This window comes from Capricornis sumatraensis, chromosome 9, assembly GCF_032405125.1.
Source record: "Capricornis sumatraensis isolate serow.1 chromosome 9, serow.2, whole genome shotgun sequence".
Lineage (NCBI taxonomy): Eukaryota > Metazoa > Chordata > Mammalia > Artiodactyla > Bovidae > Capricornis > Capricornis sumatraensis.
Window position 1 is genome coordinate 94,273,217 of NC_091077.1, and position 242,784 is coordinate 94,516,000.

The 242,784-nt window shown below is 43.6% G+C and overlaps 4 protein-coding genes, 3 non-coding genes and 1 pseudogene across 9 annotated transcripts; 4 read left to right on the forward strand and 4 right to left on the reverse strand.

Annotated features, from left to right (window-relative positions):
• Nucleotides 1-7,982: 7,982 nt before the first annotated feature.
• On the forward strand, nt 7,983-37,011 carry RFESD (Rieske Fe-S domain containing). Of its 2 annotated transcripts, XM_068980741.1 has the most exons (5): nt 7,983-8,074; nt 16,008-16,186; nt 16,292-16,326; nt 35,084-35,210; nt 36,915-37,011. In XM_068980741.1, the coding sequence occupies exons 2-5, from the start codon at nt 16,009-16,011 to the stop codon at nt 36,935-36,937; spliced, it is 363 nt and encodes a 120-aa protein (XP_068836842.1). In that variant the 5' UTR covers nt 7,983-8,074; nt 16,008; the 3' UTR covers nt 36,938-37,011. The 2 variants fall into 2 exon arrangements, with proteins under 2 accessions (XP_068836842.1, XP_068836841.1); XM_068980740.1 differs by lacking the exons at nt 35,084-35,210; nt 36,915-37,011 and adding an exon at nt 18,277-18,884.
• Nucleotides 20,769-47,617, reverse strand: SPATA9 (spermatogenesis associated 9). Its single transcript, XM_068980739.1, has 5 exons — nt 47,557-47,617; nt 47,318-47,406; nt 36,165-36,392; nt 25,686-25,781; nt 20,769-21,041 (listed from the first exon to the last, which is right to left on the reverse strand). The coding sequence occupies exons 1-5, from the start codon at nt 47,615-47,617 to the stop codon at nt 20,769-20,771; spliced, it is 747 nt and encodes a 248-aa protein (XP_068836840.1).
• Nucleotides 47,618-48,539: 922 nt separating this feature from the next.
• Nucleotides 48,540-51,154, forward strand: LOC138086352 (ATP synthase membrane subunit K, mitochondrial pseudogene; annotated as a pseudogene).
• Nucleotides 51,155-77,260: 26,106 nt separating this feature from the next.
• On the forward strand, nt 77,261-137,576 carry RHOBTB3 (Rho related BTB domain containing 3). Its single transcript, XM_068981127.1, has 11 exons — nt 77,261-77,644; nt 82,494-82,680; nt 92,727-92,881; nt 99,127-99,238; nt 101,586-101,951; nt 111,548-111,660; nt 115,204-115,324; nt 120,426-120,599; nt 123,421-123,587; nt 129,915-130,011; nt 134,679-137,576. The coding sequence occupies exons 1-11, from the start codon at nt 77,261-77,263 to the stop codon at nt 134,792-134,794; spliced, it is 1,992 nt and encodes a 663-aa protein (XP_068837228.1). The 3' UTR covers nt 134,795-137,576.
• Nucleotides 137,577-163,651: 26,075 nt separating this feature from the next.
• GLRX (glutaredoxin) lies at nt 163,652-174,063 on the reverse strand. Of its 2 annotated transcripts, none has more exons than XM_068980668.1 (3): nt 173,794-174,063; nt 166,392-166,511; nt 163,652-164,822 (listed from the first exon to the last, which is right to left on the reverse strand). In XM_068980668.1, the coding sequence occupies exons 1-2, from the start codon at nt 173,998-174,000 to the stop codon at nt 166,398-166,400; spliced, it is 321 nt and encodes a 106-aa protein (XP_068836769.1). In that variant the 5' UTR covers nt 174,001-174,063; the 3' UTR covers nt 163,652-164,822; nt 166,392-166,397. The 2 variants fall into 2 exon arrangements, with proteins under 2 accessions (XP_068836769.1, XP_068836770.1); XM_068980669.1 differs by having other exon boundaries at nt 163,652-164,825.
• Nucleotides 174,064-181,948: 7,885 nt separating this feature from the next.
• On the reverse strand, nt 181,949-182,021 carry TRNAG-CCC (transfer RNA glycine (anticodon CCC)). The gene has a single exon. It is a non-coding gene; the product is annotated as a tRNA-Gly (tRNA).
• A 12,790-nt stretch (nt 182,022-194,811) lies between these two features.
• Nucleotides 194,812-194,922, forward strand: LOC138086758 (U6 spliceosomal RNA). Its single transcript, XR_011145453.1, has one exon. It is a non-coding gene; the product is annotated as a U6 spliceosomal RNA (small nuclear RNA).
• Nucleotides 194,923-222,559: 27,637 nt separating this feature from the next.
• Nucleotides 222,560-222,632, reverse strand: TRNAW-CCA (transfer RNA tryptophan (anticodon CCA)). The gene has a single exon. It is a non-coding gene; the product is annotated as a tRNA-Trp (tRNA).
• Between the last annotated feature and the right edge of the window lie 20,152 nt (nt 222,633-242,784).

A 242,784-nucleotide genomic window follows, 5' to 3' on the forward strand; every position in this document is an offset into this window, starting at 1 on the left:
CACATTTTGATAGAACCTTACCCCTGACCTCCACGTCAGCAAATGAGAAGAGTCATCACAGTGGACTGCGAGAGCCATTTTGGGAGCCATTTCTACACTAGGACAACCAGCAAAAACATAGCTATACACAGAATTGGGTGCAAATTATATAAATAGATCCCACGAAACCCATGTATTTCCAACTCAACTACCTCTTAGACAAATCCCTGAAATGCCTGAGTGATCGAAGGGAAAGAGGCAATGGCCTCAATCCACTGAGATCACCTTACTTTTGTACATTTTTATAGAAGCATATGACCACTATTCCTTTCCCTCTTCTCTTTCCTTCCTGAACAGCTCATTCCTAAAGCCAGCAAGTAGGACAGCACAGAGACATGCTGGCTGGCTGGAGGAGCAGGGTGATGCTTGGTGGCTCAGAGTGCTGTAGATAGCAACATGGTGGTGGAGGAGTCTCACTTGTGCTGAGAGAGAAGGGGGTGGATGGGAGGCCCTACAGTGGCTTAGAGCTCGGTCTCTCTGACATTCCTGCCACAAATGCATGAACTGAATCTAATCATGAGGAAACACCAGATAAACCTCAACTGAGAGACATTCCATAGAATAAATGTCAATGTCATGAACATTAAGGGAAGCCTGGGGAACTACCCCAGACAAAGAAGCAAAGGAGACAGAATAACTAAACACAACATTGTAAAGCAACTACACTCCAATAAAATTTTAAAAAACAGAGATACGACAACTAAGGGCAACTTGATTCTGAACTAGATTTGAGGCTTAGACAGGAGATTTGAGGGTTAGTAGTTTTACTTAGGTAGTGTTTACTTCCTGATTTTGAGGGCTGTGTTGTAGTTCTGTAGAAAAATATCCTTTTTTGGAAGAAACACACTAAAGCACTAGGAGCTGATGGAGCATCAGATAGGCAGCATAACCTCAGTGGTTGTTGGGGGACAGAATTCCCAGTATTACTTTCCTGTAACTTTGTATGTCCAAATTACATTAAAATGATACAAAGGATGGCCATGTGAACACATTAGCAGGGTCTCTTAGGACCTTGGCAAGGGCCCACAAATGTGAGGGGATCTGAAGGTTAAGTTTCATGAACTTCACTGCCTCTAACTGCAGGCAATATTCTATCCATTGTTGTCTGAAAAGCCAAAGCAGCAAGACAGCTTTCCTATAATTTAGTCCTTATCTTAGGCAAGGATTTCTGAAGTCTCTGCGGCCTCCCTACCTCTGCTGAGACCCAGTGCGGTGGAATGAATATGTTCTGAACAAGGTTCAAAGTCAAGGAGCAACAGTCTGCACTCTGAGGCCCAAATGACCTAAGGCCCTCTGGGTGGTGCATTTGCTGGGCCCACATAGCTCTATGCATATTTGCTAAGGCCACTATGTGTGAGTTAGTCACTCAGTCATGCCCGACTCATTAGACCCCATGGACTGTAGCCCACCAGGCTCCTCTATCCATGAAATTCTCCAGGCAAGAATACTGGAGTGGGTTACCATTCCCTTCTCCAGGGGATCTTCCCGACCCAGGGATTGAACCCAGATCTCCTGCATTGCAGGCAGTCTCTTTAACATCTGAGTCACCAGGGAAGCCTCTTAAAAAAATATGGGACACTTCACAAATTTGCTAAGCCTGGCTTGGTACTTACGGCCAGTGTTTTGCTTGAGGCTCAGGGCAGACTATCTGATATTCAGTGACCAAACTCCTTTCTCCACCCACCACTTACAGCCGGCTTACATATCATTTGCTTCATGCCCGGGACTTGGCATCCTACCTGGAAGACAGAAGTCAGAAGTGAACAAGAAACCCTCTAATTTTTTCTTAAAATCACCACCCTTCACTCCCTTTTTGGTATGCTCAGCTCAGTCCCCTCCTCCTTTCTACAGACCTGTATGTCTGCAGAGTACAATCTCATCTGTCCTCTCAAGGAGGCACCTTGAAGGCAGAAGGCAGAAGTTTGGGTATGTAAATTAAATCCAGAAGACTGTGAGCAAAGTCCATTTGGCTGCACATTTAAGCCACTCCAATCTGCATGGTAAGTCACATGTCCGACTCTTTGCAACCTCATGGATGGTAGCCGTCCAGGCTTCTCTGTCCCTGGGATTTCCCAGGCAAGAATAGTGGAGTGGGTTGCCATTCCCTTTTCCAGTGGATCTTCCCAACTCAGGGATCAAACTCAGGTCTCCCACATTGCAGGCAGATTCTTAACTGACTGACCTACCACAGAAGCCCAAGAATACTGGAGTGAATAGCCTATCCCTTCCCAAGGGGATCTTCCCAAGCCAGGGACTGAACCAGGGTCTCCAGCATTGCAGGCAGATTCTTTACCAGCTGAGCTACCAAGGAAGCCCAGGTCATGGTTAGCATAAGGCATATTGTCTATACAGTTTAGGCACGGTGAGTCACCTTTGTTTCTTAGGGAAATTTTTACATCAGTGTAGGGGATGTTTACCAGCCAAGTTACCAGACACCAGCCAAGGACCAATCTTGCAAGCAGAGCTTTTTAAGGACAGTAGTCTCAGGTCAGATGTGTTAACTGTTCTGCACAGAAGGAGATGGGAGATCTCAAGTATGGTAGTTAAGTTTCTACCTTTAAGCATGTCAATATACAGTGCTGTCACTTACAGAGATGGAGGAGACAAAGGAAGCACAGATTTATGGGAGAATTTTAATATTTCAGTTTTGAACATATAAAATTGGAGACAACTGTATATGGGATATCAGGTTAAACTATGCTGTTGCAGTTGTAAACAACCTTAAAATGTCAGTGCCTTAACATAACAAAAGTTCACCTCTCACGTAAGTTACGTGTCTTTTACGGCTTGATGAGAGTGTGTTGGGGTGGTGACTGATGGAGACTCCACCATCTAGAAATTCAGTTGTTATATAAAAAGACACATCTGCTTTCCTATGCTTCGGTCTGGGAGTGACACTGCATTTTCACCCACAGCACACTGGCCGAAACTAGTCACACAGCCTCAACTGACTGTAAGTGGGGCTGGGCAATGTGGGCTAGGAGATGGGATGTTTGAGGGACACCACTGTTTCTGGCACAATATCCAGGTGGGAAAAGTATGCAGACATCCATAGAAATGAATGTTGTGTAAACTTTCATTTTGGAGTTGTAAGCAGATAGGTGGTATATAAAGTCATTGTCATTTTCTCACAATCGTAATCTCAATGGCCAAATACAGGTTGTGTTATCACCCTTTTCTGGTTTGAAGAAGCAAATTCAGATTGGTGGATACTCTTCAAACTTTCCTGTAGTGATACTGCTGCTGCTAAGTCGCTTCAGTTGTGTCCAACTCTGTGAGACCCCATAGACAGCAGCCCATCAGGCTCTCCAGTCCCTGGGATTCTCCAGGCAAGAACACTGGAGTGGGTTGCCATTTCCTTCTCCAGTAGTGATACTAGCAACATACAAAGGTTCTCACTAGCTCACAAAATCAACTTTGGCTTATTACTGAAGACAGTTTTTGAACCTCTCAGAAGGAAAGATTTGGTCTCAGAAAAACTTGCCTACAAACAGCTTGATCCTAAGAGCAAGAGTAGGTTAAGACCAGTGGTTAAGACCCTGTGTTTCCAATGCAAGGGGTGGGGTGGGGTGGGGAGCACCAGGTTCGATCCCTGGTCAGGGAACTGGGTCCCATGTGCCACAACCAAGAGCCTGCATGGCCCAATTGAGGAAAAAAAGATCCTACATGCCACAATGCTGGGGAAGATTGAAGGCAGGAGAAGGGGACGACAGAGGATGAGATGGCTGGATGGCATCACCGACTCGATGGACATGAGTTTGAGTAAACTCCGGGAGTTGGTGATGGACAGGGAGGCCTGGCATGCTGCAGTCCATGGGGTCGCAAAGTGTTGGACACAACTGAGCGACTGAACTGAACTGACATGCCACAATGAAGATGGAAGACCCAATGTGCCGCAAGTAAGACCTAGCACAGCCAAACAAATCAATTAATTTTTTAAAAAGAGCAGGGGGTTCACAAAGGTGGGAAGGGACATTTGAAAGTATTTATAGACAAAGATATGGAGGGGCAAGATCACAGAGAAATAGGTGTTTTTGGTGACTGGGAACAAAACTCCTTTCCAGGGCTACCACTAGGTGTCACTAGTAGGAAAGGGAAGGCTGAAGAAACAACTGGAGGAAGGCACAGACATAAAAATTAGTTCCAAGGAGAGAAGTAGAATCTACCCTCAAATGTTCTCAGGTAGAACTTTGTGGAAGTGTTGCCCACACTGACTGGAACTGTTCTATTGCAACAAAATGAAGGGGAGAGGGAGGGAGAGAAGGAGAAAGGAAGGAAAGGAGGGAGTGAGGAGAGGAAAAGGAAAATGACAGTAGGAATCATTAATTTTATTCTGAATGTAATGACTCTGGGGCTTCCCTGGTGGCTCAGATGATAAAGTATCTGCCTGCAATGCAGGAGACCCAGGTTCGATCCCTGGATCGGGAAGATCCCCTGGAGAAGCGAATGGCGACCCACTCCAGTATTCTTGCCTGGAGAATTCCATGGACAGAGATGCCTGGTGGGCTATACTTTGTGGAGTCACAAAGAGACACAACTCAGAGACTAGCACATTTTCATAATGACTTTCAAATGGGCTTTATGGGTTCCTGCTGTTAGCTCATGCCCTGTGCCAGGTAGGCTGGGCACATAGCTTTGTGTGTGTCTCAGAAGTTGAGAGAGGTGGTTTATTCTGCCACCCACTATAGTTTTCCAAGCATTTCATATTTTCACATGACCAACCATATTAATACTTTAGGTAAAGGTATAAGAAACTTTTTCATGTCTTTCGCTTTTGTGTACCCATGAGTGATCTGCTGTGATCCCAACCTGACCACATATCTGCTGAGGTCTTCAATTAATTCAAAATCAGATTTAAGATCAGTGGATCTAAGATGTGTCTTATTTTAATGCCCCTGCGTGCACGCATGCATGCTTAGTTGCTTCAGTCATGTGCAACCCTTTTCAACTCCATGGATGGTAGTCCTCCAGGCTCCTCTGAAGTCCATGGGATTCTCCAGGCAAGAATACTGGAGTGGGTTGCCATTCCCTTCACCAGAGGATCTTCCAAACTCAAGAAATCAAACCCGTGGTTCTTACATCTCCTGCATTGGCAGGTGGGTTCTTTACCACTAGCGCCACCTGGGAAGCTCCTTAATGCCTAAACTGTAACAAAGCAAAAAAGAACTTTTCATTAAAAGTTCTTATATAGTTCTTCAATGACTCAAGCTGAGTATTGCTAACACACTCCATGTGCTGGTAAAATAATCTGAGACAGTTAACAGATAATTTAAATTATAATAAACCCAAATATATTTTATTATCACTTTGGTAAAGCATGAAGTTCCCTAGTGGTCCAGTGGCTAAGACTTTGCATTCCCAAAGCAGGGGGACCTCGTTTGATCCCTGGTCAGGGAACTAGCTCCCCAGTGCTTCCAGGGTATGGCCCCCTTAAAAAATAGCTAGGTACACAAATTCATTATTCTGAGCTTCTCAATCTTTTACACATTTTGGCTTATAGAGGGGAAAAAAGGCATTTATATGGCATACTGGGGTCAATGAACTAGGTCCTGGGGTTTCAGCTGCCCCTGACCCACTGGGCCTCTCTAGCATCTTCAATCAGTATGTCAGCATGTTAAAAGCAGACTGTGGCTTTCAACCTTAAAGTTGCACTGGAATCACTGAGGAACTTAGAAAAAAATATGTTGATTCCCTCTCCTCCCATGACCCCTAGAGATTTATTTGATTGGTCTAGAATCATGACTCCCAGGTGACTAAAGTGTGACCAAAGAACCACTGTATTAGAAGATAGCCAGGGAAACTTTAAAAACCTATCAGACTCACACATGTACCCCAATATTCAGAGCAGTATGAATGTGAGAGCTGGACTATAAAGAAAACTGAGCACTGAAAAATTGATGCTTTTGAGCTGTGGTGTTGGAGAAGACTCTTGAGAGTCCCTTGGACTGCAAGGAGATCCAGCCAGTCCATCCTAAAGGAAACCAGTCCTGCATGTTCACTGGAAGGACTGATGTTGAAGCTGAAACTCCAATACTCTGGCCACCTCATGGGAAGAGCTGACTCATTTGAAAAGACACTGATGCTAGGAAAGACTGAAGGCAGGAGACGAAGGGGACAACAGAAGATGAGATGGTTGGATGGCATCACTGACTCAATTAACATGAGTTTGAGCCAGCTCCATGAGTTGGTGATGGACAGGAAGGCCTGGTGTGCTGTAGTCCATGGGGTTGCAGAGTCAGACACAACTGAGCGGCTGAACTGAGGACATGGAAGCAACCTAGATGTCCATCAACAGATGAATGTATAAAGAAGATGTGGTGCACATATACAACGGAATATAAGCGATAAAAAAGAACAAAATTGAGTCAGTTCTAGTGAGAGGGATGAACCTAGAGCCTGTCATACTGAGTGAGGTAATTCAGAAAGAGAAAAAATAAATGTATTATATCAACGCATACATATGGAATTTAGAAAAATGATACTGACGAACCTATTCACAGGGAAGGAATGGAGACACAGGTATACAGAAGGGACTTATGGACACAGTGGAAGGAAAGACTGGGACAAAAGGAGAAAGTTACTCTGACATATGCACTAACATATGTAAAAGAGATAACTGGTGAAAATTTGCTATATAACACAGCAAGTCCAGCTTGACGCTCTGTGAAGACCTAGAGGGGTGGGAAGCGGGGATGGATGGGATGCTCAAGAACGTCGGCATATGCGTATAACATGGCTGATTTTTATAAAGCAGTTTTCCTCCAGTTAAAAAAATAAAAACCTATCAGACTCATCTAGCTTCCAACTTTGAACACATGCATGTGTGGGGGGTTTTTTGTTGGTGTTTTTTCCTCACAGAAATATAAATAGAAAAAAACAAAGTTGCAAAGTTCAAAAGATGAGAGTGAAACCCATCTCCGCGCCCCCAAGTTTAAAGACCCAATTTTTTAAGCTTATGTGCATATATCTACATTATTTGTATCTAGAGAAATAACTTTTATTTACCCCCAAAGAAAGCATACTACACAGTATTCCATACTTTGTAACAAATTCATTCATTACATCATGAATCCTGCTGGTGAGTATGTGGTTAGAAAGTAATTCACATGTCTACATTGTATTTAACCACTTCCCAGCTGATGCTCATTTGAGCTATTGTCACTTTTCTGGCAATAAACACCATTATACATTATATGCTGGAGAAGGCGATGGCACCCCACTCCAGTACTCTTGCCTGTAAAACCCCATGGGCGGAGGAGCCTGGTGGGCTGCAGTCCATGGGGTCGCTAAGAGTCGGACACGACTGAGCGACTTCACTTTTCACTTTCATGCATTGGAGAAGGAAATGGCAACCCACTCGTGTTCTTGCCTGGAGAATCCCAGGGACGGGGGAGCCTGGTGGGCTGCCGTCTATGGGGTCGCACAGAGTCGGACACGACTGAAGCGACTTAGCAGCAGTAGCATACATTATATGCATTGTGATGAACACTATTAAATATTTTTGTGAGGTAAATTTCTGGAAGACAGACTCCGGGTGAGTTCAATAAACACCATTATACATTGACCATATGCATCATGACAAACTAAATATTTTATGAGGTAAATTTCTAGAAGACAGACCCCTGAGTGAGTTCAATAAACACCATTATACATAGATTATATGCATTGTGACGAACTCTAGCAAATATTTTTATGAGGTAAATTTCTAGAAGGAAGACCCCTGGGTGAGTTCAAAATCTAGATAAATGTGATGAGCTCAGCAAACGTTTTAAAATGAAGTGGGGGAGCCCACGTCCGTAACACACACGATTGAGACGGTCAGTTCGGAGGTCCCGGCGGAGCGCCGCGAGCAGCCCGCGACGCCTCAGAGGCCGCCCCGGGGGCGGGCGCGCTCGGGTCACGTGGGCGGTGGCGCCCCGCCCCGCCCCGTCACGCGGAGCGCCACGCGGCCGCCGGCTTCCCTGGCCGGTTCAGTACCCTCACGCGGCGGCGCTGCGGCCGGGTCTCGCGGAGGTGGGGCAGGGGATCGGGGAAGGTAAGTTCTGTTCCCGGCCCGGGGCTGGGCCGCCTCGCGCGGGGCGGGGCTCGCGAGACTCGCCACTTCCGGCCGGGCGGCGGGGCCGGGGCTCGGGCTTCCGGTGGCGCCGGAGACTGGGGGTGGGTTCGCGGTTGCAGTGCTGCGTTTCCTCCTGGGTCTTCTGAGCGCTGCGGCCCCGCCGCCCTAGACGCTGCTCTCCTTAACCATGAACCCCCAGCGCAGGCTTCCGCCCGGGCACTGAGGGCCCATCGAGCTTGTTCACCGTCAAGGCTGGTCCTCACTCCGGACCTGCAGCCTCCGTTCAGTTCAGTTGCTCAGTCGTGTCCGACTCTTTGCGACCCCATGGACTGCAGCACGCCAGGCTTCCCCGTCCACCACCAGCTCCTGGAGTTTACTCAAACTCATGTCCACTGAGTTGGTGATGCCATCCAACCATCTCATCCTCTGTCATCCCTTTCTCCCGCCTTCAATCTTTCCAGCATCAGGGTCTTTTCAAATGAGTCAGTTCTTTGCATGAGGTGGCCAAAGTATTGGAGTTTCAGCTTCAGCATCACTCCTTCCAATGAATATTCAGGGCTACTTTCCTTTAGGATGGACTGGTTGAATCTCCTTGCAGTCCAAGGGACTCTCAAGAGTCTTCAATACCACAGTTAAAAAGCATCAGTTCTGTGCTCAGCTTTCTTTATAGTCCAGCTCTCACATGCGTACATGATTACCCGAAAAACCATAGCCTTGACTAGACGGACCTTTGTTGGCAAAGTAATGTGTCTGCTTTTTAACAGCTGTTTCCCTGGGCCATTTTTTAACAAGCTTTCCTGGCATTGGGCTTCCCTCTTAGGTCAGTTGGTAAAGAATCCGCCTGCAATCCTCAGGAGACCCTGGTTCGTATTCCTGGGTCGGGAAGGTCCACTGGAGAAGAGATAGGCTACCCACGCCAGTATTCTTGGGCTTCCCGGGTGGCTCAGCAGGTAAAGAATCCGTCCACAGTGTGGGAGACCTGGGTTCGATCCCTGGGTTGCAAAGATCTCCTGGAGAAGAGAAAGGCTACCCACTCCAGTATTCTGGCCTGAAGAATTCTAAAGAATTGGAGAGGACTGAGCGACTTTCACTTTTCTTAGCATTTGTGCTCTGAAATGTATGAAACTTGCCCCAGGGTTGCCGCAGCCCCAGCCGTCTTGGGTATCTGACTCCTGAAGTCTGCAGGCAGAACGATCACCCATGTCTTGATAGCCATGCTCTGGTTGTCTTTTCGGTTCTTGAGCTTGGTGTTGACAACTGCAGGTTGTCTTGACTCAAACGTTGAACACAGCTTGAAGTCCTTGCCCACAGGCTGTCAGAGCTGGCAGGACCCTTAAGAGATGACCGCCACGGTGATTGCAGAATTTCCCACCCCCAGGACCCATCCTGGACACTTGACTGTCCTGAGACGTTTGTCCCTACCACTGCCCTTAGTGCAGGTCTGCGTTATAGCCGCACACACTGCATCGCAGTGACATTAGCCGACTTCTCACAAGTCACGCAGAGCCGGGGGTTCAAACCCAGGTGAGTGCAGCTGCTACTGTAAGGTCTCTAATGTCACAGACGACACTTGTGGATTCCAGGACTGGCTGCGCAACTCTATTAGGGAAGATGGTGACTGTAGCCATGAAATTTTAAAAGACACTTGCTCCTTGGAAGAAAAGCTATGACCAACCTAGACAGCATATTATAAAGCAGAGACATTACTTTGCCAGCAAAGATCCATCTAATCAAGGCTATTGGCTTTTCCAGTGGTCATGTATGGATGTGAGAGTTGGACTCTAAAGAAAGCTGAGCGCTGAAGAATTGATGCTTTTGAACTGTGGTGTTGGAGAAGACTCTTGAGAGTCCCTTGAACTGTAGGGAGATCCAACCAGTCCATCCTAAAGGAAATCAGTCCTGGGAATATTCATTGGAAGGACTGATGTTGAAGCTGAAACTCAAATACTCTCGCCACCTGATGCGAAGAACATACTCATTGGAAAAGACCCTGATGCTGGGAAAGATTGAATGCAGGAGGAGAAGGGGAGGACAGAGGATGAGATGGTTGGATGGCATCACCAAAGTGATGGACATGAGTTTGAGTAAGCTCTGGGAGTTGGTGATGGACAGGGAGGCCTGGGGTGCTGCAGTCCATGGGGTCGCAGAGAAGGACACGACTGAGCGACTGAACTGAACTGATTTCGTTTCAAGCATTTGTTGACACGAGTCTTGCACATTGGCTTTCCTAAATTAAAAAAAATTCAAGGCCATCATCTAAGGATATATATATGTGGAGTGTACACACAAACATCTTTGCGAAAAGGTTTTGTACCTTCAAGATAGTTTATATGCGTGCCACCTATTTTTATAAATCCGTGGATGCTACTTAGATAAAATGGTAAGATTTATATATCAGTCTTCACAAAGTTTAGACATAAGACCTCAGTTTGAATCTCCACTGCGATTTTGTGACTTTGGGCAAGCTTTTGTTAAAGTCCTTTACCCTTAGTTTCCTCATCTGGAAAATAGGCGTTTTTTCCTGGGGATTAATGAATTCATATATGCAGAGTCCAAGCACTTGGCACTCACTAAAGGTAGCTAGTTTTATCTATTATTCTGCCAGACAAATCTAAAGCTATGGCATTTCTCATCTCTGAACCTAAAGTAAAGGTGTCACCTTGGAGTTTTGCATTCTGATAAGTGTAGATCAAGTCCCCAGACTTAGTAAAAGCAACTTTGTGCTTTTGTGCTCAAGAATAAGAAGAAATTCCTTTAATTTCATGTTTCTTTTGTCCCCACTGTCTTATAGAAACTTAAGTTATGCTGAAAAAGATTCCCTATGCCGGAAAGGTATCTAATAGAGACAGAGGATTAATTTAGCTAATTAGTAATTTTATGTGGTGTTAGCACCTTTAGAAACCTAATTTTAGGTACAGTCCAAAAAAATATCTCTTGAAGAGAACTGTGGAACAAAATGACTCAACATTTCTTTAAGCAGTTTTCTTCTAGCTCCAATACTGAGTAATGCAGTTTAAGTTTTCATTTCATTGTCTTACTTTAGGAGTCTACTATCTTAAAGCTGACTCAACACAGAGAAAATGTGTAGGAGCATATGAATAGTGCATCAAAGTAACAGTAATTAAAGTGAACACAGTGACTTGTATTGCTGTCTGAATGGACCGTGATATTCACATTATTTAATTGAGAATAATATAGGTGTTAATTATAGTCACCAGATATCATAAATAGTACCACCTATGATGCTAGGAGGGAACAATTATTTGAAGGATGAGATAATACTTTTCTAAGCAAAATGCAAAACTGATCATATTTCTCTGAAACCTTTATCATTTAGCCCCAGCTTTCTCTGCTCATTTCTTATCAGCCCATGCAAAGTTCCCTACAATTTTCCTTGGTTGGGGGTGGGGGTGGGGAAACCCTGCAAAGTCTCTAAGAGACTGAAACGAGAAAGGATAGTGTTTGGTTCTCATTTATTTGGGAGTTCAATAGAATTTAATTAACTTCTGATGCTAATCCATATCTCATGTATTTTGGTACTTGCTTGAATCTTGTATTTCTTTTCTATTTGTTGCCTGGAAAAAGAAAAGTAAGAGAATTATAGATTTATTTCTTCCTCTATGGCCAAGTCTTGAAATAAGCTGTACAAAAATCTCAAATAATCTATTCATGATCTGTTTACATATACATTCTCTGAGGACACAAAATACCATTTTATCCCTTTTCTTGGATTTTGGATTATTTGTTACATAAAGTAGGATACCACTTATATTTGGGGGGAAAAAAGTAATTTTAAATATGAGTAAATGTAATACATTTATAAACACTTAAAATTTGTGTTTATCATCCCCTTGCTTTTCTTTGTAAATTTTCCCTATATACATTTATCCACGAATAATACATTGTTTTGTTTTGCCCCTTTTGGCACTTTATAAAAATAGAAGCATACTCTGAATTCTTAAAATTTTTTTGTTTAAAGTTACATTTTTGACTAATCCAACTTGACATAGCCATACATTTTCCACTGCTACACAATATTGCATTGAACGAGTGTAAAAATCATCCATTCTACTGTTGATAGATTTGACTTGTTTCCTGTCTTTTGCTGTATAACCATTCTTGTGCATTTTTCCTGGTGTACCTGTGTGCACTTCTAGGGAATGTATCTGAAGTGGGATTATTGGGTCATGAATGTGTTCAGCTTTGCTAGGGAATGCTAGATTGTTGTACCTCTAATTGATGTCATCACTAACAGTTGCTCCATATCCTTGCCAATACTTGTTATTTTTTGCCAGTCTGGTGGATGGAAAATAGAATCCTGTTTTGACTTTGCTTTATACTTCTTTTACATTTTCCTACTAATTAGGTTGTGCATCTTTACATGTGATTTCTGGCTATTCAGATTTCCTCATCTGTGAAATGTTGAAATGTTTGTGTCTTTTGCCCATTTTTATAATGGTTGCCTTTTTCACTTGTTTATAGGAATACTTCACGTTTTCTGAATCAGTCCTTTGTTAGTTATATGTGTTGCATATTCCATATTTTTCTTTTTCTTCAGCCTATTCCCCCCTCCTCTTTTCAATTCATCTGTCTGTCCCCATTTTTCTTGTCATTACTGCCCTTCTGTTCTGTCACAAAATGTGATAATGACTGCACATGCAGCAGTATGGAGGTAAATGTTACCATCTGAGTAGTTTGTATACTTTGGGCACCTGCCAAAATCAAGTAAAACCAGATAATGGTTTAGAAAAGTTCCAATCCAGCCTCTGGTCAAGCATGGCTAATCCATGGCTAAATATTGGATATTCTTCAGAAATTGTGTTAGACCTCATTCCGTATTGACACTGCCACTCCAAGTGATTCTGTTGAATTCTGTAGTTTGAAAACTTCCAAATTTATCTCTCTAGTGAGTCTCAATTCTAGTCTCATATATCTGACTTTTGACTTGATATCTCTTGAGTACCTCAGACTCACTCTGTACAAAATGTAACTAGTTCCTGATTCTTCCCTTCTTTCAAAATATCATTCCTTTCTCATCTGCCCAATCACAATCACAAACCACATAGTTGCACCAACCTAAAACCTGGGAGTTAAATGGCAGCCCACTCCAGTATTTTTGTCCTGAGAATCCCACGGACGGAAAAGCCTGGCGGCCTGCGGTCTGTGGGGTCGCAAAGAGTCGGAAACAACTGAAGCGACTTAGCACATCCTTCTTTATTTCTTTTCTGTAGCTCCTTCATTCCAGTTCATCAGCCCAAACTGAGTTTGTGCCTCACTCAATTTTCTTACTGGGCAGAGGCAGGAACTTTGAATTCAATGTATAAAGGAAAGCACTACACTAATCAAGTTTAGGAAATTACAGAGATGTCATATTTGTTCCCTGAAGTTTGCATTGTTAACCGTTGCTCTAATTATTAGGAGAAAAAGGAAATAAATACAGACATTCTTGGCAAAACAGGATATACAGTTTTACTTAGAAACTATCATAGAAAAAATAAAAATACCAACATAAGGGAGGCCCTCAGGAAAATCCTCTACATGGGGCCTGAAACCCCTGACAATGATATATCTTGATGTTTCTTTCTCATATGAAATTAATAGACCATGGCTATGTTCTTGAAGAAGGTCCTTTTGAAAGGGTTGGTTTCAAAGATATAGGCTGAATATCTGTGCTAAGAAAAAAAAAATATTTAGAATACCTTACAGATTCTCTAAAATTTATATACTTCTATAAATTGAAGAGAAAGTCACTGTTTTGAATGCCCAAGTAAGACAGAAGAAAGTAATGACATTTTCTGTGTGAATTAAGAAAATTAAAGGCATCCATTCACACTTCTCCTTCCTGCTAGAATATGGTTATCTGGTTGATCTGTATGAACTGGCTTGTCTACACCAGGCAAAACCAACTTAGCCACCTTTTAACCAAGAGGTTCAAGACTATTCAGACTGTCAAAGAATCCTGTTGTTCATTCGTTAAGTCGTGTCTGACTCTGTGACCAGGCACGCCAGGCTTCTCTGTCCACCGCTATCTCCTGGAGTTTGTGCAAACTTATGTCCATTGAATCAGTGATAACATCCAACCATTTCATCCTCTGTTGCCCCCTTCTCCTTTTGCCCTCAATTTTCCCCAGTATCAGGGTCTTTACCAGTGAGTCAGCTCTTCACATCAGGTGGCCAAAGTATTGGAGTTTCAGCTTCAGCATCAGTCCTTCCAATGAATATTCAGGACTGATTTCCTTTAGGATTGACTGGTTGGATCTCCTTGCAGTCCACGGGACTCTCAAGAGTCTTCTCCAACACCACAGTTCAAAACCATCAATTCTTTGGTGCTCAGCCTTCTTTATGGTCCAACGCTCAACATCCATACAAGACTTCTGGAAAAACCATAGCTTTGACTATACTGACCTTTGTTAACAAAGTGATGTCTCTACTTTAAAACACTGTCTAGGCTTGACATAGCTTTTCTTCCAAGGAGCAAGTGTCTTTTCATTTCGAGGTTGCAGTCACCAAGCACATTGATTTTGGAGCCCAAGAAAATGAAATCTGACACTGTTTCCACATTTTCCCCATCTATTTGAAGTGATGGGACCAGATACCACGATCTTAGTTTTTTGAATGTTGAGTTTTAAGCCAGCTTTTTGACTCTCCTCTTTCACCTTCATCAAGAAGCTCTTTAGTTCCTTTTCACTTTCTGCCATTAAAGTGGTATCACCTGCATATCTGAGGTTATTGTTATTTCTCCCTGTAATCTTGATTCCAGCTTGTGCTTCATCTAGCCCGACATTTCACATGATGTACTCTGCATATAAGTTAAATAAGCAGGGTGACAATATACAGCCTTTACATACTCCTTTCCCAATTCGTAACCAGTCCATTGTTCCATGTCTGGTTCTAACTGTTGCTTCTTGTCCTGCATACAGGTTCATTAGGAGGCAGGTCAGGTGGTCTGGTATTCCCATCTCTTTAAGAATATTCCACAGTTTGTTGTGATCCACACAGTCAAAGGCTTTAGCATAGTCAATGAAACAGAAGTAGGTGTTTTTTTTTGAATTCCCTAGCTTTTGATCTCTTGTTCCTCTGCCTTTTCTAAATCCAGCTTATACATCTGGAAGGTCTCAGTTCATGTACTGCTAAAGCCTAGCTTGAAGGATTTTGACCAAAATCTTGCTGGCATGGAAATGAGTGTCATTGTATAGTAATTTGAGCATTCTTTGGCACTGCTTTTCTTTGAAATTAGAATGAAAACTGACCTTTTTCAGTTTTGTGGCCACTGCTGAGTTTTCCAGATTTGCTGGCATAATAAGTGCAGCACTTTAACAGCATTATGGTTTAAGATTTGAAGTAGCTTAGCTGGAATTTTGTCACCTTCACTAGCTTTGTTCGTAGTAATGCTTCCTAAGGCCCACTTGACTTCTCTCTTCGGGATGTCTGGCTCTAGGGGTCATTAAGAGCTTTTTTGTACAGTTCTTTTGTATTCTTGCCACTTCTTCTTAATCTCTTTTGCTTCTGTTAGGCCCTTGCCGAAGAAAACTACCTTCAACAAAAGCTAAAAACAACACTGATAATATGCAGGTGTTGTTTAGCATTGAATTTGAGAGGGAATAAAAGGATAGTGAGACTTTAGTATCTGTCCGGAGTTCTGAAATATCTACCTTAGGCAATGAAATGAATCAAATACAAGTCCAGCCTAAAGGTGGTCAGTCCTCCCTAATGTTGGCAAGCTTTAAGAATTCTTACAATCATGACTGACTATAATCCAGTATTTTTAAAAGCACCTCCATCAGTCTCAGGGAAATCAAACTTCTCTTATGATTATCTCTGTGAGTTAAGTGTAATGAAACTAGTGAAGACCACTTGCAATTTTTTTCTTTTTTCTTTTTGTTTGTTTGTGGTTTTGTTGTTGTTCCACTAGCATGGATCCTGATGGCTCTGAACAAGATCCTGAAACGAAGGAGCAATATGCTTCTGTCTATGTGGGTAGAGAAGAGGACATTAAAAGATCTGAAAGAATAACAGCTGTTGTCCATGACAGAGAAGTGGTAATTTTCTACCACAAAGGAGAATTTCATGCTATGGATATTCGCTGTTACCGTAAGATTTTATTTTTCATTTGTAAACCTTGTATTTATTTACTGTCCAGAAAGCTATTAAAATTTCAGTTTTTAGTGACCAGATGTATGTTCAATTTCTTTGCAGACTCAGGAGGACCTTTACATTTGGGAGAAATAGAGGTATGTAAAAGTAAATCTGTTTTCAACAAATTCAGATGTTTCCTATTTATATTCCTACTATATTTACTGTCTCTATTCACAAACAATTTATATTTGGGTTTGAACTATATTTTCATGCTTTGAGTATAATTACCAATATTCTAGGAATTCACAACACTAACAATGTAAAGAAAACCATTTTACAGGTAAAGATGAGAAATATACATGTCTTCTGACCTAGCAAATATACTTTGAAAGATCTACTCTGCATATTATTGTACAAAAGTATATATATACACACTTACATATGTGCACATACTTCTTAAGTATATGCACGTATATATATATACACTTAAATATTTGTTATATTTGAACATACTTTAGTTCAATGTGGTATTATTCATTGTAATGAAAAATTGAAGGAAATTTAAATGTTTTAACAAGAGGAAACAGTTTAAATTAGGACTTGCCATGCTGTGGAATAGTATGCTGTGCTGTGCTTAGTTGTTCAGTCGTGTCCAACTGTTTGTGAGCCCATGGACTGCAGCCCACCAGGCTCCTTGGTCCATGGGGATTCTCCAGGCAAGAATTACTGGAGTGGGTTATTATGCCCTCCTCCAGGGGATCTTCCTGACCCAAGGATTGAACCAGGGTCTCCTACACTGTAGGCAGATTCTTTACCAACTGAGCCACCAGGGAGGCCTGTGGAATAGTATACAGCTGGTAAGTTAATCCGGCATGAATGTCAACAGTATATTTTTGAGTGGAGAAAAGCAAGTCAAAGAATAATAGGTCTAAAGAGGTCCCATTTTAAAAAAATAATTACTTTTTATAATTCTACATAGTTTGAATTTTTCCAATGTGTATATATTACTTTTATGATATAATAAAAATATCAATATATATATTTTAAGAAAGAAAGAACACTTTGAAGGCTTAACTGAGGGAAGATGGGGCACTGTTTTACATCCTTGCATTCCCAAACTAGCTGCCTGATTTCTTCTTTTCTACCTCATGAAACTGATCTCTCTCTCCCTTCCCTGTCTCTGTGTCTCTGACTGGCACAAAGTACATGCTTAAATTTAGTGTTCCACTCTCTATACAACTCATATCTACCTACTTCCACACCTGTCCTCATGTTAAAAGATGTGTGCTTAAATTACGAATATGAACTTATGAGTTATGAAAATGTTTGCTGACAGTTCTGGCAGGGGAGGTGGTACGAAACAGCATTTCTGCACTTCTCTTGTGGAGATAAAAATGTCAGCACCTGGATGATAGAGTGGAAGAATTTCCCTCAGTTTCAGACCATCGTGAGAGCTATAAAACCTTGCTGCTCAAAGTGTGGTTCACAGACCAACAACATTGGTGACACCCGGGAGTGTTTTGGAAATGCAAATACTGCAGCCTGTTCTAAGGACTACTGAACTTAAACAGAGCTCGATTTAAACAAGATCTAGGTGATTCCCATGTCCTTTAAATTTTTAGAAGCACTGCTTTAGGACAGCTAAAAGTTTGAAATGAACTACTTTGGATCATAAATTGCTCTTTAGTTAACATATGCACTTATGCCTTTAGTAACCTCTCTTGAAATTATATCTGAGGCTTACCATTCTTCTACCAGCTAGTGAAGATTCATTTAGAAGCACTTGAAGCTCTTGCCCCATTTCCGTCACAGAAGTGACATTCCTATCTAACAGATAATAGCATACTGGGGTCACATGGGGTAGTTGCCTGGGCTGGTTATCTTCTGATAGAGCTCTGACACACTGGGTTTCTTATCAACTGCAGAAGAACTTGATGACTGCTAAGATTAGGTTCTGCCTTATGCTAAATAATTTGTAAATGGGAGGAAAAAAGAGAAGGCTGTTTTGCAGCCTGGTTCTTCTGCAGTAAATTCTTTTCTGAGTCTGAGATTTATTGTCAACATTGGAAATGTCATATTATAAAATCAATTATTTCTTTCCCCAGGAATTTGATGGACGAGCATGTATAGTTTGCCCCTGGCATAAGTATAAAATTACTTTGGAAACAGGAGAAGGACTGTATCAGTCTATAGATCCTAAAGACCCATCAGCAAAACCCATGTGGTGCTCCAAAGGGATAAAGCAAAGGATTCACACAGTGACAGTGGACAATGGGAATATTTATGTGACTCTTTCTAATAAGCCTTTTAAGTGTGACTCTGACTATTATGCTACTGGAATCTTCAAAGTAATTCCAAGTTCCTTCTGATAAAACTTCATGGCAATGAAAAATGTTGTGTATGTTTTGAAAGTATTTTTAGAATAACCTTGCTGAGTACCAAAGATGACTAACTTTTTCCAACACAAGCATTTATCATCTTTAACAGTCATATTTATGAAAGGTTCCAAAGCACATGTACTTGGTGTGATATAAGGATCATCCTCGGGATCTATAGAATACTTTTCAGCCAATCCTCTGGATTGATTAGGACTTCAAGGTTATAGGTTTGAAATGTGCATTTGAAGAAGGATAAAAATAATTTGGAGTAACCAGAGTGAAGAAAAGGTTAAAAAAAATTAGATCTACAAAGAAAAATTTAGGGGGAAAATCCCTACTTGATATAGTAGACTTTATCTTGGAAAAATTTTAATGTGTACAAAGTGAAGGGAATAATAAACTCCCAGCACCCACCTTCAACAGTTATCAGCATTCTTCTAGTCTTGATTCATTTTTGCATGCGTTCACCACCCCACCTATTGATGGTTACTACAATTTTTTATGGTAACATTTAAACACATTGAAATACTTAAGTTTTAACTTTTCAGTTTTTCCAAATATATAGCAGACCTTTTACACTTGAAAAAATACTTCCCCAAATGGGATCAGTGTACATGCTGAATTTAGAAATAGGAAACAACTTGCCTGACATTGAAACCAAGTAAACTTGAGCTCAGTTTCTCTCAGGTCATGGTAGAGTTTCAAAGTAATGAGGAGACAGTTGCTTGCTAGCCATGAGGGATGTGAATGAAATGTGTTCAGCGAGCCAAATGAAATTTCTAAATAACATTTTAAAAAAATTTTTTATTTGTATAGAATTTTGCACATGTATGTACAACCAAGTGCCATATAAATGTCACAGAGAGCAGGCTATAGGGCGTTGTTCTCGGTCTTTTCTTCTGAGTTCTTAGGCCTGTGTTAAGTTAGTTCACCCTGCTTTTTCCATGCCAGTTATTTATGGCTATCATCCTCTGGTTGCCTCGTGCCCACGCTGTATTATAAATCCCTGGGTACTGATCATCTAAAACTCAGCAGCACATGGTAGAATATAAGAATAAGTGGGACCAGAAAGAACTATGAGGAACAGATTATGAATTCAGAATGAGAAAAGCTTTTTGTCAATACTAGAACTTAGTCTCAAACCACAGTAATCTTAGTGACACAGGGCTGAATTAAGCCTTAGTATTCTAAGGGGTCCACTTGGATCCTTTCTCTTGGCTCTTGTAAAAATAATAAGTGAATAAAATAGGTATCATTAAGGCTGTGCTTATAGAGCCTTTTGCTATATATTATATTTTTTCTGATATATTGCTACATGCTACCCATATTCCAACACTTGCTTTCAATAGACTATCAATGAGCCAGGCCTGGGTTTTTTATAAATACTATTTACAGCAGCAGTTACCCACCAGGTACAAAAAATGTACCGTCTCTGGAATGGGTACATCCCGGTCTATTATATCAGGCACAGATCCTCCAATGACTTAACACATGTCCAGAATTGAAAATGCATGGAAGAAACCAAAGTACCTCCAGCAGGCAAAAACCATGACCCTGGTTTGTGGGACCAATCACAGAAGCATTTTTTCCTGAGGATCCAGTGGCAACAATGAGTAACATGGACTTGGTTTCTGGTTTTTAATTTGTTCCTCTAGATGGGGAAATAAAAATGTCACGTCACATCCCATTCTCATATATAGACATCTTCTCATCAGATTTGTAAACAATATAAATTTACATCTATGAATTTCAAGTCTTTCATAACTTTATAGATGAGTTTTAAAACAACTAATAGGGAAACTCAAACTATGCAGCCTGTAGATAGAAAATATATATCCTTTTATTATCTCTGAAAAAGATATGTAACATTTTAATAGGGAGGGTTTTTTCCTTCCCAGATAAATAATCGGAAAGATACTCTAAAGTCTTCAATACAAACATAAATGTATTATAAACATGTCCATATTATAAACCATCACATAGAGTCTAACTTACCAAAGGGTACGTTTTCTTGTTCATTAAAAAGTATCACATAGTCAACATTGATTCACTTTATTTTCTCTACCATGTCAATACTTGAGAATGACATTTTATCAATAGCCCTCCCCCGCCCCCATTTTTTTTCAAAGCAGAGCAGTCGGAACATAAAAACTAGTTTCCTAGTTATGTCATTAGATAATGCTTAAGCTCTGGTCAGTGATATTTAAGTTCCGATTTGCTCATTCATTCATTTCAGCTGATTGGTCAAACACAGAATGTAAAACCTGAATCTTATTAGCAGGAAGTTTGGGGCGATCAGAAATACCGTCTGGCTTCTCTGGTAACGACCTGTAAGGTTTTGCTTTGATTTCACCTTTGGGAAACAGAGGCTCAGAAAGCACAGGCTCCGAAAAGGCATTTCTAAAATTTTCACTCTCCTCTCTGTTTTGCCTTAGAGATTCTTCTTGGAAAATTTTCATTGTCTTCTCCAGCACAGCATTAACACAGACTGTCTAGTAATTTTTAAAAAGTTGAGGTTTCTTTTTTTATTATTGGAGTATAATTGCGTTATACTACTAAACTTAACAGATAAAAATCCAATAATGCAATAAAATATTTAACATAAAATCATTGATCTGTATCTTTTAACAAAGGTGCTTTTTTTAGCTTCCTCTGGCACATGATAAACGTAAGGAGGCTGATTCCTAATTATAAATATACCATAATCTAGAAGGAAAATTAAAACATAGTATGCTTTAATAAAAATATGCTTCACATTTCTAATTCATGTTTTACATCTTTATTCTCTAAGTAAATGAAACATTCCTTTATTCTCCTGACTTAATTAAACATCTTCTGAGAGATGGAATTTATCCTCAAACATGTTAATATCTCAAAGTAGGTTTTCTGTTTTTACTTTTTTCCCATATAGACTTTGCTTATACCAATTATGTTCCATTGGAAGGGCATAAACATTTTGATAAGAATTTAGTAAATTAATGATTTAGAATCAATGATTTCTAAACAAACTTGTGATCCACTTTCCCTCAAAAATGCTATTCAGTACTTTAAGGGTGTCAGAACAAAACATAGAGTAAAAAAAAAAACTTCAAAAACTGAGACTCACTAAGAGCTGTATCTGTTAAACCTATAACTTAACTGATGGAAATGATGATGCCAAGCATTTAAGGCAAGCAACAAGAATAATACAATCTATAAAATACGAGAACACCTAAACTAGCTTCTTTTACCAAAGCGATGATGCCTCCCAGGTGACATAATAGGCGACCAGTGCTCAGATGTTCCTAAAGAGAGGAACAGAAAGGAGGGCGGGCCTTCCCTCCTGCTCCTCTTTTCTTGCCTGTCTCCCACCTCAGAATGGGGACACCAGATGCTTCCCTTCACTTCCCGGCGTTACCGTTACCGTCTGGCAATGTGACCCCTCTGACCAACGTAATAAAATTTGTCTGCTGGGGAGGAAGATCGGAAGGATTTGGCGGAAAGTGTTTCCTCCTATTTATATAGAAGAAAGACTGTCTTTTGCCTCTACTCTCTCCTCCTTGCTTTGGAGGCTGATACGGATGTAAGGCAGGAGGATAAGGCAGCAAACCTAAGAACCAAGACCAACCAACAGGATAGTGGGAGAGAGAGATGGAGAGGCCCTGGGTGCGTGATGACGCTGTAGATCCACTGTACAAACCGGGAAACTGCCTGACTCTGGACTTCTAATTAAGTGAGATATTTAAATAGCTGTATTGATTAAGGTACTATCAGTACTATCAATCGATAGTATTAAGGTACTATCAATGCTACTTATATCTAAGTACACCCAAATCTAGAGTTATAAAATCTTGAGGTCCATCACTTCCAGCTACAGCTTTAACCATTTATCACAACTATGATGGTTTTCTATGTACGCCATGCTATGAAAAGAAGGTTGGGGAGCCCTAACCTTTTTGATACATTTCTTCTTCCCTCACTTACAACATTTTATCTGTGCCTACCATAACCAATTTTGTCCAAGTCTCAGAAAATGCAAGATCTTGATTAAGGTCAGTATTTCTCCTATACCCTACCTATCAACTTGTCTATCAATTATTGCCTGCCTCTTCAACCTCTCATTCTTGACTAGCTCCTCCCCTGCAACCTGTCACATACTAAAGTATAGTCTACCCTGAAATTTAAAAATTTAAAATCCCTATGGCCCTGTTTCCCTCTTGACTACTACACATTTTTCTTGATCAAACCAGGACATACATTCATGGTTTCCATTTTACCATCTCCTTTTCACTCTTTCTGCTAAAGCAGTTCTCAAGATGATTAATTCCAACTTTCCTACTAGATCTAAGGGACACTTTTCAGATCTTCATTTTACTTGACTTTTTCTGCTTGTACGTGACTCTTGACCACTCACAGCTTCTTCAGTCTAATTCCTTGACAGCGTTTCTCCTGCTTCTCTTATTATTGGTCCTCTGTCTCCTTCATGGATTTCTTCTTAGCTTATCTTAAAAGAAAGTGTTCTTCACATTTCTGTCAACTTTCTACTCTTCACTTGGCATGGTTCCACTCTCAGGGCATTAACTTCCAACATAGATGTTATTTGCTTTTAAAACCATAATTCTAGCCCTGACCTCTCCCAGGATTTGGATGAATATATCACAAATTATCAGAGGTCACCAAAAAAGTTGTTTCTATTCTTAGTTTATAGAAAAAGTCATGTAGGATGATTTCAGAAGTCTTTGAAAAATTCAGGTAATTTTGGTTCTAATCTAGTTTGTTTTAGTTTCACCGTAGCCATTTCATCCCACTCATTTTCTGCAGGATATTTGCATCAATCTTGTATGAGATTCACATTTAAGATACTGAACATTTCTCAAAATTTTAAAACATTTGCAAAATATTTGATAAATTCAGAGTTTTAAAAAATTGTCAATATGTTTAAAATGAGTTCTTTTACACTTTTTTTTTTTCTAAGTTGTCTTGGCTATTCTTTACCTTCGGCATTTCCTTGTAAATTTTAGAATAAACTAGTCAATGTACACATACACACCTGCTCAAATTTTAATTGGGATTGCACTGAATCTGTGGATTATTAGGAAAACTTATTAACCTTTATTCTTGTCTGTTTCAATATGATCAAAAAAATAAATAGGTAAAAGACCTCTAACAAAAAAGCCATAAATTTACTAACAGAAAGAAGATCTAAATAAATAGAGAAGGAGAACCTGTTTTACCAGTTATGAAGACTTAATGTAAAGCGCCAGTAAGTAATACAGCATTGAGTTGGTATAAGAGTAGACAGATCAGTTGACTAGAACAAAGAGAATATAAACAGACTTACATATATAAGGACATTTAATTTATCTTAAAAGAGAGGTGTTCTGGGGCAATAGGAAAGGGGTTTACTTTTTTCCCTGATAAATTGAGTTGGATCAACTGGGCGTTCCTGGTGGCTCAGCTGGTAAAGAATCTGCCTGCAATGCAGGAGACTTGTGTTCAACCCCTGGGTTGGGAAGATCCCCTGGAGAAGGGAAAGGCTACCCACTCCAGTAATTCTTGCCTGGAGAATCCCATGGACAGAGGAGCCTAGCGGGCTGCAGTCCATGAGGCTGCAAAGAGTCGGACACAACTGAGCGACTAAGCACAGCACAGCACAATGAGATACCCATGGAGGAAAATTTGACCCTTGCCTCATACCAACTCCAGATGTATTATAAATCTAAAAGTGAAAGGCAAAATAACAAAGCTCCTAGGATATATCAGAGGGAGCAGTTTCATGACTAGGATGTAAGTCAATATTCCCTAATTAAGACATAAAAAGCACTTAATATAAAGAAGACTAATAAATGAGACTTCATTAAAATTAAGAACTTCTGTTTTAAAAGACACTCCTAAAAATGAAAAGCTAGTCACAGAGTAAAATAAATCTGCCCAAATTTAACTGAAAAAAGGGCTTGTTCCAATAATACAGTTAAAAGTACAAATTGATAATAAACCAAAGGACAACTCTAAGTAGGAAAATGAGAAGAGACTAACAGAAATTAACAAAACAGGATACCCAATTAATGTATAAAAAAGGTATTCAGTCTTAATAATCAATAAAATACAAATTAAAAACACAATATGATAGAACTACATACCCACAAAAGTGGCCATACCAGAAAAGATTGATAATATCAAATGTTAGTGATGATACAGCACAACTGGGATTCATAATCTGCTAGAATGAACTGTTAAAACCATTTTGGAAAACTTTGGCAATATATGCTAGAGACGAACATATGCAAAATCTACAGTCCAGACATTTCACCCCAAAACATATGTACAAGAACATTCACAGCAACCTATTCACAATAGCCAAAGTTCTAAATAGTCTAAAAGTTCAACAATAGAATAGATAGTTGTATATTTAATCAATGGAATACTCTACAGTACCGACAGACAGCAAGCTGCTGCTACAGGCAACAAATGAATCTCACAATGATACTGTTGAGCAATTCAAGACCTACAGAAGAACACAGTATACGATTTCATTTACATACAAGTCAAAACTGACTATGCCATTAGAAGTCAAAATAGTGCTTGCCTTTCCAGAAGAGGCTAGTGATCATAAGGAGGCAGGAAAGAGGCTTCTAGAATGATAGTATACTGTTTTGTTTCTTGATCCATAAGATACATCAATTAATCGATTTTCTGATAATTCATCAAGCTGTGTACTTTTCTTTTTGTATGTTAATTTTTTTCAATTAAAGGTAAATACAAACGGCAATGAATTAAAAGAAAATAACTTTATACTTTATAAAAGTCTGTATATTTTTGTCATACTTTTTAATGAACACTTTTGTAATTCAAAAAACAAAAGCTGAACTTTAACCAACCACGGCACAATGGCAGAAACAAAACACCTGTAACCTAATGAAAGCCAAACCAAAATGTTTTGACCAAATAGTAATAAATTTTTTTAAAGGTAAAATAAGTTTTATTACTTAAGCAACTTAGTTTTTGGCGGACTGACCTGGCTACTTAGAAATGTAATTTTTAATGTAAAATTATTTTGCATAATAATAGAATAATATCTTGGTTTAAGAATAGACTATACAGTATATCTTTACATAAAATAACTATGTTTCCAGATTCTAATTACTTTCTTAACTTACCAAATAAATGAGTGCTGCATATGAAGCGCACATTATGCTAGTTAAAGCAGTCTTTGCTGGGAAAGAAATGATTTCAAACAAAGATCCCTTTCTGACCTTAAAAAACAAATGAGTTTTCTTATTAAAACAAAAGATTTTCAATGTTACCATGTTAAATCTTATGTTACTGTAAAATGAGAATTCAAATGTTGATAGTCATCTACTTTAGATCTCAGTTTTCCCACACCTTGAAAATATAATGTCTTCCTCCTTTACAAAAAGGTACTTTTTTTGCTAATTAAAACCTATGACAAATCTATTAAAAAAATCTCCCATTTCCAAAATCTGATTTTTGGGTTTTTACGTTTACCAAGTGTGCTCACTAGGGGGTGCTGCTGTGCTTATTAGAAAAACAGTCTGTTGAAATTCATGTAGTCATCCTTTACTAAATTATTCACGTCTTCAATTAAGCAAACAGCAATGAAAATACCGGGCATTTCCTGGAGATTAATGACCTGCCTGGAAGTGTTAATCATGAGACTGCTGAAGGCCAGTATTAATCTTAGATGATCATTAAGCTTCAGCAAATACTCTGCACTCATATCCAGCATGCTTTTTGCAATGTAGAGGTTTACACTAATAAAGAATTTGTCTCTCAGATTTTTCTAGCTTCTAGAATGTGTCCCTGCCTCACCACAATATATTCAGTGTAAGGGAACTGTAACTGTTAGAGGCCACCTCTGTGGCTTTGAGCTATAAGGATATGAAATGATGACGGTAGGAAGAACATTCCCTTCCCCTTTATCAGTGAAGGGGCAGTTAGTCATACTTCTCTGAAGAGCCAAGTCACTCAGAGGCTTCAAAAACTCCCAGAAGGTATAGGCTGTAAATATAAAATTATGCAAATACACAATGAAGTGAAGTGGCTCAGTCATGTTCAACTCTTTGCAACCCCATGAACTGTATGTAGCCTGCCAGGCTCCTCCACCCATGGCATTTTCCAGGCATGAATACTGTAAAATTGCACACAAATGAAAATGGTGTATATATATATATATATATATGATCATTAAAAGGTTCAGTTTAGTTCAGTCGCTCAGTTGTGTCCAACTCTTTGCAACCCCATGGACTGCAGCATGCCAGGCCTCCCTGTCCGTCACCAACTCCCGGAGTTTACTCAAACTCATGTCCATCAAGTCAGTGATGCCATCCAGCCATCTCATCCTCTGTCATCCCCTTTTCCTCCTGCCTTCAATCCTTCCCAGCATCAGGGTCTTTTCCAGTGAGTCAGTTCTTTGCATCAGGTGGCCAAAGTATTTGAGTTTCAGCTTCAACATCAGTCCTTCCAGTGAACATTCAGGACTGATCTCCTTTAGGATGGACTGGTTGGATTATAACACTGAAAAACTGAAACAGTGGTAGCAGAGTGGCTAGGTGAATTATGCTGTATCCACCCAGTAGTAACATTGCAGCCTTTTACATGGTGCTTCTGAAGAACAGGTGGTAGCATTTCATTGAGCAGACATTTGTATGGCCTGTATACCAGGTCCTGCTCTAAGTGCTTGTTGTACTGATTTTTTGCTTACTGCTGTCCCTGCTGCTGCTGCTGCTAAGTCACTTCAGTCTGAAGAACAAAGGTGTCCATCACAATCTCCCTTCTCTCAAGTGATGTATGGAATGCTGAAGCCAAGAATACTATCTAGCCTAGTAGCTGAGAGATGGTGGGGTGAGGAGGGAGGGGCGAGGGGGGTTTTCCTTCTTACCCCCACCCTCAGGCCATGCCAGCTCCTACATACAGTAATAGGCAGGGACAGTTTTAGCCCACTCTCTCCACAAGTCAGTCTGAAAAACTTCCCAGACTTCCTGGCTTTGGAGAGCGCTTCCAGGAAACGAAGCTGCTGCTACTGTTTTACTCTTGCTGAAAGACTCGGATCGATAGCATGCCTTTGAGTCCCACTATTAGGCTACAGGAGACAAACTCTGTAAGGAGGGAGCAGACATTAGGAAGGAAATCAGATACATGCCAACAGAATACCTCCTAGTAGAGTAAAATATTCATGAGTTTGTGAATATATGGATGTAGTGGAAGGTCTAATAATTGGTAGGTCATATACAATAAAAATAAAAATGGGGTCTGCGCACAAGATAAAATAAAAATGGGGTCTGCGCGCCAGGAAAATTACTCTTTTTGTTTTGCTGCATCTTTCTTTTCAGATTTTTGTCCTTCACCTAAAAGTAATTAAAATGGATTAGTTTAGAAATAAATATGTATTTGATATATGTTATGCTTCTGAATGACAAATCTGTATATTGCCTGGGGGTAACTTTTTCACCATTTTAATGCTTTTAATAAATATTTGCTGTTACTATAATAAATCACCCCTGTAAAAATACATATCCTCCAAAATGTATGTGGCCACTGGCTAAGTAGCCATTTTTCCATTTTATGACTCACTTGCAATACATGTTTTTCATATTATAAACCACACTTTCATTTTGGGTTTGCTATGAGCAGGAATAGTATATGGCAAAAACTGAGGTAAACAAACTGGAGAAATTTGGAAAAAGGGAGGCTTTGTCTAGACTGTCTTGGCTGGTTTCAAAAATTTTATCTTAACCTCGTTGTTATGTTTTTATTTTATTTGCATTTAAAAGTATTGTGATATCAATATTATATCCATATATTTCCTTTTTGAATTTGGTAATGTTAACATATACGATACATGGATATTTCAACAGTAAAAACATTTAAGTTTTAAATTCCTCCCACATAATTTCATGTTCTACTTCTCTTGTATAATTTTGACTGCCTTGTCTTATAGAAGAAATATCTATTTTCAACTTATTTTCACTAACAATGAGATAAATCACACAAAAAAAGCAGAATATAAGCTGCTTAGAAAATAGAGATCCACTTACTATGGATCTGAAGGTTGGAGAATTTATGTTGTCCCAAACCATCTTGATGAAATAAGGGAGTTATAGGGGACACTCTAATTCAGTGATTCACAAATAAGTGTTGGAAGAAATACTGCTTTTACAGGTCCAGAAAAAAGTGTTTCCTTTAAGTTTGGAAAAGCTACTTGATCATGAATTTGCTTAGCAACCCACAGTACTCATGAATGCAGGGAAGACTCCTAGCAATCCACAGGAAAGAAAGCTTTCTGACTTTGTTTATCCCAGTATTGGGGCTTCCCAGATAGCTCAGTGGTAAAGAATTCACCTGCAACATAAGAGATGTGGATTCGATCCCTGGGTTAGGAAGATCCCCTGGGGGAGGAAAATCCCATGGACAGAGGAGACTGGCAGGCTACAGTCCACGGGGTGGCAAAAGAGTGGAACATGACTTAATGATTAAACAACAACAGCATGCCAGTATTAACAGCCTGTGGAGCATTACCCTTGAATGAGTTCTTAATTGGGTGGTCCTATAAAAACTCGAATATCTCACCCTCTTGGCCAGCCTGCCAAAGTATGTCTTCAAGATTCTAATACTTCTGCTTTCTAGGAATTATCCTTTCTCCCCCCAGCCCTCAGTCTTGAATTACACCACCCAAGATAGCCTCATGGCAAGCCCTTCAAGGAGCTAAAGAAGTTCCCACTATTTGTGAGGTTTACAGTTTAAACCCCAAACTGGAGTCTACCTTGGAGGGCTGGGGGTGAGGAAGAAACTTTACTTAGGTAAGCGTCTGTGATTCTTCATCCTGAAAAAGGGAGCAACACTTCCCTGGGGTCCACTTATGGCACAGGCACTCCTGAGGCTAAGAGTTTAGTTTGCCCATTTCTGGACCACGCCACTCCAGAGAACATGTACAAAGTAGAACCAAACTCCTCTAATGTCACTATACAGAAGATTCTACCATAGACAGAGCTTCTGGTCCTGTGGCCCTGCGCTGGGGTGCCAAAGTCAGCAACTATGTCTGGGAGCTGACGTGTCTTGGCTGAAGTCAGCCTCCAAGCTGACTATGTAGGTCACTGCAGCCTAGAGCAGCTGCAGGCCTCACTCGGGCAGGCAGCTTCCAAGGCTAAGCAGATGCAGCATTCTGTAAGTATTGCTGCTGGGCATACTGAAAATCACCAAGAAATTCTCAGTTTTCCATTCCTAAGGCCCCCTGCAGAAGAAGCAGGCATACATCACTAACCTCAGCCCTGCACAACAGGGAAAGGTTTGGGGAGCAGCCTGACAGCACCCACAGAGCCAGGTGCCAAGGAAGTCTCACAGCAAGATAGCCAGTTGGACAGGCCTGACCCCAACTCTCCACATTTCACTCCTTTTATTTTCACACACCACAGAGTTCCATCTTGACACAGGCAGCCTGACCATTCTTGAAGGAATTTAGGCTGGAGTCCACTCTGGGTAAGCTGAACTCTGTGATATGCCATTGACCTCTCGGCACAGTTGGGTACCATGGATACATTCCATTCACAGACCAACCCACTGACCTCCACTGCACCTCACACACTTGTCTGTTGTTCCTCGGATTCTCCAGGCCACTAAACTTCACTGCTCACACTTCTATGTCTATCCTCACTGAGACTTTCAGATTTGATATTTGCTTTCTTCCTTGCTACAACTTTGGTTCCTTTCAGTGGCAATTCCGAATCTCTGCCCTAGCTAATACACATTACCCAAGAAAAGCTTCCTCCTCACTCCTAACCCTCAAGGACCCCAGAAGCTCTGACCTGGGACTGTTCCCACTTGTCTCACTTCAGCCTTGTGGAACTACTTACATTTTCTACGTAAGTCATGCTCTTGCCTCAGCTTCTTAATATACATTGTCTACTTTCTCCAATGATTCTCCTACTACTTCACTGGGATAATTTCCCTTCCTCCCAGCCTCAGATCCAGTATCATCTTCTAGGAAGACTACACCAACTACTCTTAGGAATTATATCCCTCTTGTTGTTGCTTCCATAATCCACTCCGCACACTTCCATCATGCACTCAGTACACCCAGTGGTCACGGCTTACTTGCCCATCATCCCTATAGTCCACAGGACATTTATGAATCCATATTAAAAAGCAGAGACATTACTTTTCCAACAAAGGTCCATCTAGTCAAGGCTATGGTTTTTCCAGTAGTCATGTATGGATGTGAGAGCTGGACTATAAAGAAAGCTGAGTGCCGAAATATTGATGCTTTTGAACTGTGGTGTTGGAGAAGACTCTTGAAACTCCCTTGGACTGCAAGGAGATCCAACCAGTCCATCCTAGAGGAGATCAGTCCTGGGTGTTCACTGGAAGGACTGATGTTGAAGCTGAAACTCCAATACTTTGGCCACCTGATGCGAAGGGCTGGCTCATTTGAAAAGACCCTGATGCTGGGAAAGATTGAGGGCAGGAAAAGGGGATGACAGAGGATGAGCTGGTTGGATGGCATCACCGACTCAATGGACATGAGTTTGGGTAAAGTTCAGGAGTTGGTGATGGACAGAGAGGTCTGGAGTCCTGGGGTTCATGGGGTCACAAAGAGTTGGACACAAATGAGCGACTGAACTGAACTGAGTACCCATACGTGATTTTACATGTCATTTTCAGTAAATCTTCATTAAGTAAGTGAAGAAGGGTAGAATTACATTTCACTTCTAAAAAGAAAGTTAACCATCTTATAATCTGTTAAAGATATTAAGAAGTAAACCTGAAGGACACCTGGTTCCAGCAATGTGGCAGACTGAGCTAGTGGGGAACCTCTCACCAAAAAAAAAAAAAAACAACACCCTATAAATTCTATATAAATCAAACTCCAAAAATGTAATACCAGACTAAGTTTACAGAACATGAAAGAGGAGGAGGAAGGAAGGGATAAATCTTTCCATGTCAGGAACTAAAAGCCAAGCAGTAAGTGTGTGATTTCATGTCTCAGGAATGATGATGTTACTGGATCCTGAAATAAGGACTGAGGGCTTGAGTTTTAATAAACAGAGTGAAGATGAGACTTGGATGTGCATGAGGTGAGGTCAGGCCTTTGTAGAGCTGCAATGGAGAAGGCAATGGCACCCCACTCCAGTACTCTTGCCTGGAAAATCCCATGGACGGAGGAGCCTGGTGGGCTGCAGTCCATGGGGTCGCTGAGGGTCGGACACGACTGAGTGACTTCACTTTCACTTTTCACTTTCACGCCTTGGAGAAGGGAATGGCAACCCACTCCAGTGTTCTTGCCTGGAGAATCCCAGGGACAGGGGAGCCTGGTGGGCTGCCATCTATGGGGTTGCACAGAGTCGGACACGACTGAAGTGACTTAGCAGCAGCGGCAGCCAGACCAAAAAGGTGAGAAAGCAGGTCTCCACCAGGGACTGACCCCTCCTGAGCACAAGCAAAATTCTCTAGAGAAACTGTTGTATCCTCAAGGCCAGAAGGTATTTCTATTTTTAAAAAATTCTTAATGAAGAAAAATTTTCAATTGAAATAAAATGAGTAGACACAACATAGATCACAATAGACAGAAGATTAGCAACCCCCCTAAATCTCAAAGAATAATCTTTAAAAAGATCATAAATAATATGTTTAAAATAAAAGTGGTTATTAAAGAGATGTAATTCTATAAAATGATGTTTTTTAAAAAGTAGAAATTTGGAGGGAAACACCAAATATTATAGAACTTCTAGAAATGATAAATATAATGTTTGAAACTTAAAATACATTTAATAAGTAAAAGAGCATATTAGAGCTGGAGAGAGTTAGTTAACTGGAAGACAGATCAGAGGAAATTATTCGGATGTATCAGAAAGAGATAAAGGATAATACAAGAAAGGTAAATGGACATAAAGACTAAAATGAGAAGATTCAAACGTGTGTTTAGTAGGCAATCTGGAACGAGATTAGAGAAAATGAGGAGGCAATATTTGAAGACATAATGGCTGAAAGTTTTCCAGAATTGAAATTATCCTCAGATAAGAATCACAAAGGCTTCCAAGAGTGTGTGTGCACATGCTAAGTCACCTCGTTTGTGTCTGACTCTTTGTGACCCTGTGGACTGTAGCCCATCAAGCTCCTCTGTCCATGGGATTCTCCAGGCAAGAATATTGGAGTGGGTTGCCATGCCCTTCGCCAGGGGATTTTCCCGACCAAGGGATCAAACACGTCTCCTACACTGGCTGCTGATGCTGCTAAGTCGCTTCAGTTGTGTCCGACTCTGTGCGACCCCACAGATGGCAGCCCACCAGGCTCCCCAGTCCCTGGGATTCTCCAGGCAAGAACACTGGAGTGGGTGGCCATTTTCTTCTCCAATGCATGAAAGTGAAAAGTGAAAGTGAAGTCCCTCAGTCGTGTCAAGGCGGGTTCTTTATCACTAGCGCCATCTGGGAAGCATTTTGATAACAGCTAGTAAAATTGAAAGTGAAGTCACTCAGTCGTGTCTGACTCTTTGTGACCCCCATGGACTGTAGCTTACCACGCTCCTCTATCCATGGGATTTTCCAGGCAAGAGTACTGGAGTGGGTTGCCATTTCCTTCTCCAGAGGATCTTCCTGACCCAGGGATCAAACTCAGGTCTCCCACATTGTAGGCAGATGCTTTACCGTCTGAGCCACAAGGGGAGTTGAAGCTGTTCACCCCTCATGACATAGCCGTCCTGGAGAAACGTCTCAACATACGGACACGGACTCAGTTACAAGAGTGCTCACTGAAGCACTGTTCACAATGTAAAAAATTTGGAAACTAGATTGTCTATCTCTCCAGTAACACATAAACTGTGGATTCTTTTTTCTTATAGGGACTTCCCTGGTGGCTCAGAGGTTAAAGCGTCTGCCTGCAATATGGGAGACCTGGGTTCAATCCCTGGGTCAGGAAGATCCCCTGGAGAAGGAAATGGCAACCCACTCCAGTACTGTTGCCTGGAAAATCCCATGGACAAAGAAGCCTGGTAGGCAACAGTCCACAGGGTTGCAAAGAGTTGGACACAACTAAGTGAGTGAAGTTACTGGTATACAGTAATAGATAAACTGTGGATTCTTTTTTCTTATAATGGAATACCACAAAGAAGTTAAAATAATAAACCACAATACCATAGCTGTGGGCTTCCTAAGTGGTGCTAGTGGTAAAGAATCCACCTGCTGATGCAGGAGATGTAAGAGACGCAAGTTAAATTCCTAGGTGAGGAAGAATAGGAAATGGCAATCCTCTCCAATATTCTTGCCTGAAAAATTCCATAGACAGAGGAGCCTGGCAGGCTACATAAAGTCCATGGGGCTGTAAAGAGTCAGACATGACTGAGCGTCCAAGTGCACACACACACTCAGTTCTCCAGGCTTCCCAGGTGGCTCAGTGGTAAAGAATCCATTCAATATCATTCTCATTATTGGATAGAAGAAAACCCCGATTCCACTGGAAACAGAAATTATTTTTCTGCCATTGAATTTTCGTGAGTGTTGGGAGACAATCTCCATGAATGTCTCTCATTCCTGTACAGATTGGGTCTTCTGAGCAAAGGATATGGTTGAATAGCAAACAATTTTGGCAGCTAGAGAAGGTATGTTCCTTTGGAAAGATCTAGAGATATACTTCTCAGGACATGATACAGGGCACTAACAAGAAAGCCTTTTCCTTCTGCTCCTGAGACATATGCTTCTCTCTCTCTCTCTCTCTTTCTCTGGGCAGATGAGCCAGCATTCCTATAAAAAGAGGAGTCTCTTGATTTCAAGGTTCCTCTCCATGATGGAGATATGGCAGACTAACTCACTACCTAGTAAATAAAGTCAAATCTCAGTTCCTATATAGTTTAACTTAGCAAAGAGGAGAAAAGGCTCTGAATAGCAATAATGGACAGTGTCTTTAAACATTATTTCATAATAAATACAGAAATAGTCTGCATTGAACAGTTCTTATATCAACTCTGTAGAAACTGTGGGTCTAACAATGCAAGGAAAGAGCAAGGCAAAACATTAGATTCAGAAAGCTATTTCAGTGGGAATTTAATACAGTTCAGCTATGTTTCTTTTTGATGATCTAAAGATGCAGGAATAAGCCTGATAGTGCTTAGAAATCTGATGGTTAACAACAGAAACCATTCTTTACTTTCTCAAACATCAAGTATTATAAAGGAGCCTTTTATAAATGCTGTCTCAGGCAATTCACAGTTGAAATAGCTGATGCTTTCTGGAAATGTCAAAATCTTTGATCAAAGAGAGATTCCTATATAATATTTTGTTTATTTCAACCACTCATCATACATTTTCTCATCTTCTCAAAACAACGCATTTTTGTTTGAGGGTTCATCCTTTCCCCACCCTTAACTGGTGTTGTCTGAATGGGGCTGCAACCCTACTCTAGGAATGAAGTAGCAGTCAATTCCTAGACCAATCAATGCACCCCATTTCCTCGGTTTAGAGGAAAGTCCGTCTCTAAAAGTGCACCTCAGGACCTAGCCAGGAATGTTGGATCAAGGACTCTTATTCTTTTCTGTTGTAATTGAACCTGGGAGGATGTAGCCGCTGAGAACAACTGCAAATCATCTTGTGACCATGAGGAGAAAGCCAGTCTAAGAATGGAGTCAACACAGAGAAAGCCGAACCAAAAGAGGAGTCAAAGAAAGAAAGAGGATCCTGAAGGTATTGTGTACTATATCCAGCTATGCCTGAAAGCTTCTCAACTCTGGCTTGTTTGACTATAAGAACTAATACATATCCTCTCTGGCTTAACTCTCATTTTAACAAAGGAATGTTTTGAATAATGCCCAGATTGAAAAACTCAGAGTTATGTGCCATAAAGTTTAGAAAAAAAGAAACTGGTCTAGAAAAACTTAGAGCTTTTTTGTCCTTAATAGATTCTCAATAAAACAACACAGAACATGGAATTTGAAGCAGACCTGAACATTGACACATCTTATCAAAATGAGTTTACAGATAAAGATACTCATGATATCAAACAAAGATTATATTGGAGACATAAAAAGGTTATAGGGAAAAGGACACAAAGCACAATCATTTTTAAGGTTTGTTGTAGAATTTCTTAAAGGTTTGACATAAGTGATACTTTGCATGCTTATAGGGGACAACAGAGGATGAGATGGTTGGATGGCATCACTGACTCAATGGACATGCTGCTGCTGCTGCTGCTAAGTCGCTTCAGTCGTGTCTGACTCTGTGTGACCCCATAGATGGCAGCCCACAATGGACATGAGTTTGAGTAAACTCCAGGAGTTGGTGATGGACAGGGAGGCCTGGCGTGCTGTGGTCCATGGGGTCCCAAAGAGTCGGACACAACTGAGCAACTGAAATGAACTGAACTGATTTAGGTTGAACCATTTGAAATCAAAAGTTTCATTTAGTTCAATTGAATAACAAGGGAGAAAAAAGTCTGCATTACTTCCTATTCAGATTTATTTAAACCAGAGAACATACTATACTGAAAAAAAGTCCCATACATTCATTTCTCTCAGCCAACCTTCTTGTTTTACATCTAGGACAGTCAAATGTGCTACATTTTCATTTTTCATACTGTGCAATTTCAGAATATTTCCTACAAAAATACCCACATCCTGAGCAAATGCAACCTTCACTTACCTGTACGTTACACAGGGGTTGCCTTGGTGCATTAACTTCCTTGAGCAAACGATGAGATATGGCCCTCAACTCTAAAAGTCTGCAAGCAAGCTGAGGCTGCAGAAGTTTGGCGACTGATTTGGAGGATCTGGAAATGTTGTTTAATCCTTGAATGAATGTTCCTCGGTTGATCTTGGCTAAAGCGATGGCCATTCTGATTTTGGATGGTTTTTGCATGGGTTCTCTTTTCTGGAAAAGAAGTCTTTGAAAAGTGACTGATGTGTGATTCTCCAGTGCATTATTTATTTATTAAAATTTTTTTTTAATTTGAAATATAGTTGATGTACCATAGTGTGGTAGTCTTGGGTGTGCTCCATAATTTGACATTTGCAAACAGTATGAAATAAACACCACAATAAGTCTAATAACCCTCTGTTCCCATATAAAGTTATCACAATATTGTTGATCATGTTCCTTGTACTGTACATTGTGTCCTCATTACTTATTACATACCTGGAGATTTGTGCCTCTTAATCCCCTTCATTTATCTCACTCACATTGCTCCCTTCTTCCATTCCGCCTGAAACCCCCGCAACCACCCATTTGTTTCCAGGACATTTTAAAAATCTTTAGGCAGAGACAAGTGCCACCTAACTGTACATTGTGCCTGACATTGAGTGTCCAATAATTACCTCCTACCCTCCATACAGCTCACGGATCCCATCCATGTATTTAAATAATTATATGAATATATGATTTTTTTTTCCTTAGGATGTGAAAGTGAACGTCACTAGTCGTGTCCAACGTTGGGACACCATGGACTGTAGCCTGCCAGCCTCCTCTGTCCATGGAATTTTCCAGGCAAGAATACTGGAGTGGGTTGCCATTTCCAGAATTAACTTATAAACCTAAAGACAAAAACTTTTCATTTTTTTCTCTGGATTTATTTATCTGTTTTTGCATTTTTTAAAAAGAGCTCTTTCAAAAGTAAATAATTCTTATTCAAATATCATTCAATGTTTGAATTTTTCAAACAATCCTTATTCAAAACTCTTATAAATATTTTCCCAGCTTACTTTAAAATTTCAAATGATAATATGTAGCATATATACATAATGTACAATTTACTTGAAAAAATTTTTTTACTAGTTAAGGTGCAGAGCAAAGGAATGATGTTAATGAGCCCAGGTTCTTCCATTTTCCCATACACAGTAAAGTGCTAAATTTGTTAACTTGAGATGTCTGGTTTTCCTTTATTTTTAATGAAAAGATCTTTAAATTCTACAGTGCTTTACAATTTATGGTATCATATAATCCCATAGTAACTCCTTTTCTATTTGTTAACCTTATGCTGCCCCTCCCCTTTCCTTCTCCCCACTGGTAACCACTAGTTTGCTTCCTATATCTCTGAATCTGTTTCTTCCTTGTTTTATTCACTAGTTTGCTATATTTTTTAATATTTCACATATAAGTGATAAGAACAGTATTTGTCTTTCTCTGACTTATTTCACTTAGCCAAATGCCCTCCAAGTCCATTTCTGTTACTGCAAATGGCAAAATTTCATTTTTATGGCCAAATAGTATTCCATTGTGTAACACATCTTTATCCATTCATCAGTTGATGGACATTTAGGTTGCTTCCATATCTTGGCAATTGTAAATAATGCTGCTGTGAACACTGAGGCACAGGCATCTTTTTGAACTAGTGTTTTTAGCTTTTTGGATGTATACTCAGGAGTTTAATTGCTGGGTCATATGGTAGTTCTATTTTTAGTTTTTGAGAAATTGCCATACTGTTTTCCACAGTGGCTGCCCCAGTTTACATTCCCAGCAACAGTGTAGGAGGGTTCCTATTTCTCCACACCCTCAGTGACATTATTCACGTTCTTTTTGATGACAGCCATCCTGACAGGTGTGAGGTGATATCTCGTTGTTTTAATTTGTATTTCCCTGATGATTAGCAACGATGAACACCTTTTCATGTGCCTGATAGCAATCTGCATTTCTTCTTTAGAAAAATGTCTCTTCAGGTCTTCTGCCAATTTTAAAAATCAGATTGTTGACTTTTTAAATGTTAAATTTCATAAACTATTTATATATGTTGGATATTACCCCTTATCAGTCACATCATTTACAAGTATCTTTTCCCATTCAGTAGGTTGTCTTTTCCTTTTATCAATAGTTTCCTTTGCTGTGCAAAAGCTTTTAAGTTTAATTATGTCCCATTTGTTTATTTTTACTTTTGTTCCCTTTGCTTTAGGAGATGGATTCAAAAAAATATTGCTGTAAATTATGTCAGCATGTTCTGCCTATGTATTCCTCTAGGAATTTTATAGTATCCTCTTTTGCATTTGGGTAGCTAATCCATTTTGAGTTTATTTTTATACATGGTGTTAGAGAACACTAATTTCATTCTTATATAAGTAGCTGTCCAGTTTTCCTAGCACTGCTTATTGAAGAGACTGTCTTTTCTCTACTGTATATTCTTGCCTCCTTTGTCATAGATTAGTTAACCATAAGTGTGTGGGTTTATTTCTAGGCTCTTTATTCTGTTCCATTGACCTATGTGTCTATTTTTGTGCCAGGACCATACAGTTTTGGTTATTATAGCTTTGTAGTATAGTCTGAAGTCAGAGAACATGATTCTTCCCATGTGTTCTTCTTTCTCAGGAGTGTTTTGGCTATTTGGGGTCTTTTGTGTTTCCATATAAGTTTTAAAATTATTTGTTCTAGTTCTGTGAAAAAAAATTCCATTGGTATTTTGATAGGGATTATGTTGAATCTGTATGTTGCCTTGAGTGGTATGATCATTTTAATAATATTAATTCTTCCAATCCAAGAATATGGTATATCTCCCCATTTGTCTGTGTGTCTTCAATTTCTTTCATTACTGTCTTATAGTTTTCCAAGTACAGGTCTTTTACCTCCATAGGTAGGTTTATTCCTAGGTATTTTATCCTTTTTGATGCAATGGTAAATGGGATTGTTTCTTTAACTTCTCTTTCTGATGGTCTATTGTTAGTGTCTGGAAATGCAGCAGATTTTTAAATATTAATTTTGTATCCTGCAGCTTTACTGAACTCATTGATGAGCTCAAGTAGTTTTCTGGTAGCATCCTTAGGATTCTCTATGTATAATATCATGTCAACTGCCAACAGTGACAGCTTTACTTCTTCCTTTCTAATTTGGATTCCTTTAATTTTTTTCTTCTCTGATACCTGTGGCTAGGACTTCCAAAACTATGTTGAATAAAAGTGGTGAGAGTCAATGGACATCCTTGTATATAATATATAGCATACATACATAATACAAAATGTATGATTTAAATTTTTAATGTTAAAATATAGTACACATACACTATGCATTGTACAGTTTAAAAGAAAAATAAAACAAAAGCCCTATATACTAAACAAGCTCACAATACTTTCAGTTCTGAAACCTCAAATCTTCTATGAACATTCTGACAGAAAACACTTCTGGCATTTCTGAAACACATGACATGTAGCTCTCTGTTTCTAGCAGAAAGTGAACCACAGGGAAGTGACTTACAATGTGGTTAGACCACATTCCAGGCAACAGACAAGTATAATTTCCATTATTCATTTAAGTAATTTTATGAGCTATTCTGGCTTTTCAGTATATAACTTGGAGGAAAGAGTTGGTTAATAACAAAAAGAAGTGACTTTGAATCTCATTTATTTGTTGAGTCCAAATGTCTAAGTTCAAAACAGCTTTTGGATTTTTTGATCTACAGTAAACATCATATTTGTTTAAGGGGTAACATGATGTATCTTTATTTTAAATGCCTCAACTTTTATCCTGTAGTCATAATTTTACTAGGGCTGTTTTGTCATCAAATTTCAGTACTTCTCTTACTCTTCAGCATTTGCCATTGGAGATAATCAAAAGCTGTTCTAGACTGTCAGTGAAGACGTATTTCTGCAACATCTGGTGTCCTACTGTGGCTTAGTCTATTAACTTTACCGAAAAGTCCCATTAGCCCACCTGTGGTCTCAATCCTCCTAGTCAACACAACAGTAGAGGATGGGCTCAGCTGTGGGCTGCTACAGTTGCTGTAATTCCAAGCCTCTTTAGAGCACAGCAATCCTTACAAGCAGTTATATGGTAGGTAGAACAAGCACAAAAAATATACGGGTGTGATCACTTGATATTATCTAAGCTGGCCGCAAGCACACCTTGAAGAGAAACCACATGGTCCGCAGTATCCAAAGTTCCTGCACAAACAGATTCAGTCTCTTATGACCTCAGGCTCTGCTGCACTGACTCTTCCTCCCAACTCCTCCTCAAGGCAGAGCAGCTGGAAAAAGTTTGGTTTTACTTCCCATCACAATTTACAGTTGTCCCTCGGTATCCCTGGTGGATTAGTTAGTTCTTGGACCCCCAAGCATCTCAAAATCCATGGATACTTAAGTCCTTTATATAAAACAGTATTTGCATATAACCTAGACACATCCTCCTTTATACTTTAAATCATCTCTAGATTACTTATAAAGCCTTATACAATGTGTTATGTAAATAGTTGTCTGCAATCAGCAAACTTAAGTTTTGCTTCTTGGAATTTACTGGAGATTTTTTTCCTGAATATTTTCAATCAGAGGTTTGTTGAATCCCTGGTACTGAGAGCTGACTGTACTGTGTTTTCTCTCATTATAATTTATAATCAGATGGTGAGGGCCATATTGCCAGGTCAAACAGAAATGGGATATGTGCAGTCCCACCATTACTGAAACCTTGTCTATATGGTCATTAGTGTTTTAGGGACCTTCATTTTTCAGCTGCAAAATATTAACATTCTGCAGTTTCCCTGTCCTTATTTTGTCAGTTCTTTTACAAAATCTTGGTGATCTGTATTGGCCTGGATTCACTGACTTTGCATGTGTATTTTGATTAACCAGTCTTGATGCATCCTTCCAAAGAGTACACTAGCCTGATCCATTCAACTTTTTCCTCTTTTACAAAATTGTCTACGTTTTTATCTCTGTAGAAAAATAAGCCTATTTGTAATTGATAATCTACTAATCAAAACTCTCCTATAAGGTTCATAAAATTTGTGTTGACCAAAAATACAGCCATTTATTGCAAACAATATTTAAAAAAATTCAAGTGTGCATTATAGTAAAGCTTTATTGCACTTTTGGTTATCTTTCTCATTTTAGTCTCCTCCTGAGTTTATGGCATTTTTCAACAGACTCAGTCTCTTCCTAATTAATATCATCTTTGTTTCCTTTAATGCTTAAATGGTTACAATTTGATGACTCTGCTTCCATTTTAAAATGCTTAAGGAAGGCATTTTGATACTTTCCTAGATAACTGAAAGAATGATTACTTTTAACAACAAAATGTTTCTGATCCCTTTTATTTTCCCTGCCACAAAACATGGAATCAGTTTGTTCCCAAGAAGACCATCATTGCTTTTAAGAACAGTATTAGAAACCAAATCTGGGCACAGGGGTGCATGTTGACTGGTTCTTAATGGCTCTGAGAATACAAAGTTGACAGCAGAGAAAAGGCTACTTATATTTCTTAAAATGCAGAAGGAGACATTCTTTAAAAAAAGAAAAGTCACCAGTTTATGCTGATGGTTCCAATTCACTCTTACTTTCAGTGAGTTACTTTTTAAATAAGTTCTAACAGAAAATTTTAAATAAAAGGTTCTTCCTCATTGAAGTACCAGCTTTTCCTTTTTGTCTGCTATCAAGGAAATGGCAACCCATTCCAGTACTCTTGCCTGGAAAATCCCACAGACGGAGGAACCTGGTAGGCTACAGTCCATGGGGTCACAAAGAGTCGGATACGACTGAATGACTTCACTTTCTTTTCACTTTTATGCTATGTATTTTCTTACCAAACCACATGTGTAAATTTAAATGTTGAACCCAAATTAAGAAGTCCTTATTTCTTTCTTTTCTTTTTAAAATTTTTTGACCCTCGGCCTAAACATCCTGGAATCTGTTGCAAAGTATGCACATTCAGATGATTCTTTTTGTCATCATCATCTGAGCATACCACCAAATGTCAGAAAAGAAAGTCCAACTCCCAACCACCACCACCTCAGACATAAACAAGGGACTTAAAGACCATTTACCAAAGAAACTCAGCATCAGTCAGATTGACTCATGGATCCTGCTCCCGATCTCACTATTTGAGCTCCATTCTTTGAAGACACACCCTGCTTTCCTCTCTTCTTTTTCCCAGAGTGGTGTCCATTTTTCTGTGATCAGCAGTGTTAATGCTGAACTCCAATTTCTAGTAACACTGGCTTTTTACTACCCTACATCTCTGAAACCAATCTGTCAGCAAATCTTATTCAACTCTTTCTCTGAATAGTCCCAGAATTTGACCACTTCTCACCAGCCCCAGTACCAACAACTCATTCCATTAATGTTCACATGCCACTATCGTCTTTTCTCCAGACTTGAAAATTAGCTTCCTCCATGGACTCCCTGCTTCCACCCTCACCTACTTTCTTTCTGCTCCTCAACACATCAGCCAGAGAGATACAATTAAAACTTACATCAGACCCGATCTTGCTTTTCTACTCAAGCACATCAGTGGCCTCCTGATGTACTCAATACACATGCCTGAGGTCCTTCAATGGTCTGCGAAGACTGCCTTTCCTTCACCTCCCTGGCCTCATAGTCTTTTTCTCTCCCTTGCCCTCTTTCATTACTTGTTGAGCTTGTTAAGCAGACCCCCATCTCAGGGACTCTGAACTAATGGTGCCATTCTAGTCCTCAAAGACACCAAGGTTTGCTCCCTCACTTCCTTCAAGTCGCAATTCAAGAATGACTTTTTCACTAAGACCCCTTGGTCACCCTCCCTTACCCATCAACTGTTCTCCCATCCCACACTTACACTTCATACCCCTTCTCGGCTATGTTTTCTTCTCCTTAAGATCTACTATTAACAGAATGTGTCGTTTATTTTCCTTGTTTATTGTTCTTGTACTTGACTAGGATGTAAGTTTGGGGGTGTATTATTTTAGGATATAAGTTTTACGGCAGCAGTGTTTTATAGCCATTTGGCTCACTGATGCTTCGCCAGTGCCTGGAATAGTGACTGTCAAGCAGTAGATGCTCTGTAAATATATTTATTCAAATGAATGAATGAAAAATATAACAAGTTAATGTTGAGAAACATTGGGAAAATATAGCAAATATTAAGTAAGAAACCATCTAGGAAGTTTTCAGTACACAATGTGCTCTGTAACTTTCCCAATAATTGATAGTGCCCCATTAAAAAGAAAAAAAAACACCTCATCAAGGAGAAACATACAACTGAATTACAGAACACTCTAGCTACAGTTCTACTCTCATTATACTTAGAAACCCCAATATATACCAATACAAGCAATTTCCAGACATCACTGGTACATCCCCAGTGAAAGTGTGCCCCATGGGGCTAAAAAGCCCACTCTGAAGATGTACCCCATAGGGTTAACAGAAACCTAAAAGAAACCACCAGAAATTGGTGACTAACAATTCCCGAGCTAGTCTTACAGAGGAGCAGGGAAGTACTTGTTTTTTTTTAAAAAAAGACAAGACAAAACAAAACAAAACACTCTCTGCTTCACTGATCTGCCTTCACTGATCAAGCTTGCCTTAACTGTTTCTGCAAACTGTGTACCTTCCAAGTGTCACGTGGCTTAGACAAATATATCCCAAGACTTCTTTACTTGCCTCCTATAGATTCACACCTCTGACATATGGCTTGCTAGTAATGGTTGCTTCAGGAACATGGAGCTAATCTTTCCCAGTTCAAACTAGTCAAGATCACATGACCATTCAGTTGGGCCTACTCGGGTGTGCAATGGGTAACTTTTTGACATCAAGGGGCCAAAAGCTGCACCCTCAGTTCATGCTAACACCAACATTTTCTCAACAGGCATCCCGTGAAGAAGCATATAACTCTGATATGCCTACAGACAGCAGACATTAGCTCACCTCTTTCCTGCCTCCAAACACCTTCACCTGCACCTCTGACTACGCTATGCTCTTCACCATATGCATCCCAAGCCCCTTGCCTTCGGGGAGATGGATCTGAGATGTGCTCTGTCTCCTCACTTGGCTGTCTTATGAATAAACCCCTTCTTTGCTGCAAATTTCAGCATCTCAGCATTAGGCTTGCTGCACATTGAGCAAAGAAAATTGGTTTGGTCATACCAGCACTTTCCATACCACATGTTTAAAGAAAAAAAAAAAAAAAAGAAGAAAGCATAGAGTTCAGAAAAACGTATCTACAGCTGTAAAAATCCAGTTTTTGCATGGATTCTAATGTACTCTGTCTACAATCCTCAGTTTTGTAGTACACAGTTAAGTGCAAGATAATGACCAAAAAAAAGGGGGGGTTATGTAACTACTTTTCATGAGTAAATCTGATCTTACTTACCATAAAAAATTTCTCTCATCCAAGTAAAGATTATTTGAACTAAAAAAATTTAATTCCCTAATTATAGCTGCATTTTTGATTTGTGCAAACTTAAAAGTTTAGTATTTTAAAGTCCTCATAGAGAAATCACTTCCAATTTGCAAGTGTAAACCTTAAAAACTTACTTTTTATTAAAAGATGTGGATACTGAAGGTTTTGGGGTCTGGGCTAGTTGGAAGGGAGGGAGTGGACAATGCAAGACCTCAGAGGCCAGAACCTCAAGCCAGAATTCTAAAATTAACTTTCCCCAGCCCTGGCGGTGGTGGTGGTGGGGGGGGGGGGCGGTGCGGGGGGGGTGGGGGGGTGGAAACAATGTCCTTAAAAATCTTTAGCCATGAAGAATTATTTAATAACCATTATTCTGGGTATATTCTTCTATAAAAATTCTACCATCACTCCCATCAAATCTTTTTTATTTTTTTTAACCCCAGGCCAGCAACATGACTTTTTCCTAAATAGGTGCCTAAAAAAATTTTTTTTAAAGATTTAAATACTAATCACAATATTTGGAGATTTAAAATACAGTCCAATTACTAAAGCCCTCTGAGTAGTCTTAAAATCAGGCTCATCCTTTCAGGATGTTGGGGAACTACAGACAATACTAGAAATAAAATCTGCAACATTTACAATCTGCCTTTTAACAATAACCTAGTTAAGGACAGAATGTTAGCCTTGTTTTCTGGATAATTTATATTTGGAGAGCAAATAACTTCAGTGTGCTACAGTATCCCCTCACTACTCAGGTTTCCTGCCAATCTCAGCAACATATTCTTCAGAGTAAATGATAGAAAAAGAACGATGTGCTTTGAAAATCAGAAATCAAATAACTTTAACTAGGTTCATATTCTTCTTTGCAAAGGTAGTGTGTGGTTCTTATATGGAAATGGCTTCAGTGAGTTGGAAATAGGAACTGAGAGTTCTTTGGGGATCAGAATATCAACCTGTTTCACCATAAAGCATGTTTATGGCTCCAGTGATAATGAGGCTATGCAGGGGGTAGGAAGAGATGAAGGCAACTGTAAAGAAAGTTGCAGCTTTAATTAAATGAAACCCAGTTTCTCTAATGTTGGCAATGGTGGAGAAGCACAGCTTGGAAGGACAATAGGCCTTTCCAGGCCTAGGCTTCCTGGACTTTACCTTGACGTTTTCTCAATAACTACTGCCACTGCTCTGCTGGCCATAACCATTTCATCTCCTAGACCAAGCAGCTCTTTTCTTAATAATCCAGAGCATGGCCAAGAAAAGTCTCTCATGTCTCAAAATAATTTACACCAAGACGACAGGAATACAGATAAAAGGAAGCAATTTGTTACTACGACTAAAATATAGAATTACAAAGTCTGATTTGCCCACTAGAGCTTTAAGACTTATTTGACCCTACTTAGCCAACCACCATCTAGATGCCTTCTTACCACTGTGCATCCAGATACTTATATTTCAGTATCACTCCTTCCCAAAGTTAAGACCTAAGGGTGATGCCATTTATTCAAATTTACTTGACATTCTGGAAATATGCTATAACATTTCATACTTTTTTGGCATGACAGTACTTCCACTGGAACATTTTCCCCTGTTCCTACCCACTTACCTTATCCCTTTCTTCACCTTGAAAACCCCTATTCATCCTTTGAGACCCAGTTTAAGCATCTTTCCTCCATGAAGTCTTCTCTGACTGCTGTATGTAGAGTCACTCCTTCCTCTAAATTGTATATGCCTCATACTGTATTTCATCACAATTACTTGTTTATAACTCTGTATCCATTAGATTAAGCTCACTGACTGGAGGAATGCTGTCTTGTGTATTTCTGTATTCCTTCTTCCAGATCCAGGCAAAGTTTTTATAAAATGTCTAATGCCAGCTGTCTGAATGAATGGTTAAAGGTAGCTCTAACGCCTCTCCTTTGGAATGAAATATACAGACTTTGTGATTACTGTGTTACTCAAGAGTACTTTTTGGTTTACTTCCAGGTGTTATGTTCCTCACGTTGACATTGCCAAAAGCCTGATTTCTGGATAAGCAGGTTGTTACTGCACCATATAACTTTACAACATATTCTATTCTGACTGTGCACAAAATGACTGAAACCATACTTCCAGTAAGAGTTGTGTACTTTTGAGTAAATTAGGTTACATGCGTCCCCTAAACAAATGTTACCTTTTCCTGACCAAATGTCTATGATTCTCTACCTAGCTCCTTTCACTCCCATATCTTATCTTAAGCCTTTTTTGGAACAGCTGTTTAAAACATATGCATATATACTTTGTTGAAACTGATATCACTATTTTCTTGCCACATTAAAACACACACTCATGCCATAGTTACCTCTCCAGTGATATCATTTTTACCAGTTATATTTCTTCACTATTACCACAGATTTTAGTCAAAGTATACCTAGGTATTTTTATGAATTTTGCATTAAGCAAATCTTAAGTAAATTAGGTTGTAACTGTAGCTATGAGAATGTTCTAGATTTCCAATTTAATGGTACAGTGATTGTCCTTAAACTTAATCCCTCTACCTACATCACTTCCTTGCCCACAGTCTTTCTGTTTTACATAGACTCCTTCCAGTGAGTCAGAGTTGAAGTGGTGTTTTTCTGAGGTGAAAGGAATGTTTTCCTGAGTTTCAAATGCTGATCTCATAATCACAAATTCAATAATTGGTATAACACTAAAAATACAATATACGTTTTACAATCCTTTTCAAAGTTATAAAATCACATTACCTGATTAGATTGTGATAATCTGAGGATGGTAGGGAATTCATCTTTAAACTCATCTATAAGGTCCATGATTACTTTCTGGATCCCCTCAACTAAGACAAAAAGAAATCAGGGGGTAAAAATAGGCTTAACTAAAAATCTCCTAGACATAATTCAAAAGAACACGGAACGCTCCGTCCCTCTTGGGGATTTAACTCCCGGTTTCCATACCCCCACCCCCTTCACAAGAATAGTCTGCGTACTTCTTCCAGAAAAGTTCTTCAACACCTGCCCACATATCCACCCAACAGGTTTGATTGGCATGTTGAGTTCCTAGTTCACAGCAAGCCTGCAGGCCTGGGCACTGCCCATCCTCCTCTACCAATAGTGAGGGGTGAGGGTAGCCTTCTCACTCAGGGAAGCAAGCGAGGACAGAACCTGCAGTTCCGAATTCTTTGTTACTGCACAATGGGCCTCTAAGAACTCACTACAGCATCCTCTGGAATCACTCTGGGCCCAAGAGGAGGAAAAGTGTGTTCGGAGCCACAAAGGGAGGAGAAATGAGATGAAAAAATGATGCACACCAAGAAGTTCTGCAATAGGGATTGAATTTTGTCTCAATTTCTGTAGTGATATTTCAATTATTGGATCATCTGAGAACAAAGCTCCCTTTGGAAAGAGTTAGCATACGCTTTAAAAGAAATGCTTCACCTTTGATGCCAAGTGAGAAAGAAACACCAGCAGTTAACTCAGAAAGAGACATCTGCACGGGCTGTTTGCCCTTCACCCAAATGAGGATCACTAGGTCAGACCAAGGCAAAATCATGAAGTCTATGGTTTGCCTTCTTTAAAGTCTCACCTTTCTGTTTCCTTCATCCTTGTCCCTTTAAGTACTTTCCCACTTCAGACAACCATTATTTTCCCCTTGTCAAAGCTGGAAAGAACTGCATGTCATGCAGACTTGATTATATTTTGGGCCTCCCAGGTGGAACCAGTGGTAAAGAACCCACCTGCCAATGAAGGTTGACTTAAAGAGATACAGATTCGATCCCTGAGTTGGGAAGATCCCCTGGAGGAGGGCATGGCAACCCACTCCTGTATTCTTGCCTGGAGAATCCCATGGACAGAGGAACCTGGCAGGCTACAGTCCACAGGGTCACAAAGAGATAATATTTTAGTGTGGATGAGCTAGTTGGTCAACTCAAATCCATTTTAATTTGAAGCCTTTATATTTAACTGTAGCTAGATGGGTTTTTTCAGCAAGCATAAAACTGACAGCTGGAGGTGTGTGTAAGGGAACTACCAGGAAAAGAGAAACGATCATTGTAGGATCCTTCTAGCTTATGATGCCTGCCAGATCCCCAGGTTTCACCCAGTCCTTGGTCCTCACCTCTCTGAGAACACTCTCCATCACAGCATAACCACCTCTCTGCCCCCTGAACAGCACCTGCTTCCCTCCATCATAAAGCTGATGCTAAAGAGAACTAGACCCTTACCATTTGGAAAGTGAAATCTACTGCCAGAAAGAAAATATTATTAGACAGTGATGAACACACGAACTTGGAGTCTACATGAAAATGAAACCCTTTATTTGCACTATTAAGACACCTGGCTATCAGAGTCTACCAGATAACACCCGTTAGGACCTGCTCTCTCTCGGTCATCTGTGTTCTCCACTCCCATCAGCTCACGAATTCTTTTTTCCATCTACCATCCCCAATGTCCGAGCTCCCAACTGCTTCACCTAGTTTTCTTTTCATCCATTCTCACCCTCCTAGGCATCCAGTAAAAATTTTAAAAATCTATAGGAAAACATATCATGTTAATATTTCCCATACTCCAGGCTTACCTGACTCTGTTGTTAGTTATGCTAATGAAATTCTTTTCATCTTTTCTTTCTTAATGGCCTTCTCCCTGCAAAGGAAGCAATGGAAAAAGACAGGGTGATAAGTTAAAAAAAAAAAAAAAATCCCATCTTCCCTTACTTACATTTGTGACCATATCTGATAATATTTAATATTTGGGGCTTTATTTAATCATATTTTATGACTATATCCTTACATATATCACACTATTATAGACAAAGTTAGATGAAATTATTGTCAGTGGCTATCTTTAGTTATTTGTTGTTATTTACAACTCATGATTGAGTATTCCATACTTAAAAACTTGAATTACAATTTTGAGGTAGCTTGTATGTAAATAGGATGTTTGTAAACTGAATTATTTGAAATGTACTAAGGGAACTTTAGTCTTTAAAAGTATAATAACTAACCCTAGATAAATCCTCCTGTAAGGTAAAGAATCATCTTTTTTTTAGAGTGGCTGCAAATGTCTAACTTTTAGTCTAACAATATCCTCTTTTTTATTGGAATATAGTTGCCTTACACTGCTGTGTCAGTTTCTACTATACATCAAAGTGGATCAGCCATATGTGTGCATATAGATCCCCTTTTCTAGATTCCTTTCCATTTAGGTCACTACAGAACACCGAGTGGACTGCTCTGTGCTGTACAGTGGGCTCTGATTAATTATCTATTTTATGCATATTAGCATATATATGTCGGTCTTGATCTCCCAAATCATCCCATCACCACCCCCTTCCCTCATACAATGTCTGTGTCTTTATCTCTGTGTGTCTATGTCTGCTTTGCAAATAAGATTATCGATAACATTTTCCTGTTTTTATCTCTTTGACTTACTTCAGTCTGTAAGACAGTCTCTCGGTCCATCCACATCTCTGTAAATGAGAGAGTTTCACTCCTTTTTTGGCTGGGTAATATTCCCTTGTATATCTGTACCACATATTCCTTATTGATTCCTCTGTCGATGGACATTTAGGTTGCTTCCATGTCCTGGCTATTATAAACGGTGCTGCAGTGAACACTGGAATCAGGTATAGTTTTGAATTATGGTTTTCTCTGGGCATATGCAGTTGTGGGGTTTCTGGATCATATGGCAGTCCCATTTTTACTTTTTAAAGGAACTTCCATACTGTTCTCCATATTGGCTATGTCAGTATCAGTCTACATCCCCACCAGCAATCATCTTTTTAACATGAAAAATAAATACCTCCTAATATCTTGTAAATACAGATTTTCAAAGGTATATCTATACACACACACACACACACATTTTGTTTCTCCTTTAAAATGACTTAATAACTATTCTACAATTCCAGTTGAGTACTGTTAATATGAAGTAGACCTGGAAAGCCTGATGGAAGTCTTCAGATAGTTACAGTAAAATGATAGCCCACACAGAGGACAGAATTAGCAACAATAGTATTGCCATGCAGTTTAGGAACTTCTGAGGTTGGTTAGATGATAGGAAACTGGGACGGTCAGATTTCCTGTTGTCTGTTTCCCACATCACAATATAAACTTCATGAGCTCAGAGTCTTTGGTTGGCTCAAGTTTATATTCCCAATACGTGATAATGCTTTTACAGTTTAAAAATATATATATCCTTAATGGGGCTCCCCTGATGGCTTAGCAGGTAAAGAATCCTCCTGCAATTTGTTACTTATGTCTTGGGCAGGATGAAAATTTTAATCATTAACAAAGTCCGTGTTAATGATTGAATGCGTGAGGGGGAGGTGGAATCTTCCAGAGGGACTGAGGGGCAGCGGCTTACTGTGAAGGACACAGGCCATGGAGTTTGAGCCTTTTGGAAGACTGAAGTCACGGGGGTCCAGAAACTGATGCCTAGTTCCATTTCACTGGTATCAAAAAATATTTCAACTCTTACACCCTGGCAGGGAGAATGAATTGTGTGCTGGCCACATACAGAGGTATTGCTTTGACATTCTTAGACTTCAAGTTAAGGTCTAAAAAAACTCCAGCTGTAAAAGCAACCTAAACAGATTGTGAACTGTATATTATCTGTTAAGTTCCCATGCTTGAAGAAGCTAATGTGAACTCACCATGTGATACTCAATTTGTATAATAAATTATGAAACTGGGGAAATAAAAGTCTGTGTGAGTCTGTGTGAGTCACTTAGTTGTGTCTGACTCTTTGTAACCCCATGGACTATAATAGTCTGCAAGGCTCCTCTGCCCATGGAATTCTCCAGGCAAGTATACTGGGGTGGGTTGCCTTTCCCTTCTCCAGGGGATCTTCCCAATCCAGGGACTGATCTTCCCACTGTGGGTGGATTCCTTACCCTCTGAGCCACCAGGGAAGGCCTACCAAAGTCTTCATAGAGTCAATTAGCTGAAATATAAATGCAAAACACCTAAGATACACTACATACAAACAATGTTTATTAAACACCGTAGGAAGAAAATGTGTTTTCTCCACCTATAAAGTACTACATTTTAACTGAGTTTCCCTTGATAGTGACAGAACCTAAATAATTAACTGAATTAATTCAAGATGAGCTCTATAAGGAAACAGGTACACAGAACGCTTGTCTTTGATTTTCCTTTACACTTTTGTTGCTAAATAGTGCTGAGTAGATTAACTGCAGTCTATTATTCTACCTATATGAGAATAGAAAGTAAAAAGTGCACAAGTTCATGGATTTAGTACTGCTAAATACATGCTTAAGTGAAAACATACAAGGCAGTAAAGATCGAAAACCTATATATGTAAATTTTTTCAAATATTTACTTCTAAAAAGTAATCCCCAACTAAAAATTGAAAACAAATTGGAAAAAATTAATTGTATATCAAATTGGTTACAAGACTTACAAATGATTTGAGTGGCTTTATATTTTTAATTGAAGTATAGTTGATTTTCAATGTTTCAGTTATACAGTAAAATGATTCATATGTATGTGTGTGTGTATGTATGTTCTTTGTTCAGATTATTTTCCATTATAGGCTATTACAAGATATTGAATATAGTTCCCTGTACTATACAGTAAGACCCTTGTTTTTATTTATTGGGTTGACCAAAAAGTTCATACCAGTACAGAAAAACCTGAATGAAATTTCTGAGAAGCCCAATGTTTTATATATAGTAGTGTGTATTTGTTAATCTGAAATTCCTAATTTATCCCTTCCCTTCCTTTCCCCTTTGGTAACCATAAGTTTGTTTTTTATGTCTGTGAGTTTATTTCTGTTTTATAAATAAGTTCATTTGTACTATCACATATGAAGATTCCACATGTGTTATCACGTGATATGTGTTATCACATGACACGTGCCTTATTCTGTCTGGTTTACTCCCCTGAGTATGATGATCTCTAGGTCCCTCCATGTTGTCTCAAATGGCATCATTTCATTTTTCTGAGGGCTGAGTAATACCCCCCCTTTTTTTTTTTTTGCTTGTGAAAAGACTTCTCATATTGGAGTGGGCTGCCATTCCCTTCTCCAGGGGATCTTTCCAACCCAGGGACTGAACCTGAGTCTCTGGCATCTCTTGCACTGCAGGTAGATTCTTTATCGTCTGAGCCACCAGGGAAGCCCTTTTCATATGTTATACTCTGATAAAGAACTTAAATGGAATTATGTGCAAATTAACATAAAATGATACCTCCATGCCTCTGGTATTGACAGGTTTGAACCTGTACTCCTTAAAGTAAAAGAAAGTGAAAGTGAAGTCGCTGAGTTGTGTCTGACTCTTTACGGCTCCTCTGTCCATGGGATTTTCCAGGCAAGAGCACTGGAGTGGGTTGCCATTTCCTTCTCCAGAGGATCTTCCCAACCCAGGGACTGAATCCAGGTCTCCCTCATTGCAGGCAGTGTTCTCTCTCATTCAGTTTTGAAAATCTAAACTACTTGCAAATTCTTAAGAATACCTTTACCACCAGATTAGAGCATTAAGTATAATGACCAATTTCTTAATAAGTAAATTCTCATAAAGTGAGACTTTATGAGGGAGCCTTTGTTGGCAAAGTAATCTCTCTGCTTTCTAATATGCTGTCTAGGTTGGTCATAACTTTCCTTCCAAGGAGTAAGTGTCTTTTATTTTTTTTTTAATTTTTTTTTTTTTTAGTGTCTTTTAATTTCATGGCTGCAATCACCATCTGCAGTGATGAGCCACCAGGGAAGTACCTTAAGGAACAACCATAATCCTTGGAATGATTGCATTACTGATTTCTTGTCCCTAGTCCATTGGAAGCTTTTGTTTATAGGAACTCATAGGGCTCATTTTTGTTTTATTGAAATCCCATTTAGTTATAGATAATCAGGTGCTTTGGATGAACTGAAAATATATATCTGACTTTTGGGAAACTTCATAGGTTTCTTTATCATGTAGGTGATTATATAGGGATACATTAAAAAAAATAAGACAGTTTTTTTCCCTTCAACTTGAAATATTATCCCTGTATATTGCATGAATGAGAGATTTCCCCATATTTCCATCAGAGTAATATACTTGCTTTAATTCTTAAGCATGAGTGAACATGATACAAAAATATAAGCTGATTTACTTGTGAAAAATGCATTTAAAGCTATTTTAAATGTGTTTTAATTTATGAGACTTTACTTATTAAGAAATTGGTCATCATACTTAATGCTCTAATCTGGTGGTAAAGGTATTCTTAAGAATTTGCAAGTAGTTTAGATTTTCAAAACTGAATGAGAGAGAACACTGTATAACCATCCTGCTACTCCTTTAATGCAATACAGTAAAACTCTGAATTTTAAAAAAAATCAAAGAACAAAGTAAAACACAATGTTAAACAGAATCGACAAGATCATCATAAATTCATGATTTTTAAAAATACCTTTTTTCTAGTAGTACAGTTAGAAACACTGCCCCACCCCCCCAGTAGAAAACAGCACATCTAACACTTAGATTCTAGGCTTTAAAATACCCCACCCTCCTACTAGGAACCAGGACTCTTTGAAGAAATAGCTGATAGCAGTCTGCATCAGCAGAAATACAAGATGAAGCAGGGTGATCTCAGGCCAGAAAGGAAGAAAGCTTTTTGAAGATTAATGGGGGTCCTATTGCAAAGAGTCAGACACGACTGAGCGACTGAACTGAACTGAACTGATGAGGAGGATAACAATAAACTGCAGAAAATTCTGAAAGAGATGGGAATACCAGACTACCTGACCTGCTTCTTGAGAAACCTGTATGCAGGTCAGGAAGCAACAGTTAGAACTGGACATGGAACAACAGACTGGTTCCAAATAGGAAAAAGAGTACGTCAAGGCTGTATGTTGTCACCCTGCTTATTTAACTTATATGCAGAGTACATCATGAGAAATGCTGGACTGGAAGAAGCACAAGCTGGAATCAAGATTGCCAGGAGAAATATCAATAACCTCAGATATGCAGATGACACCACCCTTATGGCAGAAAGTGAAGAAGAACTCAAGAGCCTCTTGAAAGTGAAAGAGGAGAGTGAAAAAGTTGGCTTTAAGCTCAACATTCAGAAAACGAAGATCATGGCATCTGGTCCCATCACATCATGGCAAATAGATGGGGAAACAGTGGAAACAGTGGCTGACTTTATTTTTCTGGGCTCCAAAATCACTGCAGATGGTGATTGCAGCCATGAAATTAAAAGACACCTACTCCTTGGAAGGAAAGTTATGACCAACCTAGACAGCATATTAGAAAGCAGAGAGATTACTTTGCCAACAAAGGCCCATCTAGTCAAGGCTATTGGTTTTTCCAGTGGTCATGTATGGATGTGAGAGTTGGACTATGAAGAAAGCTGAGCGCCGAAGAATTGTTGCTTTTGAACTGTGGTATTGGAGAAGACTCTTGAGAGTCCCTTGGACAGCAAGGAGATCCAACCAGTCCATCCTAAAGGAAATCAGTCCTGAATATTCATTGGAAGGACTGATGCTAAAGCTGAAACTCCAATACTTTGGCCACCTGATGTGAAGAGCTAACTCATTTGAAAAGACCCTTATGCTGGGAAAGATTGAGGGCTGGGGGAGAAGGGGATGACAGAGGATGAAATGGTTGGATGGCATCACCAACTCGATGGACATGAGTTTGAATAAACTCTGGGAGTTGGTGATGGACAGGGAGGCCTGGCGTGCTGCAGTCCATGGGGTTGCAAAGAGTTGGACACACAGAGTCAGTTCAGTTGGACTGAACTGAACTGAACTGAGGACACAGAAGCCAGCTTGAAGGAACAACAAAGGCCTCTGTCATCATCATTTGGGCTTTACAAGGGAGGACTCAGGCCATGTGAATGCTCGGTGCTGCACTAATTGTAATATCAAGAAATCGTGAACCACCCAAACATCCATTCTTCAACTACAAAATTAATAAATAAATCATAACAGTTCCATTATGGTTACTCTACAGCAGTAAACCTGAATGAATTATAGCTACATGCAATATCATGAATGAATGAATAGCAGTAATGCAGTAATTTTGAATGGGAAAAGCAAGATACAGAAAAAAAAAAAAAAGCCAAGCATGATTCCACTTATATGAAATTCAAAACCACTCAAAACTAAGCAATGTATTAGGCATACACATACGTGTGGTAAAACTATAGAGTACATATACATAATGGAGTATTACTCAGCCGTTAAAAAGAATACATTTGAATCAGTTCTGATGAGATGGATGAAACTGGAGCCGATTATACAGAGTGAAGTAAGCCAGAAAGAAAAACACCAATACAGTATACTAACACATATATATGGAATTTAGAAAGATGGCAACGACGACCCTGTATGCAAGACAGCAAAAAAGACACAGATGTGTATAGCGGACTTTTGGACTCAGAGGGAGAGGGAGAGGGTGGGATGATTTGGGAGAATGGCATTGAAACATGTATACTATCATGTAAGAATCGAATTGCCAGTCTATGTCTGATGCAGGATACAGCATGCTTGGGGCTGGTGCACAGGGATGACCTAGAGGGATGTTATGGGGAGGGAGGTGGGAGGGGGGTTCATGTTTGGGAATGCATGTACACCTGTGGTGGATTCATGTCAGTGTATGGCAAAACCAATACAGTACTGTAAAGTAAAATAAAGTAAAAATAAAAAATAAAAAAAAATACAAGGGAAGCATAAACATAAAATTCAGGATGGTGCTTATGACCTCTGAGGAAGGAAAGAAGAGATGGGATTGGACAAGGGCATACAAGGATTCCGAAGGTAATGGCAGTGTATATTTTCTAAAACTTAATCATGTGTACAGGTGTCAAAGTATTACAATCTTTATCTCTTGCAGCAATTTATAAATGCATCTTCTCAATATTTAATACAAATAATGAAAGGAAATAACCTGATGAACAAACTGCTGTAACAACTTTGGTAAAAAAAATATCATTAAGGTTATTCCAGTAATAATTGTAAGGGTATGTCCTTTCAGTCATTAAATATTAAATAAACAACTATTATGTGATAGCATAGTGAATAAAATAGATGAAAACAGTTGCTCTACGGGAACTCACATCCCGTGGAACAGAATCAAACAATTTGCTATCTTCTATGGACCAAAAAAAGCCATTTCTTTCATTAGCAACTTGCTCAGATTTTGAAAGTAACTACATATAAATAAAATATTCTTCTGATTGGAAAGATCTTATTTTAGCCTGAGAAAAGTTATATTATAAATTTATGTTTTAGACTGAAATCTTTTCTTATAGCTCCGTCATCAAATCTGTAGTCATAATTGCAAATAACACTTTTTGAGAAGCTATGTATCATCTGATAGACATCTTCACCTTGGAAATAGGCAACCTAAAATTGAAACCTTTCAGGAAAAGCAATATTAAACACATTTAAGTATCCACAGTCCACATATTTTTACGGCCTTTGGTTAGTCTCAGATTCATCTACTTCATGTTGTAATGTCTGCCAGGCATGACTAAAAATACAGACTTTGTATTTTGGTCCCTTCCCCGGTAGTCACAGAATGTACAGCTTAATTGCCTAGATGCTTAAGCAGATGTCCCTGGTCAGAGCTATAATATTCAAACAAGATGGAAAAGAAAAAATTGGTCATTCCATGTAATTCTACATAGGTATAAAAAAGAAAACTGTCCTGCACTAAAAGTTAAAACACTAAAGGATGCATTCCACTCTTTCTTTGACCCAACACATCTACGGCAAGTTGATGACATTTCTTTAGAGATGAGCCCAGACAAGATATAATTCACCATGTGCAAATTTATCTAAATTTGCCACAAGACAACATTGGTGTTCAGTCAGCACCAACTAATCCTCTTAAGTATATCTAAGGTAACTTGTACAAAAATAATTCTTACAAATTAAAAGTATAATAAATTGCCTATAGTCCTAACCTATGAAGACTATAGACAATAATTATAATAACAACGCCCTTTATTTTAAAATGAAGTCCCCTCGACCATGACTTAAATTGCATCTGCCCAGCTTGTAGTTGGTGGCCTCCCTCATAGCTCAATTGGTAAAGAATCTGCCTGCAATGCAGGAGACCCGGGTTTGATTCCTGGGTTGGAAAGATCTGCTGGAGAAGGGATAGGCTACCCACTCCAGTATTCTTGGCCTTTCTTTGTGGCTCAGCTGGGAAAAAATACGCCTACAATGAGGGAGACCTGGGTTCAATTCCTGGGTTGGGAAGACCCCCTGGAGAAGGAAATGGCAACCCACTCCAGAATTCTTGCCTGGAGAATCCCATGGATAGAGGAGCCTTGTGGGCTACAGCCCATGGGGTCACAAGAGTCAGACATGACTTAGTGACTAAACCATCACTGTCAGTTTGTAGTTAGTACTCAATTTTCACACAAACAAGTTGATAAAACCCCAAACTAAACATATCTAAGATGCATTATCTAGGCAGTTAAAAGATTGGAAAAGCAAGCTTTGTTTTTCTTTTAAAGGATGTAGTAAAGCCAGATTATTTCTTCAGATTCTATTTAAAGATAGAAAACAGAATGATTCTGTGGGCCATACGTAAGTTCTACTGTGTCTGTCTGTGTGTGTGTGCTCAACTGCTCAGCTGTGTCAGACTCTTTGCAACCCCATATAATGTAGCCCTCCAGGTTTCTCTGTCCATGGAAATTTTCAGGCAAGAACGTTGGAGTGGGTGGCCATTTCCTACACCAGGGAGTCTTTCCAAGCCAAAATTGAACCTGCATCTCTTGCAGCTCCTGCATTGGCAGGCGGATTCTTTATTTCTGTACCAGCTTGATGAATCAAGCTGTGAGGAATTTATTAAGTATCCCCACCGAGGAAGTGGCAGGGCAAAGACTCTTGTCTAGATTCTGTTTTCAAAATTTTGAATTCTCTTCAACATACTGCCTCTCTCAGTTGGAGTGAGTGACTTTCAAGAGCAGAAAGAAAAAGGAGACAATAACAATAGGAGGAATACTCGAAGATGGTCTAAGAAGTTTAGAAAAAGATTCATATGATCGGAAATTCTATTATGGACAGCTTTCACCTTTTCAATCAAAATCTGACTACCCACTGAATACCAGGGACCTGGGACACAGAAATGAACAAGAGAAGTCCTTGTCGCAGGTAATAGAAAACAGTTTCAAAGACAATTACAATAACATTACAAAAGCAGTAACACAAAGTCTCTATGCAAGCATGAGAAAGGGTGTCAACTCTGGGAGGCCAAAGTCTGAAAAGCTTTTGTTTGGTAAACATGTCAGACACTGTGCAAGAAACTGGGGGCAGTGGTAAGTAAAACAGTGGGATCGCCGCTCTCATAGAGCTTGTATTACGGTAGGAGAAGACACAGCAAATGAATGAGGTCATCCCTTGCAGTAATAACTATACTATACTGTACTATAAGAAGTGAAACTGAGCCATGTATAAACAGAGATGACTAGGCCACCACTTTATGGAATGTCGAGGAAGCACACCTGTGAGAAGAGAAAAACAACTAAGTCAGGGCATACGCCCCTTCATATAGTTATTGCTTCATCTCTGGGGCAAAATCAGTTAAGTTTCTGTTTTGTTTTGTTTTTAACTCAGCACCTTTATTCTGCAGGGCTTCCCTGATAGCTCAGTTGGTAAAGAATCCGCCTGCAATGCAGGAGACCCCAGTTTGATTCCTGGGTCGGGAATATCTGCTGGAGATGGGATGGGCTACCCACTCCAGTATTCTTGGCCTTTCTTTGTGGCTCAGCTGGTAAAAAATCCACCTGCAATGCAGGAGACCTGGGTTCCATTCCTAGGTTGGGAAGATCCCCTGCAGAAGGGAAGGCTACCCACTCCAGTGTTCTGGCCTGGAGAATTCCATGGACTGTACAGTCCATGGGGTCGCAAAGACTCGGACACAACTGAGCCACTTTTTCACTTTCAGCTTTATTCTGCTTAGAGTTTACCTACAGGCTCGTGGTGTAATTCTCCATAATTCACACTGTCTTGGTTCAATTTTCCTCTTTGCCCAGTATAAAGAAGAAAGATCCCTTTCTCTCTCCATCATCAACAGGACCGCTCTCGGGGAGTTGTGGCTCCTGCACCCACCACGTTGAGTGCTGTCCTCACCTGGACCAGCTCTCCCAGAAGGGCAGGCTACACATGGGGCTGCGGGGCTCTGGGTGCCCCTCGACCACCTGCAGGTCAGGTGCCCAGTGGAGGCCAGCCACCCGCCTGGGGGTGCAGACACTACCGCAGCAGCCCTTCGGAGCCCTCGCTGGCCTCCTGGCTGCAGCTGTCGTTTCCACTGCAGCCCGGCTGCAAAGGGGCACCCCAATACCTGCCTGCCCCCACTTCTACATCTGTAATGAGAGACCTGTGGGCTGGTTCCCGCAGCATGTGCCATGACGTGTGATGTCCACGCATCGGAGTGAAGCCAGGCCTGGGATGAGGAAACCTGGGACAGAGTCCAGTTGCCAGCTTCCAGGAGGTTCTAGAACCCCTGGAGTTGGGAGTTCCAGCCCTCAGGGTCTGTGCAAAGGTAGCCTGCCCAGAGCCGGGTGTGGCACAGGCAGCTTAGCAGAGGTTGTCTTGGCCTCTCCTCCAATACCTTATTCCTCCCCCAACTTTGCGTGCCCTTGGGGGCTGAGTTTTTAGAATTTTAGATTTTAGAATTCTGCCTAAAATCCCAGACATGCAGGCCCAGGTGTTTGGACCTGCCGGTGGAGAGGAGCAAATGGTGGTGAATGTGCCTGACTTCATTTGTGATGAAAACTGCAGGCCCAAGGGATAGGGGTCCTGCCAGACATCATTTCAAAGAAAGGGACAATAGTTTTTAGGGAGAAAGCCTAGCAACAGTATCAGAAGAAAGATTTAATCCCCAAAGCTAACACCTTTTCACATTTTGTCAACTCAGTAATGTTAGGACCAAACTGGAGCCAGGACAGGCTCTAAGGGGCAGGTTAGGCCTGAGCTTTAGTCTCTAGAAAAGCTGAGGCACTGGAAACTCCCACAGGCAGTGTAGCTCGACCTATCAGAAAAATCCCCGTAGCCCCCCGCCCGCGCCAGACCCAAGCCAATCCGGATAGGGATGCGAGGTTTAATAGTCCCGCGCACGCATACGGTTTAGCCAATCAGCTATGCTGTTACAGGAACAAAGAACCGTCTGTATAAACGTAGATGTGATTCAGAGCTGGGGGCTCTTGTCGGATTCCACTGTGCTGGATGAGACCTGGGCCCTAGCTCGAGCTAGCAATAAACCCCTTTATGCTTTTGCATTGCTGTGGACGTCTTATTCTCTCAGTTTTGGGGACTCGGACTTCGGGCACAACAAGTAACCTTTATTTTTCAGACGTTTCTTCACCGTCAATGCATTCCCACACCTAAAGTATCAAGTTTTTTTGTTAAATCACACCAATAATAATTTTGGAAAAATCATAAAAAACAATGTGGTAACATGATGTGATGTGAATATGGGAATCCTAAGATTAAAAGTCAAGAGACCCTGGGATATTAGTGTCAGGCCTGATCTGACCACCTGTAGGAACTACCGTCACTTAATCCCTCAGCTCAAATTTATTAATCAGTAAAGTGAAGGAGTTGAAATAGAGATCTTCAAAACTTTGTGTCTGACCTTAGCAACTGTCCTACATTATCACTGATAGTCATTACATATTTTGGTAACTGTAATTGTCCCAGGATCAAAGCCAAAAATTAGGGCACTTAGTGCAGGGAAATCAGGTGTGCTGCAGTCTATGGGGTCATAAAGAGTAGGACATGACTGAGCGACTGAACTTCAGTCTCCCAGACTTTGCTCAAACTCATGTCCATTGAGTCAGTGATGCCATCCAGCCATCTCATCCTCTGTCGTCCCCTTCTCCTCCCGCCTTCAGTCTTTCCCAGCATCAGGGTCTTTTCCAGTGAGTCAGCTCTTGGTATCAGGTGGCCAAAGTACTGGAGCTTCAGCTTCAGCATCAGTCTTTCCAACAAATAATCAGGACTGATTTCCTTTAGGATGGACTGGTTTGATCTTGCAGTCCACAGGACTCTCAAGAGTCTTCTCCAACACCACAGTTCAAAAGTATCAGTTCTCTGGCACACAGCTTTCTTTACAGTCCAGCTCTCACATCCATACATGACTACTGGAAAAACCAAAGCTTTGAGTTTACGGACCTTTGTCAGTAAAGAGATGTCTCTGCTTTTTAATATGCTGTCTAGCTTTGTCATGGCTTTTCTTCCAAGAAGCAAGTGTCTTTTAATTTCATGGCTGCAGTCACCATCTGCAGTGATTCTGGAGCCCAGGAAAATAAAGTCTGTCACTGTTTCTATTGTTTCCCCATCTATTTGCCATGAAGTGATGGGACCAGATGCCACAATCTTAGGTTTTTGAATGTTGAGTTTTAAGTCAGTTTTTTCAATCTCCTCTTTTACCTTCATCAAGAGGCTCTTTAGTTCTTCTTTGCTTTCTGCATAAGGGTGGTGTTATCTGATTACCCTCCATAATACTGGTGAGCCTCATCCAATGAATCGAAGGCCTTAAGAGAACAAAGACTGACTTCCCCTAAGAAGGAAGTCTGCCAGCAAATGGCCTTTAGACTTGATATATGCTCTTCCCTAGGTCTCTAGTCTGCTGGCCTAACCTGAAGGTTTTGTTTTTATCAAGCCCTCCACAACTACATGATCCAATTCCTTAAAATAAACCTCTCTCTTTCATATACATAGAGTATTTTTTTTCTATGCATACACACACACTTACATACCGTGTTGTTTCTATTCCTCTGGCTAACCCCAGGGACGGAAACAAGCCCAGTGAGCCCTTGGAGAGATGCTGTAGGAGAAGCCAGGGAAGGGATATATCCTTTCTCATTCTGCTCCCTCTGATCTTCCCATTGACTAAATGCAACTAAAAGGCAGGCAGGAAAAGGAGCCTATGGATATAGTTAACACAAGCTAGGTTTCCAGCATACAGAGCAAGGTGGAGATGAGAGACGAGCAGGCCTTGGGCAAAGAAAGAGTTAAACTCATTAAGAAAAAAAAGCTTAGAAATCATTACCAAAAACTTCAGAAAAGTAGTCACCATCTGAAGGGTGAGAAGGTAAGGATCCAGAAGGGATACATGGGTGGGGGGTATTTCCTTATTAGAATGTTGACTAAATGACTGTTTGTCTTATAGTTATCCATTAACTATACATGTATGTTTTGTACTTTTTATAGATTTCATAATTTAAAAGTTTAAAGAAGAAAACAATATTTAACCCTAAGGACTTTTATAATATATGAATTCTAACAGTCACAATCATTTTCCAGGCGAGCAAGTTTGTAGCACTTAATTTTTTGTTGTTGTTGTTGTTTGTTGTTTTGTGTTTTTTAATTAAAGGTTTTAAATTTAAAAAAAATACAAAAAAAAAGTTTGCATGCTACAACTCAAAAAATAAATAAATAAATAAAATAGCTCAGAGTTTGTAGCACTTAAAATGAGTCTCTTTAAAACACTAGAAAATTTATTATAGACAGTATACCAGTCCTGACAAGTTAGAGAACTAAGTATCTCAGAACTCAAAACTTTTTTTAAAAAGTTGCTTCCAGCCAGAGGGGGAGGAAAGACTAGTACCTGGAGATTTGGACATGTTTCTAAACAAATGCTGAGAGTAAAGAAGAGTAGAGAGGTAAACGGTGGAGACAGGAGAAGAAAAGGGACACATAGCAGTCCCTCCAGTGTCAAAAGGGGAAGCCCATACACCACCACAGCAACTAGCCTTGAGTAAGATAAAGGACATTTACTGCACTGGGACTGAAGGAGAAAGAAGAGGATGTATGTGGCTGCATGTAAATTTGTCAGCTTAGCAGTGGGAAGCTGAGACAGTTCCCCACGTGACGCTTCCATTTTCTCCTGATGAAGAGGTGGTGGACAGTGAGAAGGCTCGGACCACTTTGGAGAACAACAGCATCAACTACGTTTGCCAGGCAGTACCGAATGCCCGATTAATGAATGGAGACCATGAATTTGCAGCACCATTAATCTGCAGAGTTTTGTGGTTTTCTACAGTAAAATTTAGCCACCCAGAGACAGCAACAGGACAAAGAGAGAGAGGTGGGAGTTTGGTTTCTCTTGGATCTCAGAGAACAGAAATTCTTCAGGAGGATGGAGAAGTAATGGTCTGGTTCTCCTCCTCCACTCAGATTGGAATTCCACAAGGTAAACTGAAAACTTTCGGTACAAAGCAAAGTATGGGCAAACCTAGATGATCGAGATAAGGTATAGTTGGGCTGGTAGTAAGGATATCAGGAAACAGGGCATGTTGGGTTAAACTGGCTATAAAGTTTTTAAGAAGAATTTGCCCGAGAAATGCCCTTCTATTGAGTAGTGGGTGGTGATGGGGTCCAGATTGGCTCTGGAAGACTCCAAGTTTTTAGGTCACTCCTTGATATGAGAATCTAGAAGTACAAAATACAGGTGCATTATACACAGTTGTTTACATACCTGTTCAGCAGGTTATCAAGTTCCTTTGAAGTATTTGTTAAGAAGCATACTTAGAAGGTGGCTGTGAATATAGTGCCTTTGAGAATTCCATGATTCTCAAGAGCTGACTCATCAGAAAAGACCTTGATGCTGGGAAAGATTGAAAGTAGGAGGAGAGGAGGGGGACAGAGGATGAGATGGTTAGATGGCATCACCAACTCAGTGGACATGAAGTTGGGCAGACTCTGAGATGGTGAGGGACAAGGCAGCCTGGTGCGCTGCACCCATGGGGTCATGAAGAGTCGGACACGACTCAACGACTGAACAACAAAATTGTGAATGGCTACTGGATAATCTTCACAGCTAATCCCATCATGCAGACAGCTATCAGCCCTTTGGGCTTCCCTGGTGGCTCAGAAGGTAAAGAATCTGCCTGTAATGCAGGAGACCTGAATTCAACCCCTGGGTCGGGAAGATCCCCTAGAGGAGGGCATGGCAACCCACTTCAGAATTCTTGCCTGGAGAATCCCATGGACAGAGGAGCCTGGAAGGCTACAGTCTATGGGGTCGCAAAGAGTTGGACACGACTGAGAGACTAACACTTTTACTTTCAAAGGGCTGAGACCTGTCAATCAGAAGAGAGAACTTTAGAAAACCGATCAAGGCATACATTCACTTACTGCAGTCTGCTCAGGAAATAATGTCTCCATACACAATTTAATGCTGCCATAATTCTAATTAAAGTGTAAACTCCTTGGTATCAAAAGGTCCTGTACCTTAGGTGCTTTATAGATGTCTGTTGAACTCAGAAGGTAATGAAGGGCTTCCCATGTAGACTTACCTAAAGGGAAAAGAAAATGCTGGCCACATATCCTAGATTTCCAGGCCCATTGATAGTTAACCTTGTGATTATAAATGAATAAATAGTTAACACACTGGCCTCTTGTGCATTGGGTTAGCACAACCTTCAGCCCTTGCGTATGATCAACTCTGGACACTCTAACAAAATGAAGCTTCTGGGTTTGCAAAAACCAAGGAATGAGCCCTGGAAAATGTGACTCGACTGAGGCAATGTCATCCTGAGGCCAGCTTGAGCAACCCAGCTGGCCTCTCCCTGTGACATTTCTAGCATGGTGGTTTAGAACAGTGACTCTGTTTAAATCAATCTGTCCTCCTACAATGAAAAAACATCTTTGAGATCATGGTGGAGTCGTTGGCAAAACATTGCTGTAATCATCGTTAATGCAAGAGGACGGAGTAATTTATTAGAAATCACAGTGAGTTAATAAAAAGCACTGGCAGAAAATGCCTCCTAATTCTAGAGTCCAGCCTGGGGAGTTACAAATTGTGTACAGTTTGTGACTGTTCATGTGTAGCAACCTAGTAACAGACTGTTCCTTTTCAAGGCTACAGCTAGTGAGTACTAAAACATGTGTAACGAAACAAAACAAACTCTGCTTTTGTGTCTGCTTTGTATTTTTTATATTATGTGATACTTCACTGCTTCTTGCATTATGCCAGGGTTGCACATTTCTGAATGTCTCATTCTTTTTGTTCAAAGAGCCATCGACCTTTCTCACAATTCTGAAGAGTGTGCCATAATGACCCATAAAAACAAGATCTTTCCCAATGTGGTAAACATTCCAATTACAAACACTGATTATTGTTTAGTTTCTGTTGACCCACAAAAATATAGTTTCTTAACTAACCAGTCCAAAAAAAAAATGTTGCTTTCTAGATTTCACTAGAGTTTTCTTGCCCCTCAGAGTGTCATAAATTTTCTTTAAGATTTCATAAATTCTCTTTAAGTCATAATGTAAACAAGGCCTATCCTTTCATTTTACCTGGTGCCAAGTAATTTAACTATTACCTTTATATTAAATCAACAACGATATACCATGGTTTAAGGACGTTTGAGAAGACCAAAAAAAAAAAAAATCCTGGGCTTATGGTGGGCAACTTATGCTGTTACCTGGGTGGCAGGTTAGGCATTGGGAATATTAAATACTTTACCTCTCATTTCGGGGATATTCAGTGGAAAATTTGAGAGGCTGTGCTTGCCACTGGGATTAATCCAGAACTGACTTTGCTTTTAGCTTCCCCTATTTATCACTTCACGGAGGGAGGTTTGAATGCCATTTAATGTAGATTGAATTGCCTGGTCTCACTCTAGTCTTAACTGGGAAGGAGCCTGTAACACTAGAACATCTTGAGGAAGTATGGGAAACAAGCCCCTGCATTTGCAGAAACTGTGTTTGCCCTGTAGGAGTAGGAACCTATTGGTTGAAAAAAGGGTTGGATCTGGCTACAGCAGGGATGGGGTGGAGGGCGGGGGGGAACTGGAAGTGCAGCTGGAGAGATGATGATAATCACACAAGTCCAGATGTTTTAATTTAAAGGTGAGAGGAGACAATACCCATCAATAATAATACTCCAGTCCCAGATTTAGACTTTTTAAATGGAAGGGGCTCTAAAAAAGGAGTGTGGAGAGCAATGCTAGTAAAAATGTGTCCACAGGGATCTCTGGAAAAAGTGACAGAAGCAGGAATCAAAGGAAGAGAAAATAACATCCTTCAGATAAGTTGAATGATCTGTTATAACGCCAAAAGGACTATTCCCCAAGAATACAAATTGCTGACTTAATGGTATCAGTAGGGCTTGCCTCAGAAAATATATCACTAAGAACATTTCAATTGTTGTTCACTGTAAAAAGTGTTTAATTGCAGACAGGGTCACAGACACAAAAGTGGAAAGTATAAAGCAAGTTTCTAGAAAAATAAGGGTCAGCAGTCCTGCATGAGGGCAGAAGTCATGTTAAGCAGCTTGTGATAGCTGTTGAATGAAATAGGAGAATGCGTGAAAGCATGCTTGTGAAATGCTCCCATTAGGACGATGCCTAGTGGATGGCCTAGGCAGGGATGCACACACCTGAACAGATCAAATAAAAAGAGTACAAGAGATGAGGAAGACTGAGGGATTTACCACTGGAAACTGCATAACTTCTATTACAGTTACAACTGGAGACAAATGATAGGAATGCTGAAAACAACCTAGTTTTAAATATATTTCAGTTCTGCAAAAAGGAGGGCTAGCAACAAAATATTACACCATTCAAATTTAATATCCTGTATTTCTGTAGGTCTACACATGGAAAATGTCACAAGATATCATGCATAAATAAATCACACAATCAATATGCTTATGATATTTGCATATATTTTTCCCCCAGGGCCAATAACAGAACAGGCCTAGTAAAGGCTAAAAACCCAGGTTTCTTTGAAGTTCAACACTTTGTAAAGTGCTGGTAAGAAAGAGGCAATCCTGATTCCACGAAATATATGTTCTGGCATTTTTAAAGCAACATTTTAACTGAAAAACAGAACAATTGTTTGAAAAACATGATTGGGCACAATAACACAGGTGAATAGATATGTTCAAACACACAAATGAACCTCTTAGACCTCTTCTGAAAGAGCTTACAGTAGTTGGTTTTGTATATACATGGTACAGAGTCTCACTTCAGCTTCGCCAAACAGAATGAATGATATTGCAGCCTCGTAGTTTAGAAGAGATCCAAAAATTCAGAAGAAAACTGCCGACTGTTTCTCTGAGAAGAGTTATCCAGGTAATAAAAAGAGGAACGTCAACTTTTCTCAAGACTGAGTGTATGGTTGCTGACTCTGCTACCTGAATTTGCGTTACTTATGTGAAGTACTGCAAGCTCTGGTGGTTTAAAAAAAAGAAAAAGCTAATCTTGAATTCTGTGATTTTTGTGTAAATTTACAAATGTTTATCTTTCATTAGATTAGTTAATGCAAGACAAATACATTTTTTACTGGGCTGGTTTCTAGGCAAGTAGGTCTGCGGTTTATCTGTGTTACCTTCTCCTATCTCGCCTTTACTTCCTCTCTCACAGCCGCCCTTGCAGCACCAGCTAGCCCAGCATCCTGTTCTGCTTCCTGGCAGACCAGGACTCCACTGTGATATCCTAAGCTTCCTCTCTAAGACACAGCCTCAGACGCCGACCAGTAGTCTCTGAATTTTTTGACTGAGCATCCTATTGTAAGATTTTTGTGTACACCCCCAATATCTTTATAAATGACAAGCATCAGTTCAGTTCAGTCGCTCAGTCATGTCCAACTCTTTGCCACCCCATGAATTGCAACACGCCTGGCCTCCCTGTCCATCACCAACTCCCGGAGTTCACCCAAACTCATGTCCATCGAGTCGGTGATACCATCTAGCCACCTCATCCTCTGTCGTCCCCTTCTCTTCCTGCCCCCAATCCCTCCCAGCATCAGAGTCTTTTCCAATGAGTCAACTCTTTGCATGAGGTGGCCAAAGTACTGGAGTTTCAGTTTTAGCATATATTACTGTAAATATATTATGACCACAGTAAAACACATGGAAATGGAAAATTTTCAATAGATAAGGATAAAGTAAATCACATTTTAAAAACTTTTTAAAATGTATTACGAATAATACAAAATATACTTTTCTCTAGAATGTTATTGCCAACAAATCTTTTACAGAGAATAACAATTGAATATGCTTCATGAAAAAACTAAGATCATGGCATCCGTTCCCATCACTTGATGGCAGGTCAAAGGGGAAAAAGTGACAGATTATATTTTCTTGGGCTCCAAAATCACTGCAGATAGTGACTGCAGCCATGAAATTCAAAGACGCTTGCTCTTTGGAAGGAAAGCTAGGACAAACCTAGCCAGCATATTAAAAAGCAGAGACATCACTTTGCCAACAAAGCAAGGCAATCAAAGCTCTGGCTTTTCTAGTGGTCATGTATGGATGTGAGAGTTGGCCCATAAAGAAGGCTGAGCACTGCAGAATTGATGGTTTTGAACTGTGGTGTTGGAGAAGACTCTTGAGAGTCCCGTGGACTGCAAGGAGATCAAACCAGTCCATCCTAAAGGAAATCAACCCTGAATATTCATTGGAAGGACTGATGCTGAAGCTTCAATACTCTGGCCACCTGATGCAAAGAGCCGACACAGTGGAAAAGACCCTGATGATGGGAAAGACCAACAGAGGATGAGATGATTGGACAGCATCACTGACTCAACGGACAAGAATTTGAGCAAACTCTGGGAGTCAGTGGAGGACAGAGGAGCCTGGCGAGCTGCAGTCCATGAGGTCAAAAAGAGTCGGACACAACTTAGTGACTGAGCAACAACATTATCTTTTAAATTTTGTGATAGAGCAACACAGATGTCTGCTTTTATGTTCAGTTTATTTAAAGGCTCTCTGAAAAGAGCTCACAAAGATATGGGAATTTAAATGGAAGAATTTAGCTGGGTTGCTAAATCATACTTATATACTCCAGGAGATAGTGAAGGACAGGGAAGCCTTGCGTGCTGTAGTTCATGGGGTCGCAAAGAATCGGACACGACTTAGTGACTGAACAACAACACCAATTTATTTTTCAGTCTTATCACTTATTATGCAAAGATTTTGGTTAAATCTGATGGATATATTTCCATCTTACCTAATGTTATTCAAATGGTTTAAAAAAACCTATAAGATAACCAGAGTTTTTATAGGTTACATGCATTTTCAATCACAAACACATAGTGGGTGAGGGGTTGCTAACTGGAGTTAGTTATCTAAGTTTGAATCACAGCTCCTGGAGTCTCACTTTTTGTATAGCGGTGGGCAGGTAGATTAGCCTCTCTATGCTATAATTTTCTCTTCTCTAAATTAGGATAGTAATAGAACCTACTTGATAGGGTTATTTAAAAATTTAAAAAGTCAATATTTATAAAGCACTTAATATATCTGGCATATGACGTGACATGTGTGTGTGCTTAGTCATGTCCGACTCTGCAACCCAATGGACTGCAGCCCACCAGGCTCCTCGGTCCGTGGAATTTTTCAGGCAAGAATACTGGAGTGGGTTGCCATTTCCTTCTCCAGGGAATCTTGCCTCCCCAGGAATCGAACCTGCATCTCCTGTGTCTTCTGCACTGGCAGGTAAATTCTTTGCCACTGAGCCACCTGGGAAGCCCCCTGTCTGGTATATACTAACTGTTAGTTAAGTATATTAAGAAATACAGAGAGAATTCTCATGCCCTGCTACTGGGAGTGTAATACTTAAAACCACGTTTAAAATCAGTTGGGTACTATCTACCAAAATTAGACATAGACTTACCCTGTGATTTAGCATATCCACCAAGATACTATATTTTAAAACAAGAGTAGTCTTCGGTGGCTTTGCTTAACAGTTCAGTTCAGTTCAGTTGCTCAGTCGTGTCTGACTCTTTGCAGCCTCAAGGACTGCAGCACGCCAGGCTTCCCTATCCATCACCAACTTCCGGAGTTTGCTCAAACTCATGTCCGTAAGTCGGTGATGCCATCCAACCATCTCATCCTCTGTTGTCCCCGTCTCCTCCTGCCTTCAATCTTTCTCAGCCCCAGGGTCTTTTCCAAGGAGTCAGCTCTTTGCATTAGGCTTTGCTTGGAATAGGCCAAAACTAGAAATAACCCACACGTGCATCTAAAATGGAATGGATAGGGAAATAGTAATTTATATATCCACTGGATGCTATTCAGCAATAAAAAGGAATAATAGGGACAAACCACAGCTACAACAACATAAATAAATCTTACAAATGAAGATGAGCACAAGAACCAAGACACAAAAGAGTATATAGAGTGTATAGAGTATATATATAAGACTCAACGTATATACCCACTGCAGCGTTCTTGCCTGGGGAATCCCAGGGACGGGGGAGCCTGGTGGGCTGCCGTCTATGGGGTCACACAGAATCAGACATGACTGAAGCGACTTAGCAGCAGCAGCAACAGCAACTTACATAAAGTTCAGTGACAAGAAAAGACAGAGTATCAGCTTAGGAATGCACGTATAGATAGTAAAACTGTAAGGAAAAATAAACAAATAGTCATCACAAAAATCAGGCTCATGATTCTAAGAAAAAGAATAGAACTGTAACTGAGTAGGGGCGGCTGTGAGTGGGGGGCAGTGTGTGTGTGTGTGTGTGTGTGTGCACCCTTGATGAGTGCTGATAATGCTCCATTTTCTGGATCGGGAGATTGCTTAGGAATGCTTACTTTATATTTATTAACTACATGCATTGGTATTATGCACTTTTCTGTATATGTTATATTTCACAGTGAAGAAGTATTTTTAAAAACTGCTATACAAGTTTTGTTTTCACAATTAACCTTAGTTTCTGGCTCCAGCTTCTTTGCTGGGAAAACTGCTTATGAGAAATACCTCAAATGAATTCCATGTGGCTGCTCTCACTGGAAGCTTGGAATCCTTCCTTTTTTTAAACAGTTTTTTTTTTTTTTTTTAAGTCTAAGTAACTCACTCACTTACAGAAGTTTTGCATAAAATAAAGTTTGTTTTTTTAAAGTCAATTGTTGAAAATACCATCGTAAGTTGTATTAGAGAAAGAATATCTTCTCTACTATAGCTTTCCTTTAGTGGCTCACAGAATTGTCATTTTAAAATGTATTTTATTACTGAAACATAATCTAGTAAATACCACACTGAAACAGAATCTATTCAACACCATAATATGAGACATATTGAAAACATCTGTGCTTTTTGTTTAACATTATAGTAAACTTCCCACATTGCGTAACATGTTCCAATACTTGTGTCTTTAGGTCTTTAGCAATGTTTTATATTCATATGCTCAAGGTATTTGCTATCAAAGGAATGCAGTTTCCCGCCCCCCCCCCCCCCCCCCCGCCACCCCATTTGTGTTCCGTGTGTTGCTGGGAATAACACTTATCTTCACAAGAAGAAAACTATTTTTCCAATGGTATGTTGCTTTTTGACTTTTTATTTTTAAGGAAGCTCAGAAAAGACTTCATAGCCTTTATAATTGGTGAATTTTCTTTAAAGTATTGCTTGAATCATTCATTCCTTAAACATTTTAGAAATATCATTGAGCTTTATCTTCAAGTTTGGATGTCCAGTTTTTAGTTCAGTTCAGTTCAGTTACTCAGTAGTGTCCGACTCTTTGCGACCCCATGGACTGCAGCATGCCAGGCCTCCCTGTCCATCACCAACTCCCAGAGTTTTCTCGAACTCATGTCTATTGAGTTGATGCCATCCAACCATCTCATCCTCTGTCCTCCCCTTCTCCTCCTGCCTTCAATCTTTCCCAGCATCAGGGTCTTTTTCAAATGAGTCAGTTCTTCACATCAGGTGGCCAAAGAGCTAGTTTCAGCTTCAGCATCAGTCCTTCCCATGAACACCCAGGACTGATCTCCTTTAGGATGGACTGGTCGGATCTCCTTGCAGCCCAAGGGACTCTCAAGAGTCTTCTCCAACACCACAGTTCAAAAACTGGACTTAAAAAGTCCAGTTTTTAAGTGATTAGCTAATTGTGATAGGGCTTCCCTGGTAGCTCAGTTGGTAAAGAATCGACCTCCAATGCAGGAGACTCCAGTTGGATTCCTGGGTCAGGAAGACCCTCTGGAGAAGGAATAGGCTACCCACTCCAGTATTCTTGGGCTTTTCTGGTGGTTCAGACAGTAAAGAATCTGCCTGCAATGCAGGAGACCTGGGTTCAATCCCTGGGTTGGGAAGATCCCCAGGAGAAGGGAATGGCTACCCACTCCAGTATTCTGGCCTGAAGAATTCCATGGACAGAGGAGCCTGGTGGGCTACAGTCCATGGGGGTCACAAAGAGTCAGACATGACTGAGTGACTTTCACTTTCACTCAGAATATTATCTATTAACTGTAATACATCCTTCAGGTGAAGATGTTAGCAAAAGTAAGTATAAATCCATACCTAAACCAGTTTTTTAAAATTTACTTTTAATTGGAGAATAATTCCTTCACAATGCTGTGTTGGTTTCTGCTGTACAATGTGAAGCAGCCATCAGTAAACATACACCCCCTCCCTAGGTTGTCAGAGCACTGGGTGGAACTCCCTGTGGTACACAGCAACTTCCCACTACCTGTCTATTTTACACAGGATCATGTATCTACGTTAAGGCTACTCTCTCAGTTCGTCTTACCCTCTCCTTCCTCTGCCATGTCCACAGTCCATTCTCTAAGTCTGTTAAAACAGTTTTTTAATGATTATTGCCAACTGATTGTCAATCTGATTAGTCATTAGTTTTCCACCTTACAGTGTGACTCCCAGAGAGTGCCCGAAATGTCAGCTCAGTCCATTGTGTTTGCCCGTTCTTGCATTATTAACATTGTCTCCATTGATCCATGCTGCAATAGTTTACTTAAATGTCATCTATAAATCCATTTAGTCAGATACAGAAACTGCAACATGTGGCAATATGTAACCTATACATATGTATATCGTGGCTGATTCATATTGATGTTTGGCAGAAACCAACACAATTCTGTAAAGCATTTATCCTTCAATTAAAGACAATTTTTAAAAAGTGAACAAAGGAGAGAGTCCTCCCCTCTCCCACTGTGTGCTGTGGTGCTCCCACCCTCTCCGCGGAACACCCTGAATGCCTGCCCACTTCAGGATCAAATCGGGGTGCCACCACCAACCCTCACATTAAATATCAGCAGAGCTTAATTTCTTTTCTTTTTTGGGGGGGGGTCAAAAATAAATGTTTGAAGGTAAAAATTCAAATACCTTTTCTGGAATTTCAGGGGTCGATGCTGGCTCCCCACTTTGGAGATGCATCTTACACTCATATGCAGTTATATTTTATCTCAGGATAAGAACATCTATCTGAGTGAATATGAAATGATGGCATGCCAGCCAGGAAAACAAAAACATACTGTTAAGGCTGTAGGTCCTTCCTTACGTGTGTCTTCTGCAGTGACCTTGAGGTTAGAGGACATAAAATAATCCAATTTGTTATACCCTGGCAAAAGTGAAAACAAACAAACCCTTAATGCTACTAATGAGGGGAACTACAAATATATAAACCCAATAAAAATTGTACATACAAGAGAAATGACTATTTTAAAAGTAGTCTTTAAGATAATTATGAAAAAAAAATCTTTAAGATATCAGGAAATGGACCATCAGTGATATTGTGTGACTAGCTCCTGTAATAATTGACCCCAAAATGTCTGGTTTAATTCAAGAAAGATCTATTTTCTCACTCATATCACAGTACAGTGCATGCCGTGAGGAGGCTCTGCTATAACTAATCATTCAGACTCAGGTTGCTTCCAAACTATAGGTCAAACACAGTCAAACACATGGCTTCAAGGATGACCTGGCTTCATCCAGTTGGTAGATAGCCAGATGAAAAAACATGGAGATGGTATGGTCTTTAACTGCTCAGGAGGGATCATATTCCACTAGTGAGAACTAATCTCATGGCCCTATCTAGATGCAAAAGCTGTGGGACATGTCCTTTCTCTACGGGGCCTGGAAGAGAAAATGAGTTTGGTGAGCATCCAGCTAGTCTTTGTCAAATAAACAGAGTTGGTCTAGGGATTCCAAGTATCACCAAGCCTGACACTGGAAATCTCTTGGGAAGCTTCTACCACTCTCATTTCTGCCTGCTGTAATGAAGGCATCAGAACACCAGCACTAATTTTAGCTCTTGCTGTTCCCTGAATAAGCCATGATCATCCACATCTCTACATCTTTGCATGTGATTTGCATATAAGGTCTGTCCGTTCTTTCCGGTATTTCTAACCTCCCCTTCCTCCCAAGCTAGCAGGCTTCTCCTCCTCTTCTAAGACCTAAGACAGTGGTTACTTCCTGCATGCACTTCTCTCTGATGGCAAAGAAGGCACAGATCTCTTCTTAACATTCACTGAACTTTATCTTTGTACTTTGTTCCCACCTCTATTAGTGAATGCATAAGCCTACATGATAATTTTTAAGGAACAAGTACATTTTCAAAAGGATCAGATGCATCAATATTCACCACATAGTGACCATTAATAATAGATTTAGCTTCTCAAGAATAAGGACTGGGTCTTATGTATCTTAATACCTCCCATGCGTACCAGCACTGGCCCGGCTTAAATACTCAATAACTGAGGAAAACCTGACCGCTGTCTGCCACTTTCCAGCAACTTCCCAGCTTCCCAACCCTTCCTGCCCCTTTCCAGCAACTCTAACTCTCTCTCTCTGTCTCGTGGTAAAATGCACTAAACGCAACATTAACCATTGTCACCATTTAAAAATGCACATTACCACATGCACCTTGTTTGCAATAGTTCTTTTCACATTTTCATCTTACAAAACAGAAACGCTACACTCATTGAACTCCAAATTTTCCTCTTCCAGAAGCCCCCTTAAAACTAGCATTCTGCTTTCTAAGAGTCTAACTACCTGAGATATCTCATGTAAGTGGAATAATGCAGTCTTTGTCTTTCTATGACTAGCTTATTGCCCTCAAGATTCATTCATGTTGCAACATGTGACAGGATTTCCCTCTTTTCTTAGACAGAATACTATTTCTATGTATATACCACGTTTTCTATATCCATTCAACCATTCCGGTGTCTTTGCTTTTGACTTGGGGTTACTGGTGGTGATTGATGACCCATGAGAAAAGATGATCTTGTACTATTTTGGGGTGCTTCTAGAGACTAAAAGAGAAACTATACTGGGTGCAAAGGGAAATACGATTTTTAAACATCAGTGCCTTACATAAAGAATGCCCCCCATTATACTCTATCTGAGCACGAGAAACTATTAAACCCCTTTCAACTGAGCAACCGGGGCCCACAATAAAAAGCTGCTCACATTCCAAACGCCTCTTACCCTAGGGTTTTAACTGCCCTACTCAGCACCTCCTGTTTCATAGCCTCAAAATAGTTCTGTTGAGAAAAGAAACAGCAACATTTTAAAGCAGGGCAAAATAAATAAAGGGATAAACAAGAACTCTTTCAACACGGAGCACTTGCGAGAATTTTCATGTTTATGGAGAGGCAGAGCCCCAGAGTAAACTCTGGCTCCTCTTCGAATCCAATGGATTCCAGTGTTTACTTGCATCGAGGCAGTTTGAGGCCCTTTGGGGACACTCACAGCCTTTAGTTCAAGGCGTTATCATGAAAGAATCTAAAGTATCCTTGCATTAGCATGATCGTTATTTTTTCAGCTGGTCTGAGGAGCTATTATTAAACATGTAGCCATAATGCGTACCGAAAAATCCCCCACGTAAGCTAGCATTTGGTCTATAAACACGTTAAACAACCTCACGCGTAACGACTTCCTACAGCTATCACAATCAGAACCTCAACACTTAAACAAAACAAAATCCTTCGGCTTTTGGTCAAAAAAGATGCCAAATATAGCTTGAAGTAGTAAATAATCCTCCCGAGAAGCGACGTTCGCGAATTAATTGGTGCGTGAACAAAGAACCCTTTCTGCACCACGATGAATGTTGCCTTTCCTTTTTTTTTTTTCTCTCGCAAGTATGATTGTAGAAAACAGCTGTACTACATGTTGACAAATGACCAAGCGGCAGACTTGGTAAAAACATTTTTGGTCAAGGCCAAGAAGGGGGGGGGGGGAGAAAAAAAGGGGGGGCTGCTGGAGCGGCCGGGGGCTGGATTCCCTGGCCTCCCTTACCCTTTTTTACCCCCTAGTCTTTAGGGAGCAGGGGCCGCAACCGCCCCATCACCACACCCCGCCCCCCACCCCCTTTCCCCGGCTCGGCTCCGGTTACAGCCTTTCGAGTTGAACAAACTTGCTGCAGGCGGATTGGTGACCGGGAGCTCTCGGGCCGGGGCGTCGTATTTATTAATTTATATTCCGCGGCGCCCCGCGCAGGCCGTTCCTTTGTATCCGGCCCGCCGCCGCCGCCGCTGCCCCGGCTCGGGGGGGGGGAGCCTCAGCGGGCAGCGAGGCCCCCGCGTCCGCCCGAGGACACCCCCATCTCCAAGGCCGGCACGTGCGGCTGCCGCCCGGCCCGCAGAGGGGGGCGGAGGCCCGGCTTTCCCCCACCCGCCGCGGAGCCAGAAGCAGGAGGCGCGGCGGCGGGCCGCCCGGCCGGGGGAGCGCGGCGCCCGGCGAGTCTCCGCGGCGGCGGCGGGGGCCCGGCAGCGGGAACGGCGGGTCCCCCCGCCCGGGATGCGCCCCGGCACTTCCTGACTTGCTGGCGGCGCGCACGCGGCCCCCGGAGCTCGCTCGCCCGCCCGCTCTGCGTCGGCCGCGCCGCGCTGGAGGCGCGCGAGGAGGGGGAGACGCGGCCCGGGATGAGCTGATTGCTGGGGGGCGCGCGTGGTGGCGGCGGGGGGCGGAAACCACGCCGCCGCCTGGCCCCCCGCAGGCCGCGAGGAGCCGACCTTTCTCCGCGCCGCCGCCCGGGCCCGGGGGACTGGAGATCATGTACGTACGCGTCGCGGGCCCGCTCTGGTCTCCAGCTCCGGCGCGTGCCGTGCGCCCCACCCCGGGCCCGGGGGGCTCTCGCGCGCCCGTCCTCGCCGCGCGCTGCCCCCCGCGCTCACCACGCGCCTCTTCTCCCCCTGGTCTCGGCCGCCTTAGGTCCATTCACATCGTGGCGCTGGGGAACGAGGGGGACGCGTTCCACCAGGACAGCCGGCCGTCGGGGCTCATCCGCGCCTACCTGGGGAGAAGCCCGCTGGTCTCCGGGGACGAGAGCAGCTTGTTGCTGAGCGCGAGCGGCGCGGCCGCGCGGCCCGTGTTCACCGAGTATCAGGCCAGCGCGTTTGGGAACGTCAAGCTGGTGGTCCACGACTGTCCCGTCTGGGTAAGGGGGCTGACGGAGCTTTCCTTTCCTTTTCTTTCTTTTCTCCCCCCGCCCCTCCTTTCATGAATGTCAACGTCCGGGTCACCGGGGGAGAGTTTTCTTTTCTTTTCTTTTCTTTTTAACATTTTGGGGAAAGTCTTTGGTCCTTCGTTTCAGGGGGCAGGGGCCAGCCTAATCAAAGAACACTCTTAGAAGGCAAAAAAAAAAAAAAGCCCCAGTGAGAATGTGAGGCACTTAGGCGTACGTTTCACGATTGTGGGTTGTCTCTTGGTTAAGACAGCTGACCCTTAAATGTCCCAACCCCAAGGGACGCGGGTCACTAAGTTTCACCAGCAGAGAGCAGTGGTCTTTTTTTTTTTCTTGCCTATCCTGTGTGGGGGATATAGTAATATGAGTGTTCTAAAAATAAAGATCTCTGAAAGCTCAACAGAGCCAAAATACATTTCACTGGGGGCCAGCTCAGAAATAGGACCCCTGGAAAGGAGGGGGAAAGTCAGGGACTGAGAATTAAATTTAAACAACTCGTTTATAGCACTTTCAAAAATTTTTTAATTAGTTTTTAATTTTAATAGTGCAGATGTTCCTGATATATTTAGCCATTTCTTTTTCCTGACCCGTAAATCAGAAATATTACTGATACTATTTTGGGACTTGAAAAAAGCTTTAAAATTTGCGATGATTAGAAGAAATTGTAATGAACTTGATAAATGCTAGTCTAATTCTTGAGTGATAAAAGAAGAAAAAAATCTACATCCTGATGGTATAAATGTTTTTCAGTACACAGTAGCATCCAGAATGTTTTCATGTAATCTTATTTGAAAGTTTCTGAGTCTTTACTAGTATAGAATCTACATTGCAGCTAAGTGTTATATTTTATAACAGAAGAAGGTTTAAGGTCTGAAAAAAATAGAGGTTATCTTTATATGAGGTTTACATTTAAACCACAGTTTAAGAAAAGTGAATTAGGGACTATAGGCTACACCTATACAAAGACAGGATACACCTTTCCAAAGAAATGTGTAAAATGTCTGTAAAAACATTTCTTATGAGGATTTCCATATTACAGAAAGAAAAGATCACTTGTCCAAATAAATTTTCAGCTAAAAAGTAAATTTATGTTAGTAGACTAAAATAAATGAAAAACAGGCCTTTTCAGTCTAACAGGGAGGCTATTAAACTCCTAATTACGACATTGATGATGCTGATCATAAGAAGTATGGGTAGAGAACTTACTGGCTGGAGTCCATGCAAACAAATGAAACCCTTCTTCCCCTTTGATCATTTCATTGTGAAAAATCATACAATCTAGAAACTTACTGGGTCTACACTCAGTTGGACAAATATTGAGTGAATAGAGTAAATAAATGGAGGGGAAATAAAATAAGCTGAATTAGGATGTTAGGATAACCTTTCCTGTTTTGTTTTGTTTTGTTTTTTTGAGCAGTTAACTCCTGTTGATGTTATTATTAATAATTTAACAAAAAGCAGTACTTGTGATCCCATGGATTGTACTAAATGAAATCTTCCCAATCAGTTAAAATTAACCTTGTCATCTAGATTTTTGATTGTTATGTTTTATTATTCTAATCACCTTTGGTTGGTTAACTCTGGCCCTTTTTAAGGCATTGAGTTTGTATGTAACCAGGCACAGTTTTCTGGGTTATAATGGTCTTCAAGGCATAGTAGAATGTGTTTGTAGAGCTACTCTTTAAAAGATGCTTTTCTTCTCTAGGTGGTAAGTAAAAGCCCGTTGGAGGTATGAAAGTTGATTGTATTCATCAGCTGGTATTTGACATGTACTGAATCAGAATATTAAACACAGCAAAGCAGATAGAGCGCAAGTTTTGCTATCAAAAGGACCTGATTTCAGATCCTCACCTTGGTACTTAGTGGCTGTGTTCCTGGGTAAAGTCACTCATCCTCTTTTGGCCTTATTTTCCCTGTGTGTAAAATAAACATAATAATCACCCCTCTACCCCCCGCTAGAACTATGCCAAAGAGTAAATGAGAGAATAGTGTAAAGTTCTTAGCATCCAGACTGGTATGGAGTAAATACTTAATAAGTGGTAGCTATGATAATAATAAAGTATTTATCACAACTTTACCATAGCCATGTATTGCTTACACTAAGCAAAAGTAAAGTTTACCTACATATCATTCAAGATTTACACACGAGAACACAGAGGCAGCTTGTTAGTACTTAGTATTAATAGATGCTGTATTGCAGCCCCACAACCAAGTAGAATGGAATTGTTGTTTCATTGTAAAAATTCAGATTCCTTTTAAAAGATGAGTTCCATTCCCCAACTGTGGGTCCAAGCCTTATGTTACATAACTGTCCTGAGGAAATCCTGGAACTGATTTATGAGGGTTGGGAGAATTTGATTTCCTTCGTATTTCTAGAAATCAGTGGAACATTTTCTCTTTGAGATAGTTTGAAGAAATGTGACGTTGTTTCCTTGGAGTTAGAATGAGATAGTTGTGCTCCTCTTTCCTAGGTTTCTTCTGTAGGTCTGCTGCCCTGCTCTGGATCTTTGCCATTTATACTTCGCACTTTAAATAAATGAGCTTCAAATTCATTTTATGTAGCTTATTATTTATTAATAGTATGTCTCTCAAATCCATGTTTTTTTTAAAAATTTATTATTTCATTTCTAGATCTTTTGCTGTTTACCAGAAATATTCCATAAAAAGCAATGAGGTAATATATGCACACATTTCTTGTGCAGGGTTTGAAGCTCTGATTTGCATTAAAAAGTAAAATTAGTTATAGTTTTTATATCCTCAATACCACAGAGTTAATGAAGCCAAAACCCATTTCCTCATAATATTTTCCCTTAAGTGTCTCCTCTTTCCTTCTTAACCCCTCCAGTATTCTGGAATTTTGAACCATTCGGAATGCAAAGAGCAGTTACTTTGGATTTGTTTTCTCAGAGTTAAATGGCTGCTTGATATTGCTCTCACTTCTTTCGTTTGTTCGTCCCACTCATCTGACTTTGTCCCCTTTCTTTACTGTACTTCCATACCCTGTTGTACTTACACACTTTGAGCTTGAATACTATACCAGACACAGTTGGAACTGAATGGGTTTTGTGGTTTGGGATTTGGAAATTAGCATAGAGCTCTGCTGGGAAGCTTTCACATTTTCTTGATCTGTGTCCCTTTCCACTTTTCCCTCTTCTTCCATCCTCCACGATATTCAAGGTTTTGCCTTTGCTGTTTGTAGCCCCATGGTTGGCCTCTTTTTTTTTTTTTTTTTTCCTGTTTCGTTTTTAAGTCTTCCTCTAAAAACGCTGTGTCTGTCCCACTTTGGGTAAGGTATTCATATCTAAAAATTCTGTCATTCGTGTTACTGAGTATACTTTTGGAAATGGGCAGGTTGTGAGGGTGCAGGGAACTGGGAGAGGCTTGGCCAGGGCATAGGGGTGTACTGGTTAGAAGAAACTCTGCCAAAGGGCATTGCCGTGACCCTTCTCCAGAATTTTCTAGCAGAATAAAAGCTCTGTCACAGTCGATTGAAACCCTGTTTTGAACTCATACTTCAAAGTGCGAACTTTCATAGGCCACCAGCTTTTTGGACTTGTCAGCCACATCTAGCTCTTTTCTTAATCTAGCTTCATTACATCCCAGGAATACATACCAAAGGCCACATGAAAGGGCAAATAATGATTAATAGTTAACCAGAATGGAAGAAGGAGGCATTTATGCATATTTTAGCAATGGTTTTAAGGTACATACAGATATTTTTCTTACACCACTGTTCACGCAATAACTTTGAAAAATTATTTTTTAAATATCAAAGTGCAAACTTTTATCCTCAAAAACTTTATAGGGTCCATAATAAGTTACTTTTGGCCTTAATTCTAAATATAAATATTATTCATGTGCATGCTCCGTCACTGTCTTTGGGACCCCATGAACTGTAGCCCACCAGGCTCTGTCCATAGGATTTCCCAGACAAGAATACTGGAGCAAGTTGCCATTTCCTTTCCCAGGGGATCTTTCCAACCCAGGAATCAAACTGATGTCTCCTGCGTTGGCTGGTGGATTTTTTTACCACTGTGCCACCTGGGAAGCCTAAATATTATTAACTGTAGTCCAGAATAAAGATTTTCAAAACTGGAAAGGTTTAACCTGAATTTTTAATTGATAGGAGGAAAATACATGAATTGCAAGTGTATTCCTTACCATGTTCACATCTTAAAATACACACCATCTTTTTATGAAAGCATACCCTCTCCCTGCCCCATTCTCCTCCCTTAAACCACTATATATATGGAGTACTGTCCAAAGAACGGATAAAGTCGAAAGATATATATGAAATTTGTGTATATAATACATGGAGCTCCGTGGCGTTGACAGTAATTATAATCCAAAACACTGAACAATCCTGCACTAACTGGGTCACAGAACATCCTCTGAAGCTTCCTTACTCACACTGATGCTCTTGTATCTAAAATGCAAGTGTTACATTTTTGAAACTATAGGTGATAAAGCTATGGCATAATTTTAAAACAAAGTGCTTATTTTTAGGTACAGGTGTTGAAAGAGGTTGCTTATTTCATCAGAGTCTCAGGGATCCTCTAGGTTCTGTTTTACCTAGCTCTCCAGGCTAAAAGAATATAAAAAAAAATTTAAAGAGTTGATTGACTTCAAACATTTTAAATTTCATGAGTTACCTTTTAAAAAATAAATTTTTATTTATTTTTCATTTTTCTTTAAAATTGTTGATAATTTTTAAATGAATTCAAAAGTTAAAATGTAGCAAAAAAATTAATATATTACAGTTTATTTCATGATGAATTTGAAGATAGGCAGACTAAAGATTGCTCTCTACATTTTGGTTTAGGACATTTTTGACAGTGACTGGTATACCTCTCGAAATCTAATTGGAGGTGCGGACATCATTGTGATCAAATACAATGTAAACGACAAGTTTTCATTCCATGAAGTGAAGGATAATTATATTCCAGTGATAAAAAGAGCATTAAATTCAGTTCCAGTAATCATTGCTGCTGTTGGTACAAGACAAAATGGTAAGTAGTTTTCGTTTATATGAGAGTGCAGGTGCCATGATAATTTTGAAAAGCATTATTTATTGATGATTAGTAATTTTTTTTAAAGCAAAATGATTGGGTTCAAATTGCCAGCTGTCATCTCTTCATCAATGGCTATGATAATGAGACGTCAAACATAAGTGTCACAAACTACTGTGATTCTCATGGGTACAAGGTTATCTTTTAAACTGTTCTTCTACAGAAGTGAAGTATCAGTATCAGTTCAGTCGCTCAGTCGTGTCCAACTCTGCGACCCCATGGACTGCAGCACGCCAGGCCTCCCTGTCCATCACCAGCTCCTGGAGATTACTCAGACTCATGTCCATTGAGTCGGTGATGCCATCCCACCGTCTCACCCTCTGTCGTCCCCTTCTCCTCCCACCTTCAATCCCTCCCAGCATCAGGGTCTTTTCAAATGAGTTATTCGCATCAGATGGCCAAAGTATCGGAGTTTCAGCTTCAACATCAGTCCTTCCAATGAATATTCAGGACTGATTTCCTTTAGGACGGACTGGTTGGATCTCCTTGCAGTCCAAGGGACTCTCAAGAGTCTTCTCCAACACCACAGTTCAAAAGCATCAATTCTTCAGCACTCAGCTTTCTTCATAGTCCAACTCTCACATCCATACATGACCACTGGAAAAACCATAGCTTTGACTAGATGGACCTTTGTTGGCAAAGTAATGTCTCTGCTTTTTAATGTGCTGTCTAGGTTGGTCATAGCTTTTCTTCCAAGGAGCGAGTGTCTTTTAATTTCATGGCTGCAGTCACCATCTGCAGTGATTTTGAAGCCCCCAAAAATAAAGTCTGTCACTGTTTCCACTGTTTCTCCATCTACTTGCCATGAAGTGATGGGACCAGATGCCATGATCTTAGTTTTCTGAAGTGAAGGAAGTCAGTCATTGTGTTCTTTTTGATATGGGAGAGTTATTAGGCTGACACTGAGCCCTGGAAAACTGTTTTTGACAATCTAAGGGACTGTTCAGTTAGGAAAGATAAATTGTCCCCATAAGGGTGTGGGGTTGAGAGCTCAGTTTTTAGGTAGGTCTGCAGTGAATGAGCTGAATGTATTGACAACACCACCTTGAGAGTATTGGTGACTCCATAGCTGGCGGATTGTTTAGGTTCAGTTTCAGTAGTTGCTGCTGTACATACTGTTGTCAAATTATCTCAAGGTCAGCTCAGAATTCTGTTTGAATTGATGGTGTTTTTTAGTTCTTAAGGATTATTTCCTCAGTAAAACTGTCTTTAAAATTCTGTTTTTATTCATTTTTTTCTTCCTTTTTATTGAAGTATAGCTAAATAAAGGACATTAGACTTCACTAATTTTAGAGCACAGTTTAATGCATTTTTTTACTTATGTATGCATCTATACAGCCATCTCATACAGATCGAGATATATAGAACTTTTGCCTCATTCCAGAAGCCACTCTTGCCCCTACCCACTTAATAACACCCCTCCCCAGAGATGACTTCCCGGGTGGCTCAGAGGTTAAAATGTCTGCCTCCAATGCGGGAGACCTGGGTTCAATCCCTGGGTCGGGAAGATCCCCTGGAGAAGGAAATGGCAATCCACTCCAGTATTCTTGCCTGGAGAATCCCATGGACGGAGAAGCCTAGTAGGTTTCAGTCGACGGGGTCGCAAAGAGTCAGACATGACTGAGCAACTTCACCTTCACCTCCCCAGAGATAACTGCTGTTCTGACTTCTAACATCATAAGTTAGTTTTACCTATTTCTGACCCTCATACAAATGGAATTATACAATATGCAGTGTCTTGTGTTTGACTAATTTCGGCTAGTGTGATACTTTTGAGATTCATGCATGCAGAACTTATCTGTAATTTGTTCTTTTTATTGCTGTGTATTGTCCCACTGTATGAGTATACCAGGGTTTATCTCTGCATTCTTTTGATGATGGTTAGGTAGATTTCTGGGAGGATTTTTGGGTCACATGGTAGATATGTGTTTAGCATTAGTAGATGTGAATAAAGCAGGCTTGACCCTTCTTTGACCCCATGTCCCCTCTACTTCCCTAATCTTCTTTTTATTGCTGGTCACAGTTCTTGAACGAGTCATCCACACTTCCTGAGTCCACTTCCTGACTTCCCATTCATTCTTGAGTCCACTACAGTCTAACTTGACTTTCGCAATGACGCTGGGTTTGTTTTCACTCAGGGCTGCCAATTATATGCCTGTCGCCCAGTTTAATTGACATTCTAATAACAATCTTCCCTTTGAAGTTATTCAAACACACCTCTCTCCCCACTCAGCAAAAGCTACTTTTTCTCTTCCTGATTGTTGTAATTCTCTGTCTTATTTCCTGGCTCCCTGAGGCCCCTCTTACTCATGCACCAAATCAGTCCACTCTGTGGCTGCTGCCCAGGGTCCCATCCTTTTTCTTCACCTCTTCTTGCCGTTTCCTCTGAGCTGCACCTGCTAATCTGTTCTCACTTCCCTGCAGCTACACGGTGATTACACGGTCTCTTTCTCTGGCTCCAGTCTCTCTCCTGACCCATGTCTCCACAGATACCTTCCTCTTTCTACTGAGTTCCCCAATCTTTTTTTTTTTTTTTAATTGAAGGATAATTGCTTTACAGAATTTTTCTGTTTTCTGTCAAACCTCAACATGAATCAGCTTCAGGTATACATGTATCCCCCCCTTTTGAACCTCCCTCCCATCTCCCTCCACATCCCACCCCTCTAGGTTGATGCAGAGCCCCTGTTTGAGTTCCCTGAGCCATACAGCAAATTCCCGTTGGCTATCTATTTTGCATATGGTAGTGTAAGTTTCCATGTTACTCTTTCCACTTCTCACCCTCTCCTCTCCTCTCTCCATGTCCATAAGTCTATTCTCCATGTCTCTTTCTCCATTGTTGCCCTGTAAATAAGTTCTTCAGTACCATTTTTCTAGATTCCATATATATGTGTTAGAATGCAATGTTTATCCTTCTCTTTCTGACTCACTTCACTCTGTGTAATAGGTTCCAGGTTCATCCACCTCATCAGAACTGACTCAGATGTGTTCCTTTCTATGGCTGAGTAATATTTCATTGTGTATATGTACCACAACCTCTTTATCCATTCATCTGTCAATGGAAATCTAGGTTGCTTCCATGTTCTAGCTATTGTAAATAGCGCTGCAATGAACAATGGGATACATGTATCTTTTTCAATTTTGGTTTCCTCAGGGTATATGCCTAGGATTGCTGGGTCATATGGTGGTTTTATTCCTAGTTTTTTAAGGAATCTCCGTACCATCTTCCATAGTGGCTGTATCAATTTATATTCCCACCAACAGTGCAAGAGCATTCGTTTTCTCCACACCCCTCCAGCATTAATTGTTTGTAGACTTTTTGATGAGGGCCATTCTGACCAGTGTGAGGTGATACCTCATTGTAGTTGCAATTTGCATTTCTCTAATAATGAGTGACATTAAGCATCTTTTCATGTGTTTGTTAGCCATCTGTATGTCTTCTTTGGAGAAATGTCTGTTTAGGTCTTTTGCCCACTTTTTGATCGAGTTGTTTGTTTTTCTGGCATTGAGTTGTATGAGCTGCTTGTATATTTTGGAAATTAATCCTTTGTCAGTTGTTTCATTTGCTATTATTTTCTTCCATTCTGAGGATTGTCTTTTCACCTTGCTTATCGTTTCGTTTGCTGTGCAAAAGCTTTTAAGTTAAATCAGGTTCCGCATGTTTACTTTTGTTTTTATTTCCATTACTCTAGGAGGTGGGTCATAGAGGATCTTGCTTTGACTTATGTGATCGAGTGTTCTGCCTATGTTTTCCTCTGAGAGTTTTATAGTTTCTGATCTTAGATTTAGGTCTTTGATCCATTTTGAGTTTATCTTTGTGTATGGTATTAAGTAGTATTCTAATTTCATTCTGAGTTCCCCACTCTTGAGAAATAATGCCAAACTTATCTGTTCACCCACACTAGAATCATCTAGGCAGTCTTTCTTTCCTGTTCCAATTATCCAGTTGACTCGGAAGCTGTTTTGATTTATATTTTAAATAAACCTCAAACTCATCATGTTTACTGAATTTCAGATCCTAGTGATTTAATTATCTGTCAGAATGACTTTCTTTTTGGTCTAAGTGGGCAGTTCCAAATTTTGTAGGATTTGAGATCTATACAATTGTAAAGGTTCTTTGTAAGGAAAAAAAAAAAAAACTACAAAATAACAGACATACATGTATACAAATGAATGTTTATTCAGAATGTGAAAAGAAAGCCAAAGAAATTACAACTCCAGAAAAGCTGTCAAATACCACAGACATTTTTTAAAAAGTTTCTTTTTTAAAAAAACCTGACACTTCTCTAACTTTTTGTATATTTTTTGGCTGCAGATTCTTTGATCAAGTCTTCACATGAGAACCCCTTTCTGAGATTTTCTGTAGAGCAAAAAGAATGGTAGTTGGGTTTTTTTTGGAGCTGGCACCACGGTTTGTGTCCTGTTTGCTTGTCTCTCAGCTCTGCCTCTTTGTGTCCTGATGCTGGACTAGTCTGCACTGTGGGTGGAAGAAGCATTCCTGAAGGCCGTTCATGTACCGAGACAGCTCGAAAACACTTACACGGAAGTGACTACAGACCGCAAATAGTATCTCACGAAACCTAAATTTAAATTCCTCTTTCGCAGCGTCCTAAAAATGTCCACAGCTACTCCAAAGCTGCCTGATGCAAGGTGAAGTGAGTTGGATCGGAAGGAGGCCTGTGTCTTCACCAGACATAGACAGACTATCTCATTTTGCATATTTTACAAAAGCATATGTCATGTGAAAGAACCCAAGGCCCAGGTTTCTCCCAGGACTTTGGAAACAAGCCATAAGGAAGGGCTTTGAAGCTTAGGCTTGCTGGTAAATCAGCCTCTGGTCAATTTTTCCTGCTTGGCTTCTTTCTGAAATAGATTCTCTCAGAATAACCATCCTAGAATATCTCAGATCATAATACTCAACTCTTTCAATCCTATAGAAACTTTCATCTTTTTTTTTCTATTTGCAAAATTTCAAACCTAAGAACTTGACAAGAATAGGACAGTAAGCTCCAGAAATTAAAAACACACACTTTGTTTGTTTGTTTGAACCATTTGATGGTAAATTGTAAACATTATGGAATTTCCTCAATCCTGATTAATTAAGCATGTCTCTTCTAAGAACAGAACCATTTTCCTATTAACCATAATGCAACCATCACTCAAGAAACATACTATTACCTGTTACATTATTATTTAAAATATAACCCATGTTCACATTTTCCCATGTATTCTAATTTTTTTCTTTTTTAAAAAAATTCAGTATGAAATTAAGGACTGTGTGTTGCATTTAGTTCTCACGTCTCCCTGGTGTCTTAATTCAGAACAGTTCCCAGTTTCCTAGCTGTTTTTTTTTTGGGAAGGGGGTCGGGAGGGGTATCTTTCATGACACTGACATTATTAATAAGAATCCAAACCCGTTATTTTGCATGATCCCTTCAGTTGTGATCACTGGGGTTGCAAAATAGTGATTTCCTATCATTCCTTCTTCATTTATTAGTTGGCACGCTACTGTAAGTAGAGTCAGGCTTCCCTTGTGGCTCAGCCGGTAAAGAATCCACCTGCAGTATGGGAGACCTGGGTTTGGTCCCTGGGTCAGGAAGCTCCCCTGGAGAAGGGAGAGGCTACCCACTCCAGTATTCTGGCCTGGAGAATCCCATGGGCTGTATAGTCCATGGGATCGCAAAGAGTTGGACACGCCTGAACGCCTTTCACTTCACTATCACTGCCGTAAGTAGAGCTCTCCCTTTTCTCTGCTCCTGCACCTTTCTTTGAAATCATTATGAAAAATTCATGGGTTGGTTATTTAAATTCAGTGTTTCAGAGTCTATTCTTCTCATTATGCTTTCTGATACTCTAGGTACCCCCTATTTGCATCTTCACACTCGCTCTGGTTAGTTCTTGGGTCCTTCATCCTCCTGGTATAGAAGGATGTGCAGACTCACCTTAGACCTGCCCTGCCCTGGGCCACTCGGGTGCCCTTGGGCTGCTCCTCGCCCCGCTTCTTGAAGCAGTGAGCACTTCCATGTTGCTGCAGGGCGTGAGGTGCCCCCTGTCCTCTGAGCCTCCAGGTTCCTCTTTGGTCCTGTGCTCGCCACCTGCATCCGCTCAGGGACCCCTAGTTTATGTCCTATAAGAGTCTATCCCCTAATTTTTCAGTGTTGCCATAGGTTCACCTCCCTTTTTCTTTTCTCTCTCCACTCCCCCTCCCATCTCTCTCGTCCCTTCCATCCCACCCCCCATTTCATGATTTCTGTGGTTTGGCAGGAAGAGGAGATTGCACTGTGGGCTTAGCTTGTCCTCTTGAAAGTGGAAGTGATGTGTTCCTTTTCTCACATTCAGGCCTCCGCATGCACCGTGTTGTACCATATAGAGTACCCCTCTGCACAGCCCGTCTTGTCTGCATACTGAATTTCTCCTTACCCTGGAAATCATTCCCTCTTCTGCGAGGCCCTCCCCATCCCCCAGGAAGAGTTAATTTCTCCTCTGTTCCTATGGTGATTTCATACACCTTTATTTCAGTACTTATTATAATGGTCCGCAGTCATTGTCTGCCTGGGCTCAGTTAATGATGAGTTTCAGTTATCTGTGTATCTTTATTACCCTGCTATTTGAGGTGCGGTGGCTGCTCAAAAAACGTTCGTTCAATGCGTGAATGAATGGCTTTATGAATGATGTATACAGATGTGAAAAATCATTTTCACTAACAGTGAAATTAATTTCCCATGTGAAATGTGATCGCAAGGTAATTACAAAGCTAAAGCTGGCTCTTTGGTTCAAGGACACGGATTGTTCCTCCTTCCTGGAATATTCCTCCCTCCTGGAATCCCTTGCAGTCCAGTGTGCTGGGTGTTCTGTAACTCCTTTCTCCAGCTGCTTTAAGAACAAGTTCAGCAAGTACAGTCAGTCTCATCTCTTTGCTTTGTTATACGTGTTTTGACAAGCTTGACTGTGTGTGTGTGTCTTCATCGTACTTGGCTCTGAATAAATTTTTGGCTTTTATTAAATATTGAATTTGTCTTTAAAGTAGAAATTTTTTTTCCAAACTTGGCAAAGGTGTATTCATAGCCTTAAGCTTCTGAAAGCAGGCATCCTGTCTTGTCTTTTTGAAGCTCTGACAGAGCCTAGTACATTGCTAGGCTGGAATTCCTAGAAAGATTTCCAATACTCCCAAGCACTGGCAACATTGTAAACATCCCCCTGAAAGAAAGTGAAAGTGAAGTCACTTAGTGGTGTCCAACTCTGCGACCCCATGGACTGTAGCCTACCAGGCTCCTCCGTCCATTGAATTTTCCAGGCAAGAATCCTGGAGTGGGTTGCCATATCGGTTCTCAAAGCCACTCTTGAAAGAGATGCCGTTCATCTTAATTCCAGAGTTACATTGTGTTTGCTTTGAAAAAAAATTAAACATTTTGTGGTAATACCTTGAAAGATAATATATAAGGGGAGAGAAAAGACTGCAGTGTTAACTGGAAATGTAACACTGATTCCCAGAGTTCCAGGACTCTGGAGGAAGGCTCAGTAGGAGTGAGTCCTGAAGAAGGCACTGCAGTTTAAAATTATTTGGGGTCTCCTGATTGTTACTGATGAAATGCTAAATGTTGGTTTATTTAATTCATAAACATTTTGCTTATTCTCCTACCTAATATGTAATGGCTAGACATTTTTTCCTTTTGGGTGCAAGTGAACAAAAAGCAGTGTCTTCTGTGACATAGAGGAGATGTAACGATTGGACATCAGGAGACACTTTCTAGGTTGGTAAGATGCTTGTGGCTACACATGATGGAAAACCCCGCTCAGCTGGGTTAGGCCTGACAGTAAGTGGATTTTTCCCTCAAACCAAGATTGTTGCCTCACAATTATTTTACATTATGCTCACTAATTTTTCACTCAAAATGGTACTGATTTTATTTTTGTCCCGAAATAATGTTTAATAAGATGATTTGCCTACCCACCCCATTCCATCAATATAAGGAGAGCTTTGTAGACATGAGAAGATCTCTGTCTTCAGAGAGTCAAAGGCCTTCTTTATGATGGCTTTGTAAAGAATGTGAAATGCCAGTGTGTTCTTTTTCAAGATAGGCTAACTTGTGTATGATAACTTTATTTGCTCTGAACCTAATATGATCTTAGAAAAAAACTAAGTGCAAAAACTCAGACTAGACTTATTATTTATGGCATACTTTAGCGAAACCAAGCTTCATTTTTAAATCATGGCATTTTTATGCAAACTAAATTTTTAACTTATCTTTTGATGGCTCTTTATCAGGTGTAGCAAGTAACAGTTTTATTATTGTTTCTCTATCTCTAAGACACAAGGAGACTTAGACATGTCACGACCTTTCTGAGCTTCAGTTTCCTCCTCTGCAAAATGAGGATGTGAATGCATGGTTTCCGAGCTCAGAATGCTTTCAGTGAATTGAAAGTATCTAATTCTTAGGTGTATGTGTGCACCTGGGTATTACGTATGCACCTGGCACTGAATATCCTTGGTATGCATACCCTGTGTTCATATAGATGCCCCCTCTCTGTGCTGTTCATTGGTAGGACGCTTGTTGTGTGTGCTGTGGGGATGGGGGAGCAGCCTAGATGCCCTGTCAGGACCACTGTACTTTCAGTTACGAGGTCTTTTGGCCCCTGGGGGTCACAGCTGAGTCCCTTTCCAGGCATTACCCTCTGCTGATACAAGCTGCTTGCCCAAGGTTTTGCTCCCTCCACAAGGCAACCCTCCTCTACTTACTGGCTGATTTAGGGATACAGAAACCCAGCTTTGTGTGGGGAACCCCTCTCAAGGGCCATCTAAGCTCCAGAGTCTCCTGTCCAGTAACTGAAGTGTCTGTTGAACAACATTGCAGTTCGAGTTCTCTCTGTGGAGTGCAGCTTCCTGAACCCCTGAGAAGATCTGTTTCCAAGATCACCCCCCAGAAAGCCTCCTCCACACGGTGTCTCCATATCAGCGTCTGTTTCTCAGGGAAGCCAGCCTACAACAGTGTGATTTCTTGGAAATGGTCTTGGCTGCTTTTTGAACAATGACATATCTGAAGTGTAGCATGAAACAAAACAAAGCTGGCTGGCAAATATGGAGTTGAACATACACGATTAGCCATATTAAGGCAGAGTCTGACAGACAGGTTGGTTTACCACCTTCCCAGCCATAGGTCTGTACATGATTCTTGGGGCAGTTCACATCTTGAGTAATTTATGCTTTCAGTTTTTAGTTTTATGATCTTGGAGCAAAAGATGAAAAGTGATTGAATTTGGTCACTGCAGTTGAATGCTTTAGAGTTCAGCCATTGAAATGTCTGGATTAATAGGAATGTACTTCATATAAAATTTGGAATGACTGACAATTTTTCAGGATTGAGGTCAAATTGAGGATTCTATTAAAGTAAAAGATGTATTCAAGCTTGAGTGAGTGAAGTCACTCAGTCGTGTCCGACTCCCACCAGGCTCCTCCATCCATGGGATTCTCCAGGCAAGAATACTAGAGTGGGTTGCCATTTCCTTCTCCAGGGGATCTTCCCAACCCAGGGATCAAACCCAGGTCTCCTGCATTGAGGCAGATGCTTTTAACCTCTGAGCCACCAGGGAAGCCCAAACTTAGTGAATGTATTTAAAGGTTATTACAACAACAACAGAAAATGCCAGCCCATTGTTTTCATGGTTGAAGTTGTATAAAAGGAAGCAGGCCTGGTATTTTAGTTACTGTAATAGCCTTGATAGTATTCATTCATTTATTTAAAAATTCATGTACTTTATAAGATCTTGTTCGTTGTTCTTCCATTTAAAGCTTATTTATTTTAAGGACCTTGCAGTTATCATTGACACTTCTCATTCAGAATCTAGTGGACAGTGACTATATGAAGTGGCCTTGAACTGTAATTCTGGTGTGAGCTCTTAATTTGTTGTTTAATGTCCAGGTTGTCTGTGCACATTTGTGTGTGTGTGTGTTTAATTTCAAAACACTTTGTTCGTCATGCTCGCTTTCTCAGAAGAATTACCCTGCACGTGCCCGCTGTGCACCTCAGACAGAGGGAGCTGCGTCAGTACGACGGAAGGGATCCAGCTTGCTAAAGAGCTAGGAGCCACCTACCTGGAGCTGCACAGCCTCGATGACTTCTACATAGGAAAGTATTTCGGAGGAGTGGTAAGTGGAAGCCCCAGTCACAGAAATTAGTCATTTGTCAGACTGGCTCTTTAGCTGTTTCTTAGAAGCACAGTTAGAACTTTGGTTTTAAAATCAAGAATAGTTTTAATCTTGTGAAATGGTTGTTGTTGTTGCCACTGCCTCCACTTCCCCCCTTCCGTTTGCTGTGAAGTGGAAACAGTGACAGACTTTATTTTCCTGGGCTCCAAAATCGCTGTGGACAGTGACATAGCTCAGCTGGTAAAGAATCCACCTGCAGTGCAGGAGACCCCAGTTCAATTCCTGGGTCGGGAAGATCCCCTGGAGAAGGGAAAGGCTACCCACTCCAGTACTGTTGGGCTTCCCTTGTGGCTCAGCTGGTAAAGAATCCACCTGCAGTGAGAAGACCTGGAGTCGATCCCTGAGTTGGGAAGATCCCCTGGAGAAGGGAGAGGCTGCCCACTCCAGTATTCTGGCCTGGAGAATTCCATGGATTATTGTCCATGGGGTCTCAAAGAGTTGGACATGACTGAACAATTTTCACTTCACTTTGTTCTTGTAAGAAAAGCTATGAGAAACCTAAACAGTGTATTAAAAAATGGAGACATCACTTTGTCAACAAAGGTCTGTATAGTCAAAGCTATGGCTTTTCCAGTAGTCATGTATGGCTATGAGAGTTGGACCAAAAGAAGGCAGAGTGCCAAAGAATTGGTGCTTTCAAACCGTGGTGCTGGAGAAAACTCTTGAGAGTCCTTTGAACTGCAAGTTGATCAAATGAATCAATCCTGAAGGAAATCAACTCTGAATATTCATTGGAAGGACCCATGCGGAAGCTCTACCCCTTTAGCCACCTGATGCGAAGAGCCAACTCATTGGAGAAGACCCAACTCATTGGAGAAGACCATAATGCTGGAAAAGATTGAAAGCAAAAGGAGAAGGCGGGGTGGCAGAGGATGAGATGGTTGGATAGCATCACTGACTCAAAGGACATGAGTTTGATCAAATTCTGGGGGATAGTGGAGGACAGGGGAGCCTGGTGTGCTGCAGTCCATGGGGTCGCAAAGAGTTGGACACGACTGAGCGCCTGAACTGAACTGAAAGGGAAAAGGATAGTTTGGTTTCATTTGTTAGAGAAGCTGGAGCACTTGCATCTGTGATCTCATGTTCCCGTTCCAGGTTCCTGGCCCTGAGGCTCTCAGGATCACTCTTCCCATTTCCCAGCTCCCAGGTTCTCTTCTCTTCCCTCGTTGTTTCTCTGTGTTCCTAACACCTAGTGTTGGAGGCGTGATGAGAATCAAAGAAGTGGTCAGAGTCTGGAGAAAAGCTTGTGGTTTCCTTTTGCCTTAACTCAAGACTCAATGAGAATGTGAAAATAAGATCAGAATGGTCTCCTTTAGACCCTTGAATAGTAAAATATAACTGGGACCTTGAGTGTAAGAAACAGTGGTATTTGCAAGATTATGGATGGAGTGTTAATGTCAGAGTGAAAGGTGCATTTCACTATTAATATCTTGTGTTTAGCAGTCAGGGAGGAAGAGCAGTGCAGTGTTACCCTCAGACCTGGCCAAGGGCAGCCTGTGCTCTTGAGCTCTGGAAGGCCTCCTCTGGTTGCACCCCTCCACACAGAGCACCAGTTGATGGACTCATGGGGAGGTGCCCACTGCAGCTCGTAGCTCCCCTCCTGACCTGCACCGTCCGTGTGGTAGCCACTAGCCACATCTGGCTGTTTATATTTAAATTAATCTAGAAATAATGCAGGAGACTTCCAGTTCAAGATGGGGGAGTAGGAGCACATGCTGTCAGCTCCTCTTGCGAGAGCACTAGCTGCTGAACAACCATCGACAGGTGGACGCCGGAACCTACCAGAAAGCAGTGCCTCACGTCCAGAGACAAAGAAGAAGCCGCAGTGAGATGGTAGGAGGGGCACAGTCACGATGAAGTCAGATCCCATACCCGCTGGGTGGGTGACCCTCAAACCGGAGAACAGTGAATACCAAAGAAGTTCTCCAACTGTTGTGAAGGTTTGGAACCCTATGTTGGGCTTCCCAGCCGACAGACCTGACAAAGGGACTGGGAATCCCCAGGGAATCCGACCTTGAAGCCCAGTGGGATTGGAGTACAAGGCTTCCACAGGACTGGGGGAGATGGAGACTCCAGACTTGGAGGGCACAAACAAAACCTTGCACGCACCAATCAAGACTCAGAGGAAAGGAGCAGTGACTCCGCAGGAAACTAAACCAAAATGACCTGCTAGTGTTGGAGGGTCTCCTATGGAGGCGTGGGTCAGCAGGGGCTCATTGCAGGGATGGGGGCACTGGCAGCAGCTGTCTGGGAAGGTCCCCTTTGGCGTAAACACCCTTGGAGGTCACCATTAGCCAGACGATGGAGCCTGTAGACTAGCCTGTAGGGCTGGGTTAGAAAGTGAAGTCGCTCAGTCAGGTCCGACTCTTTGCGACCCCATGGACTGTAGCCTACCGGGCTCCTCTGTCCATGGGATTTTCCAGGCAAGATTACTGGGGTGGGTTGCCATTTCCTTCTCCAGGAGATCTTCCTGATCCAGGGATTGAACCCAGATCTCCCACATTGTAGGCAGATGCTTTATTGTCTGAGCCACCAGGGAAGTCAGGGCTGGGTTGCCTCAGATCAAAAAACTACCGGGGAGGGAGCACAGCCCCACCCATCAGCAGATAATTGGATTAAAGCTTTACTGAGCAAGGTCCTGCCCACCAGAGCAAGACCCAGTTTTTCCCACCACCAGTCCCTCCCATCAGAAAGCTTACACAAGCCTCATGGTCTCCTCCATCAAAAAAGGCAGACAGAAGAAGCAAGAAGAACCACAATCTCCCATCGACTAATACAGAACCACATCACAGGAAGTTAATCAGCATGAAAAAGCAGAAAGTTGTGTCCCAGATGAAGGGACAAGGTAAAACCCCAGAAAAACAACTAAATGAGGTAGAGATAGGCAACCTTCCAGAAAAAGAATACAGAATAAAGACAATGAGTTTGATTCAGGATCTTGGAAAAGGAATGGAGGCAAAGATTGAGAAGATGCAAGAAATGTTTACCAAAGACCTCTAAGAACTAAAGAACCAACAGAGGCGAGCAATGCTCTAGGAGGAATCCGTGGCAGAGAAACAGGCAGAAGCACAGATAAATTACCTGGAGGGCAGAATGGTGGAAAGCACTGCCACAGGGCAGAATATAGAGAAAAGGACGAAAGGAAATGAAGACAGTCTCAGAGACCTCTGGGACAACATTGAGCACACCAGTATTCACATTGTAGGGGTCCCAGAAGGAGACGAGAGAAAGGACCTGAGAAAATGTTTGAAGAGATAATAACTGAAAACTTCCCTAACATGGGAAAGAAAATAGTCAGCCAAGTCCAGGAAGCACAGAGTGTCCCAAACAGGATGAATCCAAGGAAGCACACACTGAGACGTAGTAATCAAACTGACAAACCTTAAAATATTAAAAGCAACCAAGGAAGAATGACAAATAGCATGCCAGTGAACTTGCATCAGGCCATCAGCTGATTTCTCAGCAGAAACTACAAGCCAGAAGGGAATGGCGTGACATATTTACAGTGATGAAAGGGAAGAACCTACCAGCAGAAATACTCTACCCAGCAAGACTCTCCTTCAGATTTGATGGAGAAATCAAAAGCTTTCCAGACAAGCAAAAATTAAAAGAACTCAGCACCACCAAACCAGCTTTACAACAATTGCTAAGGGAACTTCTCTAAACAGAAAACAAGAGGAGGAAAAGCCCTGTGCTGTGCTGTGCTGAGTCACTCAGTCCTGTCTGGCTCTTTGCAACCCCATGGACTGTAGCCCGCCAGGCTTCTCTGTCCATGGGGATTCTCCAGGCCAGAATACCGGAGTGGGTTGCCATGCCCTCCTCCAGGGGATCTTCCCAACCCAGGGATCAAACGTAGGTCTCCTGAGTTTCAGGCAGATTCTTAACCATCTGAGCCACCAGGGATGCCCAAGAAAATCCCTACCTACAGAAAATAAATCCAGAACAATTAAGAAAGCAGTAGTAGAGTCATAAGTATTGATAATTAGCTTAAATGTAAATGATTAAATGCATCAACCAAAAGACATAGACCAGCTGAGCAGATGAAAACAAGTGCATGTATGCACTTCCACTCACCACATCACTCTCCTTGACCCCCCAGGTTGTATGTAGTTATTTGATATTGACAATTTAATCATGTTCCCACTATGGCATGCAATTATAATTATTTTTTATTCTCTGTCTGGTTATTGGTTGTGAAAACTGATAAACACATTTTACTGTTGTGATTGTGTAACTATTACTTGCTTAATACCACCGCATCACGATTGGCCAACAGAAAAGTTATAGAATTCTATATCTCCAAAACCACCACTTAATAGAAGAACCTGTTATCACTTTTTAAAATCCAGATGTATATCAGAATCATCTTGGAATTTTTTGAAAAATACAAATGCCCAGGTAGTGCTTTTTTTTTTTAAAACCAGAGCTCCAAATATGTCTCTAATGAGCAGCCTTGTTTATTTTTAAACACCTGGGCTATGTGAGCATCTTTTACTTTTATCTAGCTTGTTTCACTTGTTCTATCTCATATGCCGTGCTCCTCTGTCCATGGGATTTTCCAGGTAAGAATACTGGAGTGGGTTGCCATTTCCTTCTCCAGGGAAACCTTCCAAACCCAGGGATCGAATGCACGTCTCTTGTATTGCAGACAGATTCTTCATTGCTTAGCCACCCGGGAAGCCTATACATACATAAATAATTTTTGCTGTTCAGTCACCAGGTCATGTCCAACTCTTTGCGACCCCACGGACTGCAGCACACCAGGCTTCCTGTCCTTCACTATCTCCTGGAGCTTGCTCAAACTCAAGTCCATTGAGGTGGTGATGCCATCCAACCATCTCATCCTCTGTCATCCCCTTCTCCTCTTGCCCTCAATCTTTCCCAGCATCAGGGTCTTTTCCAATGAGTCAGCTCTTTGCATTGGGTGGCCAAAGTATTGGAGCTTCAGCTTCAGCATCAGTCCTTCCAATGAATATTCAGGACTGATTTCCTTTAAGATTGACTGGTTGGATCTCCTTGCAGTCCAGGGGATTCTCAAGAGACTTACACGTACATACATAAATAATAATAAAAAATTCCATTCCTCAAGTGCACTATCCACATTTCAGGTCCTCCATAGCTATATTTAGCTAGTGGCTACTGTTCCATGATTAGCACAGATGTTATAGGACATTTCCATCAACACAGAGCATTGCATTCTGTGCTGTGACCCAGCATCCCGAGTCCTCTGACCAGCTGGTGCTGAGTCTGTTTTGCTCAGTCTGTTTTGCTCAGTCTGTTCCAGTCTCTTCCCTGGGTCCATCTACCTGAAGGTGGCCCACATGTCTGATAATGTACACCCTGAGGCCTGAGAGGTGACCGAGGGGTGACTGGATATGAGGAGTAGGGGAGGGGAGAGTGGCTGGACCTCGGTTGTGTAGGGCTGGATGTCTACCTGCATGCTCCAGTGCCCTCAGGTAGGGGAGTGTGGAGTGGGCAGGCGGAGAGCAGAAGAGGGGTCTTGGGTCCCAGGAGTTAGGGGCCAGCTCTCTGTGCTGCAGAAAACTCTGAGTCTCAGAATTTAAATCTGAACCAGGCCTTCCAGTTTAAATGATAACATACTTGGCAAAGCAGGATGATAGAATATATTTTATGTAACAGTTTATTTTCTTGATTTGCAACACTTAAATATTTAGGCAGGTGGTATGTGGACCTCCTTTTGTATTTTTGCCCCAGGCATCACATGCCCAGAGCTGTGTAAGTGCATGTGGTTAAGATTTTTAATTTATGAAATGATGGATGCGTTTCAAAGTAATTTGTTCAGGAAAAAAAGTAGAGCACATATGAACTTTCTGAATTGTTGTGAGCATATGTGACCCAAAGCTAAAGATCTGCTCTTGGTTTGAATTTTTCTAGTGTCAGTTATTATAGTTGCCCGTGAGATGGTTATTCTTAGTCACATGGATGTACTGCTTGGCATTCTTGATTATTCAAGAGAAAGTACAGTGTTTTGCTTGAATGATAGTTTATGTTTAGACAAGGCACAGACTGTTCTGCCTGATAGATGTTTTTAAAAAATAAAAAAAATTGAAAACTATTGGCTAAGGCATACATGTCGATGGTAGTGGCAGCTGTGATTTGGGGTCCAAATAATCATGTCAGATACGTAATTTTGTCAGAGCTCTAACATTTGATTCTTGTTTTAGTTGGAATATTTCATGATCCAGGCCTTAAATCAGAAGACAAGTGAAAAAATGAAGAGAAGAAAGATGAGCAACTCGTTTCATGGAATTAGACCACCTCAGCTTGAACAGCCAGGTGTGTTTATTAGCCCGTGTCTAAACATTCTGCTGATATTTATTGTAGATCATTTCAAAAGCATGGGGGCAATTGTTCTCAAATTTGAGTGTGTTCAGGACTCACCTGACATTCCGATTCAGTGAATCTGGGATGGAGTCTGAATCTGATTTTTAAATAAGCCTCCCAGATGATTCTGAAGCAGGTGGTACCTGGGTCACATTTTGAGGACTATTGTCTTGAAAACTTGAACCTGTAGATTCTTTAGGAATGGTGTGTGTGATAGAGAGCTGCTCTAAATTACAGTCCAGTGAGAAATAACCAGATATGATGCATGAACTTTGAGTGGATACAGGTTCCATAAAAACATGTAAAAGATGTTCTTGGGACAGTTGTGTAAAATTTCATTATGGATGGGAAATTAGATGATACTATGGGATTACTGTGGATTTTCTTACATATGATAATAGTACTGTGTTTAGTAGAAGAATGTTCTTATTCTTAGGAGATAAATATGAGTTATGAGTAAATATGAAAGTATTTAGAACTAAAGTATCCTGATGATTACAAATTACTTTTAAACGGTTTGTGAGTGAAGGAGAGTTGCACACACACAGAGAGAGGGAGAAAATTTAGAGATAAGGCCAAAAAGGAAAGTGTTAATAATTACAGAATTTAAGGGCAAGATATATGTGTGCTCATTGTATCATTCTTTGAGGTTTATGACTGTTTGAAAATGTTCATGATATAGGGTTAGAGGAAAATAAAGTTAAAAATAAATTATATCAACTTACCAGAACTTATTGCATAATCTTGTAATAGCAATGGTAAAATAATACTGTGTTCAGATCAAGTAATTATGGATATTGTTCATACTTGATAAGTATTTGGTGAATGAATGAATGTTCCTGAACAAGCCAAGAGAGTGTAATTTTGTATGGGAAGTCAGTTCCAAAAATGTGGACATACAGACCGTAAAATTGGCTTTGAACTTGGTGACATGCAGGGTGAAAGGGGTGATGTGGTCTTTTACATAGCAAACCCTGGGCCCTTAATTACTTCCTGGATGTGAAGATGAGTAGGGGGTGGCCAAGTCAATAATACTGATGCGTAATTTCTTCGTTCTTATTAATCAAGAAGAGAAAATATACCAGTTGCTCAGACAAGGCAGAATGCTTCAGGTCATTTAGCACTACAACCTGTGGGTCTTCATCTGGGGCCAGCAGGTGAGATAGTGGGCAGGTGTGACCTTCCCACGGGTGCACGTTTGTTCCGGTGCTGACTTCTGCTAAGGACCGATCCCGGGCTTTGGGGCACGTGGTTTTTATAAACTGTTCTCAGACAGTCAGGATCTGTAGGGTGCCTCTGGTGATGGAGAGAAGAGGATGGATAGGGTACGGGGCAGAAAGAGCCTGGCCCCCAACTTGTTGTTGTCAAGTTTGTAGACTAGAGTTCTGCTTTAGAATAAAGAATTGTTTTTATTCTTGAAGAAGTCTGAATGGTACTGGTTTAGATGATTGTATATCCTTCAGGCAACCCTTCCCAGGTCACACTTTCCTCGGTGTAGCTTTAGATGAAAGTTAGCAGACTGTTCACAATTAGAGTTTATGATGAGGACCTGGGCTGTGGTTCTCAGGGCCGATGTTCTGAATTGATGGAGGCTAATGAAATTTAGTTAGTGATCAAACTAGGGAATGGAAGGTTACATCCCCTTGTGGAAATATGGAGCCTGACCAGCAATCTCCCTGACATGTGCCGAGAGGAAAAAGCTGGCTGTGGGGCAGCATAATGTTTTACTAGGAGGGAAAGACAAACTTTAGCATCAGAATAAAATGGTCAAGATGGTTTTAAACCATCGAGTCCGAAACTCGGAACCCTGGCTTTTGAGAGGCTGCAGTTTTAACAATTCATGCCTCTGCCTTCAGTTGTTCTGGGAGGAAAACTACTTCAGATGTGAGGTTGGGCTCTTCAGAACTTTCAGAAATTTCTTTGAATTTTTCATCAGGTGAAAAATGATGACAGCCAGCATAACTCAAATCGAGCATTTGGAGAAATATTTTATGTGGGGGCACACCTAGTGAGAAATGCTCTTTGTGGCGTTGGTACATTTTTCATTTGTACTATGAAAAGTAAATACAGTATTTCTGTGTATCCGTGTCATTCCTGGATAGTTAGTTTATAATTAGATGAAGCTATAGAAAAGGTGCTGTTTTTCTGGGTCCAAAATGGCCAAATATTGGCAACTTCCTATGGTTCAACCTAATAATATTTAAAAAAATAGATTGTTTTGTTGTGTTTAAACCTGAAGTGACGGGGGTGTGTAGACCTAAAGAGCAGTTTGTTATTCTTATCTTCTTTTTTGAAACAGAGAAAATGCCTGTCTTGAAGGCTGAAGCATCGCATTATAACGCCGACTTAAACAACTTGCTGTTCTGCTGCCAGTGTGTGGACGTGGTGTTTTACAGCCCAGATTTAAAGGAAGTGGCCGAGGCCCACAAGATCGTTCTCTGCGCCGTCAGCCATGTTTTCATGCTGCTCTTCAGTGTGAAGAGTCCTGCCGACATTCAGGATTCCAGTATCATCCAAACTACCCAGGATCTCTTTACTATAAACAGAGACCCCGCGTTTCCAGGTGCTAGCCAGGAGTCTCCAGGCAACCCGCCCTTACGAGTCATTGTTAAAGACGCCTTCTTCTGTTCTTGTTTATCAGACATCCTGCGCTTCATTTATTCAGGTATCTTGTCAAATGGTTCTGGTACAGCCTCATAAGCTTTTGAGATGAAGTATGCCCGTGGGCCTCATGTATTACGGGATGGTTTTATCTTTCTCTTCTTCATACTATCTGAGATGAAGATTGTAAATGAAATAGGGTTTGCTTTATCCACAGGAACTGGTCCAAGCTTTCTCCTTACAAGTTTCCTTGCCTTGGTTTTACATCTACCTGTAGAAACAATAACCTCTTTTCCTATTGAGCGAATACGTTAGTATTTTAAGTGTTAGTCACTTAGTTGTGTCCGACTCTGTGATCTCATGGATTGTAGCCCTCCAGGCTCCTGTGTCCATGGAATTCTCCAGGCAAGAATACTGGAGGAGGTATCCACTCCCTTCTCCAGGGATTTTCCTGACCCTAGGGATCAAACCTGGATCTCCCACAATGCAGGCAAATTCCTTACCATCTGAGCCACAAGGGAAGCCATTATATTTCAAAGAATATTCAGAATTCATTTTGAATATTCAGTATTCAAGAATTCATTGTCTGGTTTAACTTTAAAGAAATAAAATTCTTCAAATATATATGAAAATAAGTGTCTTTACTTACTTATTCTTGTTTGACGCAGATTTTGGAGGGAATTGAAGGGAGAAATTACCATGATCATTGCATTCAGTTTAGCAACTAGAAACAGTATCTAAAGTTAGTTTGGACTGAAATCTGATTAACTTTGACTATGAGTATTTCAAACTGCTGTTACTTCTGTGCTCTAACCTTTGTAAGATTCAGCTTATCGATTGCTTTTCTTCTTATCCTTTTAAAAGCTCAGTATAGCACATATATTCTAAAGATTAGACTTTTTAATTTGAGTTATTTTAACAGGGTGGCTTCCTGGGTAACTCAGCTGGTAAAGAATCCACCTGCAGTGCAGAAGACCTGGGTTCAGTCCCTAGGTTGGGAAGAGTCCCTGGAGGAGGACATGGCCACCCGCTGCAGTATTCTTGCCTAGAGAATCCCTATGGATTCAGTCAAATGATTGATGATGAGATTTTTCTTTTTTTCATTGGGGTTGTGTTTAGTTTTGCAAGTTAAGAAGTTAATGGTTGTAAAAAATACAGTTGTAGCATGCAGATTTAAGTGGATTAAAAATATACATATTGGAGTTGAATGTGGTGATATAAATCTTAAATCCATTAGGTGAATATTTGCTTGGAATATTCCACCCCTGCAGAGCATACCAGCAGTCAGTGCCTTCGGCATGGCAGCCTCTCTGTTACGTGTAGGCTGAACTAATGAGTAGACGCTAGTAGCTGTGAATCATTACGTGAGCAAACCAGATAAGCTAGAGTCTTCATTTAGTACAACAGATTTTTATGTTTAAACTTAGAATCTCACAGTTCAGAATTAGGACTAATTTCGAAAAGCCAAAATGTTTACACGTTAGAAGAAAAAAAATGTCTTTAATGATATGTCAGAGAACCGTGATGGAAGTGTTTGCCTTTTCTTTTCAATGAGTCTGCTGTTGAAGTCATGAATTATTCAGCATGTTTCCCACAGTATCCATTAAATACTTTCAAAGACACATGAGCATTTTGAGGTCAGCTCTATCCTCTATAATATGGTAGCAATAAAATGACTAAATATATGTCCAGTGACAGAACCTGCTTATCTTTCTCCTAGGGAGTAATTTTTTTTTTTAATTGCAAAATTCATACATACAGATGGAAAAAAGGGAGAGAGAAAAGAAGAAAGTTCTTACGCCCTAGTACCTTTCCCCAGAGTTGATTGCCTGTTATAAGTCGTTCATGTATTCACTCTCTGATGCTTTTTGAGAGAGATGAATATGTTGAGAAACTTGTAACCTTTGGTGACTGATGTTTCCTGGGAACCACAGGTAGTTTCCATGGGTGGAATGTGGAGTGGGAGGGGATGGCTGGAAGGAGATAAGGCTGGCAGGGCCCTTGGGAGCTGCTCCTGCTGTCCTGAGAAGCTGTTCTAGAACTTTATGCATGATCAGACTGGGCTTTGGGAAGATCCTCTCTAGTGATGGTCGAAAGGTGGAAGAGCAGGCAAGACAGGAGTGCAGTTAGGAAGCACTGTTATTCTGGAGCTCAGCCTCAGGAAGGCCGACATTCTGAAAACAGGTGGTTGGTCTTGCAGCCTCTCTATCACCAGTACCAGTGCTCTTCAAACCTTAAAGTACCTGCCAGTCACCTGGTGATCTTGTTAATATGCAGATTCTGATTCGGTGGGCCCTGGCGGGGCATCGGTTCAGTTTAGTCGCTCAGTCATGTCCAACTTTTTGCGACCCCAGGGACTGCAGCACGCCAGGCCTCACTGTCCATCACCAACTCCTGGAGCTTGCTCAGACTCATGTCCATTGAATCGATCATGCCATCCAGCCATCTCATCCTCTGTCATCCCCTTCTCCTCCCACCTTCAGTCTTTCCCAGCATCAGGGTGTTTTCCAGTGAGTCAGTTCTTCGCATCAGGTGGCCAAAGTATTAGCTTCAACATCAGTCCTTCCAATGAACATTCAGGACTGATTTCCTTTAGGTTTGACTGGTTGGATCTCCTTGCAGTCCAAGGGACTCTCAAGAGTCTTCTCCAACACCACACTTCAAAAGCATCAATTCTTTGGAGCTCAGCTTTCTTTATGGTCCAGCTCTCACATCTGTACATGACTACTGGGACAACCATAGCTTTGACTAAATGGACTTTTGTCGGTGAAGTAATGTCTCTGCTTTTTAATATGCTATCTAGGTTGGTCATAGCTTTTCTTCCAGGGAGCAAGCTGAATTTCATGGCTGCAGTCACCATCTGCGGTGATTTCGGAGCCCAAGAAAATAAAGTCTGTCGCTGTTTCCACTTTTTCCCCATCTATTTGTCATGAAGTGATGGAACCAGATGTCATGATCTTAGTTTTTTGAATGTTGAGTTTAAAGCCAACTTTTTCTCTCCTCTTTCACTTTCATCAAGAGGCTGTTTAATTGTTCACTTTCTGCCATAAGGGTGGTGTCATCTGCATATCTGAGGTTATTGATATTTCTCCCAACAATCTTGATTCCAGTTAGTGCCTCATACAGCCCAGCATGGAACCAGTTCGTTGTTCCATGTCCAGTTCTAACTGTTGCTTCCTGACCTGCATACAGATTTCTCAGGCAGATCAGGTGGTCTGGTATTCCCATCTCTTTCAGAATTTTCCACAGTTTATTGTGATCCACACAGTCAAAGACTTTAGAGTAATCAGTGAAGCAGAAGTAGATATTTTTCTGGAAGTCTCTTGTTTTTTCGATGATCCAGCGGATGTTGGCAATTTGATCTCTGGTACCTCTGCCTTTTCTAAATCCAGCTTGAACTTCTGGAAGTTCTCGGTTCATGTACTGTTAAAGTCTGGCTTGGAGAATTTTGAGCATTACTTTGCTAGTGTGTGAGATGAATGCAATTGTGCAGTAGTTTGAATATTCTTTGGCATTGCCTTCCTTTGGGATTGGAATGAAAACTGATCTTTTCCAGTCCTGTGGCCACTGCTGAGTTTTCCAAATTTGCTGGCATATTGAGTGCAGCACTTTCACAGCATCATTTTTTAGGATTTGAAATAGCTCAGCTAGAATTCCATCACCCCCACTAACTTTGTTCATAGTGATGCTTCCTAAGGCCCACTTGACTTCATATTCCAGGATGTCTGGCTCTAGGTGAGTGATCACACTGTCATGGTTATCTGGGTCATGAAGACCTTTTTTGTACAGTTCTTCTGTGTATTCTTGCCACCTCTTCTTAATATCTTCTGCTTCTGTTAGGTTCATACCATTTCTGTCCTTTATTGTGCCCATCTTTGCATGAAGTATTCCCTTGGTATCTGTAATTTTCTTGAAGAGATCTCTAGTCTTACCCATTCTACTATTTTCCTCTATTTCTTTGCATTGATCACTGAGGAAGGCTTTCTTATGTGTCTTTGCTATTCTTTGGAACTCTGCATTCAGTTGAATATATCTTTCCTTTTCTCCTTTGCCTTTCACTTCTCTTCTGTTCTCAGCTATTTGTAAGCCCTCCTCAGACAACCATTTTGCCTTTTTGCATTTCTTCTTCTTGGGGATGATTTTGATCACTGCCTTCTATACAGTGTAACAAACCTCCATCCATAGTTCTTGGCAGGCACTCTGTCAATCATATCTGACCCCTTGAATGCATGAGGGTCTGCATTTCCAGTAGTGTCTAGTAGTGCTGATGTTTTGTACCTCAAGTTGCTGCAGCACCTGCTCTTGGTAGGCTGGGACCACCAGCCACAGCCAGGGGATGAGGGCCTGGAATTCAGCCCAGAGGCCCTGAAGAGGAACCTAGTGATTGGTCTCAGGGCACAGGGTCAAAGTGAAATCGCCTGCCAGGCTGACTGACACAGAGCTCTCTGGAGCTGGGGCTGTCCATGCATTCTTGTACCCCCTGCCTGAAGTTGAGGCAAGAGAATGCTTAGTGGTTGGGTGGAAACCCAGTGAGCCTGGCAGTAGTGACTAGAAGGCAGAAGTGCGTGATGACATGGAGAGCTTGCTGAGCTGCAAGCCCCCAACCAGTTCAGGGCATGGACTTCTTAGTCTGACGCTTAGCTGTTGCCTTTCTGCTCTGAGCTTTGTTTGCATGTGACCCAGTCAAGAGGTAGTGCCAGGTACACTCTGGCCACAGGCCACTGACCTGGGGCTACTGGGAGGCCTGGATGCGGGTTGAGGCAAAAGGAAAGTGAATGCTTCAGCAGGTGCCTGATAATTATTATTTACCTATTTACTCAGTATAACCTCAGACTCAAGCAAAAGTGCTACTGTTCGTTGTGTTTAAAAAGACAACCATCTCAGCAAAATACAATTTATTGAGAAGAAAAATCAACCAGATTCCCAGTCTCAAATGTCTAAACATTTTCTGATGTTTTGCTTTTGCCCTTTGATTTTTCTTGGTGCATAGGTTGCTTATTTAAAAAAATATTTTTTTAATTAAAGCAAACTAAAATTTGAAACCTAACTTTTTTTCTCCCCCTTAGAGATTTAAGAGGCTGGGCTTATGTATTTTATGTTTGTTTATCTTATTGTTGTCCAACATCTGAAAACTTTTGAACAGAGCACAAGTCTTAAGACCCAGTTTCACACTGGTTTCCTCCTTGCAGCCCAGGCCTAGCTGCAGGTCCTGTTGGGAAGCGTGGAAGACAGGAGCGGGTTGTGCTCACGTCAGTTGGACTGGGAGGCAGAGGCAGAACACATGAGAGGGCGTGCTCCGGAATGTTTGCCCTGAGCAAACACGGGCTGAAAAACCCTATTAAACCTGTCTCCTCCTCTTTTTAAAAAATGAACCAAATGACAGAGAATGTCTCCATTTTTAAAAAAAATTTATAATTTTCTTTTAACCTTTAGAAATTTGAAATGTTGTAGATATTGTGTCTACCATGGACATTCGAGTCCTATATTTAGGAAGGGCCTTTTAATACTCTGGTTAACACTTTGCCCCTGTAATGAAGGCCTCTGTTCATTTTCATATTCAAATTTCTGAGCAAATAGACACAGTGTAAGTGCATATGTTAATCTCCTCTTGGATAGCTGCTAACATTGCATAGTGTCTGAGCACGTCATGACTGCTGCTGACATTGTGTGTGCATGCTCAGTGGTGCCCAACTCTTTGCAACCCCATGAACTGGAGTCCACCAGGCTGCTCTGTCCATGGGATTTTCCAGGCAGGAATACTGGAGTGGATTGCCATTTCTTTCCCCAGGGGATCTCCCTACCCAGGGATCAAACCCATGTCTCTTGGGTTGTCTGCATTGTCAGGCGGATTCTTTACCACTGAAGGAGGAATAATCTGATAAGTGAGGCCCGCAGTTTCCTGGTCTTGAGGAGTAATCCTTAAATGGCATACAATTGTAACATTCTTAGGATACTCTGTACAGCCTTTATGCTGGCAAATTCGAGTCACAGGATCTCGATGGATAGCAATTGAAATCTTTGTAAGAGCATCAAGAATTTAGCTCTGAGCTCTTCCTGCCACAGATGGCCCTTAGAATTTCACATCACTTATTGAAATGCTGCCAGGGTAAATGAATTTGTGGAAATGAGCGTAGTATTCTCCAGGTCTTGAAATTATTCTGTGATATGCTTTTTTCTGCACTGCATAAAAGAACAGCTGAATGCACATGGGTAGATCATGCTCTCTAAGACTAAGTAAATAAGTGCTCTAAGAAGTTAAAGAAAATCACAGTCAGTTATGCAGGATGACATCTAGAGCTCTGCTGTAACATACAGTACCATGCCTATGTTAGCAGTAGTGTATTAAAACTATGTTAAGAAAATGGAACACATGTTAAATGTTATTGGGCCTTCCTTGGTTGCTCAGACTGTAAAGAATCTGCCTGAATGCAGAAGACCTGGGTTTGATCTCTGGATGGGAAATGTCCTCTGGAGAAGGGAATGGCTACCCACTCCACTATTCTTGCCTGGAGAATTCCATGGCCAGAGGAGCCAGGGGGCTACACTCATGGGGTCTCAAAAGAGTCAGACATAGTTTAGCATATAACACTAAATGTTATTATCACAAGAAAAGAAAAGAAATCTCAGTCTGATTATTGCTGTATTAGGACCTAAGTGTCAAAGATGATTTGATTAGCATTTCTAATTATGAAAAGAACCCAATCATTAGAGTGCCCTTATAACCTAGGCTTACTGTTCTTTTCAGTTATTGGATCTTTCTGTGTCTGTTCTCTAACAGATTAATATCCTGTAGGGATTTACCTGTTGCTAATCTTAATACACTTAGATCTGATGCTTGTTCTCTTTCTGATACTCTTCTGAATGGAGATACTGTGTAGGTGTTCTTTAGTGAATGCCACTTTACTTTTAAGAAACAGGATCTGTGCTCTCCTTTAACATGTGTGAGTATCAGTCTGAACTACTTCCGTGTACTGTTTGCTGCATGCCACTGACCCTGGGTTCTGAAAGTCGATAAAATGTCTAAAGGAGGAGCCGTAGTCATCAGCTCTCAATGCACGCTAGAATTTCCTGGAAGCTTTTAAAATTGATGTCTGGGCCCCATCCCCAGAAATGCTAATTCAGTTGGCCTGGGGATGGCACCTTCTCCAGTGGTATTTTATAAAAGATCGTCCAGGTAAATGTAATACATAGCTAGGGGTGAGAATCACTGGCATAGAGTGAATTTTCTTGAACTGAGGTCCCTTGGCTTCTAAGGGATCCTTCTCTTTTATGTAGACTTTACTGGCTATGTGTGCATGGGAAATTTTCTAGAGCAATGATCCAGACAATTCATCAGATTGTGAAAAGAGTATGTGACTTGAAGTTAAAAATCATTCATTGAGGAAGAGGAAAACAAAAAACATAGGCTTGTTCTAGACTGTACGCCTTGGGGAATTTGAGGAGGGAGAAGAGCTAACAGTGAAGTCAGAAAAAGAGTGCCCAAAGGTAAGAAGAGGCAGGGGTGCCCTGGAGCTAGCTAGTGCCGATGTGTGAGAGGCAGTGGTATTTACCTGTTCCCAGAAATAGATGGGGAAGCAGTGGAAACAGTGGCAGACTTTATTTTTTTGGGCTCCAAAATCACTGCAGATGGTGACTGCAGCCATGAACTTAGACGCTTACTCCTTGGAAGGAAAGTTATGACCAACCTAGATAGCATATTCAAAAGCAGAGACATTACTTTGCCAACAAAGGTCCATCTAGTCAAGGCTATGGTTTTTCCAGTAGTCATGTATGGATGTGAGAGTTGGACTGTGAAGAAGGCTGAGTGCCGAAGAATTGATGCTTTTGAAGTGTGGTGTTGGAGAAGACTCTTGAGAGTGCCTTGGACTGCAAGGAGATCCAACCAGTCCATTCTAAAGGCGATCAGCCCTGGGTGTTCTTTGTAAGGAATGATGCTAAAGCTGAAACTCCAGTACTTTGGCCACCTCATGCGAAGAGCTGACTCATTGGACATGACTCTGATGCTGGGAGGGATTGAGGGCAGGAGGAGAAGGGGACGACTGAGGATGAGATGGCTGGATGGCATCACCGACTTGATGGACGTGAGTCTGAGTGAACTCCGGGAGTTGGTGATGGACAGGGAGGCCTGGCCTGCTGAGATTCATGGGGTCGCAAAGAGTCAGACACGACTTAGAGACTGAACTGAACTGAGCTGAAGGATGTGTTCTGTGTTGTTGTATTGAACTTGGCCCTCGTGGGAGCATGTACCCCACAGAATAGCAAATGCCCCAAATGAGGACTCTCCTTCCCCAACCCCTCTCCCAGGAAACACTGTAGTAGTCATGAAGGGCAGGTAAGGAGAAGTTTAAGATCGGCAAGGATGCCAAGCGCTGCAGGGCTCAGCTATAATGAGGCCCGAGAGCAACTGGACTGCCAATCTGATTCTAATAAAGATTAGTTTTGGATCTCCTTGGTACAGCCTGGCAGCAACTGCCTAATCCCACCGGTTCAGTAAATGTTCATTCTGTGTCCTCTCCACTCCCCAGTATTCATGAAGGCACCTGGCAAAGTTCTGGATACCTGAAGGGAAATACCAGAAGGGAAAGACCAAGAGCAAATAGAAAAGGATCTCAAGTTACCCAGAGAGATAAATCAGCTAAATTCATACTGGTCGTTAACGGCAGAGATAGAACTAGAACCTGGGTCTCCCAACTGTGCCCACCCACCCTGTATCTTTTGGAGCTGTATTTTTAGGATTTAGGACTGTCTATAAGGGATGGGCTGGACGGGGGTAATCTCTACAGAAATGCACTTTTAGAAACAGCTGCATTGATAATAAGATTCACTTGATGTGGAAAAGGCCAGCTGGGAGTGGGAAGGCTGGGTAGGAGACTGCTGTGGGCCAAAGAGAGACGTGTTTAGGGGACGGGGAGACATTTTGCTGATCCTGGACGAGGAGACTGTAAGGCACAGAGGAAAAGGGGCTGACAGGAGTGAGGTGAGCCTAAGAAGATGCCTCAAAAGTGGGTTGGTGTGAAAAAATAAATAAAAGCAGAGGTGAAAAAAAAAAAGTGGGTTGGTGTGAAAAGGGCGAGAGGGACTGGGTGGGGTGATTTTTTTTTTTTTTTCTTTTAATGTCCCAGTTGTGTGGTTCTACAGAAAATTATCCAGCTCTCTTCTTCCGGTTGGTTCTGTAAGAACTGGCTATGGAACATCCTCATCTGACCCGAGAGTGCATGAAACCTTCTGAATGCATTCTGTTCCTTTGCCTGATGGTAGTCACTGCCCTTCATGATTGGTATCACTGAATCCAGCCTTAGAAAAACCGAATCCACCTCGTACTCAGAGCAAGTAAATAAGTTGACTGTTGGCCCTCTTCTGATGGGAACTCATATTCTAGCCGTTGCTGTTATCATTAGCTGATCGCCTGTTCTATCAAGAGGTGGCAGCTGTTCAGGAAGGAGACTCCAGCTTTTGGGAAATAATTTAGGTGAAGGGAAACTTTTTTTTTTTAATGTGAGAGCTGTTTAAATGTTTTAGTGTAATTGCAAGAATATATGTTTGATAAATAAAAATTAAAGGAAAATAATTTTAAAAAAAGAAAGAGGAACATTGATACCCAGTAAAATATTTATCTTCCTGCTTTAACAAGAAATTCAATATATACTGATTTTTTTACAGGTGCCTTCCAGTGGGAAGAGTTAGAAGATGATATCAGGAAGAAATTGAAAGATTGTGGAGATGTTTCAAATGTAATTGAGAAAGTTAAATGCATTTTAAAAACACCAGGAAAGGTAAATTAGTTTATTGTAAGTTACTTTCTCTGAATTATAACTGGTATACTAAGGTGAATATACTGTGGAGTCATGAGGAAAGTTGATAATGTATTTTTTTTCCTTAAGTATATTTTTTGCTGTTTAAATGTTTTAAATATAAACACATGATTTCTTGCTATCTCTGATTTTAATTCATGTAAGAATTGAAATATGTATGAGTCATGTCTTTAAAATGTTGGTTTGTGAATTCTGTTCCCTGAGACATTCCCCTGGGACTCTGGGAATATGCAGTCTATGTTAAGAATGAAGGCTGTTGAGTTTGCCCAGTTGTAGTCAGGCTTATGGGAGACGGTGCTTTCTCACTGCTCACAATTTCATTCCAAACAATTTTCAGGGGCATGGCAGTTTCAGTGTGTCTTTTTCAAGAGTTCCGAGAAATCTCCTTGACTGGGTGGACAGCTGAGGATTTGTTTCTCATCCAGTATAGAGTTAAAATCATATGTTAGCTTCATAGATTATAGAAATATAGACTTTGTATATGGTCATAAACTACTGCACATGAGAACTCTTGTAACTGAGATTTTGCAGAGTCTGTAAGTGCCTTAGCCGTAAGTTTGTTCACTTTTAAGATGACTACATTAAACAATTTAGCCAGAATCTTATTTCAGATTCTGTGATAAACAAGTCGGCTACAGTAGATAAAAAGATAAGTTGTGTGCACTGCTTAGCAGAACAGAGGTTTATGTTAAATGTAAGAAAAATGATTATTTCTTTAATTTTTTATACAGATGACTGCCAGTGCTACAACCTAAGTTTATTAACATTTTAAGTTAATGTTTCAAAACTGCACTAAGTTTTTATAAAGATTCCTGACTATTCTTTAAATAAAATAATGATCTCTTTTTAAACAAAATATGGAATTAAAGGGTAAGACCATTCTTTTCTTGTTTTAATAACACATGGAAGCAAGTATACAGAAGCTGGCCACTTGTGCAGGTGTATGGCAGGGTGGTAGCCCTTACAGTCTAATTCAGCTAAATAATGCTTTTGTAGAAATGTGCATTATAGACTTGCACTCTGCTTTTCAAAAGTTCTCTAGATGAACTTACTCACAGACCAGTGAAAATATATATATTCTCTCCAAACTTCTGCCCTTGGTTTTTTTTTTTTTTTTTCCTTCAAATTCAAGGCATGGTTGGAAGTTCTTGGTGGCCTAATAGAATTCTGGGCTTTCATTGCTGTGGCCTGAGTTCAGTCCCTGGTCAGGGAATTAAGATCCTGTAAGCCATGTGGTGTGGCTGCCCCCCCCCCAAAAATCAAGGCTTGGTGACAAGGAAATCTGTTATACAGATTCATAATCTTTATATGTTGATACCTAAAATACATTTACATGTGTTCATGATGTACAAATTCATAACCTTTACCTAAATGGTTAGGACAGAAGTGTTGCCTGTTCTAAACCTGAGCTTTTCCTTGGGTTGGATTCTGAACAGTCATTCCTTTGAGTAGCAAGAATAAAACAACTTCTTCTTGGGGAAGGGAAAGCTGGGGCCTGTGTTAGTCGATGGAACTGAATTAAATCCTTCCTTTGCACCGGAGGACACAGGGGTTCTTGTGTGCCTTGCTCCTGTGCTTTCCTGGGGTCTCTCTTCTTTGAGTATTGGGAATCAGGAAATAATCCGTTTAAATTGTGTCTGCCACAAATTACCTGTGGCTTTGAGTGAGTCTTCTCAGGGCTGTCTCTAGAATGAGGGATAAACTAGTCATAGTTTATCAGTTTATCAGGCATAGTTTATAGGATTTACTGAATCCTAACCATTCTAACCAATCCTAACCACGAAGAACTTCCATCTCTGCCTAGTTTATCTCTAGACTGATTTCTGAAGCCCCTGCTAGCCCTCAGGTTCTGAGGATGCTTTTTGACTGTTCCTCTTCTTTATGTGTAGGAGTCCCCCCAGTCCTTACCCCCAGTTCCTTCAATGTGCATTAAAGTATATTGTGTATAAGAACTTAGATTATAGGAGCAGGGTTTGTATAATCCTGTTTGGGTTGTCTTTTTCGCTCATGAGTATCATCCTGGAGTGTGTGTTCTTCTTTGAGAGGAAGGGTAAGGTTTTCTTCCTTCTCACCAAACATTTTAACTTCCCACCCTAGTAGATTAACTCAGAGTGGGGAGTAGGTGCCTTTTATTCTTATTGTTAATGTTGTACACTTGGTTATTTCTTAGAGATAAAGCTTTCTGAATTTCCTGTCTAGCTGAGCAGAGGGTCAAGAGTTCTGACCCAGCCTGAGGTTCTGAGAGTCAGCCAGGGAAATGGGTGATGGAGGAAGGGAGAGGGGCTGGCCCTCATTTCCTGGGGCTCTTTCCTTCAGAAAGGATTGTCTGAAGGATCACAGAAAGGATACACAGAGCACCAGATCCTGAATGGGGAGCAGAGAAAGGCTGGAGACCCCCAGCCTTCTTCACTGTTAACTGGAGGCTCCAGCTAGGAGTTCGGAGAGGACAGATCAGTGTGGTCATGGGACAGGGTTTCTAGAGCTCCAGATGAGAGATGCAGGCAGCCTTTGATAGATTCCAGCCATCAGGACTGCGGGCAGGAGAGATATTTAGGATTATAAGGTTGTAGATAGTTCCTCACTCCCAGGTGTATTGACGTTGAATCTAGTGAGCAGTAGAACTTAATGTGATTGGTGAAAAATATGTGTTTTCTTAATTGCAAATTAAATTTTGTGTATATATTTTTTTAACTAGTGAATAGACAAGCAGGTTGTATATGCAAACATGTTTTACTAGGCGTTCCTATGAGGTCGCACTACTGTCGTCTGTTTCCCAGCGCCCCACCGCTTCTCGGTTGAAGCGTTTTCACTTAGCCAGCTCCTTCGCTGCTGTGAGTGCTGCGCAGGGCAGTGGTGCTATTGACAGGTAGCAGATGTAGTTCTCGAGGGCAGGTTTCCACGAAAGTTATGACCAGAGGGGCCATAGAGGGGGTAATCATTACTCCTTTAGACAGCAGAGATTTCCACATTCTCTAAGCAAATTATCAAAGCATATTGTATAATATTTCCTCTTGTATTTTCTTTTTTTTTTGGAAGTTATTTTATTTTATTTATTTTTTTTAATTTTTATTTTTACTTTATTTTACTTTACAATACTGTATTGGTTTTGCCATACATTGACATGAATCCACCACGGGTGTACATGCGTTCCCAAACATGAACCCCCCTCCCACCTCCCTCCCCATAACATCTCTCTGGGTCATCCCTGTGCACCAGCCCCAAGCATGCTGTATCCTGCGTAGGACATAGACTGGCGATTCGATTCTTACATGATAGTATACATGTTACAATGCCATTCTCCCAAATCATCCCACCCTCTCCCTCTCCCTCTAAGTCCAAAAGTCCATTATACACCTCTGTGTCTTTTTTGCTGTCTTGCATACAGGGTCGTCATTGCCATCTTTCTAAATTCCATATATATGTGTTAGTATACTGTATTGGTGTTTTTCTTTCTGGCTTACTTCACTCTGTATAATCCTCTCGTATTTTCATTTCTCCTCATAGTTTAATTGCCTAAGGAACTGCAAAACCTATCAAGCCAGAAAACCTCTGTGGTTTTATAACACATCCCTCAAGTTTTTCCTTAATAAACCAATGCTTGCTGATGTTGTCTTCGAAATACAAGGTACGGTTCAGTTTTTACAAAGTTCATCATTTGTTTTAGTTTCTTGTTTTAACTTTGTTTCAATTTTGAGTATTTTAGGTGAAGGAATGACTATACTCTATTGTAGAATATAGATTAATAGTACTTGAATTTCTACAAATTTCTACAGTTTCTAGAAAATTTCATTTTCTAGGGAAATGAAATATTTTATTAAAATAAGAAAATAAATTTATATTTTCCTTAGTTCGTTGTTATTGTTACCCAGTGCTTCGTTAACTTTTAGGGCCTAGCTGGGGATAGAGCGATGATGCAGATCACCCACTTGTGTATTTTGTTTGTGTATTTCTTCAAGATCGTAGTTTTTAAATCATTTGAAACTAGCCCCCTCAACATTTAACATTACATCTAGTTTATGTGTTCCGCTCTTTTCCTTTTTATTTGAGCAAAAGGTGTCTGTAGCTACTACTACATTTACTTCTCAATGACACTCAGAGCTATTGCTGCTTTTTAGCTCTGTTGGAAAGTAATGCTGCCTAATTTTAATAAAGATGAGCTCTTTTAATGCTCATTATTGTTATTCGCTTGGATACTTTGTCACTTTAGTAGATTGAATGCATAGTCTTAAAAATGAATTGTGAAATACCTTTAATTAGGAAAAGTTGTTTCAAATGAATTAAGTACACTTTCAGGTGGGCCGTTACTAAAAGGAAGATTTAATTTAATTTTATGGTAGAAATGTATGGCAGCTAATAGTACCTTACTTTTTAAAAATGTTCACCAGAAGGATTTGTTTTGCTTTTAACTCTGGTCACTTGCCAAGACAAACAGTGAATTGGAAACTTTCCAAGGTGCCTTTGGGTAAGCGGCTGGTAGTAGCTGCAGTGTGAGTGTGGGCTACTGAGAATGGGACAGTCAGTGACCTTGAAATTGTGTAAAAAGGGATTCGGAGGAAAGAAGGCTCACAGTTGACCAAACTTCCTTATAATTTGCCTAGGAGGCACGGACGCAAATAATTGTACACTATTATTTTGCAATATTATTTTAATATTTTACACTGTTATTTTAGTGTAACCTGTTGGAAAGAGTTTCATGGGGAATGTCCAGTGCATGAAAATATATGTTACACTGAGAGGAGAGAGAGCAGTGATACATAGCCTCCTGCTGTTCTTCGGTGATCCCACCCACCGACCCTTCGCAGGCACCTGTTTGCACCTCCACCGTGGCAGCGGCCGGACCTGCAAGAGGCCCCTGTAATGCCTGCGGATACCACGTGGCAGCTGCTCTGACGCCCTTTGTAGCCTCGTCAGCTCAACACCCGAGGCCCCCAAGGGAGTCAGGAGCGGAGAGGGGCAGGAATGGATGAGAGCAGGGTCCTGCAGCACCTCTGCCATCCACTGGTGGAGAGGCTGCCTGGCTCTGAGGAGTGGGGAGGGCAGCTCCCGGAGCCGTGGTCACGGCTCTGGGGAGGGTCTGCAGCCCTAGCTCCAGCCTTGGCTTTGCTTTCCAGACAGTGTGTGTGTATCCTTGGGCCGGTCCTCCGTATGTCCGCCTGGAGTCTTCTCATTTGCAAAGTGAAGACCGTGAATCATGTCGATTCTAAAAGGTCCCTTCTAGTGTTAAGCTTGATGAGACGGTAGTGACAGAGCAGGTCAGGGTGTTGCTTGGAAGCATTTTTACTATTTAATAGGTTTGGCTGTGTTACTTTGCTTTTCGGATCCTCTGTTTCCTCACCTGTAAGATGGGGATGCTCGTGTCTACCTGGGAGAGGGTGACTGGTCGTGAGGGTGGAGATGATGGTGCGTGGAAAGGCACGTTTAGAGGCAGACCGCACTGCCGTTTTCTGTGCTGAATCCAGGGCTGAGCAAATCCTTTTAAAAAATGTTCAGACATCGCTGACACTGAGTGGAGTTGACATGAGATATAAAACTGACTGAAATAGTCACCAAATGTACACATATACAAATGTATAAATGTATACAATGTGTATGTAAGTTTGTGTCTTTTCCCATTAGATAAAACTAGCCACAGTAAATTTTTGGATACGATGTAGAAAGATATGTTTCCTTTTGACATTTGAATCTGTGCCTTATGAAAAATGCTATTACAGAGCTACATTCTGTCTTGTTTACTTAGTACATATTCTGAACTTCTCTTGAGCTAGACAAGTTTCCTGTTTTCAGGATAAAACAAAAGAATGATTCTAAAAATTTCATTTTTGAAACTTGGCAAGTAGTGTGAAGAAGGTATAAAAAATGTAGCATTTTAGTATGTAATAAAAACAAGGATCCTTGATAATCTGTGCAGAGTTACTAGAAGCTGGGCTTTAAATATTGTTTCACTCTTAAAACTCTTTTCTGAAAAAAAAAGTAACAATTTAATACTACAAAGGAAAGTTACTTTAGGTCTTGATGTTTTCAAAGGACATACTCATCTGTTAACTAGAAAACTGAGGTCTTTTTCCCCCTGTGATTCTTCAGCTCTATCCTATTGCTGTTGTGTAAATAATCACTACCTTATTTTCATGTACATGTTTTATACTTTGCTTATATGTATATACACAGTGTTAAAAATGTGGCTGTACTGAGGTATTGTATTACAGTCTCACAGTAGAACAATTTATAACACCAGAATAATAGTTTGAAAGGGTGAGAAACAGAAATGGGTATTTTCTTGATTGGAGGTGTAATGGTTTTTCAAACTCAATTCCAAGCTTGAAGTGGGCCTTAAAAATGCTTGAAGGCCCTGAGTGTTCTGTTCTTGGTTTTGTAACTCCATTGTTAGCACAGTTATCAACAGGAAATTTCTGTTCAAGTTTCAAGGTTACCCATCAAGTTTCTTTCCCATCTACTGCTATCTACTAGGTGTTTATATTATTTTATTTTATTTTTTAGCCAATCTTAAATTCCTCTGCTTAACCCAAATTGTAGTTTATTTAAGCCATACTCCTAATTTTTTTTTTCTTTTTTCATGGTTCCTTATTTAAGATTTTAGAATCTTCAAGTTGAAAGTCAAATTGCATCACCTATTTGAATTCTTTGTTAATTGCTGTGTACAAATACACCCAGCACACTTTTGTTGTGGGAACTGGTCACCCCCCAACCGATAGACATAGTAACATTGAGGGTGGGTGACCGAAAGGCAGAGAGGGGGTCAGGAAGGGAGGCTGCCTCCTGGTAGGTGTGGGGACCTGGCAGGAAAACTCCTGAGACTTCTCCCTGCACGCACGGGAGATGGGTCTGTGCAGGCGCTGGGCAGTGAGCACAGAACTGGCGCTGTTTGTGCATCGCATGTGGGTCCCCAGGGGTTATTGGCTTTGGGAGAAAGTCACTAGGCTTGCGCGGAACTTTCTTCTTTTTTTCTGAGTCAGAAGATGTTGCGCTTGGATATTCAAGAGCATGAAGAACCCAGTAACTAAATATTTTGGAGAAGAATATACGCCCCTGAGAAGTATGAGATTTGGGGGCTGCCAGATGCAGACTTGTGGGCAGGGCAGAGTAGTCTGGCTCATAGAGTTACTTTCTGGAAGGGGAGAATTTTGTCACTCACACTGGCTGCGGTGTCTTCCACCAAACTAAAAGTTTGGCGTCTCCACACAGATATAAGAACAGACTTTTGGACTCTATGGGAGAAGGCGAGGCTGGAATGATTTGGGAGAAGAGCGCTGAAATGTGTATATCACCATATGTGAAACAGATCACCAGTCCAAGTTCGATGCGTGAAACAGGGCACTCAAAGCGCTGGGACAACCCAGAGGGATGGGATGGGGAGGGAGGTGGGAGGGGCGTTCAGGATGGCAGACACGTGTACACCCTTGGCTGATTCATGTCAGTGTATGGCAAAAACCACCACAATATTGTAAAGTCATTAGCCTCCAATTAAATTAATTAATTTAAACAAACAACAAAAAGATAATAAAAGTTTGGCGTCTCCAAAGTGAGGTAGCTCCATGTTTCTCATCTTTGCACGTTCCAAACGTGGTGGTTGTCACGTGGCAGATGCTTGATGGTGATCTGTTGATCTGATCTAGACTGAGCTGAAGGCTGGCTGTAGGTTTGTGGTTTCCTCAGGAGGTGGGAATGGTGAGCCTCAGGTTACCTGAGTCCCGTCTGCCACAGCCGTGGTCCCTTGGCATGGTAGTTGGAGGGCTTAGCAAGTTTCACTGGAGAGTCAGTTCAGTTTCATGCGCTTCAGTGAGGCATATAGGCTGAAAAGTGAAAAGTGAAGTCGCTCAGTGGTGTCCACCTCTTTGCGACCCCATGGACTGTACCCAGGCTCCTCCATCCATGGGATTCTCCAGGCAAGAGTACCGGAGTGGGTTGGCATTTCCTTCTCCAGGGGATCTTCCCGATCCAGGGGTCAAACCCAGGTCTCCCGCCTTGCAGGCAGATGCTTTACCCTCTGAGCCACCAGGGAAGATATAGGCTGAGGGGCCTTTAAACTTTAAAGCAGCCCTGGCCCTCCCACAATGTGCAGGCATTATTCATCTAGGAAGGGGAGGTTCCCTGTGGAGGTAGTGTGACAGGGAGGAAGCAGGGGACTAGATCATCCATCCTCTTCCGAATTTTCCGTGAAGTCTGAAATGTTGCCTTTGGCCCCACAAGAATTTCCCTTGCCATTCTTGCTGTGATCTATGAACTGCTTAGGCTAAGCATGATTTATTTTCCTGTTTCTGATACACAGAAGCCCAGCCAAGACTGTTCTGTGAGTAATGGCTGTGTTTCCTTGGTAGGGCACATGGGCAGGGGTGGGTAGTGGTATTTCAAGCCAATTGTAGAGGAATAGATGTTTTGTTATAAAAACATGTAGCAAAATATTTCATTTCAGTGTTTCTAGCTTCAGGAAATAAAAACTAAGTAACAAATAATTGCCTGTAACAAATAATTGCCTGACTTGCAAATTGTTCCTTTCAAAGCCAACTTTTAAACTCTCTTAATTTTTCAATTTATTTAAAAAACTGAAAAGTGTCTGAATTTTAATGCTGGTTGTCACCCCCAGATCTGGTTTTTGAATATCAGCTTAGCTGTGCCTAATGCAGTACCATTGTGATTAGAAGGAAAATTGCTAGAACAGTAACTCGGGAAGCTTATCGCCCTTAGCTTTTTTTCCCTGTTGAACCTTACAGGTACGACGGTGCCGGCCCACAGGGCCATCCTGGTGGCCCGGTGTGAAGTGATGGCAGCCATGTTTAACGGGAATTACATGGAAGCAAAGAGTGTTCTGATTCCAGTTTATGGTGTTTCCAAAGAGACTTTCTTGTCGTTCTTGGAATATCTATATACAGACTCCTGTTGCCCAGGTGAGCCATTATACATGTTAGATGATGATGATGTTCAGTCTCCAAGTCATGTCCAACTCTTTGAGACTTCATGGACTGTAGGCTCCTCTGTCCTCCACTGTCTCCCAGCCTTTTCTTTGCTCAGATTCATGTCCATTGAGTGGACATGATACTATCTAACCATCTCATCCTCTACCACCCTTTTCTCCTTTGCCTTCAATCTTTCCCAACATCAGTGTTGGGCTTGCCTCATGGCTCAGTGGTAAGGAATCTGCCTGACAAGGCAGGAGACCTGGGTTCAATCCCTGGGCCGGGAAGATACCCTGGAGAAGGAAATGGCAACACACTCCAGTATTCTTGCCTGGAGAATCCCACGAACAGAGGGGGCGGAGAGGGGAGCTACACTCCATGGGGTCACAAAAGAGTTGGACACAAGAACTAAGCAACAAGAACATGTTAAATAGAATCTCATAATTCTTTCTTTCCTGATAATCCATTTTGAGACATTGCTTTCTATGAAACCTCTTTTCATTTAAGGTTTGTGGGAGCTGACATCATGGAATGTGCCAAGCAGGTGGAGGTGATGTTGGGACAACAGAGAATTTTCGTAGTCAGTTCAAGTGCCAGAGTGGTGATTGGGTGCCTCTTGTGGGCTCTCAGACCGTGGGATAAGTTCACGTGTCTCTGCAGCGCCGACTGCACGCTGATCCCTGCAGGCCCTCTGAGGTGGAGGCATCTCATGGTGCTCAGCGGCTACTCCACTGCCGCATATTAGGGCGGAGAGCTCTCTAGACACTGTCCTTTCTTTCATGAGGAGAACAGGGTTGGGCCACCACTTTTTATGGCTCTGACTTCTGATTGAGGCCCTTTTAAGAAATTTCAATATTCTGAGATTCCTGTGGTTGTCACTCTAGCCCAGAGGATGGCCTTTTTCCAACTTTTAATACTAAAAAGTCTGACTTTTTTCTGACTTTTAGAATCATACTCTCCTAAAGTGGACTTACCCAAAAACTTTTCTTCAGTGGTTTAGAATGCCCAGTGGACTGTAGGATTTATTTCCCTGTTCACCGACTGTTGACTGGGAACTGTCTGTTGCAGCTGCAGAGTGGACCAGATTTTGGAGGTTCCCCAGACCTGGAGGCACTTTAGAGAAACTGCAGAACCCTTGCCACAGACCCGGAGCCTTGGGATGCAGGCATGGAAGCCCCTTTTAACTAGTTTTTATCCTTTGACCACCAGATGGCTCCCACTGCAGATGCAACCAGAATAAGCCCTGGTGGTGTAGTCCAGGAGCCTGGGGCCTTGGTTACAAGGACTGTACCAGACACCGTTGCCAATATAAAAAGAAAATACACCTTTCAAACCATACCTCTCTTCAGGCTTACTGCTTTAATTTTACATTCAGAAATGTTTGTTATTGAAATCTTCTGTTATAAATAAGTCATGAGCCCTCTAGTGAAAAGTTTTAGAAATTCTAGGACAGAAAATTCTTTTAATTGAATCAGTTCTGGTCTTGCAGCTATCTATAGAATGTTTTGGAGCCAGTTACAGTCGTTAGTGTTAGAGACTGGCTTATAATTGCTGTTTAGTAAAAATGAAAGCATTGATTCTCATCAGAATGTCTGTTACTGGATATTTTATTATTTTGGTATTGGAAACATTTGTATATTAAAATATTTGACTGGATTTGGAATAATAAGGAAATTTGTTTTCTCAGTCATCCTCTCACTAGAGTAATCGAAGCTTTGGATTTTAAGTTTTATCTTACTAATTACAAAAAAAAAATGCCCAGAAAAAGCAGCCGTAACTGTAAGACAAAATACTTTAAAAATGGTAAAAGGTGAAGTGTGGGGGGAATGAGTCAAAATGAATAAACAGAAAGTTAACCTGGATACTGGAATATTTGCACTGGGAAATTGCAGAAAGGAAAATATTCATTTTGATAAATATTTATCATACACACTATTCTTGGTTCCTTGCTACGTTTAAAGAGGGACAAGAAAGAATTACATGAAAAAAAAAAAAAAAAGAAAGAATTACATGAAAAAAATCGTTCGACATACATAGAAGTGTTTTAAAAGAAAAAAACTAACAAAAAAACACCTGGGTGACTGCAGGGATTTAGGGAAGGGGGATATTTTAGTGCTTAATTGGCCCAGAGTATCAGTTGAGGAAGAAGAAAGAAGTTTTGGAGAAGGGAGTGGCGGTGATTACTCACCAAAGTGAATATACTGCATGCCACTAACCTTTGCACTTAAAATGTAATGTTCTGTTTACACTTAAAACTTTTTGTTACGTTTAGTTTACCACAATAAAAGCCAAACAAACCTGGGGACTTAAGCCAGAAGGAAAATTGCAAGGATTTAGTATACTTTCACTTTTCACTTTCATGCATTGGAGAAGGAAATGGCAACCCACTCCAGTGTTCTTGCCTGGAGGATCCCAGGGACAGGGGAGCCTGGTGGGCTGCCGTCTATGGGGTCGCACAGAGTCAGACACAACTGAAGCGACTTAGCAGCAGCAGCAGTATAGCTAACAGACAGAATTACCCAGTAGCCCTGGAGTTGATTATTAAGGGCAACGGTAGAATCTCTTTTCTCTGGAGAATTGAAAACAACAACAACAGGTTCACGTCTGAGTCCAAAAGCGTGAATGAATCCCACTTAAAATGGAGTCATCGTTTAGCTTGCTGACTCAACTCCTGCAAGGCCTTTTCTAGGCATTCTCTGTGACACTGGTTGGTACAGCCAGCACTTCTTCGTTTTTGCTGTTGTTCTGTGGCGAGGTCAGAAAGGAGATGGTGTTATCGCCCGTTGTCTCTTCTCTCCCTTCCTTGCGTCAGCCGGCATTTTCCAGGCCATGTGCCTCCTGATCTGTGCGGAGATGTACCAGGTGTCCAGACTGCAGCACATCTGTGAGCTCTTCATCATCACCCAGCTGCAGAGCATGCCGAGCCGGGAGCTGGCGTCCATGAACCTCGACATAGTCGACCTGCTCAAAAAAGCCAAGGTAATCGGCCCCTGCATTTCTGGTTGGTTGATATTAAAAATAATAATAATAATTACAAAAATTAAATTACTTCAAACATTTTGTTTGCTTGTTTCTCAAGAGTTGCATTACCCTGAAGAACTAATGAAAATTAGTGAAGAAAAAATTTGAGGAAGGCAATGGCAACCCACTCCAGTACTCTTGCCTGGAAAATCCCATGGATGGAAGAACCTGATAGGCTACAGTCCGTGGGGTCGCAAAGAGTCGCACACAACTGAGTGACTTCAGTTTCACTTTTTCACTAATGAAAATTAGTTTGGAAATATGGCTACATGAGTTAAATGTGCCCTGACAGCATCTCTGCAGATAATTTTGGAGCATAGTGTTTTTGAGCAATCCTTTTCTAAGGAGACAGTTGCCAATATGGAATTTTCCCAACTGAGTGGTGGTGGTCCTTGCTAGCGTCAGTCGTGTGTGATGCTGTATTGTTCTGTACAGGCAGTAGAGAAAATAGAACTTACCTTGAATTTCCCTGAAATGATCCCATCTTAGGATTCCTGAGAGAAAAATGGAGTCATCGTTTAAATTGCCGACCCACTCCTTCAAGGCTTTTTTCTAGGCGTTCCCTGCGACACTGAATGATTCATACGTACTGAAAAGGGATGGTTAGTCTGAACTCACTTATTTGCTCATTCATTCATTCTTTCATACGTCTGTTCACTTCACGAGCATGTTTTACAGTTCTGCTTGTTTGCCGGAGGTGTTGACGGACTTGTCAGTCCCTTCGAGCATCTTTCATTGAAGCGTCTCAATGTATGAGGAGTTACTCTAGTATTCCATGGCCTGCCCTGAGACAGCCATCAGGGCACAGTGACTGACTCTGGACTTACATTAAGCTGAACCTTCTAAGTCTTTTTTTTTTTTTCTTTTCACAAAAATGTATTTGGTCCATCCTTACAGATGATCAGGACTTTGTGAAATCTGGCATACAACATATTGGTTGTCCCTATCAACTTTGACATCCAGAATTAGGAAAATATGACAAGTTTGTCTTCATCCAAGGTGCTAAGACAGAGCCACATAAGGGGGCAAAGGACTGACTCTCTGACAACTAAAAGCTTACCTCCATGCTGTGTTAGCCACTCAGTCATGTCCAACTCTCTGCGACCCCATGGACTACAGCCTGCCAGGCTCCTCTGTCCGTGGATTTCTCCAGCCAAGGACACTGGAGTGGCTTGCCATTCCTTCTCCAACCTCCATGCTGAGATGAATTCATTAATCCCTGTGTCCATTTCTGGGAATGTAAGGGAATTCATTTAAAGCATCTAGGTCTTCTCTTATTATCTCCATAGCTATTTTTCATTTCTCTCATAATCAAGTCCTCAGATAGATGTATTTAATATTAGAGAAAAAACAAATTTAAAAAAAAAAGAGATTAACCCTTATCTGTCTTTGAAATAGAATTACATTGAGCTTGGGATTAATAGCTATTCTCTAGATTTAGGTTAAAATTTTTTTTTATTCTTCCTAGCATTTTCACATGCATTTTTGAGTATCATTTTCATACATTCTAACAAGTCTTTCATACTTTAAAAAAAAATGTGCACAAGCTTTGTTTTCCTTATCTTGTAGTATCCTTTTACATAGTTCACGCATAAGAGAACTTTCTGCTTGGTTGCATTGATTTCTTTAAGTGCCCCTCCCTCAAACACACACACACACCACACAGTTCCTCATGAAAATCATTTATGATTGTATTGTCAGAAATTCTTCCTGACCTATTTTCCCTGAATGTGCAGTTTCTGACTGTGTGAGTAGTATCCTTATTTTCCCCCTTGAATTTTTAAAGTCTAAAACACCAACTCTGCGTGAATTTTACTGTTTCTGAAGACTTTTCTGTTTGCTAGCATTAAGCCTGCATTTGCTCATTTTCCTTTAGTCTGTTCCTGGCAGTCCCTAATTTGCCAATATGAATCACAGAAACAGGATCAATTTTCTTCCCAGTTCTCTTTGAAGTTCCTAGGTTGAGGTTCAGCTTAGCCAGCCAGTCCATCTGTCGGTCAGACTTTGGTTGACCTTTCCCCCATTGCTTCTTTGACTTCTGTCTTTTGGCACGATTAGACTTCTAGTGGCTCTCTGAATAATTGAGATTTCTAATCCCTCTATCATCTCTGCCGGTTTTGTATTGTATATCAGGAAAGCATCATTCATACTTTAAAAAAATTTTGATAGAGAAAAGGGTCACAAAGAGTTTTAAGCAGGAGATGATTACTTATTTTTTAAAACATATTTATTTATTCTGGCTGTGTCTGGTCTTAGTTGCAGCCTGTGGGGTCTGGTTCTCTGACCAGGGATTGAATCCAGGCCCCATGAATTGGGATCGTGGAGTCTTAGCCACTGGACCACCTGGGAAGGCCCACATCATTCGCAGTTTTGGCACAGATGAGAAGTTTTGGTATTCTCTCACTTCTGCTGGAACTTTCCTCTAACCTCTCTCAGTTCTTTACCATGATTCTACCTTTAGATTCATATATTTCCATCAGGTTGGAATCTTAACATGCAACAAAGGCTCCCCCACCTTAATCAGATCACCAGGCTTCCCTGGTGGCTCAGAGGTTAAAGCGTCTGCCTCCAATGCAGGAGACCCGGGTTTGATCCCTGGGTTGGGAATATCCTGGGTCGGGAAGATCCCCTGGAGAAGGAAATGGCAATCCACTCCAGTATTCTTGCCTGGAGAATCCCATGGACAGAGAAGCCTAGTAGGTTACAGTCCATGGGGTCACAAAGAGTCGGACACAACTAAGTGACTTCACTTCTTAATCAGATCAGTTCCTTTGGATCGAGGTAGAAATGCCCTATTCCTCGTCTCCTTTAAACCTTATCTTGGCAGACTTTGGTGATTCCTGTGAAGTCCTATTCGGAGAAAGCAATGGCACCCGACTCCAGTACTCTTGCCTGGAAAATTCCATGGACGGAGGAGCCTGGAAGGCTGCAGTCCATGGGGTCGCACAGAGTTGGACACGACTGAAACGACTTACCATGAAGTCCTATTTACTCTCACATTAAAGTGTTAAGTTCAACTTCTTATAATCTGTACATTGATATTTGGCTTCTTCAAGCCACCAGTTTTGTATCTAACAGTTTCCTTGTGAGTTTGCCGGCGGGGGGGGGGGGGGGGGGGGGCGGGGATACTTTCTCCATCATTACTATTCTTCACAGAGCTGTTCAGTGCTGTAGCATTTGCTTTATGGTATTTTTTTTCAGTTTAAACTGTCCTCTCAAGTCAGCACATATTCTTCCCAAAATGTAGTTTTTCCAGTAGGATGCATTTCATTTCTTGCCAAGAGCCCATAATTATAAAATCTTAAATCTTATTCAAAAATAAAATTCTGCCCTTGAACCATGTTTTTAATAGCCAACTATTCATTTCTGTGATCTCCCTCTCTCTTGAAGTCACAGCCTGTAGGCAGTGTTCTAATCAGTGAAAACATAAAGTGAAAAAAGATTGTTAAAATGTGATATAGTATTAAATGAGTTATAAAGTCTCTTATAATTCAAAAATGCCGATTTTGTATAATTAAAATCAGGACTTCCCTGGTGGTTCTGAGGTAAAGATTCCACCTGTCAATGCAGGAGACACGGATTCAATCTCTGGGTCAGGAAGATCTCCTGGAGGAGAAAATGGCAACCCATTCCAGTATTCTTGCCCAGAAAATCCCATGGGTAGAGGAGCCTAGCAGGCGTCCATGGGGTCGCAAAGAGTTGGACTCAACTTAGCAAATGAACAACGCCAACATAATTAAAATCACAGGGACATTTGAATTTACATGTTAAAATATTCCCACATTATGACTTAAAAGAGTGGTACTTGAGTTTCTTCCTTAAGATTGGAGATTACAAATCTGTTTTCAGTGTAGTGTTACTTATTGCTTACATGCGCTTTCCTGATGGCTCAGATGGTAAAGAGTCTGCCTGCAGTGCAGCAGACCCAAGTTTGATCCCTGGGTTGGGAAGATCTCCTAGAGAAGAGAATGTCTACCCACTCCAGTATTCTTGCTTATATACTATTTTTGAGTATAACAAGAATACTGGAGTGGGTAGTCATTCTCTTCTCTCTAAGAGAGCTGGGGCTTCCCTGATAGCTCACTTGGTAAAAAGACCCCAGTTTGATTCCTGGGTCAGGAAGATCCCCTGGAGAAGGGATAGGCTACCCACTCCAGTATTCTTGGGCTTGCCTGGTGGCTCAGCTGGTAAAGAATCTGCCTGCAATGTAGGAGACCTGGGTTCGATCCCTGGGTTGAGACCATCCCCTGGATTGAGACCATCCCCTGGAGAAGGGAATGGCTATCCACTCCAGTATTCTGGCCTGGAGAATTCAATGAATTACAATCCATAGGGTCGCAAAGAGTCAGATACGACAGCGACTTTCACTTAAGAGATCTATTAATATATTTAGCCTAAAGGTAGAAACAACCTAAATGTTTATCAATAGATGAGTGAATTAAACAGATGCGATACATGCAGTGAGACATTACTCAGCCTTAAAAAGGAACGAAGTTTGTGTGTATTGTGATGTGTGTGTGTGTGCTCAGTCATGTTTGACTCTTTGTGACTCCTCTGTCGATGGAATTTTCCAGGCAAGAACACTGTTGGGGGTTGCCATTTCCTCCTCCAGGGGATCTTCCCAACCCAGGGCTCAAACCCGGGTCTCCTGCATCTCCTGCACTGGCAGGCCAGTAGCACCACCTGGGAAACCCATGTGTGTGTGTGTTTTAGTTGGAGTATAGTCGCTTTACAGTGTCGTGTGAGTTTCTGCTGCGCAACAGTGTGAATCAGCTATATGCACATATATATCCCTTTCCCTCTTGCGCCTCCGTCACCCACACTGCATCCCAGAGTACCTGGCTCATCACAGAGCTTCCTGTGGTATACAGCAGCTTCCCACCAGCTATCTATTTCACACATGGCAGTGTGCACGTCAGTCCTAATCTCCCTATTTATCTCAGCCTTCTCTTCCCCCATGTGTCCATGTCTGTTCTCTACATGTGCGTCTTTATTCCTACCCTGCAAATAGCTTCGTCAGTACCATTTTTCTAGATTCCATATATATATGCATTAATATATGATCTTTGACTTTTTTCCTCTAACTTAACTTCACTCTGTATGACAGACTAGATTCATCCATATCACTGCCAATGGCTCAGTTTTGTTCCTTAAAAAGTAATGAAGTTTTAATGCATGCTGCCACATGGATGAACCTCGGGGACCTTATAGAATAAAGTAGAATAAATCAATCAGAAAAAAGACAAACAGTACATAATTTTGTATAACCTATATGAGCTACCTGGAATAGCCAAACTCATAGACAATAGAACAGTGGTTGCCAGAGACTGGGGGGTACGACAAAGGGGGAGTTATTGTTTAATGAGTACAGAGTTTCCGTTTGGGATGATAAAAAACTTCTGAAAATGGACAGTGGTGATGGTTGCACAATGATGTGAATATACTTAATGCCAACAAATTGTACAGTTAAAGGTGGTTAGAATGGTGAGTTTCATGTGACGTATATCTCACCACAGTAACATTGAAAGAGCTAGCCTCATGTTCCAAGGTGCCTGTCAGCAAGTTATTCTAATCCGAATTGCGTGGTTGGATGGATTAGTCATGGGTTGGAGGTGTCACTGGGTTGGCACCAAGGTGATGATGTCATGGCCAAGTTTCTGAGTCTCCCTTTTACCAGCTGTTGGAACTCAGGATAAATGTGCTGGAAATCCTGATCAGTGCAACCTACATGCCAGCTATAAGCAGCTATTCATCCATAACCTCACAGAAACACTTACATGTTAAAACCCATAGCCTTAGATCGATGACATTCCCTCCTCAGAATATTCTTTGCTTTTCTCTGCAGGTGAATTGGTTGAGATATGGCCAAGTGTATACCTTTATTAACTCTAATCCCCTCTCTGCCACACAGATATAAGTGTAGTTTGTGAAGGCCATGACCTTAGATGAAAAGCTTAAATGAAAATCCTTGAGAATCTCCAGTAGACTTTGTTACCCACAGATGTACTCATGCATCTGCTTAAAAGCCTTTTTAAGCTCCTGTGGCCACCGTAACTGTTTCTTCATTTGATTTGGTTTCTTCACTGATGTGATTTTATTATGATTTGTTAGTAAGGCTCCCTTTTCCTGCCTGCTGTCAGAGTGGGCTGAAGGTTGCATCGTGTACAGACACATTAAACATGGAATTGGGCCGTCTGTGAGTTCTCCTGGACCATTCCCTCAATCGTATCATCATGTTGACAGTCATTAGGTACAATATTGTCTCACTGTCCATTTTTCTTGCAGTTTCACCACTCTGATTGCCTCTCAACCTGGCTGCTTCATTTCATCGCCACTAACTACCTCATCTTCAGTCAAAAGCCTGAATTTCAGGATCTTTCAGGTAGATCGCTAATTAATGTTTTTTGGGGAAAATGATACTCTTTTTCTTAGATCTGAGGCATAATTTGTAGGAACAGTAGTTTTTAAAAAATAAGTCAGTGTAAGACATTCCTTTCAAGTATGCAGTGTGGTAATGAGGATACTTATAATACCTGTGTTTCATAAGAAGTTGACACGTGTTGCACAAGACACTTTCTAATGCTGGTTTCATAGCTCCCATCCATTTTTAAGTGCATTTTTTGTGTGTGAATTAGATAAAGTGGCCTCATATGGTATTTGGTTGTGATAAATGAGATTTGGTTTTAACCATCTAAGTCAGAAGCAACATTTAAATAGTTCAGCTTTTTAAATTCTCTTCTTATACAGAAAAATTTATTCCAACTTGTACTGGTTATCTCCTGTCTCTGTATACATCCATCATATTACTTGGCAATAATAATTTTTTTTATCAATCAAAGAGCGTTGCAAAGTTTACTGAGCAAAGAGTATACTTAATGTGATCTTTTAAGGTAAATTGTAGAGATTAAAACCAGTCAAACAGTGAGCTTCTGAGTGCTGCATAAGATGAAAGAAAATGAAAATAGAAGAGTCATCAAGGTAGTCAGTTTGGCTACAGTGGTTCGTTCATGTTATTGCCTAGAAAAGAGTCAAGGAACAATAAAGTTATTGATAAAAAGGAGAAGGTAAAGCTCTCCCGATCAGGTAGTTTCAAATGCTAAGCAGAGAAATCTCCCTGGCAATGGCCAAAGGTCTTGCAAGGTGGGCGGGAGCGGGAGCGGGGTGGGCAGCAGAGAGGAGGGAGGGGTAGGGGCCAGACCTTGTTGTTGAACTCATGCCAGCTACCTTCACCCAGAGTACTTCCGTTTTACCTGTAGAAATCTTCTATGTAAAAATTGGCTTGTAAAAGAGCATCTGATGCTAGATGTCCACCTCTTTTGTTTTCATTCACCTATTCATTGCATAGTTAGGGAAACCAAGAAACACACAGTCAGTTTTGGGCAGATGTATTCAGCCAGTCAGCACACATTGGATGCCTGTTGGGAGCCTCTTTCCATAGAATCTTAACAGTGCAGGAGAGGAACATAACACATCATAGCAGGAACAATAGATATTTACTGTTTACTTTGTGCAAGAGCCAGAGTTCATTCTTAAACATAAGACATACATCCCCTTGCTGTTAGTAGGGGGCATTCTTACACAGTTATTCTTTAATCAGGCAATTAAAAATGAAATAAATGGACATTTTGATTTTAGGGCCACCTTCATTCGTGAAGGACAAGATGGTTTTCCAATTACTGTTCTGTGTAGATGTATGATACACGTGTGCTTCCTAGGTGGCGCTGGCAGTAAAGAACACGCCTGCCAAAGCAGGAGGCTTAATAAGAGACGTGGGTTCAATCCCTGGGTTGGGAAGATCCCCTGGAGGAGGGCATGGCAACCCACTCCAGTATTCTTGCCTGGAGAATCCCATGGACTGAGGAGCCTGGCATTTTAAAAATTGAAATTTCTTGCTTCTTTCGAAAAGTTGGAAGATCTGGTGCTTCTGGGCCTGTCTTCTGAGCTGGCAACACCCTGAAGTGGAGCCTGACTGCACGTGTATCCGACACAGTGCCACAGTCTCCTCTCTTCCCAGATGCCTGACTCCTGGCCTACTTCACGTGGTCCCTTGAAATTGAAAGGCTTCGTGTCACAGTCCCCTTACAGCTTCATTTTCAGCCTCAAAAATTATCAGATTATTATTGGAATTATTACAAGAAATGTTTTCCCTTAACTGGGAATTTTTCTTTGTTAGAGGTGTTTAGAAATTGAAAAGTGAGGCTGGAAAAGATCTTATGTTAATGCTGCCACTGATACATCATAACTCAGTGAAAGAGCTCATAAAATACTAGGTGTATTTTACATACCAGATTCGTATGAAAGCAAACAGCAGATGACCCAGAGAGATGTTATGGGGAGGGAGGTGGGAGGGGGGTTCATGTTTGGGAACGCATGTACACCCGTGGTGGATTCATGTCAATGTATGGCAAAACCAATACAGTATTGTAAAGTAAAATAAAGTTAAAATAAAAATTAAAAAAAAAAAAAAGCAAACAGCAATGCACAGGAATATGTTACCCTTGGCACTTATGGATTCATTATTCTGTTTAATTTATCTCAGTATTATGTTATATATTATAGCCTTTTTTTGGTCTTGTTTTGATTTTTGCTGGCTACCAGACCTCATCTATGATAAATTTTTTCTCTCTCTTTTCTTTAATGTTAACCAAGGCAGCAGTCTTATATCACCTTTGCTAAATGTACAATTAATTTCCCGGAGCAGCTAGGCACCACAGCCTGGATCAGGACCTTGCTAATCCAAATTATAATACATGGGGTCAAACAGTAGATGGAGAAGTGGAAAGTGGCTTAGCAGAAGGAAACCTAAATGCCCACAGAAGGGAATGCTAACGAGAAACAAGCTGATCCAGCCAGCAGAATACTGTAAAGCCTTAAAAATTTGCGAATTTTTGAGAAATTTCAGAAAACAGAATGAGACTTGGGGCTGAAAGCCGCAGAGCTAGCTGAATGCTTTTGCTACGCTCTGTCCCACCCAGGCAGGGAACTGCTCCCTCGTCATCACAAGAATTGGGAGTTTATTCCTGGAAAAGTTAAAACTAAAAAAGCTAGAGAATCATAAACTCAGAGTGTAGCTGAGATTGGGGCAAGGAGCTGGACTGAAAACACAGGGATCGTGTGAAAGTGCACACATTATGCGGTAAGCCTCCAGCCTCCTTCCCGCCTCCAGCCTCCTTCCCGCCTCCAGGTTCTAGAGTTTGGCAGCCAGGTATTTGACTCCCGCCTTGACTCTTCACCAGTCAGCAAGTCCTGCCCATGCCCCAAAGATTTCCAAACAGCTTTCTAGGAGAAGGCAATAGCACCCCACTCCAGTACTCTTGCCTGGAAAACCCCATGGATGGAGGAGCCTCATAGGCTGCAGTCCATGGGGTTGCAAAGAGTCAGACATGACTGAGCGACTTCACTTTCATTTTTCACTTTCATGCATTGGAGAAGGAAATGGCAACCCACTCCAGTGTTCTTGCCTGGAGAATCCTAGGAATGGGGAAGCCTGATGGGCTGCCGTCTATGGGGTCGCAGAGTCGGACACGACTGAAGTGACTTAGCAATAGCAGTTCTAGCATTTCACTTTTAAATATGAAGAGGTTAACTGAAGAGCAACTGATATTTGAGGCACTGTCCAATGGGAAAGATGAATACCGAAACAAAATGAAGAAAAATGGAAGAGAAGGAATTTGTAGGAACAAAGAGTAGAAGGAAATCTTAAAAAAAAAAAAAAAAAAAACACCCTATAATTAATATCTGCAAAGAATGAGATACATGTTTGTAAAACAAAGATAGAATGTGATAAAAGAGAAACAGCATTCATAGCGACTGAGTGTAGAATAGTGGTTGCTGGGATGTGGGAGGGGGAGGACAAGGAGTTGATGTTTGATGGGTGTAGAGTTTTGGTTTTGCAGGATGAAAAGAGTTCTGGAGATTGGTTGACAACAATGTGAATGTACATAACATGACTGAACTGAACACTGTAAAACAGTGGCAAATTTTATGTTACATGTATTTTAGCATAATTAAAGAAAATGATAAAAGAACAAGATGTTGCTCTTGAAAATTAGAATAGAATAGCAAAAAAATAAAATAACAGAACAACCAAACAACTAAATAAATAAACGAGCAGAAAGGTCAAGGTAAGGAAATCTAGAAAGTAGGACCAAAAGGCACAGGAGAAAAAGGGTTTAAAAAAAAAATCAGAGGCTCAATGCAGGAGTGAAGTATCTGGGTGATAGACATTAATACAGGAAGAAAGAAAAAAACACTGAGGAGGAAATTATCAAAGACATGATAGAAGTTACCCCAGTACTGAAGAAACTGAGTCAGTGTATTAAAAGGCTCCGCTAAGTGCTCAGCTTAATGAATGAACAGGGTCCATCACTGGGCTGTGCAGGAACACCAACTTATAAATAGGAAAATCTAAATGTTTATAGAATAAAAAAACCTACAGATGACTTATCAGTGACTGTGAATCTGCGTGGTGGTAGAGTTCTTAACAACCTTGAAAGCTAGAAAGCAGTGGGGTACTGACTTCAACATACTGAGGGAAGATTCCAGACCAGACCAGATGATCTGTTGAGTGTAAGATGCTTCATCACAAACAAGGTCTCAAAAATACTTTTTATGCTTGCCCCCCTTTCAGGAAGCTAATAAAAGTTGTGCTTCACCCAAACTAGAGAAAGCAGAGTGAAAGACTTGAAGTCTGGGAGCAGAGGGAAAAAGAATTGAGAGGACTTTAGAGTTTGGAAGGTTGAGTTAGCGACAAAGAAAACTAAATGAAAAACACAGAGTCCTTTATCTCCAGGAAAAAGAAGTCTTACTTGAGGGGGAGGCGGGGGGCGGGGGAAGGACGTAATCAAATACTACTTGATGAATCAGTGACATGATGTGTATAATTGTAAGTCACAGAATAGCGTGAATCCTGATGACCTATTGAGAGGAGGCAGGAAGTGTGCAGCAGAGCGTGGATCTCATCTGTTGTACAGGAAGCCAATACTTAATATTGAAAGTTGATCCCAAATAGAATATATTCAATTAACACTCTTTTTCTAAAACTTTTAGTGGAAGAACGCAGTTTTGTTGAAAAGCACAGATGGCCATCGACTGTGTACTTGAAGCAGCTTGCGGAATACAGGAAGTATATTCACTCCCGGAAGTGTCGTTGCTTAGTAATGTAACCTGGAGTTTTATACACATGCATTTTTTTTCTTGTTATTATGAAGAATGGGGTACTTTTGGGTTCCAGGAGAATTCTTGCAACCGAAACCAGTATGGGAGTTTTAAAAAATCACCATTCAGCTTAACGTGCTTATTAGATCTTGTTGGAAAAAACTACTATTGTGATCTTAAAAGGGAACAAAATATACTGTAGGTTAAAATGAAGACTTCACCCTAGCATATAAAGCTGTGTACAGCTACTTTTCCCTTTAAGATTCCTTACTGGTTTAGTGATATGAATACCCCTTCCATCTAAGAAATGTTCAGATTTTTAAAAAATCATGTAGTATTAATGCAGAAATTTCGTCATCTGATTAATTGCTCTGTTACAATAAGGGCCATTTAAAGACCCAGTTATGACTGTTTCTATAATGAGAAATCTAGGAGACTGATCAGACTGAGATCTTAGAAGTTTTCCTGGGATTTTAAACATGAAATTCCACCTTATTCCAAATTGAGTGACAATGTTCAAACCATAATGAAAAAAAAAAATGTTTTTTATCTGAACAACCCACCTGATCCACCTTGCCTGTCTTATTATTAGTCAGGAAATCTGTATAGGGCTGGCTCTGTGGCCGTGTAGCCTGTGTGCTCACACAGCGCCCCCTGCTTAGAAGGGCACCATGCTTGGTCCACTACCCTGCTATCGCTGTCTTAAAATTCATGATGTTTGAAGGAGGGCCCTGCATTTTCACTCTGTCCTGGGCCCCCAAGATTATGCATATCTCCTTGCAGGGTATGTTGTCTTGCTCAGAACATTATCTTCTCTGAAAGCAGAAAAGAGGCACTGACATCAAGCAAAGAGAAGGAAGCTTGCTGAGGAAAGAGATCACATGGGGTTTCCCCCAGGGGGACGTCTGCACCACCCAGGGCCTCTCTCCTCTGCCACCTCAACTGGCAAGCGAGAAATGCATTGTGTTGACTTCACTTTGAGACACTCGGAGTCCTGGCTCCACACAGATAAATACTTCCCTGATCATTCTCTAAGACCAGGATATTGGTAAAAGTGACTGGCCGGTGTGACTTTAATATGCATTTATGAAAATGCTCGTAGGAAAAGATGCTTTCTAGAGAATTTACAATCAAAGGCTCAAGAGTTTTCTTTCTTTTAGTGTATTTGCTAACATTAAGACGTCAGTGGCTTGAACTGTGTGAATTCTCTCTGTGGACTGAAAAGGTATTTAATGAAGAATAACATGAATCTTGTCCTTCAGGATTTTATCTTGTAAGTTCAAAGAAAGGATATAAATCAAGACTTCTTACATGGAAAGAAACAGGTACTAAGATAGAGGACAGAATTATAGTTTCTTTTGAATCACATGTCAGCAGAAACAATTACATCAGAAGCTTGCAAGCTGAGAGATGGAAAATCAGATTACTATTTATTGTTAGCATGCTTTTCATCTGTAATAAAGTATTGGAATATATTTTTATTTTCATTTCCAGTGACTTTAGAATACACATAGTTTTTAACCACCTATTCTAAAGTTTGTTTAAACAGTTTTATGCCATAGATTAGACACAATACTATATAGTTAGTCCTTAAATATTTGCCAACACTGTCAGAATAAAACAGTAAAAATCCTCTACAAATATCTTACAAGAAACCTGTTTTTAATTGGATTGTGTTGATAAAGATTACTGGAATGCATTTTTAGTTTTTGTATTTAATTCATTTGAATTAACTCTCCCACTTGACAAGGATTAGCATTATAAAGAATAAATACTGAAGTAGATTTTTAGTAATTCATTCACATTTAAGGCCTTTTAAAATGTAATGATAGCCTTTTGCTTTTCATAAGCATATCCTTACCCCTACCTTAATTTCAGCATTATGTCTTAGTAACTTTTAATCTAGGAAACTGAAAAATATAAGTGCTAAAGTAAAATATTTCCTTGAAAATACTATTTAACACGTCTGTAGACTATAGATAGTTTCTAGGTCTTTGGACCTAAGCGGAAGTTGGGTTTGGGAGCTGCTGCTCTGTTGGCATTGAGCACGTAGTTTTGATCATGAAAGGTCTTTGCCACCTGTGAGTGACTCAAACACACAAGTGTCACAGCTCTCCTGTGCTATCAGAACAGTAATCAAGTTAGATTTTAACCTAGACTCTTCAATACCTTTGGATTAACTCGATTTAAAGTAACAAAGAGGTTTTTTAAAAAAAACAAACTTACAAACTGTCTTGGAAAATGAGTTCTCTTAGAGTTTTTCTAATTGAAAGACTATATAGAAGAATGTATGCTTTGTGCTGATCTCTGCTTCAATATATTTATCGGTCATTTCATTTAGAGAAGATACTGAACGGTATCAATAGAACTAAGGCCTTTTCTTTCTGGGCCAGATTTTCACCTTATATAACCCTTTATATACTTCTGACTACTCTGTGTTCGTATTGTAGCAGAGTAGGCGTATAATGTAGAAGATTTCGGAAACCTAATTGAAATTCACCCTGTCTGATCCAGCGCGGTGGTTTCCTGTTGGGCTGAAGCAGAAAACGGAAGAATTTGGTAAATTTGACTCTGTGGACAGCTGAACTTCTCAACTATAATTTTAAAAACTACACTACACTGATACAGATAATCAGACAAAAATGTCCTCGTGTGTTTTATTTAATTTAAATCATCTGTTTAATTCTATCTTTAATAATTTTGCAAAGAAGGGTATGTGTGTATTTTAATATAGCCTTACCTGAATTTATATGTTTTTAGTTTTAGTATTTAACAGTTTTGTAACAAATAAACCTTTTTTTAAAACAAGCTTCACACAGTGTCGTGTAGTTATTTTCACTTTGGATGTGAATTGCTGAAGTAAATTTGGGAATCCTGCCTTGTATGTCTCAAGCATAATTGTTTTGTGAAAACCGTTATGTGCAAAATATTTAGAATGTTGATATGTTAGCTGTGATAAGATAAAGAAATTTATATTATCTTTAACAACTGGTAGAATTTCTCTTAACAAAAATATATCATTTCTTTGGAAAAAAAAAGCTTTGATAATTATGTAGCATAGAAACGAGCACTTATGTGTTATTTTGGGGGCAAGACTTTTGAGAAACAGAGGCAATGCCACATAATAGCGGGTTAAGAATTTGGGTCTTTCCAGCAAAATGAAAAGGCACCCTACTGACTAGAGAAAATATTTGCAAGTTCTATATCTGATAAAGGGTTAGTGTCCAAAATATGTGAAGAACTCATATAACTCAATAGCCAAACAACAACAACAACAAATAAGCCAATTAAACAGTATGCCGAGGATCTGAATAGACCTTTTTTCAAAGAAGACGTGCAGAAAGCAAGCAGGCACATGAAGAGACGCTCAGGATCGTTAACGTTCAAAGAAATGCCGATTAGAATCACAACGAGGCATCACCTCACACCTGTCAGAATGGCTGGCATCAGAAAGACAGGAAACAAGTGTTGGCGAGGATGCAGAGGAACGCTGCACAGTGTTGGTAGAGATGTAACTGGCACAGCCACTGCGGGGAGCAGTATGGAGGCTTCACGAAAACCAGAAATGAACTGTCATATGACCCAGCATTTCCACTTCTGGGTGTTTATCTGAAGAAAATGGAAATACTAACACAAAAAGATATCTGCCCTCCCGTGTTCATCGCAGCATTGCAGTCTTCGGGGTATTCGGATAACCTCAGTATCCACCCGTGGATGAATGGATAAAGAAAACATGCCATATATATGTATGTGCACATACAGTGGAAAATGATTTGGCCATAAAATATAAAATCTTACTATTTGTGACAACATGAATGGGCCTTGAGGACGTTGTGCTGAGTGAAATAAATCAGAGAAGGACAAATACCGTATGATCTCACATTGGTATTGCTGTTGTTCAGTCACTAAGTCATGTCCAACTCTTTGTGATCCATGAACTACAGCACACCAGGCTTCCCTGTCCTTCACTATCGCCTAGAGTTTGCTTAAACCCATGCCCATTGAGCCGGTGATGCCATCCAACCATCTCATCCTCTGTCGTCCCCTTCTCCTCCTGCTTTGGATCTTTCCCAGCATCAGGATCTTTTCAAATGAGTTAGCTCTTCACATCAGGTGGCCAAAGTATTGGAGTTTCAGCTTCAGCATCAGTCCTTTCAATGAATATTCAGGGTTGATCTCCTTTAGGATGGACTGGTTTGACCTCCTTGCTGTCTAAGGGACTCTCAGGAGCCTTCTCCAACACCACCATTTGAAAGCATTAATTCTTCAGTGCTCAGCCTTTTCTATTGTCCAGCTCTCACATCCATACATGACTACTGGAAAAACCATAGCTTTGACTGTCCTGACCTTTGTTGGCAAAGTAATGTCTGTGCTTTTGAATATGCTAAGTTTGTCATAGCTTTTCTTCCAAGAAGCAAGTGTTTTAATGGCTGTAGTCACTATCTGCAGGGATTTTAGAGCCCAAGAAAAGAAAATCTGTCAGCGTTTCCACTTTTTCTCCATCTATTTGCCATGAAGTGATGGGGCCAGATGCCATGATCTTAGTTTTTTGAATGTTGAATTTTAAGCCAGGCTTTTCACTCTCCTCTTTCACTTTCAGCAAGAAGCTCTTTAGTTCCTCTTCACTTTCTGCCATAAGGGTGGTGTCATCTGCATATCTGAGGTTATTGATATTTGTCTTGCCAGTCTCGATTCCAGCTTGTGATTCATCCACCCTGGCATTTCATATGATGTACTGTGCATAAAATTTAACTAAGCAGGGGGATCATATGTAGCCTTGATGTACTCCTTTCCCAATTTTGAACTAGTCCATTGTTCCATGTCTAGTTCTAACTGTTGCTTCTTGTCCTACACACAGGTTTCTCAGGAGACAGGTCAGGTAGTCTGGTATTCCGATCTCTTTAAGAATTTTCCATAATTTGTTGTGATCTATACAGTCAAAGGCTTTGGTGTAGTCAGTGAAGCAGAAGTAGATGTTTTTTTGAGTTCTCTAGCTTTTTCTATGATCCATCAGATGTTGGCAATTTAATCTCTCATTTTTTTTGCTTTTTCTAAATCTAGCTTGTACATCTGGGAGTACTGAATTCACATGCTGTTGAAGTCTAGCTTGAAGGATTTTGAGTATTACCTTGCTTGCATGTGCAATGAGCACAATTGTGTATGTATATGAAATATTAACCTAAAAAGCCGTCAAAAACTGAGCTTATAGATCTAGAGAACATATTGGTGGTTCCCAGAGGCAGGGGGTAAGGAAAGTGTGAAATGGGTGAGGGAAGTCAAAAGTTATAAACTTCCAGTTATAAAATAGGTCATGAGACTATAATGTACTGCATGGCATCTATAGTTAATAGTACCATATTGTGTGTTTGAAAGTTGCTAAGAGAATAGATACTAAAAGTTTTCATCACAGGGAAAAAAATTGTAACTAAGTGGTGATGGATGTTAATTACTCATTGTGGTGATCAGTTTGCAATATATGCAAATATCAAATTAGGATGTTGTATACCTAAAATGAATATAATGTTATAAGTCAATTATATCTCAGCTTTTAAAAATTGGAAATTTCCAGGGTTGAGGAGCACAGGTAGGGGGAGGCGAGAGACCAGGCAGCCATAACATGAGATGGAATGTGCACTATATATTACAGCACCTCCCTAGAAGGTTCCCAGATTGCCAGTTAAGTCTCCTGAACCCATAAAGACCTCCTCAGTTCCATTAGAATTATATTCCTAACTCAAATCTGACCTGGGAACAAACCCTTCTAGAAGACTCCCAGTGCCTATTGAAGAACCTCCACAGTCTTCTGCCAGCAAGATCTTTCATAACCTAGCCTCAACTTTGCTGCCTTGACAAGTAGAAGTACCATCCAAACTGTGTTCTTGCTCATACTCCCTGTTGCCTTGGATTGGGTTACCGTTTCTTATCTACTTTGCAAGCTCCAGCATATCCTGTAGTGGAGGTCGTCATGCTTAGTCATGTCTGACTCTGCGACCCCATGGATTGTAGCCCACCAGGCTCCTATGTCCATGGAATTTTCCAGCAAGAATACTGCAGTGGGTTGCCTTTTCTTATACCAGGGGATCTTCCTGACCCAGGGATTGAACCCAGATCTCTGGCGTCTCCTGAATCAGAAGCCCCCATATCCTGTAGAGTCCCAAGTAAATAATGTATCTCTTTTGCTTTCCATGCCTCTTCCAGGAAGAAGTAATTCCATCTGCATGTATCTTTTCTTAGTTCGTTCTTTATGCCTTTCTTATGACAGCTGAGCTTCCCTGATAGCTCAGTTGGTAAAGAATTCACCTGCAATGCAGGAGACCCCAGTTTGATTCCTGGGTCAGGAAGATCCCCTGGAGAAGGGATAGGCTACCCACTCCAGTATTCCTGGGCTTCCCTGGTGGCTCAGCTGGTAAAGAATGTGCCTGCAATGTAGGAGACTAGGGTTTGATCCCTAGGTAGGGAAGATCCCTTAGAGGAGGAAATGGCAACCTACTTCAGTATTCTTGCCTGGGAAATGTCACAGCACTTAGTGACCGAGCCCGCACGAAGTTCATTGAGGCTGAATGAAGCCTGTTTCCTGCAAACAAGAAATGGGGGACATAGAGAGATTTGTGTGTCCTTGGAGCCCCACATGGTTCCTGCTTGGTTTCAGAACCAGATTCTTCCTTCAGAGCCTACAGAAGGAATCATCCCTGCTGACATCCTAACTGTAGCCCAGTCAGACTGATTTTAGACTTCTTACCCCAAACTGTAAGACAATAAATGTGTATTGTTTAAGGCCATTAAGTTTATGATCATTTGTTAAAGCAGTAAAAGGAAACAGATATACCCTTACTCATATAAAGATGACATGAATTATTATATATTCCTTGTTCTCAATTGATTTAAGGAGGATTGAGTGAGTCTTAATACCTTCAACATAGTAATTCATTAAACCAGTTGTTGTCAAGCTGCAGCTATCATCAAGTCATCTGAAAAGCTTTTCTTTTTTCAATTTTTTAAGAGTTAAAAAAACTGGCCACACCCTGCAGCACATGGAACATTAGTTCGCTGACCAGGGGTCAAACCTACACCACTCACATTGGAAGGTGGGGTCTTAAGCACTGGACTGCCAGGGAAATTCTGTAAAAGACTTTTAAAAACAGAATCCTGGGCCCCAGTTCCAGAATTCTGATCTTGTAGATCTTGTAGGCCTTGAGAATTTACATTTAAAACAAGTGCCTAGGTGATTCTGATGCTGCTGATCTATAGAATGGGCTTTGAGAACCCACTGTACAGCTCTGTATCTCTTGGGTCTGAAGGACCCAATTTCTCCAGGGCTCCCCCGTCCTCCTCCATTAGTTTGACGTGACTTCTAGACCCATGTCAATCTGCTGTCTACTTGAAAGTTCTTCTGGCTCTTTCGCCTTCCCTCTGTTTTGCCAATTCTGCTTCACAGGTTCAGTTCAGTTCAATCGCTCAGCCCAGTCATGTCCAACTCTTTACGACCCAAAGGACTGCAGCACGCCAGGCTTCCCTGTCCATCACCAACTCCTGGAACTTGCTCAAACTCATGTCAATCGAGTTGGTGATGCCATCCAACCGTCTCATCCTCTGTCATCCCCTTCTCTTCCCGCCTTCAATCTTTCTCAGCATCAGGGTCTTTTCAAATGAGCCAGCTCTTCCCATCAGGTGGCCAAAGTATTGGAGCTTCAGCTTCAGCATCACTCCTTCCAATGAATATTCAGGACTGATGTCTTTTAGGATAGACTAGTTGGATCCCCTTGCAGTCCAAGGGACTCTCAAGAGTCTTCTCCAACACCACAGTTCAAAAGCATCGATTTTTCAGTGCTCAGCTTTCCTTAGAGTCCAACTCTCACATCCATACTTGACCACTGGAAAAACCATAGCTTTGACTAGATGGGCCTTTGTTGGCAAAGTAATGTCTCTGCTTTTGAATATGCTATCTAGATTGATCATAGCTTTCCTTCCAAGGAGCAAGCACCTTTTAATTTCATGGTTGCTGTCACCATCTGCTGTGATTTTGGAGGCCCCCAAAATAAAAGTCTGTCACTGTTTCCATTGTTTCCCCATCTATTTGCCATGAAGTGATGGGACCGGATGCCATGATCTTAGTTTTCTGAATGCTGAGTCTTAAGCCAACTTTTTCACTCTCCTCTTTCACTTTCATCAAGAGGCTTTTCAGTTCCTGTTCACTTTCTGCCATAAGGGTGGTGTCATCTGTATATCTGAGGTTATTGATATTTCTCCCGGCAATGTTGATTCCAGCTTGTGCTTCTTCCAGCCCAGCGTTTCTCATGATGTACTCTGCATAGAAGTTAAATAAGCAGGGTGACAATATACAGCCTGGATGTACTCCTTTCCCAGTTTGGAACCAGTCTGTTGTTCCATGTCCAGTTCTAACTGTTGCTTCTTGACCTGCATATAGATTTCTCAGGAGGCAGGTCAGGTGGTCTGGTATTCTCATCTCTTTCAGAATTCTCCACAGTTTGCTGTGATCTACACAGACAAAGGCTTTGGCACAGTCAATAAAGCAGAAATAGATGTTTTTCTGGAACTCTCGTGCTTTTTCGATGATCCAGTGGATGTTGGCAGTTTGATCTCTGGCTTCACAAGAGTTTGACCAAAAGAGCAGAGCTCCCTCTGAGGCTTGGACTTGTCTTTCCCAGGATGATTTCTGCTTGGGGGAGTGTTGATGGGGGGAGAGGGTTCAGAAGGTGTGGTCTTGACTCAGACACTAAGCCTGCAGTCCTCACCTTGCGCTGCCATTGACTGACCTTCCAATCTCCTGTCATGCTCAGGGTTTCTTTAGGCTTACCTTGCATGCGTGCTGAGTCACTCTGTCATGTCTGACTCTTTGTGACCCCATGGACTATAGCCCTCCAGGTTCCTCTGTCCATGGAATTTCCCAGGCAAGAATCCTAGAGTGGGTTGCCATGCCCTCCTCCAGGGCATCTTCCTGACCCAGCGATGGAACCAAAGTCTCTGGCGGCTCCTGCGATGACATGTGGATTCTTTACCACTGAGCCACCTAGGAAGCTTGCTTGCTCAGATGCCCAGTCGTGTCTGACTCTTTGCAACCCCATGGACTATAGCCTGCCAGACTCTTCTGTCTATGGAATTTCCCAGGCAAGAATGTTGGAGCAGTTTCCTCTTCCAGGGGATCTTCCCAACCCAGGGATCGAACCCATGTCTCTTGCGTCTCCTGCATTGGCAGGCGGATTCTTTACCATTAATGCCACCTGGGAAGCCCCACGCTTGTCTTGAGTGCTGGTCATTTACCCTGTTGTCCAACAGATGACAGAAGGCTGTGAATCCTCAATGAATTAATGTAAAATTAAATTCTGAAAGACCTAGAAAACAGCATGATATGCACTTTTAAACAGAAAATCTGAGTTTTCATCAATCTTTTAATAATGACAGATTTTACTACTGTGTCAGAATATACTTTTTTTCCTGAAACTCTCCTACCTTTTTGTTTTCTTCCCTATGAAAACTGGAAACAGTATTGGAACACATCATAAATAATCGTTTTTAAACTGGAGACACTTGTAGGACAAAGTTTGGTGAAACCAGTTCTGTGAGGCCGGAGCATTCCTTTTGTAGGTTGCAGATAACCACTGCCTCCTTGCCCAGGCTTGCTTCCAACTCCTGAGTGCTTTCAGTCCTTTCCCCTGAAAGCAAGTATCTTGTTTTTACCCGTAATTTTAGTAAGTTTCAGGCTATCAAAAAATAACTACAAATTCCTCAGTTGCAGTTTTCATAAAATTAAGAGTTTATGTAGACTTTATTTTCCTAGAAATCTCCTGTCTGATTCTCTCCCCAGGGTCACCTGGGTACCCGAATGCATCATTTTTCTTGGGTCTTATGTCCCCTGGGTTGGAAGAGGAGTAGGGCTGTTTTTCTGAATTGATAGTGACTTTCTCTGAGGAATGAATCACCTCATATTAAATTAGGACATTTTGGTCTATAATAACTACGTACCCAAATCCTCGAGTGGCCATGGATAAAACCCTTGGTCATGGGGTAGCAAGGCAGAATCCACTGCTGCAATGCCCAGGTGAAGTTTAAATGCTTTCCTTGACTAGATGGAAAGAAAATGCTGGGATAATTCCCTTGGCAAGACTCAGATATAAAGAGATCACTGAAAGGAGGTACTATCAGGCATTGCCTGGGCATTTTCCAGAGTTGCACACTCACCACCACCAGCACTACCACCAACACTTTCTCTTATATCCCTCACTGTTTCTAATGGATATGGTCAGAAAGTCTGATCTGGTGTAGGACATTAGTAGGCATCTGACTTCTTGAATCTTACTTCATATTTATGTGTCTTTTAGCACCATTTCCCAAAACATAATAGCTGTTTCAGAAGTGTGTGTTGAATGTAATGGGACACAGTTGATGGAGAGCCCAGCAGTTGCTGGTCTCCAGGTTGACAGCACTGAATGGCCCATTTCTGCTTAAGGACCAGAGGTTTGACCCCAGTGGGGGACACAGAGGTCACTCAAGCAGGATGAGGCTCCAGCCTTGAGGGACTTGAAGGGCAAGGCCTCCAAAGAGGGGCAAGGTTAGAAGGACAGGAGACACCCCAGAAGTAACTTTGGGAGACTTTGGGGCTCATGTTCTGCAGGTAGAGGTATAATCGAGTGAAATTTCTGCTACCACTGTTTGTGAGCTCTGTAAGCCGGTGAGGCCTGGGGAAATTGGAGGGTTGTTATTTCATTATTACTGTTTATTGCCCTTCTGCTAAGTGCCAGGCATTTTGCATATGTCATTTCCTTTTAGAGGAGAAAATAATGTAGCCCGGAAAAGTCGTTTGGTGAGGTGACTACACGTGAGGGACAGAGCGAGAGTGCCCAAGCCAGCCTGGATCGCAGCTCCACCTCTTGCTCTATGACCTCGGACAGGTGAGCTGGGGGCTTTCTCTGGATTTCATCCGCTCATGTATAAAATGGAGCTCATGGATGTGGCGACCTCATGGTTTCACTGGGAGGAGCAAATGAGGTGACGCATGTATACAGGTGCTGAAACTGGGGTCTTGCACGGGCTAGCACCCTCTAATGCTTAGTATTGTCACGTTGACCCAGCAATCCTGGGAGCCCAGCACTGTCAGTATCTCCAACTCTAACAGGAGCTCAGCGAGGAACCGCCTGAGGCCACACAGTTAATAAGTGACCGAACTGGCTGAACTCACACCTGACGGCAAAACCTACAAGCTCTACCAAGTAGCAAACAGCCTCTATAAGCATTCTAAGAAAAATGTCAAATCATCCAGCTAAGGCAGGAACTGGTGCTCCCTTTAAATAACACTGCTGGCTCTGTGTGATATGGGAAGACAAATGGAGGCTGCACATGTCCCTGGCTCCAAGGTCAAGGAGCCATCAAGGTCATCCCTCCACCCCCACCTTCATCTCCACCCTCCTCCCGGGAAACTTTTCCAAGGTCTAATCTGATCGTGATTCTTCAAAGGTTATGATTAATTAATACACCACACTTGTGGTTAATGTTTGAAGCAAGTGAAAAATCTGCCTGTAATACGGTAGATCTGGATTTGATCTCTGGGTCAGGAAGATCCCCTGGAGAAGGAGATGGCAGCCCACTCCAGTGTTCTTGCCTGGAGAATCCCATAGACAGAGGAACCCGGCAGGCTACAGTCCATGGGGTCGCAGAGAGTCAGACACGACTGAGCGACTAACACACACCCCCTGAGACAGATGACTGGGAAGCAAGCAGCATATCCTGATATGAGGTGTCAGAAAGAAAGGCAGCTGGTTGCAGGGTTCGGCCAGCCCCAATAGCCAGGGAATGAGGTTTCTTTGATAGTTCTCTCTTTTTTTTAATTGATTTTAATTTAATTAGTTAATTTAATTATTTTTAATTCTCATAGGAAGAACCCAAGCTGAAGAGCTTTGCTTAGCCACAGGCACACAGCTAGGAAATGGCCTAACCAGGATTTTAATTCTATCCTTGTGGCTTCTACACCAGGAAAATCTATACTTGGAGCAGCAAGTACCCAACTGGTCTTGGGCCAGTTCCTGTAGGAACTGAGGAGCTTGTATGAACAGTCTCTTGTTAAATAGTACAACTGAAATGGGTGAATTACATAAGCTATAAAGTATGCCTAAGTTTTTTGGGGGGAAACAGTGGAGACAGTGACAGACTTTAATTTTTAGACTCCAAGATCACTGCAGATGGTGACTGCAGCCATGAAATTAAAAGCCCTTGCTCCTTGGAAGAAAAGTTATGACCAACCTAGACAGTGTATTAAAAAGCAGAGACATTACTTTGCCAACACAGGCCTGTCTAGTCAAAGCTATGGTTCTTCCAGTAGTCATGTATGGATATGAGAGTTGGACTATAAAGAAAGCTGAGTGCCGAAAAATTGATGCTTTTGAAGTGTGGTGTTGGAGAAGACTCTTTAGAGTCCCTTGGAGTGCAAGGAGATCCAACCAGTCTATCTTAAAGGAAATCAGTCCTGAATATTCATTGGAAGGGCTGATGCTAAAGCTGAAGCTCCAATACTTTGGCCACCTGATGGGAAGAGCTGACTCATTTGAAAAGACCCTGATGCTGGGAAAGATTGAAGGCGGGAGGAGAAGGGGATGACAGAGGATGAGGTGGTTGGATGGCATCACCGACTCAATGGACATGAGTTTGTGTAAACTCCCAGCTGGTGATGGACAGGGAGGCCTGGTGTGCTGCAGTCCATGGGGTTGCAAAGAGTCAAACACGACTGAGCAACTGAACTGAACCCAAGTTATTTTTCAAAGAAAGGAGGAACAGGAGACTGGAAAAAGGAATAAAAGAAGGAAGGGATGGAGGAGGAAGGAGGAAACATGAGTAGCTGGAAAAATGTTTTCTAACTGATTCAGTGACCACTGTAATCCTGTGACATGGGTTCAGTGAAAGCCAGCAGAGTTGGATGAAAACAGGAAAAGTTTGTTTCTGGGTAAATTCTTGGCCCTCATGAATGTCTTGTGACCCATCTCCCTGCCTCCTCCCTGCACCCCCTCCCTGCCTCTGCCTACCACTTACAGCCTTGTGACGACATGTGATGAGCAAATAGAAACGCTTTTTTGTGTGTATGTTTGCTTTTGGTAAAGGCATACTTGCGGCAACCTGCAGAGTTCTACAGTCAGAGGACTGTCTGAAAGAGTGCTCTGTTAAGGGTGCCATTTGCACAGTCGCTGATGCCCAGGGCTGTGTAGTTTGCTAGCACAACACAGGTGCTGCTCTAGCACCTCTAGAAGGGCTAAAGAGTTAGACTGGGCCAGGGGCCTGGTCACACTCCCCTTCCCACCAGATGTAGCCCATTTCCCCGCCACCCCGTCAAGCTGGGGGCGCCCCTCCAGGAGGCTGTTTCCCTGCTATCCATCCTTTGTTGTCATCTCCCTGTATCTCAGCAAAGGGAGAGAGATGAAATCTTGTGTGTGTGTGTGTGTTTGTGAGGTTTGGTGAATTTAAGAGCAGAGTTGTTGTTCTGATAGACTTTGCTTTAGTCGTGTTAGCTTCACAACAAAATTAAGAGGAAGGTGCAGAGATCTCTCGTATACCTCCTGCCTCCACACGAGTGTAACCTCCCCCGATATTAACATCCACCACTCTACAGAGTGATACACTGTCCACCATCAACTGATGAACCTACACGGGTGCATCGGTCTCCCAGAGCTGGCAGTTTGCTTTAGGGGTCCCTCTTGGTGGTGTGCATTCTAAGGGTTTGGATGAATGTAGAATGACATGTATCCCACAGAACACTTTCACTTTCCTAAAAATCCTCTGTGCTCCGTGTGTTCCTCCGACCTACTCCTACCCCCTGGCAACCGCTGGTATTGCTGCTGTCTCCATAGCTTTCCCTTTGCTGGAACGTCAGAGCTGGAATCACACAGTATGTAGCCTTTCCAGGCTGCCTTCTTTCACTCAGTATTACGCTTTGAAGGTGCCTCCATGTCTTCCGGGGCTTAACAGCTCATTTATTGTTTTTCTTCCCTCTGGAGAACTTCCAACATTTCTTGCAAGTAGGTATGCTGACCACAAATTCCTTCGGTTTTTGTTTGCCTGAGAAAGTCGTTATTTCTCCCTCACTTTTGAAGGGTCGTTTCCCAGTGTACAGAATTCTAGCTTGGTGCAGATTTTCCCTCAACACTAACTATTTCAGTCTACTCACTTCTTACCTGCATGGTTTCTGAGGAGAAGTCAGATGTAATTTTTATTTTTGCTCTTTTATAAGTAAGGGTTGTTTTTTTTTTCCCTGTATCTCCATCAAGATTCTTTCTTTATCTTTTATTTTCTGTAATTTGAAAATGACTAGTCTAGGTGTGGGGACTTTGCAGGTGACGCTAGTGATAAAGAAAAAACCCCCCTGCTAATGCAGGAGACATGAGACACGGGTTCGATCCCTGGGTTAGAAAGATCCCCTGGAGGAGGGCACGGCAACCCACTCCAGTATTCTTGTCTGGAGAATCCCATGGACAGAGGAGCCTGGCAGGCTAGAGTCCACAGGCTCACACAGAATCCCATGCTACTGAAGTGACTTAGCACTTAAGCAGTCTAGGTGTAATGGGGTTTTTTTTGGCTTTTTTTTTTTTTTCCTTCTTGTTTTTCTCTGAGCTTCCTAGATCTGTAGTTTGGTGTCTGGGGAAATGCTTAGTCATTATTGCTTTAAATATTTCTCCTGTTCCTTTCTGTATTTCTTCCCCTTCTGGTGTTCCTATTCTGCATGACTTTCGTTGCTGTCCTGTAGTTCTTGGATATTCTATTCTGGGTTTTTCAGTAATTTTTTTTCTCTGTGCTTTTAAGTTTTGGAGGTTTCTTTTGAGACATCCTTACGCCTAGAGACTCTTTCCTCAGTCTTATTTGGTTTTGGCTGCTGTAACAAAATACCCCAGCTTATAAGGGGCTTCCAGGTGGTGTAGTGGTGAAGAATTCACGGGCCAGTGCAGGAGACTTGAGTTTGATCCCTGGGTCGAAAGATCCCCCTGGAGGAGGAACATGAATTTGTGGGGGACACGCTCAGACCATACATAGCCCATGTCTCGTGAACTAATGAGCCTGTCAGAGGCATTCTTCATTTCTGTCACAGTGTTTTTGGTCTCTAGCACTTCTTTTTTTGGTTCTTTTTAGAATTTCCATTTCTTTGCTTACTTATGTTGCCCATTTGTTCTTTCATGCAGTTTATTTTATCCATTGGAGTCTTTAGCATGTTCCTCATAGCTGTTTTTGTCTGTTTTTAATTTATTTATTTTAATTGGAGGCTAATTACTTTACAATATTGTAGTGGTTTTTGCCGTACACTGACATGAGTCAGCCACGGGTGTACGTGTGTTCCCCATCCCGAACCCCGCTCCCACCTCCCTCCCCATCCCATCCCTCAGGGTCACCCCAGTGCACCAGCCCTGAGCACCTTGTCTCATGCATCAAACCTGGACTGGTGATCTGTTTCACCTGTGAAAATATACATGTTTCAGTGCTATTCTCTCAAATCATTCCACCCTCACCTTCTCCCACAGAGTCCAAAAGATTGTTCTTTATATCTGTGTCTCTTTTGCTGTCTCGCATATAGGGTCATCGTTACCATCTTTCTAAATTCCATATATATGCGTTAGTATACTGTATTGGTGTTTTTCTTTCTGACTTACTTCACTCTGTATAATAGGCTCCAGTTTCATCCACCTCATTAGAACTGACTCAAATGCTTTCTTTTTTAATTGCTGAGTAATATCCTGTTGTATACATGTATCACAGTTTTCTTATCCATTCACCTGCCAATGGATAGCTGTTTTAAATTCCCAGTCTGATCATTGCAACAACCCTGCCTATTGTCTCTCTGTCTCATCCAGCTGTGTTGTTTGCCTTTTAATATACCAATATTTTTTTTTCTTTTTTACAAAAAGGTGTATTTGTTTATTTTTGGCCAGGTCTTCATGGCTGCGTGCGGGCTTGCTCTGGTTGAGGTTTCTCATTGTGGGGCTTCTCTTGTTGTGCAGAACAGGCTGTAGGCACGGGGGCTTCAGTAGCTGTGACGTGGCTCAGTGGCTGCTGCGCCCAGGCTCTGGAGAGGTGGATCTTTCCTCGACCAGGGATCAAGCTGGTGTCTCTGGCATCGCAAAGCAGATTCTTAGCCCCTGGACCACCCGGGAAGCCTTAGTGTTTTCTTCCCCTTTGGCCATGTTGCCTGGCGTACGGGATCCTAGTTTCCCTGACCAGGGTTTGGACCTGCGCCCCTTGCACTGGAAACTCGGAGTCCTAACCACTGTACCCCCAGAGAAATCCCACTTGTCATTTTTTTTCCTGATGGCCAGAGACGGTGTACTGGATAACTGCTCTAAACAGGCAGTTTGCTCACGTGGTGGTCAGATGTGTGGAGCGTGAGGAGCCTCTAGTATTGCTGCGGTTAGGCCTCTTGTTAGTGAGCCTGTGGGCGTCACATGTGCTTCTCGAGCCCACGCCCTCGGTGGGGGCCTGTCTAAGCCAAGTAGGGTCACGTCAGTGGAGCTGGGAATTTTCCTTTTCCTTGTGGAAGGCTAGAGGGGTTTGGAGTTGAGGTTTTTCTCTTCCCCCGGGTCAGTTAGGCTCTGATAACACCCCAGCCTGTTAGGCCCTAGTTAGATAGTTAACTCTTGAGAACAGATCTAGTTAAGAAAAACAGAATGCTCTGGTGTGTTTCCAAATAATTCCCTCTTCTCCCCGCCCCATGTAAAGCGTGGGGTTTTTCCCCTTCAGCATTCACTGTGAGAACCTGGTTAGAACTCCAGGTGGTAAAACTCACAACAGTGTGGGCCCCCGATGACTGGGTCCCCCTGGAGCTTTTAGCTGTGAGCATCAGCCACGCGGAGCCTCAAGCCAGCTGTTGAGCACGGCTCAGGTTTCCCTCCTGCAACACCAATTCTCCTGTCAGTTGAGATTCTCTGTGTTTGCCTGTCACTCTCTCCTGTGTGGGGGCACCTTGCTTCTCTTACGGATCTAAGGAGAGTAATCGATTTCTCAGTTATTCAATTTGTCACTTTTTGGCAGGATGGAGGAGCAACTTCCAAGCTTCTTAGATGCCAGATTAGAAACTGGCTGTCCTCAAGAGCGTACGTTTTAAAAGTCGATCAGATAAAGGGCTGGGACTCTCAAATGAGTATATGACCTGCAGGCCAGAACACTGTGCAGCCCAGCATTTGCCAAATGCATTTGACCATAAAGCCCCTTTCTTCATGTACCGTTTATCAACAAGCCCTGGAACCGGTGTTTTGAGGAACCTGCTTGGAGGAACACCGAGCCCAGATGCAGTCCTTGCTGGAGAAATAGCAAGTTGAGGTTGTGGCTCAGTGCCCAGACCCCAGGGAGGCCCTCCATCAGTCATCCCATGAAACCAGGAAATACAGTCCCCTTTGCAGCGAAAGGCAGAGCAGTGGGAGTGTGTGCCCCCAGTGCCTGCTGGGCTCAAGTCCTGGCTCTGCTGAGGGGCCCTGGGCAGCTTAGCTTCTCTGTGCTTTAGTTTTCCCGTCTGTAGGATGGAAGTGACAATGATAATAGTTGGCTTATTGGGCTGCTCTGAGGCCCACATGAATGAAAACATGCTCAAAACTTAGAAAGTGCTTGGCACCCCGTGTGTGTGCAGCTGGGTCTTTCCAAGCTCCTTCCATCAGTGTACCCTGCAGACTCTCATATTCACCTGTTTCAACCAATGGGGACACTAAATAGCCTCTTTAAAAATGTCTAGGAAACTTGGGATAAAACCCTTGCCTTGGTTTTAACTATTATGGGATACTACCTGTATGCTAGCTGTTTTCTCTGTTTTGATCTGTACAAGTAGGAAGACAGAGGAGGACCACTGTCAGCCATCTATTTGGTACAAGGAGGCACTCTCCAACACTGCCAAACTTGTACCCCCTCTTCTTTTTATATTAAAAAAATGGGAAGGCCCACAGCCTCTCCAGATGTAGTCAGATGTAGTCATTGTGCTTTAACCATCGACTGAGACAACAGTAACAATCAAAAGCTGTTATGAATGTAAGGATACTTTTTAAAAAAATGTTTTGAATAGATAGTTATATGTACATGCAATGATTCTTCACATGAATTTACATTTTATCCCTGCTGCTGCTGGCATCAGAGGAAACAGACCAAGAAAACCTTTGAACTGGGTAAAACCAGTGTTCATTTTTGTTAAAATATTAGAAAATCTAGATGCAGTGAAACACACCGTGGCACCTCTTTATGTATCCCCATGGTAAATCAGAACATCTGTGTGTCTTCTCTGACCTCAGTAACCCTGAGCTCCTTCCCCAGGTTCTGCAGGGTCCACTCTCCTGTAGTCAAAGCATTATCAGTGGAGAAAAGGGTCCTTTTACTAAAGACCGTTCTGTTAGTGAGAAACGCTATCCCCCAGTCCACAGATTCTTATAAAGGAGGGATGCTCTGTCTCCTGCCAGCTCTGGATGTGTAAGGGAGCGCTTCGAATCTGTTGACCAATCCCTCATTTGGACGATGGGAATTTCTCAGGTTAAGAACAGTTTTCAGCCATGAGGCTGCACCTGAATGCAAGGGGTTTGGGGTAAATTTGGCCTCAAATGTGGACCAAGAAGAGGGGTGAGAAAAGGACAGATTGGGAGCTTAGGAGTAACAGATGCACCCTGTATGTATATATTGGGTGGATAAATAGCAAAGTCCATTGTGTAATAGTACAGGGAACTATATTCAACATCCTGTGAAAAACCAGAATGGAAAAGAATATGAAAAAGAATGTTTATATACATGTAAAAAAGGAATAGAATCACAGACTATTAAAAAAAAAAACAAAAAAAACAGTGGCCTGAAACCACATTGCACATTGCTGCCTGCCTCAGGCTTCCTGGATGAAGAGGAGAAGCGGGGCTCTCGCTGGTTGACCTGGCGGTTATCTGTCTGGGACCACCCACGTTCTCCTCTTTTCGGAGGCAGCCTGAGACCCATCCTTTCCTCCCCTGCACCTCTGGTGCAGTCCAGTCATTCAGAGACTGTGTTTGTGACTGGGCTCTTCCAGGCAGTGAGCTAAGGGTACTCAGTTAGCTTTACACCCACTCTCTCCACACGCGGGGTTTGTTCTAGATGTCGGGGGGCAGCCTCCAGTCTGGTCAGCTGAGCTCTCGAGTTTGGTCTTCCCCGGAGTTGTCAGTCCTCCATTCCTACCTAGAGTGGGTCCTTGGGTCCCCATGGTCTAACCAGGGTTAGAACCCAGGGCAGATTGGAGTCAAGATCATCACACCTCAGCCCTCGGGATGCTTTGGAAGAGTCATCAGAAAAGGCAGTGCAGAATCCACACCATCCCACCTTAAAGACAACTTGTAGTTTTTGCACCGACTATTCCAAGTTTCACAGGCACACGAGAGAAAAGTCAGAAGCAGCTACTTTGCTGTCTCCTGAGATAACTCAGCTGCAGGGTCCAGAGGCTCCAGCCCAGTGGGTGGGAAGGAAGACCCCAAAGGAGCAGGAAGGGCCACAAGGAATAAGACCCCAGGTGCAGCAGGTGAGGCCCCAGAGGGGCCACACGGAGTTCTGCTTTCACTGGCTCTCCTTTCCCCCTTCAGCCTGCTGCCCCTCTTCAGCTCTGCACAGCTGGCCAGACAAGTCACCTGGGGACAGGAACTACAAGTGGTGTGTCAATATAGACCCGTGTTTAAATATCACCTATGCTTAAAGGGACCAGGCCAGAATTCTCTTCCACAAATTAGTAAGATTAAACTCTGCCCCTTCAAATGTCCAATGTACTTATTAAGAAAAAAATCACTATTAATGTAACAAAAAGATTTGAATTAAAATAACTCAGGAGTGCCAAGTCTTTAAAATATTTCCCAGGACCCAGGTAAAATTGTTCCGGTACAGTGAATTAGGGAGTGTGGCTTTCTCTTACAACCAAATGTCATGATGATGGCCTAGTCATACCCACTGGGGATATAAATAGTTTGAGCTGGGCCACACTGATTCCCCCGGCTGTTGTTTCTCCATCAGGACTGTCTCTGGACAACCCTGAATTGGGAAGAATGGCTGTTGGGCGTCCCAGTCCAGGAGCCAGGCTGGAAGGGGCAGACTGAAGGCAGTTATTAAAGTGAGACATGTGTAGGAGATTGAATCACTTGATTTTCAAAGGAAACTAAAGTTACAGAGCCTTGGCTGTAGGTTTTTTGGCTGAATACTCTTGTTTTCCTCTGCCAACCCCTTGTGCCAACTTCTTGATGCTTTTGGGGTGATAGTTCTTTCTTTTCCTGCAAATCACTCAGAATTACTCAGCAAGGAACAGACAGAAAATAGACAATTACGTGAGAGTCTGCACACTGATTGGGGGCTGCCAAATCCCTTTTCCCTGCTTGGCAGTGGGAACCTGGTGGCAAGCCCCACCCCCCAGCTGAGAAACTGAGAGACTGAACAGCTGAAAAGAGAAACGCCCAGGAGCTGACAGCTGGGTGACCTGCATCTCACCATGCATTCACTCATTCATTCATTCAGCCACCTAACAGAGACTAATCAAGTGCCTGCCACATGCACAGTCTTTAAGTGCTGTAGATACAGCAGCGAATAAGGGGCTTGCAGGTTAGCAGTAAAGACAGATAGTAAATAAAATAACCAAATTATATGACATGTTAGTAATAAATGCTATAGAAAAAAAACAAGTGGGATAGAGCATGCCAAGTGAAATTTTAAATGGGGTGATGGGGAGGTCTTGCTGAGAAGATGACATTTAAAAGGCTCTGTGGTGAAGCCTACCAGTTGACAAGGCCAATTCCTGCAACAAATCTGCCAACTTGGTTTGGGCCTCATACTTAAGTGTTTACACACAGCTCGGTCACAGATGTTTAGTGCAGAACATTGGAAGGTCTTCCAGTTTCAGCAGAAACAGAACATAGGAACTCATAGAAAATGCTGGAATTGGAAGACCACTATTTAAAAGGCCCTAACTAGAATTAATATTCTATGCGAGAGAAAAGACTGCATCCAGAGAACAAGAATAAGAAAAACAGAGGAAACAGCTGAGAACAAGGAAAAATTCTTGTTTTATGAAATAAGGAAAAAAATCACAGTTGGGAAAAAATTCAGTGAAAGTATTTTTAGAACTCTCAATAAACTCAACAAGTACTGGGCATTTACATAGCAAAAATAATTCTAGAAGGAAAAAAAGGAACACTCAGGCAGTATTGAAGAGCTATTAAAAGTTAAAAACATTATCAGAAATGAAAAATTTGATAGGGAAATAAGGAGATAAAAATGAGTAAGTTCTTTAAAACAAAAAAGTAGAAAATAGGAGAGAAAATATAGTGGAAATTAGAGGACAAGTCTAGGAAAGCCAGTATCTGATTCCTAGGAGTTCCAGAAAGGACACAGAGAAAATGGAGGGAAGGAAAACATCCATAAAATAGCTCAATAATAGTTCCAAAGGCCCTTCAAACCTCTAAGTAGCCCCTAAAATGTATGAAAAGAGACCCTCGAAGACATATCGCTGTGATATTTCAAAGGGAAGATTTTGCAAGTTTCCAGAATGTTAAACAGAGAAGGCAATAGCACCCCACTCCAGTACTCTAGCCTGGAAAATCCCATGTACAGAGGAGCCTGGTAGGCTGCAGTCCATGCTAAGGGTCGGACACGTCTGAGCGACTTCCCTTTCACTTTCACGCATTAGAGAAGGAAAGGGCCACCCACTCCAGTGTTCTTGCCTGGAGAATCCCAGGAACAGGGGAACGTGGTCGGCTGCCGTCTATGGAGTCGCACAGAGTTGGACACGACTGAAGTGACTTAGCAGCAGCAGCAGCAGCAGCAGCAGAATGTTAAACAAGGAAACCAAACAGGTTAACCACAAAGGATCAAGAATCAGGATGGTTTCAGACTTCTTAACAGCAGCACTGAAAGTAGAAGGCCGTAAGCAGTGCCTTTAGACTTCCACAGGGAGACGACTTCCAGCTAGAAGCTCCGTCCAGGTGAACTACCAGTGAAAGTGTTAGCTGCCGTCGGGTCCGACTCTTTGCGACCTCTTGGCCTGTAGCCCACCAGACTCCTCTGTCCATGGGATTCTCCAGGCAAGAACACTGGAGTGAGTTGCCGTTTCCTTCTCCAATGGATCTTCCCGATCCAGGGATTGAACCCGGGTCATACTGGAGCTTCCCTGGTGGCTCAGACAGTAAAGCATCTGCCTGCAATGTGGGAGACCTGGGTTTGATCCCTGGGTCAGGAAGATCCCCTGGAGAAGGAAATGGCAACCCACTCCAGAACTCTTGCCTGGAAAATCCCATGGACAGAGGAACCTGGTAGGCTACAGTCCATGGGGTCACAAAAGAGTCGGACATGACTGAGCAACTTCACTTTCCTTTTTTTCCTGCTACATTGTAGGCAGATTCTTTATCATCTGAGCCACCGGGGAATATCAGTCAAATAAAAACACTTTCAGACAAGCAAGGTTTCAAAAAGTTCCCATCCTCTCTTTCTTAAGACCAAAGAAGGATATATGTTCCTCCAAAATGAAAAAGAGTATTGATAGCTTATGGTAAACAATGTTGGATTCGTGATCTCCAAAGAAGCTTTAGCTTTGGGACCAGAAACCAGGCTTGATCACTCAAGAGCTTTTGTGTAGCAGAGTTTTATTAAAGTGAAAAAGGGACAGAGAAACGTTCTGATATAGACATCAGAACGGGGATGGAGAGTTCCCCCCACTGCTAGTCTTAGAAAGGGAGTTATATACTTTTTCAGTTGGTTATTACACTAAATCAAAAGAATGTCTTAAGGTTGTAAAGGTCTTACCAGACCCACTCCCATAATATGTATTTTAAGTCAGAAGGTTCTCAAGAAGGAGAAACTTGTCCTTAAGCAGAATCAGTTCAGTTCATTTCAGTCACTCAGTCGTGTCCGACTCTGCGACCCCATGAACTGCAGCATGCCAGGCCTCCCTGTCTATCACCAACTCCTGGAGTTTACCCAAACTCATGTCCGTCAAGTCAGTGATGCCATCCAGCCATCTCATCGTCTGTCGACCCCTTCTCCTCCTGCCCTCAATCCCTCCCAGCATCAGAGTCTTTTCCAATGAGTCAGCTTTTCGCATGAGGTGGCCAAAGTACTGGAGTTTCAGCTTTAGCACCAGTCCTTCCAATGAACACTGAGGGCTGATCTTCAGAAAGGACTGGTTGGATCTCCTTGCGGTCCAAGGGACTCTCAAGAGTCTTCTCCAACACCACAGTTCAAAAGCATCAATTCTTCAGTGCTCAGCTTTCTTCACAGTCCAACTTTCACATCCATACATGACCATTGGAAAAACCATAGCCTTGACTAGATGGACCTTTGTTGGCAAAGTAATGTCTCTGCTTTTGAATATGCCATCTAGGTTGGTCATAACTTTCCTTCCAAGGAGTAAGCATCTTTTAATTTCATGGCTGCAATCACCATCTGCAGTGATTTTGGAGCCCAAAAAATTAAAGTCTGACACTGTTTCCACTGTTTCCCCATCTATTTGCCATGAAGTGTTGGGACCAGATGCCATGATCTTCGTTTTCTGAATGTTGAGCTTTAAGCCAACTTTTCACTCTCCTCTTCCACTTTCAGAAACAGGCTTTTGAGTTCCTCTTCACTTTCTGCCATAAGGGTGGTGTCATCAGCATATCTGAGGTTATTGATATTTCTCCTGGCAATGTTGATTCCAGCTTGTGCTTCTTCCAGCCCAGCGTTTCTCATGATGTGCTCTGCATAGAAGTTAAATAAGCAGGGTGACAATAAACAGCCTTGACGTACTCCTTTTCCTGTTTGGAACCAGTCTGTTGTTCCATGTCCAGTTCTCACTGTTGCTTCCTGACCTGCATACAGGTTTCTCAAGAGGCAGGTCAGGTGGTCTGGTATTTCCATCTCTTTCAGAATTTTCCACATTTTATTGTGATCCACACAGTCAAAGGCTTTGGCATAGTCAATAAAGCAGAAGCAGATGTTTTTCTGGAACTCTCTTGCTTTTTCGATGATCCAGCGGATGTTGGCAATTTGATCTCTGGTTCCTCTGCCTTTTCTAAAACCAGCTTGAACATCTGGAAGTTCATGGTTCACGTATTGCTGAAGCCTGGCTTGGAGAATTTGATCTTCACAACCAGGATAATCACGATGGTGTGATCACTCACCTAGAGCCAGACATCCTGGAATGTGAAGTCAAGTGGGCCTTAGAAAGCATCACTACAAACAAAGCTAGTGGAGGTGATGGAATTCCAGTTGAGCTATTTCAAATCCTGGAAGGTGATGCTGTGAAAGTGCTGCACTCAATATGCCAGCAAATTTGGAACACTCAGCAGTGGCCACAGGACTGGAAAAGGTCAGTTTTCATTCCAATCCCAAAGAAAGGCAATGGCAAAGAATGCTCAAACTACCGCACAATTGCACTCAAGCAGAATACCTTGTTGCCATGTAATCACTGGTACAGAGTTTAAGAGAAAACATATCCTTGAACAAGACGAGTTGTTTTGTTGTGCAGTCATCACCTCTGGACTTAAAGAGAAAAGGTTTGTCCTTTCCTCCTGCTGATATTATAAGATATTGCACATAGTTTCTTCTGCTATAGGGTAGTTCCTTGTTGGTTATGTATGTTATGCATAGTAGAGTGTATCTGTTCATCTTAAACTCCTCTAACTTTGTCAGAGTGTAGACCTCCCTGAGTTTTAGCTGGGCAAGGGGCTTCCCAGCAGGGACACCATTGCCTCGTGTCACCCACAGCTAAGTGGGGCCGGAGACTAAGTTCTGGGTAATGGGATGTGAGAAAAGGGCTGTGTGCATCCCAGGTTGATCCTGACTTCACAGGGCAAGGCCACCTGCCTGCCTCTGAACTGTTAGGAGAGAAAATAAGCTTCTGTCGGAACGTGATATTTTGTTACAGCAGTTTAGCTGTGACAGATATCTGTGGGGTGCAGGAAACAGGAGATCCAGCTCTGGGTGGAGAGCAGTGGACTCTCAGGATGACAGTGAAGGGAGATCCTCGGAGGAGAGCGGTGTTCAGACTTGGATGGCAACCAGTCCGGACTGGAGCACCGAAAGCCCCCGTGTTGAGAGCTTCTGCTGTTGTCTTTTTTTTTTTTTCTTTAACTTGAGGACAGAGTGCTTCAATGAGCCTGAGTACATGCTTATCTGAAATTTGTCTTGTGCTGACATTTCTGTTCTCCAGGCCACACCCTTGGCTGGTGGAAGGGGTGTGGGCTTGCCACACACACATGGACGTGGTGTGCTTGGGCCTGCTCCTGGAAGCTGGAGGTGGGCCGTGGATGCAAAGATGCAGAACCGCCATTTCCATGACAGATTTCTGGGGGGTGCCCAGTACCTGTACATAATCCCCGACCGTGGGGTGCCTGGGGTTTCCAAGGACTCATTTGGGACCACCCCTCTGGCAAGCTCCCAGGAAACAGAAGCCAGTCTATGACTCAGAGCCTCTGTTCAGCTTATCTTCTCCTGGGGCCCTTCATCCCTTTCCTTACCCAGCTAGGTTGGTGTTTGTTAACTGCTTTTCAACACTTAAATGTGTTGCTGAGGGATGATATCCTGTAGAGTACAACCATAACACATGGGAATTGCTCTCAGAGAAGCAGCAGTGAGCGGTAGCTTGAAGTGAGGTCTTAGTTCCCTGCCCAGAAATTGAACCTAGGTAACCTAGATGACCTCACCTGCCTCTTGAGAAACCTGTATGCAGGTCAGGAAGCAACAGTTAGAACTGGACATGGAACAATAGACTGGTTCCAAAAAGGAAAAGGAGTACGTCAAGGCTGTTTATTGTCACCCTGCTTATTTAACTTCTATGCAGAGTACATCATGAGAAACGCTGGGCTGGAAGAAGCACAAGCTGGAATCAAGATTGCCGGGAGAAATATCAATAACCTCAGATATGCAGATGACACCACCCTTATGGCAGAAAGTGAAGAGGAACTGAAGAGCCTCTTGATGAAAGTGAAAGAGGAGAGTGAAAAGTTGGCTTAAATCTCAACATTCAGAAAACGAAGATCATGGCATATGGTCCCATCACTTCATGGGAAATAGATGGGGAAACAGTGGAAACAGTGTCAGACTTTAATTTTTTGGGCTCCAAAATCACTGCAGATGGTGATTGCAGCCATGAAATTAAAAGATGCTTACTCCTTGGAAGAAAAATTATGACCAACCTAGATGGCATATTCAAAAGCAGAGACATTTCTTTGCCAACAAAGGTCCGTCTAGTCAAGGCTATGGTTTTTCCTGTGGTCATGTATGGATGTGAAAGTTGGACTGTGAAGAAAGCTGAGCACTGAAGAATTGATGCTTTTGAACTGTGCTGTTGGAGAAGACTCTTGAGAGTCCCTTGGACTGCAAGGAGATCAGCCCTGGGATTTCTTTGGAAGGAATGATGCTAAAGCTGAAACTCCATTACTTTGGCCACCTCATGCGAAGAGTTGACTCATTGGAAAAGACCCTGATGCTGGGAGGGATTGGAGACAGGAGGAGAACCCAGGATGAGATGGCTGGATGACATCATCTACTCGATGGACATGAGTTTGAGTGACCTCCAGGAGTTGGTGATAGACAGGGAGGCCTGGCGTGCTGCAATTCATGGGGTTGCAAAGAGTCAGACATGACTGAGCGACTAAACTGAACTGAACTGAACCTAGATGAAAACCAGGAATCCTACCTGCTAGTCAGTCCACCAGGGGCTCGGGGCTAGAAGCAGAATTCCCTTGCCCCTTGCTCGCATTTCTCAAGGAAGCAAAAGCTGTAAAAACAGGTCCAGAGTTTGTTATTAGAGTCATAGGCCAGCAAGTGAGAGAGCACACAGAGAAACAGTTTGTTTCGACAGAACAAAGACAAAGACACAGACCTGGAGAGAACGGGTGTGAGTGTCTTCCCAGTGAGGAGAGGCACAGTAAAGAGGCAGGTCAGTCATTCATATGGGACAGTTCTTCGGGGTCTTTGTTTACTTTTGTCTGATTTCTTTTTCCATGCTTAACCTGCTCTATAACCCTCCCCCACATGCGTGTGCAGTTTTTTTCCAAGATGGATCCCAGCCCAGAGGCCTGTGGGAGGCCTTGACATCGCCTCTTCTGGGTGGTACCCCCTCCTTTTTGATCCCCCAAAGATCCTTTCTATGCATGGGCATTGTCTCTCTTGCCCCAAGGATGGGAAAAATATGACCTCTTGATCTTTTACTCAGAGTTTAGCCCCTCTCTATTCCTGCCATCACGGTTACCTTTAAGCGTCCTCAGGAGCCAAAGCTTGGCTATTTACCCTGTTTCTGTTGTTATTTCTATCTCAAAGTACAAACAGGAAGCTGGGTGTAAATATCTAACCTGGAGCCCACCTGTCTCCTGTCTCAAGAGGTGCAGATTGGAGGCTAGTTATAAGGGTCCAGCCTGAAGCCCCTCTTTGTCTCACCCCCTAGAAGTATCAGCAGGAGGCCAGTTGTAAACGCCTCGTCTGGGGCCCATCTGTCTCCTGCTTAGAATGACTACAGCAAAAATGAAACCAGAGGGGACTTCCCTGATGGTCCAGTGGTTGAGAATCTGCCTTGCAATGCAGGAGACGCATGTTCGATCCCTGGTCAAGGAACTAAGAGGCCGCATGCCACGGAGCTACTGAGATGGAGAGCCACAACCAGAGACTCCTAGTTGTGGATAAAGAAGATAAACCAGGAAGAAGATGCCTCTTGCCACAACTAAGACCCAGGGCAGCCAAATAAGTTTAGATCATCTCAGTGAAGGGAGGAAGGGGCTACTTTGGGAAGGGGCACATGGGTCTTGTAAGGTAATTTATCAGTACCTGGGAAGGACGCTGTGATATAGATGCTCTATTTCTTAACTTAGGAGGCAGACACATGGGTGTTCATTTAAATAGTGCTTTCCAGGTGGTGCAGCGGTAAAGAATCCGCCTGCCAATGCCGAAGACACAGGAGATTTGAATCTGATGCCTGGCTCGGGAAGAACCCCTGGAGGAGGAAATGGCAACCCACTCCAGTACTCTTGCCTGGAAAATCCCATGGACAGAGGAGCCTGGTGGGTGACAGCATGTGGGGTCACAAAGAGTCGGATATGACTGTGCGCACACACACATACATTGTATATATCCTTATCTAATACATTTTATGATATTTCTAAATAGCTTAAATACCAATGAAAATGAAAAATGTGTATGCAGGACTGGGATTTGGGAGGGGTGGAGTAGTGTCTTAGTGTTGACATTTTAAACCACATACGTGTATAGCTCTGATAAAATAGACCCTCTGTTTACGTGGAGGCTCTTGCCTTTGAGTATTTCTGAATCTGGCCAGAGGCCAGTAGAGATGATTACAGTGTAGCCTGATGAGAGTTGCAACATGTTCAGGGCCCTTTAGGACTGCAGAAGAGGGAGCAGTGACTTGTATTTTTCATCAAGAGGCAGTGAGGTGAGAGGGTAGGTCTAGAGGGGAGAGCCTGTAAATCGAGCCTTGAAGGCAGGGTTTGAAAGATGAACAAAGGAGAAAGAAGGGTATCTCGGGAGGACCATGATGAGCAGGGTGCAGAGATGGGAAACGAAGAGCAGGCAAGTGGTTGGGACGTGACTGGGGACCAAGTTTGCACACTGCTCTTTGCACACTGCACAGCCTCAGGGGGTGTGTTCACAGTGTGGTGTGTGACCTGCGGGTCATCCACTGCCATCTGGTTGAAGGGAGGAAGGTTAGAGTCCCTAAGGGAAGGGAGAGGAAGCCCAGGGTGCCAGAGTATTAGCAGAGGAATGGGAAAATGGAATGTGGTATGAAAAAGACTATTATTGAATCCTAAACATTATTCAATAGGCTGTGTAAACATATGCAAATTATGAAATTTACAAAATCACACCAACAGTGTATACTCAGTGAAAGACAATAGCATGTGCCTTTATTTATAATGGCAGGAGGGACGGACGTGGAGAAAAACACCTGAAATTGGTTTATTTTGCATTGATGACACTCCTTAAAGTCTTGAGAATGCAGAATTGGGCAAAAATCACTTTATGATCCATGGGTACTTCTTTAATAGAGAAGAAATTAACCATTCATACTTGAGTCTACAGAAAGAAATTAACTTACTCTTGCAATTCTAGACTCCTTCACAATGAGGAATTCTTAAGTTCTCATAGAGTGAGGGGGGAAGAGGGGAGAGAGAGAATCATCTAGAACAGTGTTTCCCAAACTTGGCTGTTTTCACAGACACATTTTTTGGGGGAGGGGGATACAGGTTTTCTACATAACATTTAAATGTTTATGTTTTCCTTCTGTGTGTCATCTAAACAATATATGCTTGTTCAGGATTCCCTGGACACCATCTGACCTAACAGTGTTGCCGTATGATCACCGCACCTACAGTTAGACCTCTGACCCCTGGAGCACCAAGTGAAGACCAACCGTGCTTAACTTTTCACGTGGCTTCTCTCGGATTGAGAGACAGAACAGACAGAACCATCGAACATTTCCTGTGAGATCTGTGAGTTGTCAGGGTTCAGGGCAGCGGTTCACAGCAGTGACTCTCAAAGCAGAAAGGGGTGGGGTGGGTTGGAGATGGTGGCCTGGGAAGACACCTTCTGAAAAAGCACATTCAAAATGCCTGTTGATTTCATAATGCAAATTCTAGGACGTCAAACTCAACAAAATAATTTTCAGGCAGTAGCAGAAAACCAACTCTAGCTTCATGCTTGGGGGCCTGAGACACACTTGGTTGAGAAACCCAGGTGTTGGAGGTAGAGGCATCCCAGCTCGAGGAGACCCTTGGTAAGAACATGTGCCAAAGAGAAGGACCATCTTTTGGGTCAGTGAGTGAATCCTAAGCATATCTTGTCATGGTCCCTGGGAACCCAAAGGGCCAATCCACAAGAAGCCCAAGACATCCATCAGACCTGTTATTTGGGGCAAGTTGGTCCATTTTTAATACTGAGTCAAAAGAAGCTGTTGACTTCCCTTCCCCTTTTATTGAGGTTAACATATTTCAGTAAACAGTTGCTGTAACTGGGTACAGTCACCCCAGGTCCATCCTCCAGGAACTGCTGTCATTATCTGCAATGCCATCCTGTCCCCAAGGGGGATATCAGCCTGGGTCTGCTCTGCTAGGGAAAAAAAAACAAAAAACACAAAGAATCGGATCTTCTTAGAGCAGTTCCCATCATTTCTCTTTCATTATCAGAGCACTGACTCTTGCCATTTAAACACAATCAGTTACAGATGGTCTTGAAATGCAAGTTGCCAGTGGAATACTAAGAGCATAATATGCTGAAGGACAATGCAGCTAAAGAGATCTGGCGAATATGGGGGACTCTAACACCCACCCCAACCTAGAGGTCACTGGGGGGATGGTATTTCCCACTTTCCCTGGAAAGGCACAAGTTTTCTTTCATTCTTAATCTAAGCCTGAATTGTTAAAAAAAAAAAAGTGTATCGAATAGGAAACATTTGGCACCACATGGGGTGAGGCCAGGAAGCTAACCCAGACGTCTGTTTACTTGCTGGGATAAAGTTGTAGAACTGTAATTCAAGATTTGTAAAACTGTTTGCTTTGAAAGGGATCGGTTATGCTTTTCAGGCCTTGTGTTTTCACTCCTGTGGCTTTTCTGAGTAATCCCTGCAAACTCTGTGTACTCATTGCTCAGGGGTTAATTATTAATTAGTGGGCAATAAATATCCTTCAAAGAACATTTTAATTTGAACACCCTACATTTCTCCTTTGGCTTAAAATAAAAACAGTCTTTCCACGGATGACTCAGTGGAATTGGCCTGGTTCGAAGCCGTCTTGCTCCAAGAGCTGCAGGGAGGGGAACCCATCAGATCCCAAAGGGATCTTGATTCCTTTCTGAAGGATCCGTGACCCTGTGGTTTTCCATTCAGTCAAAGATCTCCTTCAGGTTACAACTTTAGGAAACTTTGGCTTGTCATATGGGAAGCCAATTGAATTGAGTTGGCTTCGCAGGGTGAACACAGGTACAGCAAAAACTACCTTGGTTTCACATTGCATCTAGGAGATTTCAGGCTGCTTCCCATGGCCTATGACCTCTGGCCACTGCCCACATTTGCTGCTATTAATACCTTCCCTTCTCACTGCCCTTCACGCAGTCTGCTCTTGCTTGCTTTTGGCTCCTTGAATATTCCATACTTGTCCCCTCAGGACCTTCCTACCTACTTTCTATTCCTTCTGCCTGAAAAGCTCTTCGGCTTCATCATTATATTGTTGTCTCCTCCTTGTCAATCAGGTCTGGGCTTAGCCAGCCCCTCTGAAAAAGGCCTTTCCTCACCACATTAGCTCAGTTTGCTCCCTACCCCTCTGCCATGTTCTATCAGATTATTCACTTGTTTCAGGCATTATTTAACTTGTGTTTGATCAGTCTCTCTCTCTAGAATATAAGTTCCATATTATTCTTTTGTTCATCTCTATATTTCCAATGTCTCATACAGTGTCTGGCCCATAGTAAGTGCTAAATAAATATTTGTTAAATGAAGGTTGGGGGAAAAGCTTTCCTCCTACTGATGCACTTTGTAAAAGGGAAACTCATACATGACATCGCAGTTCCCCAAATCACCCTTTGCCTATCGTGGGTGCCTTGCTCGATTGTAATAAAACACGACAGTAGAGTTCCACCATCTGTCAGTGTTCCTGGCCCAGAGTCCCACCTGTCACTCACCTGTAATTATTGCAGGGCTCCAATTTGCTTTAGCCGTGTCAACAGTTCCCCTCTCTCGTGCATATTTACTAGATCAGTGCATCCACCTATGCACTCTTGACCGATGAAGACTCGAGGTACCTAAGAAAGCAAACAAGCCAGGACATTTAGGGAACTTCATTAGGTTAGACGCTTTTATCATTCTCTGAATATTCCGCATGGTCTGAAGCTTTTCAAATCACTTTACAACGTCCTCATGTATACTCTTTCAAGTCAGAACTTTGTGAGAAGCATAACATAATTCACTCGAGAATGCTTTTAAACTAAGATGCTTTTCACGTGGAATGTTCTGTGTGAGATTGTCTAACTTGTCAAAATGATTTAAAAATTTCACTCTGCAGGAACACCTTTCCAGGAATGGGTTTTGGTTGGCTGCAGCCAGACCACCCTGATTGAATTCTGGTTTCTCTGCAGCTGGGACCACACGTGAGCCCTTAAACTGAACCATGGCAACCAGGAAGGAGTTTGTTTTTAAGTACAGCTGAACAAGTATTTCCATCAGTTCTGTCCCTGAGTTTTAGACTCAGTTTATGAGAGTCGTCTCTCTCTTGTGAGCCCTGCCCTCAGCTAGGGAAGAGATGATGTCAGAATCACCTTCTTTGAAATGCCTGGCCCATCATAGGATGAAGTGCCACAGCTCTGGGAGCAAAGACATGCATCTGCTTTGGTTTCGCAGCTGGCATGGGTGGGTCTTCCAGGGCCCGTCAGACTGACACAGTCAGCTCTTTCTGCTGAGCACATTCATCTCGAGTCAAACTCAGGCTCCCTCCCTGCTGCTAGGTAAGGTTCATTCCAGGATTCCAGGGGGCTCTTGGAGGATAAAGTCCTTTCACTGTGGCTCAGACAAGTTCCAGGCCAAGGGTGTTGCAGAAAGGCTGACTGGCAGTGAAGAAGCAAGCCCAGCACAGGCTCCCCGAGGGGTCAGGAAATACCGGGTCCTCTCCCAGAACACTAGGGACATAATAGAAGGGGCAGGAGAGGTTAAGAATATTTTCAGAGCTTTTGCTTTTCCTCTGAAGGCACAGTTACTCAGATGCATGTCTTTATTGAGGTATAGTTGACGTCCAGTGTAAGTTTCAGGTGTACAATATGGTGATTCACAATTTTTATAGATTATATTCCACTTATTATAAAATATTGGCTATACTCCCTATATGGTAGAATGTATCCCTGTAGCTTACTTTTACATAATAGATTCGACCTCTTAACCTCCTACCCATGCATTGCCTCTCCTCTCTCCTCACTAGTAACCACTGGTTTGTTCACTGTAAGTTTCTTTCTTGTTATATTCACTAGTTTGTGGTGATTGTATTAGATTCCACATGTAAGTGATATCATGCAGTCCTGTCTTTCTGACTTGTTTCACTCAGCAGAATGCCCTCTGAGTCCATCCACACTGTTGCAAAGGGCAGACTTTCATTCTTTGTCATGACCGAGTAGTATCCCACTGTGTATACACACACCCTGTCTTCTTTATCCATTCATCTGTTCATGGACACACTCAGGTGACTTCTGCATCTTGGAAATTGTAAATAATGCTGCTATGAACATTGGGGTGCAGGTTCAGATGAATTTTTTTTTTAAGGAAGAGAGTTGAGAAAAAGGGCTGAAGTACTTCAGGTAAGTCCTACCATATTTCTATTAAGACGGGGATCTGGGCGGAAGTAGGCTTTACAAATTAAGTTGAAAGAATCCTTCACTACATTGCCTTGGCTGCGTCCTGTGTCCTGAGCAGGAGGAGCGCACAGGATGGTGTTCCAGTGAGGAAGCCTGGCGGTGCCCTCCTCAGCCACACACGGGCCCGCCTGCCCCACACGCCCATGGAAGTGACATCAAGGCCAGTTTTCTTTTTTAAATCTTAACCAGCTGAAAGAATTTGCAGAAAGATGAGCTCAGAAACCTAAAGTTTCCCCCCTGGATCCTGGCCATTATTTTAGAGAAAATAAAGCACCTCTCAGATTGTTGGGGGCCATTTGGCTTCTGTCCTCCCAGGAACAGCTGGCTGTGGTCAGTTGCAATGGTAAAGAATCCTAATGGAATTCAAATAATTATAACACTGGGCTCCTTCTGTGGAAAGCATTGCCTAAAGGAGTAAAACTCATCTGAGCTTCAAATAAAGACGCTTTCATTCTTTTAGTTTTTATTTTTTCTTTTTGATGTGAACCATCTTTAAAGTCTTTTTTGAATTTGTTACAACATCGCTTCTGTCTTATGTTTTGATTTTTTGGACAGGAGGCACATGGAATCTTAGGTCCCCCACCAGGCATCAGACCCACACCCCCTGCATTGAAAGGAAAAGTCCCAACCACTGGACTGCCAGGGAAGCCCCATGGAAGGGATGTGTTCATTCTTGAACTTGCGTTACTTTTGAAAATAACTGAGTGATTGTCACTCCTCCTGTTGCTTCCCCCATCCAGACCAGGGGGTCTGGATTACATCAGTTGGAGAGAAACCCCTAAGAAGGAAGGCGTCCTCCCCTTAGACAGCAGTTCTCAGACCTGAACCACGCATCAGAACTGTGGTGGGCTTGTTAAAACCTAGATTTCTTACTCCTCCCCACCCCACATTTATGATACAGGAGATCTGGGCAGGGGCTCAAGAATGTGCATTCTGACAAGTTCCCAGGTGACTCTCAAGGAGCATATTTGCAACCACGGGTTGGTGCTGAGGGCAGTTCCTTCCTCCCGGGGTAACTAACTGAGGCTTTGGAAACCCATAGCTCTATGGCAGCCCCCAGCCCCCGAAAGGCAGGCCCTGAAACACGATCAGATCAGATCATCTGGGCTGTCCCCAGGGCGGAATTCTGTGCATGCCATCTGGCACACAAGCTGCTTGTGAGAGCTGAGAGCTGGAAGGCCCCATTGCCCTAACACCCCCTCCTCTGGGCTAGGGAACAGTGAAGACCACGGGAAAGCCCATCAAAGGTCCAACAAAGGTCCCTCTAGTCAAGGCTATGGTTTTCCCTGTGGTCATGTATGGATGTGAGAGTTGGACTGTGAAGAAAGCTGAGCGCCGAAGAATTGGTGCTTTTGAAGTGTGGTGTTGGAGAAGACTCTTGAGAATCCCTTGGATTGCAAGGAGATCCAACCAGTCCATCCTAAAGGAAATCAGTCCTGAATATTCATTGGAAAGACTGATGTTGAAGCTAAAACTCCAATACTTTGGCCACCTGATGCGAAGAACTGATTAATTTGAAAAGACCCTGATGCTGGGAAAGATTGAAGGCAGGAGGAGAAGGGGACAATAGAGGATGGGATGGTTGTATGGTATCACCGACTCAGTGGACATGAGTTTGGGTAAACTCCGGGAGTTGGTGATGGACAGAGAGGCATGGTGTGCTGCAGTTCATAGGGTCACAAAGAGTTTGACACGACAGAGTGACTGAACTGAACTGAAAGCCCTTCAGTTATCAGCTCCCTCAGAGGAAGCTGAACTTGCAGGCCCCACCGGATGGTGTGGGAGGCTGTGGTGGCCCAACAGGAAGCTGCTGATGCATCCGAGAAGGAAGAGAAGGCTCGTGCTCTGTGCCTCCCCTCCCAGCCCACCCCCCCTCTTCGGAGGAACTTGAGTCTGTTATATTAAAGAAGTAGGGAACTGCCACCAGAAAAGCCAGCCTGGGAATTCTGCGGCCTTCCTTCTCCAGCTTTCTCTAGCCTCAGCTGGGGTGGCCTCTTCTGTTCTCTGTACTAAGTCGCTTCAGTCGTCTCCGACTCTGTGCGACCCCGTGGACTGTAGCCTGCCAGGCTCCTCTGTCTATGGGATTCTCCCGGCAAGAATACTGGAGTGGGTTGCCACTGCCTTCTCCGGGGCTTGAACCGCGTCTCTCATATCTCCTGCTTTGGCAGGCGCGTTCTTGACCAGCAGTGCCACCTGTGTTGCTGAGGCTGCTCCTCAGCTGATTGCCAGCTCTCTGCAGCACCTCCTTGGCTGCTCCCTGGTACGGTTCCTTTCTCACCGGAACTGGTGCCATAACCTCCAAAGGTCCCCAGTTTAGGTCCTTATCCTGGCCTTCCTGCAGCCTCTTTCCCCACAGCCACTGGAGTGACCCTTTCAAAATCAAGCGGCATCTCATCTCCCGTCACATGCCTGGTCCGTGTGCCATGTGATGGCATGAACGGCCCTGCCTACCTATTCCTCATGATCTCAGACCACACCCGCTCCTAACTCACAATGCTCCACCCACACAGGCCTTCTCGCCAGGCAGGCTTCTACCCCAGGACCTTAGCATTTGCTGTTCCTACTGTCTGGAATGTCCTACGCCTACACTTCTGCATGCCTTGCTCCCTCAGTCCCTTTAGAGATCTGCAAAACCAGTGAGACCCTGCCAGCTCCATTTAAAAGTGTACCTTGCTGCCTACTGCTTGCCTCCCTTTCCTACCTGGCTTCTCCACACCACACATCACTTACCACCTTCCAACACACTACTTTATTTATGGCATTTACTAGAATGTAAGTTCCACAAAGGCAGGAATTTTTGTTTGCTCTGTTCAGTGTTCAGAAAAGAGCCTAGTACAGCAGATGCTTAAAAATATTTGTTGTATTCAGCAAAATTATCCTTCAAAAGCAAAGGAGGAAAAGATGTCTGCACACAAGCAAAAAGGAAGCAAATTTGTTGCCCAAAGTTCTGCCTTGTGAGGAATGTTCAAAGGCATCCTTCAGAGAAAAGGAGAATGACAGAGGTCAGGAAACTTGGATTTACATAAAGAAAGAACTTTCGGGAAGAATAAGTGAAAGCACTGATCTAGGGGCTGTGGCTATAGCAAAACCAAAACCAGCGTCTCCAGTTTGGTGGCCGGATCGAAGTCCTATGTTTCCGCAAACAGTCAAGTCCCACCGGGCTGCTGCTCTTTGCACAGCACCACAGGCATAGCAAGACAGCGACAGCGCTCACGGTTTCCAGTCTCTTTGAACAGAAAACCTTCAGCGCTAGGGAGGATGAAGTTATATATCCTGAAAGGATTTGTTCTCCCCTTGGAGGAATGCATTCAGGACTCAAGAACCTGTGAAAGGTATCTTGAAAAATTCAAAAACAAACTTTGAAAGATCACTAGAAGAAAGTGTTAGCTGTACAGTGAATTGGGGGTGGCGGTGGGGGGAGTTGAATGGTTGTGTGAAGAGGTTTGTTTTTCCTGCTAGAGGATAGCTGCTGCTGGTTGAAAGATGTGGCTCCCAAACCTTGTTGCAAATTGGAATTACTGTTTTGGTTTTTTGATGGGAGATACATTCTATTTTGACTTCCACATTTTTTGAGGTGTAACTGACAAACCTGTGTGTGTTTAAGGTGTACAATGTCAGGATTTGATATACAGATACACTGTGAAATGATTACTGCAGTCAAGTTAATTTACATATCCACGACCTCACAGCTACTACTTGCGTGTGTGTGTGGTGAGAACACTTAAGATGTAGTCATAGCAAACTGCAAGCCTACATTTCACCCCCAGCACTTCCTCCTCTTACAGCTCTGTGTTTGTATTCAGGTCCTGCTAAGTCACTTCAGTCGTGTCCGACTCTGTGCGACCCCATAGATGGCAGTCCACCAGGCTCCCCCATTCCTGGGATTCTCCAGGCAAGAACACTGGAGTGGGTTGCCATTTCCTTCTCCAATGCATGAAAGTGAAAAGTGAAAGTGAAGTTGCTTAGTCGTGTCTGACTCTTCGAGACCACATGGATTGCAGCCTACCAGGCTCCTCCATCCATGGGATTTTCCAGGCAAGAGTACTGGAGTGGGGTGCCATTGCCTTCTCCGATTCATGTCCTAGAGATCCTAGGGATCTTTAAAACTACTGATGCCTGTCTGCCCCCTCTCCTGTGGGATTTAATTGGCATGGAGTCTGACTGAGGCATTGAGAGGTTTTTTTTTTTTAAGTTCCCCAGGTGATTCTGGCTTCCCTTGTAGCACACACAGTTGGTAAAGAATCAGCCTGCAATGCAGGAGGCCTGGGTTTGATTCCCGAGTTGGGAAGATCCCCTGGAGAATCCCATGGACAGAGGTCCTGGCAGGCTACAGTCATAGAGGACTGACCCATAAGGGTCAGACACGACTTACAGACTAAACCACCCCCACAGGTGATTCTAATGTACAACAACACCTGTAAACCGCCCTCCCCGAGGGATCCCTCACATCAGGGGCCAGAGCTGTACCCACACTGCCCTTTGGTGCTTAGGACCCAAGCAGCCTGAATAGCTGGTGGTCCAGCCAAGCAACAAGAGGCCCTCTCGTCATTGTGTTCTCTACTCCAGGACCTTCCTAAGACCAAGGGTCCTCGGCTCCCAGTGGGGGTCCCTGGAAGCAGTAGAGTTTTGCCTCCCTCTGCACCAGAATGCTGACTTCTGATTGAAGCGGTGGGCTTCCTCTTGAGAACCAAGGAAAAAACACCATCAAATCCAAACTAAACCTCAACTAGGACACGTGCACCTGCAAACACTGTATCCTAGAACGTGTGTCCTGAAAGGGGGCTGGTGGGACATGACTCGGCACCACGCTCCGACCCCGGCACCTGCGCTGATCTGGTGGCCTGGCTGGTTGGCGACCGGAAGCCCTGGGTGCTAAGGAAGAGGAAGTCCTTTCACACAGAGGAGAGAGGGTGTCAGGAGCCCCCGCTGTCTACTCAAAGCAAAAAGGACCATAGAGGTCTCCTCCGGCCTGGTGTTGCAGCCAAGGGGTATCCTGAGGGTCGCAGGTGGGGTGACTTGCCAGGATCACACAGCAAGCCACTGAGAGCCCAGCCAGAACTCTGGCCTCTGACGTCCCTAACTCGACAGGCCTGGAACTATCCCCTCATTTAGGTCAAGGAGCCACAACGAGTCATTAGGTTGTTTTTTTGTTTTTTTTTTTCCCCAGTGGGAGGAATGAGATAAGATACGGAAGAAGGAGAAAATTTAAGGTTAAAGAGAGCCCAGAGGAAAAGACTGAAGGAGAGCAAATGCCACTGGGCCCTGTGAACCCGGAGGAAAGAATGCTCTGGGTTTTTGCTCAACAGCAGACACAGAGGGCTCACCCGTGGCCCCTCCACCCCTCCTTCCACCGCCCAGCCCTGCAAGCTCAGGCTGTCAGTGCTGAAAACAAAGACTGCAGAGCGCTCCTCGGCGGCGGCGATTCCGGGACACAGCTGCCCGCCGGCCCGCCCGCCTTGACGCCCAGCACGGGTCGGCTGCGCACCCCGTGGGCCGAGGTCCGCTGCCTATTCAAGGAAGCAGCTCTTGTCTCGGGCGCCCTCCCCCGCACCCTCTCAGAGCGACGAAGCCCTAGCGGTGTCCCCGAGGAAGGCACGGGCCACCCGTCACAGACAAAGGCATCCGGGAGCCTTCCCCCCTCCTCCCCTCGCCCCCCCAGCCTTTGAGCAGGAGACCCCAGGCTCACCGTTCTGGCTCCAGTGAGCTGCTCCAAGTAATCTTGAATCTCACTGGTGTTACTGGCGGCTGTAATATCGACAAATTCCAAAAGCCCTTGTTTGAAGGGCAGTTGGCTGAGAAGCTCCTGAGTCTTTCTGCAGTAGGGGCAGGTGGGCTTGATGAACACGACCACCTTCCCAGGCTGGATCTTGCTGTTGACGAACGCTTGAGCCATGCCGCCTCCCTCCGGGGGGTACACACCTCCACTGTAGGTAGAGCTTTGGAGTAAAAGCCGCGGCTGACCGACCAGCTGGCTCTCATTTAAAGGAACCTCCCTGGAGGAGGAGTTTGCCCCCGCGGCGTGCTCGATTTTTAAAGGGCCAGCCCTGAAAGTCATTTCAGTTTGGAGCGATGCACCGGCTAGAGCTTTGGAGCATGAACAGCTACATCCCGGGGTGTCATTGTCCCCAGCCCTTTCAGGGGTGCCCTCTCTGGAGAAGAAAGCAGAGCCAGCTCGCTCTTCGGAGAAGCTTGAAGGGTGCAGACCAGCTCCAGGGCGGGAGCCTGAGCAGGCAGGCAGGCACCTCTTAGAGTCAGTTCTTATTGCCCCTCAGGGCTTCCCTTGTGGCTCAGCCAGTAAAGCATCTGCCCGCAATGCAGGAGACCTGGGTTCGATCCCTGGAGAAGGGAAAAGCTACCTACTCTAGTGTTCTGGCCTGAAGAATTCCATGGACTGTATACTCCATTGGGTCACAAAGAGTCAGACAGGACTGAGCCACTTTCACTTCACTTATTAGACACGGTTTCTAAAAAAACACACAGAATCATTCAAGAAGCAGAATGCACTGAAATCTATTTAGAAGTGAAATTCAGATTGTGATTTTAAGTCTAGTCTTGCCTGCGCTGTTTGTTGTCACTGTTTAATGGAATTGCTCCACCACCTTCAAACATCTGGAGATTGCACAGAAGAATCTGGCCCTGCAGCCTCTCCCTGAAAAGTCAGGTCACCTTCATGAGAGGCAGCAGCTGGGGCTGAGGTGTGGTTGTCCTTTGGAGGGGACAGAAGCTGGCTCCCGGCTGGCTCACGCCTTCCAGATACCCACTCTTCATCCATAAGCTTTTGAGTTTGTGACCCTTGAACAGCAGTTTAGCATGGAGGCAAATTCTAGCACAAACCCTAATTTCAAACTGCAGATCCAGTGAGGGTGTTTTTCTCTGTTTGATCCCTTTGTTGTCACTGTTTGTGAGTCTGAGTGGTGTTCAGTTCAGTCACTCAGTCGTGTCCGACTCTTTGCGACCCCATAGACTGCAGCACGCCAGGCCGCCCTGTCCATCACCAACTCCCAGAGTTTACTCAAACTCATGTCCATTGAGTCGGCGATGCCATCCAGCCATCTCATCCTCTGCCCCTTCTCCTCCTGCCTTCAATCTTTCCCAGCATCAGGGTCTTTTCCAATGGGTTAGCTCTTCCATCAAGTGGCCAAAGTATTGGAGTTTCAGCTTCAATATCAGTCCTTCCAATGAATATTCAGGACCGATTTCCTTCAGGGTGGACTGGTTGGATCTCCTTGCAGTCCAAGGGACTCTCAAGAGTCTTCTCCAACACCACAGTTCAAAAGCATCAATTCTTTGGTGCTCAGCTTTCTTCACAGTCCAACTCTCACATCCATACATGACCACAGGAAAAACCATAACCTTGACTAGACGGACCTTTGTTGGCAAAGTAATGTCTCTGCTTTTCAATATGCTATCTAAGGTCATAACTTTCCTTCCAAGGAGTAAGCGTCTTTTAATTTCATGGCTGCAGTCACCATCTGCAGTGATTTTGGAGCCCCCAAAATAAAGTCTCTCACTGTTTCCATTGTTTCCCCATCCATTTGCCATGAAGTGATGGGACCGGATGCCAGCTGTTGTCGCTGTTTGCGAGTCTGAGTGGTGTAATAGCTCACTTATTTCACGCTCACCCGAGTGTTGTGACACATTGTAGGACCTGCTGCCATGTCCTGTGCGCCCACACTCCTGAGTGGGGTGAGCGGTACCCTTTGTTTTAGGGCCAGTTCTGACCCCTCTCTGTGTGGTAAGTTAAATAAAACAGGGACAAACACCTCCTCTAAAAGTGGACTCTCCTTTTCCCCCAGGAAGTTTTACACTGAAATTCGGGCCGCAGGCCAGAGCTATACACTCAGTGATTGTCATGTCAGAGTCCCAAGCATAGCGTGACTAAGAGAAGGAAAGAAAATTGACTCTTGGAAGCAGCTGTCATTATTCCTAAAATTAAGTGGCCAAACAGAAACCCAGGCTCTGAGTCACAGAGAGGGACTCTAAGTGATGTCTCTGTCACTGAAAAGAATGTGCTATGGGCCTGAGTGCTGAGGCGACTGGTTCTTGTCAGTCTTGGGACTTCCCAGCCCACAGCTTCGTTCTCTCTGGAATAAGCTCCTGGCAGAGTCCTTGTCGTCTGTCTCCAATCCCTTCTCTGCACTTGGACTCCTGCGGCCAGGCCCCTCGCTGAAGCCCAGGGCCTCCTCAGGGCTTACCCGCCCGAGGGGCTTCAGCTTGCCCTGCACCCGGTGTTTCCCCCCGGCTCACTCTCCTCTCATGTCTGGGGTCACCTGTCCCTGTTCTGCTGGCTCCTTCTCCTCAGCGTGTGACTCAGGGCAAGTCGCTCCCTTGTTTCCAACCACCACCTTCTGTCCCCTTAAACTGTCCTGCCCTCTTCCCTACTTGCTGTTATGTTTGCTGTCTGGACTTCAGCCACGTCCCAGCTTCTCTTCTCCCCGATGCAATCTGACCTCCTTATCAGCCAGCCGTTCTGCTGAAACGCCCTTGGCCAGCCTTGATCATGACCGCCACGTTGATAAATCACCTTGTGGCCAGGTGTCCTGCTTGGGACCATCCCAGAAGCGTGGGTGTGGAGGTTTTTGGTGAACTGATGGAGTGAAGCTCCCAAAGGATCTGTTTGTGTAGGGTCCTGGGGGGACTTGGTCCCCGGGGCAGAGATCAGGGTGCAGGGGTGTTGGTGGTAGTGGGGCTCTGTTGTCTGCCCTAGAGCTCAGGCCCAGGACAGATGGCCAGAGGACACAGCTCAGGAAGGCCTTTTCATGTGGAACACAAACATATGGCAAAGAAGGGGCTTCTCCACTTTGCAGACAGTGCTGTGGCTTCACCTCAGGGAGGAATTCAGAGCGTAGGCTACTCTATTGCCTTGGCATCATGAAAGTCTGGGGCTCTGGCACTGCAGGAGATGGAGCCCGTGGATCCTGGGAATAGTTCAGGGCAGGCAGCCACCATGGGAGCTGCCGTCCTCAAGTGCCATGGACATCAAGATGGGGTGTGTGTGGAAGAGACACAGGAACTCTTGGTGGGCTTGTGCTCGACACAGCTAGGCAGTCCCAGAAACGCTGAGAAGCACGGACTTTTTTCAAGGGAGTGGAGATGCTGCTCTGCAGATAGTTGGCAGTGAGCTAGTGATATATGTGAAATATGAAATTTTCTATTTGCTACTATTAATGTGATCTCGTTTGTACCACAGGCTGACGAGGGTGGGGACAGTTTGGCCCACAAATGAGCGTTTCTCAGGCTCTTTTGCTTACTTGCCACTTTGCAGGATTTGACTCTGTGGATCACTCTGTGTCACGCCTCTCCCCCTCCCCTGCCAGCTCCCTTCTTCCTAATATCATATGCAGCTTGATCTCTTTTTTCTCCCTGTATCCCTGGGTATTCTGTGCCAGCTTCTGCCTCAGGAATTTCGCCTAATGTGTGGTTTGTCCCTGGACTTGCACTCCTTTTCACTCGTGCACACCCTCTGTGGAAGATTTCATCTGCACGCACGGCTCCAGCTATCACCTTTTTGTTGATGAGTTCCAGGTTTACTTTTCTCGTCGAGAATACTTTCCTGAGCCTCAGGAATGGATCATTCATTGCCTACCGAGAAGACCCACCTGGGGTTCCTCAGCATCTCAGCCTCAGTGGGAGCAAAATGGAAGCCACCCTTCCCTCTTCCAAATATGTGCCCTTCCTCCCAGACTCTGTCATCTACCTGCAGGGCAGACACGTGGGAAGCATCTTGACCGTGGCTTCCTCCCCTGCCCTCTGCTTTTTAATTATGCAGAGTCACCAAACTCTAACAGCTAAGTTGAATCTGAGCCATTGCCACGCTTCCACTGCTCACACTGTCTTTGCCTTGAACCTGCTCCTCTCGGTCCAGAGTGGCTCTGACCTGTCTTTCTTTCTGTGCGGCTGACTTATGTGGTCCAGCACTATCCAGATCATGTGTAGAGTCCTCTGGGAAGACCCCTGAACACAGCTCTTTCTCCCACTGGGTTGAGTGCCCCTCAGCTGAGTTCACACAACATGCCATACCCTGACTCATCCCATTCCATTGTTCTTTTTTTACTCCTTTTCTGTGAGCTTCCTGTGAGCAGGGAAAGGGCTTTCATCCCCATGCTACCGGAGCCCAGATGCACGCTGGTCCTTATCCACCTACCAGTGCACCCACCCCTTGGTTGCTCTTTAGTCCCTCAGTCGTGTCTGACTCTGTGACCCCATGGATGCAGCATGCCGGGCCTCCCTGACCGTCACTATCTCTCAGAGTTTGTTCAAACTCATGTCCATTGAGTCGGTGATGCCATCTAACCATCTCATCCTCTGTCGTCCCCTTCTCCTCCTGCCTTCCATCTTTCCCAGCATCAGGGTCTCTTCCAAGGAATCAGCTCTTCACATCAGGTGGCCAAAGTACTGGAGCTTCAGCTTCAGCATCAGTCCTTCCAATGGACATTCAGAACTGATTTTCTTTAGGATGGACTGGTTGGATCTCCGTGCAGTCCAAGGGACTCTCAAGAGTCTTCTCCAACACCTCAGGTCAAAAGCATCAATTCTTCTGTGCTCAGGCTTCTTTATGGTCCCACTCTCACATCCATACATGACTACTGGAAAAGCCATAACTTTAACTGTCCTGACTTTCATCAACAAAATGATGTCTCCACTTTTCAGTGTGCTATTGAGGTTTGTCATAGCTTTGCTTCCAAGGAGCAAGCATGTTTTTATTTCATGGCTGCAATCACTGTCTTCAGTGATTTTGGAGCCTAGGGAAATAAAATTTGTCACTGTTTCCCTTGTTTCCTCATCTATTTGCCATGAAATGGTGGGAGTGGATGCCGTGATCTTAGTTTTTTGAATGTTGAGTTTTAAACCAGCTTTTTCACTCTCCTGCAAACATTTATTAATCAGCTACTCTGGGCCAGACACAAAGATCCCATGCAGCCCCAGCCCTTAGGACTTTTTAACCTTGTGGTGGAGGGGAGGGCGGGGGGATACAGACATAGCAAGTAAACCCAGTGTTGAGAGTATTCTACATGGTATAATAGAAATCTGCATGGGCATTAGGGTAACCAAAAGAGAGTGGTTATTCTTGCCTGGAGGGTGCTTAGGGAAAGGTTGATGAAAATGAGCTAGGCTAAATCTTGAGAGATATGCTTTCGAGTCTTCAGGGTAGGGGAGTGCACTTCAGGCAGAGGCAACAGGAAATGCCAGGACGACACAAAGGGCTCTTGCTGTTGAGTGTAGTCACGTGTGGATGGAGCATGAGGGGTTTGAGGTGGGGAGTAGGAGAGAGACAGCTGGTGAGCGTGCGGATCGTGGGTGTCTTTTACCAAGCTGAAGAGTAAGGACTTTACACAGAGGAATGAGGAGCCTAACAGGAGTATTTCAAACACAAGTAGATTTGCAGTTCAGTGTTCAATGAGATCAGCACATTGTGACATCTCTCTTGTAACACACTGAGTGGCAAAACACAGTTTAACCACAGAAGGAGTGGTGGGGCTGCTTTAAAGCAGACAAACCTTTAGAATCCTTCAAGGCTCACCCTGGGACCCGTCCTGGCTTCCACAAGGCTTGCAGTTTGCAGAGGGGCAGCTCAGAAGGTGATGAGCCGCCAGGGTTCTGAGCTGCTCTCAAGACTTCCTAGACTCACCGCGGCTGCACTTGGCCCTGTCTGTCTGTATGCAGCTCTAAGGGTCCGGCTGAATGAGCCACGTTGCCAGCAGCTCTTTCCAACCTCAGATGCGTGAAGACCCTGGTTGGTGGCTGTGCCTGTTTTCAGAGTCTGATCTTGTCTGATGCTCTTTCTCTCTCTGGGTCTCTCTAGATCTGACCACAGAGGACCAGTGTGACTCTCATTGTAGACTCTTACTCCCATTTGACCACAGAGGATTCTGGCTGACTCTAACTGTGGTCCTTTTCATACTGTTCATGGGGTTCTCAAGGCAAGAATACGGAAGTGGTTGGCCATTCCCTTCTCCAGTGGACCGCATTTTGTCAAAACTCTCCACCATGACCCGTCCGTCTTGGATGGCCCTACACGGCATGGCTCGTAGTTTGCTTGAGTTAGACAAGGCTGTGGTCCACGTGGGCTTCCCTGGCGGCTCAGAGGTTAAAGCATCTGCCTGCAGTGCGGGAGACCTGGGTTCAATCCCTGGGTCGGGAAGATCCCCTGGAGAAGAAAATGGCAACCCACTCCAGTATTCTTGCCTGGAGAATCCCATGGTCAGAGGAGCTTGGTGGGCTACAGTCTGCGGGGTCAGACATGTGATCAGTTTGATTAGTTTTCTGTGATTATGGTTTTCAATCTGTCTGCCCTCTGACGGAGAAGGATAAGAGGCTTATGGAAGCTTCCTGATGGGAGAGGCTGACTGACGGGAAAACTAGGTCTTGTTCTGATGGGCGGGGCCGTGTTCAGTAAATCTTTAATCCAATTTTCTGTTGATGGGCGGGACTGTGTTCCCTCCCTGTTTTTTGACCTGAGGCCAAACTATGGTGGAGGTAAGGAAGATAATGGTGACCTCCTTCAAAAGGTCCCATGCAGTCTCTGCTACACTCACTGCCCCCAAGCCTGCAGCAGGCCACTGTGGAAACGCCAATACTTTGGAGCTAAAAATCCAATACTTTGGCTACCTGATGAGAAGAATCGACTCCTTAGAAAAGACCCTAATGCTGGGAAAGATTGAAGGCTGGAGAAGGGGACGACAGAGGATGAGATAGTTGGATAGTACCACTGACTCGATGGACATGAGTTTGAGTAAACTCCAGGAGTTGGTGATGGGCAGGGAGGCCTGGTGTGCTATGGTCCATGGGGTCACGAAGAGTCAGACACGGCTGAGCGACTGAACTGAACTGTGGTCCCTCACCTTCCACCTCTAGGGGGCGCTGCTTGGTACTGAACTCAGAAACACGGCAGCTCCCATTAACTATAGACCTACTGTGCGCTAGGCTCAGTGCTAGGAGCTTTACATACAGTACTTCTCAACCTCACAGCGACTTTGAAAGGTAGATACTTGGAACCCCAAACCGACTAGAAGTTCAGCCATGGTCAGGAGTAGTGGCTGCTCTCTCCAGCAGGCTCCACCACATACTTGAAAAGTCTCTCTGAAAAGTTGTCACCTTTTCTGAGATCTGGACTCAGTTTGGTATAATAGCACATCACCCACTAATACTGGCGCCCTCAGGGTCCCTAGTCCCTCTGAACTTTCTTGCTGTCATTTGAGCTCAAGATTGTATTCTTCCACTTTTCCAGATGTTTCACCATAGGCAGTTCTTACTTTTTCTATTGGATTCACGGGAGAGCTTTTTCTCCTCTCCTTAAGCAGATCACATCAGGCAAATCTAACTGAGCTATTTATTAGATATCTGTTTATCAGGGGAAGCAGGAAGGAAGTGGCATGTTTCTCTCTCATCTCAGCTCCTGGTGCTAAAATCGCATATCTCACAGGGCGGCTGACCTGTCTCCTGAGGGATGGGTGTGCTGGAGGAAAGATGGAGGGTTAAGGACTCTCCTTGTGCTGTGAATCCAAGGGAACCCCTTGGATTCCCTCTAAGGGGCTCCAGGATACTTGGAGAGAAAGCACATAGATTTAGACTTCAGAGCATCATATAAACAAGCAGAACATAATACCCTAGTTTTTTTTTTTACAGCCCCAGCCTCTAATTAGGTTTAGCTGTTTGGATGTTTTAGGTACAAAGTAAGGAAATACCCAGTTTAAACTGGTTTTCTTCTCCCTTTTTTCAAAATATTTCTTTATTGATTGCCGGGTCTTCGTTACGGCTCGCGGGATCATCAGTCTTAGTTGCGGTGTGTGGAATCCTTAGTTGTGGCACATGAACTCTTAGTTGCTTCCTGTGGGATCTAGTTTCCTGACCAGGGATCGAACCTGGGCCCCCTGCATTGGGAGCGCAGAGTCTTTGCCCCTGGACCACCAGGGAAGTCCCTGAACTGGTTTTCATTAGAGGGCTTTGGTTTTCTTGGCTATCACTTAGTTGGAGGTAGGAAGCTGGCTCAGAGGCTCAGGGGCCCAGGGCCCTGGGCGGGTGTTTCTGAGATTCTCCTGGTCCTCCCCTCATGACTGCAGGTTGGCTGTAGCTGGTGCAAGCATCCATCTTCACGTAACTGTGATCAAAGGTAGGAGGGAGAGGGTGGCCCAGGCAGGGGTGGGCCAGGCAGGGGTGACACGGGCAGGGCATCCCCCTCCACCCGCCCCTGCCCCCAGCACCCTTCCCTCTGTCTGCAGTGCTGCAGGTGGTTCACTGCCCACCCCCGGTCAGCGGCTCTCTTCCCTAAGTGCGCCAACGTGTGCTTGGTACCTGGGTTCTCTGGGCCAGCACGAGGAGACAGCGCACCAGGTGGGTCATCGATCCGCCTTTCTCCGTCCCATGTGGACTCTGACTTTATTGTCTTCCACTCCCTTTCACCACCGAGAGCACGGCTCCTCGTTTCACTGGTGCCTCCTTCCCAAGGTAGCTCCACCAGAGGCGAAGGGATTTTCGGGACTGATCCATCACTCCTGTATGGGATGTCTTGGACTGCAAGGAACAGACACCCCAACTCAGACTGGCTTAAATAATAATTAAAAAAAAAATCAGACTTCCTTGGTGGTCCAGTGGTGAAGAGTATGCCTGCCAATGCAGGGGACACCGGTTCAGTTCCTGGTCTGGGAAGATTTCCACGTGCCATGGAGCAACTAAGCCTGTGCGCCACAACTGCTGAAGCTGGCACCCCCTAAAGCCTGTGTGCCACAGCAAGAGAAGCCACTGCAATGAGAAGCCTGTGTGTCACAACTAGAGAGTGGCCCGTGGCAAATGGAAAAAGCCTGTGCACAATAGTGAGATGCCCCCCAAAATAAATTAATTTTAAAAATTAAAAATAATATTCAAAAAAACAAAAGTCTGCAAGTAGCACAGCTTTGGAGCTGGCACGGTTGAGTGGCTTTGGCTCCATTCACCTGCCGTTGTCCACATGATGGCTTCACCCTCAGCCTGGCAGTGGAGTCCCTCATCTCTGTGAACAAGTGTCCAGAGGAAGTGAGAAAACTTCTCATGTCTGAAGTTTTCCTACACCTCACTGGGTGTTGGTCCAGATTGCCCCCCAGGCTCATTCCTGACCCATGGATAGACACAAGGAATGGAATGATCTTTGTGCCTCTCCAAAGACATCCATCTTGAAGACTCAGGCCCTTACCTGGAGTGGAGATGGTTTAGCCTCTCCTGAGGGAAGGGGCTGTGTTGGGGAGGACTGGACTCCTGGGCAAAGCTGGGAGGAGGAAGGAGAACACGCGTGTCAGGGAAGCAACCACAACATTCACCACCAGCTCCCAGGACAAACCTCTTGGGAGCAGAGAGCCGCCAACAGGGACTTCATCTTGTTTCAGCAAATGAAGCTGAAAACCCTGAAATAAAGGATGACAGCTTCTGCTACTGAATAGATGGTTTTAACCACTTCTTTCCAGTAGTCATGTATGGATGTGAGAGTTGGACTATAAAGAAAGCTGAGCACTGAACAACTGATGCTTTTGAACTGTGGTGTTGGAGAAGACTCTTGAGAGTCCCTTGGACTGCAAGGAGATCCAACCAGTCCATCCTAAAGGAGCTCAATCCCGAGTGTTCATTGGAAGGACTGATGCTGAAGCTGAAACTCCAATACTTTGGCCACCTGATGTGAAGAGCTGACTCATTGGAAAAGACCCTGATGCTGGGAAAGATTGAAGGCAGAAGAAGGGGATGATAGAGGATGAGATGGCTGGATGGCATCACCGAGTCAATGGACACGGGTTTGGGTGAACACCGGGAGTTGGTGATGGACAGGGAGGCCTGGCGTGCTGCGGTTCATGGGGTCGCAAAGAGTCAGACACGACTGAGCGACTTAACTGAACTGAACTGAACCACTTCTTTGATACCTGCCTTCTGAGCCTAAATGTTCTTAACAGTTTGAGATCTGCCGTTTCCTCCTTTCTGAAGGCAGATTGTCAGGATGATATTTATCTGATAAATATCCCCTCCACAGTAGATGTACTACTTGCAGATTGAAAGCAGCCCCAGGCAGGTTTGGAGGCCATCCAAGGCTCTCCAGCTGGGAAGGGAGAGGCTTGGGAGTCAAGCCCAGGTGTGCCTGAGTCCAAAGCAGATGCTCTGTGCTCCACCCAGCAAAGCCCACGGTCTTAGAGGGAGGCCAGCACCTCCCCGAGCCCTGTCGCGTGCTGGCATCCCCACCAGGGCATCTCTCTGCTGTATTTTTGCAGCCTGCCCTTGAGCCCCTCCACAGAACAGGCAGGCATTGGAGTCAACGAAAGGAGTGCCCAGTATCTCCCTTGGAGGGTGGAACCTCTCCTGCCAGTGAGTGCCCGCCTCCACCTCAGACACAACTTTCAAGTAAGACAGAACATTTTATAGATTATAGAGCCAGGACAAGGAGGAAAACGGCACGTGTGTTCGAGGACATCGTGGGAGAGACAGTCACAGCCTTGCTGGTGAAAGAGAAAATAGTGGTTCCAAGTGGGAGTGAAGATAAAATCACAATGCCGGGCTTTTCTGAAAGCACACCTGAGCACATTCTGCTCTCACACAGGACTTAGTGATGTGTCTCCCCGCTAATAGCATTATCCAAGCGCCAACTCTCTCCTTGAAGCTCAACTTGACTCTACGAAGCTGATAAAAGCCCAGAAAGCTTAACTGAACTCACTGTAGGATGCAGATTTGACTTTCATTCCTGTTATCATCTAAGTTCTAGTCTAACTTTTATCTGGATACCTTTTTTTGTTGACACATATCCACTCCTGTGAATGGTCTACAAGCTGGTTGTTTTTCTTGCTAATTCCCCTGATGTCAGTACAAAAGAAAGCACTGGTGAGTGCTCAACTTGAATATCCATCCAGAGGCACTAATTTCGTAATAATATATGGCAATATGATGGAAGACTTAGGAAATGTTTTTTTAAAAAAAGAGGCAGACCCGTGTGAACTGGTATGGGACAGTCTCTTGTTAAGACGCAGCAAGATTACTGCAGTTTGCTACCTTTTATCTAAAAACAACAACAACAACAACCTTTGTTTTTGCACTGGAATCAGGAGGCCAGAGCTGGGGGTGAAGAAGGGCAAATGCTGCATTTTCTGTAGAAAACTGTCAACAGCTGGCGAGCCTTCCTTTTCAGGGCTTGCCGAACGATGTTGGAGCTGACCCTGTGATCATCAGCCCGCTGTCCCCACCACCTTTCCCCACCCTGGTTGGCCCAGAAAAGCATATTGGTGTTTTTCCTTTTCTCCCCCAAGCCAAATGAGCAGGGTTCCAAGAGAAACATTCTGAAAGATTGGCATGCCCCCTGCAAAAGGGAGATGGGTAGCTCACTTGCCAGTTGGACAGGCACTCAGATTGTCAGTACTTGGGTCTGCCCTGTGCTACTACCCAGGAGGGTGAAGAGCCTCGGGAGAGATGGGAGATGCGTGAGTTTCCCATGGGACCAATGTGCCTCAGGGAAGGTGACAGTGTGGATCTGGTCTTAGTAGCGGCAGGAGCCTGAGGACATTAGTAGAAGGCAGCCTGCAGCTGGCTCTGCCTCACTGGGGAGACTGTGTTTCTGTTCTTCAGAAACCCTCTCTGAAGAACTTACCTGGGTGCCCCAAGTGAAAGTGAAGTCGCTCACTCATGTCTGACTCTTTGCGACTCCATGGACTGTAGCCCACCAGGCTGCTCTGTCCATGGGATTTCCCAGGCCAGAATACTGGAGTGGGTTGCCATTTCCTTCTCCAGGGGATCTTCCCCACCCAGGGATCGAACCCAGGTCTCCTGCATTGCAGGCAGACGCTTTACCCTCTAAGCCATCAGAGACGCCCTGGGAGCCAGCCACTCAGGGGGCATGGCTGAGTGCCAGTGTTGGCCAGGATGCTGTGACCATTCACAGGGAGAGGACCACAATGTAAGCAGCTAAGAGACATTTGCCTTTCTTCCCTGTTGCCCCTCTCAGTCCTCAGCCTTGAAAAAGGAGGGGGAGAGAGATATCATTGAGCCGATCATGTGCCTGCTCCAAGGGGCGGAGCGAAGGAGCAGATATGGAGGTCCCTCCCAGCCAGCAGTGGAGGTGGGCTTGGAGCTGATATGAGACTGGAATTTTAAACTAGAGTAACTAAAGGTGAACAGAAAGCTATGGGGTCTGTTCATCTTCTGCCAAGCCTGTAAAGAAGGGAGATTGGACAGAGTACAGCAATAAGTCAGCAATAAGTGAAAAATAAAACACTCCAGGTTAGCTTTCTGCAGCATCGTATATTTAAATGTATATAGACTGTCTCTCAGTCATGTCCAGCTCTTTGTGACCACATGGACTGTAGCCCACCAGGCTCCTCCATTCACGGGGGTTTTCCAGGCCAGAATACTGGAGTGGGTTGCCACTTCCTCCTCCAGACTATCTCTGGCTTCTCAGCACAATAGTAAAGAATCAGCCTGCTAATGCAGCAGATGCAGGAGATGTGGGTTTGATCCCTGGGACAGGAAGACCCCCTAGAGAAGGAAACGGCAGCCCACTCCAGTATTCTCACCTGGAGAATCCCATGGACAGAGGAGCCTGGTGGGCTACGCTCCATGGGGTCACAAAGAGTCAGACACGACTGAGTGCGCCTGCACAGAGTGTCTCTAGAAGGACACACAAGAAATGGTGAGCAGAGACTGACATTGGGGGCAAGTGGACAGAAAAGTTGGCCTGTTTCTCCTCTTTAAGGGATCAGGTCCACACTGAGGCGCAAAAGCCAAATTCCTTTCTGCCCCGGCAGAGACAGGGTGCAGGGCAGGTGGGGGCTACTCTGCACCTAGCTTGTTCCTGAGAAGCAGAAGAGGTGAGGATGAGCCTGCATGCTCACACACAAGCCATGTGCTGGAAGCCAGGGACAGAGAGTGTCTGCAGGGCACAAGCCCTCCATCCGCACGTCTTGCACCTGGAGGAATCTCTCACCCACACCCTGGATCATGAGGACATTCCAGAAGACTTGGAACCTGACCTCAGTCTTCTCCTTAAATGGATCTGCTGCAAATGCTTGTCCAGAAAACCTCACCACGTGCAAGGATGAGTCATCGAAAAGGAGCCATCACTAGATCTGTGTACAGATGATGCCTGAAGAAAAGTCTGGAAGCCAGAAGAGAGGAAATGTCCCCAGAGCATTACAAAGAGCACATATGAGGACTTCCCGTGTGGTATTGTTGGTAAAAATGACAACTACCACCCTAAATCCTGGGAACAACCTGAACACTCATGAGTGGTTTTTTAGTTGCTAAGTCATCTCTGACTCTTTGCAACCCCATGGACTATATGTAGCCAAGCTCCTCTGTCCATGGGATTCTCCAGGCAAGAATACTGGAGTGGGCTGCATTTCCTCCTCTGGGGGATCTTCCCAACCCAGGGATCGAACCTGCGTCTCCTGCATTGCAGGTGGGTTCTTTACTACTGAGCCACCGGAAGACCCTGAAAATGACCCAAACACTCATAAATAAGGAAGTAATTACACAAATCATGATAATCTATATAAATGACTTGAAAGCCTTAAAAATAGCAAGTTATATATGTATTCCTAAAAAAAGATCTTTAAGATATATAATTTTAAGTGATTCAAATAGGCAATATGAGGACATATGGCAAAATTCTAATAATACAGAATGGCGTTAGTATACAATAAAAGGAAAGTTGCTTCTTCATCCTGAAGTCCCAGCTGCTAAGATCCTCTTACCAAGAACACAGCCACTGTTCCCAGAAACTTGTACCTGGATATATTAATGAACTTTTTCAAAAACTAAGGTCAGAACAGCATGTGATTCTATTTGCATAAAATTTTAAAGTATATATATATGCATATGTATGTATATAAAATATATCATATATGTAATGCATAATATGTATCTGTATACATACACACTGGAGAAGGAAATGGCAACCCTCCAGTATTCTTGCCTGGAGAATCCCATGGACAGAGGAGCCTGGTGGGCTATAGTCCATGGGGTCACAAAGAGTCAGACATGATGAAGTGACTAACACACACACACACATACATACACACAATACAGTATAAAAGCAATATATATTATTTTTTTGAAAAGCAACTCAGGACCCTATTAATCAATCAATCAATTAATTTCTACAGTCATCTTTAGGGACATGACCAGCAGTCAGATGAGGGTAGGGTAACTTGATCAAATTGGTAGTATTTTACTTTGAAAATGTTTGCAATTATAAGACACATTCTGCCTATAAGAGTTTCAAACAATATAAAATTATCTGAAGTCACAGTGATCACTATTCAGGTGGCCGTTTGAGGCCGACCGGACAGAAACATAGGATGCTGGCCAAGAACCGGGAAGGACTGGTGGCACTCAAGGCCCCGGGCAGAAGTGCGCTGGTAAAGCTGCGGGAGGGGGTGTCTAAGCTGGCCCTGGCGACACGGGCCTCCTGGAGTGCAGTTCGGTCTCATGCTGCGGGGGGCTGACCTCTATGAACAGGCTAGAGTGGGGATGATGGGCATGACTTCAGACTTAGGAACTCCAGGGCACTGCGGTTCTGCCTTGCTCTCTCCTGGATCCGTCACTGTGCCTACAGCCACGCCGTGAGTCCCCCTCAGGCCATTCCACGTACAAGTCCGGGGGGCACAGACCTGGTGGTCCAGTCCACAGCCGTGGAGTGAGCCGTCTGGGGGGCGCATCTGGCAGCCGTGCTTCAGAGACTGCACCTTGACTGCAGCCTCGTGAAGGCCCGGGCAGCCAACTGTCCATGGACTCCACACCCTCACACGCTGCGTGGGAATGATAAATGTCTGTGGTCACAGGCAGATACATTTGGGGCAATTTGCTGTGCTGCGATGGAGATCTGGTAAGCAGGCCTGGGCACCCAGGGCTCACCCCGCAGGCAGCAGGGAGGGGCGGGGGATGGGGCTTGATGGCTTCTCCCGCACTGTTTGAAGGCGGGGGTCGGGCTTCTGTTCAAGGGGTCCCTCCGGGTTGGTCAACGTAGGGTGTGATCAGCTTTCAGCCTAAAGGTCTTCAGAGCTGACCTGTGGGAAGGGGTGGGGCGGTTTGGGGCGTGGGTGCGTGCTTGTGTGGGTGTGTGTACAATATGCATGTATGTTAATCAGCACTGAGCCCTTTTGCCTTCCACAAAGCAAAACAAGAGCCTATTGTCTATGTCCTTTGCCCCCAGTGTGACTATGAATCCTACTTTAGTTATGAGATCTTTTCAGTTTTCTCTTTCTCAGTAGATTTTTTAAGAGCAGTTTTAAGTTTATCAAAAATAATTGAGAGGAAAGTGCAGATTTACCATTATACCCGCTGCCCCCACACATACAGAGCCTCCTCCATTATCACCTCCCCACCACCACCCCCCGGGGTTTGTTACAACCGATGAACCTACACTGACACATCATTGTCACCCCAAAGCTCGTAGTTAACATTAGGGTTCTCTCTTGGTGTTATGGGCTTCCCTGGGTAGCCAGCTGGTAAAGAATCCTCCTGCAATGCAGGAGACCCTGGTTCGAAGATCCCCTGGAGAAGAGGATAGGCTACCCAGTCCAGTATTCTTGGGTTATGCCTTCTACAGGGTTGAACAAATGTAGAATGACATGTATCTATCCTTCAGAGTCGTTTCACTGCCCTCAGACTCCTCAGTGCTCTGGTTCTTCATTTCTCTGTCCCAAGCAGGAGCTTTTTATTCCATGTTATACCTTCTTCACTGAATCTTTCCCATCTGCACGTATCACCTCTATGTTTCAGTTCAGTTCAGTTCAGTTGCTCTGTCATGTACGACTCTTTGTGACCCCCATGGACTGCAGCACTCCAGGCCTCCCTACATCACCAACTCCTGGAGTTTACTCAAACTCGTGTCCATTGAGTCGGTGATGCCATCCAACCATCTCATCCCCTGTCGTCCCCTTCTCCTCCCGCCTTCAATCTTTCCCAGCATCAAGGTCTTTTCCAATGAGTTAGCTCTTCACATCAGGTGGCCAAAGTATTGGAGTTCCAGCATCATCCTTCCAACGAATATTCAAGACTGATGTCCTTTAGGATGGACTGCTTGGGTCTCTTTGCAGTCCAAGGGACTCTCAAGAGTCTTCTCCAACACCACAATTCAAAAGCATCAATTCTTCAGTGCTCAGCTTTCTTTATAGTCCAACTCTCACATTCATACATCACCACTGGAAACACCACAGCCTTGACTAGATGGACCTTTGTTGGCAAAGTAATGTCTCTGCTTTTTAATATGCTGTCTTTGTTTTCTTCCAAAGATTAAGTATCTTTTAATTTCATGGCTGCAGTCACCATTTGCACAAAAGTATCTGCATAAAAGTATCATTTTTATGTTTAATTTTTTACTTATTTAAAGCAGTATTGGGCATTAGGGAGTGGAGAAAAGCAGTATAGAATAAGTTTAAAGAGCTTTGGCAGGACAGAGGGAAGTGAGGAAGACAGGGCAATAGCTTAAGGAAACAGCAGGGGAGAGAAAAAGTATCTTTAATGATGGAGCATTGAATACTTTTTTTTTTCTGCACAGGAAGTCACCAATTGAAGGAGGAAAATATAGTGAGAGAGTAGACAGGGCTGAGGTTAGGGGACAGAGGGCCAATAGGAGGGACACGTCTTTAGGGGAATGCTGGTCCAGGTTGGGGGGTTGGTTTTGAGGCTGGCCGGGGGTGGGGGTGGGGGGGTGGTTGGGCAAGGCAGGGGCAGCTGTGAGAAGCCCAAGGGAGACTCCAGGCTCCAGCCGATGTGTGGCTGAGATAGCAGACTGTGGGCTCCAGGCTGGAGAGGAGGCAAGGGAAGCCAGGAAAAGATGGTGAAAGAACAGAGTGGGGAGGGGTTGATGTCAAAATGAAGATGAAAAACTAGCTCAGTGGCAAGGATTGAAAAACAGTAATTTTTTTTTTTTAAGTTATGCTCAGTAACAGGAAAGTCAGGCTCATCAGCAAGTATTCTGGATGTTTGACTGCATGACTAAATGTGAGCAGCAATGTCGGAAATACTGAAATGAGCTATAAAAGCTTTAAAAAGCAGTTTCAAGCCTTGGGAAACATAGCTTTCCTTCGGCTAACATCACACTACAGGTAACCTTGGTCTGTTTAGCCAGGGAGGCAGCACTGGACGAAAACCATCAGGAGCCAGTTAGCTACCGATGCATCGACACGCTCATCGCTTCAGATTACCAGCTGTCCACCACCTGCCTCTCACGGAGGTGGGAGCTCTATTCATGCACAGCTGGCTCTGAGAAAAACTCCTTACACGTGAGCTGAGATGCTAAAGGAAAGGAATCACTCAGGGCCGCGGCACCGTGAGTGGGAATAGGCAGCTTGTTCCACCTGGAGACAGGCGCTGGGCACATGTATATGGAGCTGTCATTTGAAATGACTTGTCCAAAGTGCTTAAGGTGAGACTAAAAGAAGCTGAAACTGGAAGATAAAGACATGAGCTGACAGAAACCGTTGGACAGCATTCGCAGAGTGTTAGGAGATGAATCGAGAGATGCCAGCGTCTTAGCCATTCCTCGTTCTGGAAGCTTCCTTTCTGTTTCTTTCTATGCCGCCCTCCTTTCATGATTCCTCCATAGGCATGGAGTTCCGTTCAAGATAGAAAAATGTTCTTCAGTGGACTTCTGATTAATAATTTTCCATCCAAATGCTGGAAGAGGATGCAGTTGTTCATAATAAACGTATATCTGTCTATCTCTCTGTGCTAAGGTTTCTAGGGTCTAAAAATTAAGGTGCAAGAACTTCCCTGGTGCTCCAGTGGCCAAGACTCTGCCTTCCAATGCATGGGGTGTGAGTTCAATCCTTGGTTGGAGAACAAAGATCCCACATTCCACACAATGTGGCCAAAAATGAAAACAAATGAGTAAAAGTTGTTAAAAATCAAAGTGCACAACCATGTCTAATAGGACAATCTCCTTTGTTTCCCCCCTGCCCCCCCCCCCCGCCCCCACGGTGCTATGCTGTACTAAGTCACCTCAATCGTGTCCGACTCTTTGCGACCCCATGGACCGTACCCTGCCAGGCTCCTCTGTCCGTGGAATTCTCCAAGGAAGCATACTGGAGTGGGCTGCCATTTCCTTCTCCAGCTTATGAAACCAAAGTTTTGCACCATTTCTACAGCTCTCAAAGGCATCAGTTTCAGCAGCATGCTTGGATGTCACTCAAACTTCCATGGTGTTATCCGAAACCACGAGCCACTTACTCTGCCTTCCAAGGTTGTCGGGGGGAGGAGGGGATGGGGGGGGCAGGGGGGGGCGAGTCTCCTTTGCATGAAAATAAAGATGTAGGGTATGCGCTTGTGCTGTATGTGTGTGTTTATATAATATATTTGTATATGAATGAGATGGACCTTTATATACCAACATGAGCGTTTCCCAATGAAAAACACTTATTTTAAAAGTTACAAAATAATACCTAAATCTTAATATCTAAATCTAAATCCACGTGTGCATGGATCCATATACTGTTTGTGGTGTAACTGTCCAGAAAGAAGGCTGGAAAGCCGTACAGGAAGCTGTGGGCGGTGTGGCCTCTGAGCAGGAAAGTTGGGGGAACCATGTTGGTTTTCAGCTTTGCTCTGTAGACTTCTGTATTGTTGGAAACTGGTACCATAAGGATGCATTTGTGTAAGAAGAAAAAAAAAGAGGGACTTCCCTGGTGGCCCAGGGCTAAGACTCCATGCTCCCAATGCAGGGGGCCTGGCTGGGTTCCATTCCTGGTCAGGGAACTAAATCCCATATGCCACAATTAAGAGACCTGGCATGACCAAATAAACAAAAATAAATATTTTTTAAAAAGACCAAAAATGAAAATGATGTGTTCAACTCTTGATGCTCTGGTGGGAAATGAGAGAATCAGAGGGTGGTGACCCAGACATGAAATGACATATCCCAGTGACTAAGCAGAGCTTTGCTGGGAGCTGCCCGACAGAGGGACATGAGAGACAGAGGGAACAGGGCTTAGAGGGCCCAGGCCCCTCACTTCTGCAGGTTTGGGGGCCACCAGAGAGCTGAGAGCAGACTGAGCTTGAAAGTTCATCTCTGAATGGCATGACCTGTCCGTAGCTCCAGGGCAGCGGCAAGGGGCCTTTTAAAGGTCACTGGGGAGTAATTTCTCGACACTTCTCAGAAGATGCAATTGTAGGGCTTCCCCTTTGGCTTCTGAGTTACTAAAACACAGCAGTGTCTGTGGAGAAGACGGACAGTCCCCCTGCGACTGGCCATGCCTGGGTGCTCCGGCCGGAGGCGGCCCCATGACCCTGGGACATGGGCCAGACAGGGACACATGTAGGGACAGGCGGTCTCCTTATGATGGAAACAGCAGGTGATCAGAAACCGTGGGGATCTTCTGAGAGTGAAGCTGTCACCCCAAAGGAAGGCCCATGGGAATCTCAGCTCAGAGACCCAGCCTTCGAGGTCCTCCTTTTGCTCACAGGGAGCATGGTAACGGGGTTCCTGAGACCTTCAGGTGCCCAGCACGCTGAGAACAGGTGGGGCTCATGAGTCAGTCATCTGAACCCCCACCCTGCCACCAGATTTCAAGGAAAAGATGTTTTCCCCAGCACGAAAGTTAGAAATCACTGATGCAGAAGATGCCCATGAAGGAGGCCAGAGGGGCACCTAACTACAGGACCGGGCCTGTCCATTTGTGATAGGAGTGACAGGGCCACCGTGAGTGATATCTCTGTTCTTAGCTGACCTGACTCACCTGGAGCCCTTGCTAGGGCTTCAGGGCTCCGGGAGTCACCTGCCCATTGTCTCGGGGTCAGGAAAGTGTCCTTGAACTCCCAGCCAGTGAGACGGGTGATGGAAGGGTAGAGAGATGAGGGGCTTGTCTCCCTCCGTGGATGAAGGATGTGCATTCAGACCCTGCCTTCTGGGCAGAAGGGCTTACAGCGAGGCCACGAAAACCCTAGACCCCTAATCTGCAGCTTCCCCAGGGCCTGCTGTGGCCTTGTTCTCCCGCATTGCCTCTGGTTACCGGGGCAAAGGGCCTCAGCTGTTACTGGTAGTGCCAGCCATGCCCCTCTCTAATGCCCAATAAAGGGTGACTGGGAGCCCCACCTCCAACATCCAGGATACCAAGGGAGACTCAGGCGGAGGAAGGCTCCCAACCCAAGAAGGGGGCCCCTGGCATTGCTGTGTGTTGGTCTGGAGTCTGTGGAGCATGAAGACTCTGAGCACACACAGAGCGGTTTACCTGAGGACCCACAATGGAGAGATGGAGATTAGGGCTGGGAAACCATCTCACGTCCCTGGGGGGATGTAAAGCCCAGGTTTGTATGTGATGAGCTTTCTTTCATCCTGTCTACACAGGAGATATACCCAGCAGCTTTAAAAACATATGCCTGAATTCCACCCCCTAGACCTGCTGAATCAGAACCCCCGGGGTTCATGCTCCCACCAAAGACATTCCTTCCTTCGTCCTTTTCCTTGTGGAAGGCTAGAGGGGTTTGGAGTTGGGTTTTTCTCTTCCCCCGGGTCAGGTAGGCTCTGATAAAACCCCAGCCTGTTAGACCATAGTCAGATAGTTAACTCTTGAGAACAGATCGTGTTAAGATGCTTTGGCGTCTTTCTGGGGAAGCTTACCTCTCCTGTGAGGGGCTATTTTACTGAAAAGTTACTCTCCTGTGACATGAAACTGGTTCTCCATTATGCTGGCTAAGAAGTGCCCTTGCTTCCCTTTGGAAATATTCCCATGTACACATGGGAGCTATTTTCCCTTAAAAAGCACAAACATTGTGCTTACTTCAGCAACGCAAACATACTAAAATTGGAACAAGACAGGGAAGATTAGCATGGCCCCTGCTCAAGGATGACAGGCAAATTCGTGAAGCATTAGGTAGTTTTTTTAGCTTCTTTTGTAACCCACTTTTCCTTCATGGTTTGCTTCAGAGAAGCCAGACCAAATGAAATATTATATCAAGGTCATTTTTTTTTTAAAAAGCTGAGAGATTTGTTGAGAGGAGGATGCGGCAGACTTGCAGGCTGAGGATTCCTGTGTGGAGTTTTCCCCTGCCCTCCTCACGGGAACAACGCTCAGGCCGTCGTGTTCTGAGTTCCCAGATCCTTGCCTCGGGTGGAGAAGTGGCCAGTGTCCAGCCGTTTTCTGCTTTAGAATGCAGACATGAATTTTGAAATATAAGGAGGCACTGGAGAGTGAGGGGGCGGGACTGGGCTTTGAGGGCAGGAAGTGGGCGTGGCCTGGCTCCCTGGCGCGGTGCGGTGGGTCCTCAGTAGCAGGGACCCCTGTTGCCCCTCGCCATCTGCATCTCGACTGTGATACACCTGGGCTAAATCGGGTGAAGGAGGCCGTGGACACCTGGGGGTGAGGACCTGGGGGCCCGGCTCCTGGCTTTTAAACCTTTTCTTTTGTATTGGGGTTTAGCCGATTAACAGTGCAGCAATCCCTTCAGCTGAGCAGCGAAGGAACTCAGCCCATCCACGTACACATATCCATGGACTCTGAGAGTCCCTTGGACGGCAAGGAGATCCAACCAGTCATCCTCAAGGAAATCAGTCCTGAATATTCATTGGAAGGACCGATGCTGAAACTCCAATACTTTGGCCACCTGATGCAAAGAACTGACTCATTGGAAAAGACCCTGATGCTGGGAATGATTGAAGGCGGGAGGAGAAGGGGACAACAGAGGATGAGATGGTTGGATGGCATCACCGACTCGATGGACATGAGTTTGAGTAAACTCCAGGAGTTGGTGATGGACAGGGAGGCCCGGTGTGCTGCAGTCCATGGGGTTGCAAAGAATCGGACATGACTGAACGGCTGAACTGAACTGAACTGAACTGAATTCTCGCCCAAACTCCCCTCCCATCCAGGCTGCCACATAACATTGAGCAGAGTCCCCTGGGCTGTACAGCGGGACCTTGTTGCTTACCCATTTTAGATACAGCGGTGTGTAGATTTGTGGGACCCTTGCACTATAGGGTGATGGAGTGATTCCCACCACACACAGTTTTGTTGGTAGATCATTGAGGAAGGGCGTTTCACCCAGTGGCTTTAAAGGGGGGAGTAGGATTGAGTTTGGTGCCTGGATAAAGAAGAACGGTGCCTGAGCAGGTCCAGCAAAGCTGGAGGTGTGATGGGGAGGCCGGCAGAGGAGAACCGCGCAGCAAGTTAAAGGGACGTGAGGACCGGAAACCTCCGCGGTTTGCTGTGCTGTGTGGATTCGGAGTCCTCCGCCGCGGCTCCAGGACCCCTTGAGTGAAGCCCCACCTGGCTCCTGATGCTTCTGGGCAGCTGCCTTCTTCTCCCCCTCCTTCCTCTTAGATATGTTATTTATTTCTTTTGGCCCTGCTGGGTTTTCATCGCTGCGTGGGCTGTTCTCTAGTCTCGCGAAGCGGGGGCTGCTCTGTCCCTGTGGTGCGTGGGCTTATCCTCGTGGTGGCTTCTCTTGCTGCAGCCCGCGGGCCCTAGGTCCTCCTGGGCATCAGTGGCTGTGGTTCCCGGACTCTCGAGAGCACAGGCTCAATAGTTGCGGCTCATGGGCTTAGTTGCCCTGGAGCTTGTGGGATTCTTCCCTGACCAGGGATCGAACCCGTGTCTCCTGCCTTGGCAGGCGGATTCTTTACCACTGACCCACCAGGGAAGCTCTTAGAAATGTTTTAAGGTAACTCTGGGTCACTGTTCCCGAAGGTCGTACAAAGAGACACTTCCTTCCTCTTGTTCCTGGCCTCAAGTTCCTCTCTCTGAATGCAGCCACAATTCCCTGGTTCCCTGGTTCTTGCTGGAGGAGATGGTTGTGTGCTATTTTCTCTGAAACAGTAGCATATCTTCTGGCAGTTCTGCCCTTGTTGTGGTCACAGAAGCATTTATCCAGAGTGGCGGGCTACAGTCCCTAGGGTCACAGAGTCACACGACCGAGCGACTTAGCACACACGCCTACAAAGATCTCGAGGGCTGATCATTCAGTTTCTCTCTTCTCTGCCTCCCAGGAATCCCTTGACTACCCTGATCCATAATGTGCCTGCAGTGGAGTCTTGAGAAGGAAAGCTCACCTTTACAGTCCCTGCACCACTTATTCATAGGCCCTCCAGAAAATCTGATTTTATTGAATCTATCTTATTATTATTGGGGAACAAAACTATAGCATCTGCTCTCACTGTTGCTGTTTTTCTTCCCCTGAATCTTCCAGTGGAGAGCTGCAGTCCTGGCAGACGCCTGCCATTTATTTCTGGGGATCAGCAGAGGGTGTTTCACAGCAGCAAGCCCTTTCAGCTGCTGCTCGATGTCTCTGGTACTTTGCACCTTCTTTCTGATGCTGGCTCCAGCTCTTTGGGGGTCCTGCTGCTGTTTGCCTGGGCTGAGCAGGGCTCCATACTTCGGACATCGCTTCTGACATCACTTCTGACAGCTCTGTGCTGTGAGCCTTGCTCGTGTCCTGTAAGTCCCTGCCATGTCACTCTCCCACACGGGCAAGCGCAGGAATTGTTCAAGTTCGGGTGCAGCTTCATCTTCCACAACTGGCTCCATGTTCAAGGATTATGAAACCTGGTACCTCACCCCTTCATGACCTAAAAAAACCAAATGGAAATTCCCCTGGGAGGAAGAAGTAGGGGTGGCTGTTGTGTAGACACCTGCCGAGTCTCTTAATAGTTGAACATTAAGGTGAGCAGTCAGCTGACGCCACCTTAATGGACTTAATGGATGATGCAACTCAATGGACTGGAAGGGCCTCAATCTGACACAGTAATGCACCTAGCTATTGTTACTCATCCTTGATAAGTCCATCCATTGTGCAGGAAAAAAAAATTAGGAAGAAAGGTTTACCTCAAAGAAAGGAGAAAGAGAATTATGCAATCTTTCCTTCTCACCTAGTGGAGTTCTGTGGCAAATTAGCAGAAACACCAGGACTGGCTTCGGTTATGCTGGAATTTTCCAGGGTGCCGTAAGGACAAGCAGTCACTCTGATTGGTCGGAGCCCGTGCCATCTAAGATGTTAAGTATTTTAAATAGGTCTGGGTGTGTGTTCTGAAAATCTGATTCAATATTACACAATAATTTTATATATGGAAAACGAAAAAGGATTTCTTTTGTGAGTTAAACTATGGGAACCGACTTTTGGCAAAATCCTTTTGTGAGCCACACGGGAAAATGCAAAAGATGGAGTGGAGGGAAGGGACCAGTGGGGACCGAACCAGAATTTGGGGCAGCGGTCGTGTGAATTTTTCACTTGTCTGAGGGGCATGTGGATGAGGAAAAGTTTGAGAAACACTCAACTACATAAAATAGAGGTGATGGAGGTGATTCGGGTTAGGTACCAGTTGGGGTAATGTATGAAGAAAATCTATGATAACCTTCCCTGTGTATGTTGGCTGTGAGCACGCATCGTTAGGCATCAAGCCTGAAGGCACTCAGGTCTGTGGTCATTGGAAGAGCCCGTGGCAGCCTGTGTCCCTGTGGGGCCTGAGCATTCTTCCTGGACGCCTCTGTTTGTTCTTGTCATTCTGTGCCTTTGGGCCTCCGTGCTGGGAAAGCACTTCCTGAAGCAGAGGTCCACGGGGAACCAGTGTGTAGAGGTTGAGAGCAGGACTTCAGGGTCAAGACGACCTACTTGCAAATCCCTCAGACCAGGTGGATTCAGGCAAGTGACTTCATGTCTCCAGCTCCAAGTTTCCTCTTTGCTGGACGGTGTTAGATGGGATGGTGTTGGAACCACCCTCAGAGGGGAGATGAGGATCACACGAGATGTTATCCTGCAGTATTTTCCATGGTGCCTGGCCCAGATAAGTGTTCTCGAGGCAAGTGGTAGCTGCTACTGCTAATACACAGGATAGATGCTAACACACAGGATAGATGCTAATACACAGGATAGATACTACCAGTCTGACTTCATGCCGGAAAGAGGAGGCAGAAATGTCAAGAAGGCACAGGAAAAGGTGATGACCTTTTGGAACCAGGAAAAGGTGATGACCAGGAATAAAGACCATAAGAAAACTGTAAGACTTCTGAATTTTGAAGTTCTTCCAGTCCTCAGTTCTAACAAAGAATAGAATCTGTTTCCTGGTTTTCAAGAACATCAGAGGTAGCTAGAAAGACAAGTCTGCCCTCTGTTCTAGGCCAGGCCAAATTTGGGAGCAGAGAAACTTCCAGGAAAAAGACAGAAAAATGAAAAAGCTGGTATAGTGGGGCCTGCAGGAATGCAGAAAGAGTAGCTGATAACCAAACAAGACTCAAAATATGGCTCTAGGGGCTTGGCTGGCCTGTGGTGCTTCCTGATACAGTGGCTGCTGGAAGCCAGTTTACCCAGGAACACTCCCTGCCTGTGCTGGGTCCGAGTTTGTGGCTTACTTGAAATAAACATTCACTTAGTGAACTTATCAGTGAACAGGCAAGCTAGCTTTGCAAGCAGTCTCTGTTATTTAGCTGCTCTCCAGCCCACCAGAGGCATCTTGTATGCACTATCTGATCAACACAGACAGCAGCAGAGAACAGCTGAGCCAATGAAGAGGGTACACAGCTGTGGTTTCTGCCAAGGCAACATCCCTTCTTCCAGCAAAGATTCTGTCTATTCCTTTTGGGGAGCCACCCCTCTCCCTACTCTTGATTTGGGTTTCATCCTTTAAGACTCAGTTCTAGCACGAGGTGACCTCTGCTAAATTCTTCATCCCAGCGGGGAATGGTCACGTGACACCGCTAACCAAGCAGAACCAAATCATTATGTTTAAGGAGGGACAAATGATCCAAGCCAAGACAAAGAGATGCAACTCCTGGTACCTGGCGTATTGGGACCCAGATTCTCGTTTCCTAGAAGACTTTAAGTCCATATGTCTGCAACTGTTGGCTCTCTCCTCCGGGAGAGCCCAAGTGGAGATGGAGCTGGTCAGCATAAAGTGGGCCCTTTGCTGTCCTGAAACTACTATGTGTGCGCATGCTCAGCTGCTCAGTTGTGTCCGACTCTTTGGGACTCTGTGAACTGTAGCCCACCAGGTTCCTCTGTTCATGGGATTTTCCAGGGGGTTGCCTTTCCTTTAACTGATGATTCAGTTACTTTGCTGGTTCTAGGGATGTGCTTTGGGGTTTAGTCAGTTATGTGCATTGCATCTGAGGTTCCATGTCTTTGTTTCTGGAAAGAGAAAAAATTGTACCTCCTAACTGAACCTGAGAGGCAAAATACAAACTGTCTTTAGTTTTACGTGGTTTGACAAATGTGCTTTTATAACCTGTGGGTCAGATGAGATGTGGTCCTTTCTGGTCCCTGCACAGACACTCTGTCCTCCCTTCTGCAGTGTGTCCGGAGTGTCCCCCACTGCTTGTGGCTCCAAGAAGGTCCCCAGTGAGCTTCAGTGCCCTCATCTGTAAAATGAGCAGCTTGGACTAGATCAGCGGTTCCAAGTTAGAGGAAAAAGCAGGGAGGTGCTTTGTTCAAAGCTTGTACAGAACCCTACCAGCTGGAGCTGCTGGGGCTGGGGTGGGAGTGGGGTGCTGGGGCTCCTCCTTTCCTGGCCTCCAGGGTGCCTCCCCGGGTGCCTCCCCCAGCCCCTAGGACTCTGAAAGAAAGTGAAAGTGAAGTCGCTCAGTTGTGTCTGACTCATTGCGACCCCGTGGACTATAGCCCATCAGGCTTCTCTGTCCATGGGATTCTCCAGGCAAGAGTACTTGAGTGGGTTGCCATTTCCTTCTCCAGGGGATCTTCCCAACCCAGGGATTGAACCCGGGCCTCCCGCACTCAGGCAGATGCTTTACCCTCTGAGCCACTAGGACTCTAAGGGGCCAATAAAATGCCCACATGTTCACCAAGGCCCTGTACTGCACTGTGCTCAGCCGCTCAGTCGTGTCCAACTCTGTGAGACCCCACAGACTGCAGCCTACCAGGCTCCTCTGTCCATGGGAATCTTCCAGGCAAGAATACTGGAGTGGGTTACCATGCCCTCCTCCTCTCCAAGGCCCGATCTCCCTCCAGACATTTCAGCTCTCTTCATTCCCAGTGCCACCTCTGTTGTGAAAGCTTTTCAGTGCCCTGGCCCACACAGATTGCTTCTTTCTTTGTGGCCCTGTCACATTCGTGAGTATATCACACACACTGGCCTGTGTTTTTAAACTGGCCTGGGTATGGAGATCGGAGAAGGTGATGGCACCCCACTCCAGTACTCTTGCCTGGAAAATCCCATGGACGGAGGAGCCTGGTGGGCTGCAGTTCATGGGGTCGCAAAGAGTCGGGCACGACTGAGCGACTTCACTTTCACTTTTCACTTTCATGCATTGGAGAAGGAAATGGCAACCCACTCCAGTGTTCTTGCCTGGAGAATCCCAGGGACGGGGGAGCCTGGTGGGCTGCTGTCTATGGGGTCGCACAGAGTCAGACACGACTGAAGCAACTTAGCAGCCGTAGCAGCAGAAGGTACGGAGACCTGTTTTCCTTGAAGTGACTCAGCACTCACTCGGGAAGCTGAATGTCCTGAAAGAACTCCAGGGATGGGGACAGAAGCTTCGTTCAGGCTGTGGCAGGCTGCCCTCACCACAGGGCACATATCTGGGCAGAGCAGAGCTACAGCAGACCTCAGGCCCCCATATAAGGGTTTCCCTCATAGCTCAGTCGGTAAAAGCTCTGCCTGCAATGCAGGAGACCCGGCTTCCATCCCTTGATCGGGAAGATCCCCTGGAGAAGGAAACAGCAACCCACTCCAGTATTCTTGCCTGGAGAATCCCATGGAGGGAGGAGCCTGGCGGGCTGTGGCCCATAGAGTTGCAAAGAGTTGGTCACGAATGGGCGACTAAGCGCGCGCACACACACACACACGGCCCACGTATGGGTCCTCCCGCTCTAGACCTCGCCGTAGCGCACGCGTCGGCCTGGCTGTGGTGGCTGGAAGGTCTGGAGGGGATCTGTGTGAGCTGGGTCGCGGCCTCACCTTTCAGCATCACTGGGCCAGCCCCTGAGGCAGGGGAATAAGTCACTTCCCGTCCCCCACCCGACCCCATGTTGGCTTGGTCATTTCCTTACCACTGCCTTCCCGAATAGAGCGGTTTACGGTTGTCAGCCTCACTCTGGGGTCCTGTGTAAACTGAGAAACATTCCATGCAGTGTGATTGCATTTCCTATCTTGCCTAACCTAGGGCTGGGGAACTGAAACCGGTTTCCGAGGCTCATAGAGACATCGTGGTTGGAGCACCACCTAGTGGCAGCACAGAATAGTGCTTCCGGAAGGGTGGGTGGTGAGATTAAAGAGCACTCTCTATTTGATCTCCACAAACAATTTCATTGAAAATATGCTTTAAGGCAGAGTTATCCTGAACGTAATTTTTAGCCTTTTAAAAATGATTCCAAAGACATGTCTGCATCACCATAATGAATACTTATTATTACGTGAAAGTCGCTCAGTCGTGTCCGACCCTTTGTGACCTCATGGATTATACAGTCCATGGAATTCTCCAGGCCAGAATACAGGAGTGGGTAGCCGTTCCGTTCTCCAGAGTAATCTTCTCACCCAGAGATCGAACCCAGGTCTCCCGCATTGCAGGCGGATTCTTTACCAGCTGAGCCCCCAGGGACTAGTGGTACTTATTATGCTGCTGCTAAGTCACTTCAGTTGTGTCCGACTCTGTGCGACCCCACAGACAGCAGCCCACCAGGCTCCCCCGTCCCTGGGGTTCTCCAGGCAAGAACACTGGAATGGGTTGCCATTTCCTTCTCCAATGCATGAAAGTGAAAAGTGAAAGTGAAGCTGCTCAGTCGCGTCTGACTTTTAGCGACCCCATGGACTTCAGCCCACCAGGCTCCTCTGTCCATGGGATTTTCCAGGCAAGAGTACTGGAGTGGGGTGCCATTGCCTTCTCTTATTATTATAGAGTACTGTAAATATATGAGACTGGGAAAAATCTGTATGAAGTTTAACATCCCATTTAAGTTTCTATTTTAAAATATTTGGTACATCCAGAAATAATATACCATGTAACGATTTAAAAAGAAGTAGGTTGTTAATATAGAACTGGCTAAGAGATATTAAAAGAAGGAGGTACGTTATAGAACTGTATCAAAAGCATGCTGCAGTTTATGTGAGAAAAACATGAGAAAATAAGCATATAAACTTGGTCTACCCAGAACTTCTACTAGTAAAACGAGAGACTGATTCATTCAGCTCCGAAGAGCAAGGGACACTTGCTTCTTCCGGCTACAAGATGTTCTCAGATGACTTAGAACCTAGCAAAGTGTCTGAGGATCCATCCTCCTGCTGTGCAGCCGTCCTCTTGGGGATCCCGCTGAAACCAGTAAGTAAATGCTGCCCTTCCAGGGGCCCCCAGGGGAAGGACCAACCTTAGTGCTGTGAGAACCCACAGTGTTTTTAAGACAGTCACGGGGAGACACTGAGGTGTTAGAAGAGTCTAACTGACCCAAGGGCACAGAAGCAGTGCCCATTTGCTCCATCACACTGCCCCCAGAAAGCTGTTGAGATCAAATCTCATATCTGAGGTCAACCACTGCACTGATAATGGGAAACTTTTATGCCTCAAAGGCCAAACAGCCACCTGTGGGGATAGCAGCTGGCTTCATTATGTCTGGGTTCGATCCCTGGGTCAGGAAGATCCCCTGGAGAAGGAAATGGCAACCCACTCCAGTATTCTTGCCTGGAGAATCCTATGAATGGAGGAGCCTGGTGGGCTACAGTCCACAGGGTCGCAAAGAGTAGGACACGACTGAGCAATTTCACTTTTCAAGTACTTAATTGGGAATTAAAGGAAATCCTGCCCTGAAATGGCCACGATGGGGTTCTTTTGACCCTGCAAAGCTGACTTTTGTGTGCACAGAGAAAGCCAGCAGAGAGCAATTTCTTATCGAGGCTGTCAGTCAGCTTCCTGGATCCCTGCCTGCAGGGTCTGCTGGAAGCAAGAGTGGTAAGAATTTTTCTCTTTTCTAAAATTAGATGAGCCAGAGAAAGTATTTGTAGGGCTTATTTCCTTGGATCCTTTGGCTTGAAAATTCTTCTGTGCTCAGTCACTCAGCCATATCCGACTCTTTCTGACCTCTTTGCCCACCAGGCTCCTCTGTCCATGGGGTTCTCCAGGCAAGAATAGTGGAGTAGGGTGCCATTCTTCTAAATGGGATCTTCTCAACACAGGGATCAAACCTGAGCCTCTTGCTGTCTCTTGCATTCTGAAAGCAGATAAAACGCTCATCTTAAAATGCTGTACCTATTTTAACTGGAATGCAGAAGACTCTAAAGTCTTCAAAATTCCAAATTAGCCTTATCGAAAGATCTGTTCTAGAAGGCTAATGAAAGATTAAGGATATGAAAAGTACCTAAAACAAACAAAAGCTAAAGACTGATGTACTGGTCTCAGATGACTTGCAGCGGCTTGAAGCAGGCTTTCGGTTCCTGGCCAGAGATTGACATCGGGTCACAGCAAAGAGAGCATCAGATCCGAGCCGCTAGACCAGGGGGTCAGGGACAAGGCCCTGGCCCTTTGGCTTTGCAGAAAAAGAATTCCCACAAAGACAAAGGTAGTGAAACACATGAAGTGATTATTGGGAGGAAAAACTACAGCATGTGTGGATAGAACACAAGCCGACTCGGAGAAAGACAGCTGTGCCCTCATGGTAGTTTACATCACTTCTATGTTTATAAGTTTAAATCACCTCTATGGGGCATTTCTTCCAGGCCTCCTTTGGCCTGTCATTTTGATTTGCCTGGTTCAGAGTCCGTACCAGGTATGTCTCAAGAGTCTCCCATGTGTGCGTGCGTCTCTTAGTCAAGATGGGTTCTCCTGAAGAGGCTGTGGGTCCTTAGCATTGCCCAGCATCACTCCCCTTTTGACCTCCAAGAAGCATGTGTAGTCAGGGAGGTTTCCTGACTTTGAGAATGAGAACTATGGACTGGCTTATCTTCAGTCTGTGCAGGGCTCAGACGCCTGCCCTGTTGTTTGCCCTGGGGGCCCCATCTATCTCCTGCCTCTATCTATCTGTAACTATCTATCTCTTCCTCTCTATCCTTCATTTGAGTGCTCATTCTAGTAATCCTCTGAGTTGCCTGTCCATCCTGGACAGACTACTAAATGACTGCTTTAGAAATGGGACCGCTTGAGGCTATAGGCAGAACCCTTCAGCTCAAAGGCCAAGCCAAGGGCCATAATTGAAGAATTTTTTAAACCCAGGGAGGATCCTCAAAAGTTTTTGTAAATGGATTACCCAGATGTGAGGCTAACTGAACTCATAAATTTAGCTGATATTCTGAGTCTGATAGATTTTTTTTTTTTTTTGGCCTTCTTCTCCTGAGCTAAATGAGGATAAGAAAAATATTCCAACATAGTTGAATTAGTATGTCAGTCCTTTGATATCATTAAGGTGGCCACCCAGTTTTTTGAGGAATTAAAAACAGCTGTCCTTGTTTTACAAATCTTGTCTTTTCAGAACTAGAAGTGACTCTGAAAACAATTGGAAGCCTACCAATCCTTTTACCACTCCCCAAACCTTCCCTGTTTATCTTTAAAGGCCTTTAAGTATTGAGAAAGGTCAATAAAGTCATCAGCATTAAGTGTAATACTTGTTGTTTTGTTGTTTTTTAGTTGCTAAGCTGTGTCTGACTCTTTGCAACCCTATGGACTGTAGCCCACCAGGCTCCTCTGTGGGATTCTTCAGGCAACAATACTGGAGTGGGTTGCCATGCCCTCCTCCAGGGGATCTTCCCGACCCAGGGATCAAACCTGTATCTCTTACATCTCCTGCATTGACAGGCAGGTTTTTTACCACTAGCGCCAACTTTGGGTTCTGTCTGCAATATTACTGGTTTTAATCTGTGTTTCACAGGTGTAAGGAAGCCTTTCTCCTCAAGCTAACTATGACTGACAGCAGTTTGGTAAATTATAACTTTGTAAGTAAAATCAAAACTCTTTTCTCTCTACTGGATCCCTCCAGAAATTGGAAACTCTTAGGTTTCTAGCAGCCTCATCAGGAAGGTGAATAAGAAAGGCTGCCTCCTAGCAGTGAGACCTCAAGAAGAGAGGAATCCACCCAAATCTAAGAGATACTGCAAGCGATTCTGATGGCAAGTCCTTGTTGTGGCTTTCCTGGCTTGAGAGGCATTTTACAAGTTCAGTTTGAGATTCTTTATAAAAAGTTCTCGCACAGCCAACTTCAAAGAGCCTGTATGATCAATTACACTTATGTAAATGATTAGGCTAAGTTTATTGAAACCAGACTTATTTTGCAAATAAATTAGTCTTAACTTGGCTATATTTGGTAGAAATTAGCTTTATTCTAGAGGGGGGGAATTATATTCAGTGGGCATTAAGTAGCAGTGTTGTTGTTTTTTGAGTTTTTTTTTTTGGTATGTGTGTTTACTGCTTAAGATTCATTTCTCAGATGGCTCCTTGTTGCTCTGTTACCTTATTATAAAGTTTGCTTCTGAAGTGTAACACAATAATTGTATCTTTGGGGGACGATCAGATGCCCCGTGACCTGCAGCCAGAAGATTGTGCATGATCACAGCTATGCCACTCTTCCTGCTTAACTGCAGGACACAGTTCACTTTCGAAGGGGTTAAGGTGACCGCCTCCAAAGCGTCTGAAGATACAGGGAAAGGGCTTGATGGCAAACACATGCACTTCATTTCCATTTAGAAAATATTCCTTGTGTGAAATTTTAAAGTGAGGAAGTAAGGCAAGGCTGAGGGGAGAAATGTAAAGGGAAGTTTTCTGGAACAGCAGCCCTTGCCTAGGAGGGATAACAACTGAGGATGTGTTTCTCACAGCTGGCCCTCACCAGTTGAAGCTGATCAAGGACCGTGAACTCGGGGAGACCCTGGCCCACCAGCCTGTCATTGGTCCTAACTGAAGAGTCTTCCTTAGCAGCAAGGAATGGGGTTTGTTTTAGCCAACTGTGTTTATTTTTGTTTCTTCTTTTATTACAGTATAGTTGATTTACAATGTTGTGTTAATCACTTCTATTCAGCAAAGTGATTCAGTTATACCTACATGTGGTGATTTAGCTCACTAAGTCGTGCCCATCTCTTTGCGACCCCGTGGACTGAAGCCAGCCAGGCTTCTCAGTCCGTGGGATTCTCCAGGCAGGATTACTGGAGTGGGTTGCCATCTCCTTCTCCAGGGGATCTTCCTGACCCAGGAATCAAACCCGGGTCTCCTGCATTGCAGGCAGATTCTTTACCGACTGAGCTCCCGGGGAAGCCCCTATACGTACATATGCATTCTTCTTATAATGTATTCTTCTATATTACGATTTATGGTAGGATATTGAATGTAGTCCTCTGTGTTTACAGTAGGGCTTTATTGTTGATCCGTTCTGTTTATAATGGTTTACATCTGCTAAGCCCAATCTCCCTCTCCAGCCCTCCCCCACTTCCCTCCCCCTTGGCAACTACAGTCTGTTCTCTCTGTCTCATCCTGTTTCACAGATACGGTTATGTCATGTTCTAGATTCCACAGATAAGGGATATCATATGATGTTTATCTTTCTCCGTCTGACTCACCTCACTTCGTATAATCTCTGGTTGCATCCATGTTGCTGCAAATGGCTTTATCTCGTGCTTTTTTGTGGCTGCGTAGTATTCCTTTGTGTATATGCACAGTGTCATCTTTATGCATATGCTTCTGTCGGTGGACATTTAGGCTGTTCCTGTGTCTTTAGCCAACTGTGTTTAGGCCTGTGGATTCATTCTGTCCTCTCCAGAGAGATCCAGAGTACTGGGTCTCTGTCCTTCATTACCAATAACCGCAAGAAACCTGCTCCTGGCCAGCATTTTTTCCCCTCTCAGTGAGCTTCTACTTCATCACCAGTTTATGTTCCTTTGTTTGATAAGTCAGTAGACTTAGCTTTTTATTTCTCTATTCATCTATACACTCCTTCATCCATTTTCCATCCACCTCTTTGCCTATTATTTCTTTTTTAGCTCTGGCAGTCTTTATTTTATTTGTTGACAGGCATAAATAAATCAGTATATGTAAAGCACTGATAAGTGATAGCTATTATTATCTTTTTCACTCACTAGTATCTTGTGTATATAAGAACAGCATGTCATTGAAACATTTTAGTTCTGTGTCTTTGGAAGTAACATGAATGAGAGTCCTTGACTTCAGCTGACAGGAGGTTTCTAACCTCCTGTAAGTGACCATGTGGTATTCAGGAGTGCCTCATCTGGTGTCTAGAAAGAAGCCTGGGAATATTCTGAGGCTTTTCAGTGGGAGAGAGGCTGATAGATTCAGATCTAAATTCCAGGTCAAACACTGATGTTTGAAAGACTACTCGTTGTGATGCTAACCTAATGGACTTTTGAAAATCGTAACTCTGAACTCTTTAAGAAAACAGGTTAAAAGGTAGCTTGGTGTACGCGTATCTGGAAGCCCCGTTTCTATAGCTCAGCCTGTGTCTGCACTTGCCCATGTGCACACAGCCTTGATCTCACACTGTAGACTCCAGCACAGCACACAAGGGTGGGCCCTTGGTACCAAGGAAGTGACTGTGTCTCAGAGCAAAGAAAGACCGAGGACACTTCTCAGTAAGTCACACAGAATAGACCTGTTTTTTCTTGGACCTGCTGTTCTGTGTCCCCAGAAGCTCTTGTCCTGCCTCTGACAGCCTGGTCAGTCACCGCTGCAGCACTAGTGGGCCGTCCAAGCCCTCCTGGTGAAGGCCAGCCCACGCCCCATCTTCCATCCTGCTTGCCTTGTTGTGGCCCACGTTTGAACCAGCCAGTGAAGGAAGGTCACGGGAAATTTTGAACCAGCTGCCAAGTGCTACAGAAGCTTTAACCACAGAATAAAGGGGGGGCTGTGGGGGGACTCTGAGATCAGGGCCCTAGATGCCACTTCCCTGCTTCTGCAGGTGCAGGGGCGGGGAGAAAGACCACCGGGGACTGCCTGACAAACATGACGGTAGGGGCACTCAGACAGAGGCCGCAGTCCAAGCATCACAAGCTGGGAGCTGCTTCACGTGCGGGCTCCTCCTCTTTTGATCGTCCTTTTAGCTGGAATGAATTATTCATTTGCAATCTCTGCTTGCGCCAGTTGTCCAGCTGGTGTGGCCGCAGCTCCTTTTCCCAGACCAACACTGAAGAGCCTACAGAAGCAGGAAGGAAGCGTGCGTTCCAGACTGCTCCCCCACTGTGCTGTTTCCTGAGACCGGTGCCTCGGGCTCTCATGTTACTGTCAAGAGGATGTTCGAGCGTCCTTTCCTTCCCGCCTGTGAGGCATCCAAGGAACCCAAAGGCCACCTGGTCCAGTTGCTTTCCGGTGAGCCCCATCCGTGCTGCTCTGGGGCCTTGTGGGTCATGCCAGGAGGTGCACACAGGCCCTGCCCTATGTTATGGTGGTGGATGCATGGGGTGCAAACTCTCCTGAGAGTGGCCCATGACTGGTCCACCAGTCGTGTGAGTGGGAGGAAAGGCCCTTCACCCCAGCCTCTTCCTGGTGTCACAGCTTTTTGTTAACATCTCTTTGGTGCATACACACACACACACACACACACACACACACAGAGCCATTGCTCCCAAGGCATTCCCCTAGTTCAGGAAGGACTGGCTCTTCCTGGTTACAAAACCAGGTTGTAACAAACTTTTCTAATACTCTCAGACGTCAGAAGTCATTTATGGCCTAGTTTGGCAAGAATTAGGAACTCAGCTAAAGAGTTTTCCTGGCGTAACTGTCTCCAATTCTCAAACCAACTCTATTGCTGCAACTTCTACACTGTAGAGTCAGTGCTTCTTGCTAAATTAACCAGCATCCTGGGATCTTGCTTATATCAGCACCCATCCCTCTCTGCTCATTGAAGGTATTTAATAGATGCTTCTCAAGATACCCTCACAGGCTACTTAAGAAGAGATTTTCAGTTTACAGTTACCCACCCAGTTATTCCTTGAAGGCTTGGATCCCTTTCTCTCATAGTTATTGCTTTAATCTACTGCCTTCCATTGAACCATGAGACAGCAGATTTTCAGCCTACAAGGCTGAAAGCATTGAAATCATTATCTCGAGGTGCAAAATGGAAAAAGTTCCTACTGGGAAAAGAGAGCTACACAACAGACTGCTTTGTGCAAATACAGTTTCTGCCTCAGAGAACAGTCACTCAGGCAAGATTTTTAAACTGTACCTTTGTTTTACCTGATTGATAAAATGACACACAAATCCAGACAAAATGAGAATGTGGGAAATTTGAAAAGTAAGACTACAAAAGCAGTTAGACATGATATCATCATCCAGAGATAGTACTATTAACATTTTATTTCCTTCTGAGTATTTATTTTCACTTAACAAAAGCAACAGGTTTCATTTCTCAAAGGATAGTTTTAAGTTTACAGCAAAATTGAGCAGGGACTTCCCTGCTGGTCCAGTGGTTAAGACATCACCTTCCAATGCAGGGGGTGCAGGTTCGATCCCTGGTAGGGAAGCTAAGATCTCACATGCCTCTTGGCACCACCCGCCCCCCCACCCCCCGCCAAAAAAAAAAGCCCAAAACATTAAAAAAAAAAAAAAAAGGAATATTGTAACAAATTCAATAAAGACTTTAAAAATGGGCCACATCCAAAAAGTCTTAAAAAATAAACTGAGCTGATAGTAAAAATATTTCCCATGTGTCCTCCTTTCCTGCCCTCAACTTCCCCTGTACTAACATCTGCGCTAGTTGGCACAGTTGTTGCCACTGATGAAACACTCTTATTATTAAGTACAGCCCAGCAGGTGCACCAAGTTTCACTCTCGTGTGGTGCGGTTCCTGGTTTTGACGCCTGCCTGGATCATGCATCTGCCCAGACAGCCTACACCCATCAGGTTGCCCACTTCCTTTCTATCTTGTCAGATCCAAGCAGCTCGCGCTTCAGCAAGCAGCTACCGCTCTCTGCTTTTCATGTCGGAGCCTGACAAGACTCCTCCACCTTATTTGCCCTCTGCCTCTCCTTGTCGATAAACTCATAGACACCACAGGACGCATCAGCCTATACTTAGCCAGTCCCCTGCGTTCATATTGTGGATGGTTTTCCCCCTTATATAGAATATTTAAAAATCAGTTCATGGAAACAGCTTTCCGTGATCTCGATAACATTCAGGAACAGTTGAGGAAGGCGCAGTGCCATGTGGCGTCCCCCGGCACCTCCCAGAGATAGGTGGGTTGTTTTTTCTTTTTTGGTCTGAGGGCTTGAGGCCTGTGCTGAGTGCCAGTTCCCACCTGGCTACCTGCGCTGCGGCGGGGGATGGGCCTCCCTGGTGTCAGTGGGGAGGTGGGGGATCCCCCCGCCCCTCCCCCCGCCCCTCCCGAGTCCCAGCTTCCTTGCTCCTCCAGAGAGGACCGCGCTTCAGCATCGCTGCCCTCTCACTCCCATCCATCCGCGCCCTTCGGAGTCTTCATATGGAAACCCGGCGCTGTTTCCTTTTGCTTTTCAGACTGGTTGGCCTCCTAGGGCAGTGAGCCCTGGCCGTGCTGGAAGTGGTCTAGGGCCGTGTGGATGGCTTTAAGGCACATGCCACCTGGCTCACCTGGCTAGGACAGACTGCCTTCCGGAAACGGCAAAGTATGGAATGCTTTTCGAACTGTGGTGCTGGAGAAGACTCTTGAGAGTCCCTTGGACTGCAAGGAGATCCAACCAGTCCATCCTAAAGGAGATCAGTCCTGAATATTCATTGGAAGGACTGATGCTGAAGCTGCAACTCCAATACTTTGGCCACCTGATGTGAAGAGCTGACTCATTGGAAAAGACCCTGATGCTGGGAAAGATTGAAGGCGGGAGGAGAAGGGGACAACAGAAGTTGAGATGGCTGGATGGCATCACTGACTCAATGGACATGAGTGTGAGAGAACTCCGGGAGTTGGTGATGGACAGGGAGGCCTGGCGTGCTGCTATTCATGGGGTCGCAAAGAGTCAGACACGACTGAGCAACTGAACTGAACTGAACTGATGGAATGGGAACACTGTCCGGAAAGTTTTCACCTGCGGGTGAAAGACTGGCAACATCTCTTTGCCCGTTTGCATGGAAGTGCACGTCAGAATTAACAAGAAGAATAGCACTTTGTTGTGGTGACGGTGGAACTGTTAGAACCATAAAACTCTGTATCTGCAGAGCCTGGCCTCCTGTGCGGGTCGTGTTAGCCGGAGCTCAGCACGGCGGGGGATGCTGTGGCCGCAATGCAGGGCCAAGGGGGGATCGCTGAAGTCTTCAGAGCTGGCGCTGCCAGAGGTGGTTCCTTGCTTCTGTTCCTGGTGCCACAGCTGGTTTGTGGCAGAAGTGGACGCTGTATCCAGGACAGCAGTGTCCACATCCCCCATGCAGGCATGCTAAAGCCTCTTTAAGAACAGGCCAGGCAGCCCTTCAGCCTGGGTAGACCCCTTTCAGAGATGCCTCTGCAAGCCTGACCTCCTGTCTGGGGGTTCCCTCATGGGACCAAGAGCCCAACTGAGAGGCCTTGTTTGATTTTCCATCCAGAATCCCGCCTATCCCCTGACCTCTTGCCCAGAACTATTTATTCCAACCATTCCTAGCCTGTTGCCCCGGCTCAAAGCAAAGTAAACGAAAGGTTACCTCAAGCCCTCGAGCCCTGCTCAGAGGGGTCAGAGAAAATGAGTCCTGTGGTCATGTGGTTGGTGAGTCATTCTTGCCCCTGAAACAAACACTAAAATAGACTCCAGTGCAGGGCCTAGGAGGGCTTTGAGAGCTGAGAGGCAGCAAACGCTAGAAATGTAGTCTTTGGGCCAGAGACACCTAGGTTTGAATCTGGTTCTGACTCCTCTGAGCTGTGTCACCTTAGACAGACCTCTTAACCTCTTTGGGCCTTACTTTGCTGTTTTTTAGTCGCTGAGTCGTGTCTGACTCTTTTGTGACCCCATGGACTGTAGCCCGCCAGGCTCCTCTGTCCATGGGATTTTTCAGGCAAGGATACTAGAGTGGATTGCCATTTCCTCCTCCAGAGGATCTTCCTGACCCAAGGATCAAACCCGCATCTCCTGCATTGCAGGCAGATTCTTTACCACACAGCCACCTGGGAAGTCCCAAACAGGGCTAATGATAGTGCATATCTTATACAGCAGTTGTGAGGATTACCTGAAAATAAACAAACAACAAACTCCACAAAGGTAAAGTACTTAGCCTGCTGCCTGGCCTGAGTAAGCTCTTGCATGCATGCTAAGTCATCTTGGACACATCCAGCTGTTTGCGACCCTATGAACTATACCGCCCACCAGGCTCCTCTGTCCATGGGATTTTCCAGGCAAGAATACTGGAGTGGGTTGCCTTGCCCTCCTCCAGGGCATCTTCCCAATGCAGGGATTTAACTGGCATCTCTTTGCATCTTCTGCATTGGCAGGCAGGTTCTTTACCACTAGCGCCACGTGGGAAGCCCAAGTAAGCTCTTCAGTTCAGTTCAGTTCAGTCGCTCAGTCGTGTCTGACTCTTTGCAACCCCATGGACTGCAGCACACTAGGCCTCACCTCACTGTCCATCACCAACTCCCAGAATTTACTCAAACTCATGCCCATTGAGTCGATGATGCCATCCAACCATCTCATCCTTTGTCGTCCCCTTCTCCTCTTGCCCTCAATCTTTCCCAGCATCAGGGTCTTTTCAAATGAGTCAGCTCTCAGCATCAGGTGGCCAAAGTATTGGTGTCTCAGCTTCAACATCAGTCCTTCCAATGAATACTCAGGATTGATCTCCTTTAGGATGGACTGGTTGGATCTCCTTGCAGTCCAAGGGACTCTCAAGAGTCTTCTCCAACCCCACAGTTCAAAAGCATCTATTCTTTGATGCTCAGCTTTCTTTATAGTCCAATTCTCACATACATACATGACTACTGGAAAAACCATAGCCTTGACTAGATGGACCTTTGTTGGCAAAGTAATGTCTCTGCTTTTTAATATGCAATCTAGGTTGGTCATAACTTTCCTTCCAAGGAGTAAGCGTCTTTTAATTTCATGGCTGCAGTCACCATCTGAAGTGACTTTGGAGCCCTGAAAAATAAAGTCTGACCCTGTTTCCACTGTTTCCCCATCTATTTCCCATGAAGTGATGGGACTGGATGCCATCTTAGTTTTCTGAATGTTGAGCTTTAAGCCAGCTTTTTCACTCTCCTCTGTCACCTTCATCAAGAGGCTTTTTAGCTCCTCTTCACTTTCTGCCATAAGGGTGGTGTCATCTGCATATCTGAGGTTATTGATATTTCTTCTGGCAATCTTGATTCCAGCTTGTGCTTCATCCAGCCCAGCGTTTCTCATGATGTACTCTGCATAGAAGTTAAATAAGCAGGGTGCCAATATGCCGCCTTGACGTACTCCTTTCCCTATTTAGAACCAGTCTGTTGTTCCATGTCCAGTTCAGTTGCTTCCTGACCTTCATACAGATTTCTCATGAAGCAGGTCAGGTGGTCTGTTATTCCCATCTCTTTCAGAATTTTCCACAGTTTATTGTGATCCACACAGTCAAAGGCTTTGGTGCAGTCAGTAAAACAGAAATAGATGTTTTTCTGGAACTCTGTTGCTTTTTCAATGATCCAGTGGATGTTGGCAATTTGATTTCTGGTTCCTCTGCCTTTTCTAAAACCAGCTTGAACATCACATATTGTTGAAGCCTGGCTTGGAGAATTTTGAGCATTACTTTATTAGCATGTGAGATCAGTACAATTGAGCGGTAGTGTGAGCATTCTTTGGCACTGCCTTTCTTAGGGATTGGAAAGAAAACTGACCTTTTCCAGTCCTGTGGCCACTGCTGAGTGTTCCAAATTTGCCGGTATATTGAGTGCAGCACTTTCACAGCATCATCTTTCAGGATTTGAAATAGCTCAACTGAATTCCATCACCGCCACTAGCTTTGTTCATAGTGATGCTTCCTAAGGTCCACCTGACTTCACATTCCAGGATGTCTGGCTCTAGGTGAGTGATCACTCCATCAGGATTATCTGGATCATGAAGATCTTTTTTGTACAGTTCTTCTGTGTATTCTTGCCACCTCTTCTTAATATCTTCTGCTTCTGTTAGGTCTGTACCATTTCTGTCCTTTATTGAGCCCATCTTTGCATGGAATATTCTCTTGGTATCTCTAATTTTCTTGAAGAGATCTCTAGTCTTTCCCATTCTATTGTTCTATTATTCTAAAGTAAGCTCATAAGATACTGTAATTTTTACTATTCAATCACGAGGAAAATCCCGAAGCATCAGTATTTTGGGTCACTGGTGTCCCTCACACAGTCTGTGAACACTGTTGCCAAAGCAGCAGCACCCTTCATCTGACATCTTTGCCTTATTTTTCAGGCTTCCTGCTTTCACAAACCTCCCCTGGATTTAGGTCCATAACCTCTTAGGCAAGAAAAGTTTCCTATGAGTGTGACATATATGAGCACAACTCTCAAGAGCCAGGGAGGTTCTGGCAAAACCACTCACAGTCTGTAAGTTTCCTGGGAGTTTCCCAGTACCCGCCACCTGGAAGCCGCTGAGCTGTGCCTGCAGACTGCTCCCTCCCGCAGCCAGCGGTGGTTGACTTCATCTCGATGTCAGCCCTTGATCTGCTCCATGCTGACAGCCTGACCTGACCGGCTAGGGGATTATGGCAAGCCTTTGTTTCCATGTGGGCGAAATCTTTGGAAAAGGGGAAAGCTCCTCAGTGAGCGGTCATCCTCAGACGTGGCTAGGTTATGAGTAATTGTACTAGCAGAGCCAGGGAGCTGGCAGTCCTTAGGTTGAGACTGTGTTACTAGTTGTACAGAGCAGTGGGAGAGGAACGGGATACTTGATGCAAAAGCCTCTGTCAGCTGGGGAGCTGCTTACCAACCCAGAAAGGCATATGATGATGTCCACTCTGGGAGGTCAGTGCAGACACTCCTGAATATGCAGCCTCGCTGTGTCCCTGCACACACGTGTGCACACACACACACACCAGCCGCATGCTATGGTGAGGAAAGGAGGGTGCGTGGCCTCGATGATTGGTTTGGATAAAGGGTGCACAGTCCTGCTAGTGTTTTTGTTCTCTTTCCAGAATGGACTGTAGCCCGCCAGGCTCCTCTGTCCCTGGGACTCACCGGGCAAGAATAACTGGAGTTGGTGAGGAAAGCGGGTCGTGTGGCCTTGAGGATTGGTTTGGATAAAGGGTGCAAATTTCTGCTAGTGTTTTTTTTTTCTCTCTCTCTTTCCGGAGTGGACTGTAGCCTGCCAGGTTCCTCTGTCCCTGACTCTCCAGGCAAGAATAACTGGAGTTGGTGAGGAAAGGGGGTCGTGTGGCCTTGAGGATTGGTTTGGATAAAGGGTACCTATTTCTGCTAGTGGTTTTTTTTTTTTTTCCTCTTTGCAGAACAGACCGTAGCCCGCCAGCCGCCTCCGTCCCTGGGACTCTCCAGGCAAGAACACTGGAGCGGGCTGCTGGGCCACCTCGGCGGTCCCCGGCAGGAGGCTCTGGGTCCGCGGTCAACTCGAGCCCGCCGCGCCGTCGCCGACGTCCAGCAGGGGGCGCTGCGCCCCAGCCCGCCGGCCCTCTCTCCCCGGCTGAGGCCGCCGCGACGCCGGCCAGTCGGGGAGCGGGTCCGCGCGCGCACGTCCTCGGGCGGCCGCCGTGGCCAACGCGCACGGTGACACGCCGGCTGGACGAGGCCCTTTGTCAGAAGCCACGGGGACCTGGCGTTTCCGCACGACGGGAAAAACAAAGGGCTTCTGCCTGCCTGGCCGGGGTTGACATTGGCTCACCCACTGATCCCCGGGCTTTTGCAGGCAGAATGAGTTCGTGCGAGATCGCAGGACCTTGCCATGAGTCACACTCACTTTCTGTAAATCCAAGTCAACAGCACACTTCCCCTCACTTTGGGCCGTTGCTTGAAGTTTTAGGTCACCGGGTGCTGTTTGCGTTAACAAGAGACTCGAATATTTCACAAGTCCTTTTTTTTTTTTTTTAAGGCAAAACCAAGTTGGGCAGATTTGCAGTTGAAGAGTTTTGGTTGCTCTTAGCTCCCAAAATAGGTTGGCTTTATATATTATTTACATGTTTCAGAAGTCTGCCATGTAAAAATTCAAGGGAAACTTGCAAAATATTTTCTGGCAGGAGGCCCAGGAGGGGTTATTCAGGGAGATAACGATGACTGGACCAGGCGTGGGAGCACGTAGGTGAGGAAACTAGCTCAGAGCTGCTGCTTCTTTTCTTTTTTTTTAACACCTAGAAAAAAAAATTGTAGACACCTGGAGTTGATCTGTACTGAGGATTATGGGCAAATTTTGATATTCTGGGAAACAGACAAGATGGGATTAAAAGTAAAGAGACTAACAAGAGACCTGGGAGGATTTGGAAGGGTTTGAGCCAGTGAACAAGGAGCCTGAATAATACCATCAGGTGGAGCACCTGAAGAGAATTAACTTGGAAGGTGATGGAGGCTCGGGGAAAGCTTTTCATTGGCCACTGGCCTGGAATCCACTGTACATCGGGTAGCGTCCCTGGGCCTTGCAAAGATGTTTCCCTCGCCAGCCTTTCCAGCAGGCTGCTCTGGATCCTTCTTCACCACATTTAGGGGGAAATACATCCCCAAGAGAATATGAGGTGGCACTAGTGGTTAAGAATCCGCTTGCCAGTGCAGGAGACACAGTTTCGACCTTTGGGTCCGGAAGATCCCCTGGAGGAGAAAATGGCAACCCACTCTGGTATTCTTGCCTGGAGAATTCCACAGACAAGGCTACAGTCCATAGGGCTGCAGAGAGCTGGACGTGACTAAGCACATACACATCCCCCCAAAGTTCCCTGCACCCTCATTCCTAACTTTTAGCTAATTGCCACCTGCCAGGACTTTTTTCTGTTGATATCCAATCCCCTTTCTCATCTCGTGAAATCTCAAATCTGATTGTCTCCTGAAAGTTCTCCTACAGAAAGCTCTATGCCTGGTGAAATTTTTGTGCTTTTTTTTTTTTTTTTGTATGCACTATTATTTTTAAAAATCCTTTTATGGTTTTATTGAGAAAAAGGATCTCTGGGGACCAGAGAAGGTAGGAAACAGTTTGTGGTCTCTTTTAAGTTCCCTTTTCCTTCCAGGCCTCTTGGGGGTGGGGCCTCCAGCTGCCCTGCTGACCTCTTGCTTTGGTGGGATTAGGGTTGGGGGCTGATGGGAGGGACGTAAGGACAAACACGGAGTACCTTTAGACACAAGGATCTGGACGTGTCAGGTAAGTTAGCAAACAAATTACCCTAGATAGTTAGAAAACCAAGTCCAGCAGAGTTTGCTGCTGCTGCTGCTAAGTCGCTTCAGTTGTGTCCGACTCTGTGTGACCCCATAGACAGCAGCCCACCAGGCTCCCCGTCCCTGGGATTCTCTAGGCAAGAACACTGGAGTGGGTTGCCATTTCCTTCTCCAGTGCATGAAAGTGAAAAGTGAAAGGGAAGTCACTCAGTCGTGTCCGACTCTTGGAGACCCCATGGACTGCAGCCCACCAGGCTCCTCCGTCCATGGGATTTTCCAGGCAAGAGCACTGGAGTGGGGTGCCATTGCAGCAGAGTTTAGCCTCACCCAACTAAACTCACCCCAAACCTACCCCTCGAGGCACACAGGAAGCGTGATGCTCCTGTGTGTAATATCTTCTCATGAATGTATGCAACCTTATGTGCAATTCTTGGCTTGTAACATGAATTCTACCCTTTCCTTCTTTGCTCAGAAGAACATACTGGGGTTGAAGAAAATGAAAGGATTCGCATTCTTTGAGTGTGTGTGTGTGTGAATTTTATATATATATGTATTTTATGTGAGAGGGGGGATAAATGCCCACTGACACTTGGCTAAGTAATAGGTTATAATTGATCCCAGTACATCAGGGCAGTAGAGAGTGGTAAGGCTGCACACACATACGTACATGCACACACACAGGTTGTCTATTCTGTGTAATTTTGGAAATTGGGAAACAAATTCCTAGAGAGCTTAAGTGAATCTCTTGAGACTGTAGTATGTCAGAGGTGCAACTGAGTCTTCCAGTTCATGCCTTCAAACTTCTGTCTTTTGTCCTTTGTGAGGTACCTGGGGATGAACAGGTGCCTGTCTGATACACGCCATATTCCGTTTTCAGAGGAGCTGAGATCAGGTATCCCCTACCAGTCCATCCTAAAGGAAATCAGTCATGAATATTCATTGAAAGGACTGATGCTGAAGCTGAAGCTCCAATACTTTGGCCACCTGATGCGAAGAACTGACTCATTTGAAAAGACCCTGATTGGGAATGATTGAAGGCAGGAGGAGACGGGACGACAAAGGATGAGATGGTTGGATGGCATCACCGACTCGATGGACATGAATTTGGGTAAACTCCGGGAGTTGGTGAAGGACAGGGAGGCCTGGTGTGCTGCAGTCCATGGGGTCACAAAGAGTCGGACACACTGAGCAACTGAACTGAACTGAACTGACAATTTGAGAAGGGTTTCGAGGACCACCATTCCCCAGCGTGCTGGTGAGTATCCTTCTCAGGAAGATGGTGCCTGGCATTCATGAAGTGTGTGGGCTGGTGTATTGCTCAGTCTTCTCAGGTTGACAGCATTGGTTTTCTGTAATTTGAGAGGAGTGTGGCATGTCAGCTCGGCTTTTCTCATGCACCCCTCATCTCTTCCTGAGGGTTGTTGGCCTTGTGGAGATTTCCTGGAAGTATTTTTAGTGTCTGAGCCTCTGTGTTTGCTCAGGTATCTGGGGCCATGGTTCAGCGACTTGCACAGATGCACCTGATGGAAGTGGTGACTGGAAAGCCCAGGAATTGTCCAACAGCTCCCCTACTGCTTTCAGCTGAATTACCACAAGTTTTCTGATAACTGACCTTCCAGAATTACAGGGTTTCATTAGCTACCCATCTTCATGCTAAATCAGGGGGGGAAAAAAAGGATATATTTGGGGGTAAAAGGAGATGGATTCAGCGAACATTCACGCACCACTGTTTGCCATGGTCCCTTCTCCCTGTCTTTGTTTTTCATGCCGGCTGGACTTCCCTAAGCCTTGCGTCTGTGGGCAAGGCTGCCTGGGGAAACAGCTGAGTCACAGCTTTGCTGCTTCTCTATAATTACAAATTTTATCACCTCATCTGACATAGAAAGGGTGTTGGTTGGAAATGAAATACACATTAGGAATAAGCTCTTTAGAAACAGCAAAAAAAAAAAAAGCCTTTCATAATTATGAAAGGCTATTTTTTTAAGAGTCTGGAGCTAAGGTTATGACGAGACAGAGGAGTCATCTTCCCTTCCTACCCCTACAATCATTCAGCCCAGAACATTCAAATCAACACTGTACTTTTTCCATTCTATCAACTCATCTCCTGGTTATTTTGCTTCATGTCCATAGCACACGGGTCCAGCTAATGCACCATACCAGCCACCACCAACCCCCCCATCTCTTCTCCCATCTTCTTTGCTGTCCAAGACTCTTCAAGATCACCTTCATTATGAAATCTTATCCCCGCCCCACCCCCCACCCCCCACGCCCCGCCCATAGATACTCCTTCACGCTGTATCATTTTGCTCTAGGAACTTGAAAAGCAGTGTTCTTGGGTCATTCTCTGTGTCCATCACATCTCCAAAAGGTTTGCTGTTGTTGTTTAGCTGCTCAGTCGTGTCTGACTCTTTGCGACCCCATGGACAGTAGCCCCCTAGACTCCTCTGTCCATGGGGATTGTCTAGGCAAGAATACTGGAGTGGGTTGCCATGCCCTCCTCCAGGGGACCTTCCCAATCCAGGGACTGAACCTGTGTCTCTTGTATTTCCTGTACTGGCAGGCAGATTCTTTACCACTAGTGGTACCAACGAAGTACCTTTTTATTCTTCTTGTGGTTCTTCCTTCCACGGGGCAGTCTTCAGTATGATCTGATCTCAGATCTCCTTGTTTCCAACTTAAGTCAACCAGGTGCCCTCCCAGCCAAGCTCAGAACAAGGCCCCCCCTTCCCACATGTCCACGTGAACCATCCCCCAGTATAGCCAGGGCCTGCCGACGAGGGACGTTTCCTCTTCCTCCTCTGCCCAAATGTGACCTTGCCGATACCATCTCCTGTTAGACGACCGGTCCGGATGTTTCTGTTGCCTGGTTGTTATTTTGCCACATGCTTCCTGGACAGGTTTCCAGGTAACCTTAATGGCTGTGCTTCTGGGGAAGGAGGAGTAGAAAATAACTCACCTCTCCAGTAAGTGGCTTTCAAAATATAACAGCATTTAAAAGCTTTTAAAGAGCAGCTCTCTCCTTCCGGCCGCTCGGGCCCTGTTTGCTTAGTGATAGGAGTCCCCGTAAGGCTCCACGCTTGGCAACCTCTGACTCGGACAGAAGGCAGATTTAAAGGCCGGGGGATTGATTTTTCTCTGGAGGGCTTTTCCATAAGGGGCGTGGGAGGGGAGTCTTTAGGGAAGCGGTGATCAGTGAGATTTGCCACTCCGTCTGCTGTGTGAGGCTCAACACACTCTTTGTCTCCACGAGCCAGCCCCAAACCACAGAGCGGGGCAGTTTGTCCCGGAGAGGCTGAGACGACCAAGACCCGGAGGGTAAGAGGTTGGGGCCGTCACAGCCTCTCCTCCCACTTGCATTTCCATCCGAAACTTGCAGGGGAGACGTCCCTGAAATTGCTTGGTGTTTTGCTTTGATGTGGCCACAGTGTGGCCATCCAGGCTTACTGTGGTGCGGCTGGGTCCCGGGGCTCAAACATGGCCTGACTGTCCACTTTTGGAAACTGGGAGGCGTTTTGGCCTCTGCCAGGGCTTGAGTTTCCCGTCCCTAGAGCCTTGAGCAAGACTCTCATGTTTACCAAATCCTAGCCTCATGGTTCCTCCTGTCAGGGCCGGAGGAGAAGCAGGCACATCATATCAACTTGACTTGCACCTTCCGTCCCTTCGTCTCTGCCCAGCGTGGAGTAATGAGGGGGAGGCTAGCTAGAGGTGGGGTGTCGGGGGTGAGGGGAGGGATTGGTCGTGTGAGCTCTGAAAATACCATCTGGAAATTCTCACTGCGAATCACATCATTAGATCTTCTGTATACAGTTTTTATATTTTTTTCAAAAGTGAAAGAAAGGGAAAAGTGAAAGTGAAGTCGTTCAGTCGTGTCCAACTCTTTGCGACCCCATGGACTGTAGCCTACCAGGCTCTTCCGTCCATGGAATTTTCCAGGCAAGAGTACTGGAGTGGGTTGCCATTTCCTTCTCCAGGGGATCTTCCCGACCCAGGTATGGAACCCAGGTCTCCTGCGTTGAGAGGCAGATGCTTTACTGTCTGAGCCACAGGGAAGCCCAAACTATTTTTTAATTCAAATTAAAAACCTACACTAGCTTTTAAATGCTCCGGACAATGTAGCAGATTTTTCGTTGTTTAAGAAATGCTGTTTTGAGTCCTCTGAAAGAGGTGCAGTCTCCACCTGGTTTATTTTCTGTGCAAATTTATGTATTGACATACCATATCCAAGCATTCTAAAATCAAATGCTCACAAGTATTTGACAATATCTAATAGCTACTAGTGAAGTTGCTTAGTCGTGTCCGACTCTGCGACCCTGTGGACTGTAGCCCGCCAGGCTCCTGTGTCCATGGGATTCTCTAGGCAAGAATACTGGAGTGGGTTACCATTTCCTTCTCCAGGGGATCTTCCTGACCCAGGGATTGAACCTGGGTCTCCCGCATTGGAGGCAGACGCTTTAACCTCTGAGCCACCAGGGAAGCCCAATAGCTACTAAATCAAGCCCAAATCTTCTCCAGATTTATTTCATCCTTTGGTGTTGCCTTCAGCAGAGAACTACTTAACAACAGCAGCTGCTGCCCATCCAAGTTCACATTCATGGACACAGAGATGGTAGGCTTTTCCACTTTAGTGTGTGAACTGCTTTTCCAGGTTTAGGGAGAGCTTGGTTACATAGCATCTCCTAGGTCTTAAAAAAAAAAAAAATCAATGTCCATTTTATGTATTGGGTCTTGGGGGACCTAATTAAAATATGCACATAAGTCTTTCAGGAGACAGGAGAGAGAAGAGTCATGCACCGTTTTACATGTGTGAAGAGATAACCTGGTTTATTTTGATGTTCACCAACTCCTTGAAAATAGATTGCAGACCATCACCACTAAAAGTATCATTTGGCTTTAAAGACTGAATGTACTGCAGTTTCCTTGGGTTGTTGCATGGAATGGTGGAACCAGAGGAGCTAAATAGTTCATCTTAAGGCAGATTGAGGTCCAACACGTCCCTGCTTCCAGCAGGATTAGCTCCCTGGGTCACATCAGCTTTGGATGGAGGTTTCACTGGTGGCTGAAAACCAGTCTGTCAGATGTTAGAGAGCAGGGCATGATGATGCCTATGGAGTTCCCACAAATAATAAGATTCATTCTCCCCTAGCATATATAATTCAAAACAAAGCCTGTGCAAAGCTACAACGCACATATAAAAGATTCTCTTATGGTAACTTCCCGATTGGTGAAAACACTTTGAATTCTTACTTGCTCTTTGGATCGCTACTGTCCCAAGCACACGCTCAGTCTTCCTGTTAAGCTACCTTGGCATACCTGGCAAGGTGGGAAGGGGCAGCTATGGAGATGGTCATCTGAGAGAGCGTAGGTGCGTGGAGAGAGCAGGGTCCCAATCCAATCACAGGGCAAACAGAGGAAAGTGAAGACCCAACTTGGGCTCTGGAGTGGGTGGGTTTCAAAATGTATAGCACAGGTCCTTGCAGGTCCCGAGCCCTGGGGACTCAGTGTATGATCTGCACACATTCATTTTCTGGCTGGGAGGCTGGAGGCAAACAGACAGCTCATTAGGAAAATAACCGAAGAGCTAAATATAATGGAGGAAGGAGGCAGCGGGTCCCAGGCGGATGAGTGCGGCTCACCGTCCTTCATGGGAGACCAGAGACCAACGTGTCTGCCCCTCAAAGGTCAGTCGCCGAGGGCTTTGTCAGACCAGGAAGGGAAAGGAGTTTTTTCAAAGGGCCTTTTGTGGAACACACACAGCTCTGGCCCCTGAGAATCAAATCAAGATCTGGAAACCTGTGTAGCAACCGCTTATATGCACGATGCTTAGAAACCAGCCCGGGGCCTGCCATCCTTTTTCATTCCCCACCCACTCACTTTTCTTTTTCTGAGAGCTAAGATCTCCCTGTCATTGGGAAAGAGATCACGAAAAAAAAAAAAAAAAAAAAAGACACAACAGATTAAAAATCACCCAAAGCTGATTCCCTTAGTTTCGAATAAAATCAAAGACTGTCACAATATTTTTGTTAGAAGAGATTATTCAGAAAACTCTATAGGAAGTATATTTTACAAATTCGAGTATTACTATTTATATCATAGATCAGACTGTTTAGTGGGTAATGCGATATAATGTTTCAGCCTATATATTGAAATAAACCAAAGCTACGAATAAATCAGCAATAAACTTGTTAAAAAACTGAAATATAAGTTAAAGTAGGGCCTCAATTGTTTTTGACTTCTAGTTTCTTTTGTTAGACCCTATCCTCCATGTATAGTCCTGTTTCTTTCTTTTGCTTAGAGTGGTCAAGAATTCTCTGTCCTTTTCCGTCTTCAAGGAGTGTTAGAAACATGAGGAAGCCTCTCTCTTGAGAAAATGTGATATTTGTGCCTGTATTTACAGGTTTCCCCTCCTCCCCCGCAGTACCGTTTAGTTTTCAACCAGCACACAGTTCTTGTTTTGTTTGCTTAGTTTTCCTAGATCTTCACCCTCAAGGGCTCTGGGCTCTTCAGATTTTGTGTTTCGAGAAGAAGCCACGCCCCATGGGCAGAAAGTTTAGGTCCCTGCACTGGCTGGGGTCCTGCTTTCTAGTCTAAGGCCTATGGCTGATCCTTCAGACTTTCCGAGATTCAGCTTTTGTAACTGTTTACAGAGTTGTTTCAGACATCGAACAAAATAATGACTGTAAAAGCTCTACTCAGATGCAAATTATGTATTGTTATTAGTGAAGTTTCTATTTTATTCTGAGACAGAGGAGCGGTGGTAGTCATTCATTTGGTATTTCTTTTCTTCCTGTTCCCTTGTTTTACATGTTTTCCTCCTCTATTCCTGTCCCTGGTTCTTGTCAAATTTCATGAGCTGAAAATGATGTCATCATTATTGAGTCATGACGCTGAGTCAGGCGTTGAGAATATGAATCAGCTGAAATTAAGGGAAGAGTCATCTCAAGTCCAGAAGGACCCAACACTATGGAGTCAACTTCTGTTGAAGACAGAGAACTGTCTTTCATTATAAAGTTCTAAGTGAAACCATAAGTCAGAGTAATAAGCCAGAACTTCTAGGGCAAAGAACTGGGGAACTCAATAGGCAATGAATAAAGAGTCAGAGGAATTGACAAATAGCTGCAGAGGGCAGTTTTGAACCTGTAGGCCTAGTAACCTATAATCATCCTTGAAGACAGGAATATCATAATCTCAGCAAGCTGAATAAAGGCGTCCAACCAGTGAATCAAGGCAGTAGTTATGCAATGGCTTGCCTTGCAGTTCCAAAGCTTGCTGACAATAGATTCTCTTTCTCTCCACCCTTTCATTGAAGTTTCTTGACCCAAGAGGGTTGAACACCTGGTAGGAGCCCATGCCTAAATCAGATTCCTTAAGCACCGATTATTATCATCCACCATGTTTCAGTTGTGACTGATGTATTTATAAGTCAGCAATTCAAGTTTGTCTGTGAAACTCTAGTGCACAGAGTCTCAATCTTTGATTTTAAGCCATAGCCCCTTTGGAAGTCTGGTCGGGCCTCTGGATCACTTCTCAGAATGATTCTGAAAAGTATAAAACAGAATACATAGGATGCTCAGGAAACCAGTTGTATTGAAGAAGTGATAAAGTAACATAGATGCTTCTTAGTACATTAGGTAAGATGTATTGGTGGGTTTAGTAAGTGTTGTACTTTCAAAGTAGTGATGAATGTTAATGATATTTCAAGATATTGACAACAATGGTTGGTGACTGTAACTCTTATGGTTTGTTCCCTATTTCATAATTGAAAGAAATACGAAATTTCAGTAACGGGTTAGTGAAAATAAATGAAACTTTCCCTGATCCAAATATATAGATCCCTGGAATACCATATAGATGCCCCCATTGGATGCCTGTGGACCCAAGGTAAGCACTCCTACTGGACTGGCCTCTTTACCTCTGGCCCAAAGGACAGGCCCATGGACTGAGATGAGTAGCGTTACTTGTATCTTCTTGGTGTATCTGCGTATAAACCCAACTTTCACAGCTCCTCTCCAAATGGCATTCATCTGTTTAATGGCAAGAAGGAAACATAAAATGCATTTGGGAACTAGAGGCAACATGTGCCTGCTTTGTGCTTTTGCTCAGGTGAGCAGGTATCCTTACAACAGGTAGTCAGGGTTTAGCATACTTGTCAAAATAAACTTCTGGAATCATCTTGACTTTAGGTGAGTGTTTCCAGGGACTTCAGGGAATCCAAGAAGGCTCGTACAAACGTGGGCTAACATCAGGATCAAGAAAAGCTAAGGCCCACACTGGCGTGACATAAGCAGGATCAGGAAGAGGCAAGGAGTGTTTGGGCTTGGAATAAGCCCAGACTGGGCAGAGTTTAGTACAGCTTCAGGCCTGGGAGCTGGGGTAGCCGCAGAGTGTGGGCCAAACAAGCTGTTTTTTTTACCGGTTTCACAGTGAACACATTTTTCAGTCACTCCCCAATGTCAGTAGAAACAGAAACAACACCCACTATTTTGGTTTGGGGGAACTAGTTTTGTTTTAGAGGCTTAAAGAAGCAAAGAATGTACGAATGTCCACAGTTAGGCAATCTTGATGTAGAATGTGTGCTCCAGGAAGCAAGAGGATTAAAAGAGCTTAGAAGTAATGTGCTTTAACCTTTCAGTGACATAGGTTTTTATTTTGGCATCTTTTTTCTTTTTTTTAAAGGGAAGGATGTTACTACAGTGTTTTTCTTTTAACGTGTACACTTTCGCAGTAAGTTGTATGGGCATGAGCCAGATTTTATACACTTACATGTATTAGATGTGTGTGTGTGTGTTTGTATGTAGAAACTCCAGTACTTTGGCCACCTCATGCGAAGAGTTGACTCATTGGAAAAGACCCTGATGCTGGGAGGGATTGGGGGCAGGAGGAGAAGGGGACGACAGAGGATGAGATGGCTGGATGGCATCACTGACTCAATGGACATGGGTTTGAGTAAACTCCGGGAGTTGGTGATGGACAGGGAGGCCTGGCGTGCTGTGATTCATGGGGTTGCAAAGAGTCGGACACGACTGAGCGACTGAACTGAACTGAAGTCTAGTTTTTTTTTTTTGTACATGTTGTTGTCTGTTACCTGGATAAAGAAGCATTTGGAAAACAGCGGGAGAGTAAATCAAAGGGCTGATACCTGCATGCCCATTTACGTACTTCTTTGTTCCTGAGTCACAAGGACAGTATTTCCAAACAAATGTCAGAGGGAGCGATGCCTGCCCTGATAAATGCTGTGTCAAAACTGGATGAGGGAACTGCTACGAATAGAAAAATGGGCTTCAAGTAGTGTGGTCGGTTAGGAAATGAAGACATGAGGCCATACTCAGAGAATGACAGATTTACTTACGACAACACCCGCGTTTCGGAAGCGTGTGCTGTCTGACCGGTGGACAGTCCTCAGGGTGATGGAGGAGCTGCCGATGTGTCTGGCAGATGGACCGGGTTGGCTGAAGGTGGAGATCTGGGGGCAGCTGCTGCTCCTTGTAAGCAGTGGGAACGCCAAGGGGGAAAGGGGTAGCTGTCCAGCTTAGCCTCGCGGGTATCTGTGCCCTTTGCTCGGGGGTGCGTCCTTCGCGGCAGCCTGAAGCTGCCCCGGCGCAGGCGCATCCTTCCTTTTGCTTTCTGTGTTTTCTGAACAGCAGCGTCGTCTCCCGTCGGCCCCAGCTCTGAAGCTCTCAGGCCACGCTACTGCCATCCTCTGCGCTTGTGTGTGGTGACTCTGGCCCATGGAGTCCTCTCCGTTTTCCATCCCCTTTCTCAAAACAATGATGGGGAAAGTCCCAGCCAAGGTTCTATCCAGGGATGTGGGCTCAGAATTTAACTATAGGAAAAATACCACCTTGAATTTTCCCCAGAACTCAGCTTTGCAGGGTTTTCAATGGAATTGTGAACCACTTGGGGGTCCTTTGCACTCAAGAGAAAAAAATGTGTTCCCTGGTTTTCTTTATGGAAGCCATTTCCTTCCTGGAATATTAAACAAAACAAAACAAAACACTGCACACTGCGTTCTGGGCGCTGCAGGAGGATTAAGTGTGACCTTTAGCTGAGGAACCAGGCAGCCCAACTGCAGAAGAGTCTGACCCATTTTCTTTTTATGTGTATAATATTGCGCCTCTATGGAAAACACTGGCAAAGCCAGCCTCAAGCAGATGCTAAATATTCTCAGAGAAATGACCTTGAATTAGTAGAGAAATTGTCTAAGTACACACCAGGGTAAACCCAGTTCAAATCTGTTACAGGCCTCTCCCTCTCAAAGAAGAGGTTAGGATTTCTGTTTAAAAGACAGGATAGAAGATAAAGTGTACATTATGGTAACACCATTTCCTTATACCAGCTTTATATTACTTGACAGCTGGTGGCTCAGACCAGGTAAAGAATCTGCCTGAAATGCAGGAAATATGGGTTGTATCCCTGGGGCGAGAAGATCCCCTTGAGAAGGGAATGGCTACCCACTCCAATATTCTTGCCTGGAGAATTCCATAGACAGAGGAGCCTGGTGGGCTATAGTCCATTGGGTTGCAAACAGTCAGACTAATAGTTTTAGAGATAAGGTTTGTAGAGCAGTGATATAGTTGAGTTATACAATTACATAACAGCTGTAATAAACACAGGTTGATAAGAACATTCCTCTTTAAAACAAAATCTTCTGTTGTATTAAATAGTTAATATGACAGGACAATATGGTAATCAAAGGATGAAGAGTAATAAACAAGTAGAGTTAATTCAGAAAGAAAATAAACATTTATGAAATAGCTACTATGAGCTGGGCACTGTGTAGGGACTTTGGCCTGCATTATTCCACTTGATTCTGACAACAGACTGGAAATATTGAGTATTTGAACAAACAGAAAACTGATTTCATTGAGGGCATAAAGTAACTGTACCATCCGAGAGGTGAGCCCATATCTGTATTGAAAAGCCCACTGCCTTGTCATCCTAACCCCCTGCCTCAGGTTACTTAGGATAAATGTGGTTCATCATTTCTTCTCTTTCCTTTTAACTTTTATCATGCCTTCAAAGGGCATGGTCACACTCTCCATAGTGCCTTAAAAAAAAAATCATTTATTTGGCTGTGCAGGGTCTTAGTTGCAGCACGCAGGATCTTATTAGTTGTGGTATGTGAACTCTTAGTTGTAGCATGTGGGACCTGGTTCCCTGACCAGGGATCAAACCCAGGCCCCCTGCATTGGGAATGTGGACTCTTAGCCCCCGGACCATCAGGGAAGTCCCTCCATAGTGGCTTTCATCATCATCATCACCGTCATAATAATGGTGACCGTTCACCGACCCCATTTAATGCCTTTAATTACTATTGTTGTTGCTTAGAGATATCTCATCTTACCCATGTTATACTATATGTTTCTTGAAAGTTGATCTGGAGTCTTGCTCATTTTTATATCTTAAGCAGCCTGTTACATACTGTTCTGCATCTCATATCTCAATATCTGCATCTCAATAAAAAATTTTGAATGAAACTAAAGCAAAATGAGTCCAGGAAGACAATTAAGTTAAGAGTTTGAAAACATAATGTTCTAGCTAAAGAAGGGTAAAGTTATATATTCTTTACCCCGTTCCATGAAACCTACAAAAGGGATGAAATGTAAAAGGATGAAATTCTGATAGAAAAAGTCCATTTGCAATGAAACTGGGAAATAGCCAAAATCTCAAACTCACATTATCTGCCAAAATTAATGAATCAGGACTGAGTCAAGGGAGGCTGTAGAGAGCTGAGACACACCTTCTGGGTTCCAGTTAGGATTCAGATTCCTCTCAAAGCTGGAAGGGGCCCAGGTGATGCTCTTCTTTCCTCAGAGTGAGGACTGAAGGTGGGGTTGGGACACAAGAAAAATGCGCCGTTTGTGGGGGTTGTTCTTCATAGTAGAGAAGGGAGGATGGTGAGGCAGATGGAAAGACACTATTGGGCAAGACATATTTATTTCCCCCTCAATAGAATTCCTATTGAGGAGGCAAAGCAGAGAGGATGAATCAGTGGTAAGGGCAGCCAGTTTTGGAGTGGCTGATGAGAATCAAACAGGGAACTACAAATAGATGTAAACAACCAAATAAAAGATTCAAGGGCCACGGTCTCTCACCATCCTTCCTGACGTCGGGCTTAGGGGACCCCCTTACGAGGGAGGTCACAGAATATGATGACTGTGGCCAAACTACTCTTGAGTCTGTTGAATCAGACTCAGTGTGAAACCTGCAGCTGCCCTAGCTTACCCACGACTCCTGTCCATATACACCCTCCTCTCCAGGCCTGACGGAACAGCATTCCCTTCAGAGCAAAGTCCAAGTCTCCATGCAGACTGAGGCATACTAGTAAGACCAAGAGCGAATTTAAAAAGAAGTGAAAAGGAGGAAAGAAACTCAACGATCAGAATGCAGATGAAGGCTGCTGTTCAAAGGAATTATCCCATTGAACCACAGAATCTCAAATGCACATTTATCTCTTCTCCCAAAGAAATAAAAGAAAAATACGTCTTTCAAAAACAATTTGAGAATAAAAAGAGGTCAAAGAAGAATAAGGAAAAATAAGTTCAGAAAACTAAGATCATGGCATCTTGTCCCATCACTTCATGGGAAATAGATGGGGAAACAGTGGAAACAGTGACAGACTTTATTTTTTGGGGCTCCAAAGTTGCTGCAGATGGTGACTGCAACCATGAAATTAAAAAGTGCTTGCTCCTTGGAAGAAAAGCTATGACCAACCTAGACAACATATTAAAAAGCAGAGACATTACTTTGCCAACAAAGGTCAGTCTAGTCAAAGCTATGGTTTTTCCAATGGTCATGTATGGATGTGAGAGTTGGAGTGTAAAGAAAGGTGAGTGCCGAAGAATTGATGCTTTTGAACTGTGGTGCTGGAGAAGACCCTGGAGAGTCCCTTGGACTGCAAGGAGATCCAACCAGTCCATTCTAAAGGAGACCAGTCCTGAATGTTCATTGGAAGGACTGATGTTGAAGCTGAAACTCCAATACTTTGGCCACCTGATGAGAAGAGCTGACTCGTTGGAAAAGACCCTGATGCTAGGAAAGATTGAAGGCAGGAGGAGAAGGGGATGACAGAGGATGAGATGGTTGGATGGCATTACTGACTCGATAGACATGATTTTGAGTAAATTCTGGGAGTTGGTGATGGACAGGGAGGCCTGGCATGCTGCAGTCCATGGGGTTGCAAAGAGTCAGACACGACTGAGCGACTGAACTGAATTTAAAGTGAGTTAAGAGTTATGAAAGAAATTGAAGACAATAAAAACATCCTAGAAATGAGAACCACATTAGAACAGATGTTGAAAACATATTCAGCAGTGCAGAGGTCAGATTAGAGAGAATAAAATAGTAATTACAGGATTAAAAAAAACACACATAAATGAAATTAAGTAGAAGGAAGATAGCAGTTATTAAAGACAGCCAACAGCCAGTCAGCATCTGGGGTAATGGTGTCCCTGAAGTAGAGAAGAGAACAAACGCAGCAGGAAATAAAAATGTCAAGAATAAAACTCCACTGATACAAAGTATGATCTGATATTGCCGATGAAGAGATTTCAGAGGAGAAAAGCTGACAGCAGAATAATCAACATAATGATAGAATGAGTCAAGTTACTGAAATCTAAGGACAATGTAAGAATTCCTAGGCATCTAGGCAGAAAAATCAAATTTCCTACAAGGAGGGAAAGAGTAGGCTGACCTCAGATTTCTGGACAGAGATACTCAATTATAGAGAAAAGTGGACAACACAATCTCGTTAGCCACAAGACGAATCAAAATTAAGTCTCAGGAAGGTGCAGTGTCAGAGGACTGAGATGGAGCCTTAAATCCATTTGGTAGAGCTAAACCAGATGCACGCAAAATTACGGTTCAAGAACAGAATGTAATAACTATTTTAAATGCTAAACATATAAAATAAACATACAATGTAGCATATTATATGAAGTAATGGCCCAAAATTGTCAGTAGGGAGATTTGCATTTTTCTTCTCTCCTTATTCACAGCATCCAAGGTTGCTGAAATCGAGAAACAAAATATCCTTGATCATTTTTAGAAACTGATGCACAACATTTAAAAGTTTTACGTTTGTAAATTATTTCTGAACATCCTGTAAACAGTCTTTGTATTTTATGGCTTTCTCATGCTTTAAGAGGATTTAGTGAGCGGGGGCAAGGTCGAGTTTTGTCAGGAGGGATACTGACCAGTTGAAAAGAGAATTTATCTGGCTATTGTTGGTAATGATTTTAGTTTTTCACTACCAGGAATAATCTGAATCTCAACCAGAAGTGATTAAATTGTAAAATTCTGATAAAACAGTGGAAAACCATGCAACTCTTAAAAAGAATGAAAGACTTCAACAGGGACTAACTAACATGGAACGATGTTCAAGTCATCTTGTTAAGTAAAAAAAATTAAGTTGCAAAATACCTATAGTTTGATATCCTATTTGAACAGAAGGAGAAACTATGTATGAATATGTACTCTTTGCAGTGCCTTTCGGGGCTTAGAGCAGGGGAGTGAGAACAGGGGTCTTCTACTTCGTACATTATTTACTAGGTGCTGTTTGAAATTTTTGTAAAGGTATAAATAACTTTTTTTTTTTTTTCTCAACCAAAGAAAAGACAAAGGACGAGGTGATTTTTTGTTGAATGACCAGTTATGGTCAGTGAGTTAGAAAGCTATCTGGTGAAACTAATTTGCTTGAAAGTGTCCCTTAAGATTCTGTTGTCACTTAGGTGGGCACCTGGTCTGACTGTGATGGAGCGCACCCCACCTCTGGGCAGAATACAGGTGGAAGGGATGGTTGAGATGGTGGAGGAAGCCGGCGGGGCACCATCAGTGATCTGTGGAACAGCCCGAACTCAAGGGTTAACAGAGCAGAAGGCTGGGTTTCAGAGAGCAGACGGAGGCATTTGCCTGGTTGAAGGGGCCCAGGCAATGGAAAATAGCTGGCCCAGAGCTCAGCTAGGGAAATGGATATCTTACATCCTGTAAAAAGAGGTTTACTCCAGGACTCTTAGAGGAAAACCAGTTCCAAGGCGACCTGGGGCGCCCGTGTCAACAGGTAAATGTGGGGGATCAGCACCAAGTCTGGGAGGGCAAGGAGCACTGGCAGGACGTGGGGGGCACTAGGGGTGTCAGCTGGGAAAGGCAAGAGTTGCGTTTTTGTCCTAGACATGATGCCACCTGACCCTCTGGCCTGTTCTTGGAGGGATGTCCCACTTCATGCTTTAAAGGGTTTAAGGGGAGGACTCACTGAGGACCCCTGCGGAAGAGCCTGGACAAGGCACAAAGCGTTGTCCATTGTAAAGTGGGCTTTAAGCAAATAGCCCCCTCGCCTCCCTGCTTTACCTTATTTTATTGTCTGAAGCACCTTTTTCAGCTTCCCTGACCTTTTGGGATCTCTTTCTCTCCACTCTTGTTTAGTATCCTGCTTGCCCACCAATTGCCTTGTTAGAGTCACACCACAGATGCTTTCCCTGACTGCTGATAACAGAGAGAATAGGCAGGCAGCTTCAGGAGTATGGATGTTATTTCTTTTTTTCCGCAGAGAAACTGCCTCTGGCCGATAGGGCTCTGTCATCATGACCAAGACTTCTTGCCGTCACTCCAGATGCCTCCCCTGGCGGTGGGTACCTGCCGGCCTGGGCTCCCTGTGTGCTTGTTTGGCACCAGCCTCAGGGGAGACGGTGGGCTCCCCGATTCCTGGGAAAGGCAGTCACTGATCCTCCTCAGCCCACACCTTCCCCTGTGAAAGCTCATGGACCGGTTGGGGAGCCACTGGCCACTCAGTTGGTGTCTCTCAATTTTGGAAACTTTTCTCAGAGCTTAGTAGCAGCAGGAGGAGGCCACCAGGAAGGAACGTTAAGTACTCAGATGCCTCTGAGCGGCAATAACCTCCAGTGGCTTCACCTCAGGAGGGAACCATGTCCGGGCCTCTCTGGATGTTATTTCCCCAGAATCGCTTAGCACGGGCAAAGCTGCAATGGAGAGAACCAAGTTCAGCATCAGAAAGTTCAGTTCAGTTACTCAGTCGTGTCTGACTCTTTACGACTCTATGGACTGCAGCACGCCAGGCCTCCCTGTCCATCACCAACTCCCGGAGTTTACTCACACTCATGTCCATTGAGTTGGTAATGCCATCCAACCATCTCAACTTCTGTTGTCCCCTTCTCCTACCACCTTCAATCTTTCCCAGCATCAGGGTCTTTTCCAATGAGTCAGCTCTTTGCATCAGGTGGCCAAAATATTGGAGTTTCAGCTTCAATATCAGTCCCTCCAATGAACACCCAGGACTGATCTCCTTTAGGATGGGCTGATTGGATCTCCTTGCAGTCCAAGGGACTCTCAAGAGTCTTCTCCAACACCACAGTTCAAAAGCATCAATTTTTCTACACTCAGCTTTCTTTATAGTCCAACTCTCACATCCATACATGACCACTGGAAAAACCATAGCCTTGACTAGATGGACCTTTGTTGGCAAAATAATGTCTCTGCTTTTGAATATGCTGTCTAGGTTGGTCATAACTTTCCTTCCAAGGAGCAAGCATCTTTTAATTTCATGGCTGCAGTCACCATCTGTAGTGACTTTGGAGCCCCCCAAAATAAAGTCTCTCACTGTTTCCATTATTTCCGCATCTATTTCCCATGAAGTGATGGGCCCAGATGCCATGATCTTAGTTTTCTGAATGTTGAGCTTTAAGCCAACATTCAGAATATTGTGGCTTAAAACAATAACTTTCAAAAGTTATTGAAATATCAATAACCTCAGATATGCAGATGACACCACCCTTATGGCAGAAAGTGAAGAAGAACTAAAGAGCCTCTTGATGAAAGTGAAAGAGGAGAGTGAAAAAGTTGGCTTAAAGCTCAACATTCAGCAGCAGAAAAGCAAGACCCTAAATGATGGGGCTTGTTAATGAGAAGCGATTTGCATGAACATGCAGTCAGTGAGCGATGCTGAAGGCCTTCTTCTCAGGGCCTTTCTGACATGTTCTCTCTTCCTGGTACCATCTCTTCCTCAACCTTAGCCAGTTCCCCAGAAGGCCTTGCCCCCTTCCCTCACTGCCCCATGTCCCCTTTTTCCTCACTCTCCAGAGATACCCTTTTATTTTGCAGCCTTTACCACATTGAAATGAAATAATTTGTGTAGTTTGCATTTGTCCTGCTCAGTGGTACCTTCCCACCACCTAGCCCAGTGCCCAGGTGCACATAACTTTGTTGGATGAAAGCGTGAGTTCTGTGGTGGAGGAACTCCTGTGTGTATATGACAGGGTTTAACACAGGACTAGTTCTGACAGCGTGGGATGAAGTCACAAGACGGAAGACGGCATCTACCCCCATGGTATAAAGCAAGATGCTGGGCTTATAGAGGAGGTTATCAGAAAACCCAGTCCTGTTCCCTGTAGCTCCTGGCCCCTCACTGGCAGAAGGGGTTGATGCTGAGAAGTCAGCTGACATGGGAAGTCAGAGGCTTTCTGTGAAGTGTTGAGAGTGTGCTTCCCCTCCCCACGGGCTGAGAGTGGCTTCGTGGAGATCACTTAGATGTTGGCAAAGATACAGAGAAAAGGGAACCTGGTACACTGTTGGTGGGAATGCAAATTAGTGTTGCCACTATGGAAAACAGTATGGAAGTTCCTTTAAAAATTATAAATAGAACTACCATATGACCCAGCAATCCCACTTCTGGATGTTTGCCCAAAGGGATGGAAATTATTAAAAAGTTCACAGAGATACCTGCATGCCCATGTTCATTGCAACACGTTTGTGATAGCTGAGATAGGGAAATGACCTGGATGCTCACAGATGAATAAATGGGCAAAGAAAATGCAGTGTGTACACACAGGGACGGATTCGTCGGCCTTAAACAAGAAAAGTCTTTCCATTTGTGAGAACATGAATGGACCTGGAGGACATTATGCGAAATGAAATCAGTCAGACAGAGGAAGACAGATTCTTTGTTTTCTCACTTGTATGTGGAGTCTACGATAGTCAGACTCATAGAGGCAGAGTAGAATGGTGGTTACCAGGGCCTGGGATGGGGGTGGGGGTGGAGAGGTGATGGCCAGAGGCAACATGGCTTCGGCAATGCAAGAAAAGTTCTGAGATCCGCTACACAGCAGAGTGCCTATAGCTAACAGTGCCGTATTACATAAAATTTGCTAAGAGGGCAGATACCATATTAGGTATTCTTATTCCATGCAGGTACACACACAAATGACTATAATAAAGGGGACAAGAGGAGACTTTGGGAGGTGATGGATGTGTTTGCGGCCTTGATGGCTTCAGCAGTGTACACACTTATCCTCAAACTCACTGAGTTGTACGCATTAAATATATACAGCTTTTTACATGTAATCGCACTCCAGGAAAGTTAAAAAGAAAACTTGATTTGTGACTCTACAAGCCTAGGGGACACAGAGGGGGTTGGAAACTGATTTATGTCTGAAAACTCCCTCGGACCTACAGCAGAGGGGACCTATGTGTTTGGAAGTCTCTGCGCTTGTGAAGGTTGCAGGGCCCAAGTGCTGATCTGTGTGTGTGGCTGGGCCGCGAGGGTGATTAGAGACCAAACACAGCACCTCTAGGTGGCATGTTGGTGTGGGTCTTGTGAAAGGGCTCTAAGCTGCTGGCTTCCTGGCTGAAGGAGTGGGCAGGGGCATGCTCCTGGAGGGCTGGCAGAGGAGATGCTCTGAGAGCACTGAGGGAGAGGCTGGAGGGCCCGGCGGGGCGCTGTCCCAGGCCCCTGGGCCTGGCTCTGACAGTGCCTAGAGCAAGCCAAGGACGAATAGTGTCCCCCTTACACCTCCTCCCTGCCCTCTGCTTCTTCAACCCTGGGGATGGGGTTGGGGGGGAACTGAGAGGTGGGAGGAGGGGGACAGGTGCTGAGAAACATTTGGCTTCCCCCCTAAAGCAGGCATAAGCTAGCAGAGTGGAGAAGTGTTCATGTTAAATGCATTGCAGAATTTTGGCTGTGATAGCAGACTGGACTTCCTGGTTACCAACATGAAACCTACGCTGAAGGTGACCCCAGGGCTTCTCGTCTAAGATGCGCTGTCCTAGAGGAATTAGATCTGCCAGAGCTTTCATCTCTGGGGACACAGAAACAGCCATGAAAGTAGGTACGTGGGACCGGGCCACCAGTCCCTCTAGTTGGAGGCAAGAATCTCTTACGTCATCCTGAATTCACCATGGTACATAACCTTAATAACCATCCCTATGTAACCATTTTAGCCTTACATAACCAGGGTATCTAACCAAGTTAGATACTGTCCTAACTCACCGGGGATGACGGAAGATTCAGGACTGTAGGCGAGTTGTCCTGCGCAAGATGGGTAAAGGTCAGAACCAGGACTTGGCCCTGGCAGGTAGGGACTCCATGTGCCACTCTGCTGTCTATATCACAAGGCACTTTAACTTCCAGAGTCTGCGTGTCCTGCTTGCCGGTTTGGAGCTTCTATCGGTAAGCCGAGACGTCTTTCATTAAAGAGATAGGACGTGCAAGTTAGCACGAGGGAGGAGCCAGGACAGATCACTGGGATGAGAACAGTGAGTTAAGGGAAGAGCAGGTGGGTGGTGATAATTGGCCATGGCGGCATAAAGCCTCGCCAACAGGGGCAGGAGTGGAAGGGAAAATGGGGAGAGCGGGGAGGCGCTTTGCCAGCAGTCCCCAGTGCCCCCTTACAGCTGTTCTCAGCTGCAGAGTCTGTAGCTCAGGTGGCAGCGAGAGCCCTGGAGGCCCTCTTGGCAACCCCTTTGACAAGGCTGCCTTAAATTGAACTCTGTTCCTTGAGAGGGGCAGGGCAAGTCTGCAGGCCTGAGAGAGTCGTTTTCTCAAGAGCCTTTTCCCCAAAGCCTCATAACCAAAATGAACCGTGTCAACCCCCTCTGGTAACTAGCTGATGAGAAGCACTTAAGACTTGTATGCAAGGCTCTTTTTAAAAACTCTCCCTAATGAAAACACGTGGAAAAGAAAATTAATAGAGAGAATGTTAAAAGTGAAGCTTTAGTTTGGAATACATGCATCCGCACGGCATCTGAGAGACTGGTAGTCGGGATGTGAAGAGAAGCTAATATGGTGCTTGAAAAGGTTCACCGAGAAAGCTTATTTTGCAGGGCACTCAGGAGGAGAGACTTTGAAAGAGCAGAGACTCTAGGTTGTGTTTTTCTACCACAGGAGCTCAGTCACTGTTATGCAGAAATCTAAGAGGGTTTTCAGTTCTGGTTGGCTGCTGGTTTGTCAGGTACGTTGCTATAAGACCCGCCACCACCCCAGGTTGAAATAAAAGATGGAAAGAAATAATTAGAAAATAAGAGTTAGTCGCTTCAGTCGTGTCCGACTCTTTGAGACCCCGTGGACTGTAGCCCGCCAGGCTCATCTGGCCATGTCATTTTCCCAGCAAGAATACTGGAATGGGTTGCCATTCCCTTCTCCAGGGGATCTTCCTGACCCAGGGCTCGAACCTGTGTCTCTTGCGTCTCCTGCATTGCCAGACAGGTCCTTTACCGGCTGAGTCACCAGGGAGGTAATTAGAAAATAAACAGCAAAAAAAGAAAAAACAAAAAACAGAAAACTTACTAGCCGCTGAGCACAGCTCTAGATATATATTATCACAACCCTCTGAGGCAGGTACTGTTCCACTCAGTGGGAAGCTGAGGCTGGATGGCTCTGCAGCTGGACTCCGTGCTCTGGACCGCTGGTTCTGTGGCTTCTTGTTGGGCACTTTCCCCTCCTCCGTCTTCCTGTCACTTCTCAGCAGTGGATGCTGGGCTGTTCTTGCCCTCCCCAGGAAGAATGTGAGCTCCCAGGGTCTCCTGCTCTGGTGGCTGCCAGTTAAAATTTTCATCTGCAAAATGAAGATGGTTGTTGGTTCTAGGTGCCCTAGACAGGCCCAGCTAGCTCTGTCCTTCCCAAAATCCCGAAGTCCTTTGATTATACTCAAAATGTCTACTGCTTGGAAAGTTATGTTATTGCCAGGCATTAAAAAGGCCAGTAAAAAGCACATGTCAAATTTCAAGAAACATCAGTCTAGAGATGCTCAGACTGCCGGACTCTCCCTGAGAAGTGGGAGAAAAGCTATTGAAATTTGGAAGTGAAGCCAGAACCTGCCAGTTATGGTAAACAATTAAGGTAACTTTCTAAACCATCTCATTTTATGTTCCAAACCAGTATAGGCCATTGAGATGTTCAAATTCCAGAGGTGACTAGAGGTATGAATGCCAGTGTTGGAAAGAGCTGTACCCTTTGAAGGTGTCCCGTTCGTTAATCATGGCAAAGGGATTCCCAAAGTAAAATCAGTCTGCCATCAGGAACTCATTCTTAAATGATGACTTTGGGATGATATAGTGGCAAGGCACACAAACCTGAATGATACAGCAGGCTTTTGCAGTAATCCAAGTCCTCTGGCCACATGAATTTTAAATGACATATATAAATAGCCTGCCTCATTCATTCTTTCAGTTAATTTCTATTGAGCACCTTCTATATGCCAGGGACCAGGCTGGGAGCTGGAGACACACCTGTGAACATGGCAGTCTCTACTCTCATGGAACTTGTTTAATTAATAACATTGTTCAGTTCAGTTCAGTTGCTCAGTCGTGTCCGACTCTTTGCAACCCCATGGACTGCAGCATGCCAGCGTCCATCACCAACTCCTGGAGCCTACTCAAACTCATGTCCATTGAGTTGGTGATGCCATCCAAGCATCTCATCCTCTGTCATCCTCTCTCCCGCCTTCAATCTTTCCCAGCATCAGAGTATTTTCCAGTGAGTCAGTTCTTCTCATCAGGTGGCCAAAGTATTGAAGTTTCAGCTTTAGCATCAGTCCTTCCAATGAATATTCAGGACCGATCTCCTTTAGGATGGACTGGTTGGATCTCCTTGCAGTCCAAGGGATTCTCAAGAGTCTTCTCCAACACCACAGCTCAAAAGCATCAATTCTTCGGTGCTCAGCTTTCTTTATAGACCAACTCTCACATCCATATTCGACTACTGGAAAAATCATAGCTTTGACTAGATGGACCTTTGTTGGTAAAGTAATGTTTCTGCTTTTTAATACGCCGTCTAGGTTGATCATAGCTTTTCTTCCAAGGAACAAGCATCTTCTAATTACTGCAGTCACCATCTGCAGTGATTTTGGAGCCCCCCCAAATCAAGTCTCTGTTTTATAATTGTGATAAACGCCACAAAGAATAAGATGAAAGAGAACATAGACCAGGATGACTCAAGTTAGTCTGAGAAGTCAGAGAATGCATCCTGGAGGAAGTGATGTTTAAGGGGCAACCCATGGACAGAGGAGCCTGGCGCGCTGCAGTCCATGGGGTCCCGAAGAGTTGGACATGATGCACGTGAACCCATACGCACTTTAAGGGTGAGGAGGATGTAGCTAAGTGAGGGAGCGGGGGTGGAGGTGGGAGTGCAGAATGGACTCCAAGTACTAAGTAAAGGCTTGGATGGGAGGGGCAGGGGTTCCTGGAGAACCGAAGGCAGGTCGGTGTGCCTATCATGGAGCAGATGAGACTGCTAGATCACGTGGCCTATTTACACCACAGTGGATTCTGTCAGCCCCCTGGAGTCCATGATCTATAGGAAAGTGGTCAGCTTTTTTTTCAGAAGCTCCAACTTTTGAGTTCAAACCTGGTGATCAATTATGTAGGCTCAATCTTTAGCAAGAACTCTATTTCACAGAACAGGTAAGGAATTCTTACCACTCATCTCCAGATGCCCAAATCGTCCCAAGTATCTAATTACAGTAAGGCAAACCAGCCCGGCCCCCACGGAATAAACCAGGCAGGAGGTGTCAAAAATAACATCTCCCCCATTGCACGGCAGATTCATGTGACCCCAACTTGAGGATTAGACAATCACAAAATATCAGAGCCACCTACTGCCACGGCCCGCCTCCTGCCCCAGTCTCAGGAAGGTAAAACCAGTGGGGCAGGTCCATGTAGGTCGCCATTTAATAAAACCTCAAACGCTCCACCTTGAAACCTTAAGCTTCTCTCAACATTTGTCCCGTTTGCAATCAGAACAGACTCACCCTGGTCTGGGAAAATACTCAAACTCTCCCCTGTTGCATTCAGCAGATTGCTGGTTTTCAGAATTCCCAAGTGCTTTGCAAACGATCACTGAGCCTTTCCATACCTGGTAAGAAGGCATATTTTCATTCTATAGCTGAAGAAAAAAGTTGAACTCAAAAGACAAGTACAATGTCCAGTGTCCAGTGGGGGAGGGAGGGCTGTTGAAATAATTATACCACTGGGAACCTCATTCCTCCCCGAGGCTCCTCATAGACCAAGTGGAATCATGGCTGGCAGGGACGATTCTGGGTGTTTAATACTAGTGCTCAGTGGACGCTTGCTCCCCTTCCTCCTCCATTTCCTTCAGAAAACCTGGAGAAACTGCATGTTAACGGTCCAACTAGAAGGTTATGTCTGATTCACACTGGATTCCCCTTAGAGCTGGAGCCTGTTATGTCTCTGACACAGCCTTTTAATATGAAGAAAAAATGATGTGATTCTAGGACGGTAGCTCTGTTTCTTCCTTCTGCCTGCACCGTCCCCAGTCTCTTTCCAGTAGCCCACTGTGAAGATGGTACACATCCGCAAATAAAATTTCCTCAAAAAGTATCCTGGCCTTCTTTCAAATTTATCATTTCTGACAGAATTGACTCCCTGAGAATCAACACGCACATTCTAGTCTCCTTTGAATTAAGAGTCTAGTCTGCGGGGTGTTGCTGGAATTGTCACTTTGTGACAGTGACCCCACCCTAAATAGGCATGACACACGGTGGGGGTGGGGGGCAGTATGGAGATATGGTTAAGAACACAGATTGTGGAATCAGGCGCCATCGTTTACTAGCTGTTTGTCTTACAGGCAAGTGTCTTAACCTCTGTAGGCCTCAGTTTGTTGTTGCTTAGTTGCCAAGTCCTGCTAACTCTTTTGCCACCCCACGGACTGTAGCCCGCCAGGCTCCTCTGTCCATGGGATTTCCCAAATAAGAATACTGGAGCCGGCTGCATTTCCTCCTCTAGGGGATCTTCCCGACCTAAGGACGGAAGCTGTTGTCTCCTGCCTTGCAGGCGGATTCTTTACCGCTGAGCCACCTGGGAAACCCAAAGCCTCAGTTTCCTTGCCTGTAAAATAGGGATAGCGGGGTTGTGGTGAGGAGAAATGGGACGATACATACAAAGTGGATAACCAACGGAAGATCCTCCATAAAAGGTAACTGTTAATACTGTTCCCCTAGTAGATGCTGCCTTTGGAGGGCATGTCCTCCACTCGTAAAACAAGCAGCAGGGGCTCCTGAACCAAATACTCCGTGTTCCCACTTTCTAGAGTCATCAGCAAGTAACGTCTCTGTCCTGGGAAGATCAATTTACCTTAGGGCATCAGAGAGAACTGTTGTGGGATTTCTTTTCTTTCTTTCTTTTTTTAAAAAAGACAATTAGCTTTGAAATGAGACAAAGGAAAAACGAGCACCAGAACTGCAAAGTTAACATTTTTATTGAACTGAAATTGGTGTAGAACAGGGGCCACCACAGCTGCTGAGCTCAGTTAACAACTGAAGAGTCCCTGCGACATCCTATCTTCTTAAAACGGTTTGGGTGGAACAACCGAAAACAGCGTAGATAT

Coding starts and splice junctions, on each gene's coding strand:
- SPATA9 (XM_068980739.1), bottom strand. CDS start 47,617: ATGCCAATCAAACCTGTTGGGTGGATATGTGGGCAGGTGTTGAAGAAC. Junction 47,407..47,556: donor GAAGAACTTTTCTGGAAGAA/GTACGCAGACTA, acceptor TTTTTGTCTTAG/TTGAGGGGATCCAGAAAGTA. Junction 36,393..47,317: donor GATTATCACAATCTAATCAG/GTAATGTGATTT, acceptor CTTCTTTTCCAG/AAAAGAGAACCCATGCAAAA.
- RHOBTB3 (XM_068981127.1), top strand. CDS start 77,261: ATGTACGTACGCGTCGCGGGCCCGCTCTGGTCTCCAGCTCCGGCGCGT. Junction 92,882..99,126: donor GAAAGTATTTCGGAGGAGTG/GTAAGTGGAAGC, acceptor TTCTTGTTTTAG/TTGGAATATTTCATGATCCA. Junction 101,952..111,547: donor CCTGCGCTTCATTTATTCAG/GTATCTTGTCAA, acceptor ATTTTTTTACAG/GTGCCTTCCAGTGGGAAGAG.
- RFESD (XM_068980740.1), top strand. CDS start 16,009: ATGGATCCTGATGGCTCTGAACAAGATCCTGAAACGAAGGAGCAATAT. Junction 16,187..16,291: donor TATGGATATTCGCTGTTACC/GTAAGATTTTAT, acceptor ATTTCTTTGCAG/ACTCAGGAGGACCTTTACAT. Junction 16,327..18,276: donor TACATTTGGGAGAAATAGAG/GTATGTAAAAGT, acceptor TTCTTTCCCCAG/GAATTTGATGGACGAGCATG.
- GLRX (XM_068980668.1), bottom strand. CDS start 174,000: ATGGCTCAAGCGTTCGTCAACAGCAAGATCCAGCCTGGGAAGGTGGTC. Junction 166,512..173,793: donor AGCTCACTGGAGCCAGAACG/GTGAGCCTGGGG, acceptor TTGCTTTCTTAG/GTACCTCGAGTCTTCATCGG.